General features: G+C 40.5%; 1 protein-coding gene and 1 pseudogene across 8 annotated transcripts; both read right to left on the reverse strand.

Annotated features, from left to right (window-relative positions):
• Positions 1-31,140: 31,140 nt before the first annotated feature.
• TMCC1 (transmembrane and coiled-coil domain family 1) lies at positions 31,141-222,190 on the reverse strand. Of its 8 annotated transcripts, XM_037051085.1 has the most exons (8): positions 222,084-222,190; positions 205,084-205,336; positions 196,131-196,190; positions 180,286-180,341; positions 176,077-176,348; positions 52,213-53,147; positions 37,511-37,646; positions 31,141-35,108 (listed from the first exon to the last, which is right to left on the reverse strand). In XM_037051085.1, the coding sequence occupies exons 5-8, from the start codon at positions 176,305-176,307 to the stop codon at positions 34,794-34,796; spliced, it is 1,617 nt and encodes a 538-aa protein (XP_036906980.1). In that variant the 5' UTR covers positions 176,308-176,348; positions 180,286-180,341; positions 196,131-196,190; positions 205,084-205,336; positions 222,084-222,190; the 3' UTR covers positions 31,141-34,793. The 8 variants fall into 8 exon arrangements, with proteins under 8 accessions (XP_036906980.1, XP_036906976.1, XP_036906979.1 ...); XM_037051081.1 differs by lacking the exon at positions 196,131-196,190; XM_037051084.1 differs by lacking the exon at positions 196,131-196,190 and having other exon boundaries at positions 205,084-205,339.
• A 30,085-nt stretch (positions 222,191-252,275) lies between these two features.
• LOC118990931 (40S ribosomal protein S27-like) lies at positions 252,276-252,532 on the reverse strand (annotated as a pseudogene).
• Between the last annotated feature and the right edge of the window lie 7,914 nt (positions 252,533-260,446).

A 260,446-nucleotide genomic window follows, 5' to 3' on the forward strand; every position in this document is an offset into this window, starting at 1 on the left:
CCCTCCAGAACCCTCCCGCGAGGCGTCCGCAACCCGCGGCTCCCTTTCCCGGCGCCGCCTCCTCCGTGGCTTATTCTTCTCTCCTTCCTTCCTCCTGGCCGCTCGGCCCCGTCTCGCCCGGGCTGGTTTTCTGTTTTCTTTCCTCTCTCCACCCACCTCTGTCTCTCGGTGTCTCCCTGTCAATGTCTCTGTCTAACCCCCTCCTTCCCTTGTGTGTCGTCTCTCACTCCCTTCCCTGTTTTTCTGTCCTTGGCTCGGTCTCCCTCTCTCCGTGTCTCCCTCCACTCCCTTCCCCTGGAACTCTGTTTCTCTCTCATCCCTCGGACCCCGTTCTCTCCCTCCGCCTTCCTCGTCCACAGCCCTCCCTCTCCGCATGCCACAGTCTCCCTTTTGCAGGGCACACTGACCAGGCCTTAGGCTCCCCCCAAAGCCTGGGCACTTCCAGAGCCAGGTGGGCTGGGGTCACCACCCCCTCAGGCCCCACGATCTGCCCCATCAAAACCCAGCCCTATAAAAGGGGTTTTGTAAGTGTTGGGACACAGGGACAGCTCAAGGGTCAGACATGTAAATAGAGAAAATGGAGAGAGGAACTATTTCAGGCACACGTGCCAGGCTGTGGGGCAGTCTGGGCTGGGCTGGCCACACCCAGTCAGGCCCTGGTCTGCGGGTGACTGCCCCCAGAGGCCTCCTGTGGGCTGCTGGGGTTCTCCTGTCCACCACAGTTCACCAGGAGGCACTTCCCTTCTGTGGGAGACTCTGGAAGGTCCTAAAATTCTCTCAGATTTAGATCAGTCCCCTGAATCAGCACTGGGCCACCTGGAAGGTGCAGGTAGGTTCTGGGGTGGGAGGCAGGCATCCGTGATTCTAAGGTCGCAGGGCCCATGTGAAGAGCCTCTATGGCACCTGGCCAGGGTGGGTGCTCAGGCAGGGCTCATCCGGTGCCAGCCTCTCTGCCAAGAGCTTTACACCAATTAATTCATTTCCTCCTTTTCACAGCCGTCCTCTGAGGCTGGTGCTACTACCGTCCCACCTTATAGATGCAGCACCTGAGGCTCCAAAGGTGGAGAGTCACAGCTCATGAGGAGCGGAACTGCAATGCTGGAAAGCCCAAAGCTGTTGGCTTTGAAAGCACCTCAGTCTGTCCCCATCCCCAGGCCAGGGGACTCCTATCCGACCCCTATCTGCCACACAGTACCCTGTAGCCCTTACCCTGGGGGCTGGCCTGTTCCCATCTAGCCAGGAAGGAAGGACAGGGGGTTTCCCTGTCAGACAGGGTAGGCAGGAAAAGCCAGCCCTACAGCACCCCTCCACTTCCCTAGCCCAACACCCTGCCTTCCTGTCTTCCTGCCATCAACGTTTGCCCATTGCGCCTGCCTTTTCCAACCCCCTTCCCCCCTCGACAACCTGTCCCAGGTCCCACCACTGCTTGGATAGCCAGAAGTGATCAGGTGCAGGGAGTCAGAGGCTCTGCTTTTGGCACCCTGTCCCCCTGGGCTCAAGGTCACTCGGGACAGCCCACTGGGACCCACGTGCCCCTTCCAGGGCTCATGTTGCACCACCTGTAGAAGCAGACTTGGGGAGTCCAGCAGCCTGCCCCATGCACCCCACCCCACCAGTCCATCTCTCTGTCTCCCTTCAGTCTTATCTTTCTCTAGCCTTCCCCACTCCATCTATGTTTCTGTGTTCTTGCGCCTCTTGGCTTTTTTCTCCCTCTTTGTCTCTCTCCCAGTCTCTTCCCAGCCGCCCTTGTTTCCACTCTGTCTCTTTGGGAGTATCTCTCTATCTCTGTATCTCTTTCTGTTTGTCTGTCTCTCTCTGTGTCTCCCTCCCTATCCCCCACTCCTCTCTCCCTCATTCACCCCTCCTAGCTTCCTTCCTGTCTCCAGCTCATCTTGCTGCATCCTGCAGCTCCCCCCACTGAGCCCTGAGGATAATGCTCTGTGTCCTTGAAGCTCAGCCTGGCACACATTGGAAGATGGTTTTGGGCACTTTGAACACGAAACTACCAACCTGAGCGCTAGGACTGGAGCCACCCGGGGCTGGGGGGATGCAGAGCCAATCTAGACCGAAAAGGGGTTGGCAAGGGTCTCAGTGTCCTGGCATACGCTGGAAGTGCTGTGTGGCCTAGGGCCAGGCATTTACCCTCTCTGAGCCTCAGTTTTCTCATCTGTAAAATAAGGGTACTCATGGTAGCATACTGGCCCATGCGAGACTGAGATATGAGCAATATAATGCACCGGAAGACACAGTGTTAGTAACGCATGTCGCAGTCACTGAGGAAATGCCAGTTTCTCTCCCCTTGCCCTGAGCAGCAGCGCGGTGGGGCCCACTGCCTGTCTTCAGTCCCATGGCAGCAACTGGGGTCCAGCCCTGCTCAGGGCAATCCATCTTCCGGGCCAGCTGACAAAACTGGGATTAGTGCACCCCTTTCAGAGACAGAGAAACTGAGGAGCATTAGCAGGATGAGGACTGAAACTCAGATCTGTCTGCAGGTCCTGTGCTTTCTCCTCTCTACCAATTAGCTGGGCGCTTCTTCAGGGTAAGGTGGGTCATGGGGACAGCCACCCTATACCCCTGGGCAGGCAGAAGAGGAGCCGATCACTCTTGGCGGGAGGAAGGAAGAAAAGGAGGAAGGAGAGAAGCCACACTAACCCTGGCCAAGGTGCAGTGGGGTTTCTCCCCAGAAGGGATTTAAGAGAGAACGAAGGAGAGACCGAGGGTACCAGGGGAGGCAGCATGAACTAACTAAACTAACTGACTCAGATTCAGCAACCCTGGATTAACTACTAGCTAACCTTGAATCACATGGAGATCCAGGCCCTTTTCAGGTTTTGTCCGAGCCTTCCTATGGGGTCAGAGAGAAGCCCTCTGTCTGGAGCTGACATGTCTTCCTTGTGGGTCTAGCACTCGCCGTTGCCCGCTGCGAACAGCAGTGGGTCTCAAAGTCACGGCCGTCACCATCGGCATCGTAGAATGTACTCGTAGCTCCTGTTTTTTTACAATATTTGCAGTTATTTTCTGGTTCTAGCAAGTGGTCCTGGTTTTCCATGTACAATAATGATGTGAAGTTTGCTTTATAAATGCATTCATTGAAGGATTTTAAATAGGAATTCATTTAAAGGAATATGAAGTCGGTCCCAGTCCAAGCCAAATGGAGCACCTGAAAGCTGGGCAACGCCGACCCAACACGGTGCCTTTGCAGACCAGGACACGGGGGCTCCAACGGGGCAGAGTCCATGGTCGGACCAGCCCAGACAACACAGGCCTGGGCCTTCCCCTGCCTGGGTGGGGGTCGCTCCATCCTGCCTTGTCCATCGTCAGCTAGCTGGCTGCGCAAAGCAGAGCTGTGAGGAGGAAATGTTTTTCTTATACAATTGGAAAAAATAACAGTGGGGCCAGGGCCGTGTCGGGAGGAGGGAGCTCTGTCCTTGGGCCTGGCCTCAGAGAAGGCTTCCCCTGCAGGAAGTGCTGACTGCTCTCAGCACCGTTATCTGGGTGACAGGAAGGTTCTGGAAACAGAATCCTCTGGGACAGCTCAGCATCCACAGCCTGGGCCTCTCTGTATGGCCAGGAGCCATCACTGAGGCTTCTTTGGGGCTTTACCCGTATTGTTTGCTCCTGGGAGCAGCCTGTGAGGTGGGTTTTATTGGCCCCATTTCACAGATGGGAACATTGAGGATCAGGATGNCTGCTCTCAGCACCGTTATCTGGGTGACAGGAAGGTTCTGGAAACAGAATCCTCTGGGACAGCTCAGCATCCACAGCCTGGGCCTCTCTGTACGGCCAGGAGCCATCACTGAGGCTTCTTTGGGGCTTTACCCGTATTGTTTGCTCCTGGGAGCAGCCTGTGAGGTGGGTTTTATTGGCCCCATTTCACAGATGGGAACATTGAGGATCAGGATGGTGCCACCACTCGCTTGCAGGGACACAGCCCACTGGCCTCCAAACCCTGCTTTTGACCACTGCCTCCCTTACCCCTTGCCTTGGAGTTGAGGCCTGAGTTCTAGACCCAGCTCTGCCCCTAGTTATTTGTGTGGCCTTGGTGACCCCAACCCCCTTTGAGCCTCAGTTTCCTGACCTGGAAAAGGGGGAGTGCACCCCACCATACAAGGCTGCGGTGAGGATGGAAAGACGGGCATGGATCACAGCGCACAGCGTCATGAAGGACAGTGCCCACCGCCCCCAGCCCTTCTCCCTTCACCTCCTCAAACCGAACATCTGTACCCCACTCGGGAGAGTCCCCCAGACTCAGATAATGATGTCAGCCTCACGGCAGCTGCCTCTGGGGCAGGTCATCTATGCCACCCCATTAAGGGCTCAGACACACAAGGTCACATGTGTAATTAACCCTCCACTGGTTCTCTCCTCTCTTCTCCTAAAGGTGGACACCAAGATTCTGAGAGGCCTAGTGCCTGAGGTCCCACGGCAAACAAGTGGCCCAGAGTGAGCCCTGCTCCCCGGCTGGCTCACCGTGCCTCTCCACACCAGATCTGTCATTGCCACCGCACCCCACTGAGTGGCCCGGGAGGAGCTGGGGTGACCCTCAAATGGCAGCACTTGCAGGAGACACGGCACTGGTCACACCGACGTGTTTCCCCACTGCAGATGCCGCAGGGAACTAGGAGGTTTTGCCGTCCTCTGGAATTCTGGAGTGTTTTGCCCCCTGCCTCTGCTGGATGCCCCCCAAGGGTGAGGAGAGGGTAATAGCCTTTTAGGTCTCGTTTCAGGGCTCAGGAGGAGGAGCCTGCCCTTGCCTGAGGGGTCCCCTTGTCATTTCTCATCGTTGTCTCCCCCAGGGGTGGAGGAAATGGTTCTCATTCCTGCATGCGTGAGCTGCCCTCTCACTGTGGGCACATCCTTGCCCTCTGTGGGGGGACCCGGAGCCCCCGTGCACCCATCCCAGGCGCCTGGCCGCTGAGCCCCCGCGTGGCCCCTTTGTGCTCTGTGAGTGGGATAATAGGAGGCATTCTCAGACATCCAGTCATGGGTCTGGGCCCGGGAGAGGACCCTGGCAGTTCCACACTGAGGCCTCTGTCCAGCAGCCTCCGCCCCGGGGGTCCCCACCCACATTCCCAGGCTGCCGCCATCTCCAGGGGACAGCACCCAGGGCCGGCTGGGGAGCAGGCAGCCAGTGAGCAGGCAGTAGGTGATCCGTGAACACATCCCTGATGAAGGGAGCCACGGGGAGGCAGGAAGCCGAGAGCTGAGGACAGGGAATCACGTGGGCTGAGCACCCCCAGAGCTCCAGACACTCCGCAGCCAATCCTTGCAAAAGCCTGACCCTCTTTAGGCCCCAAGAAACTTCTGAGAACTTTCCCCACGTGTGATGCTCCCTGGGAGACGGCAGTGGGGAGGAAGCCATTCCTGGAAGCCTCAGAGCTGTTGATGGACAGGCAGCTATGGGCTGAAATCCAGGTGCGCCTGTTTCTGCACCAGGCCTTTCAGCTGCTGCTAAACCTCACCACTCGGTTGGAGGGGCCGCTGATCTGAAAACACAGCTGGGTCTGCAAAGGAGAAGCACCGCCCTCCAAGACAGTGAGGGCGCGCTCCGGGAGGTGTGTAAGCAGGAGCCCCGAAGGACGGACACGGCCTGCGACCAAATCAGTTCTGAGACTGCCCCCATTCTGGCTGAGCACACGCATGAATGGGGTCAATTGTCACCGCCCCAGGACTGGGCACCTGAGACACTGTCCTGTTCCGTCACACGCAGGGGGTGTGGGAGAGGCTGGCATGGATGAGCAGGGCCCCGGTCTTCCAGGCCCTGGGGCCCACACAGTCTATAGAGACGACCCAGTGAGGAGAAGATGTCTCCTCTCTTGTTTTCTTGGTAAACTTGTATCCATCCCTTAAGACCCAGACCAAATGTCTCCTCCTCTGGAAAGTCTTTCCCAATGAACTTCTAGGCATCCCTCGAAGCCCAATCTAAAGGGCCCTTCTTCTAAGAAGTCTTCTTTGAGTCCTGAAGCAACATTAGAAGCTTCTCCTACTAAACTGCTTACCACACAGTATGAGGGTGTGTTTACGGGTGGGACCCATACTCACCACCAACAAATGCTGGGGTGGATGGATGTGCCACCACCTCAGGACATCTGCCAAGCACACAGGACGGTCGTGTTGGCTGCCAGAGACCTCCTTCCTGGGCAATGCCAGACGACCCTGCCAAAGCTGCCTTCTCAACCCCCGTTTTGTCCAGGAAGCCACACTGACTGCACACCTTCACAGGACCAGGCCACACGAGGCCATCCTACCATTTCCACTTGGGAGACCTACTGGCCCTCAAGGTGACCCCTCATACCTGATTCTCGGTGCAATTCTGAGAGTCCTGCCCGTTCCAGGAAAAACCTCAGGCGGAATAAGACACTGGAACACAGTTCCTTCTTTCCTTCCTTCCTTCCTCAACCATTGACTAAGCACCTACTATGTGTCAGGAACTGGGGGTATTATGGGGACCCTGTCCTCAGCCCAGCCTCATGGAGGTGGCTGTCTTTAATCAAATGACTCAAATAATTCCCTAATGGTCAAGGGCCACTGGTTCTATGAAGGGGTGACACCAGGTGGTTCAAGGAGAGTTTTTCCTAGGGAATTCGCGTCCATCTTGGTGTCACTGAGGACTCCCCCTGGCCCTTGAGCTGAGGTCTTTGGGCTGAGATCTGCAGGCAGCCAAGGGGTTACAGGGTGGGGCCGGGGAGGACCCTCTGAACCAGGCTGTGAGCGTAGGACACTGTCAGTGGCTTTCAAAGTGGGGAGTGCGGTTGGAGTGGACAGAGGGAGGCCAGGGAGGGGGCTTCTGCAGGGTCCCGGCAGGTGATGATGGGAGCCTGGATGGGTGAGGGTGGAGAAGGAAGAAGACGGGCCAGAAGGCTATTCAGGAGGTGGGCTCACCAGGACGGGGGCGTTGGGTGAGGGCTGGGCCAGGAGAGGGAGGCTCCAGGGGGGCAGTTCCCAGGTCCTGAGCTTCACCAGATTAGAGGGCTCTTTCTGAGTCAGAGCGCCCTGGGGGACAAGCAGGCTCGAGGGGGGGTGGGATCCAGGGCTCGCTTTGTAGGTGGTAAGTTTGAGGGGCCCCCAGTCACAGGGTGAAGACCCCTGTTTGCACACTCCTAGGGGGTGGAGTGTGCCACCCCAGGCCAGTGCCTCTAAGGGAGCAGGGCCTTCTCACAGGCAGCTGCCAGGGAAGACGGGCCCTACTATGTAGCTCAGGTCCCAGCTCCCAGCAGCCAGGAAAAAGGCATCAGGGGCCCCGTGGAGCTGCCCTGGTAATAAGCTTCCCCCAAAGCAGCAGCCTGCAGGAGCCCCCGTCTGGTGGTGGTTCCCAGTGAGTGTGTTTGTGGGGCAGGTGGGGTGGGGAGGATGAGCACAGATGGGAGGTGTGCATGTAAGTAGGGGAGTGAGTGTTTGCATGCAGTGCATGCCAGGGCCATGTGTGCACAGAAGGGGATCCAGGTACACGTAGGGGATGAGGGCACAAGCAAAAGTCCGCAGGCACAGCGGGCTGAGGAGAGAGGTTGGACACTCAGGCTGCCGAGGGCCACCAGTCTGTGGCTCATGCTGAGACTCAGGCTATGAGAGGCCAAGACTTCTGTCAAGGCCATTGGTCCTGGGCCTGCCGCCCAAAGGGCTGGTAGTGGGTTTCCTTATGAAATTCCGTAATTTTTGTGATCAACCTTCAATAACACAATCTCTGCTTTGAAGGGTTCAGCCTGGCCTTGGGTGGCCAGTTTCTGATTCTGGATGGCCCAGCCCCTAACCTTGGGTAGTCCAGCCTGTAAGTAATTACTCAGCCTAGCCAAAGTCCCCTGTTGAGGAACTTGGAACTGATTCTTTAGGGACTTTTGGGTGACGCCATCCCTCATCTTACTCAAGAGCAGCCTTTACTGACCACATGATGAGCCATACGCTTCTGCATGTACTTCTCCAGACTTCCCCACACCTCGTCAGAATGAGCCCCAAGGCCCAGCAGTCCCCAGTCCCTGGCATGTAAATTAAGTCCCACCACTGCCCTGAACCTCCCTCCCTGCCCTCCCCCCACCCCAGCTATGCCACCAGGACTCAGCTCTGGCCTCTCTCCTTCAGGCAACCCTCCCAGGCTAGGCTAGGCTCCCTCCTCTGGACTCCCATGGTGCCCCACGGTGCCACCAGCAGAGCACCCACACCAGGTGACTGTGTGTCTGTTGCCCTGACTCTCTCACAAGCCAGAAGGCATCTCAGGAGCTGGCTCTTACTGGGGGCATACCTGTGTCCTCCACACCACCAGGCAGCGGGTTGGACTCACAGCAGGCTCACAAGGGTGAATGAATGAATGAACAGGAGAGGAGAGAAATGTTCACCATCATTTTCTTGGCTGGCACCCACTCCGTTCAGCTCCAGGGCACCCTTGGCCCTTTCCCCTACTACCCATCCCTTACAGGTGTCCCCACCTGCCCTGGTCAACATCTCCTGCCCTGGTTTGGGGAGATTTTGTGTGTCTAAAATACAGATTTTCTTGTGAAGAAATGGCTTGGCTGGGGTCAAATTTATAAGGCCACCATTCCAGCCTCCCCTTAGTTCTCCCAGCTAGGGCCAGGGTGCAGAATGGGCACCCGGGGGTGGGAGGCTGTGGGTCCGGAGGGATCCCGGTTCACATCCTGTGTCACCACCTCCCAACTGTGGACTATTGGGCGGAGCACTTGTCTCTCCCAGCCTGTTTCCCAGCTGTATCTCTCTGACTCCTGGCAGCCTCGTTATTCCTTGCAGAAGATCAAGCTCCATAAGATCTGACGTAGCAAAATGTTTTTGGAATAAAAGCAGCTATGCTTATTGAGGCTGCCAAGAAGCAGGTATTGTTCTGAGAGCTTTACATGGATTTTTTTATTCATCCCTCACAGTAATGAACTAAGACGGAGGTGCTTTTATTATACCCATTTCACAGATGTGGGGAGTGAGGCTGGTGAAGTTAAGCGACTTGTCCAAAGTCAGAGTAAATGAGTGTGGCGCCTCCTGGACTCAGCCCCAGGCCCTCACTGCACTGTGCTCAAGATAGAACCTGGGAGGCACCCGACACCTTGTCCCTTTTCCCCCGCCTATCTAGAAGCCACCCGCTAAGCACCCCACCAGCTGGAGACTAGGGCATGGGCCCAAGCCCCGCCCCTCCCGCCTGGACACCTCCTCCTGCTGCCTCTCCTGGTGCCCACCCACCTCTCCTGAATCATTTCTCCATGAAGCCTCCTGGGGGAGATTTTCAAATTGCAAATCAATCCTGCTGTTTTTCTCCAATGGGAGACCCTGCAAAAGACGGGACAAAGCCCGGTCCCTCTCTCCTCTCCACAGTCTCCCTGCGGCCCGTGGCCACACTCTAGGCACGCATGCCCTCCTGCTGGTCCCTCCACCCGCTGGCTGTCCCTCTTGCTTCCCCGCTCAGCTCTGTGGTCAGACACGCTCACACTCTCCCTGCACAGTCCTCTGGGCACGCTGGTTGTATGAGTATTTGGTTAATGCTCACAGACGCTTGTGGGCAGGTCCTCCTCTCTCCTGTTCACTGCTGCCACCCCCGGGCCAGACACCCAGTGGGTGCTCCCACGCCCCTAAATGAGCAACCAGTGGATTCGCAGGCTGGTTTGGTGTCCAACACAACACGGACCTGGGTAGTCAGTGGTGAAGGCGCAGGCCCGAAGGGGTGGGGGGTGATTCTGATAGAGACTTGGAGCAGCTGTCTAGGGAGGGAGCCCCCCAGGGACTGCCCAGCATCCAGGAGAAACTATTTCAGCTCCCGGAAACAGGAAGTGAGTCATGGCCCGAGATGGCCTGCCGGACGCTTGGCACCTTGGGTGCGATTGATGAGCGCCTGGACGGAAGGGCCCAGCCTCAGCCCAGGGAAGCAGGAAGGAGGCCTGGAGGAAGAGGATAGGAGGGGAGACCCTCTCTCCAGCAAAATAGGCAGCCCTGTGGGGCCCCAGCGGAAAGCTGGGATGAGGTCAGTGTGGATTCGGCCACCCAGCCCATTATGTGGCCACACCTGGCCAGCAGGGCAGGCGCGGCCAGCTGCACACTCAAACCCTGCGACCCAGCTGACACCCACCCTGGGCCGCTCCAGGCCAGGCCTGCACTGATCTATCTCATCTGCTCCCCACACAAGCAGAGTCTCAAGGTTCCATTTTACAGAGGCCAAAAAGTAACGGGGGCTTGCCAAGGCCAGGCTGGCCACGGCTAGCACAGGATTTTAACACAGCTCTGTAGGACTGTGGAGATCTGTCAGTGGGTACGGGAGATTCAGGGGACTCCACGGTGGCTGGGGGCAGCCACCAAGAAAGTGTGAGGCAGGTGTCGGAGGCCCTTGCTGGAACAAGCTGGGGGTGTGATCCTGATTGTTTCTCCCTGAAAACAGGCTGAATCTGGTGCCTCTACCCCAGCCTCAATGTCCCTGAGCCCACTCAGGGGGCATGGCTGGCCAGGCCAGGGTCAGAACTAGTGGCCTGAAGCTTGGACGATGCCCCCAAGCTGGAGCTCCCTGGGCAGCAAGCCAGGGGACCCCCTTCTTTTTTGCATCCCAGCCTGGGACTCCAGGAACCCCGTGAACGGTATGGATGGGGCACTGCCCTGGGACCTCCGAACACAGGGCTGTGCTGGCCTCCTGTGGGCAGGCCTGCCAGAGTGGGGAGGGCTCAGCTCCTTTCACTTCTTCTGCTGGACCTGAGTCAGCCCGTCCCTGCCCCCTTCATTCTCACATCCGCCTTTGTGCCTGTGGGCAGAGTCAGGCACCCTCTGACTAAAAAGGAGCCGAACACTTCCTTGGCCTGAGCTCCAGCCCCAGGTCATGGTCTTGCATAGGCGGCACAGCTGCAGATGGGACACCCTGGGCCTGGGCGCAGCCACTGAGTCGTGCACCCCGGTTCACAAGGTCAAGGAGAGGCAGAATTAGGCAGCATGCACCCCCCATGCTTTGCCTTGCAGGGTTATGACTTTTCATTGGAGTGGGGGTTGAAGTTTTTCTTTTTTGTGTGTCTGAATTTTCTAACTTTCCTCAAACAATGTGTATTATTTGTGTTAAAGATAAACATGGGACGAAAGCCAGCGGTTGGGGGAAGTGGGTGCTGGTGGATTTTTGCAGGGAATCAGAGGCCAAGGGGAATCAGCTTACAGCTGCCCCTGCCAGGGGAAGCAGTGGGGCCCAGGGGATGGCATGGGGACACTCAGATGGCCATCCACGCAGGACCTATCGCCTCCCCACAGCTCCGTTCTGCAGATGGGAGATGGAAGTGCAGAGCCTCTGGCTACCTGTCTGGGGTAATCCACTCAAAGAGTTGTCCCCCCTAGACCCTCCCCTCCATTGCATCTTTTGTGGCTGGACTCACCTGAGTGAATGTCAGGCTGCCCTTTGAAAGCACCGGGGGAAACCCAGCTCTACGATTTCTGAACAAGTCACTGCTCTGCTCTGTGCCTGTTTCTCCCACTGGTTGTGGAGCTCTAGTGAGGCAGGCACACCACAAGCACTGTGTAAACACGCGCTGCTGAGGGACACTGGGCTTCCTGCCGTGCACCACCGTAGGGGGTTGGTGGGAGACACCACGTTAGTGGTGCCCTCCACAGACAAGCCCTATTTATTACCCAGCCAGAAGGGTGCAATTGTTTTCCAGAAGGTGCTTCCCTCTACCTCCTCTTCCCCATTCTAGTCCCTCTCTCCTCACTGGCCCTTAAGGCCACCAAATGAAGCTTGGGCATGGGGGAGCCTAAGACGGAGCCCTGACCCTGTGGACCCCCGTGTACCCACCAAACGCTGGGCCTGCGTGATTGGTGAGGGGCCGAGAGGTTAAGTGAGGAGCCTCAAGAAAAGGCTCTTAAATGCCGCAGCCACAGTGTGATTTACAGCAGGTTTGAGTACCCCCCTGCCTATAATTCACTTCCATTTGCAGGACCCTTGGCCCTCTCGCGGAGGATGCTGGGAGAAGGCAGGAGTGGGGTTGTCCCACTAATTTTAGCATTAGTAGCTGAGTGGCCAGAGTTGATTTATGGGTCCAGGGCTCTGGTTTCCCCTTCATGCGCTGGACCCTTCCAGCCAAGAGACCCTACCACCTCGGTACCAATCCCAGCTCCTGCCCTCGCTAAGCTGGTTAAAACACCTGCAGGGTACCCCCTAGACCAGCAATCCCCCACGTTTTTTTGGCACTAGGAACTGGTTTCTTGGAAGATGGGAGGGGCAGGGGACAGGAGACAGAGCTCAGGTGAGGGAGACAAGAGGCGGAGCCCGGGCGAGCTTTTCTCGCTGCCAGGTTCCTAACAGGCCATGACCAGGGGTGGGGGGTGGGGGTGGGGCGGTGGTGGCAGGAGGGGTAGGGGACGGGGGCGGCAGTTGGAGACCCTTGCCCTAGACTTTGCACTGGGGCCATTCCGATTAATTCCGCTAGGGGGTGCTGTTATCCCCATTTTATACAGAAGGAAACAGAAGCTCAGGGAGAACTTACTGCCCAAACTCTTTGTGCGCTGTCCCGTCTACACTCACTCTGTGCCTATACCTCCCCCACCCGACTCCGACCCCGGTCTTTCCTAATGCTTGCCCTGCCTACACCACCTACCCAGTCCTCCCCTTCCCCCTACCCCCTGACCCTGACCTCCCCTGCCCACGCCCATCCTCTCCTGGCCGCTCCTTGGAACGCCAACACCGGAAGGCAGAAGGGGAGGTGGGACTCCAGCCCCGCAGCTCTCAGATGAGGAGAAACTGCTAGGAAGGAAAAAAACCTAATCCCACTGTTTCCGCTCCCAGATCCTGCCCGAAAAACAAAAACAAAGTCAAATTCTAGCCATGGAGGCTTTATCTGGCCAAAGTTTCAAGTAGGGGACTTGAGTTGTGGACACCCAGCCCGGACACCCAGTGTGTGGGAACAGGGAGACCAGCGCCCCCTCGGCCCTGATCGGGCAATTGTCTCCACGCATCTCCACACGGCTCCCCAGGGCCAAGCGCTGTGGGTGCTCGTGCTCTTTCCCTACCCGTCGGACTCAGTCCCGGAGCAGGTGAGGGGGCAGGGCAGCGTCCCCGCACAATAATGATGGGCTCGCTTTCTATCGCCCTACAGTCCTCCGAGGTGGGTTTAATTAGGCCCATTTTATGGATGGGGAAGCTGAAACCCGAGCACTGTTTTGGAGGCTCCAGAAGAAGGAGCCGGCCGGGTGCCTCCTCCTCCCCACTCCCCTCTCTGGTTGACCTGAACCGCCCCTTGTTGCGTTTTCCCAGAGCTGAGGCCAGAAGCACAGGTCTGGAGTGTTTGTTCAGGCCAGGCCAGGGCTCCGGTCAGGCGAGGCGGAAACGGCCACAAGATGTTTGTCCAAGTGGGGGGTCAGACTCCACCACCAGGAGGAAGGAGGAGCAGAAGGCCTGAGTCAGCATGGCCTGTTGCCCGGATTCTCACCCCCAGGCCTGGCCTTCCTCACCCACGAGGGCAAGCTGCACACAACAAGCAGGTAATGGGCGAGGAATCGGCTAAAAGGAAGGAGGAGATGGCACCTCCCTCAGCTCCAACCCTAATCCCCCCCATTTTCTCCCCCCACCCCATTCATTCTTTCTTTCTTGGGGAAACCTGCTGGCTCCCCCTCTCAAACCTAAGGGTCTGACCCCTGCCCCCCACCTACCACCCAGATGTCTACCACCCAGGTCCAGCTACCAGCTTCCAGCCTAGACTATGACAGTAGCTTCCTCACTGGTATCCCCCCTCACCCCCTGCAAACTTCTGCCTTTGGCACCAGAGGGGCCCCATTAACATGCACACCGTATCTTATCTCTTCTGGCTCAGCACTCACCCAGGCCTCACACCCCTGGGAGCAAAATGCCATCTGTGATCAGCTGAATTAGGTCGCCCTGCAAATTCAGGTGTTGAAGTCCCAACCAGTAGAACCTCAGAATGTGACTGCATGTGGAGGAGGCAGGGTCGCTCAGGAGGTGATTAAGTTAAAATGAGGTGGTCTGGATGGGCCCTAGTCCTAGGTGCCTGGTGTCCTTCTAAGCAGAGGTAAGGACACAGACATGTACGGACATGAGAAAGACCCTGTGAGGACATAGCAAGAAGGCGGCCAGCTCCAGGCCTGGGAGCAAGACCCCGGGAGACACCAAACCTGCTGACACCTGGATTGTAGACCTTTGGCTCCAGAACTGCAAGGAAAGACATTCCTGTGGCTAAGCCATGGTACTTTGTTGTGGCAGCTGAAGCAGACAGAGACACCGTCTGATCCCGTGACCTCACTAATCTTTTGCCCTCCCCTTTGCTCTCTGCACCACTGGCCTCCTGTCGCTGTGTACTAAGCATGCTCCCGCCTTTAAGCCTTTGCTTTTGCTGTGCCCTCTGCCTATAATGCCCTTCTCCCAGGGCTGCTTGCTGCCTTGTCATAGTTCAAGTCCCTGCTGCAACATCCCCCTTCAAACAGGCCCTCCCCAATAGAGCAGATAGGACGCAGGGTGAAGCCCAGCCCCATCACTCTTGGGGACTCAGTGCCAGCTCCTACCCTTGGAGGCTGAGAAGGACCCAAGCATGGGAAGGTTCATGTCCCCTCAGGCATGATGGGGACAGGCATTTGTGCACCGAGGGTCTGTGCACGGGCTGACTCTGGCCCCAGAACCCCTGCCTGCACCTGAGCACTGTCTGGAAGGCCGGGAAAGGCTGGGGAGCTGTCGGGGCTTCCTGGGGGCAGGCAAGTGCCCTGGGCGGGTTTCACCTCCTTAGTCAACATCCCCTTGAGACAGCCCCACACCCGCTGCAGGGGCTGAAGTTTAAAAGGCTCACAACACTAAGTTTTGGCAACAGTGTGGGGTCACGGGAGCCCTCCACACCGCATGTCTGTGTGTGTGCGGAATGGTGCAGCCACTCCGGAAAGTCAAACGTGGGCTCATGCAACCCAGCAAGCCCACTGCTGGGTATGGGGTGAAAGGAGAACGCAGGGACACATGAAAAACTGTACCCAGAAGTTCAGTGTGTCTCGATTAACAGCTGCCCTAAACTGGAAACAACCCAATGCCCCTCAGCTGGTGAAGGGACAAATAAATGCAGGTAACACGGCCATACAGTGGAATGGAAAAGGATGAACCGTTGCTACACAAAACAACAGGGATGGGTCTCAAAGTCAGATTTAAAAGTCGTCATCCTGTACGGTTCCAGTCAGATGACCTCCTGGAGCCGGCAAAGCTGTAGAGAAAAAAATCATCAGTGGTCGTTAAGGGCTGGGACTGGGGGGCAGGAATTGGCTGGGAGGGAGAATTCTGGGCAGCTGGGAAATACTCTGCCTTGTTCTGAGAATTAGTTACAGAGTATAAAGGTGTAAAAACTCATCAAACTTCACAATGAGACCTGTCCATTTCCCTCTTTGAAAATTACACCTCGATTAAAAAAATAAAATGTTTTTAGCCTTGGTAGGTGCGGCTCAGTTGGTTGGGCGTTGTAAAGTCGTGGGTTAGATTCTAGGTCAGGGCATCTGCCGGGATTGTGGGTTTGGTGCTCCGTCCGGGCTGTAGGAGAGGCAACCGATTGATGTTTATCACTCACGTAGCTGTTTCTCTCCCTCTCTTTCTCCCTCCCTTCCCCTTTGTCTAAAAAAAGGGGAAAAAAAGTTTTTAAAAGCAACCAATCCCCAGTCAGGCCACCTGTGCCAGGCAGCGCTGGGGACAGGGAACGGACCCCGGGCCTCCGGGACAGCCGCCCTGTGCGGGGCCCCGGGGCGCGCCCCGGGGGGGAGGGGCAGGGCACCCGGCCTGGCTCCGGCCCCCTCCCCTCCAGAGGCGGCATGGCCGGGAAAGGCCGGAAGCCGGCGGGGCAGGGTGGGCTGGGGGCCATTGTTCGCACGTCCGCTCCAGCTCCGTCCCCGCCATTGTCCCACGGGTGGGACCCTCAGCCCAGCCGCGGCTCCCGGAGCCAGGGAGGGGAGGGGGCCGAGTGAGAGGTGCGGGTGGGGCCCCAGGTTGCGGGAGGCGGGGGGTGGAATCTCCCGCGCTCGCCGCCGCTTTGAGCTCGGAAAGGCGTGGCCGGCGCCCTGGACGCGACCGCCTCCCCGCGGTTGTCCCGAGCCCGGGCGTCCGCGTCCTGATTGCCCGGGAGCCCCTCGGCGCCCCTCGCCCCGCAGGGTCGCGCTCCTTCTCCGACGACGCGGGACTCGGGCGGACTCTGTCCCGAGAGAACGGCCGCCGTCAGCACCCCCACTACAAGCCCATTCCCTCCCGGGGGGCCTCGAGCTCCGGGGAACCCTGATGCGCCGGGAGGGGATTCTCGCTGGCGGACGGTCTCCCGAGAGCAAAGCCGGGGACTAAAGGAACCGGGGACAGACATTCCGGCCCTTCTCAAGGCCCCCGCCCTGCACGTAGGAAACCGGGCGGACAGTCCTGTCCCGGGGCAGAGGGTGCAAGGCAAGAAGTCGGCGCCCCACTCGTGAAGGTGCCGGGGGAGACTAGCAGGCAGGGTTCCCGGAGTCCGGCGGGCGACCGGGCCCTGGGAGGCGGAGGTCGGAGCGCAGGAACCGCGTGGACATGACCCGAGGGCAGGGCCGTGCGCCCCCGCGGGTGCAGGCGCGCGGGGACCGGGTTCGAGGGGAGGCGCGGTGAGAGCCCGGGCTCCAGGGCCGGGGCCGGGTTCGAGAGCCTCGGCCCAGCTGCGCTTCGAGAACGAAGGGCGCCCGGCCCTGGCCTCTCTGGGCCGAAGTTTCCCTCGTGGCAGAAAGCTTCTGGATTGGAAGCCCTGAAATTCTGATTTCTTCTCAAAACCAGATTAATGTGCCTTTACTTTGGTTGCACAAGAAATGCGCCTGCAACGGCCCACAAAGTCAGACATCCCTAAACGTGAAAGGAAATTAACCCCGCTGGCGGGGACGCTAGGGCTGGAGGCGGGGCGTTTCCAGATCTCGGACACTGAGGGTGCGCTCCCCGCAACAGCCACCAGGCGGCGGCAGAGACCAGGCTTGCCGAATCAGTTAGCAATAACTTCAGTTGCAGAAAAGTTGTGAGAAGAGGACAGAGAACTCTTGGACACTTTTCTTAACCGAATCCATCAAGTTTTAGCATTCTGACCCCCGACTCTGGGCATGTTCAAGTCCCCCTCAAAGCAACGAAGAGAAAGTTTCAGATGTGATGTGCCTCGAATGCTAAAGCAGTGTGTGCTGCACAACCACAGCTGAGTTTTCAAGGTCAGGTCATTTAATAATGAGGCCATTACTTAATCTGCAAAAACCTTATGCAAATATTGCCAGTTGTCCCAAGGAGGTCTTTTATAGTGTCTTCTCCCCCCACTATCCCACTCCAGGATCAAATTTAGTTGTCTTTTTATTTTAATTGAAATTAATGTGCTAAGCTTTTCTGGGCTGAAGTATTTTGCAAAATGTGGACATAAAGTGTTCCAACAATTTTTTAAAAAAAGATTTTTATTTACCTTTAGAGGGGAAGGGGAGAATGAGAGAAACATCAATGTATGGTTGCCTTTTGTGTGTTCCCTGCTGGGGGTTGACCTGCAGGGAACCGGCCTGCAACCCAGGCATGTGTGCCCTGACTGAGAATCGAACCTCGATCCTCTGGTTCACAGGCCTGTGCTCAATCCACTGAGCTACACCAGCCAGGGTCCGAGTTCCAATAAATTTAACCAAATTTTTTAAAAGAAGTTCCACCTTCACCCTTCTTGGGCAGGTCCCTGGTTCTCACCACTGAGAAATGTCAGGTTCTAGGCAGGGTGCATGGGAGGGCCTGGAGGGGACGGAGGGTGAACTTGCATTCTGAGATGGATGGACTTTCTTTCCTTCTGGGCCTGACCCATTTCCCCAGGCCTTTGGCCAAGGGGTCCATCACAGCTACCCACCACAGCCTTTGAACGGACTGAGTACTTGACAAAAGCAGCTTCTCGCTTTGGGAAAGAAAGGCAAACACCCCAGCCTGCCAGGGGCTGACAAAAGGCCAGTTGGAAGTCTTGCTCTAGGTCTGGAGAGGGAGACAGGCTCTCTGGGCTGCAAAGACTGGGAAATAAATGCTCCTGCCAGTCATTTTTTACTTATAGCAAAACCGCAGGAGGGCCCGATCCTCTTGTCAACTAGAGATTAATCATAATTTCTCTACATTTTACTATGTAAAATGGAAACACACAAAAGTAGAACTAGTATAATGAACGCTCATTTACCTGTCACCCAGATGCAACAAAAAATAATTATGATAGATTACTATCGATTTTTGAGTATAAAAAACTCCCTCTAGAGCATAAAACTCTAAAGGGAGTTAAACATACTTGAGTGACATGGCTCCACACTCCCTCTGATCTTTTCCGTTGCTTATTTATGTGATGAGCCTTCTGAGTGTGGTGCCTGTGAGAGGGAGGGCTAGGAAGGATGCACACGTTCGTCACAGAAATAAGAAATACTTATCCATTGGCACACAGAATGGCAGAAATCCAATCAACTCATCAAATGCATTCTAGTATTTTGTTGAGTATCAACATTTGTAATACATTTATGTTGTTTTTTAAAAGATTTTATTTACTTTTAGAAGAGAAGGTAAGGAGAAAGAGAAAGAGAGAGACATCAGTCCATTGCCTCTCGCACACCCCTAACCAGGACCTGGCTGGCAACCCAGACGTGTGCCCTGACCTCTGACGGGAATCACACCGGTGACCTTTCAGTTCACAGGTCGACACTCAACCCACTGAGCCACAGCAGTCAGGGCTATTTATGTTGTTTGATCAATTGTAAATTAATATCTGGAATTAAAACTTTTCAGAATAACATGTATAAACATTTTCTGACTTATGGTCACAGAAAATTTTAAATTTTTAAAATTTCCATTTACTCCCTAGTTTTTGCTGCAGAGAAGTAGGGTGGTGTGATCAACAGTCAGGCATAGGGATATATTACATTAGGCTAAACCGTCATGGGGACGGTAGAATTGAACACAAGTTCAGAGAGGAGATGAGGTAAAACCTCGGTGATATAGAAGAGCCTGTTCCTGCACTTTTCACATGGGTGGTAGTGTGTATCCAGTCACTATTTGTAGACCCACTGGGCATATTATAGTGATGAAACGGTTAAACCTTACAATGTCAATATTTAAACTATTCTGGACAGGCCCTGGTGGTGTGGCTCAGTTGACTGAAGCCTTGTCCCAAAGGCCAAAAGGTCACGGGTTCGATTACCTGTCAGGGCACATGCCTGGGTTGCAGGTTCAGACCCTGTGTGGGAGGCAGCTGGTCGATATTTCTCTCCCTCTCTCCTTCCCTTCCCTTCTCTCGTTAAAAAAATCAGTGAGCATGTCCTTGGGTGAAGATAAAAAAATAAAAATAAGAATAATAAGATATCCTGCACAGTATATCCTCTGCAACTATTTAAAATTTTATATTGTAGGTGTCAATTTTAACATGCGTGAGAGGGTACACAGTGTTCCTAAATTCTTTTGGGGTGCCCATCAGTAAACTGGTTTGCACTTCTCCAACAGGTGGCACCAGAGAGCTGGGTCTGAGGTGTGAGGAACCCTTGGGTGGCTGGCCTCCTTCTAGACTCAAGTTCTCCTGGGTACCTGTCCCATAAAGCAGATTTCTACCTCAGTCACTGAGTGTTTCACACTTGACATCTCCCTCTCTAAAGCTGGAAGCATCCTGGGGTGCCCTCGTAGAACAGATGCCCCTCAGTCCCTGCCATTACCTGCCCCTCGGGCCTATGGGGTCCCTGAGGAGGGGAGCCCCACCCTCCCCAGCTCCCCTGGCAGTCCTGCAGGGCTGTGCAGGTGCGTACCGTGCAGTTGCTCCAAAGGCTCAGCACAGCTGTGAAGCTGCTTCGATGCTCTGTTTGGGGAACATGATGAGGGGAGAAAGGTTGGTCAAGGAGGAATTCTGAGAGGAGAGGTTCTCTGAAGGGAGACTAGATAATTCTGAAGTGGGAACAGCATGTGCAAAGGTAGGAAGGTGACAGCAAGCATAGGAATGGCAAAATTTGGTCACAGCTGTAGCAAGTGATATACGCATGGGGGCAGGGCTTCCAAACAATAGCAACTCCCGTTCATGTTAACTGAGCATTTATTTTGTGTCAGATACTGTTCTAGGTTATTTACATGGATTTACTCATGAAACCCTCATAAGAACCTCATGAGACCCGGCCATATAGCTCCGTGGGCTAGACCACTGACCACCAAGGTTGCGGGTTCAGTCCCTGGTGAGGGCCCACACGAGAATCAACCAATGAATGCATAAAAAAGTGGAACAACAAATACATGTTTCTCTCTTTCTCCCTTCTTCTTTTTCTCTAAAAATCAATAAATAAAACTTTTTAAAAAAAGAACCTCCTGAAACCAGTTCCATTATTATTCTCATTGTTCAGCTGAGTTAAGAGGGGTGAGAGGTGCAGTGATTTGCCTGTGTCACTGGGCGCCGCACTCGGGCAGAAGGCAGGATGCCTGCTCTGACCCCTTTGAAGGACTTCGCAGACACATCGTCCTTCTCTGCCCTGACCACCAGGGCTTTGCAGGACAAACCAGGCTCCCAACAAGCTCTGCTCTTCACATGTTGAGTTCCAGGGGTGGCAGAGGTACTGTCACCCAGCTGTGGTGGTTGGACCGAGCCCTTGCAGAAGGCACTGGGTGGCCTACTGCAAGTCTGAAGCAATTTCATTGCCCCTCTTGTATCTTTTTAAAAAGATTTTACTTACTTATTTTTAGAGAGGGGAAGGGAAGGAGAAAGAGAGGGAGAGAAACATCAATGTGTGGTTGCGTATAAGCGCCCCCTGCTGGGAACTGTCCCACAACCCAGGCATGTGCCCTGACTGGGAATCGAACTGGCGACCCTTTTTGGTTCGGAGGCCCGTGCTCAATGCACTGAGCCACACCAGCCAGGATGCCCCTCAGGTATCTGTTGTAGCCCCAGGCCCTCTGCCTCCTCTGCTCTCACTGTCCACTCAGCAGAGGGCAGACTGGCAGGGACTGAGGCTGTTTCCAGACTTTCCTCTGCTCACTTACTCGTGCCGTCTAGAAACAAAGCCCCCCACTTGCCCATCAAGTCCACCACCCCCTGGCTTACCTCAGGCAAGACCCCAATCTCTCTGGCTTCATCAGAAAAATCCCCTTCATATTAGATTGGGCCATATGAAATTGCCAGTTTTAGAGATAAAAAAAAGGTGAATGTTGGAAATTTCACACAGTTCCCCCTACCAGCAGGAGGGCACTGGGAGGGTTAAACAAGACACTGCGGGCAGCAACTCGGCACAGCTCCCAGAAGGCAAGAGCACTTGCCACACAGCCCGCCGTGTGTCCATGCAGGCGTCCAGGAAGAGTGCCGTGCTCGCATGAAGGGCGGAGAAGAAGTGTGTGTCTTGCCCTGGCTGGTTTGGCTCAGTGGATTGAACGTGGACTGCAAACCAAAGGGTCGCTGGTTCCATTCCCAGTCAGGGCACATGCCTGGGTTGTGGACCAGGTCCCCAGTGGGGGGAGTGTGAGAGGCAACCACATGTTGATAATTCTTTCTCTCTCTGTCTCCTTCCATTCCCCTATCTCTAAAAATAAATACATAAAATATTGAGGTATTTTAAAAAACAAAAAAGAAGTGTGTGCCTTAAGCAGCTGTAGGAGATACATAAGGAGAGATTAGAGAAATACAGCGTGTGTTAGACTGGACCAGAAAGGGGAATTAGTTAGAGGTACATGGGCCCATGTTACATGATCAAACAAGGTGAGGACAGCGGGTTGCTGGCCGCAGGAGCAGCTGCGGCTGGGGCTCTGGGTGCTCTGGCGAGTGCTGTCTCACTTCTGCTTGCCAGCCGAGGGTATCTCTCTGCCAACAGCTCTCACACACTTCATACTTTCCTGCTCCTATGATCCAAGAACTAGGACTGGCCCCCTCTCTGGTCCTGAGCCTGACAGTCCCAGGCTGTGAGAACACAGGCACTCCCATGCAGACAGCATGCTGAAGTGAGGGGAGGTAGAAGGGAAGGCACCGGCAGAAAACCCATCGCGTCTGCCATCACACGTGTCTCTGGGCTGCAAATGATAAAACCCAGTTCAAACTGGCTCCTGACGCCGGGAGCACCAAGCATGCCTGCTGTGTCCAGAAGTGCGCCTGGTTTCATCGGGAGCTCTCTTGTCTTGGCTTGGCCTCCCTCTCTCTCGACTTCATGCTTAGGCAAGCTGTGCTTCTGGGAGCCCCAAGTGCAGAGGGTCCTTGCAGATAGCACACCTCGCAGGGAAAGTCCTTTTTCAACACTGCCAGCAAGAGCCTCAGACTGACTGGCTGGCTTGACCTGGATCAGTTGTCCATCTCTTGAGCTGGGAGTCCTGTGGGCATTAGTTCCACTAATGAACTATGGGATGTGAGAATGAGGGAGGGTGTTTCCTGAGAGAGGGCTCAGTTATCAGATGGAGGGAAATAGTACAGTGAAACCGCACACCATCCAGTAGAAGCCATGCAGTGAGGTGGGTGCTGTAACAGTGAGAGAGAGCGAACGCGCGCCAGCAGCAAAGGCAGGGTCTCGTGAATGCGGATGAGGAAACCAGGGCAGGCTTCACAGAAAGTTGCATACAGAATTACCCCTTGTCTCGGAATTATCAGGTAACCCAGCAATTCCACTCCTAGGTATATACCCCCGAAGGACTGGAAATAGGTGTTCAAACAAGTCCAAGTACACCCAGGGCACAGCAGCATTGTTTGTGAGAGTCGGAGGTGGAGGCAGCCCACAGGGCCGTCACCTGGCGAGTGGGTAAGCAGAATGCAGTGCGTGCACCCAATGGAATACTCAGTCAGGAAAAGGAATGATGCCATCACATGTGCCACCGCACGGATGAACTTTGATAGCATTACACCAGGATCACATATTAAATGTTCCCACTTACGTGGATGGGTAGATCCATAGAAACGAAACCCAGAATGGTGGCTGGGTTGAAGGCGGGGAATGAGGGGCAACTGCTTAACAGGAATCAGGCTTCCTTTTGGGTGAGAAAACCCTTTCAAACGGGACAGAGGTGGCAGCGGCACAGTCTTCTCAATGTGCCAAATGCCACTGAATTATTCACTTTAAAATGGCCCTTTTTATACTACATGAATTTCCCCTTAATAAGAAAAGAACATTTGACCCAAACCAAAATAAACAAATAAAAGAATCAAAAATGACAAATAACATATGCTCTCTAGTATTTGCTTCAAAAGGACCCAGTCTGAAGGGAGGAGGGAGTGGAGGCAGGTAAGACTGACCACCAGTTAGTGACTGGGGTTTATTATACCATTCATTTTTTGCTTACGTTTGAAAACTCCTTAATAAAGAGTTAGGTCCTGGCCCGGTAACTCAGTTGCTTTGAGCATCGTCCCAATACACCAAGGTTGTAGGTTTGATTCCTGGTCAGGGCATATACCAGAATCAGCCAATGAATGCATAAATAAGTGGAAAAACACATCAATGTTTCCCTTATTCTTTTGCTAAAACAACAACGAAAAAATCGATTAAAAACAAAGACTCAGGCTGACCAATTCCACAACTAGCGGAAAGCCAAACTTCCTCTTCCTTCCTACCCTCTTTCTCTTTCTAGTCTTTTTCTCTTTCTTTCTCTTTGCTTCTGTTATTCTTTTTCATAAAGTCTCGGTTTTGAGTAGAATAGTCTCGAAGCTGCTTCACCAGCAGTCACCAAGACCAAGCGCATTCCTTACTCATTGTGGGGGCCTAATTCAGAACGTAACCTGACTTTGGACATAACTCTGACAAGCTGGCTTATGTGAAATCCTGCCCCACAGTAGATGAACAGCAGTTTTTAGGAGAAAAATGAAAGGCTTTGTAGGTAAGGCAGGAATGCTGGTATTAATGAAACGTGCAGCCGCAGCCGGGGGTTGGGAGGACACAGATAGAAATGCTTGTGGAGGCCCTGGCTGGTGTAGCTCAGGGGATTGAGCGAGGGCCTGTGAACCGGAGGATTGCGGTTCGATTCCCAGTCAGGGCACATGCCTGGGTTGTAGTCCAGTTCCCTGCAGGCCAACTCCCAGCAGGGGATGCACTAAGGGAACCATACATTGATGTTTCTCTCCCTCCCTCCTTCCCCTCTAAAGATAAATAAATAAATAAAATCTTAAAAAAATAAAAATAAAATAAAAGCAGAATTGCCTATGTGGTTACTTTAAAAAGAAAAAAGAAAAAAAGAAGTGCTTGTGGAAAGAGATTAGGATAAAACACAGAGTCGCCAAGGAAATGCAAATCAAAGCCACAATAAAATATCCCTTGGCACCCACAGGGTGGGTGTGATTAAGAAGTCAGATAATGACAAGTACCCGAAGATGTGGAGACTGCGGGTGGGACTGTCACAGGGCTCAGCTTCTTTGGAAACAGTCTGATAGTTTCTCAAAAGGTTAAACACAGTTACCGCATGACACAGCAATTTCACTTGGAGGTATAGGCCCAAGAAAAATGGCACATACTCATTCAAAAACTTGTTACATGAATGTTAACAGCAGCACTGCTCCTAACAACCAGAGAAAAAACAACCCAAATATCCGCCACCTGATGAATGGACACAAATGTGGCCCATCCAGACAATATCAGCAATCAAAAAGGAACTCAGCACTGAAACATGCCACCGCGTCGAGGTTTGAAAACATGCTGCGTGAAAGCAGCCAGACACAAAAGACTGCACGCTGCATGATTCCATTTACATGGGATGTCCAGAATAGGCAAATCTTTAGATAGAAAGTTGGTTAGTTTCTTCGGGCTTAGAGGGGTAGGAAAATACGAGTGTGCCAGCAACGGGCTGCAGCGTTCCTCGGAGGTGATGAAAATGTTCTGCAATTAGTGATGCTGGGGTATAACTCTCATTACACCACGGAAGAGAACATTTTAAATGGGCGAATTGTACCGTGTGTGAATTACACCTCAGGACAGCTGCAATTTTTTTTAAAAAAGAAATACAAGCACAGCGGTGTGGGTCGTGTCAGTGCCGGGGCAAAGAGCATCACACCCCAATCCCCTGGTTGAGCTTCTCCGGGCTGACAACCTCGTCATGATTAAATGGGTTTTAGCAGGAAGTGTGTCATGTATGTTTTGAAAGACACCTACTGAGAATGAGTAAGAGGGAAACGATGCTCACATCAGTCACAGTGTTTAATGCGGTGTGACTCACGGTCTCTATTAAAAGGAGGCCGTGAAGAATTGCCCGGACAGGCAGAGAGATGCCTCGGGGACTTCGTCAGCTGCTCCGAGTGGTAACACTTGTGAAGTCAAGTTTTTGCCTTCATGAATTACACATACGTTTAGTTGTCTAAGAAAAAGATTCATTGCTAAATTCAACATTTACATATATTTTGGGAATCACATAAAAGGGTCTTAAAATGAAGAAAAATCAAAACTATGTGATAGAACATTAAAATGGACAAAAACTTTGTGATTCGATGTTTAACATTTTTACTTTTGGGGCTTGAAAAATCAACTATTAAAAATAATACCTATTTTCTTTTGCCCTGGCTGGCGTGGCTCAGTGGATTGAGTGCCAGCCTGCAAACCAAAGGGTCGCAGGTTGGATTCCCAGTCAAGGCACATGCCTGGGTTGTGGGCCAGGCTCCCAGTAGTGGGTGCATGAGAGGCAACCACACATTGATGTTTCTTTCCCTCTCTTTCTTCCTCCCCTCCCCCTCTCTAGAAATAAATAAAATCTTTAAATAATAAAATAAAAACCTATTATTTAAAGGACATGAGAAAATTTTAAACTGTTTGCAACTACTTCTTTCAGATGACTCATGAGCCTTTAGTCATTACAGTAAATGAAGAATTAAATGGGATAAAATGGATAATATACAAGGTCTGTCCATAAGTCCAGCCATTGTTAATATAATAATGGTTTGCGCAACATCATTGTAACCTGGCAGCCAAGGGGAATGGACTGGAATGTGCATGTGTGAACAATGACAACTTCACTGTACTAGTCAGTGGGGGCAGTAGATGCCATTGAGTGAGCATGTGTTACTGTGTGCCTGTCACAGTCAAAGTAACTCAGCTGGTAGAGCAATGAATCTGCATCCAATTTTGCATTAAGCTTGAACGTTCCTCCATGGAAATGATTCGGATGATTCAGAAGGCAGCAGCTATGGGCAGCTGGTGACTGGCAGCTTCATCGTGACAACGTACCTGCTTATGCATCATGTCTCGTGCAGGATTTTTTGTCAAAACATTAAATTACCCAGGTGACTCAGCACCCCAGATTTGGCACCCTAAGACCTCTGGCTTTTCCCAAAACTAAAATCACCTTTGAAAGGGAAGAGATTTCAGACTACTGATGAGATTTAGAAAAATACAACAGAGCAGCTGATGGCAATTGGGAGAACCGTGTGAGGTCCCAAGGTGCCTACTTTGAAGGGGACTGAGTCATCATTGTCCTGTTCACATTTCTTGTATCTTCTTCAATAAATGTCTGTATTTTTCATATTACATGGCTAGACACCTTCTGGACAGACCTCTTACATTTTTTAAAAAATATTTTATTTCTTTTTTTTATTTTTAGAGAGAGGGGAAAGGAAGGAGAGAGGGAAAGAAATATCATTGTGTGGCTGCCTCTCACATGGCCCCCACTGGGGACCAGGCCTGCAACCCAGGCGTGTGCCCTGACTGGGAATTGAACTTGTGACCCTTTGGTTTGCAGCCCGCACTCAATCCAATGAGCTACACCAGCCAGGGCTTACCTCTCACATTTTTTGAACATTGGTTTATGCCGTACCACAGATGCATTGATGTGCTAAGAATTGTGGCTAGTTGAACACAACTCACAGATTTTGTGACGAACACCGAGGGAATTTTCCCAAAGACCATCACTTTCATGCTCCCATTAATGTGCCATCATTGCCATAGTACCTCGTTTTATTTTAAGTTCATAGAATATTTTTTAATTGTTTTAAAATTTTATTTATTTTTTATGAAGAGGGGAAGGAAGAGAGGGAAACATTAATGTGTGGTTGCCTCTCATGTGGCCCCAACCCGGACCTGGCCTGCAACCCAGGCATGAGCCCTGACTAGGAATTGGACCTGTGACCCTTTGCTTTGCAGTCCACCCTCAATCCGCTGAGCTGCACCAGCTGGGGCTCATGGAGTATTTCACACAGTAAGGGAACGGAACACCATGAGCCCACTATTATGCAGACATTTTGTCACATTGGCTTCCAACACCCTCCCCTGGGCGGGCCCTCCACCCTTCCTTCCCTCCACAAATCCCATTTTGGTTGTAACTACACCTCAACACATGTTCCCATTTGTCCTGTCCTGACGTCCAGTCCTCTCAGTGGTCAGAGCTTATGCTTCTAAGGAGAGTGTGAGCTGGGCACCAAGTATGAAGAGTCCTCATTTTTGTGCTGGACAAGAACTAAGGTGCCTGACTTTACAGTAAGGACACTGAGGCCTAAAAAAAGTGGTTTGCCTTCTCACATACAGAGTCTGAAATGCACAAATCTGATCCAGCAACGTGGAATAGCAGAAATAGCATGGGCCTTAATGCGAACTCAGCTGAATTCAAAAGCTGACCTTGCCACTTGCTAGTGAAGTGACTTGTCCACAAGATGAAATCCAAGCACGTATCTGAGCTTTTGTTTTCAGCTGCAATGTGGAATCTATGCTGCCTCCTCTTCAGAGCAGCTGTAAGAATTCAAAGTGAAACAAGCTGCACTGTGTGTGGTATAGAAAGAATAAGGGACTCAATAAAACATTTTAAAATTCTACTTTTCAACAAGCACATATTGGATACCAGACCCCATTTCAGACACTGAGGACATAGCCACGAATCTAATAAGGTTCTTGATGTGGTTAAGAAATCACCAGTAAAATTTATCATTAGCCAATTGTATGTGTGTCCACCCATAACTTTTCATTCTCGGCGACTGGGATGCTTTCTTTTGTTGTTTCTATGGTCAGAGCATTCTTGACACATACTGATTTTTTCAGTGCCCCCAAACCTACTCAAGAGCCAGAGGTGGCCAGGGACAGCTCAAATTCTGGCTACTGAGCGGTTCCTCAGGTTAGAGCAGGAGACATGATATATTCTGAAGAGATCCAGGTGAGTGAGAAAACTCTGTCCTCAAGGGCTTTTCAGTCTATTGATAATTCAAGACTATTTGTGAAGCGCTTACTCTAGGCCAGGTGCTGGGCAAGACACTGCATACTTATTTCATTTAATCTTCTTGACCTGCTATTTAAAGTATGGGGGTTATCATTTATTTTCATCATCATTTACTGTACATTTAATAGGAGTCTTAATAACCATTGAAGTGTTCTAAATGAATACTCCTGCTCTGGCTGGCGTAGCTCAGTGGATTGAGCGTGGGCTGTGAACCAGAGGGTTGCTGGTTTGATTCCCAGTCAGGGCACATGCCTGGGTTGTGGACCAGGTCCGTAGAGGGAGCCACATGAGAGGTAACTACACATTGATGTTTCTTGCCTTCCCCTCTCTAAAAATAAATATATAAAGCCTTAAAAGAAGAATATTCCTTTAGATATTTAAACATTAAAGCAGAAACCTGAATAAATTTTGTCAAATCTGTTTGCTCCAGCATTTAAGAATTTTGATGCCAGCCCTGGCTGGGTAGCTCAGTTGGTTAGTGTTGTCCAGGCATGCCAAGATCTCAGGTTCGATCTCTGGTTAGGGCTCATACAAGGATCATTCACTGAATGCATTTAATACTAAGTGGAATAACAAATCGACACTTCTCTCTTTTCATCTCTATTGGTTTATTTAAAATCAGTAAATAAAAATTTAAAAAGTTATTTAGAAATATTTTTAAAAGTTTTTTTAAAAGGTTTTATTTATTTATTTTTAGAGAGAAGGGGAGGAAGAGAGGGAAAGAAATGTCAATGTGTGATTGCCTCACACACCCCCTGCTGGGGACCTGGCCCGCAACCCAGGTATGTGCCCTGGCTGGGAATCGAACTGGTGACCCTCTGGTTTGCAGCCTGCACTCAGTCCACTGAACCACACCTGCCAGGGCTTCACATGCATATTTTTTCCAATATTGTTCCTTCGACATGGACTGCCCTCCCCACTCATTAAAAACACATCACTTCTCAGCCCGGACCACTCCCTCCTCCACCCACCCCGTCCCGACTGCCCTGTCAGGACCGCGTCCTCCTCTTCACTCCCACACATGGCTTCTGACTCTTATTACAGCATTTGCCTCTTTTGGCCACACTCCTTTTCCCTTAGCACATCTCCACAACATCCTCTTGTACACAGAATGGGTCTCAAATGCTGTCAGATGAATGGAGGGCTGAGCTGGACAGGCTGTGCCATCTGCTGCAAGCACGCCTTTTCACATGTGCCCTCTGGCAGCAGGTCATCTGTCAGACCACTGGGCCCAGAAACCCATGGCTGGGAGAAAGCCAATGGGTGGTCCAATCTGAGCCCAGAGCCCCTTCCCAAACAATCCTAAAGCAAAATATGGTCTACTATCTGGCATTGGGAACATTACCACCCTGTTCCCACCTCTTCTCAATGGACTTTCACAACTGGCTTGCACAGGAGGCTGAACGTTTTCTTTTGAGTGCTTATTGGTGATTCACTTCTTTTTCTGTGAACTATTTCTTCATAATCTTTGTCTATTTTCTACCAAGCTGACACCCATCTTTTGTTATACATCCTGCACAGACCTCCTTTCTATCACACTCACTTGCCACTTCCCACCAGTGGCACACTGAGTAAGTCATTTCACTCAAGCATCAGGAGCCTTACGTCTGTAATGAGGATGACGCTGCCGGTGTGAGCCTGGGGGAGGATTACATTAAAACTGCATGTCAAGGACCAAATACTGGGTGGGCCAGAAAGTCCATGACTTTTCTCCTGTAAAATGAAAGACATGTATTTCATTTTCACAGATAACTTTATTGATTTGGATATTTTGAGTATGTCAGCTATCTCCCACTGACTTCCCATGGGTAGAGGCCAGGGGTGCTGCTAAACATCTTCCAATGAGTAACACAGGCCCCCGGAAAAGCATTATTTGGCTAAAATGGCAATAGTGCCAAGAAAATTTGTAAACCGCTTTTGACATAATCCATCAGTCACAATACCTTCTCCATACATTGCACAAATCTATTTTTGCATTTCAGTTACATCTTTACTTTTCTTGAAATAACAAAGCAAAATATGCCAAAATATTGCTTATTTCCTCCCAGCTTCAATATTCTCTACACTGCAGCTTCTCAGATTTATGGTACAGTCTTCCACTCTCCAGTCTTCAATGAATTAAAATAAAGCAGGCTTTGAAACTACGTGCCACCTATAATCAGGGCTGCTCCGTGTGCCTGCTGTGCGCTGAACAGCACCGGGACGTACCCTCCCCAGTGTAGCTTACTTACCAAGCCCCTGGGATTGAGCAATGTACAACCCGCACATCAGTTTCAAGGAGCAATTTTAAAAACTTCTAAACTCTCACAGCAATTTTAAAAGCTTTCGCAAGGAGCCTCTCTTATTTTCATAACGCCTATTAGGTAGGATCAAGATGGGGGTAACTTTTCTAATTTATAGATATGGTAGGTAGGAGGCACAGAGCCAGTAAGCCAGAAGTGTGGCCCTAAATACCCTGAAATGCAGACTGGGGCTATGAAAGACTAAGATGTCAGATCCCTGCTTGGTACCCTCTCAAAGGTGAGATCAAGCTTCTGGATTCCCCGAGGCCTCCCAGAGATTGCCAAGGAAAGACTGGAGTAGAAATTACTACTTCTATAACAAAACCATAGATGGGATAGTAACCTCTACTAGGTTAACCTCTTACATATATATAACTTCAAATATCAAATGTTTTACAAAGTACAGTTATATGCCCATCATAACATCTGTTTATTAACAAAGCCTTGTGAGGATGGATGAGGGTTACTGTACCCATTCTGGGGTTTTCAGATGTTGAATTTGGGGGTTCTGCCTCTAGAAATCTGCTTCTAAAGGATGAAAAGGCAGTCTTAATTAGCAGTCTAAAAATTGTGGCAAAGCACCACAGCTGAAATGATGTGTATAAATCCAGGGAGACGGTGACAACACCAAGCTACCAGTTATGGTTTCAAAATACTGGCTAAACACACACACACACACACACACACACACACACACACACACTCACACACTCACACACTCACACATGCACAACATATACACACAGTTTCTAATGCACAAACTGGTGGGGAATTTTCAGACTGACAAACCTGTTACTGGAAACTGAGCATGAAAAAATGAAGAGCACAACAAACCCAAGTCCAACCAGCGCATGAACAGCTGAGGTCTTTATTTCAATTCATATGTACAGTAAAAGTGCTGCCAAGAGTGCAGCAGCCAGACAGACACAAACGTAATTCTCTCTCAACAATTAGCAGCTTAAGATCTATCAACTACAGTGTTAACGTTCACACGTTCACAAGTGTCATTTCTGTACTTTTCAATTCGTGCAAGTGAGTTTTTACTCTTACACACCTTGATAAAACACACTTACAGTCTAGTAGTCAATCCTACTGAGGGTATCACCTAGCATACATAACAGACAGAAATGTTAACTCTTAGAGCCACATTCAAAATCCCCGGTCTCATCTGGGGGTGAGAACCATAATTTTGCCTTTGTGAATTTGTGGATTCTAATATTTGGTTTGGTTTTGGATGCATATTTTCCAAAGCTGGAAGGCAGCTCCTTCCTGGAACTCACTCAAAATTCAGCATTACATCTGACTGTACCTCAAAGGAATATGAAATTACAAACAAAACCAAATGCAGTGAAAACCACATAAAAATATGCTTATTAACAGGACATGGCTAGCAAGGAAGGCTTGATCCCAGTACTATTCTTGGTATCAGATTTTTACCTCAATTGGGTGGAGGGGGTGTAGGAGAGAGAGAAGGGCGCCACAGTCGGTGAAGGGTAAAATTCAACCTCTTACTGTAGGAGCCAGTGGAATAGAAAGCCTTCCTTGCTAGGATGCACTGAGTATACACCAAGGAATTGAAACTGGAGCAGACATATCCTTCAATGATCATAAAAAAGGTATAATATTGGTTATTCTACAACCTGAAGAGTCACCCAGGCTACCACAGCCAGCCTCGCACCGCCACTGACAAGTAATCCAGGAATGCTTCATTTCAAAAGGAATGCATGTAGTCTTTAACAGAGAAGAAGCATTAAAATGAGGGGAATTTCCCACCCACAGAAAAATTGTTAAATCATTAGAGCAAAGTTATAGAAGAGCTTTGAACAGATGAGAGAATCCAAGAACAGCCATGATGCAAAGAAGCTCAAAGGTAATAGGTATGGGTGGCAGAAAATGGGGAAAGGCATCGAAACAGATTCATGGTTACAAAAAGCATTAAAAACAAACAACTGTTTGGCCTGGTGAACAATCAAGAAACAAGAGCGCTAGAAGGCCACCGCTGTGCCTGACCCAGCCCGGAGGGCCGTCCTAAAACAGTATGGCAAAGGAGGGTGGAAAGTTAGCAAGGGCAGGTTTGGCTGGGAGCTCAGGGGGCTTTCCAGAGGCGAAAACCTTGCTTTGACTGAAACCATTCCAAGGCATCTGGACAAATTCATCTATCACAGTGACTTCACATGCCCTCAAAACTTGGTTGTCTTGACACAGTTTAGGGGACTCAAAGGTTCCATCTTAGAAAAACCGGAGAATGTGGCTAGAGAATCTTTTCAATAACTTTGTAGGGTTCTCCACTCCAAGCAGCAAGTTACGGCAGAAAGGGTAAACTGCTAGTTCAGCAAGGTCATGTGTCCTTTGGCACTCCTGTCTAAAGTCACTGCAATATTTTTAGGCAAAGTTAACATTTTAAATACATATGTTTGGGAACAATTGTTCTTGGCCTGAACATGAAACAGTTCCAATTATTTAAAAAAAAAAAACAAACAACCCTGGTCCCTGCTCTGGGCACTAATTTTGAGAGGTCAACAGAGCTAACAGGTGTGCGACGGTCACCTGGGAATGGAATGAAGACTGGGGTACCTGAGTTAAAATACTGAAATGATTATGGGAACAACACACTGACTCTGAGAAGCCTGCCAAAGCTCCAGAGGCTGGAGCTGTCACGCAAACCATGCTTTCAGACAGACAAGGCAATGCTAATCTTGTTTCAAAGGAATTTCCTGGGATGGGGGAAAGAGGCAAAGCATGTTCTGCTATTATTATTTTGAGGGCACATGTTGTGCCCCTTGCTCATCACTTGGTTGCACAGGGCTGAGGCCACAACATTTTGTGATTCAACACTACAGATATGAAAAGATTAGGCAAACTTTCTAAATAAGCTCTGAAAGCCCAAGTTCTACCAGGATGGTGGAACTGGTTATAGGATAAGGAAGAAGTCTCAGTCCATTTTTTAGAACTGTCTATAAAAGTCCACTGAGCACAGTTATGCTAATAAGCCAGTCTATATAAATAGGACGCTGACAGAATTTGACACCCCAAACTTAGTTCCTTCTAACCTGGTATCTCCTCTGCTCTTTAGGGAGAATCACCTTTAGTGGATTCTCTCAGGCAGACAAAATAAAGCTTTGAAATTAAGGATGCAGAGGCCAAAATGTAGACAGAGGATTCAAAATCACTTTGGTTTCAGTAATTAGAGGGTGTTAAAAAATAAATTAAGGAAACAAAAGGAATTATTTATGACTCTCTTAAACAGTCTCAATTTTTCCTCAAGACATCCCCAAGCCCAAAGTCAGACTGATCATTTACTTGGGGCAAAAAAATGTCTGCCCTCCTCAGCTTCTCCCTGCACACCCCTTCCCTCTCCAACCAAGCCAAGGCCATGAAGTGGCGGGGTGAGGGGCAGCACGCAACACGAAGCAGCAGCAGCAGCCAGAAGAGGGAGTTGAAGCTGCATCACAAAACAAGGGTACAAAGGGCAGCATTTCTAGCGAGTCTTCCCTTCCTCGAACTGTTTCAAGACAGGAGGGAGCAGCACACTTAAATATCCACACGCTTCTTCATTTAAAAACATCACTTCTTTATTTCAAAGAAAAAATAAAAGACCCTCCCAACCCTTTCAAAAAAAACCCAATAATAATAATAACAATAATAAAAAATCCTATTAGAAACCATAAGGAAGCACTGAGAGTTTGAGTAGTACATTCTTCAAGTATGCTGTTCGGACTTTTTGTTTTTTTAAATTGGTGACTATACACACATTAAAAAAAAACAACTTAAAAGTGCAGCCATGGGATTTTGCTTAAAATTAAGTATTTGGAGGGCTACTTCAAAATACTGCAGTAGGACTGTGCGGCGATCCTGTGGGGCATGATGTTCTCACTTTTGTCTCCTTGCAAAGGTTAAGGGACCAGGTTCAAAAGCGATCATACTTCCAGCGTTAGTGTGAGCGGCCAACTTGGGTGAAAAAGCCAGGGAGATTCATATGTTCTTCCACGGACAAGGAAAATCCACCCTGAATCCAAAAATTCAGACATGGAATGTGGTGCGATTTCACAGTAAAGCTAGTCTGGGAGGAGAAGAGGTGGTGGGTCCAGACACGGCAGGGTGTTAGGGTTCACCAGTCTCCCTAATTGGGTCTTCACATCTTTCTAGTGGGTTTTAGTGCAGTCCTTCAAGCCACAATTTCGATGCCCTTCAGTGTGCTCCAGATTGTTGGTTCATGTTAAAGGACTGTTTTAAGATTTGCATCCCAAGGAAAATCATGCTACATAAAAATGATCCAAGATTTTTGCCCAAAAAACTTCTTGGATAAAATCTAAAAAATACTATTGCAATTGCGTCTCTTGAAGAAAAAAAACATTATTCTAAATGTAAACAGATTCACTCAACTCTTCTGTTGTTGTAGAAAACTTCAGAGTAGGTAAGTTGCTGTCTAATTCTCTGCTGCATGCACTCGCCAGAGGGGAGGGGAGCACCGCCTTCTTCTGCCAGCATCATCTCGGGGATGAGAAGAACCGTTCCACATAGCTGAAGAGGGCGTCCCAGTGCTTCCAGAGAAAGGCAATGAAAACCACAAGGAATAAAGTGCTGAACGTCCTGTTGCGAGTCTTCATTAGAGGAACCACGCAGTTGGCTACTGTGGAGACAAAGACCAAAAGAACTGCCATGACAGCCAGAAGAATGTTGATGAGTTTGCCCAGCAGGTTCCGGGCAGTGGCATTCTCCAGCCCTTCCAGCTGTACCACCTGCTGCTGCTGCTGCTGCAGCTCCATCTTGGAGATGCGGGTCTGGCACGCCTCCAGGGCCTCCTGTGGGCCAGAACAGGGAATGGTTAAGCCTTTTGCACACAAGTAATCTTAGTCACTGATTTGCCCCCTGGGCAAGCCAGATGCACCTTGAGCTATGCCAGTAATTTTAAATATGCTAGAGAGTGACCACAACATCATGGTGGAATGATAAGATTTCTTTGTTTCTCCCCTTAAGTTGGATAACTGTAAATCAACAAAGGATCCCATGCTCAACAAGCACACATGCCTAAAACATCAATGTATCAAAATATCTGAAGAGGCAGGCAAAGAAGACTGAGCCCTGGTCGGGTGGCTCATTTGGTTGGAGCATCATCCCGTACACGAAAAGGCTGCAGGTCCCCAGTCAGGGCACATAACTATGTTACAGGAGGGAACCCACCAATGTTTCTCTCATCTCCCATCTCTCCCTCTCTCTGCGCCCCCCTCCCTCCCTCCCTCAATTCAATGAACATATCCTCAGGTAAGAATTAAAAAAATTTCTTTCCAGTCAAGACTATGGAGTAGGCAGACATGGCTTGCCTCTTCCCACAACCACATCAAAACTGCAACTAAAATATAGAACAACCATCACTCAGAACTGTCAGAAATCGAGTTGAGTGAAAGTCTGGCAACAACGAAATTAAAGAAACCACATCCACTGAGACTAAGCTGGCAAGCTGGTGCCGTATCTGTGACCCCATCAACCTGGCTAACACTGTTTGACCACCTTGGAGATCCCCAGATACTCCACCCCACCCAACATAAGGGCCCACCCTGGCTGCTTTTCCATATGAATGGCTGGTCTTGGCTCATGCTGCACAACTCCCTAATCCTATCAAATAAGCAACAGCTGGTGGAAAGGGCTCTCTGCTCTGTCTTTTAAGTACATTCTCCCTTTTAAGGTTGATCTCTGTAAATAGGACACTATGCTGAAATGCTAGACCAAACTTTAGAATTGATCTGCTCCCCTTAAGGCCATGACCTTCACTGATAAGTTCTTATGAAATTTACAGTGACATTCAGAGAAAAGAATCCATTCCCTTAGCTGTGGTCAGATAGCTTCTGAAGTTCAGCAGTGGTGAAACCCTGTTTTTTTCTGGTCTTGTTTCAATAGGTCCTATTTTCCTAGGATTTGAAGTGAAGGCCAGAAACTTCAGACTGAAGTTAGCTGGAGAATGGACAACAGATACTTCCCAGTCCACGATGACTTGAGAAAAAGCAATAAACAGAATTCCAGGGGCCTACAGAATATAGCAGCTGGACAAATAATGTAAACACTGTCTTGATTCTTTTATGCCACTGCAATACAAGTTTCCTGGACCTTCTCTAAGACTAATTTTAAGATGCTTTCATATGAAACCACCAACTGTTCCATTAGAAATACTTCCCAATTGGGATGAGCACAAGTTAAATATTCTATTTTCTTACAGAATACACTAGAGGGCTACTATTTACCTTAAACATTACTGCTCATGGGATTCTTGCAAACTCCCTGACAACATGCCTGAAAAATACTTGGACTTGGCAGCTAGGACAAAAGCCCCCTCTGCTGTGGAAGGAGAGAGGAAAGAGGGCCCTGAGACCCGTGAGAGCAGCTCCTGAAGCAGCGACTGACAGACAGAACGTACGTGGTCTTCCACAGACCGAGACCACTGTGATTCAAGGAACATTTCCCAAGAACTGAAGCAAGCATATCACTTCCAAATGGTATACATTTTTGAGAAATGAACCTCATTTGAAGAATAATAGGTCTATTACAGTTTGTCTTAAGCTTCTTTTGATACTCTACCCTCCTCTTTCCCCCCAAACTTTTTTACTATGGTATAATACATGTAACCTAAACCTTCCCATTTTAAAGTGTATAATTCCATGACATTAAGTAAATTCACCATGTTGTGTAACCCTCACTACTATCAAAATCCCAGAACATTGTCATCACCCTTGAAAGAAACCCCTAACTCCGTGGCTGTCACTTCCTGTCCCCGCTTCCACAGCCCCAGACAACCACCAATCTACTTTCTACCTCCAGAACTTGGGCTCTTCTGGACAGTTCATATAAATGGAAATGGAGTTATATATTCTGTGGCCTTTTGTGACTGGTTTCTTTCACTGAACATAATGTTTCCAGCATCACTCATATTGTAAAAACGTATCAGTACTTGATTTCTTTCTTTTTTAAATTGTGGTAAATACACACATAACAAAATCTATCATGTTAACTATTTTTAAGTGTACAGTTCAGTGGTATTAAATTCATTCCTATCGTTGTACAACCCACATTCATCTTAGAGCTATTTTCATCCTGTAAACTGAAACTCTGTACCAATGAAATAACAATCCCTCCAAGTCCCCTAATCCCTAACCCTTGGCAACAACCATTCTACTTTCTTTTAATCTTTTACACCTGGATCCTTCATGCTAACCTGGATGTCCCGGGCCCGTTCATAGGACTGATATGCAATTTTCTCTTCCATGCTGGCCAATTCCTGCTTCAGGTTCAAGATTTCATTTTGATGGAGCTCTGTTAGGTCATTTAGTTGTTCTTCTAGTCGTTCACATCTAAGAAGGAGGGGAGAAGTTACAAGTTTAGGCATTCTGTATTTTTCCTGGTATTATTCACATTCAATCCCCCAAACTCATTTTGCAAAGGAAGAAAATAAAAGCACAGAGAAACTGAGTGGCCTGGGGTAACAGGGCATGCTAGTGGGTACAGCGTGTCCCTGGAATGGACAGCTTATCACAAGGCCGTATCACAGCAGCAACATAACTCTTCCACATTCTTCTCCATACACAGTATCTGCAGTGATGCCAGCAGCCCTGGTTAGCTTTGAGCATACCTATAATAAATAAGGCAGTTCTTATTCTATTCTGAGCAGCACCTGGGAGAGGCAAAAACTAGAGATTTAAGCAGGTCTCATCAAAAGATAAACCACACAAATAGAAACTGACCAAGCAGTCACTGCTAGCTTATTCTGACACCGGACTGGTCACTGACCTGGATGTTCATGATTCAGAGCCCATAGTTCCCATGGCCCAGCACAGTATCTGGGACATCTCAGTGAACAATATTTACTGAAAGCCTGATGTGTGTCAGGCATGTTCAAAGCACTGGGAATACCATGGTAATAAGCAAGACAGAAATCCTGTCCTCAGGAGTTTACATTTTAAAGAGGGAGGTAGAAGAGAGAGAAGGAGAGGCAGAAAAACCAAATGCCTGCAGATATGGAAAAGTAAACCAAATAAGACCACTAGAGGCATAGAATAGAGTGCCTGGCAGCTGGTTAAGCTAGAATGATCAGGAAAGCCTCTTCCCTGTTCAATAGCCTTCAACGATGAGAAGTGAAACTTGAATGATGATATAAACAAGTGCTAGGAGAACAGGATGGGTGGACATCTTAAAGCAGAAGGAAGAGCAAGTATAAAGTCCTTAAGATGGGAACAAACTTGGCAGGTTTGAGGGACAGAATGTAGGCCTCATACCTGAATAAAAATGAGGGAAAATGAACTTCTTTAGAAGTAGGGATCATTTTATTAGGATATGTTTTTACTCCTTACAGAGAGAGAGAGAGAGAGAGAGAGAGATTGGTTGAGAGAGAAACATTAATCAGCTGCCTCCCATATGTGCCCCAACTGAGGCTTGAACTTACAACTTAGGGATGTGCCCTGACTGAAATCGAACTGGCAACCTTTTGGTGTATGGGATGACACTCTAATCAATTGGGCCACCCAGTCGGGGTAGAAGGAGGGATCATTTTTTAAAAATTTTTTCATTTATTTACTTATCTTTAGAGGGGAAGGAGAGAGGGAGAGAAACATCAATGTATGGTTGCCTTTCGTGCGTCCCCTGCTGGGAGTTGACCTGCAGGGAATCCACCTGCAACCTAGGCATGTGCCCTGACTGGGAATTGAACCGCAATCCTCTGGTTCGCAGGCCCGTGCTCAATCCACTGAGCTACACCAGCCAGGGCAGAAGGAGGGATCATTTTAATTCACTTTGTATCTCTAGCATTCAGAGGACTACATATAGGAGGAAAAAAGGGAAATTTGGTATTAAAACGTAGGCAGGGGAGTGGGGATTCTGGAATAGACAGTACCTGGGTCTGTCTATTCAGTAAAGCAGATTGCTGAAGTGGGAGAGGGTGACATGATGAACAGTGTTTCAGGAAAACAGGCAGCGGTGAGGAGGACAGACTGAAGTAGGTTGTGTGTAAAGTCCCAGGAATCAAACAAAGAGCTATATAGTTAGTAGGAAAGTTGAAGAGTACACATTTAAAAACACTAGAAAGGAGCTCTGGGCTAGTGTGACTCAGTGGACTGAGTGCCGGCCTATGAACCTAGAGGTCTCCGGTTCCATTCCCAGTCAGGGCACCTGCCTGGGTTGCAGGCCAGGTCCCCAGTAGAGGGTGTGCGAGAGGAAATTGATAGATGTATCTCTCACATTTTGATGTTTCTCTTCCTCTCTTCCCTTCTCTCTAAAAATAAAGTCTTAAAAAAAAGGACTAGAAAGGAAAGAATAAACACATCTCTAGCTTACAGTGACTAGAATGGAAAGCTGTTTCTCAGACAGAGGGCTCATCCCAACAGGAGAATATATTACCACTGAGCACTACTCAGGCAAGCATATACCTAACACTAGCAGGTTAGCCTCAGGGGACATTGTATTAAAATAAAAATAAAAATGCCAGAACTCAAACATCCGTAAGTACTCTCTTCTTTCCCTTGTTTTTAAACACATCTAGAGCACACAAACTTTTAAGAATGGAGCCCTGCCTGGGTGGCTCAGTTGGCTGGAGCACCATCCCACACACCGAAAAGCTGTAAGTGTGGTGGTTCCCGGTCAGGGCACACACCTAGGCTGCAGTTCTGACCCTCAGGTCGGGAGCACCCCCCTGACCCCCTTCTTTTTCTAACACAAATAAACATATGCTCAGGTGAGGATTAAAACAAAAAAAGAAATACACAAGTTCTTTGTTTAAGGAAATTTTTCTGATGCAGTGACACCAATATTCTTGCTCTAATAATTATATGATAAAAATTATATGAAAACTAACTATATCCTAAACTTCATTCTTTCTCTAAGAAACAAGGGCTTTTTAAAAAAGGCATAGTCTGAGTCCTTTTACTACATTTCTGAATCCTACTTAGTTCTCCTTTATCCTTGATAGGACCTGTACGACTTTCTTTCATGATGAAACTGTTACTGTACAGAGTGAGCGAAAGCATCCCCACCTTTGGTCAGCAACCAGGACTAATATTTTCTGTGACTCTGCCTTTTCACAGCCTCTGCTGCTCAGGGCGTGTGCTCGAAAACAGGTGCCTGAAAACAGGTGTCACCTTTGGAACTGACTTTCCACCAAATTTTAAGTTCACCAAATGCCGTGAGATTAATGTATTATCTTTTAATGTAATTAAGCCCACTGTTTTATGGTGATTTTGAATTTTATTAATTTATTGATTTAAGAGAGAAGGGTGGGAGGGAGGAGAGGGAGAAAGACAGGGGGGAGAAAGAGAAATGATGTGCTATTTCATTTACTTATGCATTTATTGGCTGATTCTTGTTATGTGCCCTGACTGAGGGATTGACCCTGCAACCTTGGTGTATTGGGACCACACTGACGCTCTAACCAACTGAGTTAATCTGGCTAGGGTTATGGTGGTTTTAGTGTTGGATGATTTTCATCATTCTCTCTCTTCACTACAGAGTATTTAAGAGAAAGGCTGGGCTTGGCAGCGAGTAACTCTTCCAAGCTAAGAACTGATGTTGGTGGCAGGGAGGGGATGGTGGTGGTGCCTGTGTGCTGATGAAAGCAGACTCATGCGACATCTTTGGCATGTGTTCCACAGGCTACTGCCCCAACCTCTTGGCCCACAAATTGTATAGTTTTTAAGGAATGTTGGGGAATCTTATTTGATATTAAATATGTCTCACATATAACATTAGAACAAATTAAAAATAGACACAGCAGTAGCAGAGCTACCATTTATTCAGTGCTTTCTATGCAAATTAATTTCCACAACCCCAAGAAGGCAGTAGGTATTATCTTCACTTTACAGATGAGGAAACTGAAGCTCAGTGAGGTAAAGGAACTTGCCCAAGGCACAGAGAAATTAAGTAAGGAAGCTAGGATTTGAATCCAGGTTTGTTTGACTTTATAACCTAAGGATTTTATTTTACTTTACTGTATTTTATTCATTTTTAGAGAGAGGAGAAGGGAGGGAGAAAGAGAGGGAGAGAAATACTGATGTATGAGAGAAACATCCATTGCCTCTTGCACGCCCCCAACTGGAGACCTAGCCGCAACCCAAGCATGTGTCCTGATCAGGAATGGAACTGACGACCTTTCCTTTTGTGGGACAATGCCCAACCCACTGAGCCCCATCATTCAGGGCAAAACCCAAGTTTTTATACCTTTACACTGTGATGTTACTTTCAAACTACTCAAGAAGCCCAGATAAGCTAAGTGCATCCCTTTATAAGAAATCTCAGGTCTACAGCTGATCCAAATCACGTAACTACAAAGGAAGATGGAAAATAATGCACTGACATGATGGTTTGGAGCTTGATGGCAAGATGGAGTCCATGGAAGGGAGTAACAGAAAGATTATGAACCCAGAAGAAAAAAAGACAGTTACAGCCCTGGCTGATGTGGCTCAGTGGATTGAGCGCCGGACTGTGAACCAAAGGGTTCACATTCCTGGTTCAATTCCCAGTTGGGGCATGTGCCTGGGTTGTGGACCGAGTCCCTGGTGGGGGATGCTTGAGAGGCAACTGCACATTGGTATTTCTCTCCCCTTCTTTCTCTCTCTCTCTCCCTTCCCCTCTCTGGAAATAAATAAAATCTTAAAAAAAAAAGAAGATAATAACAAGTGTTGGCGAGGATATGTAGAAATTCGAGCCCTGGCATATCCCTGGTGGAAATGTAACATGGTACAAATGCTTTGGAAAACAGTCTGGCAGTTCCTCAAAAAGCTAAACTTCTGACCTAGAAATGTCACTCCAAGTATACAAAAAAATGAAAACTTCTTTTCACACAAAATCTTGCGCACAAATGTTCATAGCAGCACTGTTCATAATAGCCCCAAAGTGGAACAACCCCATGTCTATCAACTGATGAATGGGTAAATAAAATGTGGTATGTTCATAAAATGAATTATTTGGAAATAAAAAAAGTAATGACACATGCTACAATACGGATGAGCCTTGAAAATACAATGCTAAGTAAAAGATGTCAGTCAGAAAGGGCTACAAATTGTATGAATCTGCGTATATGAAATGTTCAGCATAGGCACAGCTATTCTGTCAACATCTTTTTGACAGAGACAAAAAGATTAATGGCTGCCGGGGGCTGAACAGGAATGGGAAGATTAAAGGTTGATGAAAATGCCCTAAGCCCTGGCTGGTATGGCTGAGTGGGCTGACTGAGCACAACCAAAAGGTCACTGGTTGATTTCCGTCAGGGCACATGCCTGGATTGGGGACATGAAAGAGGCAACTGATTGATATTTCTCTTACACCTCGATGTTTGTCCCCTGCCCCTTTCTTCCTCCCTCCCCCTTTCTCTAGAAAATAAGTAAAATCTTAAAAAAAGAAAAGAAAGTGTTCTGAAATTGATTAAGATGATGGTTGCATATATTTGTGAATATACTAAAAATCACGGATTTGTATACTTCAAATGGGTGAACTGTATATGAATTTTACCTCAATAAAGCTATTAAGAAAGATTAAGGATGCTGGTAATGTACCTTTTTTTTAGGGATTTTATTCATTTATCTTTAGGGGGGAAGGGAAGGAAAGAGGGAGAGAAATATCAGTGTATGGTTGCCTCTCATGTGCCCCACGCTGGGAACTGGCCTGCAACCCAGACATGTGCCCTGACTGGGAATCAAACCGCAATCCCTTAGTTCGCAGGTCCGTGCTCAATCCACTGAGCTACACCAGCCAGGGCTGATAATGTACTTTTAAATGTATTAAAAAATAAGACAGATGTAGGATGGGGTAGATGGAAAGGTATGTGATAAAACAATATAGTAAAATGTAGAATCTAAGATGTAAGTGAATGGGCATTCACTGCACAATTTTTTTGAGTTTGCAGTGTGTTTGAAAGTAAAAAAGTAATAAACATCGGGGGAAAACGATTATAGTTGTTATAGCCAGGAACACTTGGGTTTAAGTCCTGGTTCCTGCTCATGAACTGCAGAACACAATTAAGAATTATCTAGAGAACTATGACTTTCTGAAAGTTACAGCTGTCACTGTGTAACTGAAATCCTCTTATACTTACACAAACAGTTGTGTTTGGGTTACCACAGTAAACACCTCCAATCAGCAGGAAACATCGGGGAGGAAACTGAGAAAGCCATAAACCTCGAGGCTTTTCCAAAATGTGATGAACAAAGAGGTTGGCAAGATGCCCTTAGTGTCTTGGAGTGTAGGTTTTCTGGGCTGCCTCAGTGCCTTGAAAGAACGTTACTGGCCTGTCATTATTAGAACACTTTCCCTATTTAGTTCACCTGGGTCATGGGGGTTTGACCCTCACCTCTCTTCACAAACTCACAGACCTGATCACACTTGCAAATTCCAGTCAACCATTTTTTCAGTGCCTATCAGACTTGGAGTGGTTTACGTGACCCACATGTGAGATTATGGCCCGAAAACAGGCTAACACGAAGAGCCCACTAAAAGTGATGTGGTATTATTTTGGGTGCAGAAGCATATATGGGGAGGAATTCAGGGTTCAATCTAAGCTACTTAATCACCATAAGCATCAAAACATCTAAACACTAGCACCCAAAATAACAAGAACAGTGGTAAGTACCCCCTCCCCACGCCTTTTCACATGTAACATCTGCCCCCAAGGAACAGATTCATGAGGACATTTCTACATTAATTCTCACCTTCTATTTCTCCAGGAAGTACCTTCAATTTATAATTAATAAATGGGAGGCCCTGGCTGTGGCTCAATGGATTGAATGGCAGAAACAAAGGGTTGCCAGTCGGAGGGCATGTGAGGCAACCATTTTTTAAATAAATAAAATCTTAAAAAAAAAAAAGAAAAGAAATGGGAGGCCAAGAAAGATGTAGTAAACTTTCTCTGTTAGTGAGGTGTAGTTAGGATCTGAACCACTAGGTTCATGCCTTTTATTTTTACTTTTTTTTTTACTGTTGCTTTAAAAAAAGTTTATTTATTTTATAGTGAGAGGGGAGGGAAGGGAGAAAGAGAGGGAGAGAAAACATTGATGTGTGAGAGATACATTGATCGGTTGTCTCCTGCACACCACCAACTGGGACCGGCCCACAGCCCAGGCATGTGTCCTAACAGGGAATTGAAACAGTGACCTTTCAGTTCACAGATTGGCACTCAATCCACTGAGCCACACCAGCCAAAGCTTTTTGTTGCTTTTTAAAAAACCTTTTTCCTACCGCGGCTGGAGTAGCTCAGGGGATTGAGCATGGGCCTGCGAACCACATGATCGCAGTTCGATTCCCAGTTAGGACACATGCCTGGGTTGCAGGCCAGTTCCCAACAGGGGACTCACGAGAGGCAACCATACATTGATATTTCTCTCCTTTTCTCCTTCACCTCCCCTCTAAAGATAAATAAATAAAATATTTAAAAAAAACACAAAAAAACCTTTTTCTTGCACTATTAGTCAAATACAAAATCTGAAGAATAAAAAAAGGAAGACAATGCTCATATTCCAGTTCCCACAGAATTCCCATTACTCCCATATTATTAATATTATAATCTCTTTTGCTTACTTTACTTGCTAGTGTTTACTTCCTGTCTGAATTCTAAAATGGAGAAGCCAGATACATAGGGAATTCATATAAAGAACATCTCTATCTTTTCATTAAATATTAACAACAAACCAAAGACTAGGAAGAAAAAAAGGGAAGGTCAATTGTATACAGCCTTTCATATGTGTTTTTTTTTTAAACCAAGAACTTCCTTGTAAGGGATTTTAATTTTAATTCCTTCGTCTGACCCTAAAGCCCTCTGGACATGAGAAGGAGGATTCCTGGAGTATGATTTTGACTGGCACATGTTTTTCATGGGACTCCGTCTGGAACACAAAGCAGCATGAGATTAGTAATCTCAGAGAATTTTTACTCGAAGGGCCTTCTTAAATCATTACAACTCAAAGGAAGCATAACCTAAATATGATTTGAGTGTAACTATTAGCAAACAGAAAGCCTTAACACTGTAGAATCTTGCTTAAGAAAGTAGGTTAGGTCATATTTGGACAGGTGAAATTCCTCCCCCCACCCCAGAGGCAAAACCTGCTCTACCTACAAAGTACTAAAACACATCTAGATTTTCTTGTAGGGGAACAATTTATAAGGAATACTGATCTTGAAAAAGTGTTTCTTCCACTGGATTAATGAACACAGCAGTCATGTTCCTAGATCAAAGATAAGCCAGGGCTCTTTTGGGCCAAGCTCCTAAGGAATGAGAAAATGGGTGAGTGTACTGGTTGGGAATGCTTCACCTAATGCAACCTTTGGGTGTGGCTCGAAAGCTTGGAGTCATCTCTGAGAACCAGTGGTGCTTCCCTAGTTGGATAATAGGTCATCATTAGGACAGGATGGGTGAAGAATCTTGTAGAGCAGGAATTAAGAGAAACAGAGAGAACTAGGTTCCAGGGCTGACACAGATAGGCAGCTACGGCAGCAAATTATTATTTCCCAAGTACTTGCCAGGGATCTAAGATAGCTTCTGCTAGTGTCTGACCAGAATGAAAACACACAGCTAGGGTAGCAGGTATGACGTGCAGTGGGGGCTTGAATACATTCTTGGCTAAACTGTGGAAAGTGAATTTTGCCTTGTACCTCTTCTTACCTCATTTGTGCCAAAGCCTGAAAAGAGGCTCAGAAACACTGAACTAGCCTTCAGTTGAAAAACAAAAAGCACAGAACCAGTCACCAGTTGACAATTAGTCCCCCAAACTTTCAGGGTAGTGCATCAATTTAAAGAGACAGCTGAATGCCTACAGTATATAGGGAATAGATAACAGCTAGAGGGACTTTCTGGGCAGTTTGGAGACTTGGTAATGACAGCTTTCTAACATCCTGGCACACCCCAGACCATAAGAGTTGCTTCCACACATATTATTTCATTTAATAATGTCGACAATCCTGTATGATAGGCATCATCTTGTTTTCACAGAAGAACTGAGGCTTAGATGAGTAACATAAGGTCACACAGCTAATTAGTGTCAGAACTGGCAAGTAAATCCAGGCTCCTCTAACCTCAATTCATTAATAAATTTTTTTTCTCCCTTTCTCCCCTACTCCAAGCTTCCCCTTTCCTCTTTTCCCTCATTACCTCTTTAGTGGCTAAACTGGGAGAAGCTCATCTGTAAATCTCTTTTATGAAAGGAACTTACCTTTCCTAACAGCATCTCCTAATTAAACTTTTTTCTCTTATAAACAATGAGCTAATTTGGGCCACTATTTTCGGTTTCTCTTTCAAACTTCTTGGCCAAACCTAGTCTACACATCCTCTGGAGATTCTCCAATCAATTTACTAGATGACAAACAGGGCTACAACCTGGAATAAAGGGGCTAACATAGCTACATCTGTCCTATGCCCAGTGCTAATTAAATAAAGTAAAACTATATTTAAACAACAGTTTGTTTGGCTAGAGCCCCACTGGCCTATGTGGAACAAGGCTGACTGAGTGAGTGAGCCTAGTTACTGACCGGTCTGCACGTGGTGACTGCTCCTGGCGACTGCCTCCCTCTGTATTTTTACTCTGATGACTCAGTGCAATTTAAAATATCTCTGGGCTTAATACAATCTCAAAAGCCAGTTTTCAAAGGGCAGTAATCCCCTTAAAATAGAAGTATTCAAAATGGCATTACTGTTCGTCAACACTAGAAGGGTTTTTAGCCTGCCCTACATGATAATGCTTTATGTAGGTAGTAGCTGAATATGATCCTGGGTCAGATCCTCTAAGGGAAAAACTATAAAAGGAACCTGTAAAACTGTTCATAAATTGTTTTTCTCGTTCTCTTCTGTTTTCAAAGCATTTTGCCTCAGCTGAATTTTTTCCTGCAGTTATTCATTAATACTCATTCATATTATACTCACTAGGGAAACAGGACTAGTCCTCCAGTTTTTAAACAGCAAATTAAATGTTAGAACCATTTTACTGTGTAATCTGGCAAAAGTCACTTTACCTTTCTAGGCCTCAGTGTACTCATTTGTAGAACAAGATTAAACTAGATACCTGACGGCTCCTTCTATCTCTGCAGTACTAAGCGGACCCCATTGCCACCAACCTATCTGCAATAATATTTTAACAGATGAAGAGACTACCAAGACAAGAAGAACCTGAAGTCAGTCCAGATCCCATCACTAAAAAAATGTTTAAATCCTGCTTCCTACCTTCCCAAAATACATAATCTCACTCATATTTGAGTGTCTAATGCAAAGCTCAAAATCTAAACTCCTAGTTATTAGTTCAAAGTTGGAGTGGAGTTTAGATTGAAGCTCTGCTACAATGGCTTCCAGGGCTAAGTGCATGTGGGTGGCTGAAGTACTATCCAGTCTGGCATAATTATGTGAGTGGAGAGAGAGAGTGGGGGTGGGGGGAGAGGGAGGGAGGGAGGGAGACACACACACACACACACACACACACACACACACACACAGACACAGACTGACTGTCCTCTGTAGGCTCCTTAATGCTTCTCATTATTCCAGAGCAAGCAGACAGTCTTGACCAAAAATCCTAACCTGGAACTACTTACTCACTGAGTGAGTGACATTGCTGAGAAGCGGCTCTGGAAAGAGGAGAGTAAGAACGGGAATGGAGGTTTCTTTAAGTAGAGATCCCCTGTGACCTAACTACACTATTGTTCTAGCTTGAGGAAACTTTCCAGAGCTTGTGCACATATAAAATTTTCTAAAATGTTAATAGTGACTTTTTAGTGAAACACATACTTTGACCTGTAAAAGGTCCAAAACCCACTGTCAGTGCAGTTAAGGACTCTTCTTCTTTTTAAAGATTTTATTTATTTTTCTTTAGAGGGGAAGGGAAGGAGAGAGGGAGAAAAATACTAATGTATGTGAGTACATTAGTATTGTGAGCCTCTTGTGAGTCCCCTGCTGGGAACTGGCCTGCAACCCAGGCATGTGCCCTGACTGGGAATCGAACTTCAATCCTTTGACTCGCAGGCCTGCGCTCAAACCACTGAGCCAGCCAGGGCAAGGCTTCCTCTTATAGCTAGACTATTAACTAGTCTTTCAGTCACAGGGAATTTTAGGAGTAAGCTTGGAAATAAAGCAAACCTGGCCTGATACGAGAAGAACACTGGCTTTGGAGTCAGATAAAACTGGGTTTGGTTCCTGGCTTCACCACTTACCAAGCAAACAAACTTCAACAAATTTTAAAACTCCACTGGATTTAAATTTCCTTATCTGTAAAATGGGGATAATACAGTCCAACTGCAGGGCTATTGTGAGGATTAGCAAATACAGGGTCTGTAGCAAATAGCGCCCCTTTTTTAAAATTACAAAATCATAAGCAAGTAATTCTGTAACATAACAATATCACACTCAAGCCCACCATATGACACTTTAGGTGAAGTGTTCAAATTAAAACTATAAATTATTATACCCATATTATTATCCTATCACCTACACTCAAGCAGGCCTTACTTCTTCCAGACCCTGCATATGGAGAGCAGCAAGCACTGGGCATATCACAGGAGTTTAGTAAATGCCGACATGGTAGTGTCCTCCTCCCCATCCCTTAAATAACAAGCAGCAACACTGTGTATGGCCTCCCTCCTGTCAACTGAGCTAATCGGTAAAATAAAGCAAAGCATAGAAAATAACCAGAAATGCATCTAGAGTATCCATGTATGCATTAACTGGTTCTTGATCAGAGAGGAGCCCCTACGTCCATTCATAGCCTACTTCCTTCCTAGACAAAAGGACAAGCTATAGGAGAGTAGAAATAGAAATTACTGGTTGGCCAAAAAGTCCATTATATTTTTTCTGTAAAATAAAAGACACATTTTTCATTTTCACCAATAACTTTATTGATTTGGATATTTTGAGTATGTTGGCTATCTCCCATTATTGGCTTCTAGTAGGTAGAAACCAGGGATCCTGCTAAACATTTCCCAATACATAAGACAGCCCCACTGCAAAGAATTATCTGGCCAGAATGTCAATAGTACAAGAAACTTTGCAAATTACTTTTGACACATTCAATCAGTCATAGCACCTTTTCACAGCACTGCATAAATCTTTTATTGTGTTTCAGTTGTTTTTACCTTTCTTGAAATAACAAAGCATAATACACCAAAAATGTATATTTCCTTCCATCTTCAATATTAAAATGGCTGCACAAAATTCAACAATTTTGATAATTTTTTAAAAAAATGAACACTCTGGTTTCTCTTCAGATCATATAAGTATTTCAACTTTTAAAAAATGTACCCTGATATGACAGCTATCACAATACAATCTAACAAAACTGTTTTGAATGAAGTCAAAGACAACAAGCACTGTTAGAGCCATCGTATGGAAAAAACCAAATGAACTGTTTGGCTAACCCAATAGTAAAGAGACTTCTGTAGGCAGCTCAGTAATAGTGTGGAGGAGATATGGAAAGGGGAAAAAACAAGCCACAAAAAGTAGACAAAAGAACTTTATAAAAAGTGTGTAGGACTGTTTACTATAGAGGCAAGTAACTTTACACTATAACGTAAAAAGTTCTGGTGCTTAAAAGAGTAAGATTCAATCTGCGGGAAAAATTTCACTTACGTGAAACAGTTCAAAGACCCACAAAATTAGACAGATTTACTGTATAAAGGAACATGTAATGAAGGAGAAATCGCTGACTGTTCTGGACTTGTAATACTGATGCAACACAGCAGTTCAGAAAGCCTGTGACGTTTCCACTGCCTTTCTCGGAGGGAAAGGCTTTCTTCCTTCAAAATTCTGTTTTAAGTAAAGACTATTCTAAAGTTGAAGTGATATGACAAAAATCAAATTACACATTATATTATGTCTTTCCTGCCTCCCAGGTTTCAGCTATTTTTTTTTAAAAGATTTTATTTATTTATTTTTAGAGGGAAGGGAAGTGAGGGAGAGAAACACCAATGTGTGGTTACCTCTTGTGTGCCCCCCACCAGGGACCTGGCCTGTGCCCTGACTGAGAACTGAACTGGTGACCCTTTGGTTTGTAGGCCAGCACTCATCCACTGAGCCACACCAGCCAGGGCTGAATTATTTGAAATTGATACAAAGGTTGGCCTTAGGAGACCTGTTTTTCCTCTCTAATTTTTTCACATTGGCCTACATCTGACTTGAAGACATATCAACTCTATATGAATTTTAAACTCTAGAAGAATGTAAAAACCAGAATTTGTCCATTTAAAATAAAAGGGTTGAAGCAGGCAATTGGTTTTTCAAGCAACTGACTACGGAACATCCAGGTCTCCATGATTCAGAGGGGTGTATTATAATAGCAGCAGTAGCAGCTGCTACTTAACATCAACAGAATACTTACTGGGCTGGGCACCAAGCTAAGTGCTTTACATAAATTAGTTCATTTAAATGTCACAGTTACCTTATGAAGGACTATTATTTTCCTGGAAACCAGGACTTAGGAATATAAGAAACTTGCCCAGTTTTCAAGATTAGTAACTGGCAGAACTATAATTTGAACTTAAGAGTTAGGTATCATATGGTACAAAAGGCCAGGTGTTTTTTTATCTTTTGGAGTCCATTTAAATATTTGTTAGCTTGCTCACTGCTTTAGATATTGTCTTCTACATATATTAAAGTATGTACAAAACACTGAATTAAGAAAAGTAATGTATTTGCTTTTAGAACTTCACTTCTCTCACCCACACTTACTTCTCTTTTCTTTTCCCATAAGTTCTTATTAGAACTGAAGGACTGAAGAGTGAAGATCAGAGGTGGGGCTGAATTACTGATTAGTATCTTCACATGTGAAAGAGTTCGTAAGTCCTTTCAGAGATAACCGATACAGGTGAATAATTTGTTTCAGGCCCCTGAGATTATCTCATAAAAGTAAACTTAAAAAAATCAATTAAAAATAAGAGAGGTGAAAGGGACCTTAAGAAATTGTTCAACCTTTGATGTAGTAGAATTACTGAGGATTCCCTCTGGTTAGTAACTGGGACAAAAGCAGAACTCACATCTTTTAAGACCTAACCCAACCTGTGGCTCCCATAAGATCAGCCCTTAATCTGTGTATCAGTGAGGTGGTCTGTCTCTGGTTGACAAAGTTTGGATCTACGTCCTCCATAGGGGATATTTTTTCTATCTGCATGTGATAGAAACAAGGGGAAAAGACATACATTTGGAGCTCAACTAAAAGTGGTCTAATATGAATATGGAATATTCATTCACATGGAGTTTACTATTAAGTATTATATGCAGTATAATATGAAACAAAAAAGATATTAGCTTCTACCTTTAGCATGGATTATAACTCAATGCATTTAGCCCTTTGGGAATTTTCTAACTATTGTAGGGCCATTTCACATGTTTTAGTCCACTCCCATTCAAATGCTTGCCAATCCATACTAGAGGTAACAGACATGCTTATCTGGATTTACTTCTAGTCTACTCTTTCTACATCAACTGCCTAGGTAAATGTGCTTAAGGCCAAATATCTGCAGGGTTCATTACATTTTGGCCGGGTTTTATCTGTGATTTATACAGACTTCAGAGGGTTATAACAGATCTTTTGAATTCAATGTAGTACAGCTATAGATTGAACTGACTTGTGATTCTGTGATAGTGAATGAATGAATGAATGAATGAATAGCCTCAGAAAATTTGGGATTCACTTGAAAGTCTTAAACTGAAATGGAAGACTGGAGAGGTACAATAACTGCCACCCTTCTGCTACAAAGCTTCATTGGTGTGTGATCTTGGGAGTCATTTAATTTTGCTGTGCCTGTCTTTTGCACTCAATGATAGGATCATGTTCAGTCATCAGATGACACATCTAAAGTGCTCTGGACATTCCAGGGAAAGGCACTCCACAAAGATCTTTAAAAGTCACCACTCACATCCAAAAGAAAGGGAACCCCAACCATAATTTAGGATTTTAATTCCATATAACTTACCTATATCGCTCTTCCTGTAAGGCCTGCATTATTAATGAATAGTCCCTCTGATAATGTTCCTTGAGGGTTTCAAAGGATTCCTCTAGTCTGGCCTGGGTTTCCCGGATCTCCTGGATCTCGTGTAGTAGTGCATCAAATCCTGAGCTCTGCATGTCCAGGGTATTTGTTTTGGAGCTAGATGCTCCTACAGCAACGCCTCCAGTGGTGCTGTTGGCTCCTACTGAGCCTGAAGTGGCACTGGAACAATCTTCCTCACTACCATATTTTGGGCTTGACTGGAAGTTTGAAATCACTCCTAAAGCCTTGCCCCCATCATCCACTTGCCCTTCTTCTAAAGAGTCCTTCAGGTTAGGAATGTTGTCTGCGCTGCCAAATTTATTCCGAATTAGTGAGGCAATCTCTCTGGGCTTTGAGACCACGGCTCCTGCTGCTGAATGGGTTGCCTGGGAGAAGCTGGAAAGTCCACCTTTGACACTGTCTACCACACCTTCACTGAAGCCAGTCACCTTTGCTCCCACGTCCTTCAAACCCTGGTGCATGTCCCTGAAGACATCCTTTGGCTGCCGGGGAATCCCATTCTGTTCCACTTCCCGGAGCTTCCGGTGGTAGTGCTCAAGCTTCTTTTGTAACTGGAGGATGGTTTGGGCAGATTTCTGGTTCTTTTTCTCAAAGACCTGCTTGATGCGGGCGGCCTGCTGCTTATCTGCGCTGTTGGCAAGCTTCAAGTACTCAGCAACGTTGTCATCCCGGGCTGTTTGTGCAATCTTAATCTGTTCTGTGAGCTTCAAGATCTTCTGCTGCAGGTGAGCGATAGCAGCCTTTGTTCGCTGAGGGTCTGGTGTTCCATCCACAGAGTCTGTGTGGATGCTGCCATCAGTGCTGGAGGCCACTGCACTGGAAGTCTGGGCGAGGCTGCTTACTTCCAACCGCTCAATCTGGCAGAAAAGCAAGAGGTGGATGCATGTTAAAAGGAGCCCAAGAGGAATACTACTTCTCTAGAACCAATGGGCCAGCCAAGTATACTTTGCTTTAAGCAAAACAGATGTATGAAACAAGATTTGCACAAGATGTAAACTGGGGTATTTTTCTTTTGGTAGAGAATTTAGTATATAAAAATCATTTTAGTATTCAGACATCACTGTAATTCCAACCTGTGTTCTCAGACCATAGTCATCTGACAATGTTGGTGAGAAGAGGTATTTTACTGGCTAGATATGAAAATCCATTTTTTTATCACAGTAGTTTTTTTGTCCCAATCATGTCAAGGGTGACAGAATTTGTCTCTATTATAAAAGGGACACATGAATAGCTGGAGACCAGTGTAGGTAGCAAAGAGAAGGTACTGATGAAAACGGCAAAGATGACTGTGGTATACTCTTGAGAGTTAAAATCTCAAAACACAAATCCCCAACACTGTGATAAACTTGGGCAACATATATGAACATTAGGGACAGTAAAGGTAAGTAAGTAAACAAGTCAATGACTAAATTCAGGCCTTCTGGAGGCCAAATATTGTCAGTTCCATCCAGGAAACATTTACTGTTAGGAAAGGGACTCTAACACACACAAGGACTACTCTTTCACATGGGCGAGCACCATTCCAAACAGTTGAAGACATGCTGCTCAGATCTGAAAACTTAAACTATCATACTTCAAAAGCTGTTAGCCAAAGCAGGGGGCAGGTTAGTTCTAACTCAGGAGAAATCCTTCAACAAGTTGCAACTGGGTGTGGCCTGTGGCGCTGAATTGAGAGTAGGGCCTATGTTAAAAGGCTTCAGACACTGTTTTCTAGTGAGCAGTAACAGAAATAATAAAATAACCACCCCAGGGTCATAAAAATGCCCAGTAAGAATGTCCAAATACAAATTTACCATCCTGGAGATTTAAGAGCACACCCTTTTCCTTGCTTCCCCATCCCTAATCTATCAGGAGCAGCACTTTACTAAAAAGAACTACATATAGGTTACCTACATATAGGTTACCCTCGTATTAAAAAAAGTTGACATTTTTGTGATGACAGTAATATACTAATTCTGAAATACTCATGAAATACTAATAATTAACTTGCCAGTCTAGACAGGCATTTTCTTTTTTTCATCTTGGTTGTACCTCCTCAGTTTGCCATCTGAACAGAATTATGCCGATCTCTAACTCTAAAACACAGTTCATCACCAGATTCAATACATTACTTTTTATGGAAATAAAAACAATATTATTTTCTTTTTAGATGAACACTTAAGAAATATATGCCTTTAAATAAAGTCAAAATGTAATTTAAAACTGAAATGAATAATACAATGACATCATATTCCACTAATAAAAGAGAATATCCAGAAGAGTTAGGGGCTAGCACAATAACTGTTTTGCACCACTTCCTCCATCTGCCCCATTCATTTAGGTACATGCTAAGAAGCAATGAAAGGACCAGAGAGCTGCCAGAAGGGAGGAGGAGTCAACTCCCAGATAATCAGGTTGCCTAGAGTTTAAGCAGCAGCTCCTGGAAGCCTCCTCTCTTTAGTGCCTTAAGTTCACACTCTCTTAGGTTGTACAGGGTTCCCACTATGTGATTTTCTTTCTAAATGGGCTTCCATACCCCATAACTACAGTATGTAATATGATCTTGACTGTGTAGTTAATGCTTGGTAGTTCAAAATCTACCATAATATAAAACTGGAAGGCAAATATGACTTACTATCAGATCCAACACCATCAGCTTATGTATGGTCTCATTTTCTTAGGTTGTTATTCATTTGAATATTAACTTACGTACAATCTTTTATCTGAAGAAATAATAGATATGGAAAATCAAATTTAACTATTACTCTTGGAGGATAAAAATTGACTATCCTGGTGAAAAGATGGCTTTTAGTCTAGAATCAAGATTTTAATACATCTCTAGAATTGATTTTCAGTCAAGGTGGTGGCATAAACACGACTCGCCCCCTTGTACAACCTCATCAAAATTACAACTAAACCATAGAACAATGAACTGTCATTCAGAACTGTCAGAAATTGAACTGAATGGAAATTCTACAACTATGGAATTCAAGGAGAAACCACATCAAGACTGGCAGGAGGTGTGGAGACATGGAACAGGCTGGTCCCTCACATACGTGTGCCAGATAAAAATCAGGAGGGATATCTCAGGACTGAAGAATTCTAGCCTCACAGTAGCCCCTCTAGCCCAAGATTCCAGTGCCAGGAAGATAAGTTTCCATAACTTCTGGCTGTAAAAAACAGTGGGGATTGAGGCTGTGGAAGATAGGAACTGCTAGAACCCCAAGCAGTTTCTCTTAAATGAGCCATGCACAGAATTACTCAGGCTCAATCCATCTGAGATGCAGTGCTGGGCAACAGATTGAAAGGCATGAAACATATGGGGAGGAACTGAATTGTCCAGCATCAGGATGGGAATGGGGAGCAGCTTTTTCCCAGATAAAAGTGCTGGCACAGGCCACTGTTCCTTTGCTCAGCCCTTCCCCCACAAAGCCAGCAGGTAGGCGCCAGATCTGACACTCCATCAAACTGGCTCACACTGTTTGCTCCATCTGGCAATTCCCTGAGGCCTTATCCCACCCAATTTCAGGCCCACCCATGCTGTTTCCAGTGGCTTTTCCATATGAATGGCTTGTCTTGGCCAATGCTTCAGATTTTCCTAAATTCTCTCAAACAGGATCTGGCTTTGGTGAGCCCTGCACCTCTCATTAAGTTGCCCCAGGCCAGGTACTAGCAGTAGTTGATGGTCACAGCAAGGCCTCTCCTGGGTACCTCCAAGCCTAGCACAAGTAGCAGCCATCTGCAGATTGCTTTGTAGCTAATGCTGCGTGACCTCAGACAACACAAGTGGTGGCTGACCTTGGATGTGCCAACAGCAATCAAGACTCAACTACAAGAAGAGTGTATACACAGCATACACAGTGGATGCACCTTGAGTACCCAGCTTGGGTAATAAGGGAGTCTGTGCCACTGGACCCTACAGGACACCTACTACATTAGGTTACTCTTTCAAGCCTGGCAGACATAGTATCTCTATCTGATACATAAATACAAACACAGAAAGGTTGCAAAAATGAGGAGATAAAGAAATATGGCCCAAATGAAAGAAGAGAACAAAACCCCAGATAAAAAACTAAACAAAATGGAGATAAGCAATCTATCGGATGCAGAGTTCAAAATACTGGTTATAAGAATGCTCATGGGATCTAGTGAGGACCTCAGCTGTGTAAAAAAATATCCAGTCAGAAACAAAAGATACACTAATTAAAGAACAATTTGGAGAAACAACAGCAGAGTGGATGAAGATAAGAATCAAATCAATGATATGGAACATAAGGAGGCAAAAAACAACCAATCAGAACAACAACAAAAGATCCGCCCCCCCCCCCCCGAAAACGAGGATAATGTAAGCAGCCTTTGGGATAACTTTAAATATATGAACATTGGCATTATATGGGTGCCAGAGGAGAAAAGAAAGAGCAAGAAACTGGAAATCTATTTGAAAAAACAATGAAAGGAAATTTCCCCAACTTGGTGAAGGAAATAGGCATATACCGTATTTTCGGACTATAAGATGTACACTTCCCCTGAAATTTGGGAGGAATAATAGTTGTTAGTACTGCCTGTTGAGTTTTGTTTACATTTACATTGGTGAAATACTATGTTATTTATGTTATTAAATATTTTATTACATTTTTTGCTACAATTTTTTTTCTATTTTCCTCTAAAACCTGGGTGCATCTTATGGTCCAAAAAAATGTAGGTAAGTCCAGGAAGCAGAGTCCCAAACAAGATGGATGCAAAGGGGTCCACTCCAAGACACATCATAATTAAAATGCCAAAGGTTAAAGATAAAGAGAATCTTAAAAGCAGCAAGAGAAAAGCAGTTCCCTACAAGAGGGCCCCCAGAAGACTGTCAGCTGATTTCTTAAAACAAAACAAAACCACCCCCCCCCAAAATAAAATAAAAAATTTCCAAAAAGCTTTGCAGGTTAGAAGGGATTTGCAAGAAATATTCAAAGTGATGAAAAACAAGGACCTACAACCAAGACTATTCTATCCAGCAAAGCAATCATTTAGTATTAAGGGACAGATAAAGAGCTTCCCAGACAAGAAAATGCTAAAGGAGTTCATCATCACCAAACGAGTATTATACGAAACGTAAAAAGGGCTTTCTTTAAGAAGATCAAAAACATGAACAATAAAATGGCAAATACATATCTATCAATAATTGGATCTAAAAAAACAAACAAGCAGAACAGAAACAGAATCACAGATATCGAAAACATTTTGATGGTTGCCACATGGGAGGGAGTGTCAGGGGATGGGTGAAAAAGGTGATGAGATCAAGAAGTACAAACTGGTAGTCACAGATTTTTCATGGGGATGCAAAGTACAGCATAGGAAATCAGAGTAGCCAAAGAATATATATGCTGGACCCATGGACAAGGACAATGGTGTGGGAATTGCTTGAGTGAGTTGGGGATGCTGAGTGGAGGGGGACAAAGGGAGAAAGTTTGGGACAACTGTAATAGCATAAACAATAAAATAGAAATGAAATAAAAAGGAAAAAAACCAACAAACTTTCAATATAATTATCTACAAATGACCAGTTTAGATATGAGTTTGTTTCTCTAGAAAATAACTAAATAAATAAACCAGTCTGTCTTAATCTGACTTCTCCCCCACCTGGGCTATATCCTTCCAGTGCACGGTCACCTTGCAGGAACACGTGACAGAACCCATTGTCCTCAGTGTCCAAAGAAAAGTGATCTACAGCTTCAGAAGGAGGACAGTTTAACACCTGAAACCATGAGTCACTGGATTACTCAGTAACTACTCCCACTTTTGGCAGGCACAATCCTCAAAAAGAAAGGAGAGAAGAACAGGAGAAATCACAAGATGAACGGAGCAGAGGGGAGGGGAGGGGAGGAGAGGAGAGAGGGAGAGCAGTGGAGGAGGAAAGAGGAAGATACAATGAACTATAGAGTTACAGGCCAGCTATGAACAAATCACTTAGACGGACTAATACTTAGCAACAGAAGGGCATGACTTAGCCCCGAGTTATGAGTATACCAACTGAAAGGTGGTTCTTTTTACCAACAGCCTTTGCTAGCATATTAGGTTATCCATATTGTGGAGGCTAAAAAAACAATATTCCTCCCACCTTCTAAGTTTTTCTAGCTGGGCTTAATAATCAAACTGACAGATTAAAAGGAGAAAAAGTCCAAGATTTATTATTATCTATATCGGGGTGTCATAATGAGACTTAAAACACATTGGGTAGTAGAGACTTACATGCCAGAAGGACAAAGGACAAAAGGGGACAGAGGTCTGGGATTTTGAAGGGGAAACAGTCAAGTCACAGGTAGCTGAGAAAGAGTAAAATACACAGGACAAATAAATTCTTGCGAGGCAACCCAGAAACAACAGGACAAAGGGAAATCTAGCTAACAAGCTCCTGCTTGGATCCTTTCTACCTACCAAACTTAACTCAGACAGGCTAAGGTGAAAATCTTTAAGGTTAATCCTTCCCAAAGAAGGGTTTTCTTTGGCAGGAAAGGGGGAGAAGGGTCAAAGGTTCTTTCTGAGCCTTTTGTTTCTTAATAACCAGCTTAAAATCAATATCCCCAAAGGCACATTTGGAATGGTAAAACTTTGGTCCTGTTCTATATATAACACAAAATTAGGTTCTTAACTTAAAGAACAATTTACCAAACAAGTAAATTGCAAATGTGAAAAGCAAAATTTAAAGCTTTTAGAAGGCAGTATTGGAAAACAGGGAAGGATTTTCTTAAACATACACAAAAAGGCACGGATCAAAAAAATAAGAATACCGAATCTTGCTATATTTAGTGCAATAGTGAAGGATGGATTCTGGCATAAACTGGTTGGGTTCCAATCTAGCTTTACTACTTGCTAGCCACGTGACCTTGGGCAAGTTACTTAACATCTGTATCCAGCCAACTGCACTATGAGGATAATATTAATGCCCACTTCAGAGGACTGCTGTGAGGACAAAATGAGTCAATAAATGTAACAGTGCTCACAACAGTATCTGGCACAGAGTAAGCTGTTATTATTGTCTATTATTTTTTGTACCAAATTAAGTTGTTCTTTTAAAAATTCAAATATTAAAAGATTCCAAAATATACTTCCTTCCAAGATACTTCACATTTCAGGCATAAACAGGGGATACATATGTAGAGTCTGAACCAAAGGGATAATTAATGCAATTCAACACTACAGTGAAATAGTAATAGTCACCTTTCTGAACAATTGGTCTTGTGGCTAGGCAGCTGGCTAGGTAATCTACCAGTTCTCACAACCCAAAAAAGCAGACATTTTTGTCACTAATTTACAAATGAACCGACTGCTGAGGTACCTCCTTCTACCACCTTACCACAAGGCCCTTCGACAGCAGCAGCAGCAGCAGCAGCAGCATCACCCAGTCGATACCGCTGCTCTGAGGGCCTACAAGTCTGCTCCTATCCATCAGTGCAGCAGCAAGCCAAGACACTTATGGCCGAGGTTAGAATGAATTCATATAGAAAAAACCCAGGATGATAAATCTGTCACTTAAATATATTTTGACTACTTATAGGCTAGGCAATGTGCTACAAAGCTAGGGATATGGTCAAAGCCATGATTCATGTCTAGCTAACTGTTGCTATAACAATCAGACTATATTGCTTTGTTTGTACTTTGTCTCTTACTATTCTTAATAAGAAGTGAATTCTCATTAAGAATTCATTTGCCAGGCTTAAATTATCTATTAACTGACCTGAATTAATTGATAAGAAAACAGCCCAGGAGAACATTTAAACAGAGAAAGAGATACTTCGAAACACGAATTAATCAGGGGCAGAATAGAGCCATCTGGAGCAGAGTATTAGATAAGCGGTGTAATGGCTTACAATTTTCATTTGCAAACACTAAAAATCTATCGACTTTCTCTAAGTGAATGAAAGTGTCAGATCATGGCAGCACCTGACTTTGAGAACAATCATGTATAAAGGTAATATGGTGGAAAAGGCACAGACAAGCAAAAGGACCTAGGTTCACAGCTGCCTTTGTATTACCTTACGGGCTGTGTGTTGTTGGGACACCTACTTGTTCTCATTGAGCCTAAATTTCCTCATCTATACAATGGAGTTAACTGTCTCACTAAATTCTCTGAAAAAAATGTTAAACGTGTGTTAAATCAGATTATGCCTGACAAAAATGGTAAAATTCAAGAAGTTGTTTTAAAAAATTTCTTTACCTAGTTCTTTACTCAAAATCCTAATATGTAACTAGAAAAGATTCAGAAATCCATGACTTGACATTATTATCTTCAAAAGAGGAGAGCCCCTACTTAGTGTGACGAAGTCATCTTATGTATGCTTTACAGAGTACTGGCTCTTTCAGGAAATTTCGTATTCTGCACACTAAATAATCCACATCATTTCTGAGAAAATAAAGGAGACATTTTAAAGTAAGAGAAGGGGCTTTGCAATTAATCTGAAAACAAACAGGAGCTTGACTATTTCAGTTTTTCTGAAAGTGGATCTTTTCCAGGGCCAATTTCACAGAATGGGCTACGCAGTGGCCTTGTATAAACTGATGCTGCAGACCCAGTCCCATTCATTGTTCTGCTAAAATTTTATCTCAGAGATATTCTGACCACATTTTTGAACCACCTGGAGTTTGTGTTTCAATTCAAGTGCACTCAGTGGGGGGAATCTTCTTCTAATCAATAATAAACCTCAAGATGCTCTTAGTTGGTCTTGTGAGCAGCCCCCCCCCGACTCCCCCCCCCCCCGCCACTGCCCAGCCCTAGGGCAGATTGTGTTGAGGAAGGAAAACAGAGGAGAGTTCTGCCTTAGGAGTTAGACAGCTCTGGGTTTGAATTTTGTGATATCATCTTCTTGAAGCCTGCCTTTGCCAACTCCCCAACACTTCATCCCTAACAAAGAAAAGAAACCCCCCAATCTACTATCGTTTTTTGCAGAAAATATATCTTCATCATGTTGGTATTTTTTACCTACCTCCACTGTCTCACTGTGGAAATGACATGCCCTTCCCTTCTCACTCTGTTGATCAAGTCTTTTACGTGCAATTCTGACCGACTTTTAGTTTGCTGTGCTGTGGAACAGAGAGATCTCAAGTAGGGGACGCAGAATAAAAATGGACTAAGTTCCACGGCCAGCAAACTCCTTCTCTTAGCATTCCATTTTTTTACGCTAGAGCTAAAATTAAGATTCAGCTTACAGTCTAAAAAACAGGCCTTTTCAGTTGTCACAAATTTTTTTTCCCACTTGATAAATAATTCTTGTAGATTGTAGTGTTTCCAAGGAATCATTTTTTTCCCCACAGAACTTCAGTACATGGAACAATACTAGGTTCTATGGAGATGTGTCTCAACAACCACAGAGTGGAACAGGGGAGCCAAATAAACAGGGTTCCTGGAAACCAGATTAACTCTGCTTTCATCTATTTTATTTGAGGATGCTAAAAAAACTTTGCTTAGAAAAATAAAACAAAGTTTTATTGTAATTAAAAGAATCTTGAAAAATCATTGATATACAAATAACACTCATGATAATAATCCTGGTCACTCCAGAATTTGGAACTATAATCTAGTTTCTCTCAAACCACTTAAGGCCCTGCTCTCTTTTCTACCATCAGCACTTTCTAGGTCCATCTTCATAAAGAACAAAGTTTTAAAATCATTTCATGGGTGATACTGCATATGTAATAAGGAGCAGAGGACACGCTTGCTGAATTATGAATTCTGGTGGGATCTGCTCTCCAGCTTTGTAGTTAAAGATCCTATATATGCTACAGCCAAACAAAACAAAACAAAAAACCAAAAAACACCCTGCCGAACTCCATCATGGATCATGTGGGAATAATGAAAACTTTCTATTTAAATCCATATATGCTAAGGGTCACAACTGTAAATTGGTTCTTCTGATGTGGCATACAGTTTCGTAGCTCTAGGTTTTTGCCCATTACAGATTGTAGTGTTTCCAAGGAATCATTTCCTTGGAAACTGCCCATACAGTTTTCTCAGACAGTTCAGAGCATGTTCTCCTTCCCTTTTCTGGTTAACTACTATTCATCCTTCAAGACCTAGTGTTCAGATATAACCTCTTCTAGGAAGTCTACCCTGACAACCTCCCTTGCCAGCTCTTCCTTTAAGTTAATGGCTCTTCCTTTATATTCACATATATCTACATAAACATCTCTATCACTGTCCTTATCACATTAGGTTGAAATGATTATTTGTTGTCTTGTCTCCATTGACAGTTCCTGAGGGCAGGGATCACACACATCACATTCATTTTTGGACCACAAGAGGCTAACACAAGGCCTTGTACAAAGAAGACAACCAGTGAATGTGTGTTCAATATAAATGCTCACCAGCATCTCCTTAACATGATCCTTCTAGATCCCATATGCCATGCAGCAAATGAGCAATGTTACCATAAGGGGAACAAATGCCAGAAGTTTTGTAAGAAAAATAGCTTCTGATCGATGATACCCATCCCTCCAAGGCTGCTGAGTAAAAACTACTGACAGAGTTGAGTATCAGTTTAGATTATCAGCATCTTATCTGGCCCACCCTGCTCCAACCCAACTGCCAAATACATATCCATTATGGGATCTAGAGTCGCTGCTCAGAATTGCTTGGTGGCTGGAGGACTGATTTCCTGGTTTATGTGAAAAACATCATTGACGATTATCACTGCCAGATGTACTTCAGGCCTGATGTTACACTTAATGGATTCACGTGAGCCCAGCCAAATGATTTTTTGTTCTTTTAACAAAAAGTTTGCACAATGCTTCCTATGGACATGGCTTACATTAAGCACTAATTGAAGCTGGATTACATTAAGCTTAAGCATTTCACTGATGAGGATTTAAAAAGATAATAAAATCCAGATGCAGATAAGCCAATTTATAAAACTTCCACCAATGAGCTCCCCTTTACAAGTTAATTCGCTACCAACACTTTTTATGATGTCTCATTAAAACGAAAGATTTTTTTCAAAAAATTTGATCTGAGAGAAAAAAGTCATCAATTTGTTATTCTACTCATCTATGCATCATTCATTGGTTGATTCATATATGTGTCTTGACAGGGGATTGAACTTGAAACCTTGGCGTATTGGGACACTGCACTAACCAACTGAGCTACCTGGCCAGGGCAAGATAAAAGATTTCTAAGACTCAGTTAATACTACTCATTTCAACCAATTTTGATAATGTGAAATTCTAAAGCAACGAAAGAATTTGGAAGGCTCCATGGGGTTGCAATAATCCGGCTCTCCCAAAATGGCTTGTTAGGTAGCTTACGACGAGTAGAGGCTCTAAGGAGGGGCTGTCTGAACTATACAGCCTCAATCTCATTTTAGGGTGCAATCAATCCTTTCTTTTAAAATGGCCTTAAATATCACTTTTTTTTTGCTAATAACTTCCAAATGTATATCTCCAACCAGTACTGCCCTTAAATCTAAACTCATATATCCCATTACCAATTCAGTATCTGGATGTCTAACAGCCACTTCAAATTTACTATGTACAAAACAGAGTTCCTGATTTCCCCCAAACCTGCTGCTTGTGCAGTCTTTCCCATCTCAGCTAATGGCTATTTCACTGATGCTCATGCTCAGATCCAAAGCCCTGGAGTCCCCGCCCCCACCCCACCCCCCGCCGCCAAAAGGTCAAAAAGCCTTTGACTCCTCTTTCTTCCACATATCCTATCCAGTTAACAACAATAATAATTCACAGCTAATACATATAAGTATAGTACTATGTGTCAAACAATGTTCTAAATCCTTTGTATGTTTACTAAATTGTTTCATTTTTACAACAATACTACAAAGATGGGTATCATCTCTGTTTTGTAGCTAAGAAAACCGAGGCATAAGGAATTTAAGTTTTCTAAGGTAAGTATAGAAGTAGCAAAGACAACATTTTAACCCAGACAGTCTGGCTACAGAGTCTGCACTACTACCTCCTACCTACACTTTATTGCCTCAACAAATGTTTTGGGCTCCACTTGCTAAAGAGAAGCAGAATCTGATCACTTCCCACTGAATCTCCAATGCTGCTACCCTGGTCTAAGCCATCACCAGCTCTTGCCTAGGCTATTATTAATGCAGTAACATTTTGTAATCAATTACCTGCAGAGCAGCCAAAGTAGTCCTTTTAAAATTAAATCAGGTCATGCCTTGGCTGGTGTGGCTCAGCTGGCTGGAGCACTGTCCTGTAACCTAAAGGCTAAGGGTTCGATTCCTGGTCAGGCTGCACACCGAGATTGCGGATTAGATACTCAGTCTGGGCACATATGGGAGGCAACCAATCATTGCTTCTTTCTCACATCACTCTCTCTCTGCCATCCCACGGCCCCACTCCTCTTCTCTCTCTCTCTCTAAAAGCAATGAAAAAATGCCTTTGGGTAGAGGATTAAAAAAAATTCACAACAGTCTTTTACACCTAAAACTTTACAGTGGCTCCCTATCTAAGTCAGAGTTTTATAAAAGCAAAAATCCTTACTACAACTTAAATGACTACGATCTGGCACCTGCATTACATCCATTACCTCTTTGACTGTATCTCCTACTACTAATCCCTTTACCCAACTGCTAGCAGCTACAATAAAATGTGCCAGGCATGCACCCACTTCAAAGATTTTTACTTAGTGCTCTGTGTCTGGAATGCTCTTTCCCAAACACCACTGGCTTAGGTTATCATTTCCTTTAAGTCTTTGCTTCAATGTCACCTTAGCAGCAAGGACTTCTTTGACACTCTATTTAAAACTGTAACTTTCACTTCCATTATGAATTCCCCATTCTTCTTCCTGCCTTTATTTTTCTACATATAACTTTTAACCTTCTGACATATTCTTATGTTTCTCACCAAAAACTAGATTGTAATAAGGTCCATGAAAATACTGATGTGTGTTTTGTCTAACACCTAAAATTGTGTTCAAATATTTGTTCAATGAATAAAAGTATCTCCTATTCACTTATCTATTCAGAGGATATTTTGGGTTCTGGCTATTTGTAACTCTTTTTCATTACAATCTAAAGTGTTTGTTTAGTGTATTACCAAGAGATTTTAACAAGGTTATTTATAACTTTGTGTTATACAGGATCTTATTAAATCAAGAGATTGATTTCTAATGATCCTTAAAATATGTTACCTTCATACATTAAAAATATTTGGTTCAAAAATCAGATAGTTCCTAATTTTAAAAAGCTTAGAGTTGGTTTATACTTTGTACACATCATGCTAATACAATCTGTACCCCATCTTGTTTTATTTAACATGTGAGTTAAGTGCTCAACATTAATACCTTCCAAAAAGAACTATTTGATTATTTCTAAGGTTGTCTTATTAGGCTTACTCCTCAGGTAGACATCTTTTGAGGCTACAAAAGCTCAAGGATCAATCTAGTTTCTATGTAAATTTGATGATTATTATAATGATAATGGTTATGATGGCCATAACAACTGTAGTAGTAAATGAGTGTTTACTATGTAGCTGGTACTACTGTAAGTAGTTTCCTTACATTTTCTTAGTTAACCCTCAAACAATTTTAGGAAATATATACTCCCCATTTATATTATATCATATTATAATATAGTGAATATAATATATTAATATATGTTTATATACAATACAGAAACACAGTATATTATATAAATTTGTAACACATATCTAAATTAATAAATTAAAATATATAAACAATATATTTAATGTATTATATTAAATATAACGTAATAAATATTATAATCCCCATTTTACAGCTGACAAAACTGGTTCAGGAGAAGTTAAGGAACTTGCCCAAGGTCAAACAACCAGTACACAGTAGGGCCAGGATTAAACCCATAGGATTTGGCTTCAACAGTGCTTGCTCTTAAATACTTCACTACAAGCACCACTTAGAAGAACAGGAAAAGGAGACATTGATGATTTATAACAAGTTAGACTCTGGGAAGCTACTACAAGAAATTAAGCACTGGGTGATTTATGTCTTTAAGATTATTTTTAAATTTTTATTTACTTATCTCTAGAGGGGAAGGGAAGGAGAGAGGGAGAGAAATATCAATGTATGGTTGCTTTTCGTGAGTCCCCTGCTGGGAACTGGCCTGCAACCCAGGTATGTGCCCTGACTGGGAATCGAATCGTGATTGTGTGGTTCGCAGGCCTGCGCTCAATCCACTGGGCTACACCAGTCAGGGCTGGGTGATTTATGTCTTAAAAAAAAAATTCTCCAGCTTCAGTGAGAGCCTGAGTGAATGCAGATAGATTGTTCAGAACAAGTAATATATGTATCATGAAGTAAGGTACTATGGGAGCTATGAGAGTGGCAGTAGTGTGGAACTGTCCAAAAGTAGCTTATATAATGAAAAGTATAGGCAAAAGTAATTTAACATTTCCAGGATCTTTGAAAACTTATGACTCTTCAGTATTAAGAGAAAGAGGTATACATAGCAAGTATACACACCAACTTTATAGGTGTATCTGCCTTTTTTGTTTTTTATTTTATTTTTTAAAATTTATTTAATTATTTTTCAAGTACAGTTTTCTGTCTATTACTCCCATCCCAAACCCCCCCCCCCACCTGCCCGTGCCTTTTTTACTGTTAAAAAAAAGCAGCAATGTTCTCAAAATTACAGATTCTAAAAAATTACAGATTCTAGTATCTGGGAATATCACTTGCCTAAGACTTTATATTTTTAAAATGAACTTGATCTATTGAGAAGGGTTTATCAAAAGTATAATAATGATCTGCCCCACTGTTTAAATAAATTTCTCTTAAAAATTGCTCTGGCTGGTGTGGCTCAGTGGACTGAGTGCTGGCCTGCAAACCAAAGGGTCACTGGGTTCAATTCCCAGTCAGGGCACATGCCTGCGTTGCAAGCCAGGTCCCTGGTGAGGGGCACATGAGAGGTAACCACACACTGATGTTTCTCTCCCTCTCTTTCTCCCTTCCTTTCCCTCTCTCTAAAAATAAAGAAATAGAATCTTTAAAGAATAATAATTTTTCTTTAGTTGTGCATAGTCAATTAATGTTAAAATTATAGTCATTCTTTTGCAAATTATAATGTATAAATTTGCTTAGATTTTTGTAATTCAAGATCCATAATGTTAAGTACAATATATAAGCCAATTTTCTCAAAGAGAATGTAAAGGATATAATCTAGTTTACACTTCCAAGTTACAACAGGACAGCTTGTGACTAAAAAAAGGACTAAATTAAACACATCTATGAATTAGCATAAACATGTGACTCCTTTGGATTTCAGATGATACTCCAACTGTTTCTTGTTCTTTTTTTTTTTAATTTTCAGTTTGTTGATTAAAACTGGAGAAAGTGAAAAAAGGAAGGGCTTAGGATAGAAGGAGGAATAGGAGAGTGCCCAGGTGGGGCTGCTTTGGCTCACTGGAAAGTCAAGAGAAAAGGGGCCTCAGAGACAGGTTAGGCGGGTAAGCACAAGAGGAGCTGCTCTAACCCATCTCTCCCCTGGTTGCAAGTCTTCTGGGGACCCTTGGAGTTTAGGAGATGCCTGCCTGGGAGGGAAGAAAGGCATGAACCTGCTCCTGAGAGGCAGAGTGCTGTTTCTTGGGTTTTTAAATGGAGGTATCTGTAATTCCTGAAAGGGGTAAGAAATCACTGAAATTCAGGCCCCAAAGACTGGGAATCAATGTCTACCAATATTAGCTGAGATAAAGAAATTCAACTATTCAAAGACTTCTGGAGTGGTTCAGTGGATTGAGCACAGGCCTGTGAACCAAAGGGTTGCCAGTTCAATTCCCAGTTAGGGCACATGACTGGGTTGCAGGCCAGGTCCCCAGTAGGGGGTGCAAGAGAGGCAACCACACACTGATGTTTCTTCCCCTCTCGCCTTCCCTTCCCCTCTCTCTAAAAATAAATACATAAATAAATAAACAAACGAACAAAGTCTTTAAAATAAAAAGACTTCTGGAAAGGCATTCAAAAAGGCAAATTGAATGCTTAGGCCTCTGTGAAGAAATTACTTAACTGGGAAAGAACCAACCTTCATAACTTGTTTCTGCATTTCTATACCCTATTAGGCAATAGGGGGAGGCTCCACTAGCGGTAGTACTATTCTATTTGGGAACACTAGGAAATACAAGAGGTATTCCTCCTGCAATGCACAGTCTTAGCCAGCCTTAACAATTATCTAGTCTTAAATGCCAATAGTGACCTTACTGAAAACTACTGCATGGGTTCTGGAATTGTTCCAGAAAACTGGAAAAGAGGAGACACGGAGAGTAAGAACCACTATGGATGCTGGTTCTTCCTGTCTTGACCAATTTTTTCATATGTGATGGGCAATAGAAAGATTTCAGTTTTCCTGATAAATGAGAAATAAAGGTAGAAAAGTAATCTAGTTCAGGGATTTTGCAAATGAAAGGAAGAGCACGTCTACTATGTATCTAGGTGGCTACAGGGTAAATATGTAGGGCAGTCTAGAGAAAATTGGGAGCAGAAGGAGGAGGGAATATCTCAGTAATATATGATATTAAGGAAGCAGGTTGTAGAAAAGATTGAGGCCTCTATAATTCATTGTGCAATTATCTTCTCTTTTGCATATATCAAGTACTGAATTAAGGTAGAATCCCTGTTTTTAAAATACTTTAGTAAGAAATGGAAATGATCAACTGAAATATGATCCAATATGGTCCAATTAAGTAAACAACATGTTAGATAGGAATGCAAAGTACTTCTTGAATGCAGAAAGAAGCCATGTATTCAGAAGAAGGGAAAAGGAACAGAGAAGGCTTCTTGAAGGCAGTGAAAAAAAATGAAGTGAACTTTGAAGGAAGAAGTTCTTTAAATAAAAAGAGAAGATTGACAGCCTACTATGAGGAAAGGCCGGGAAGAGGAAATGCAGTAGCACCTTCAAGGTAACGGAATGATTTATGAGGGTGTAGAAATATGGCACAGGAGAGGGCTTTGGTGGGAGATGAGCTCTGAAGGTAGGCCTGAACTGCTGTTTTGGATTTTATTCCGAGGATACCACCGAAGGCTTCCAGTGGTGAGAGTAGTATAATCTGCTTTGGAATCTAGATTCATAGACCCAAAAGGCTACTATTTGACTACATCAAAACCTACATGTGCAAAAGAAACACCGTGATCCTCCATTAACCCTGGTCCTCTTATGGTGTTCTATATCTCAGGAAGAGGGTCACTATCCATCAGGTTAAATATGCCAAAGCCAAACAAACCAAACCAAAGTCCAGGAACCACTCTTTTTTCTTTCTTTCCTTTTTAAAAAGATTTTATTTATTTATTTTTAGAGAGAGGGGGAGGGAGGGAGAAAGAGAGGGAGAGAAACACCAATGCAAGAGAGAAACATCAATCAGCTGCCTCTCCCATGTGCCCTGACCTGCCCTGACTTGCCCTGACTTGCCCTGACCAGCGACTGAATCTGCAACCCAGGCATGTGCCCTGACCAGGACTCAAAACAGAGACTCATCACTTTATGGGATGACACCCAATCAACTTAGCCACACTAGTCAAGGCACAGGAATCATTCTTGACATATGCCATCCATCTCTATAAAATCCAACGCCAAGTTCTCTCTATTTTACTTTGAAAATTCCCATTGAATTATAATACATCTATCTCTATCAATCTCTACTGCCACCACCTTATGACAAACTGTTCTGTATTCTGGATCAATCACTCTGATCTATCTGCATTCACTAAGACTTTCAGTTACACTGGAAAATTTTTTTAAACAAAGCAATCCAATGCTTAAATTCTTTTAGTAGCTTCCTACAACTCTTAAAATATATTAAGAATAATAATTTGAACAGGGCCTACATGATTAGGCTCTGGATCTCTCTCTAGCTTCATCTTAAGAGCACGCTTCCCCTATTCTGGTTACACTGGCTTTTTTCAGCCCATCCTGCTCATCCTATTTCTTCTTACCACAGGGTCTCTGCATGTGCAAAAGTGCCTACTTGTCCTGTCTTCCACTCTCAGGCAGGCATTTGGCATATATTGATAAACAAAAGAAAGCCTCTGCTTTCATGAGGCTTAAGGCTGAGTGAGAGAAAAGTGGGAGAGACAGAAAAACCAGTAATCAAATCACATAAATTGTTGACAAAGTGCTACGAAGAAGGACAAAGTAATATGAGAAAAGGAATAAAGGGAGAGAAACCTACGTTAGATTGAGAGGTCATGGAAGAATTCTTTAAACGGGTATTTGAACTGAGTTCTCAGACAAGGAAGTTATTAGTGAATCAGGTGATAAATGAAGAAAAGTATTATAACTTAATGTTACATGAGTCAAGAGAATAAAGAATTTGGAATTTTATCATAAGCAAGATGAAAATACACAGGTAACATGGCAATTCAAGAAAAGATCAAAGAACAATATTTGTTCGTTCACTGTTTCTGAGAATTGGCTTGGTGAAAGGTTGAGACTGTGTTACTGAAAAAGCTTAAGAAAGAAGCAGAAGGATGCTGAAAGAGGAAAAGGTCAGTAATCAGGGGGAGGACCACCTCCCAGTAACCTAATGGGAGTACAGGGACAGCTGTATTTACAAGGCTTACATAACCAATGAGTCAGCAAAAAGTCAGGGCACCAGGCTCTCCTGTGTGCCCATTTTCAACACCTAAGACACTTGGCACTCTCTACTGAGAAGAGGGGCCCAAGAACAAGAGCTGAGATAGGCTACTAAAACTTATCGTGCCTTCCAGCAATACTTGCCTAGGTTCACATGAGGAAAGGTAAACCTTCATGCTTTAGAAAAACATAAGAAACAGGATCAAACTTAAAGGAGGTTAGAGCAACATGATTCTGGTAAAATCTCACAGATCTAATGTAAAGCATTTTTTAAACTTGTAATAAAATGCCTATTCAAGATTCCAAAATCAAGACTCCAAAGGTGCTAAAAGCAAAAGCTAGATTTTAAAGAGAAAATGTCTTTATCTTTTTTAGGGGCCTATAAATATGTCAGGGCTACTTTTTACAATTATCTTGACTCTAATAAAAGCTACTATGTATTATAGAAACAGAAAAAGGCTTCATAATGATAGAACTGGGACATGTAAACAAAAAATATACGAAATAAAACGTAAGAGATTAAATCACAGTAGAGGAAAAGAGATACAGCATTAACGACCATTTGATACTGAACTGCAATGATAACGATTCCAAACAGCCACTGATGCATGGCTATGAAAATATATTCCTCACCCTGCCTTCCTCTACCTTCACACTTGTGTTCTCAGCCTATTACTGTTCAAGTGGCAACAACTGGGTAAGAGCACAGAGCCTTTATTTTTTCTTCTTCACTTCAGGCCATAGAAAAGAGCCAGGGGGAAAAAAAGAATGCAATTAGGACTGTTAAAAGAAGGGAAAGCATATGTTAGGAAGCATTCTTTGCTCCGTAAATTCTTAGGTTCTGCCTGCTCATGGATATTTGAGAAAACTTGATAATTATCTCTGAAGGTCACAGCTGAATGACGAGAAATGTTTTCCTTTCTGGCTCTGTTGGCCACCCCTTTCAATCAAATATGAATCTGCAAAATATTTTAGTTACTGCCAAGACACAATCAACATAGCTGATATAGAAAAGTAAAACAAACAAGCACAAAAACAAGAAAAAACAAAACGAAAAACACAATCAACACGTTTGTCTTACCAAAACCCCCAGTCAGGCAGTATGCTGATTTTGCTTGCCACAAAGCTCTTCCTTCATTTGTGCACTGTCAGAGCAAGCTTGGATCGTGAAAACAAATCACAACCTCTTTTGGCTATAAGCTCTTTCCACTTGTCCCAGCTTCCACACGGGAGAGGAGCTGTGGCATAGTCTGTCACTGCTGCACATACTGGTTTCCGAGAATAACGCTGTAAATGAGGGCAGCTACCACTGGGAATGCATTCCCCCACAAAAGAGCCAGCCGGAATGAAGCTTCTAGCAGATCCCTGGCCTCTCACCTTCACAGCCTCAGAGAAAGGCTTTTCACAGAATAAGCAGGTACAGCCGCACCACATCAACATCCTGCATAGCCAATCCTCCGCAGTGCCCACATCAGCTCACACACAGTTCTGGTTGTGTCTCCTGCACCAACTCTTAGAGCTTTCTACATCTGGGAGCCAGGGAGGACTCTGTGCTGAATAAACAGAAAGCTTCTGCCAAACAAGCATCCGTGTGTGTAGCGCGGGTGGGGGGTGGGGAGGTGTGGGGGGGCCGAGGGCGGTGTATAGTTTGTTATAGCTGCTAATGCAAATGAAGTTTGACTCTGAGCTTGGAGATCACAGACAGTATCTGCCTCTCTTCTGAAGCTGTGAGCATCTTTTATAAAAGACAAAAGCACCAAAGTGGTTCAGTTTAAAGCTACAGGACATTAATTCAACATTCATATCTGTCTTCTCATTTAAAATACAGTAAGATTTAGAAAGCAGCTTAAAAGTAAAAATGTTCTAAATAGAGTTAACACTGGTGGCTCGGTTCAATAAATACAAAGAAAAAACAATGTATCCATATTTTGATAAAGGACCAAAAGATGGTCAGAATGGATCTCTTCCATGCTTTTCTAATGTTTCTTCTGTCCTTCTTCATGTTAGGTTCCCAAAACAATTTAAATGAACACCAAGCAAGAAAAAGAAAAAAGAACATGACACCCTAATCTTACTATAAAGAGGAAAACAAATGCTTCTGAATGGAAAGGCTTTGGAGTTCTGTGGAGTTAAAGCAACAAATTGAAATACCACAATTGTAAGCCCAGACTTAGTTCCTGTACCATTATATGTTATTAATTGAATATTATGATACTACATGAAAAGACAGACCATCTTAAAGATACAACTCATCCCCTGAAAATGTCACTCTGGGATTTAGACAAGCTATCGGATCTGAGTTTTATTTTTTTATTTGTAAAAACAGTTTTGGGAATGCACACAGGAAGAATTTAAATGACTATAAAATATAGTACAGCATGTACAATGTATAATATCTAGTAACATTTTTCTCTGGTTAACATGCAGGACGGAACTATACATGAAGAGTTTGATACAATATAGTACAGTCCTTTCTGTGAGCCTAAAGCTGTGATCATTTCTGTTCTGGTTAAACATGGGACTGGGAGCTCAGGCCATCACTGTATGGAAAGGTCAAAGGTCTTTCCACACAGCACTCACCAGCTTCATATAGCATTCTTTCATTTAAATCAGATGAGACTCTCTGAATGGAATCCAAAGCACTCTGGATGAATTTGAAGAAAATTCTGAGTTGAAATCATGGTTCCAGGAATTCTTCTTTTGCCTCTCCAGGAACAGAACTCTGATCTTGACTCTCCAGACCAAATTAATAATTTTTTTCCTGACTTAATACAAATTCTGTCTTTGCTTTCAACAGAGTAAATATTTGTTTCTATAAAAACAATGACAAAAAAAAACACCCTACACCACGGGCATCAATACTAGCTGATGTTTGCTTATTTTTCTTTAATAGCATTTTAATATAACTTCTTTTAAAAGACAATCATGTTCATCGTAGAAAACTTTGAAAACATGAATGGGCATTAAAGAAAGCAAAAATTATTTGTAATCTTACTGCTTACAGAAAGCCAAACCAGAAACTATTATGAGGCCTTTCCCCCCCTTTAATCCTCACCCAAGGACATTTCCTTGCCTTTAGGAAGAAAAAAAGGTGAGGGGGATGGGGGGCAGCAGGGGAGAAACATGGATCAGCTGCTCTCTAGTAAGCACCTTGACCAGGGATCAAACCTGCAACAGGCCATGTGTCCTGCCCAGGAATCAAACCCGCGACTCTTTGCTCTATAGGATATTTCTCCAACCAACTGAGACACACAGGCCGAGGCACAAGGCTCTTTTATTCTCTTTCCTTACGACTGAGATCATTGAAGCCTGCGTTGAGATAAAGTGCCTAACACCAAAACTGCCTTGACTGGAGGAGCTACCATGCAGAAGATAGCAGCCCTGAGAGCTGCCAGGGTCTCAAGCAGACCTTGTGTATGAGAAGTGTTCATTGTCTATTTGCGTGAGTCATGATTTTACCTTTTAAAAAATTATCCCAAAATAGTTTTTGAGGTTCCACTGAGATACCAATGGATTTATGAGTTGCCAGAGAAGTGCCCCTCATTGGCTGCATAAGCCTGGGCATATCTCTTCTTGGCTCCCAAGGTAAATCTCACGTGAAAATAGAACTTCAATTTTGCTCATTTTCTGGTTCTCTTGAAAAATTTTCTCTTGCTGATTTTGTTTTTGCATCTGGTTTATGCACAGCTGATAACTTACTCCTCACTGATGGCAGCACTGATTGAGGGAATTTGATTTTTATGGTTGACCTTTTGATGGTCTCTGTTGAAGAGCAATAAAAATTTATTTTCTGTTGGGTGAGAAACCAAAAGAGAACCACATTAAGGAAAAATAGTTGATTTTACATATGGAGCCAATGCCTATAAAGAAGCCCTACCGCCCTGGCTGGTGTAGCTCAGTGGATTGAGCGCGGGCCTGCGAACCAGAGTATCGCGGTTCGATTCCCAGTCAGGGCACATGCCTGGGTTGCAGGGCAGTTCCCAGCAGGGGACACACCAGAGACAACCATACATTTATATTTCTCTCCCTCTCCCCTTCCCTTCCCCTCTAAAGATAAATAAATAAAATATTAAAAAAAAAAAAAAAGAAGCCCTACCTAGGAAAACTGACCTGATTTACCAGGTCCCTGGCGTACAGGGTAAGGAAGGTCATTACCTCCTGGTAAGCCCTAGCAAATGTTGGGAACTTTAAGATGAGATTAACTCACCCAAATTTGGATGAGTTAATTTGCACTGCAGGTAAGTGAGACTTTCTTAGGCATGGTTTCCTAACCTTGGAATAGTAAATAAGAGGTGTTTAAAAGTCCAATCTAAAATTCTTTATGAAAACTTCCCCAAAGAAGTTAATCTTGTAACTTTAGTAATAGCTCAAAACTGTATGGCTCTGGATTTGCAAGGAAAATTTAAGAATGTCTGTATGATCAACAAACACTCTTACTGCACTTACATAAATAATCAGGTCAAATCTAATGAGACTAATCACTTTGTGATCAAGAGTAATCTTTGGAAATTACGATCACTAGAAGGAGAGGAGAGTGTCAGCAAAAACTGTGAAAAACTAAAATGGTAAAAGATTGTAAGTGTCTTTTAAAGGGAATACCCAGTGTTGCCTATTGGATTCTCTAGGGTTGTAAGACTGTGTAAAGGTCTGTCCCTTTGTCTTTGGCTAGGTTATTTTGAAGCTCTGTAGAGATGGATATTACCCTGTGGATATTGTTGGTGATGCAATGCAAATAGATTTTGTCTGGTGGAAAATATAGATTTCCTTAAGTCCAATTCTCATTTGGACTAATTTTAACATCTTATTGGTTCCTAATAACTGGTTAATTAGCGAATTAAAAAAATCTTTGGCACACATGTTCATATTGCATGAGAGCCATACTTTTACCTTTAAAAATAGTATTTGTATATTTACCTTTTGTTTCTCTAAGCATCTAACTAAAAAACAATTGTGTAGTTGGAGTTAGCCAGCTACAGCCTTCTGACTATTTTTTAAAAGCTTACAAAAGAGTTAAGAACTATTTTTACATTCTTAAAGAACTGTAAAGAGCAAACAAACCAAAGTCTATGTAAGAGAGAGTACACGTGGCCCTCGATGCCTAAAATATGATCTGGCCCTTTACAAAAAAAGTTTGTCAATAGTTGCTTTAAAGTTACAGCATCTCATCTGGCACTGATATCTTAATATGAATAATCAATCTAACAATATAGAAGAGACTGAGAATCAAGTCAGCATGTTAGCAGCAAAGTCAAGTTAGGATGAGACTGAGAAAACAGGCTCCTAATTATGGAGCGATCCAGAGATGTATCAGGGATATTTTATTTGATGACACGAAAGGATTCCATTAAAAAAATCTAAAAAAATTTAAGTGTTACTTTATAAAGAAACTGTTTAATACTGTTTTTTTTTGAGTATTTTTCCAACTTCTCAGCCTTGATTAAAGTTTACTGAATAAGCCCTTGGATAGAAACAAAACTGAACACAAGTTTCATTAGAATCTCATTTATGGACTTCCGCCAAGATGGAGGCATAGGTGGAAACACTGTGCCTTCTCCCACAACCAAGTTTGAGTACAACAAAGGTTTGGAGAAACAAAGACACAACCAAAGGACAGAAAATTGAATTATACGGAAGTCCGACTACATCTAACCATTCAACGGGGACGGTAAGAGGGGCGGAGCCAGCAGCGAGCAGGGTCGGGCAGGACAGGTCCCCTGACCCAGGCGCGCAGGCAGCCTGGAACCAGTTGGGGTGCGGGGCAGACTGACCGTGGTCGCACATTCGAGCACAGTGAGACGGACCACGCAGGCCCCAGGGGGCGAGGGCTGACGGCGGTGGCACACTCAAGTGCAGTGGAACGAAACGTGTGGGCCTGGTGATGGTGGTGGCTGCAGCACTGGTGAGGGCCGAGGCAGAAGGCGGCAGACAGGACGCCATAGTCCCTCTTTGACACTGCCCCCACATACAGCGTCACAACCCAGAGACTTAGTTGCCCTGCGCTAGTGAACACCTTAGGGCTCCGAACCTGCTATGGAATAGGCACGAACAGCCCAAAAGATGGTGCAAGAAGAACTCAAAGTCCCAGAGCCAATAACTCTAAGTGACCAAGAAATTGCCAGCCTCTCAGAGGCACAATTCAAGACACTATTTATCAGGATGCTCACAGAACTGGTAGATTATAGTCACAAATTAGAGGAACATATGAAGGCTAAACTAATTGAAATGAAGGGAGATGTCCAGGAAACCAATAGCAATGGAAAGGAAACTGGGACTCAAATCAATGGAATGGACCAGAAGGAAGAACAAAACATCCAACCAGAAAGGAATGAAGAAATGAGAATTCGAACAAATGAGGAGAGGCTTAGGAACCTCCAAGACATCTTTAAACATTCCAACATCCGGATTATAGGGGTACCAGAAGGGGGAAAGAAACAGCCATGAGTGGAAAACTTTTTTGAACAAATAATAAAGGAGAACTTCCCCAGTCTGGCAAAGGAAATAGACTTCCAGGAAATCCAGGAAGCTCAGAGAGTCCCAAACAAGTTGGACCCAAGAAGGAACACACCAAGGCACATCATAATTACATTAGCCAAGACCAAAATGAAGGAGAGAATCCTAGAAGCATCAAGGGATAAGGGGACAGTCACCTACAAAGGAGTACCCATCAGACTGTCAGCGGATTTCTCAAAAGAGACCTTACAGGCAAGAAGGGGCTGGAAAGAAGTATTCCAAGTCATGAAATCCAAAGACCTACAGCCAAGATTGCTTTATCCAGCAAAACTTTCATTTAGAATGGAAGGACAGATAAAGTGCTTCTCAGATAAGGGCAAGTTCAAGGAGTTCATCACCACAAAGCCCTTATTATATGATATGTTAAAGGGACTTGTATAAGAAAAAGAAGATAAAAATATGAACAGTGAAAGGACAGCAAACTCACAGTTATTAACCACACCTAAAACGAAAGCAAACTAAGAGGACAGCTAGATCAGGAGTGGAATCATAGAAATGAAGAACACATGGAGGGTTAGCAACAGGGGAGTGGGAGGAGGAGAAGGGGGGAGAAGGTACAGAAAATAGCATAGACAGTAGGTAGAAAATAGATAGGGGGAGGGCAAGAATAGTGGGGGAAATATAGAATCTAAAGAACCTGAGACACATGGTTATAAACTAAGGGGGGGAGAATGGTGGGGGAGGGAGGGTGCAGGTGGAGGGGATTGAAGGGGGGGAATAGAACAACTGTAATGGTATAATCAATAAAATATATTAAAAAAAGAAAAAGAAAAAAATCTCATTTATGAAATAAATTTACATATTGCTGAATAAATACAACATACTCTGGACAATAACAAAACAAACGCCCTACAAAATTCAGAATTATGTCTGACATAAAATAGTTTTTCCCTTAGTAATGCAAACCTACAACAGTATCTTTATTGTGTTCAATACTGTTGAGTATTGAAAATACTCATGAAATGAATACTTCATGATGAAAATTTCTTTCTTTAAAAATAATTTTAAAAAATATTTTATTTATTTATCTTTAAAGGGGAAGGGAAGGAGAGAAGGAGAGGAGAGAAATAACAATGTATGGTTGCCTCTTGTGGGTCCCCTGCTGGGAACTGGCCTGCAATCCAGGCATGTGCCTTGTCTGGGAATCGAACCGCTGAAAATTTCTTAAGGAAAGAGATTTTTTTCCTTGCAAAATTCCTGGGAAAGAGGACTTTTAAAAACCTGTTTATTAAACATATATAAAAGCAGAGAAGATAATGAATCCTGTGCAGTCTTCATTTAGCTTAACTCATGGCCCACAGTCCCCTCCCCTGCAATTATTTGGAAGCAAATCCCAGACAAAAGACGTTCTTTATAAAAACCAAGGCTAATTCCAGAGGCCCTCCCATATTATTAAAGTCTATCTCAGCTGTCAGACTTCATGAATGCTACTTTATTTTTCGGATAAAACGCCTAATGTTCTCCTTCTCTTTCACCCTTTACTATATCATATTCATAAAGGATCCACTGTGGAAAAATGTCCAAAGACCATGGACCTTGCTCTGTTTCTACAGACTGGCCATCTTGATTTTGATGCTTAATGACTAACTAGATACATTTTTCCCCACAGTGGAAAAAGATGGACAAAGTAAAGTTGAGTCAAGGAAAAAAAATAAGTCTAATAAATCAATTACTATCTGTAGTCCTAGATGGCAGAGAACAGATTTGCAAGAAAGGCCCTAAATTTAAAATGTGTGGCATCAGTTGGCTGTGCATTCCTCAAGGAGTTTCTTCTCCTGCCCTCCTCTACATGGCAACCAGTTCAGCTAAAAAGTCCCTAACTGCATTTACCTCCCACTGGGATTCAGTAAGACATAAGTTTTGTTTGATTTCAGCAGCTCTCTTTATGCATAAGCAAATCCCCATAACCAGCCAAAGGGAACAAAAAATGACAAAGCAAAGCTGAGCTGGGAGTGTTTTTAAATCTTTTGAGATTAATATGGTCATGTGAACCTCTAAATAAGGCAAGTACTTTCTTTTATTGCTTAGAACCAATTAATTCAGAAAGAGCAGCAGATGCTTTTACTTGGTGCCAAAGCCGATATAAGAATTATGAGGTTTTAGGAAGGGAGAATATAGGCACTGACCTTCTTTAGAAACTTATTAGCTGATTACCTGTCCTGTATCTGAGACACTTAACTGAGTAAGTACATTTAGCAACGGAGGTTGCTTACTCAGGCTCTGTCTACCTCTAACAAATCATGTACCACAATGTCACCTATAGCTCAAAGGGGCTGCAGGGAGCTCTTTCATGACTGCAAAGTGCCATAAAGCCATGACAGGAATACTACGCCCTTACTGGAGCAAGGGCCAGGTAAACTGCAAGTACCGCCTGCAAAGTAACTGCGGAATCATATAAAATTGAGTCCATAAAATGAAGTAGTATAATAAAATAGTCTTTTACAATGCCGTGAGATGGAGTTTTGAATAGTGGTCTCCAATTTCAGGTCCACAAAAGGGTGAAGTTGTTTTCAAGATTTCCAAAGGCCCAATGGAAACTGTACATTCCCCCATAATAATGGTGCCATAGTACAGGCAGATCAAAATGACAAATATTTAATTTGCCTGGAATCATAACTATTGCAGGTAGTATCACTGTACTAGCGCTGTTCAGACATGCTGACTGGATCTTGGTCCCTAATTATTTTCTTTAAGGGAAAATAACATTTGCTGTTTGTAAAAAAACATTTTCAAAATAGCAGGTATACACCAAAAAAGTCTTTGGTGGACCAGGTTGTTATAAGTTTTATTTTCTAAGTGAGATCACAACTTCAGTGTTAAAAAAACAAAACATTCAAATTTGAAAAGTATAAAGTAAGCCATTAGATATTCCCAAGCACATTCCATGTCTAGAAACCTACCACCTGGAGTTCATACACAGTTAGTGCTGCAGTGACGTAGAAAGTGCTACTCCCCACAGTGACTATGTCAGAGCCACACAGGCCATATCTACTTTATACCTCCCAAACCCCAGGTGAGCAACAGCCCATATGGAGGCTCTCAGGAAAAAAAAGTAAACACAATTTTCCACAGCCTAGAAAATACGAAAATTGATAAAATAAAGAAAAATGGCACCCACTGGGCTAGTTCAAGTTCATGAGAGATGAACAAGAATTTATCTCAATTTATTCTTTTCAAAATATTACCAGCCATAGATGGCTTTGGTGGTGGGAGACAGATACAAAGCTGTTTTAATTGAAAATAACTTGGCTTCATTTTTATTTACTATTTAATTTCCTACTAAACTGCATAGAGCTCTAGTGGTTCCAAATATTCTCTAAGAACAGCCATGTGAACAATATAGAGATACAATGAAGAAAGAACAGAAAGCAAGTGGAGACTAATGCTATAGGTACTAACTGGCTAATCATGGAAACATACCTCCTTCTAAACTTAAGCTTGTTATCGAAAAACCACCAAATGGCCAGTTTCTCATTCCTTTACCATTTCTCTTGAGATATCATAATATTATACATAGTATTCTATTGTTTCACACCATTAAGCTTAAACAAGACATATCATACTAGTGAAATTGGGTTGGAAGGGTATTAGTCTTAGAGGAAATGGAATTGAGTCCTTGCTTTGCCACTCATCAACTGTGGGACTTATGTGATTTATGAAACTTAAAATGAACCAAGGTTTAGTACCTATGAAACAGAACTGGAGCTTGTAGGGTTGAGGATGGAAATGAAAAACCACAGGGCGGAGGATGGGTTGATTAATTTCTTGGACATTTGATTTTTACAAATCAAGAGTTTTCACAAAACATGATTTCACAAAACACAAATACCTGAAAGCCTTCAACCTTGATTTTACTTGCCAGAATCCAGTAACAGATGCCATCACATTCAGTGGCCTGATTTCCTTAAGCTCAAGATACAAGGGGGATCCCTCACAAATGGAATTTATTTATAAAAAATTATGTATTTATTCTTACATGTTTAAAGTTCAATCACCTTCAAAGTACTCTCCATTTGGTGCAATACACCTATTGAGACACTCTTTCCACTGTTCCAAATAGTTTTGAACTTGTTGATTTTGATGCCTTTTAGTGCTTTGCCATTTTTTGTTTTGTTTTTACCTCTTCCTCATCAGCAAAACCTTTCTCTCTGAGGATTTTTTTCATTAGGGAAACAAAAATCGCTCAGGGCCAAATCGGGTGAATAGGGAGGGTGGGGCACAGGAGTCATGCTGTTTTTTGGTCAAAAACTGCTGAACACTCAGCATGGTGTGGGCAGGTACACTCCTACATCACCCACTGTGAACTGGGCAAACATGCTGTAAGAGTCTTCAAGAAAGAAAAGTCACCGGAGCCCAACGCAGCCTCTCACAACATCTGGTACACTGATACAGATGGGCCCCTGAACACTCACCTAGTGGAGGAACCCTCTACTATGAGGGGCCCACCCTCCAGAAGGTAATTCCATTTTTTGGGTCCCCCTCATGTGTTTTAAATACTTAAAAACACCTAACATGTTCCAAACGACATGTTCCAAAGCTGAAGAGAGAAGAAACCTTGTTCTGAGATTTCAGTATTTCATTAAACACACTTGCCATAGTATTCAAATGGGTAAATTAACAAGAAATCACTAAACTCTTAACAGTGAAATATAAACAATCTGTGGTTCTAGTGAAACCACTCATAAAATAAGGTTCCCTAAAGCTTATGTAAGACCAATTCATTATAATTATTTTTTTTCAAAGAGGTGGGGATCATTTAGAGGGCCCTATGTTCATTTCTGGTTCTCCAGGAACACGCCGACAGTATAGACTCAGTAAATGTCTGTTGAATGAATCCGGAAGAAATAAATACATAAAATCATATCACCTCAAATACATGCTTATATTCTTTAAGTCTAGCTAGTTGTGGCTGGTTTGTCAATTGGAATCTTCTATTTTTTGTGTGTGTTTTACAGAGCTACCTATGATTGCTAGACAGTGTTTGTTTATGAACTGATATGTGAATCCTCCAAAGATTGAGTGAGTTTCTGAGGTTCTACAATCTCAGAATTATTACCCCTCTCTCACAGAATCCAAACTAAGAGTTGCAAGAGTTCTTTTTGCACACCAACAACGAAGTATCAGAAACAGAAACCAGGAAAAAGAGATCCCATTTGAAATAGCAACAAGAAAAATAAAGTATCTAACCCAGGAGGTAAAAGACCTATACTCAGAAAACTACACAACACTGAAGAAAGAAATTAAGGAAGACACAAATAAATGGAAGCATACCATGTTCACAGATTGGAAGAATTAACATCATCAAAATGTCCACACTACCCAAAGCAATTTATAGATCCAATGCAATCCCTATTAAAATACCAATGACATAATTCACAGAGAACAAACATTTCAAAAATTAATATGGAACCATAAATGACCATGAGTAGCTGCAGCAATTTAGAGAAAGAAGAACAAAGTAGGAGGGATCACAATATCCGAGTACATTACAAGGCCACGGTAATCTTAAGTGTTTGGTATTGGCATAAGAACAGACACATAGACCAATGAAATAGAATAGAAAGCCCAGAGATAAGCCCATGTCTTTATGGTCAATTAATATTTGACGAAGGGGGAAGACACATAAAATGGAGTAAAAATAGCCTCTTCAACAACAAATGCTTATTTTTGTGCAGGGTGGTGGGAGATCTGGACAGCTACACACACAAAAAAATGAAACTCAACTGTCAATTTACTTACACCCTACACACACACACCCACAAAACCTCAAAACGGATAAAAGATTTAAATGTAAGTTGTGACACCATAAAAGCCCTGGCAGAGAACACAGAGAGGAAAATCTCAGATATTCCATGCAGCAATATTTTCACTGCTATGTCCCCTAGAGCAAGGGACATAAAATTAAAAATAAACAAATGGGACTTCATCAAAATAAAAAGTTTCTGCTTGGCTAAAGAAAACATCAACAAAATTAAAAGGGAGCCAAGTGTATGGGAAAATATATTTGCCAATGATACCTCAGACTAGGGTTTGATCTCCCCAATATACAAAGAACTCACATGACTCCACTCCAGGAAGACAATCCAATTAAAAAGTGGGCAGAGTGGACCGGAACAGACACTTCCCTGAAGTGGACATACAGAGGGCCCAGAGACATATGAAAGAATGCTCAACATCACAAGCCATCAGAGAAATGCAAACTAAAACCACAATGAGATATCACTTCACACCAGTTGGAATGGCCATCATAACTAAATCGACAAACAAGAAGTGCTGACGATGCTGTAGAGAAAAGGGAACCCTAGTGCACTGTTGGTGGGAATGCACACTGGTGCAGGCACTGTGGAAAACAGTATGGAATTTCCTGAAAAAAAAAAAACAAAAAACTAAAGATGGATCTGCCTTTTGACCCAGCAATTCCACTGCTGGGATTATACCCTACAAATCCTAAAACACCAATTCAAAAGAACCTATGCACCCAAATATTCATAGCAGCACAATTTACAATAGCCAAGTGCTGGAAGCAATCCAAGTGCCCATCAGTAAATGAATGGATCGGAAAACTGATACATTTACACAATGGAATTCCATGCAGCAGAAACAAAGAAGGAGCCCCTACCCTTTGCCACAGCATAGATGGATCTGGATGGAGAGCATTATGCTAAGTGAAATAAGCCAGGTGGTGAAAGATAAATACCATAAGATCTCACCTACAGATGGAACCTAATCAACAAAACAAACAAACAAAATATAACCAGACATTGAAATAAAGAACAAACTGACAGTAACCAGAGTGGAGGTGGGCGGGAATAATGGGGTGGGGGAAGGGTCATTAAGGAACATGTATAAAGGACACATGGACAGAGCCAAAGGGAGGTAGGATCGAGGATGAGAGCTGGGGATGGCTGGGGTTGGGGGGGCAGTGGTGGAGGGAAAAGGGAGACAACTGTACTTGAACAACAATAAAAAACATTAAAGAAAGTGTAATGCAAGAGGGGAAAATAAGAGTTATTTCTAGTGATAACTTTAAAAAAAGATAGTCTACCTCACAATTATGCAAAATTTATTAGAAATATCTCAAGGGAGATACCTCCCTCCCACTAAAGCGCCACCGAACCCCTCCCATTTCATTCAGCCCCCTTCCCTGCTGCACCAGCCTGGTAAGAAACGGGTACAGAAAAGGTGATGCTGATGCTACTGATCTGGGGACCACACTGGAGACCCCTCTGCTCTTTAATAGCTATTGAAAGGCTGCATCCAAGAAGAGGAGAAGGCCGAGCATCAGAGAAGTTAAATGACTTGCCTAGAGCCTGTACAGTCTGGGTCCCTTTTGCAGCTCCTCTAGGTGTCATTTACCCAAATCTGAATGAGAAGAAGACAGGATGGGGGGCTCTCTGAACCTCTCAGAGATGGTCCTGTTCTCCTTCCCCCAACACTCAGCCTGCAACTCCCCTGCTTAGGCCCCTGTAGGGTTGATGGTGGTCCCTGTGGCAAATATCCACCTAGATTCAAATTCAGGTGCAACCCCCTCGCTAGCTGTGTGCATTCAAACCAATCTCTTCCTTTTCCTAGGCCTGTATCCTCATCTGTGTCGTGAGGAGTGGTTCGAATGTGTGGCTCCCAAAGTGCAGCACCCTTGAAGTGATCAGAGGAGATTCAGGCCCTGGCTCTGTAGAAACTATACGTAATCCATCTGTGTGGAACAGATTGACTACGCGTAACTGTGATTGCTGGGGGATGAATAAAATACCAGTGAATTTTAATGAAAAAAAAAGAGAAATATCTCAGGGGGAAAGAAAGTAATTCACAATTAAAAAGGAGACAAATTTCTCATTTAGGACTACGAAGCAATAAATATGAAAGACCTCTGTTTACAAGCCATTATTTAGAAAATCACCATGGAACTATCTCTCCTTTGTTCCTGACTTCAGCAGCCATTCAAGAGATAAACATTTTCCATCTTCCTACAAATATTTTCTGACAAAGTTATTTTTATGTTTTTATGATTTGATAAAAATTAATTTGTAAAACATTTGAAAGTTAAAATTGAGATGACAGAATTTGTAAACCACTAAGATAGGTAGTTGGAAAGGAAAGGCTTTAATTAAAATTTCTAGTAACTTAGTGCTTTGTCTTGCACATTAAGGGGAAAAGTTTGATAAATTTGTCCAGGGTCAATTGGTACCAGTTCTTTCAGCGTTTCTTTGTAAACAAAATTAAGGTGGGGACATTGTTAGGCATTTCATTTATTCTTTTCATTTACTAGGAACTGTTTTCTCTTGGGGTGTTTTATGTTGTAATTACATTAACAATGTTTCTAGCATAATACCTTAATAATGTTTCCTTTCTTGAATTTTAATTTCAAAAATGAGTAAGACATCCTAATTTTAAAAATATATCACAATGTACCAAGAGCTCTGTATGATACAGGTTAAGATCCCACCAGGCAGACTCGGGTGCAATACCTAAATCATGCTGCTAAGAGTTAGAGATTTGTTAGAAAACCTACCAAAGTTAACAGCATTTAATTTAGCTCCTGTATTTGCTTTCTCTTTCACTGAAAACGATGTTAAAAAAGAGTTGCCCTTCAGGGAAAACAAAAGAAAAACTGAACAAATTGACTTGCATCAAACTAAAAAGTTTTGCACAGCAAAGGAGATCATCAATAAAACAAAAAGATAACCTACTGAATGTGAGAAGATATTTGCCAATGATATATTTGATAAGGAGTTCATATTCAAAACATATAAAGAACTCGTACAATTTAACACCAAAAAATCAATCCAATTAAAAAAATGGACAGAGGACCAGAAGAGACACTTCTCAAAGAGGACATAGATGGCCAACAGACATGAAAAGATACTCAAATTCACTAATCAGCAGAGAAATGCAAATTAAAACCACACCTATTACAATGGCTATCATCAAAAAATCAACAAATAACAAGCGTTGGGAAGGACATGGAAAAGGGAACCCTCATACACTGTTGGTGGGACTGCAAATTGGTGCAGCCACTGTGGAAAACAGTATGGAGGGTGCTCAGAAAATTGAAAACAGAACTACATTATGACTCAGCAATTCCACTTCTGAGTATTTATCTGAAGAAATTCAAAACACTAATTCAAAAAGATTATGTGCATCCCTCTGTTCATTGCAGCATTATTTACAATAGCTAAGAGATGGAAGCAACTTAAGAATCCATAAAAGATGATTGGATAAAGAAAATATGGTACATATATACAATGGACTATTACTCAGCAATATAAAAGATTAAAATCTTTACCATTTGTGACAACGTGAATGGACCTAGAGGTCATTATACTAAGTAATATAAGTCAGAGAGAGAAAGACAAATACCAAATGATTTCACTTTTATGTGAAATCTAAAAAACAAAATAAATGAACAAACAAAACAGAAATAGGCTCATAAATACTGAGAACAAGCTGATGGTTGCCAGAGGGGAGGGGGGACTGGGGAACTGGGTGAAAAAGGTGAAGGGATTAAGAAATACACATTGGCAATTACAAAACAGTCATGGGGATGTAAAGTACAGCATAGGGTACATAGTTAATAACATTGCAGTAACTATGTATGGTGCAAGTAGCTACCAGACTTACTGGAGGCACCACTTTTTAAGTTATATAAACTACCCTCTACACTATATACTTGAAACTGATGTCATATTAAATGTCAACTGTAATTAAAAAATTAAAAAGGAAAAGAATAGCTGTCCTTTCCATAAATCACATTAATATGGTACAGCTTAATCACATAATGTGCTGACTTCAGCTTGTCATTTGAGAACACCACTGGATTCCAATTCTATGGCTCAAAATTTTAAATATTCTTTTCAGCTGCTTGACGTTTTCAACTCTTATTAAGCTTACAATGTCTATTATTTTAATAAAAGTTCTTTTTAATTTTGATTGCCAAATTATTTATGGCAGGTATAAAAAAGGAAAGCACTAAATATACATATAAAATAAACTAGATTACAGCATAAAACAAGTAATCAGATAAGGGCATCAAAGTCTCTCTCTTCTAAAACTGGATAATTGCAAACATTAAAAAAAAAGGACTGCAGGATTATTCAAGGAATAAAACAATTACAGGTGTCTCTGGTGTGCAAACTATTGGGTCATTTGCCATTCAAGATTATCAAAAAATGATACCTCATTATTCACAGATGCTCATTATTTCCCCATTTTAACCTTTACATTATGTACAATACATTTTTGTCTTTAAAAAGGAATTATTGAAGAGGTTGAACAGGACAGGAAGTATCTTGCAGCAAACTGCCAGAGACCTTGTTCCAGGCTGCATTTATCTGAGTTAGTACTCTTTTCTTTATTTTTTTAAAAAAAATTATTTATTTATTTTTAGAGACAGGGGAAAGAAAGATGAGTGGGAGAGAAACATCCATCAGTTGCCTCTTGCACATGCCCTTACTAGGGATCAAACCTATAGCCCAGGCATATGCTCTTACCTGGAATCAAACCAGTAAGTGTTTGCTTTGTGGGACAACGCCCAACCAAGTCACACCAGTCAGGGCTGAGTTAGTACTCTTTTCACTCATTCACTCACTTACTCAGTTATGAATAACCAGTTATAATTTCCCCCCAAAGACATAATGAAAAACCCTGTTAAAGGCACTGCTGAAATCTAGGTACCAATCAGTCTGGGATAACTTCAATTTAGAAAATCTATTTAACACTTCAGTAATTAGAGTTTCTTTTATAAAGTACAAAGGGGAACTCCTCCCAAATGGAATTTATTTATTAAAAATTGTGTATTTATTTTTACATGCTCAAACTCAGTCACCTTCAAAGTGTTCTCCATTTGGTGCAATACACACATTGAGGCATTTTTTCCCACTGCTCAAAAGTTTTTGAACTTGTTGATTTTGATGCCTTTTAGTGCTTCAGCCATTTTTTTGTTTCACCTCTTCCACACCGACAAAACGTTTCCCTTTGAGGATATTTTTCACCAGGGAAACAAAAAAAGTTGCTCGGGGTGAGACTGGGTCAACAGTGGGATGGCATGGGGTCACACTGTTTTTTGGTGAAAAACTGCTGACACTCAGCATGGTGTGTGCAGGTGTGCTCATAAATCACCCATTGTGAAGTGAAAAATGCACTGAAAAAGTCTTCAAAACAAACAAACAAACCAACCCAACAACAAAAACCCCACAACTCACTGAAGTCAAATGCAGCCTCTCACAACAATGCCAGCCAGTACACTGATACAGATGGGTGCCTACGAACACTGACCTGGTGGGAGAAGCCTGTACTACATGGGCCCATCCTCCGAAAGGTAATTCTAGTTTTTTGGGGGGCTCCCTTTCGTACTTATTTTTGTACTTCTAACACCACTGGTCTTTAATAGTAACAATTTAGTGCTAAAGAGACTGAAAATGTGTCTATTTCCCCCCAAATTAATAGTACCTAGAAAATACCTTTCTACACCTAATTTTAACATTAATAAAAAACTAAATTCAAGCATCACAGTTTTACCTAAGACAATGTTTGGGAAACTTTAGATCATCAATTAAATGTTAAAAATACACACACATATATACCATACAGTAATATAATTTTTTACTGATTTAAAATTTTAATTTATTAATTGGTAGGCCACAGTTGTTAATCTCATGTACATTAAGATATGCTATGCCTGTCCTGGCTGGTGTGTCTCAGTGGACTGAGTGAAGGCCTGTAGACTGAAAGGTGGTTGGTTCAATTCGTGGTCAGGGCACATGCCTGGGTTGCTGGCCAGATCCCCAGTTGGGGGCATGCAAGAGGCTACTGATCTATATTTCTCTCCTTTGCTTTCTTCTTCCTTTCCTCTCTCTCTAAAATAAAATCAAATCTTTAAAAAGAATCTGGTCAGTGAGAGCCAACATTTTTGCTTACTCTAACCCAGCTTTTATACCCCAAATGAATTAACTGAGTGCAGTTCTTTAGATATTGTTCATCATTTGAGGTATGAACAGATGCCCCCTGAATGTCCTGACTTGAATTTCCTTCCTATTTCTCCTTACCCAGCTCCAAAACTCAAGGGTAATCTGGCATATAATTAACTCAATGGGGCCCTGGCTGGTGTGGCTCAGTGGACTGAGCACCAGCCTATGAACCAAAGGATTGCTGGTTTGATTCCCAGCCAGGGCACATGCCTGAGTTATGGGCCAGGTCCCTAGTTGTGGGTGTGCAAGGGGCAAATGGTCAATGTATCTCTTGCACACTGATGTTTCTCTCCCTCTCTCCGTTCCCCCCTCTCTAAAAATAAATAAATAAAACCTTAACTCTTTTTACCCTTGTATTGATTTTAGAAAGAGGAGAACCAACTGAGGACTAAACCTGAAACCCAGGCATGTGCCCTGACCAAGAATCAAACCAATGACCTTCTGGTCTGTGGGGTGACTCCAACCAACTGAGTCACAATGGCCAGGGCTAGAGCTATTTCTTTTGAATGGAATTAAATTAAAAAGAAATCTTACAATTATAAAATAATGTGGCAGACCTTTGCATTGTTCCCATGAGATTTGATACTCTGAGCCCTATACAATGATAAAATTTAGGTCAAGTAGCAGTCTGAAGGTTTGGATGTGAGGGGAGTTTTAGAGAACTGGTCCACATCTGGGGATACTATAACCTTCTGCATTTAAAATATAGATATGTCCCTGGCCAGGTAGCTCAGTTAGTTAAGAGTGTTGTCCCAATATGCCAAGGCTGTGGGTTTGATCCCTGGCCAGGGCACATATAAGAATCAACCAATGAATGCATGCATAAGTGAAACAACAAATTGACATTTCTCTCTCTCTCTTTCCCCCTCTCTCTAAAACCAATAAATAAAGATGTCCAATATTTCTAAAATGGGTTCTATAGTGTTCCACTTTTCTAAAACTCTCGTTTCCTAGAATCAGATACATTTTCTCTTCTTGAGTGTTTCCTCAAAATGGTCATTCTGTAGTTTAAACGAACTCTTCCCAAAGCATGCTGCAATTTCATATAAAGAGGTCACAGGTGAACCTCAATCTAGAGCAGTTTGGTATACTTGATAGTCTTTTAAGAACTCCAGACGCTGGAGGTAGTACATCACTTCTGCACATTTTAAACTTGTTTCAATGAGAGTATTTTAGTTCATCAGAGTTGATAACAATTTGAGCAAGAGAGACATAGGGAGGGAAGCAAGGAAACAGTCTAGTTTACAATCATTTACTCAGGAACTAAGGATTTTTTTAAAGCAAATTTTATCTTCTCATGAATTAATGCAATCAATGAAGAAAAATAAAACCAACTAAGCATGTTTAAGTAATGTCTTAACATTCCCCCCCTCCCCCCTCTGGACTGTCAATAATGGAGACAAGGAGTTAACTTCTGTTTTACTATCAATCTCTACCCCAATACCCTTTTAGTGCTCTCCTAAGAATTCTTTCTTTCTGACTGCCCCACTCAACCTGGGCTAGCATTGTTAATAAAATGTAGAAAAGTAAACTGACCTTTTATAACCTCAGAATAAGCAGAGATGTGCCATGATTTAAAAATCCAAGACACAGAACAAACAACATAAAAATAAAGGGTACAGATCAGAGGCACAAATTTGTTAACAAAGTTGGCATTTTAATTATCGACCATAACGGATAAGAGAGTAATTTAATACCAGACTTCAGAGTAAAAAAATCTGTTTGGATCTTAAATCCAATGGCTAATAGCAAACAATATTAATGTACATTAATTTTAGAATCAGCTAAAACTATAAAGAATCTGCTTTGCTTTATTTAGCATTTATCTCTTAGAAATATCTATGCATCATTTATAAAATCAACTCTAAAAAGCACGGTAAAACCAGCTTGATGCTGTTTTCTATTCAAGAATATGGATGAAATATGAGGATGGTGGTTATGTTGCATAAAGTTGGATTATCCCCTACCCAATTGTATCTCTGGGACCTGTTTTGCTGATCTGGAGACATACAGCGCTGAGATATGTGCATACTGCTTTACAACTCAGAAAACTGCCGAATCTTTGGGAAAAATACACCGAAAACCAGTAGCTCAGTGGTAAGAACCTCTTTGTAATGAGAGAAATATTTCAAATGGCTCTAATCCAAAGTCGTATTTGTTCTCCATGCCTGGCACCCTCAAATTTAACCCAAACTTTTCCAAGCTGCAAAAGGCAAACCAAACTCTTTTGTTTTGAAGAAAACACTTATTTTCTGATAACTATTTAGCCTGAGTGAGGGTAACATTGACTCTGCACTGAAGCAGCTCATCATACAGGAGCGTCGGGACACTCCAGTATGATCTAGGCATGCCTACACAACCAAAGATCTACTCTGTACATTCCGTCCAAATAGCATGGGTAAAACAAACTATTAGGAAACACACAGCATGCTTCTCCATTATTGCAACTTCACGAGTCAGTCTAAAAATAGCGCATGCCCTTTGCTGAAATCTATTGCTGAAAAATGCTAAGTTTCAGCAGCTCAAAGCATTGCCTGTGTCTGTCTAGTCACAGAGCCCCTACTTAAAGCTGCAGAATTATAGAGTTAAGTAAGAGATTAAAAAAAAGACAGATACACACACATATACAACATACGGTTTCCGAAGAGAGTGAGGGTTCCATGCTTGTGAGGAAGGAGGAGGAGGAATATGCCGAATAATCCTCGGGTTTCTCCCAGATTTGAACATGCTGTACTGTGGCATGAGGTCAGCAGAGACTGACTCCAGCCCTGTGAGGCTGACTTCCACCCTGACAAAGCAGTATCACTGTAATATGAAGCAGGAGGATCCAGGGCATGTTGGCCGCTGTACAGAATGGCTGTTCTAGAAAGTAATGGCAATTCCAAAACAAGAGATCTCTGCTGTCACATGAGGTGATCTTCAGCCTCGTTAAGCAATAAGCACCAAAAATAGTTTGAATCCCAAACACAGGCAGCTCAAAGCGTTAAGAATTAGGAAATAACTTTTCTCCCTGAATGTATTTTGTGTCTGGAGGAAATAAATAGGAAATTAAAAAATCGAAGAACTACTGGTTAATTTGATTTGTATCATATATAATATACTGATTCTAATCTGAGATGAGACACAGTCATGCCAGACATGCCAGAACTGAAGACACAGTAAATAATCTCATTTCTCACATGTATCCAAAAGGCAAAGGTTGCTACAAACCTAATGCACAGTATGGTTTCTTTTTAGAACACCAAGAAAGTAGGTAAGTGTACTAGTAGAAATTCTTCCTTGAAATTAGGGAAACCCTAAAAAGGTCTTAAATTGGGAAAGGAACCAGAACATAAAATTTCTGTCAAGAGAAAAACATAGGGCAATGAAGACTATCCATGACTTCTGTGGTTCCCCTTATATTATGAAAGTTACCATATACTCTAGACCAAAAGTGAGCCAATCTTTTTAACAAATAAAATCTAGTCAGGAAACAGCAGTAACACAGGATATGGATATGAAACAAAAACTCCATGACAGCACAACATAAAGGTAAACTTGTAAGTTCAAATTTTAAATGAATTGAAAATTTATCTTGTCATACAACTGCTTTAAAAAAAAGTCTGTCAAAGCTTTCTGTTACTTACATGAAAAAGTCCAAACAACTATGCCACACAAAGGGAGTAATGATCAGGTCCCTGCCCCACCGTTCCCATTCTGTCTCCCCGTCTTCCAGTCACTGAATGACCCATTAGTGACATTTTACGCGCACAGAAATGGAATAATAGAGAGGTTAGTAATGTGGCCAGAGTTCTATGGCTACATGGCAGGTCTGAGGTGTAAGGCCATGCTATACAGCTCAGGCTCCACGTGTAGTAAGAGTTCTGTCTTTAAGAAATCAGTGGAGACAGAACACGAGTTCCTATAATGTGTTCAGAAAAAGTGAGGAAAGTGTATTACTATGCATTGGAAGCCTCAAAGTTAAAGGAAGAACTTGAGCTGAGCTGTTTATTCAAATATTTAAGGCACTGTTCTGGGCTCTAGCAAAACATCAAAAAGACAATCAATAAACAAATACAATAAATAATAATACATTCATTGGTGATAAAGTAAAATAAAGCAGAAAAAAGGGATAGAGGATGATAGCATCTCTCTGATAAAATAACATCTGAACAGAGATCTGAATAAAACCAGAAGGGTATTCCAAGGAGAGATATCAAGTTCAAGCCCTGAGATAGGAATGGGTTTGGTGTGCACAAGGCATGCCAAGGAGGCTGAAAGAACAAGGGAGGGAATGACAGAAAATAAGGACAGAGGTTTTTCTCCTTTCCTAAGTCTGCTGGATTACTTGAACTTTTTTTTTAAGGATTTCATTTTAATTTATCTAGTGTTTTTTACTAAATTTTTGTGAACAATTTTTAATTTATCTAGTGTTTTTTACTGTATTTCTGTGAAAATTTTTTAGGTGGTTGCTCTAGGATCACAACATAAACATTTAACTTTCAAAGACGCAGAAATTTTATTTTACCACTTCGAATGGAAAATACAAACCTTATCACCATTGTTAAGTTCTTTAACTCTCCCTCCTTATGTATCACATCTACATATACCGAAAATCCTATCAACAATGTTATAATTTTTTGTTTTCAGCTATCAGTTGGGGAATTCAAGAGAAATAAAAATATTCACTCAGATAGTAACAATTTCTTCATTCCTGATGGCTCTCTCTTCATTCCTGATTCTTCAATTTTCCTTCTGTCCTAAGAATTTGCTTTAGTAGTTCACAGGATGGTCTACAAGTTAGTTTAGTTTTCCTTCACTTCAGAATCTCTTTATTTTACCCTTATCCCTAAAGGATATTTTTGCTGGATATAAAACCTAAGCTGCTGTCCTGTCCCTTCCTCCTACCACTTTAAAAACGTAATCCCACTTCCTTCTGTTCGCCAAGATTTCTGATGAGAAACGGGCAATTGTTTGAATGATTGTTTCTTTGTAAACACTGGAGCATTTCTTCCTGTTTTCAAATATTTTCTTTGTCTTTAGTTTTGGTGTTATGATCTTTTAGTTATAATGTGTTTGGGTGTAGGTTTCTTTGTCTTTATCCTTTTTAGGGCTTTTGGAATCTATAGGCTTACCTCATTTGCCAAATTTGAGGAGTTTCCAAGCATTATTTTTCAAGTCAATTTTCTGTTCCATCCCTTTGCTCTCATTCTGTAACTCTGATGACGTAAATGTTAGACCTGTGTAATTGCCCCACAAGTTGCTAAGTTTCTCTTCAACAGTTTTTTCAATCTTTGTTTTCACCCAGACTGGATAATCATTACTTATCTATCTTCATGTTCATTGACTCTTCTCTCTCCTTTTCTGCTACTGATTGATCCCATCCAGTGAATTCTTTTTCAGTTACTGTATTTTTCAGGTCTACAATTCCCAATTGGTTCTTTATATCCTTTATTTCTTTGTTGAAACTTTCTTTCTTTTATTTTAAGAGTGTTTACCCTTACTTGCTGGAACATTTTTATAACTGCTTTAGAGTCTTTGCCATATACTTATGTCTATTTTCTTGGCACTAGCATCTTTGACTTTATCCATATGCATTAATTTTCCTGTTTTTTGTGGGGGTTTGTTTTTTCAAATGTCAAGTAATATGTTAATGTTTTATCTTAAATTCTATGGAGAGTTTTTATTTTAGCAGGCAGTGAAGCCAGTTGTTTGGGGGCCATAATTTCTAACTGGCCTTCTGTGAACTGTGGTTTCTGAAATTCAGTTAAGTTTCCAAAACTTTCGCAGGGCTATTTGGATCTGTTCCACATGTGCACCACCGTGTTGCCAGATGGGTACCTGGGCAGTAGGGTGACCTACACTTCATTTTTCAAAGAGTAGGTACGCTGTTTGGGGCTGGTCTTATGCATGCACATCACATGAGTAAGCTAAGGAGTTTGTATCAAAATTTAAAGAGTTTATTTCCCATGCTCTTCCCCCTCACAATCTCCCCAGTTATTTCCTAGTTCTGTAGGGTTTCCCTTTCCTGTCAAGCCAGAAAGCTGGGGCTTTATTTACTTGATTGCTATACAGTTTCCATGATAATGCCTTTGTCCAGAGTCAGACAGCTGAAGGAGAAAGGAAAAAAACCCAGTTGGGGTTCATTCTACATTTTTGGGGGATTGAAGCTCCACTAATCAGACAGAAAGGTTCCCTGCCCTCAGAGCTTTAGGCTCCTGACAAACCCCAATTTGCTGCCACCACAGAATTGCTTCAGATTTACGGTGGGAGAGAACAGAGGTAATAGAAAGAAAAAAGAAAAAAAAGGTTTCTGTACTTTGCTCTGAACACTAGAATGCCCCTTTCTTCGTCTTTGTACCAGACCTGCAGTTCTCTATCTACATTTCTGGGGTTTAAACTGGGCTGAATTTAGGCCTGGGGATATCAGAGAGGGAAAAATGAAAAATTCAACTTCAGTTCCACAGTTCTTCAAAATCTGCTTTTCTTTCCTAATCTATCTGTTACAATCTAACTTTCTGAATCTTCAAATAGCTGCTCTATGCCAGGTTTTATAGCTGTAGTTAATGTGAGAGACCAGGTAAAATGTGCTCGCTTCACCTTATCCAGAATCAAATAAGCCAGTAAATGTTGAGGTGGTTTATTATACAGCAATAGATAACTTGAATACAACTCAAGAAACAATCATTTAAATGCAATATGTATAGAATAACACATTCTTTACATTTTTTTTCCTAGAAAAGTCACCAGATAGTATAAGGTAGGGGCTACAAATTCAGTAGTGGACTATTCTCTGCTTTCTTATATTGGCTCCTAAGAAACAGATTCAAGTTTAATTATTGGAGTAATCAAAAGGATAGCAATAAAACTATAAAGTTTATTAATTAGAAGTGGGTTTATTCTGCTGTCAGATGTAATTTGTCAATAAAGATCCTGACATCTCATTCCTTCATGTCCTGACTGATCATTGGTCAAGAGTTAAGAGAATCAGGGGCGGATAGACAGGGGAATGGAGTAACAAATATGGAAGTCAAAAAAGTGCCCTATGGGAAGTATTTTTCCTTAGTTATTCTTATCTAAAATTCCTAAAAGAAGGGTTTTTTTTTACACTACTGAAAACGAAGTATTTCAACAGTAAGCAGCATTTCATTCAGAATAGCCTACTGTTTGCATAATCAAACAATGATTTTTCATAAGCTTTGCCGAACATAAGCCAGTCACTATGAAAAAAACTAGCTGTGTAGGTACCATTTCACACCCACACACAGGCAAAAATTTCAAGTGGCTGTTAAAGATGCAGAGCAATGGAAACTTCTAGACATTGTTGATGGGAGTTTAAATTTGTACACTCATTCTGGAAGCAATTTGGCAATGCCTTGTTAAACTGAGGATAAATATACTGTCAAACCCAGTAATTTTACATTCCCAGGTATATATTCATATACACAACAACAAAAAACTGTTTAAGAAGGAGAACCAGGGGTTATGAAAATTTAAGTAAATTTCAAAAGTAGGTATGCGAGAGAATGACTGAATGTGAGCATGTGTGGAAAAGCTGATGAGTAGGCTAGGTTCTGTTATATCCTAAGTAAGGATCTCATGAGCAAGGAGAGCTGCAGCTATGAGCCTTCTGCTTTCCTCAACATTATCTGCTATAACATAGTACACAGCAGGTTATTTGGCACATGTTGTAGTCTGGCAGTGATTCTATTCAACGATGGGAATATGGGCTAACATGTGGAGGTGCTCTTGAAACCTCTGGGAAGAATAAGACTAGACTCAGCAATCTAGTCTTGCTCCTGTCTGCAGAACTCACGTGGTGCACTATGACAGGAGCAGAAACCAGTTCAACTCATTCTACACTTTGTTCTGTTAGTTCTACTGTGACTTGGTGGGGAAGGAAGTTGGGAATCTGTCTTTTTAACCTTATAAATGATCCAGAACTCTGCAGGTCACCTGGATGGAGGCTGTGAATCTCTTACAAGGAAGCATGAACAGATAATATGCTCCAGGATCACCATATTCACTTTGTATCTACTAGCATGAATGACAAACTGTCAATTCTACTGCTGACTCCTCTGCATCTGCTGACTGGCAGGACATGTGTATCTACTAGGTAGTCTGACAGAATGCTATGCTATAGAGAAGAAAAGACCACAGTAGTAATTTTAGCACACCTCTGTCTAATACTTTAGTTACTTACCTCTTAATGCTAGCAGTGTAATGTTGGGCAAAAACAAGTCTACATGATGGAATTACTGTGATGAAACTTCTCCTTTAAAAAATGAAGACTGCACTAAGTACTGATAACCACTCTTTTAAGTATGTGCACCCTTTCTCTCTTTTAACTTTCAAATATACAGTAAAACCCACAGCAAAGATGCTATAATGAACACCCATGTATCTAAGCACCTACATTCAACAACTGTTAGCCTTCTACCATATTTCCTTCACCTTTACAAACACACACACACACACACACACACACACACACACAGATAAGCCACTTAAAGTAAATTACATGATACTCCACACAAAATATTCAGCATGTATCTCTAAAATTTGAGTCTCTTAAATAATTATCATATCATCATCAAGCCTACTAAGTTTTACCTTAATTTCCTAATATCATCTAATAACCAGTGATAATAAAAGGTTAAAATATGCAAACTCTCGAATGAGAGAGAATAAGTTTAATAAATACTTTTTGAAAAAAAAAAAACCATACAGGACATATGAACTACTCACAACAGTTCCAGTGTTGTAAGGATCTAAGCCCATAAGCTGGAAACCATAGCTCTATGCTTGATATGTCTTAAACCAAGAAAAAAAATCTACACTCTAGAACTATAGTTCTTTCTCAAAAGAATTTTTAATTTCCATGTTTGGCTCCTCAGTTCTAATGACATATACATTACAAAAGGTACTTTCCTGCTCAAGTGCTACATTCATTAGGAAAACTGAGGCCTGGAATGAACCTCTGTATATTATTTCTCAATTCTGTTATAATATCAGTTACTAATGAATAATGTACCTTATTACAAAAAATAACTTGTAAATTTATGTATGTTTCATAAACTCAATGAAAATTATAATTAAGAAAAGAAATATATATTGGGGGACAGAGTGACAGATAATTGACTCAGAAACATACTGCAACTGAGTTGAATTTTCTGGAACTAAAGCAAAAATGGAAATACTCTGTACTTTTCATTAGTTGTTTAAAAAGTGCTTAAGAATTCATCGGCACACTTAATTGGAAAAGAAATTTGCATGTGGACTTTTATATAGGAAAAACTGACTAACAACTGAAATCTCTAATGACTTCTACAAAAGATGCAGAAACATTCTTCATTGATGATTCTTACATCCATCTATAATGAAACTCAAGGGCTTATTACAAAACCATAGTTCAGTGAGTGAGATTCTACTTGAGCAACATGAACACAGTTCAGGCCTGCAGCTGTCTGATAACCTGATCTGATACTGAAAGAGGGCTGGGAGAGTATAAGGGACAGAGGGGTAGCATTCCCCTTAGCATACTGATGCCAAATATCAAGGATTTAACCTGGGTTTTTGACAGAAGTTGGTCAGCACACACTACAAGGTTGAGGTCGCTGGCAAGTGGTCTGACAATCAGCTTGTAACTTCCATGGAGTAACAGCCTATAAATTTTTTTCCCCAATTCCAGCTTTCCTTCACACTATACAGGTTCAATGTCCTATGTTCACAAGGGGTGAATATCTGGCATCACCTTGTTATAGAAAGTGGTAAAAGAAGAAAGATGCCAGAAACTTAGGCAGTCTAATTTTAGATTCTCTAGTCTTGCACACTATATAGGAGAGAGGTAAACAAGATTTAAGAATCATGTTTGGTCCTCTTTTCCTACTCCCCATCATTTATTAAATACTCGTGCACACATGTGCATGCATAATTAGCACAAGGCATTACCTTTCTCTCAAATAATGTTTCTCAACTCGACTGTCCTGCCTTCTGAATGCCAGACCTGTCATTTCTGAGAAGCAGAAACAACTCAGGCCTTTGTGATCTCTGAGACTCTTACCTCATCTTCAAGTGTTTCAGACTGCCTCACATAAAGCATGGGCTCAATATACAGGGTGTGGCAAAAGCAGGTTTGCAATTGTTCATAAGGAAAACACAATAACTAATAATCCAAGAATAAACTCCAGGCCCTGGCTGGCGTAGCTCAGTGGATTGAGCGTGGGCCTGCGAACCACACAATCATGGTTCGATTCCCAATCGGGGCGCATGCCTGGGTTGTAGGCCAGTTCCTGGTGGGGGACGCACACGAGGCAACCATACATTGGTATTTCTCTCTCTCCTTCCCTTCCCCTCTAAAGATAAATGAATAGAATCTTTAAAAAAAAACCTCCATGTTTCACACAGCCACAACTGTAACCCTATTTTTTGCCACACCTTCTATATTAGTTACCTTTCCCATACATATATCCATCCCACATCTATTCTCACAGACAAAAATCACCATGGATTTCTATGCAAAACTTGAGAGTTTGCAAATCAGAATTAGTGTTCAAAGTTCTTTCCTTCCCCTGTGCCAGAGGATGATATCTCCAACAGCTAAACTCTATCAAAGAGAAGTAAGTCCATTGTTTGATAATTCAGTAGTAGAAGCAGCAGAATAACAACTAAAGCTTGAACTTTGTACCTGTAATCAAGAAGTTAATGGCACAGGATAAATGAAGGAATAAAAATTGTTCTGCCTCTTTCTTGTACTTTTTCTCATCTATTAATTTTATATTCCCAAATAATGTTTCTCAACTTGACCATGAAAAAGAGAAGAGTGCAAGGGACCGCGAGATCAGAGCTATGAAGTACTTGAGAAATGTTTAGTTACATGACATTTAGAAATCAGCCACAGGCACCTTACTGTTGAGATGAAAAGGGTCTTCAAGAGTATGAATATGAGAATTAATTCTAAGAAGTGACTGCCTTTTGGTCTACCCATCTCTACAACTGTAGTATTATTTTTGGCCTTTTGTACTTACCTTCGCTTTCCACCTTGACTTCATTATCTTACTAGTGTTCTGTTTTCCCACGTTTCCTGAACAAAAACTTCCAAGACTCCAGCAGACACAAGGAGAAACTATCATACAACTGTGCTTCCAAACATCTAGCTGTTTCTGGGACTTACAAGTTAATCAAATGGATATACCTTTGACCTTATTAACACATGAGACTGTTCCACATCACCTCTGAGATTAGCAATCTCAGGACTCATCAACCCTTTGGAAATTACATCTTAATCTCACATATGTCTAATCATTTAAATTTCAGTGGTGCTACCCAACTCCCCCTGTCACACACTAGGATCTTTCAAATCAGTCAGGGTGGTACAAAGAAATTATGCAGAAGTGGAGTAGAATAACTGCCCTACTTATTACTGACTGTGCTACTTTTAGAACCACTGACACCAGTTTCATCATTATAAAAATAAAGATACAACACACCTTGCAGAATTCTTTCGAGCAGAGGCACATATACTATCAGCTGTTACTACTACTACTCCTCTGAATTTCCACATTTCGAGCATAATTATCCCTTCTATGTATATGATTCTTTCAACAGTTTTCAAAGTAATTAATTTGACACCATCTTCATTTTACAAGAAAGGAGACTGAGGCCTGCACAAGGTCCCAAATACAGTAGGGCCTCAGTAAATGTCAAATGCTATTCTGATGGGTAAGTAACTTACACAAGGCTAAATACCTAGGATCAGAACCAAGGAATTCTGCCTCTTTCCAACATTTTGCCATTCAGTTCACTGCCTATACTGTGCTTCTGTATTTATTTGGAGAAAATAAAATTATAATTTGTATTTTTTACACTCTATCTTAACTGCTTTATCTTACAAAGTCACAGCAGCTCTGCATATTAAACTTCTCTCAAAGTTTCTCTCTATATTCATCCTATTAACTGAAGCTTCCATGACTTAATTCAACAGAAGGGATTGAAACCATCAGGCCATTTCTGGACAGGCATCTACCACTACAACTTCACTCTAATTCCATGTTGTCATTAATTCCTCAGGGCAGATGTTTAATTTATTACCTGTGGTTTCCAATTGTCAGCCACAGTCAAAGAACTCTCTCATATAAACAACCTGACCTCACACTTTCTGCATAATAATCTAGAATGCTTTCATCCTGCCATTTATATTTCTCCTTTGAAAACAATGGTTAAGAATCATTTCCTTTTGCTAAGACAACTCAATGGAGAAAACAACAGTCTTTTCAATAAATGGTACTGAAACAAGTGGCTATTAACATGCAAAAGAATGGGGCTGACCCTTCCTCACATCATATACAAAAATTAACTCAAAATGAATCAAAGATCTAAATCTAAAAGCTAAAGCTATACAACTCTTAGAAGAAAATATGGATATAAACCTTTGTGACCTTGGATTCAGTCAATGGTTACTTAAATATACACCCAGAGCAAAAGCAACAACAAAAAAAATAGGTAAAATAGGCAATCAAACTTCAAAGAACAGTATTAAGAAAGTGAAGACAACCCACAGAACGGGGAAAAATAGCATATCATTTTTCTTGTAAGGGACTTACAAGAAAATATGTACAGAACTGTTACAACTCAATATTAAAAAGAAAACCCAATTTTAAAAATGGGCAAAGGACCTGAAGAGACATTTCTCAGAAGAATATACATAAATGGCCAATAAGCGCATGAAAAGAAACTCAATTATCATTAGTCACTAGGGAAAATGCAAATCAAAAGCACAATGAGATACTCCTTCATATGCATTAGGATGGCCTGATACAAAAGACAAAAAATAACAGGAGTTGGTAAGAATATGGAGAAATGAAACCTTCTTAGACTGCTGGTGGGAATGTAAAATGATGCAGTCCCTTTGGTAAACAGTCTGGCAGTTCCTCAAATGAATGATTACATACAGAGTTACGGTATGATCTAGCAATTCCACTCCTAGGTACGTGCCCAAGAGGAATGAAGACATATGTCCACCCAAGAACTTGTACACAGATATTCACAAAAGCATTATTCATAATACCGAAAAGTGGAACCAACCAATGAATATGGATAAACAAAAGGTGATCTATCCATATGATGGTATATAATTTGGCAATAAGAAGGAAATACCAATATACAACACCAATGATTCCTGAAAACAGCGTGTTGAAGGAAAGAAGTTAGTCACAAAGTACCAAGTGTTGTATGATTCCAGTTACATAAAATGTCCAGAACATACAAAACTTACCTAAATGGAAACTAGATTAGCTGTTGCCTATGGCTGGGGAAAAGGGGGGGATTGGGCGGTTTCTATTGGGGGTGATGAAATGTTCTGAAATCATTTGTGGTAATGGTTGCAGAACTCTGTGAATACAGTAAAACCCATAGAATCGTACAATTTTAATGGGTTAATTGTATGATATGTGAATTATATTGTAAGAAGCTGTTAAAACTTGTTAAAAAGCTGTTAAAATTTAAAAATCACTCCTCCATGTAATATTTCTAACAGAACCTGTTCTCTCCTCAGTCATCCCAACTCCTAAGATCAATACAGGTTGACTACATAGATGCACTTGATATGAAACACAATGGTAAATTCTATTGAAAGAGTCCTCGTTGAGGAGAGAAGAAAACAGAATGAATCCCACCCAGTTTTGGCACTAATTACCTATAAAGACAAGTCTCACCAAGCTCCAGTTTCCTTAACTTTAAAGCCTCTTAAGATAAAATTCTGGGCTCACTCAACTCCCTTAGAAAGATTTTCTTGAAATTTATACAAATTTGAACTTGTTGGGGGGGGGGAATAAGAGATAAGGAAGGAATTAAGCATTCCCATAAAAGTCTTTTGTAGCAAAGTGTCATCTGTACTCCGCGGTATCTGCTTTGGTGAATCTGTGGAATAAGCAGCTACTCCTCTATATATTTACATGAAATATTCAGAGCATAATTAAATTTAAAAAATTAATTATAACACGCAAACACACATTACACAAATGGCACCGTGGAGAATGTGTGATTGATAATGGAACTGAAAACACTTATAAAGCTGTTACACTGCACTACACCATGGATTCTTCTGGCTAAGAAAACATCTCTTCACCCTAAACAATGTGTTATTATTTTCACTACAGATACTATTGGTAACCAGCAAAACAATTGTGATTTTTTATGTTCCAGGTTCTTCATATACATAATTTCATTCAACCCTCAAAATATCTTACATACAATATAGTTATTTATTGGCTTCACCTAAAGATGAGGAAAATTAAGGCTTAGAGATGGTAAACATCTTGCTTACCTTTGATGTTCTTATAGCTTGGCCTACCTAAAATGATAAACCAAATATCAAGGGAGATGCTTCATTGTATTCAACTTATCCTAAAGGAAACTTAATAGCTTCATTTTGTTCTTTAGAATCACACTGTAACAGCAGTTCAACAGAACTGGATGGCTTCTAAACTACAGATAACACCCACACAGTACTGCCTCTGGGTCTTGGCACCTACAGCTTTTACCCTAGAGTGTCCTTATACCTCTGTATATATATCCAAGATTACCATGATCTTAAAGGCCCATATGTCACAGCCCATCTGAAATTTTCTCTGAGCTTTGTGTAAATTCTCTTCCTCTTCTCAACTCTCATAGCATTCATTTCATGAATGAATAATAAAATACTTACGCTAAGCCAGATACTCTGATGGGCACTGAGTTAGTTTTGAGATTCACTCACTCTTCTGCTATATATTACAGACCAAGGAAATTAATTATATGTATATTGCAGTCACTGTATAAAAACTTACAAATAGGTGAATCTGTCTGTAAGTGCACTGTGTTGCTAAAGAAAAAATCTTGACTAACAGTTTCAAAAATAAAGATATCTGAAGGTGAGAGACAGTCTTGAGTTCATTTCTAAACTCTTAAAAAAAAAACTTCACACTCACAACCTGGTTGCTATTTATTAACTTATTTTCCAATGCTAGTTTTTAAAAATACCTTCACTCTTCCACAAAACCCAAATCAAAGCTTCCCCCCCCCATTCTGATAGGCTTCAATGGTCACATTTCAGTTGTTTTAAAAAACAATCAGTTATAACAGCATCTAATGAAACTTCTCACAGTCAAAAGCCTCTTCAATTCTTGTGACACCAAAGTGTACTTTAGAAGAGTTTCTTTGAAATGATCTAAGTTTCTAGATTAATCTGACTACTACTGTATTCCATGTCCCAAGTGAAGATGCAAAATGCATGCCTACATTACTGATAAGACATTTAAATTTTACTATTTTACCACTGGTACTAAGTAGTTGTCTACAGGTCAGAGAGCTCTTGTAGCAACTTCAGAGGATGATGTAGGAGGGTGGCAAAGGGGCCGGTTTGTTGTATTAGTATCGAAACCTAGTGTTTTTAAGTTGAGATACAACCTATTTAATCTTCACCACTAAGTAACCTTAGTATGTTACTACACAGAGAGTTTTATATATATTCAATATAATCCTCATAACAGCCAGAGGAAGAAGTTATTACTACTACTATCTTTAACTCAAAGGTGAAGCTCAGAGGATATAAAACTTACTCAGGGTCACAGAACTGATGCATAATAAAGAAGGGATTTGAAACTAGGTTTTTCAGCCTATAAAGGCTTCCTGTGTTTTTAACTACTTTTATAATAACTTTTGCTAATCACTTAGAGTGTATCAAGAACTTTCAACAGACTTTCCTATTATCGCACAGTAATAAAGGGAATACAATTTTTCAGTAAGCATGCACTTCATTTTAACTTTCTAAATCAAATGAATGTCGATGTCACTGCTGCAGGCACTGCATCTAGTAGTTAGTCTTTTACTGAGGAGTACAAAAGCAGAAACACAAAGAGAAAACATTTTCCCAACAGTTTTAAACATGAGTTCACATTTTCAGAAACTTCTAATCTTGTAGCCTGTAGGACAGTGTTCCTAAGAGTTTTGGCCTGTGTGTGTGTGTGTGTGTGTGTGTGTGTATCGTTCTGTCTAAAATAAATACAACAGTTCAACTTTTGCATCATATACCTCTTTCAAAATTTGATGCAAACTATGCCTTCTTTCTCCAGGAAAAAATGTGTAAATGCACAGATTTACTTATAATCTTAAGAAATTTATGGACCCAAGATTAAAGTCCCCATAGGTAACTTTTTGCTTTGGATAACAGAATACTCAAGACCCAAACTGTCACTCAGCTTTTTCAGGTAGACATATCCAAGGAATTACCTAGCCCATTACAGGTCAGATTATTTTCTCTTGTATAGAAGAAAATTTCTTGTCTCAAAATATTTAAAAATATTTATACCCTTTGTACCAGAAAGTCTACTTCTTTAGAAGCTTTCCCAGGAAAATAATTCTAAATGTTTAAAATTTTTACATGAGAAATTAAAAAACATTGTAAATGTACATTTACACAAAGGAGTACTACGCAGCATTAAGAAATAAGGAACCCTGCCCTTCGTGACAGAATGGGTGCAGCTGGAGAGTATTATGCTAAGAGAAATAAGCCAGGTGGTGAGAGACAAATACCCTATGATTTCACCTATAAGTGGAACCTAATCAATAAGACAAACAAGTGAGCAAAACAGAACCAGAGACATGGAAGTAAAAAACAAACTGACAGTAACTGGAGGGGATGGGGGAGTGGGATGACGGGGGGGGGGGGGGGTGGGGGGGTGGGGAAGAAGGGTAAGGGTTGTCAAAGAACATGCATAAAAGACTCATGGACAAAGCCAAAGGGGGTAAGGACTGAATGTAGGAGGTGAGGGTGGGTAGGGCAAGGGGAAAATAACGGGGGCACAATGGGGACAACTGTAACTGAACAACAATTTTTTAAAAAGAATACAGAAAAAAATTAAAAAACGAAACAAAAAATAGTATCTTTTCTATCCTCAATATTCAAGTTGAACTCTCTGTAAGACTTATTTTAAGCTGCCTATCTTCTCTTCTTTACCCTTGGGAGACTGTGATACCCCTGGTTCCTGAAACCAAATTACCTTCGCATGTAAGGGAGAGGTTAGCACAAGATACTTATTTAACTTATACATAGTTTAAAAGTTTGCACACAGAAGTTATTATTAACACTACAAAAGGACTATCTACAATCCTGACAGAACAACACAGCAATCCTCTATTACCCAGCTGTCAGCAGCAAACTGTGCCACTTCTATTTTGAAAGGACAAATGATCATATCGGCAAGGATGCTTTCCATCATTCTCTAAGCTGTGTGACCCTATCTCTCAACTTCAAACATAGATTTGGGTTGTTAAACCCATCACTCATAATATTAATATTCCCATATTCACTAGCACAGAATTGTGGGTGATTCATTACATATATTCCTCCACAGGTTTAAAGAAACAAACAAACAAAAATCATTCATCACCAGAATCAACCCAACTATGTTCCTCTTTGGGAAGTCATTCTTTAAAGCTTCCATTCTGGATTGATGTACTTCAATTCTTAAAAAAAAAATACAGCAACAGTTTACTTAGAAAGTCACAGAGGTAGAAGAAAGAGGTAGAAGAAAGTAGAAAGTCACAGTACGGCCAGGGAGGAAGTGAGTCAGCTGGGCTGTGTGGGCTCAGGAAACAAGTTACGAAGGCAAAAGAAGGGTCCTTGGAACTCAGGAGAAAGAAAGCAAAGAGACCCACCTAAAGGAAGGGCACAGGCGGAGAGAGAGGGAAAAGGAACCTGATATATCCCAATTCTTCAGCCATTTGGAAATCGTCAGTGACTGCTTAAAAGATATATTAATAAGGCTAATTTAATTCATTGAACAGTAAGCTCCAAATACCTAAATGGGGAAAAAAATCTAAAAAAACAAACCATCTAAAATGCACTACAAAATAAGTAGCCAAATACCATCTCTTCAAAGAGGCAACAGCCTTACATTTTTGGTTAATTACTTAAAAATCTTCCAAATGACTTAGATTTTATCTAAAGTAGTAACTACACCGAGCCAATCTTCCAAATTGTGAAATGTAGAAAAAGAGTAAACTTTAGGAAGGGACTTAAAAAGAAATCACCATCTCTAAGGTAGATATTTTCATAATCCACATCAAAATGAGACATCCTGGAAGTCAATTTTTACTTTTAAAATGCAAAACTTCCTCAGCAAATTAACTCTTAACAACATATAAAACCGATAATTAATGTACAGCAACCAAGTGGGATTCCTTCCAGGAATGCTAAGCTAGTTCAACATATGAAAATCATACAATGCAATTCACCACATCAACAGGACAAATAAGAAAAACAATAGTATCAATAGACACAGGACAAGTATCAGTATCAGTATCAACAGACACAGGAAAAGCCTTAAGATTCTTCATCTATCCATGACAAACCTCTCAGCAAACTAAGAATGGAAGGGAACTTTCTCAGCTAAAGAAGGGTGTCTATGAAAAATCAGTAGGTAACATCATACTTAATGGTGACAGAATGAGTAACTTCCCTCCCATAAGATCTGAAACAGGGTAAGGAAGTTTTTTCTCACATCTCTTAGTCAACATTGTATTAAAAGTCTCAGCCAGTGGAATAAGGCAAGAAGAAGAAATAAAAGACAGTACCTATGGTTCTGCTAAATATTTAAATCCAATATTTCATTTCTGTTTCTAAAGTCACCATTCTGAATCTAACAGCTGTAACAGCTTCCTAACTGGTCTCCTTGCTTCCAGTATCCCTCTTCCTGCAATGTATCCTACACACTAAACACTCAAAATGAACTTTAGTCTAGAGGAGGGGTGCCAAACTCATTTTCACCTGGCGCCACATCAGCCTCATGGTTGCCTTCAAAGGGCTGAAATAATTTTAGGACTGTATAAATGTAACTACTCCTTAGCTGTTAAGGAGTTGAAACTACATTCGGCCCTTTGAAGGCAACGGCAAGGCTGATGTGGCCCCTGGTGAAAATGAGTGTGACGTCCCTGTTCCAGAGCATACTGCTCAAAAAGCTCTATGAGCATCATATGATCTGCTGTCTAGGCCTAGGAGGTTCTGGTTCCCTATCTGTACAGTGGAAGTGCTTTTCTCCCACAGAATACTGAACATGACACTATTCTGTAAAGGTCAATTATGATGATTATTTAGAATCTCTCAAGCTTACAATCAATTTTAGTATGTGTTGCCGAAGTGAGCACTCAAGCTTACAATCAAATTTAAATCTTTTCTCCAAGTGTTTAAATTTTGTTATTTAGCTATACCTCACTTGTCTCTGTCACTTCTCACCAACCACCTATACAACTGCCTCTTCTCCACCTAAACCCTACCTATCTTTTAAGAACCATTGTAAATGACTCCTCACTGAAGCTTCCCTAGACTACTATTCCAGATTAGGGTGCTCTCTGCGAACTATCTCTAATTCTTCCTTCTTACTGACCTCTAGCAAACATCTTCAAAGATAATTCCCCCCTTTCTTAAAAACCTAAAATAACTTCCCAGTACCTTCGGCATAAAAGCATGGCTAAAAATCAGATTCACTGAAAAGACAATGGTTTGTTTTGCTTAATGAGCCTCTCTGAAATGTAATTAAAGAGCTTTTTTAGAGTTTACTCTATTGGTTGTTTTTAATTTAGCAGGGCTTAATCTATTAGTTTTCCAAACGATTTCATGTTGTATACTCACAAATTAACAAGTTTATGTCAGTCTTTTTTTCAGTTTTTGAAAAGTGATAAAAACTCATAACATAAAGTTTACCATCTTAATCATTCCTAAACATACAGTCTAATAGTGTTAAGCATATTCACACTGTTGTCAATAGATTTCCAGAACTTGTTCATTTTGCAAAACTAAAACTCTATACCCATTAAACAACTCATTTTCCCCTACCCCCAACTCCTGGCAACTACCATTCTATTTTCTGTCTTCATAAATCTGACTGCTCTGGGGACCTCATATTAAGTGGAATATTTTTACTGTATTATGACTGGCTTTTTCACTTAGCATAATGTTCTTAAGGTTGTTGTGTCATGTATCAGAATGTCCTTCCTTTTAAAGGCTGGATAATATTCCCTTGTATGTATGGACCATGTTTTGTTCATTCACCTGTCAACAGATACTTGGCTATTGTGAATACTATATTAAATCTAATTTGTTGGGCTAGTGTTCTCTTTAGAAGACTGCAGGAAGATCAAACCACCCCTACCAAGGGTATATATAAAGACTGAAAGCTGAAGGTGAGTTGCTGACTTCTTGAAAGAAAGGAGCAAAGAGAAGGAGAACAATACAATAAATGCCCCCCCTTTTCCTTCTGTTTCCTTACTTCTATGGAAATGGCAAAACAAAGTCAGAAAAATTCTACCTGATACAACCACCAATCCCTATATGTAATCTAGAATTGCTTAGGAAGTCTGAGAGTAGTCTGGTAGAAAGATAAGGAGAAAGCAATACCCTGACGTGCTCAGATGCCATGCTAGACTGCTAAATCCATTCATTCACACATTCATATACGCAGCCATTCATTCAAATATTTGAAGTTTTTGGCATCTATAAGGCTCTGTGATTATATGCTTGAAGAATATAAAGATGACTGTGTTGCTGAAAGGTTGCATGGAAACTAATGCCTAATGTAAGAAAATGTAGGCAGGCTTTAAAGAATTTATTGCAATGCCTGGCACATAATAAGCTATCAACAAATGTTAGCTACTGTTACCAAAAATCAAGTGGTAATCTAGATGACATAATGTTCACTCAACAATTCATATGATAAATGCTTTTCACTTTAATTTTTATTATTTTCATTTATTTATCCTCACCTGAGGACATGCTTATTGATTTTAGAGAAAAGGGAGGAGAGAGAGAGAAACACTGATTTGAGAAATATCAGTAGGTTGCCTCACATGCACTCTGACCAAGAACCAAACCTACAATCTAGGCATGTGACTTAAGGTCCTAGGAATCGAACCTGAGACCTTTTGGTTTATAGGATGATGCGCCAACTGAGCCACATTGGCCAGGGCTCATAAATACTTTTTAAAAACAGTTTTATTGAGATATAATTCACACATCACATAGTTCACCTGTATAAAAGTATACAATCCAATAGTTTTTGGTATAGTCACAGAAATGTGCAATCACCACCACAATCAACATCTTCATCTCCAAAAGGAACCCTGCGCCCCTGAGCCATCAACCTCCTATATCCCCATTCCCTCCTGGTCCTAAGAAAACACTCATCTACAGACTCACCTATATCAGATACTTCATACAAATGAAATCATGTAATATGTGGTCTTTTGTGGTTGGCTTTTTTCACTTATTTTTAAGGTTCTTTCTTGTTGCATATATAAGTACTTCATTTGAATGCTTTTTAAAAGTGAAGCCTTCTTTTGAAAAGCCAATTATCACTTTCTAATTTTATAAATAAGTAAATAATTCAAGTGGCCAGGTATAGTAGATGCCAGGACACAGCTCTCCCTCTAAGCCAGTTTACAAATATTTTATTCCAAAATAAAAATTTTACAGTCCCCAAATCCAAACAACTTCTGAAAATCATTTTTTAAATGTTTACTACACATGCCCTGGCTGGATAGCTCAGTTGGTTTGTTGGTTACAGCACTGTCCCTAATCCCAAGGTTGCGGGTGTGATTCCTGGCCAGGGCACATACAGGAATCAACCAATGAATACATGGATGGGTAAGACAACTTGATGTTTCTTTCTCTCTTCCTTTTTCTACCTCTCTCTCTCTAAAAATCAATTTAAATGCCCACATTTTATTTATTTAAACCCCCACCAGAGGATACATGTAGTTATTTTAGAGAGAAAGGAAAGAAGGGGAGGAGGGGAGGGGAGGGGGAGACAGACGGACATCGATCTATTGCCTCCACTACATGCCCGACCAGGGATTGAACCCAGTATCTAGGTATGTGCCCTGACTGGGGATCGAACCTGCAACTTTTTTTGGGCAGGGGATGACACTCCAACCAACTGAGCCACCCGGTCCCATATTTAGATAAGGACTTTAATGTATCCATGAGTTTATTATAAAACAAAAACTAGTTTAGTGAGAAGTTCCTGGTGAGAGAAAAAATGATTTAAGCAACTTGATTTAGGTGTTTGGTTTCTATTTATCATAAATCTCACTGATTAGATGTTTCTTTCACCCTCTTACTGTCATCTGCCCTGAGAAAATTAAACCATCCATTCTTTTTTCTAGTTCATAAATGAGATTTGAGAACTAAATTGCAATGAAAAACATGGATCTGATTGAAGACTTTAAACTTAGTCCCAAATGAAATTAATCTATCCTACAGGGGAAAATTATAACATTGTTGTTTATTTAGTTCTAGTGTTACATTTTGAAGAGCCAGGCAAGCAGGGTTTCTTCATCTGTAAAATAAGGGGTTGTATTATGTAATCTTTAAGGTCTCTTCCATCTCCAAGAGACTATGATTTTCTCTTTAATTCTTTTGAAAACTGGCATAAAGAGTTTTACTATGATTAGCCTGGGGTTAAAAAAGAAGCTTGTCAGCATGGCTAGGATTAGACTCCAGATTTATCCCTGTATTCGCTGAGGATATAGAGATAAGTGAGATTCAGCTCTGACCTCACAAAGAGTTCAGGTCTAGTAGGGGAGGAAAGATAAGTGAACACTAATGGATGTGACAGAGTTTGAGAGACGGAGCAAGTAGAAGCTAAGGGGATAAAAGATGGGAATTCTGTTCTTTCTTCTTTCAAGTCCTTCACAACTGTGTCAAATCTGATTATTTCATAAAGCAATCTGGGTTAGGCCTCATACACTTATGTTCTTACACTGGCATCTAAAATAATGTGAAATTTTACATTTTTATTCTTGACCAGAGGTAAAAATGAACCAAGAATAAAAGCACGTTTCTTTTCTTATGGCATATAAGCTATACTGATTTAAAAAGCATTAAAAATAAAATTATTATTTTATTTTTTAAAAGATTTTATTTATTTATTTTTAGAAAGAGGGGAAGGGAAGGAGAAAGAGAGTTAGAGAAACATCAGTGTGTGGCTGTCTCTCATGTGGCCCCCACTGGGGACCTGGCCTGCAACCCTGGCATGTGCCCTGACTGGGAATCGAACCAGCAACCCTTTGGTTTGCAGCCCGTGCTCAATCCACTGAGCTACACCAGCCAGGGCCAAAATTATTTTTTAAAATGTTAATCAGACACAATGAAGAATATTTTGTCTACCTTTTCCTTCAGCAATTAAAAGTCTTTCTAAGGTTATAATTACTAAAGGATTATTTTAGCAAACACACCCTTTACTTTCTCACTTTATTACGTTTGTCAAAATTCAAATGGGCCCATTCTACATTACATTTTAGTGCAAATGGAACTTTTATTCCCCTTATATTTTTAAAGAGGAACATTTTTTCATTTACGAGTACACAATTTCTTCTGCACACGATTTTGGGGGGCTCCAAGGAATTCTATAATTACCTCAGGTCCAATTAAATGAAAGACCAGAAGATTTCCGGCCAAGATGGAGGTATAGGCAGGTACACTTTGCTTCCTTACACAACCAAAAGAAGGAGAACAACTTTAAAAACAAAAAACAACCAAAACTGCCAGAAAATTGAACTGCACGGAAGTCCAACAACCAAGGAGTTAAAGAAGAAATATTCATCCAGACTGGGTGGAGGGGCAGAGAGGGACAGCTGTGGTGGCAAGGCAGTGGGCTGTGGGACCAGGCAGTCCCACATATGAGATAAACCAGGAGGAACAACTGGGGAGCCAGACAGACCATACAACCCAGGGTTCCAGTGCAAGACATAAAGCCTCAAAACCCCTGGCAGTAAAAACTGTGGGGGATAGGGAAGGAGAGAAAAACTCCCAGTCTTACAGGAGAGTTTGCTGGAAAGACCCATGGGATCCTAAAACATACATCCACCCACCCACCTGGAAATCAGCACCAGAAAGGTGCAATTTGCTTGTGGATAGCAGGGGAAGTGACTGAAAGTGGGGGACGAGCTGAGCAAGTGGCATTATTCTCGCTTGGACCCCTCCTTCACATACAGTACCACAATACAATGAAGTGGGTTGCCCTGCCCTGGCAAATACCTAGGTCTCTACCCCTTACAACACAACAGGTATGCCGAGGCAAAGAAATATGGCCCAAATGAAAAAACAGACTGAAGCTCCAGAAAAAGAACTAAGCAACAAGGATATAGACAACCTTCAGATGCAGAGTTTAAAACACTGGTAATCAGAATGCTCACAGAAATAATTGAGTATGGACACAAAATAAAGGAAGAAGTAAAGGCTATCAAGTGAAATGAAGAAAAATAAACAGGGAACTAACAGTGAAGGGAAGAAAACTGGGACTCCAACCAATGATTTGGAACAAAAGGAAGACATAAACATTCAACCAGAACAGAATGAAGAAACAAAATTCAAAAAAATGAAGAAAGGCTTAGGAACCTCCGGGACAATTACAACTTTAAATGTTCCAACATCTGAACCATAGGGGTGCCAGAAAGAGAAGAGTAAGAGCAAGAAATTGAAAACTTAATTGAAAAAAACAGTGAAGGAAAACTTCTCCAATCTGGCAAAGAAAATAGACATGCAAGTCCAGGAAGCTCAGAGAGTCCCAAAGAAGTTGGACCCAAGGAGGAACACACCAAGACACATCATAATTAAATTACCGAAGACTAAAGTACTAAAGAAGTATTCAAAGTATGAAAAACAGGTACCTACAACCAAGATTACTCTACGCAGCAAAGCTATCATTTAGAATGGAAAGGCAGATAAAGTGCTTCCAAGATAAGGACAAGATAAAGGAGTGCATCATCACCAAGTCCTTATTATATGAAATGTTAAAGGGATTTATCTAACAAAGAGATCAAAACTATGAACAATAAAATGACAAACTCACAACTATCAACAAGTGAACCTAAAAAACACACTAAGCAAACAACTGGAACACTAAAAGAATCACAGAAATGGAGATCGCTTGGAGGACTATCGGCAGGGAGAGGGAAGAATGGGAGAAAAGTATAGGGGATAGGAAGCACAACTGGTAGGTACAAAATAGGGGGATGTTAAGAATGGTATAGGAAATGAAGAAGCCAAGGAACTTAAATGTATGACCCATGGACATGAACTAAGGGGGGAAAAGCAGGGCAGAGGCGAATAAAGAGGAGGGAAAATGGGACAACTGTAATAGCATAATCAATAATACATACTTAAAAAATAAAAACTAAAAGAAAGACCAAAATATACATTTATTTAGGCGTTAAGAACATAGGTTTGATACAATACAGCTGACCCTTAAACAACACGGGGTGGAGGCAGTTAGTGGTACAGATACTGCCCCCCGCCCCACCCCGGCAGTTAAGAATCTATGTAGAATTTTTTGACTCACCCAAAACTTTACTAATAGCCTACTGATGGCTTGAATTTTTACCAATAACAAAAACAGTCTATTAACTTATATTTTGCATGGTGTATATATTGTATACTGTATTCTTACTATAAAGTAAATTAGAGAGGATATGTTATTAAGAAATTATATGCAAGAGAATACATTTATAGTGTTTATTGAAAAAAGTCCACATGTAAGTGAACCCACTCAGTTCAAACCTGTGATGTTCAAGGGTCAATTGTACTTTAAACACAATCAAAACACTCCTAAGCTACAGATTTTAATTTTAAAACCTCATCAATTTAAAGAATCTAGGCCCTGGCTGGTGTAGCTCAGTGGATTGAGCATGGGCCTGCGAACCAGATGATCGCGGTTCGATTCCCAGTCAGGGCACATTGCCTGGGTTGCAGGCAGGTTCCCTGCAGGCCAACTCCCAGCAGGGGACGCATGAAAGGCAACCATACATTGATGTTTCTCTCCCTCTCCTTCCTCTCTAAAGATAAATAAATAAATAAAATCTTAAAAAAAAAAAAAAAGAATCTAGACAGAGTGAAAATGTACCCAAATCCATAGGAAATATACTCCGAATTTGGGCTTAGGGTTTCTACACAGTAAAACTGAATGTGTAAATGCATATTCGTACACTTGAAGTAAAAGGCAGTATAGTTAGTTTAAAACTAAAATTGAATTTCTGGTCCCCTAAGCAATCACAATTACTACTGTAATAAAAACGAAAAGATGTGGACAACAGAAACAGCACTGCCACTGCCACTGGAAGATTAGTTGAATCATTTAAGAAAATGTGTGTGCTCCCGTTTTCTATCAATGTGATACTACCAGAGTATGTATTTTTCAAAATCTCTGGATCTCTGATGGCCATCTTTCTAATACTTCTTTAATTTTAATGGTCCCGAACTAGAATACTTTCAGAAATTAACCTGACCTTAGTGAGAATTGTGGGAATAATAAAGAAGAGGTATTATAGGAAGAAGGTATCTGTTCTTGGCTTAAAGAATGGATAAGATTTGGATAAGGTGATTGGTGGTGAGCTGTGCACATAAAGGAAGAATAAAGTGATCCAGGCTGTAAGAAAAACCTAAGTGAAAAACAGAGTGGACAAATACGGAGCCTGTACAGGAAACAATAAACACTTAAATTTAGCTGAACGTTAGGGTGAGTGGACGATGAAGTTAGGCTAATTGGCAATAAGTCATGAAGGAGCTCAACAATTAGCTAAGCAGTATGAGTTTCACTGAGCACAGAAGGGAACAACTTTGTATGGAAAGGGAAAGACTACAAGAGACATAGTTTAGAAAGATTTATGTGGTGTATGGAAAGATAGGTTTGGGAAAGGCAAAGTTGGAGATTTGAGGGGACAAACAGTTACAAAAACTATTGTAACTCTTGTAAGGAGTGACGCTGGCCTAATGGCTAGTGTTAATGGGAACAGGTAAGAAAGTACAGATTTATAAGACATTTTTTTCATTTAAATGTTTTATTTATTTATTTTTTATTTAAAAATTTTAATTTAATTCTTATTCAAGTACAGTTTTCTGTTTTATATTCCCAGCCCTGCCCCCCCGATTTATAAGACATTTTAATTACAAAACTAGAAACACTCAAGTGTGGGAGACAAATAAAATATTTAAGATGCCCCCTAAATTACAACTTATTTACAAGAAAAATGGATATTATTCTTTCTATATAAAGACAACAATCCATAACCCTATAAAGACAAATACAGAAAGAGAAATACAATGGCTATAAACATATGAATGATGCTCAACATCACTCACAATAAATTTTTTTTAACCTATCAGGCTGGCACAAATGTTGGAAGATAGTGAGGAAACAAGCACTCTCAGATACTGTTTGTGAGAATGCAAACTAGTAAAATCCCTTTGAAAGAAAATATCATAGAATCTAGCAAAGTTATTCTCACTTCTAGCAATGTAGTCCAAACACACATTGGTAAATAATATTTTTTTAAAAAGTAAACAAGCTTATTCACTGCAACAGTATTTGTAATAGCACAAGGCTGGAAATAACTTGAATGCCCTAAAAAGGGGAGCTGGTGGAATACACCATGGTCTAATCCCATAACAGAGTATCATGCAGCTTTACAAAGGAATGAGGATTATCTCTGTATAGAGAGATTTCCAGAATATCAATTAAAAAAATGTACTAGAATAGTATATTAACTCTTTTTCTGAGGAATGTGTGTGCATGAGAGACAGAAGGGGAGGGGGAGTTAGGGAGATGGAGTGGGAAAGACAGGGTAGGGGAGAAAATAAGAATATATTTACACATTTTTAAAAAAAAACATCAATGTGTGGTTGCCTCTCACATGCTCCCTACTGGGGACATGGCCTGCAACACAAGCATGTGCCCTGACTGGGAATCGAACCAGCGACCCTTTGGTTCCCAGCCCACACTCAGTCCACTGAGCTACACCAGCCAGGGCTTTTTTTTCCTCACATTTATTTATGTTTTTTTTTTTAAAAAGGAAAGCAATAGCTTCCCCCCCATCCCCCATCCCCAAATTACTAGTGGAGGGGATGGAAGAAAGAAATGGGTGGAAGGGACTAGGAAAGAAACTAGGTTTCTCTGAAAGTACCTTGTTTTGCAGATTTGACTTTAGAACCACATAAATGTTTTATGTAATTATAATATCAAATTAAATCAGAATGGAAAAAACTCTATAAAAAGTAAAATGAAACAAATAAGCCCAACAATATCAAGTTGGCATTATCAACAATACAGAAAAGAGAATTATTTCAGGTGACTTCAAGACATATGTTTACTATACTTTGTATATTAGAACTACAAAGAAATATTAAATTGTCTCAGCTGTCTCAATAGTAAAGAGCTTACACAGTGCTCTAAATTGTTTCTAAATACTATTTCTCATTAAAAGGAACCAGGGCTCCATGAAAGAACATACCTGACTCTAGGTTTGGAGAAGAAAATTTTCTTGGTTTTTGTGATTATGTAAGAACTCCCAGGGTCATGTCAAAAAGTCTATGAGAGTAACACTTCAAGAAATAACATTATTTTGGGTAGTGATCAGTATATTATTTAGCCAGTGGTATCTGTTTATTTATGAACTATACATACTGAATATTCTTTCCGTAAAAATTCCAGTCGCTGAATAAATTATCACATCTAAAAATGCTATGAATGTTCTATTAATATACTACCTTTCTTACCACAGATCACCTTAATATACAAGTGCATATTAATAACGTAGAAAATAAAAGTGTAATGGAAGATAGTGTGAAGCTTATAGTCTAGTGGAAAACAATGACCATTCAAAATATTGTGATAGTGCCCTTGTGGGAGGCAGTTCAGGGAGCTAAGAGAACACAAAAACGGGGCAATAACTTAGAGCTAGTGGGTCAGAAGGTCTCTTTGGAGAAATGACATCTAAACTGAAACCCAAGGACATTCAGGAGTTTTTGTGTGTTTGCATGTTTGTTGGGGATGGGTAGTGAGGAGTGGGCAGCAAGAGCATGACTCACTGAGGAACAAATATTTAGTGTGGGTGGTGAATAGGAATGATGGGAAGGGTGAGAGATAAGGCTAAAGAGGTAAGCAGAGGCCAAGCCTTAAAGAATCTCTACAGATCACTGTTAAGGGGGTTTTAACTTTATCCTGCTGGAGCCGATGAAGAATCTTCAGGAGAGAAAACCCTTAATTAAGTCAGTCTGCAGCATCCAGAATGGATTACGTAGGGGATGCTACAAGAGGCAAGGAGACCAGTTGGAAGACTGCTGCAGAAATCTAGGTGTGACACTGGGCCCGAAGACGTGTGTTCAAATGTTTGCTATTTGAGAGATATTTAGGAAACAGAATTAATGACTTTCATTTGTTGGGGAGATACGAAGAACAACACAAGAAACTGAAGAATATGTCTAGGCTTCTGTCTTAAGCAACTGGGTAAACATTAAATAACAAACAGTGAGGAAGCCCTGGCCACTGTGGTTCAGTTGATTGGAGCATTGTCCTCTAGCTGAAGGGTTGTGGGTTTGATTCCCAGTCCAGGTATGTACGGGAGGCAACCAGTTTGATGTTTCTCCCTCATTTCCTCTAAAAGCAATGAAAAAAATGTCCTTTGGTGGGGAAAGGACAGAAGAAAACACTGGAGAAGAACTAGGTTTAGGGAAAGAGAAGGGAAGATGAGTTCAGTTTTGACCATGTTAAATATTGGGCAACTATGATGCACTGCAGAAGTGAGTGACTGGATCTTTTTCTCATTTCTCATATTAGTCCGTCACCAAATCCTGTCAAGTCCACCTTCAAAATATAGCACAAATCTGTCCCTCTCTTCACTGTTAACCACCCTATTGCAAAACATCATTATGTCCCTCCACAAAATCCATGTATCTACTTCTATTGCCTAGTTCCATACTGTAACCAGAATGAGCTTTTAAAAAATATAAATCAGATCATATTAATTCAGTAGGGCTTCCTACTCAGTTTTAGAATTAAATGAAATTCCTTAGCACAGTTGAAAACTTTCTCCAAGACATGCACCCTTATTCATCTTTATCAATCATCTTACCTGCACTGGTCAAGTTCTGTACTTTTAGAACTTTTGGACTAGGGAACTAGTCTTACTTCCCTTTATTCCCCATCCCCTCCCCCACTTAAAACATAAGTCTTGTTCTTTGCCTTAAGATCTCATCTCAAGCATCACCTCAGAGTCCTTTTCTAACCACTTTTATCATATTACCTTGATTTACTGTCTTCACAGCACGTACCAGAACCTGTAATCTTGTTTATTCCCTAGAATATAAACTCCATGAAAACTGAAACCTTGTTTATCCTTTTCACTGCCATACTTTGTGTAGAATGTACAGAGTTGATCTTCAATAAATGTTTACTGAATAAATTAACAGGTAAGTAAATGAATATAAAATGAATAGAACTGACTCAGCTCAGAAGAAAAATCTCAGCTGGAGATATTGATTTGGGCGTCTTCCACATGTGAATGGCAAATGATGCTAAGGAAACAGATATTACCCATGGGAAGTATTAAGAGACTAAAAGAGGGCTTACACCAGTGTTGACAGGATTATCAACATCTAAAGGATGAACAGAGGATGAGGGGCACCCAAAAAGAAAGGGGCAGAGAAAAATGAAGAAAAGCAGAAAATCCCAAAGTGCTGGATGCTGTAGAAGAACATGTTTTATTAGAAAGGCAGCTCAGCATTAAGAAGGAGTATGTCGTCAAAAATGTCAGATATATGTCCAACAAACATCTATTAAGTACCTACCAGTGCCAGGGAACTATGTTAGGAGATGGGACATAAAATTAAACAAGAAAACACATCAAACACTAAAGAATGTTCAAAGACTAATACAATCTTCTCTAAATGTGCTATGAGCGAGTCTCAATCCGAATCTTAACTAGCTGAGAGGATTAAATGAGATCTTGTTCGTCAAGTGCTGAGCACAATATCTTTAACACAACAGACACCCAATAAATCATAACTACTACTATAAAATGGTCTTTCCCTGATGAAAAATGCACAAAAAATAACAGCATGTTATAAAGCAATTTATAGTAATCTTCCCAGGAGAATTGATTTTTAAAATGCATATGTATTCTGAGAATACTAAAACAAGCAAAAGGGGAATTCTTTAAGGGGAAACTACTGAAAAGTACCATATCAAGGTTTTTCCCCAAGATTCCAGTTTGGCTTCAGCACAGGCACAGAAGCATTTAAATGTCTTAAAATAGGTCAACAGACTCACTTCAGTGCACAGCTATTCATTTAGTTCCCCACCTCCCCAAAAATGACTCAGAGAGAGACCTCATACCTGCTTCCCCCTCAAAACAAGCTTGCTGGCGTATCTTATTCCAGAACCAGGCTTCCTGACTTTTCTAAAACTAGTACAGTATCAAAGGCCAGTTACATCTCATTTTTTGTGCTTTTATTCTGTCAGATTATATTCTTTGGTTATCTCCATGAGAGTCAAAGAGGTTTACCTGTTTTTAAATAAACAACAAAAGTAGAGGGAGCTGGAAGAACATACATTCCTCAGAAACACTTAACAAGAGAAAAATACCACAATATTTATCACTTAAATTCCAACTGGGAACATGAGGCTGAAATACCATGAACTAACAGGAACCTTTGTTTTGCATGCCTTGCAATCCAAACCCCAACCAAATGCCTCCTTCCTACCAGTACACCACACTACTTTCCATTGATCTCCCTCTATTTAGTTGCTGCTTAAATCCTAACCATCAAGGCTCCAGTTTTATCTTCTGGCCAAAGGAATATTTTCCTTGTTTCTAGCTAATTCTTTTGTTAGACATGTGGGCAGCAGGGCTAAAGGCCCTGCTTAGCAAGCAAAAAGTAAACAAGACACATTCTTGTTAACTATTCTAAAAACAAACTATAGCATTTAAGTTTCTCAATATTCTTAGGTAAACAGCTAAGTTTACTTAGCTGTACTTAGTTTTACTTAGCTGCATACTTATTCATATACTCTATTTAGTAGAATATATGAATAGACTGAGGTCTGGAATACAAACTAACCAATTCAAAATTTAAACACAAAACAACATTTTCATTTAATATTAAGACCAAAAGAACATGAATTTGAAAAGAAACGTATCCTAGTCATGATTTTATCACTATGCAACTGTGCTTGTGCCATTGTTTACTTTGATGAAACAAGGTCAAAGATCATTTTTCATTTTCCTTTTTCAATATAGGTTGAATTTTATAATATCTGATCTTCATGTAGAACAGCATAATTTTCAGAAGTACACTACTTTCTCAAGGTCATTTGATCCTTTTAAAAACAATTATTAAAACAGCTTAAATCCATCCTAACAGAGTTTTTATAATTTATGGGTGTTTTTTTCTTGAAAATTTTGCATTAAACAACTGGATCTTGATTTGGCAATTCATCTGGAATTCAATGACTTACAGCAGAAGCACAACATTCTCTCCCATAATATAGAGACTATGTAACCGCAAATCAACTCAGAGTGGGGTCATGTGCTCTGAGAGATGAGTTCATTGATAGCGGAAATTAAACACCCAGATGTAATTTCCAGCTTTAAACTCCATTGTCTAATCTTATTGCTAAGGCATCATTGCAAAATTAAAAGATCTCTTATATTTTAACATTTAATTTTCCACATACAGCTAAAGCAAGGAAGTCTCCTGAGATCATTTTTTCTAATAACAACCATAATATAAAACAATCTCCTGGGTCCTTAACAATTTTAAATCTTTTCTCTTTCTCCACGTTGCATTCTCATCACCTGTATTTACCATTTCCCAAAAAATTACCTTTCCAATATCACATTATATTTTAAAGATGTGAAAAAAGTATCATTTCTGGTAACTTTTTTGGGTGTGGAGGAACCGGGACTTCTCCCTCTCCCATCCCAGCTTTATTGAGAGTAACTGACACATTTGGGGCACATTTAATTTACAAAACAAATCGTTCTTTAATATCATGATAAATGCCCTCAAAGAGTGGTGGGTAGGTAATTAAAAAATATAAAGAGAACCTACTTAAAGTCTTCCTGCTAAAAACATGCCTCTCTGAATTTCTTTTATATCTTAGCAGATCAAGCAGCCTAAAGAATAACAAGAAATATTATAAAGTCATAAATTCGCAAGTAAAATGCTAATCACACAACAATCTATATCTTAAACCAAAACAGAAAAATGTGCAATAAGGCGTAAGTTTTCCTGCATACACACAATCAAAAGGTTTGGTCATTAAATAGTTTCAGTAGATCTAAGGGCTATTTTCGGCTCCACCGATGATATATCCTGCACTCTTGAGTCAATTAACTTCATCTTTCTAGGCAGCAGTAAGAGGAAGATAATAACATTTTGTCACTTTCATCCCTGCCTGTGATGCCAGAACAATTTATTCGATGATATTTCTGAACCAAGAAAACTTTAGTTTGATTTTACTGCCTCTTCCAAGTATATCTCATTTCATCCCCTCTTTTCACTGCCAGGCTTCTCAAAGGAAGCTGCCCACACTTACTATTTCCATTTCTCCACTGCATATATCACTTTCTTATCACTCTGTTATCTAGCTTCCACCCTCCTCTACTAAATTTATATTTCTCAGTAAGATTTTATTGCTTTGTCAACACAATGGGAAAGCAATAAATTGAAGGGGTCAGACCTCAATCTGACATTAACAGTTTGTGTATATTTAAGCATTTAATTTTACATGACTGAGCAACACTTTCCTTATTTGTAAAATGCATGGATTAGAAAACAATCCTGTTTAAATCGATAGCTGTAAATTCAACCAGTCTTCACCTTTAATTTCTCTTTGGCAGTTGACACCAATCGCCACCTTCGTTCCTTTATTACTTGCTCAAAACTCTTCCTTCTAGTCATGACTTCAAGGACTAATATCACCACCATTCTCTATTTCCAAACCTCAAATTCCCTATTTCCAAATACAAAATCTCTCTGTTTAGCCATTCTGTCTTCACCAAAGACATACTCAACTTGAAGTTACATCCAAACCAACAAACCACCTTTCAGCTTGTTCCAAATATTCCACTTTCTTAACAATTCTATTCCTTATTACCCACAGTCTTGACTTAAAATACAAACCTTTCATCTGATTTTTATTAAATTCTGTTGATCCCTCCTTCTAAATAATGGTTATTCGTCCCTTCATCATTAATGGCTGGCTTACTCTAAGTCTACATTTGTTCTCTCAATCCTAGCCTGCTTAGTCTCCAAACCATCCAATATTATCTTGCACTGTTCAATATGGTAGCCACTAATTACAGGTGGCTATTTAAACAAAAATTAAATAAAATTTAAAAATCAGTTTCTCAGTCATACTAGCTACAGTTCAAGTGCTCAACAGCCACACATAGCCAGTGACTATTACACTAGAATTGTATTAGCTCAGATGCAGATATAGTCTCATCCTTGCATAAAGTCCCACTGGGAAGTGGGCTGGGCTGCAGACACCTAACCAAATTGGCCTGAAATCTTTATCCTGTCACTGAAACACTCCAGACTTCACTTCAGCAAACATCTTTGTACATTTTTTTTTGCCAGCACATACTCATACTCTGTTGGCCTAGCTGTTTTCATGATCATGCAGGGCACTTATGCTCTCAATATCACATTCATCCATTTGATAAATAAACAGACTATGTATGCGACCTGTCCAAGTTCTAGGGATACTGCTGAAAAGAAAACAGACAATTTCGGACTGATTCTTTGTTTCCTCTCCTCTCACTAGCTCTCTGCCCATTCCTCTGTCTACAGAGGCCCATCTCCTTCAAGCTCTCCTAGCTTATCTTTAAGTTCTCAGAGCACAACAGCATATAGCCTATATTATTTCACTTCAATTAATTAGAACTTAGTTTTGTCTTTTTTTGTGCTTGACTTCCCACCTAAGTTTTAAGTTTCTTAAGGAATTTGGTATTTGCTACCAAAACAGGAGATAGTTCTATGTTAATGTCTTATTAAATTTAACTAAAATCACAGTTACAAGAAATATTAAAATCTTATACAAACTGGAAAAATAACTTTTTTATCTATTTCATAGAATCAAATGGAATATGAGATGTGAATTACTTTGATTTTTCTTTTTTTTTTAAAGATTTTATTTATTTATTTATCTTTAGAGGGGAAGGAGAGGGAGAAACATCAATGTATGGTTGCCTTTCGTGCGTCCCCTGCTGGGAGTTGGCCTGCAGGGAACCAGCCTGCAACCCAGGCATGTGCCTTGACTGGGATTCGAACCGTGATTCTCTGGTTCGCAGGCCCGCGCTCGATCCACTGAGCTACGCCAGCCAGGTACTTTGATTTTTCTTGTTGGTAGAAAATCTCCAGGGATTTATTATTTATTTTAAAATGAGCTAAAAATAAAGACTAGGCAAAAGATTAGAGTTTTGTTGCTGCTATATACAAGGGGAATTATGAAAGCACTTCAAAACAGTTCAACGCTAAGATTCCTATTTGATAATGAAATACAATGCTCCATGGAATATTATATTCTTAAGTCAGGATGGCTCTCTTCCCCTTCTATTTTTTCCAAATAAATGATTCATTCATGTGTTCAGTAAATAGGAACTAAAGCACCTACTGCATTCTAGGTTCTGGGGATACATTAATAAAAAAACAGACAAAAACTGTCCAAGAATTTATACTCCTGGTCTGAGTATGAAGAGTGAACAGACAAAATAAATTAGTAAACTACGATACATTATAGTATATTAGAAGGTAATAAATCCTGGAGATAAAAAATAAAGCAAGGGGATACTGTAATTTTATATTTTAGAGTGCTCAGGGCAAGTCTCATAACTGAGAAGATGCCCTTTAAGCAAAGACTTCAAAGCAATGAGCAAATGAGTGATACAGGTAGTTATCTGGAGGAAGGGAGTTCCAGGCAGAGGGCAAAGGTTCTGAGGGAAGAAGGAATATGCTTGGTATGTTCTAGGAATAGCAAGGGGGCCAGTGCAGCTAGAGTAGAATGAGCAACAGGGACAAGAGAATGAGGTCAGAACAGTTCATGGACAGACAGATTGTGTAAGGCCCAAAAGACCATTTGAAAGTGAGTGAAAAAGGAAAACACTGGATTGTTGTGACCATAAGAATGACACCATCTGGCTCGTTTCTTGTGACAAGGATAATTCTACCGGGGTTAAGAGTAGATGCTGAGAGACTAGTTAGGAGGTTAATGCAAAAATACAGTTGAAAGAGGATGGTAGTGAGGCCAGAAATAGGCAAATTTTAGATATATTTAAAAGTGGGCCAACAGAACCTACAGATACACTGGGAGTGAGAGAGGCCTCAAAGATGACTCAAAGATTTGGGGCCTGAAGGATGGAGGTGCCATTAACTGAGAAGGTGAAAACCAAGACAACAGAGGAGGGAAGAAGATACCAGAAACTCAGTGTTTCACTGAGGATAGACCAATCAACATGCCAAATGCTGCTGAAAATCAAATTGAGAATTAAGAGCTGATCATTAGATTTAGCAATATGGAAGACAGTGGAGACCTTGGCAAAGCATATACAGAGGAGTGACAAAGGTGAAATTAACAACACTACCAAAGTGATGGTCTGTGTTTTCAAGTCTTCAAAGCTGTAGAATTAGGATAGTACTCAGATACATAACAGTCTTGTCTCACTGCTTAGTCCTTCTTCACTCCTATGAGAAACACTTTTACTGGAGTAGAAGGAATTGGAAAAGAGGGAGAGGGGCATCTCTTGGGCATGTGCCATTATCTTTTCTATGACTTCTCAGGTGGTTGTTGAGTACCATTTGTTTATTATATGAGCTATGGTAGGTTCTTCCCTTTTTTGTTCTATTTCAGGATAGACACAGCTAATAGTTGGAAGCTTTGGTAGAACAAGCTTACATTTATCATCTAAAGCACTATCCTTGACAACTTTAATGATAAAAGATGAAAAGTTGTTTAAACAGTCAGCTGACTTTGAAATCAGAATGGGGAATTCCACTTAGACTGTCCCTTAAGATAAGCTATTTTATAGCAGCCTTTTTTGCCCTTTCTCTTAATTTAAAAAATAGGCAAGGTGGCTCTTAAAACCACTATATATATTTTAAACTTCACCAAGTCAGACACAAATATGTTTTTGCTGTTAACATGATAGCTGGGTTAGGTTTGTCAAATCCAGTAACAACTCAAATATTGAGTAACTATTCTCTTCAGATGAATGAAGTATGAGTTCTTTTCTCAGTTTAGCAAGATTCTGAAAGATGTTAGATCCCTGGGAGTCCCTCTATTACCTAAATATCTAAATGTATTTTCTCACTGAATAACAGAAAGGAAATTTCATTAAAATGTTTCCAAGAAGTGATGTTTATGCAGGAGTCTAAATGATAAAATCAATAGAGAAAGAATTTCCTAAATCTCAAAGTCTAGAAAAATTCAGTCAGAATACAGAAAACATTCTAAGTCACTACAGATCTAGAATTTATTTTGTGGTAATTTTCCCACAAGATATAGTACTCGTTAAATGTGGTAGGTTATTACTCCTTGGCACAGAGCTTTACATAATTGTGCTGTGGGCTGGAACTCTCCTCTCCAACATGCATCCAAACAGAAGAACAGGACTGAAAGCCACTTAGTGGCTTTGACTGTTTAAAAGTCCTTGATAGTTGTGAAATGTGGTCTGGAATATTAACTTGTATTTAAGAGTTTTAAATATCATTCCAAACATATTTGCATCTATTATTTACTTGTTCCTTTGAGATAATAAGTGTAAATATCATTGTCATTTTAAGATTCAGGAACTGAAAATACAGAGAAGGATTTGTCTAAAATTATACAGAATAAAAAACTCTGGGTTTCTATTCTAGGCTCTTGCTCTTTTCATCACATCAGCAAGATTAATTTAGAAATGTGGATACCTACAACTCAAGAACAAGAGTGAGGTTGCCAGTTTATTATCATTTCTGATTGTTAGACTTATCTGCTATCTGGGAAAGAATATTAGCAGGGATTTAAATAAATATTTATTTGGTGTCTACTGAATAACAAGTTTTATCTGACATAAGATTACTCTGTAACAGGAGAGAAGCTGGGTTAGTTAAAAGTAGCCAGAAGTGAGGATGGTAGCAGTAGGTAGTATGGGAACAGATGGAAGAAAGTACACAAGGATATTAGCCACTTTTTAAAAAAAAACTGATTTTAGCCCTGGCTGGTGTGGCTCAGTGGATTGAGTGCTGTCCTGCAAACCAAAGGGCCGCTGGTTCAATTCCCAGTTAGGGCACATGCCTGGGTTGCAGGCCAGGTCCCCAGTAGGGGGCACTCAAGAGGCAAGCACACATTGATGTTTCCTCCCTCCTTTTCCTCTCTATAAAAATAAACAAATAAAATCTTTAAAAAACTGATTTTAGAGAGAGGAAGGGGGAGGAGACAGAGAAAAACACTGATTTGTTGATCCACTTATTCATCCATGAAACAAGTATTTACTTAACACTTACCAGGTACCAGACACTATTCTATGTTCCTGGATATAGAAGTTAACAAAATAGATAAATGTCCTTTTCATAAGGTTTAGCTGGGGAGAAACAGGGCATAAAATATATATAGTATATGAGATAATGATAAATACACTGGAGGACAAAAAAGAAAAACTAAGAGAGGAGCTAATGGATGCTGGGGGAAAGTGTGTGTTTAGGAAGTGGTTTTGTTATTTTAATGTAAAAAATCAGCCAAAGCCTTGCTGAAAAATGACTTCTAAGCTGAGACCTCAAGGTATGAGAGCAACCCATGCAGGTACTTGGATGAAAAAAGCAGAGGAAGAACAAGCACTACAGACCTAAGGCAGAACTGTAGTACACTTTAAAATCAGCAAGGAAGAAGTCCAGTTTGAATGCTATGATACAGGAAAAGAATAGTAAGAAATATGTTCCCATTTCTCTACATGTTAGAATATACGAGGTCTGTCCAGAAGGTATCCAGCCATGCAATATGAAAAATAGAAACATTTACTGAAGAAGATGCAAGATACAAGAAACACTGATCATAGGATAATGATACCCCAGTCCCTTTCAAAGTAGGCACCTTGGGACCTCATGTAGTTCTCCCAGTTGCCATCAGCTGCCCTGTTATATTTTCCTGAATCTTGTCAACTGTATGAAATCTCTTCCCTTTCAAACGTGATTTTAGTTTTGGGAAAAGCCAGAAGTCACAGGATGCCAAATGTGGGCTGTAGCAGGGCTGAGCCACCTGGGTGATTAGATGTTTCACTAAAAAACTTGCACAAGATGTGATGCATGAACGGGTGCTTTGTCAAGATGAAGTTGTCAATCACCAGCTGCCCACAGCTGTGGCCTTCAGAATCACTCAAATAGTTTCCATGGAGGAATGTTCAAGCTTAATATAAAATTGGATACAGATTCGTTGCTCTACTTGCTCAGTCATTGTAAATGCGACAGCCACATAGTACACATGTTCAATCAATGGGCATCTACTGCCTCGCTAACTAGTCCAGTGAAGTCGTCATTATTCTTGCATGCACATTCCAGTCCTGTCTCCTTGGCTGCCAGGTTACATGATGTCAGCAAACCATTCTATGGGCTTTTTCTGGATAGACCTCGTACATACACTTTATACTTTATGCTCTAAAAGGTCTCGAAGTCCCAATGATTGGGTGTTATTTGAAAATAGTGATCAATAACATCACTTCTTAAGACCTAAAACTTAATCATTCACCACTGAACAGATACTGAATAGATTGGGTCAGACTTCCAATTGTATCAGAAGAGAATTTATTAATTGAGACTAAACTTTGTGACTAGTTTTCTAAGTCTCAACATATACACACACTGCACCAAAACACGGTTGGGAGAAAGTACCAAGCCCAGAAAAATCACATTCCAATCGTTAATCTTTAAGTAAATTTCTGGTGATGGTTTTCGCCGAGGAAGACTGAGCTTAAAATTCATTTCTACATTGTGAAGTTTCAATAAAAAGTGAGTCTCACTCCCACCTCCAAACCAAGTCTCCCACATCTCCCTCCCAGGGGCAGGCGCTGTTGCCTAAGTGTGTTCCACAGTATAGTTTTAAAAACAATCACCTCTTTTCAAGAATACTTACAGAATGACCTAGTAGTGAAAATATCATCACCTTAAATTCTGAAATTAATATAGTGCCTTATACTTTTCAAAGCATTTTCAAGTATATAAACTCATTGATATTCAAAAACTAATAGCCCATGGTAATAGTATTCCAACTTCAAAGAATCATCTGTTTCAGTCATCTCTCTCCAGAAAACAATACTCAAACAACACCAAATAATAGTTGTGTACTTAAAAAACAGAAAAACAACACAAGTCTAAGTAAATTTATCTTCTCTCAGAAGAAGATATATTCCATTCTCAGATCTATAGTCAGTAACTTTTGATATTTTTAAAATTCCCACTAGTATCAATATCACAAAAATATTTCAGTTGTAATACACATATTTCTAAATTAGTTCCTCTATGTTAACCTATTATTGCCAATGTATGTGAATAGGAATGCCATTCTCTATTCCCTCCCATTCCTACCACATCTACAATACAATAACTGATCTTACTAAGGGTCTCATCTCATGTGACAAAGGGAAGGCATCAGTCTTCCCTTTTTGGTTACGAAGTAGACCTGAACGATCCTTAATGCTGATGACACTACTACCTAATTTAAGCCTCCTAAAAGTGGGGTAATGATTAACAGGAAGATGTAATGTTTAACTGCTAACAAAATATAAACATAAAAAATATGTCCAAGTATGAAGCTAGTTGATGTTTGAAGTAACTTCGAGAAAATCAATTAAATAAAAACAGCAATAAAAAAAGAGACGGTGTATGTATTTTTATTATTTAAACTACCCATTTGGTACTGACTCCCTTGCCTATCTATGTATTTGAATTAATTACATAAAATACTACTTTTCTGGAACAAGAATTAAATAAAAATTATATTAAAAAAATTAAAAAATTTTAAAAAAGGGTTGGGAATATTAGAAACCTGTACTTGAACAAGAATTAAATAAAAATTATATTAAAAAAATAAAAAATAAAAAAAATACTACTTTTCTGTAGCTATACAGTACTTATTGTTAAAAAGATTCAAAATACTTTTTAAAAACTGTGGTATAATATACATACATTTACCATTTTAGCCACCAAAATACTTTAACAAAACCCTAATTATTAATAATTTACTTAAAATGGAAATAAAGAGATACCTATTCTTTTTCCTAGTAAGAAAACAGGGTGGGGTAAAAGTAGACTTACAGTTGTAAGTACACAAAAGTTTATTATTTATTGTTATATTACTTTACATATGAACTGGAAACCTACGTTTGCCCCATCCTGTAGATTCACAGAAAGCTTAAGCCAGTCATGTATTTTATCACAGGTCAAGTAACCAAAAGAAACCAGAAAGAAATTCAAAGGAAACTACTTTAAGAAAAACAGCAATTTTTATTAAGAATTCAAATTATGATGAACATTTCTCTAAATTGTAAGTTTCTTAAGCTGCTACCAAATGACATGACACTATCAAATATGAGGGGACACCCCCGAACCAGAATTTATGAAAAATTGTGTATTTATTCTTACATGTTTAAACTTCAGTTACCTTCAAATTGCCTATCTCTTGATATAGGGAAGAGAAGGAGAAAAAAACGGGAGAACCATCAGTGTGCGGCTGCCTCTCGCACACCCTGTACTGGGGACCTGGCCCACAACCCAGGCAAGTGCCCTGACTGGGAATTGAGCCCTTTGGTTTGCAGGCTGGCACTCAGTCCACTGAGCCACACCAGCCAGGGCTACTCAAAACAGTTTTGAACTCATAGATTTTGATGCCTGTTAGTGCTTCTGCTGTTTTTGTTTCACCTCTCCTATATTAGCAAAACATTTCCCTTTGAGGACTATTTTCATTCTGGAAACAGAAAGGATTGCTTGGCGTGAGGTCAGGAAGGTAGGGCACAGGGGTCATGTTGTTTTTTGGTCAAAAACTGTTGAACACTCAGCATGGTGTGGGCAGGTGCACTCATAAATCACCCATCACAAAATGTGCCAACACACTGAAAAGAGTCTTTAAAAAAAAGTCACTGAAGCCCAACGCAGCCTCTCATAACATCAGCTGGTACACTGATACAGATGGGTCCCTGAACACTTCTAGTGGGGGGAAGCCTGTCCTATGAGGGGCCCACCCTCCAGAAGAAACATACGAAGCAATTTCAGAGACCATGACAGTAGGATGATTAATACACCAAAGTTTATGGAGGCAACTGGTGTGGGGAAACTATGGGTTTGGAGTCACACCTAAGTCTGAACCTGACTCTCTACCTCCTGCTGATCTTGGGCAAAAAACTCTTCTGAACCTGTTTCTTTAATGACAAAATGAAGATGGTATCATCTAACTTGAAGGATCATTAGGAGAATTAAATAAAATGTCTACATTGTCAGGTTTCAGACTATTTTGGCTGGCTTATGCAGACAACTTAGGGCAGAAAGAAAAGGCTTTCCTTAGTGAGTATCTTTGACTTCACATGTGAGAAAACTGTACAGGAAGAAAATAATTTAAAATGACAAGGTAAAGAGTCAGTTCTGGGAGTCAGGTAGCTGGGATCTAACAAAAGAGAATAATCAAGCATCTCTCTTTAAAAATGAAAAATTTTATTTATCCCTTAATTTACTTCCTCCTTTTTATTTGTTTCAGATGTGAAAATCCATTATCCTAGAACAACAATTTTCAACATTTTTCATCTCATGGCACACATAAACTAAATACTAAAACTCTGTGGCACACCAGAAAACATATTTTTTGCTTATCTGACAAAAAATATGTATCACTTTGATTCATTTACACTGGACAGCTATTGTTGTGTTGGCTGTTGTCATTTTTCTATTTGACAATCTGCCCATGACAAAATAGTCAGGTACCACATGTTTTACAAATTCTTGCAGCACACCAGTTGAAAATCACTGGCCTAGAAGAATCATTTGACTATTCTAGGGAAAATATCCAGTGTAGCTAAACATGACTGTCAAATTTAACATAAAGAGTATCTAAATTAGATACTAGGTTTAAAAACACTAAAAACATTTATAAATATTTTCTTTCAGAAATTTCCAACAGAACTTAAAGATGACCACATAAGTACTTCTTTTTGTCCAAATAGGCCATTGCTTTTGAAATATGAGATCATCTTAAACCCACTCTATACTTGTGGGAAGATTATTTATCAGCAAAAATACTTGTTACTAAAGTTGGAATCAGATGAAATTGCCAGTGTTCAACTGTACAAAAAACAAACAAACAATCTCCTATGAGTATTCAATGTGTGTCAGAAATACCACATACTGGGATACTATAGGTCCTCTGTTTTCAGGTAACATATGGATTTAGCTGAAAAGACAGAAGAGAGGCATGGTGCACTCACTGCAATTAAAAAACTTCCTGACATGACTTCAGTTTCCCTCATATTTCAGTGACATACAGACCGAAACAACTGAGAATATTATTTTTTTCAATTCATTACTAAACATACTTGTATACTATGTTAAGAACATTTGACAGAAAACAAATTTCCTTAGATCTGGTCCTCCAGTATAGGACCCCCCCAAAAAATGTTAAAATGGAGGAGAGGGATGTTATAAAAAATAGCAAAAGAGGTTACCTGTCTCTGAGTGTTTTTATATAATGTATCTTTTATTTCTTCATGTTACAGAGAAGATGTGCGCCTAACTGCTCCAAAAGTTATCTTTTCTATAAATCACAGTAATACACAGAGTATAGAGTGAAGGAGTAAGGTTCAAAAAGTAATTGGGAGAGAAATTCTGGTAGTAAGATACCTAGAATGCAGTGATTTTCTCATTAGAAAATCATCGCCTGGCTCCAGACTACTTCACACACACTTGTGCAGAGATGTCACTGCCCTGACAATCTACACATCTTCTGCATTTTAAATGTACTACATATATGAAAATACATGAATTAGAGGATGTTGAAGGAGAAACAAAAATCACTTTTTATTGTTTAGGAGAAATTTGGGGTCTTCCTATCTCCTTCCCTCCCCACCTGATAAGGGGAGAAAAAAGGGAAAAAAAATTTTAGTACGCCTAAGGAATTCCTCTTAGGCTTGGAGATCCAAGAAAAGAGATGAGATCTGACATGAGGATGGAGGCCAGAGCTTTGTTCTCTTTTGGTTGAATTCACACATTCTATACTGAGGGTCACCTGTGAGTAACTAAAGGTTTTCCTTAAGATAATAACACATTTCAGGATTTAACAATTCTGACTAACAACCAAGGAAGTGAAGAATGCCTACTGATTTACTATTTGTTTAAGCTTCTGTCTGCAGGGAGTGAACTGTGGCACAATTTAGCCACCAACTGCTACATTTTAAAAATAGAGCTTTTAAAAAATAAAATTGTTTTCAAAATAAAACTCAATTCTCAGTACACCTCTTCCCAAACTAGTTTCTGCACTTGCTAAAAAGAAAGCTCAGTGACTGAATCAAGAAAAGGCTGGGCACTGCCAGGGCTGATTCATAAAAGTCAGCAGCCCCTCTGACTTTTGAATAAACCCTTGGTTTATTTAAAAAATTTATGTTTAATTTTCTTAGATTAAAAAAAAAAAACACTTCCCCCCTCCAAAGCTGCACAGAGAAAACCTATTTTTCAAGCAGAACTCTGTAAAAATTGATTTGTGAGCCTATGGTTATTGCTTTTCACACACTCCTTCATTAAGTATGCAAGTTTCTTAACCACTCGTTTTAACATTTTCATGTGGGTCTTGCACATTGAACTATTTTATAGTACTTCTCCCTGGTTTAACACTAAATTTTGTATGAAAACACTGATTTCACAGACCAATAAGGTTTTCTCATCTTGGTCAACAAGCTGCTAGATTAACTGCTAATTAAATATGCACTTTTTACCCACTATTCAGCCTTTCACACACATCCTCTAGAAATCGTACCTGAGAAGCAAACCACAACTTCCTCCATATTCAAAGATGACAGCTTTAGTGTTAGGAGTACACAATTGGGGTTGCCAGTGCAGCCAGCCTTAAACCTTTGTGTCTGTCAGAGGAAAGAACAAAAGGCAGCGCTTCCTTCCCCAGCCCCTCCTTAACGCTGGAGGAAGGCAGGCTTGACAGAATAGTTATAGAGAAGAAGGAAGCCATGCCGAAGCTAGTGAGAGTTTCCCCTTAAACAAACACACAAAGCTTCCCAAGCTACCCACCTTGGATAGCTGCCTCCTGAGGCTAAAGCGCTGGACCATGGTCACCCTGAGCAATCTTCAGACAAAGCAATCCACGAAGGGACGAGTTTTTTAAAAAACAGCTTCTTGGAAAAGTCGGTGGAAAAACATTTTGAAGACTGTCATAGTAGTCCAAAGAATTTCCTCGGGAGTCTTAGCAGACTTGTAACCACTTCATTGTTCTATGGGGAGATACTGCAAAGCCTCTGTCAGAGAGGGCGGGCCGGCCGAGGCAGGGAGGGGTGGAATCCTGGAGCGGCTTCGCCCATTGCCAAGCTCTACTAGCACTTCCTGTGAGTCAGCCGTAAGGGGTCCACACAGAAGGACCACCCCTTCCCTTCCCACCGAATCATTATCTCAGGATGCCGCTGTGGTGCCACCTGCGACTCCTGGGACGACCGACCTGATGTTCTGGTCTATGTGGGAGGAGGAGTGGTGCAAGGGCTCCGAAGCTTCTGCCTCTAGTAGAAAACTGGCAACTGCAACAATTCGTCCCACCCTCAAGTCCTCTCAGTGGAGGAGAATCCCATGCTCAGAGCAATACCCCTTCTCCCACCTCCAACTCAGGTAATCCACTGGGTGAGGCAGTGTAAACAGAAAGACTTGGCAACAGCCCACCCCCCTTGCCCCACGACTGCACCAGCTTGGCTCGGAGAAGGAAACTCCTCCCAAAACTCCTCCCAGCTGGGCTCGGCAGCTGTCCGGCTTTGTCTATGGTAATTGGCCAAGCCTTTCCTCTTATTCACAGGGAGGGGTCCTGCCCAAGGAAGGAACGTCAGGTGCAGACAGGCATACTACAAGGGTGACTTCAACTTCATTAGGAAGTTCAACATATTAAAGATGCCCTCTCTCATTAGAACAATGTAGTTTTTTAAAAAATCTTCACAAAAGGAACAGATCAGAGTAAATTAATGCAGGCAAAGAAGTATGAAAAATGACAATCGTGATGGCAGTTCTAAAGATAAAACGTATTTTGCTGCCATTTGCCAGTCTTTTCCCCATTTGATTCTACTTCCAGACAACCAATGAAAGGATAAAGCTTCATTTTAACGCAACTTTGCACTCTCCATGCATTTCACATCTGTTATCCCACTGACTTCTCAAACAGCCCTGTAAAATATGTATTAATATCCCGATGTTCAGATATGTAAAGCAAGGATCTTCTCTCTAAAACCTCAATGTTATTATGAGTAAACTACACAGTGATACTTTTTCCTTCCGGGCAAGAAAAGTGAAAAAAGCATCTGGAAAAAAAATAGACCTTCATGCAATGGTTATTTTCAACTATGCTCATATCACATACTACTGGTTTCCAATTATCACCACGATGTACTTTTAAAAAAATCACCTAAAATATGACACACATGTATTTCACACTGCTTTAGGAAGATACAAAAGATATACCAAATCCAAACAAATAGAATGCCAAGGCTCCAAAATAATTACTTTAACCAAAATGTGTACATAAAAGTTTTATTCCAAAAACCTTAAATGGAAAAAGAGTAAACATAACTAAACATTTTAATGAAATTCCAAAGCTAAAAAAACGTTTAGATAAAAAAATATAACTGAAAGTGAAGACTCCTTAACTTCTAGGTTCAGAATATTAGATGTAACCTAATATTTAAACTGATTAAAATTTATTCTAAGTGAAAAGTAGACTGGCAGAGAATCTGAGTTCTATCAGTTTTTTGGTTTGTTTGTTTATTAAATGGTAAAGAGTACCAGTACACTTCCATTTTTCTCCCACAAAGAATGAAACCAAGTACTCAGAAAACTTCTGAGAATGCAGGAAGAATTAATGGGATGAGGTTGTGGAAATAATGAAATTCCTTACAAAAAGACATACTGTCTTTAAATATAAACATGAAACATTTCTGATATAAGCAACTAGAATCCTGTATCATTGCTTCAAGGTTCTTTCTAATTGTACCTATCTCCCAAAAGGAAAGAGGAAGATAAAAGGAATTAGGAAAAAAATGTCAAAAGTCTATAGACCCAATATGCATTAGATATTAATCATAAACTAGGTAGGGTATAAATCCTCAATTCCATATAGACATAAAAAGATTCATGGATTAAAAGGATGATGCCTTCATTGTAGAAGAAACATACATATTTTTTGCGTATTAAAACAAAGATAAAACTAATTGTTTACAAAATACAAAACCTGTTAAAAAAATCCTATGATAAAAAACTGAAAAGATCCTTTCTTCCCTAGTTTGAGGAGTGTGGTAGCTTTTTTTAGGAAAACAGCAGATCAAGGTCAGAAGTTCCTAAACAACAGCAGGAAAGATAGAAATGCATAACCCAGAGAAAAATCAACAACTCTGAAATCATTCTTTTGTTACTTCAGGACCCAAGTAAACAACGCCATTTTCAGTAGTGTGTGACTGAAAATCCACATCATACTCTTATACTCCATGTGGAGGCAAACAAAAACTGTCCATGGGATTCTTTAGTACTTTTTTGGAATGTTCTAAAATAGTGCATGACACAAATATGAATTTGTTAAAAGCTATGGACTCAGTCACTGAAGTGACACATGAAACTCACGATCAGACTTACAGTCTTGCTGATGTAATTCCAAATGATCCATGGATTCCCCTACAGCTCATCCACAGATACCATTATTAAGAACCTTGATCTGGTCATGATTAAAGAAGACCAAAACACCAATCACTAAGCTGTTTTCAGCTTTCTACCATAGGCAACAGTTCTTAGTAAAACTGGGAAACAAATGAACAAACAAAACAAAAGCTTTTAACATGTTAGCCATAATCCCAGTACATTTTCTTTATTTGTATATAATATAATAATCTACTCCCAAAGCTGCAAATGATATTTATGAAGTGGTCTTTTAACTGTGTTTTATTTTTTCTTCATCATGTAGAAAAAAGAGAAAATATAATTTTATTCTCTTTGTTTTAGCCATTATATATAACCCCACACAAGAGAGAACATTAATACTTTACCTTTACTGTATGGTTTCCTGCACATGTATAAACATATATATGTTTGTCTATTTCACAGAACTAGGGCTATACTGTTTTCTGTTTTATCACTAAAAGAATAGAATACAAGTACCTAGGATGAATACTTATGAAATTTAAATAATCATCTCAATTTTGCTGGAACAATCCCTTTGTTCTAGCTTCATTCTTAAATGTCTCTATAAATACATTTTAAAGATAAACCAAAGTTAAAATTTTGTGTTACTGTATATCATGTAATATGAACTACATTTTTACAGAGAAGGTAAAGTACCCCAAATGCCCCGAAAAGATTTCACTGCATTCCTTTTTCCATTATATCATGCGCCCTCCTATTTTTTAATAACTTAAAATATGCTTAAAAAGAGAACACTACTTAAAATACTCATGTAGTAAGTATTTCTGTATGAATGGGAAAGTCTGGTTTTGGCTCATGCTTCACCAAATTCCTAAATCCTCTCAAGCAACAGTCAGCCTCCTTGAACCCCAACCCCTGGATCTCTTGATAAATGGCCTGAGGCCTAGCACTACCGCAGGTTAGAAGAGATTGGCAAGAAATATTCATCTTCATGAAACGTGGGGACCTACAGCCAAGACTGCTCTAGCCAGCAAAGCTTTCATTTAGAATGGAAGGGCAGAAAAGGTACTTCCCAGATAAGATAGAGGAGTTAAAGGAGTCCATCATCACCAAACCATTATTATATGGAATGTTAAACGGACTTAAGAAAAACAAGATGATCAAATCTGAACAATAAAGTGGCAAAAATACATATCTATCGACATTTGAATCTAAAAAACAAACTAAGCAAACAAGAACAGAGACAGAATCATGGATACAGAGAGGGTTTTGATGGTTGCCAGATGAGAATGGGGTGTGGGGGAAGGGTGAAGAGATGAGGGGATTAAGAAGTACTAATAGATATCATATTTTGCCATGTATAATGGATGCTCTTTTGCCTGAATTTTTGAGAAATAAGTATGTGCCATTTATACATTGGTAGTACTAATTCTGTATCTATATAAATGTTTTTAATTCTTTTATTTATGCTTATGTGTTAGAAGTGTAACTCTAGAAAGCAATAACTATATCCATGTGCAATATAATACCCTGGAATATGATAATCGGTTTTATTTCTAAACATAAATAAATAGGTAAATAAGAAAATTAAAATGAAAGATTCTTTCCCTAAAAGTCTGGACCAAAAACATGAGTGCACATTATACATGGTAGCACATTATACACGGCAAAATACAGGGGTTGCAGAATAGCCATGGAGCAGGAATAGCCAAAGAACTTACATACATGACCCATGGATGTGAACAATGTTGGGGGAAGTGCCTGAGGGAGTAGGGGTGCTGGATGGAGGAGTATAAACGGAGAAAACTGGGATAACTGTAATAGCATAATCAATACAATATAATTTAAAAAATTCAATGATTCACTTAGAACATTTTGTCAGCACATATGAGACTCTATCTAACTGCTGCACAGTATCCCACAGTATAGAGGGAAGAGATTTAGCCATTTTCTTGTTAACCATTTAGATTATTTCTAATTTCTGCTAGTATAAAGAATACTAACTGCCCTGGCTGGTGTAGCTCAGTGGATTGAGCACGGGCCTGCGAACCAGACAATCGCGGTTTGATTCCCAGTCAGGGCACATGCTTGGGTTGCAGGCCAGTTCCCGGCAGGGGCCAGTTCCCTGCAGGGGATGCACGAGAAGCAACCATACATTGATGTTTCCTTCCTCTCTCCTTCCTTTCCCCTCTAAAGATAAATAAATAAAATATTTTTTTAAAAAAGAATACTAACTATACATGTTCTACTTTAGGATGTGTGATATTTCTCTCCCCAGGATAAATAGTGTGATATGAGCCTACAACTCACTCAAGGTCTAGCACAAACTGGAATTACTTTAGAAGGCAGCACTGTCCACTTCAGTTCCCTGTCATTTCTGTTTCTACCTAACTCACAGCAATAGTTCTTGTACTTCTGTATTTGCTTCTTAGATCCTGTACTGTGTTTTTTCTATGTGTGCGTTTTAGTTTTTTAAGCATTAAGGTTGTCTTTCATCAAATTAAAAATGAGCACCTTGAAGGATTACATCTTATTTTCCGTATACCATTTGCATAGAACCTTACACACCGTAGACATTTAATAAATAATTGTGGAAGGTCCTGAAGACCTTAAAAGTAAACTCTTGACTGATAGGATATGTAACCTATTACCTATTTCCTTATTTCTTAATTCTAACATAAAAGGTTACATAAACTGTAACATTGGGCTATATAGCAGCTTTAGTTTTCTTTTTCTCTGTAGACGGAGAAAAAGACAAAAGTCCCACAAAAGACAAAACCAAATATCTTACTCAAGTCTAAAATATTACATCTATGATTTCCTTCTACCTATACATTTTATGAAGAGAAACATTATCTGGCAACATTTGTACTTCAAAAAGTGATACTAGAGAGAGTGATACCAGCAAAATGGCAGAGTAGGCGGATACAGGCCCTTCTTTCCCACAGAAACACTGAGTTAACAACAATACACAGACTAAATACCACTATGAAAACTCTAGAGAACAGTTAAGAAGCTACACCCACTGGGATACTATATATCCAAGGTCATATACCAGTGAGAGGAATAGGAGAATTTATGGCATTTTGTTGCACCCATTCATACTGAATCAGGGTGGGGAGGCCAATGTGGAAGGAAAAGTAGCCACAAAGAAAGTATTTACAGAATATACAGTAAAGGAAGTAAAAAGTATATCAAAGCATAGAACTACCTAAAAATCAGCAAAACACAATAGAAAGCAGTGAGAAAGAAAAGGAGGAACAAAAAAGCTGCAAGGTATTCAGAAGTAATTAACAAAATGGATCTGTATAAAAACCTCAACCCAGATATATATTGCCAAAACTTAGAAGCAACCAAAATATCCTTTGGTAAGTGAATGGCTAAATAAAATGTGGTATATCTGATCAATAAAATATTATTCCACATTAAAAAGAAAATGAGCTATCAAGCCATGAAGACACATGGAAGAAACTTAAATGCATATTATTGATACTAAGTAAAAGAATCCAATCCTAAAAGGCTGAATATAGTACAATTCCAACTATGTCATTCTAGAAAAGGCAAAACTATGAAAAGAGTAAAAAGATCAGTGGTTGCCAGGGTTTTGGGGTTGGAGATAGGATAGGCAGACAAATCATCAAAGATTTTTAGAGCAGAGAAAATACTGATACTCTAATAATGGATATGTGTACACTTGTCTGGATACACTTGTCTAAACCCAGAGAATGAACAGTACTAATGTAAAAAATGGGCTTTGGGTGATTATGATGTATCAATGTAGATTCATCAATTGTAACAAACGCACAACTCCGGTGGGGATGCTAACTAACAATGGGGGAGGCTATGCACATGTTGGGGCGGGTGGAATATGGGAAATCTATATCTTCCTCTCAAATTTGCTATAAACCTAAAATTGCTCTAAGAAAGAAATTCATTTTAAAAAATAGCAGTTAACTGGATTTAACTTCTCAACCAGATGACTTCAATGGATTAAAAACAGTAAACAATCCAAAAATGAACTTAAGAAAACAAATGTTTAAAATAGCATAAAAAACAACACAATATTTAGGAATAAACCTAACCAAGAAAAATACTTATACACTGAAAACTACAAACATTGCTGCAATAAATCAAGGAACACATGAGGAAAAGGAAAAATATCCTGGCCCTAGCTCAGTTGGCAGTGGTCCCCAAACGTTTTGGCACCAGGGACCAGTTTCATGGAGACAATTTTTCCATGGGCCAGGGGTGGGCAGAGGCAGGCAGTGTGCAGGGTTGAGGGGAGACAGGAGGCAGAGCTCAGGTGGTAATGCAAGCGAAGCTTTGCTTGCTTACCTGCTGCTCACCTCCTACTACATGGCCTGGTTCTTAACAGGCCGTGGGCTGGGAGCTGAGGACACCTGGATTACAGTGTTATCCTCATATGCCAAGTTTGTGGATTTGATTCTGCCCTGGTCAGGGCATATATAAGAAGCAGCCAACAAATGCATAAATAAGTGGAACAAAATTGATGATATCCTCTCCCTGTCCCTCTCTCTACTATCCTCTCTCCCCCCTCCCCCTCTCTCTAAAAATCAAAAAATAAAAAATTTTAAAAACAGCCCTGGCTGGTGTAGCTCAGTGGGCTGAGTGTGGGCTGTGAACCAAAGGGTCGCAGGTTCAATTCCCAGTCAGGGCACATGCCTAGGTTGCAGGCCAGGTCCCCAGTGGGGGCCATACACTGAGAGGCAACCACACACTGATGTTTCTCTCTCTTTCTCCCTCCCTTCCCCTCTCTAAAAATAAGTAAACAAAAATCTTTTAAAATTTTTTAAAGAAAAATTATCCCAGGTTTGTGGGTTGGAAGACTCAATATTGTTAAGATACCCATACTACTCAAAGCAATCTACAGAGTCAACAAACTCCCTATCGATATCCCAAAAGCATTTTTTTGCACTAATAAAAAATTCACTCTAAAATTCATGTGGAATCTCAAAGAACTACAAATAACAAAAACAAGTTTGAAAAAGAGCGAAGCTGGAGGATTAAAACTTCCTGATTTCAAAATATATCACATAACTACAATAATCAAAACAGTGTAGTAAATCACACAATCAACAGAGGAAAAAGGCAACCTACAGAATGAAAAAACATATTTGCAAATTATATATCTGACAAATGGTTAATGTCCAAAATATTGTATATAAAGAACTATAATTCAATAACAAAATAGTCAACCTGATTTTTAAAATGGGCAAAAAACTAAAACAAACATTTCTCCAAAGATGATATGCGAATGGCCAACAAGCATATGAAAAGGTGCTCAACATCGTTAATCATCAGATAAACGCATAAAAACCACAATGATGTCAGCCAAGATGGTGGAATCAGTAAATTTGGTACTTGCATGCTCCTAAAACCACATCAAAATTACAACTCAACCACAGAACAACCATCAATTCAGAACCACCTGAAATACAGCTGAGCAGAAGTCCTATAACAAAGAATATATAGAAGCAATATTGATACTGGTAAAAGGGGCAGACACTCGAAAGGGGCTGGTCAAACCCACATATGGTGGTTAAAAATTGGGAGGGATATCTCAGATGTTGGGAGGTCTGTCTACCTTGAGAAGCCAGGGGTCCTAGTCCCACTCCATGCCCTCCACCCCAGGGTTCCAGGGCTAGGAAGAGAAGTCCCCATAACTTCTGGCTGTGAAAACCAGTGGGATATTGCAGCTGAGTAAGACAGACAGCTTCTAGAGTCCCAGGTGTTTCTCTTAAAGGGTCTGCATGAATTTACTTGGACTCATGTGCTCTGAGCTCCAGCGCTGGGGCAGCATTCTGAATGGCACAGGACATACAGGGATAAAGTGAAGTGTCAAGTTAGGGCTGGAGGAGCAGCTTTCTCCCACACATAAGTACTGGCAGAAGCCACTGTTCTTTTGCTAAGCCCTCCTCCCACAGAAGCAGCAGGTGGACGTCATATCTGAGTCTTCATTAACCTGTTCACCCCAGCCTGGTGATTCCCTGGGATCCTGCCCAACCCATCCTGGGGGCCCATCCAATCTGCTTCCAGTGTCTTTTACACAGATCCTATCTTGGCTCATGCTATGGACTTTCCTAAAATCTCTCAAAGGTTCACAATCCCCAAACATGCAGCATCTGGCCTCTGCACATCTGGTACATCTTGCTAACTGGCCCCAGGCCTCACACTAGTGGCAGCCAAACCTGGTTCACAGCTTGGCCTCTCCTGGGCACCTTCAAGCCCACCACAAGTAACAGCCACCTACAGATCACTTTGTAGCTCACGCTGGGTAGCCATGGGCAGGGCACAGGCTGTGGCTGACCTTGACCTACACCTCCAGGGAGGCCCTAGAGCCAGTGCACTTGATGGACAGCTTCACCATGCCAAAGCACCAACCAACCACGTCCACGAGCAGCACACTCAAAGGATAAGCTACTTAGGCACTACAGACTAAATCGAGTCTCCCTTTGTGGGCTCAGATCCAGCACAGCAGAACCTCTGCTAAGGTTGTGGCCAGAGCAGCCTGGGATTAAATCCCTTCAGCTGATGTGCCAATGGCAATCAAGACTCAACTACAACAGGAAAGTGCACCCAGCCAACACTGTGGTGGGGGAAGCACACGAAGCTCAGCTGACCAAGGAGGCTGCACCACTGGGCCCTATAGGACACCTACCATGTTAGGCCACTCTACCAGGACAAGGAGACACAGCAGCTCTTCCTAATACATATAAGCAAACACAGTGAGAAAGCCAAAATGAAGAGAAAATGAAACATGTCTCAAATGAAAGAACAGAACAAAACTACAGAATATGAACTAAACAAAGAGCAATCTACCAGATGCAGAGTTCAAAACATTGGTTCTAAAGATGCTCATTGAGCCCTGGCTGGTGTAGCTCAGTGGATTGAGCACAGGCTGTGAACCAAAGGGTCACCAGTTCGACTCCCAGTCAGGGCACATGCCTGGCTTGTGGGCCAGGTCCCCAGTGGGGGCCACATGAGAGGCAACCACACATTGATGTTTCTCTCTCTCTTTCTCCGTCTCTTCCCCTCTGACTAAAAATAAATAAAATCTTTAAAAAAAAGATGCTCATTGAGCCCTGGCTGGTTTAGCTCAGTGGACTGAGTGCAAGCCTGCAAACCGAACAACTGCAGTTCGATTCCCAGTCAGGGCACATGCCTGGGTTGCAGGCCAGTTCCCAGCAGGGGACGCACGAGAGGCAACCACACATTGATATTTCTCTACCTCTCTCCTTCCCTTCCCCTCTAAAAATAAATAAATAAAATCTTTAAAAAAAAAGAGTGGCTATAAAAATTTCAACAAAGAGACAGGAAACATGAGAATGGAAAGAAGAAAAAATGGAGATAGAAGAGACCACCAGTCAGTAATGAAGAATATAATAACTAAAATGAAGACTATATCACAAAGAATAACAGGAGAGTAGATGAAGAAGAGGATCAAATCAGCAATTTGGAAGATAAGGAAGCAGAAAATGCCCAATCAGTACAGCAAAAAGAAAAAAGAATCCCCCCAAAATGTGGATAGTTCAAGTAGATTCTGGGACAACTACAAGCGGACCAACATCCACATAACAGGGGTACCAAAAGGAAAAGAAAGTGAGGAATTGAAAACCTATTTGAAAAAATAATGATGGAAACATCCCTAATCTGGTGAAGGAAACAGACATACAAGTTTAGGAATGCAGAATTTTAAAAAGATGAACCCAAAGAGGGCCACACCAAGATATACCATAATTAAAATGCCAAAGATTAAAGACAAAGAGAGAATCTTAAAAGCAGCAAGAGAAAAGCAGTTACATACAAGGGAGCTCCCATAAGACTGTCAGCTTTATCAACTGTGACTTATCAACAAAAACTTTGCAGGCCAGAGGGACTGGCACAAAATATTCAAAGTAATGAAAAGCAAGGACCTACAACCAAGATTGCCCTACCCTGTAAAGCTATCATTTAAAATTAAAGGACAGAAAAAGAACTTTCCAGACAAGAAGCTAAATGACTTCACCACCATCAACTAGCATTAAAAGAAATGTTAATGGGTCTTCTTCAAGAAGAAAAAATATATATAAATAAATAAAATGACATAAATAGCTATCAATCAAATGCTTCATAAAAAAAGACATAGGCTTCAGGGACTTCCGCCAAGATGGAGGCATAGGTGGAAACACTGTGCCTTCTCCCACAACCAAGTTTGAACACAACAAAGGTTTGGAGAACTAGGACACACCCAAAGACCAGAAAACGGAATTATACGGAAGTCCGACAACTACGAACCGAACCGTTCAACAGGGATGGTAAGAGAGGCGGAGCCAGCAGCGGAGCTGGGTCAGGCAGGACAGAACCAGTCGGGGTGTGGGGCAGACTGACCTTGGTCGCACATTCGCGCACAGTGAGACGGACCACACAGGCCCCAGGGGGCGAACCCAGTGGTGGAGGGCTGACGGCGGTGGCACACTCACGTGCAGTGGAACAAAACGCGTGGGCCTGGTGACGGTGGTGGCTGCGGCGCTGGGGCCGCGGCAGCAGGCGGCAGACGGGAAGCCGTTGTCCCTCTTTGACCCTGCCCCCACATACAACGTCACAACCCAGCGACTTAGTTGCCCTGTTCTAGTGAACACTTTAGGGCTCTGATCCTGCTACGGAATAGGCACGAACAGCCCAAAAGATGGCTCAAGAAGAATTCAAACTCCCAGAGCCTATAACTTTCAGTGACTGAGAAACTGCCAGCCTCTCAGAAGCACAATTCAAGACACTATTTATCAGGATGCTCACAGAACTGGTAGATTATAGTCACAAATTAGAGGAACATATGAAGACTAAACTAATTGAAATGAAGGGAGATGTCCAGGAAACCAATAGTGATGGAAAGGAAACTGGGACTCAAATCAATGGAATGGACCAGAAGGAAGAACGAAACATCCGACCAGAAAGGAATGAAGAAATGAGAATTCAAAACAATGAGGACAGGCTTAGGAACCTCCAGGACATCTTTAAACGTTCCAACATCTGGATTATAGGGGTACCAGAAGGGGGAAAGAAACAGCCACGAGTGGAAAACTTATTTGAACAAATAATAAAGGAGAACTTCCCCAGTCTGGCAAAGGAAATAGACTTCCAGGAAATCCAGGAAGCTCAGAGAGTCCCAAAGAAGTTGGACCCAAGAAGGAACACACCAAGGCACATCATAATTACATTAGCCAAGAGTAAAATGAAGGAGAGAATCCTAGAAGCATCAAGGGATAAGGGGACAGTCACCTACAAAGGAATACCCATCAGACCGTCAGCGGATTTCTCAAAAGAGACCTTACAGGCAACAAGGGGCTGGAAAGAAGTATTCCAAGTCATGAAATCCAAAGACCTACAGCCAAGATTGCTTTATCCAGCAAAGCTTTCATTTAGAATGGAAGGACAGATAAAGTGCTTCTCAGATAAGGTCAAGTTCAAGGAGTTCATCATCACCAAGCCCTTATTATATGAAATGCTAAAGGGACTTATATAAGAAAAAGAAGATGAAAAATATGAACAGTGAAAGGACAGCAAACACACAGTTATTAACAACCACATCTAAAACAAAAGCAAACCGAGAAGACAGCTAGATCAGGAATGGAACCATAGAAATGAAGAACACATGGAGGGTTAGAAACAGGGGGGTGGGAGGAGGAGAAGGGGGGAGAAGGCACAGAAAATAGCATAGATGGTAGGCAGAAAATAGATAGGGGGGAGGGCAAGAATAGTAGGGTAAATATAGAATCTAAAGAACTTGAGACACGTGGTTATAAACTAAGGGGGGGAGAATGGTGGGAGAGAGAGTGTGCAGGTGGAGGGGAATGAAGGGGGGGAATAGAACAACTGTAATGGTATAATCAATAAAATATATTAAAAAATAAATAAAATTAAATAAAAAAAAAAAGACATAGGATGGCTGAATGGATAAGAAGACACACATTTCAGTCCAAAAGACACACAGGGACTGAAAGTAAAGGGATGGGGAAAGATATTTCATGCAAATAGAAACAACAACAAGAATAAGCTGGGGTAGCAATACTTATACCAGACAAAATCGACCTTGAAACAAACACTACAACAAAGAAAGACCCAGCAATTCAACTTCTGGGTATTTATCTACAGAAATTCAAAACACTAACTGTAGTCCTGGCTGGTGCGGCTCAGTGGATTTAGTGTCGGCCTGTGAAGCAAAGGGTCTCTGATTTGATGCCCAGTCAGGGCAGATGCCTGGGTTGTGGGTCCTCAGTAGGGCGCGCATGAGAGGCAACCACACATTGATATTTCTCTCTCTTTCTCCCTCCCTTACCCTCTCTCTAAAAAAATAAATAAAATCTTTTTTAAAAACCACTAAATTTGAAAGACATGCATCCGTGTGTTCTTTGCAGCATTATTTATAATAGCCAAGATATGGAAGCAACTTAAGTGTCTGTCAATAGGTGATGGATAAAGAAGAAGTGGTATGTATATACAAAGGAATATGATTCTGCAATAAAAAAAATAAATGAAATCTTGCAATCTGCAACAACATGGATGGACCCAGAGGGTACTGTGTTGGGTGAAATAAATCGAACAGAGAAAACAAATGTCATATGATTTCACTTATAAGTGGAATCTTAAACAAAATAAATGAACAAGTAGAACAGAAACAGACTCAGAGATACATGGAACATTTTGACAGTTGTTAGAGGGAAGAAGGATCAGGACAATGAGTGAAAAAGATGAAGAGATTAAGAAGTACAAATTGGTAGCTACAGAACAGGCATGGGAATGTAAAGTACAGCATAGGGAACGCAGTTAATAATACTGTAATAGGTATGTATGGTACGAGATGGGTGGGTATTAGATTTATTGGGGTGACCACTTTGTAAGTTGTATAAAGTCTAATCACTGGGTGGTACAACTGAAACTAATATAAGGTTGTATGTCAACTATAATTTAAAAAATAAAAAGTATTTTTAAAAATCTGATGTCAACATGAAAAAAAAACAATGAAATATCACCTCAACCCATTAGAATTGCTACTATTTAAAAAATACAGACAGTAAGTGTGAGAAGGATGTAGGGAAATTAAAATCCTTGCATAGTGTTGACTGAATTGTAAACAGTGCAACTGCTGTGGAAAAATAGTATGGCAGTTCTTCAAAAACTTAAACATAGAAGTACCATATGATCCAGCAATCCCACTTCTGCGTATAGGTCAAAAAGAATTAAAAGCAGGGTCTCAAAGAGATGTCTGCACACCCATGTTCATAGCAGCACTATTCACAATAGCCAAGAGGTAGAAGCAAACCAGGTGTCCAACAACAGATGAATGGATAAACAAAATGTGCTATATACATACAAAGGAATATCATTTAGTCTTAAAAAGGAAGGAGTCCATTGCTACAAAATGGGTAAACCTTGAGGACATTATGCTAAGTGAAATAAGCCAGTCATAAAAAGACAAATGTATGATTCCACTTATATGAGGTACCTAGGTAGGGTAATCAAATCCATGGAAACAAAAGTAGAATGGTGGGTTACCAGTGGCTGGGGAGAAAAGGAAAGGGAGAGATTTTTAATGGTTATAGAGTTTCGGATTTGCAAGATGAAAAAGTCTGGAGAGCTGTGTGCACAACATTATGAATATACTTAACTTTAATAAATTTGTACACCTAAATATATAATTAAATGGTGAATTTTATGTTATGTGTATTCACTATGATTTTTCAAAAAGCTAAACTAATCACATGTCTATTTCCAAGTATGCCCCTTGATTCAGCACCATTTCCTTAAACACTCATACCTTTCCTTGTATTTACACATGGAGATCCACCAACAGCTGTCTTTTCCCAGAAAAATGAAATAGTCTCTAAGTAATAGAGTATTGTCTCCAGGTAGTTTTGACAATGACACATCACTGCAGAGCTTTAAAGACCTAGTACCCCCCCCCCCAAAAAAGAGGCTTATTGCTAAGAATTCTATAAATGAATAAAGAGCTACTCCTTTCTGATTTGTGCTTTATAATACCTTACTCATAAGCACACAATATTTAAAAAATCCTTTAAAATATAATCAAATTCTTTGCCCTGATCTAAATTCTGTTTCTCATACTTGGCATTTGTAAAAGGACAATATTACACTAAAAGTAACTGAAACACTAAATGAAATAACTGTAAGTCCGAGTTTTGTTCTCTCAAGCAGTATCCTGTGCCATTGTTTACAATGCACAAGAGTATGGTGAACATGAGCACTGCCACAGTCAGAAGGCACAAGGACAACTCTCCCTCAGACTATAAAAACCTCTCTACAGAGGCAGTGAAAAATGACATCAAATGATAACACTAAACAAAAGACCCAAAGTCTACACATATGCATGGTGAGCAAAGCAAGTAACAAGAGAAGGTTGTTTAGGACTGTCATGTCTTCCTACTGAGAGAACCACTTTAGCATTATAAAATGCCATACTTTATCTTTATTATCTAGCCTTAACACCCAACATATATGATATTAACATAGCTTTATCATGTTTCTTTGGTTTAGTGTTTGCATGGTATTATCTTTTCCTATTTTTTTAACTTCTACAATATCTTACATGTTGGGAGATGTGTTTCTTTTGCTCCAGTTTTCTTTATTCCTTTTTATTTTTCTTTTCTTGTTTCTTTTCTATGAATCAAGTATTTTTAATACTCTATTTTATCTCTTGTATTATCTATTGTACATTTTCTGTTATTCCTTAGGTTACTGTACAAATTATAATATACACTGTTAACTTACTAGTGTATACTTTAACAACATTCTGAACAAACCAAGACCTTAATAACAATTTAACTCTATTGACTCTCCCTTCACCCTTTATGCTACTATACATTTTATTTCCACAATGTGTTAAACCTCAGGGATAACCATATTATCATTTTAAAATCAACTACTAACTAACCTAGGGAGATATGCATGAAAAATGTATAGAGTAAACAAAGTTTAGTAATATTATTTCAACTAACTTGATATTTTCTGAATCCACCACAGATACACACACCAGCCGAACAGGTGCTCAGAGTATGTGTTAGTGTACAAATTCACAGGCATCCTACATCTAATTAGCAGTCCATGGAACTTATAGCCTTCAGCTTAACAGTATGCATACTTAACAGTATGCAGGGTTCCATCACAGGAACCCTGATGTAGCTCTAAGACCTAGTGGTTATACCAAATAAAAACTTCAACTCTCCCCTCACACTCTTTTTAAAATTCTCATCCAAGGATATGTTTTGTATTGCAGAGAGAGAGAGAGAGAAACACTGATATGAGAAAGAAACATCGATTGGCTGCCTCCTGCGCATACCCCGACTGGGGATCAACTGGCAACCTAGGTATGTGTGTGCCCTGACCAAGAATAGAACCTGCAATGTTTCCAAGAATACTATAGAATGCACTCTTTCATTGGACAGAGGGCTCTGTTAACTACATTGCTGAAGTCCTTTAAATCATGTTAAATCATATAAAATTACCATTTTTGTAGTCAAAAACTGTTCAAATACTGTCAATTTCATATGGTTCAATATTATATTTAAGTGTAAAACTAATAAAAAATCAGGGTTTAGTTAAACTTAATCTAGGTTTCCTTTACCCAAATCAAAATTTGGAAGACTGCCCTGGCTGGTAGCTCAGTGGATTGAGCGCAAGCCTGCAAACCAAAGGGTAGCGGTTCGATTCCCAGTCAGGGCACATGCCTGGGTTGCAGGCCAGTTCCCAGCAGGGGACCCAGGAGAGGCAACCATACATTGATATTTCTCTCCCTCTCTCTTTCTCTTCTCCTCTAAAGATAAATAAATTAAATCTTTTTAAAAATTTGGAAGACTAAGCTTTAATATCAAAATCAAATTTTAAAAAGATTATTCTGTCCATGACAATCTAGGACAATGAAAAGAGAATGAAGTTCATGTTTACCTATTCAGCAGAGAATTTGAGACAGAAGATAACTCAAAAGTAATTTTGCTAGAGAAATGCTATTCTTTCAGTGGCTATAAGAAGAAACAAATGGATTCTAGTCCTTTGTCTTTTCTCTTTCACAACAGTGGCTCCCTGTATTTCAACAGGCTCTGTATGTGCTGGGGGAAAAAGAGAAATACAAATACATTTTTCTGTTATTCCTACTTCAGAGACAAAAAAGACTTTAGGGACATTAAAGTCTATTTCAAAAGTCCATGAATTTTCTATTGTAACAAAAGCTTCCTTCGAGGAGAATGGATTAAACATGAAGGGTTGAACTCATTATCTTGGCTTTCTACTAAAACTGTATAATGAAAAGTATATATCCACAAAGGCATAGAGAACTTTGGAAAGTGAAAAATAAATGGTCCAGTAATAAATGATTTAAGCTTTCAGTTTTTCTTCAGTTGGATAAGTACTTGGCAGGGAAGCGGATGGTGTGGGGAAACTGATAAGAAGTCAGCCAATTTATGCCAAAACTATACAAAGGTCAGGACTTGGAAGTATCGGGGACTACTCTAAAAAAGAGACATAAAGCCCGAGAACAGAAGGAGTGGCTACGATTCTTAGTAAGCAGGTAGATCAGCACCATTTTCCTAACACACAGCTAGGAGATCAGTCCAGAAGTTTGCTTTCTGGTGAGATTGAAACAAGGGACCAGAAGGATTCTAGACTGAGAGACTCTAGACATAATTAAGGGGTGGGGTAAGGTCCCTGTCTGAGGACAGAGAATTAAACTAATAAATGAGAATCTGTCCTCTTCCTCTTAGTCTTCCAGAACACAGACAACCAGCTTTATTACCACCACCACCATCCATCAACCAAGGCAAGAGCTTGAATAACTCCTCTGGAAAAATTGACTGGAGAAGAAAAGACCTACAGATACTGACAACTGGAAGGGGCCTGCAGTCTAAAGGGTCTCTGCCCAACTACCCCACAGTAAAAACCATCAAGCTATAAACCCTCACCAAGGAGAGCTTCCTGCAGCATTTCAAAGCTTCCCTCAAATGTGAAAAGAAAGCCATGGACAGATAAACAGATACTCAAGAAAAGCCTCTATAACAAAAGACAGACTAAAACAAACAGGGGGGGTGGGGGTGGAGGGGAGAAACTCCAAAGAGACAAAGACAATATCAAAAGCAAAAAAATACATGTATCTTCAGAAACAAAAGAAAACAAAATGCATTAAATAAGAAAAGGTTGTAATAAAATTCACAGAAGGGGAAAAACACGTAAAAATGAAAAATATGATGGAAATATTTACTAGAATGAGGAAAATAAGTTTTAAGAAAACTTCCCAGAAATGAGAATAAAAGACAGAGACAGGAAAAAAAAAGAAAGAAAACTAAACTAAAGGTTATGTTAGGAGATTCAATCTCTGACTAACAACAAGAGAACAGAAATATAAGGGAGGGAGGGGAATTGTGGGCCAACTGTAATGGGAGAAAATTAAATAAATAATATAAATGAATTACAATTATACAGAATAAAATGGATTAATCTCAGAAACATTTTTGCATAAGAATAAAGTCATAGAAGACTACATAATCTACATATAAAACCATTTTCTAAAGCTCCCAAACAAGTAAAACCAACTATTTTTTAAAAGTGAACAAAATGCAAAATTCTGTATACTCAAAGAATCACATACAGGGGTGGGCAAAAATAGGTTTACAGTCCTTCATATGGAAAATACAATTAATAAATAACAGAAGAATAAATTAGGTTTCGTGTATTCACAACTGTAAGCTACTTCCCCCACCTCTGCATAGTAATGTTCCCGTTCTTAAGTTTGTTATTGTGCCACAGCATACATAAGCAAAATTTACTTTTATATAAATATTACATAAGAAAAAATTGAAAACAAAACCAGCCTTCTTCTAGTCAGATAAATGCTTGGCAGGTTAGTGGGAGGTGTGGTGAAAACAAATTTTTGGTTTTTGATGGAGTAAAATTAATGTAATAATAGTTTTCTAAAACTAATGTTTCCAGATCCAGTCTTCAAGTTTTCCAGATTGGAAGGACCCACAAGTACTTAGCCCAACAAATGCCAACAAGACTCATACCAAGGCACAAAATTATAAAACCTCAGGACAATACAGCTAACGGGAAGACTTTAAAATTCTAGAGAGAAAAACAGGTGCTACCCAGAAGATCAGCAATCAGTATGGCACCAAATTTTTCAGTAGCAATATTAGCAGCTAGAAATTAAAGACACGATGCTCTACAAAATTCTATGGAAAGACATTTCCAAACTAAAATTTCACGTATTAAAATAATGAAATATTAGAGTAGAATTAAAATATTTAAAGATGGGCATTATCTCCCATGCTTCCTGTTTCATAAGCTCCTGGAGAATGTGCTTCATGAAAAGAAAGGAATGAACCAATAAAGAAGATGTCATGAAACCAAGGAAACAGAGATCTGGTATTTATTAACAGATGAAGGACTCCCAGGACAAGTGGTGTACAAGAGTCACACAGAGCAATCAATTCAGGCCAAAGGAGAAGTGAGGGCTCCATGAGATGTATCACTAAGAAAAAGATGAAACTGAGAAGACTACATGATGTTTCTGAAAGTCTTTATATAATCTTCCAAAAAAAAATTTACAGTTCTTTCAGAATTTGGAGATGACCCAATTATAGCTATATAGAACAATAAAAATTAAGCAATTAAGTCCAAAAGAAATGAATAAAATGGAAAATGTAATCATGATATACTCTATATAGTACAAGCTGTAAAGATTCTGCATTGGCATAACATAAACAGTATACTGAAGGTTAACTAAAATTTTAGTGAGATGTGGGCAGTAGAGATAATTAGAGATTTAAATAATCACCTCAGCCCTGGTTGGTGTGTCACTGGACTGAGTGCTGGACTGCAAAACAAAGGGTTGCTGGTTCGATTCCCAGCCAGGGTACTACATGCCTGGGTTGTGGGCCAGCTCCCCGCTAGCGGGTACAAGAGAGGCAACCACACATTGATGTTTCTCTCTTTCTCCCTCCCTTCCCCCCTCTCTAAAAATAAATAAAATCTTGCCCTGGCTGGCATAGCTCAGTGGATTGAGCACGGGCCTGTGAAGCAAAGGGTCACTGGTTCGGTTCCCAGTCAGGGCACATGCCTGGGTTGCGGGCCGGGTCCCCAGTGGGGGACACATGAGAGGCAACCACACATTGATGTTTCTCTCCTACTCTTTCTCCTTCCCTTCCCCTCTCTCATAAAAATAAAAATAAAAATAAATAAAATCTTTTAAAAAATAATTACCTTTATTGTAAGAACTCAATAGACAGCTAAAACAGAAAAATACAGCATACACAAATTATTTAGAAAATACTTAGATTTCAGAATAAAGTTAAAAGTTTAAATACGGTTGCTTGAGGGAAGGGGGATGTAGGATAAAGACTTCAGGTTATTAGAAGCTTATAATAGCTTTTTAAAATGTTTTATACTATGTAACAAACATAAAAATTAAAATAAATTTTCCTTGGGTTAGATATGAAGAAAATAAATGTCAGAGCTCTGAGAACCTGAAAGATGGTTAAAGTAGTATGAGCTTCTGAAAACCACAAAAACTTTAAAACAGAAGATTCACAAGCAAGTACAATGTTTCACACTTCTAATTGTGTTGAAAAGAAAGAGATGACTTCTGAATTCTGCTTCAACAATTCTCTAAGGAACTAAGCACACAGACACATTTGAAATATTATTAATTTCTTAACTTCTTTGTTCTTGTAGCTTACTGTTGCCCTAAAGTCACAATTCAGTCTTCCTTTGTCAGAATGCTTTTCAGAGGTCCTGCTGATTTCAAAAATGGTAGTAGGGCAACACAGAATTGTGAAGCCACAGACAGTCAATGTAAGATGCAAACAGGAAGAAAAAAATCATAAGGATAAAAATCTTTAAGAATAATAAAGACAGTATATATGGAAAATATATATTTAAAATATTCAAATTACACTAAAAAGAGTGGCTTTTGATATTTTCCACACTAACCATGTGATACTGTGATTTATAATATGTGTGTATTTTGGTCTTCTGTCCCAGCTCCTTTATCACAGTTCCTAACATTCCTAAGACTCATGAAATTTCCTAAGGGGTAAGAACAGAAGCATATTTTGTTATAATATTTGAAATATCTTCAGAGTATAAAGGTGACATGGTTGTTGTCTTATTCATAACAAACCCCTTTTCAACCATGCCTGAATTTACAATAATGATGTAACTTTTGGAGAGCCCCTAGGTAGCCTAAGAATGGAGACTGGTTGCTCCCCTGGATGCCAAGGGAACCAACCAGGTGATTAAAGGATTAGAGTTCATTTCTACCTCACCCCTGGGGAAAGGACAGAGGAACTAGAGATTGCATTCAAATCACTACAGGCCAATGATTCACTCATTAGTAAACATAGCAAAACACCAGAGCTACATACCCTCACAAGGATGGAGACACAGTAAAAGTCAAGCTAGTCTTGATTACTGTACCAACACACAAAGGATAATGATATAGAACTATGAGCAACAAACAAGGGATACATACCACAAACTAGTATGCAGACCCAAGGCAGGTAATTTATACTATGGCCTAAATTCTTCTGAGCTACAATCGAAATCATAAAATCTTTATTCCCATTCTCACAATGCTAAACATCTGACAATACATAACTGCCTGAATTCCATCATTATGCAGAGAAATTTAAGCAAGATCACCCAATGCACTAAGGTCTCCTGGGCAAACATGCCTAGCAAAGATATGTTAATCTCACAAGTATTTCTGCTTTAGCCTGTGTTTGGTATAACTCAAATCACAAATTATATAAGGACAATGTGTGATACCCAAGGAATATGGAAAATGGAAGGAAACTTATCAAAGAAATGTTTCAAGTCATAAATAATCGCATTTACAAATAACAAAATTGGGTAACTGTTTTCCTCACTTATTCACACCCTTGTAGCAGACAATAGTTCCAGGGAGTAGAAAATCTGGACACTGTCATTCTTTTGCATAGAAGAAATGTACAGTTGGGGCCTGAACAATCTATAATCATCAAAAACAAATTTAATATTGGAAAGCCCCTGGTGAGTTTTTTAAGCCAAAAAACAGTATTTAAGATATTCCACTCTCACACTATGATAAGGTAATTATTTAAATGTGCATTTGGACAAAAGTAGTGACCTCAAGACTCATAAATGGGGCAGGTATTTGAAACATGCCAGTCCTACACCTACGTGTGGTGGTTAAAAATTGGGAAGGATAATCTTGACTGCAGAGGTCCCCAGTGAGAAGCAAGGGGTCCCAGCCCTACACTAGGCCCCCAGCCCAGGGTTCCAGCACCAGGAGAAACGTCCCCATAATTTTTGGCTGTGAAAACCAGTGGAGACTGTGGCTGAGTGAGACAGAGGATTAGCAGAACCCTAGGCATTCCTCATAAGGGGACCACGCATGAACTTACCCTCTAAGGAACTTACTTACTCTGAGTTCCAAAGCTGGGACAGCAATTCCAAAGTTTGCCAGGGACATAAAGGGTGGAACTGAGTTGTCTGGTTTTGGGGCAAGGGCTGGTGGGGCAGCTTTCTCCCAGACAGATGTGCTGGAAGGAGCCATTCATTATTCCTTTGCTCAGTCATCCCTCCACAGGTGTAGGTGCAGACAGGTGCCATATCTGAGTCTCCATTAACCTGGTTAACACTGGTCACCCTACCCAGGTGATTCCCTGAGACCTTACCCGGTCCAACCCAAGGACCCACCCAAGTGGCTTCCAGTAGCTTTTCCATCATAAAATGGGCTAAAGTACTGAAAGTCTTCAAAAAAAATTCACTGAAGCCAAATGCAGCCCCTTTGCAATACGATGACAGTTGGCACACTGACACAGATGGGTTCCTAGAACACTCACCTAACATGGGAAGCCTGTACCACAAGGGTTGTGCCTCCAGAAGATAATTCCGTTTTTTTTTTTTTTTGGTCCCACTCATATGTTGGATTTATCTAACAGAGGCAACCACAAGCAGAATGGCCTTCTTCAAGAGATTCTGAATAAAATGGGGTTACAGAGCTAAATAAAATGATTATAGAAGTCTCTCCCAACCAAAGATGTGTTAATCTTGATGAAAGGCCCAGAAAAAAGGTGTAACTTTCTTAGGACAATGCTCCAGCAGGAAAAAAAATAATAACAACAACAACAAAAACCCAGAATACTAATTGCAGATGACCTGCCAGTCAAATTACCTGAAAACAAGGATAAATCAGCAATTTACCTCTCTTTTCCTACTTTAAAACACTATCTGGAGAGTAGGAAGACTGTGGTGACTTCTGGACTTCTAGCAATTTCATTGCGGCCTTTTGAAAACAGATATGGAAAGCAAGGGGGAAAAACATTTACTTCTTTCTTCTATCTAAACTTCTATTTCATTCATTTCTACTATAAGAGTGAGTTCTGGGGTTTCAATCTTGCATTAATTGTTAAGGAAAACTGTTTAATTTTTTCTTAGGTGTTTTAGGAAAACTAGTCTATTAGATGTATCTACCAACCAGTTGACCAGGTTACCAACTTTTTGCTGTCTGGGTCTTTCTAAGATCTTCTACACTCTCTGCCTATATTACACTTTCCCCACTAAATACATGGTACAACTTACAATATTGAGGCATCTGTCTGTGCTGTACTAGAATAAGTAAAGAATTTAGATTCAGCCACATACTAGCTCTCTGTTCCTAGGTAAATTTAAAATTTTCCCTAAACCCTAATTTCCTCATTTGTAAAAATGGAGCTCAGACCTACCTCAAAAAGCTGACATGCAACTTAAATTACATTACATACACATAATACCATAATATCATTACATGGTACTGAATATATAATGTATGCAAGACATACATGTGTATATATGTATATACATGCATGTATGTTTGTATGCACTACATATCAATATCATATAATGATATAACAAATTCACTTCCACAAAACATTCTTACAAGATTACTACCAACTACATGGAAAAGATTCTCTATTATCAAATTAGTCAGTAAAATTCAACATTCTAAAGGCATCTTGGTATTTTATGGCACTAAGAAAGATGAGATAGGGATGGTTCTCACTTTTATTACCCTTTCTTAACTATAATTATGCTGTAGTCAGTGTGAAACTTTAATCTGAGCTCTCTTTTCCACCCCACCCTCAACTTCACGATGTAGATATAACTCCATGGGGATTGTTTATTTAACTGGCTTCCTCATTAAACAGAAGAGGCCTTATCTTAGATACTGTAAATAATTATTCTTTTTTTCTTATTATTTTGTTTAGATATCAAGAATCCAGAATGTCAGAGCTTATATTTCAATGATGAACGGTATTAAAATAACGCTAGGGAATCACATTTTAATGTTATTAAAATACTATAATAACATTATAGTATTTTATTTCCACTTCTACTCATTGGAAAAAGATGACAAGTTACTTAAAGGAAATAACATAAGAACTGGCCTCCACCCCCAAAAGAGAAAATAAACTAGAAGTAGTGACAAAATCAGCCTTTGTCACTGTTATTCGAACAAGCTGAGTTACCAATATTTGCAAAAAAGAAAAACTTTCTTTTCCCCTTTTCTTGTCCCCTATCTGACAAAAACAGCGTTTTTCAATTCTCTGAAGTGGTCAACAGGGTAAAGAGGCAAGAATGCTGAACATGTCAGAGGTAACCCAGGCATCCGTGGTACCACTCAAAATCAGCTATATAACCCCAGGCAGGTTTTAACATCTTTGAACCTGTAAAATGAGGAGTTTGATAAGAATTATCTGAGTTTTTGCCAATCATTTGGCAACACCCAGTGTTCTACTGGCTGAAAATCATTTGTGTTGCAAGGGACTCATTTTGTAACCCAAGGTTTCTTAATTCTTAGCTTCCTCATTATTACAATTTTGCAATGTGTCAGGGTTCCTTATCCAGCAAGATGCTACTATAAAATAAAATGTATCTGTCAGTTCTTAATAATATCAGACTTAATCTTTGGGTAGAAATATGAATATTTTTACAATCTATAAACCAACAAAAATCCTTGTTAATTCTCTCTGCAAAGAGATTTGTCATAAGATTGATTTTAAACATCTAGCATTATTTTATGTGTAAACGGATTCTATTAAAGAAAAAGATATTTCCAAAAACTGACCTATATATAAAATGAAAAATAAATTAATAGACATACATATACAGATTCTGAAGTATAAAACTTTGAAAGTAAAATCTGGTCTGCTCCCACTGACAGATAAGATCACATGTCATGATGATATAACACCAAAATAAGTCAATTTTTAATAGATACTTACAAACTCCAAATTGTGCTAACTTGCCAAAGTCATCTTTCTTGAGATAAAATGATGTACTATGATCTCTGAAGAAAAACCAATCTGTTCTAGTGATTACCTTGTGTAATATATAACCCTGGTATGTCCTCCTGTCTGTCTGTGTATCTTTCTATTTACCTGTGAGTCTCTGGAAGCTAACAGTCACAAAGCAAGAAGACCCTGTAATAATGTTCTGGTTAAACAAAAGAACAATAGACTTTGGATGCCAAAATTCTCTCCCCTCTCTCCTAAGAGTCAAGGCTACTGATAAAGTACACAGAACAAAAGCACACAAAGGGGAATTTAGGTCACATACTACATTCCTTTAGAGGTCTAATTATTCTACAGTCTGTATCTGTTTTAAAATATAAAGGAAAAGGAAGTTAAATTTAAGAAGTGAACTTGACTCTGTATTATGTTCAGCTTTCCTCATAAAAACCACTGCCTGGAACAGAAAGAATGTGTAACTCAGATGTTTAAAAAAACAAAAACAAAAACAAAACAAAACAACCAAAAACTTTAAGAAGAAGCATCCCTATGATTATCAACTTTACATGACAGATTCACCAATGTCAAGAACATCCTACTTATACCTTCAATTTTACTCTTGAGACAAGGATAATCATAATATCTTTAGGGCCATAACATAAGTATACTTATAGGTTGGGGCAAAAGTAGGTAGAGCTGTTTGTATGGAAAAAGCATACAAAATTAATAAATAATAATACAAGAATAAACTGTGTTCCTCATACTCACAACTGTAAATATACTTTTGCCCCACCCTATATATTAAAGGAAGCACATTCTGGACCTCTGAGCTGGGGCCAATAAAACCTGAAAGTTACACGCCTTGGTAACTGAGTTTTGCTCTATAAAGTACCTTTAATAGAGAACAACTACAAAGCCAAAATACACCTTCATCTCCGATTTATTCCCACTTTCTTAGTCTCGTATTATTCCTTTAACAGGGTATAAAATATTCCCTTGATGTCATCACTTACCTAACTTATTTTAAATATACAGAAAATAGAGATATCTTCTGGTTTTCATTGAAAAATACGACTTTTCAACTGTTCTGTGGAACAATGAACATTTTCTTATTAGCTCTCCCATGAAAATCTTTGGATTTTAACTTTCGTTTACCTTTATTTTTTATTCTAACAGTGTAGTGAAATCCTACCTATGCTTCTGTTGTTTATTCCACATGCACAGTTTATCAATTCAGTTCAATATTTATGAAGAGCATCTACTACTACAGCAATTTTCACCTGTTGTGCCATAAGAATTTTTAAAATATGCAATACCTATTTAGTCAAAGACACTGACTTCTTTTTCCTCAGGCTGCCGAAATTAATTAAATAAACAAATAAATAACAACAACAAACACTGCAATAGCTATCCATTGTGAATGGATCAAAACTATACCTATTTTTGGTCAGATTGTCAAAAATATGGTAATTTTTTGGCGTGCTGCAGCATTTTAGTCATTCGTTTATGTGTGCCATAATAAGACAAGGTTGAAAATTGTGGTACTACTATATCACAGTCACTGTACTCAATCCAGTCCATATTCTCCTGTACTAGTTACTTCTCAAATTATAATCCCCTATTTACCAATGTCCTGTTAGTAGGGCAGTCACAGCCTCCCCTTCTGCCTACTGATCCTGGCCTACGGCACCACCTGGTGGTCTGAGACAGGAACTATCCTTCCCACCACTTCATTTCTTCCCCCTTGGGAGAATAGTACTCATGGGTTTTCTGGTTTTGTTCACAGTTCAACTAATTCAATCTTAGAACTTTCTCTTTCATTTTTACAAAGCAGGATACCATCTTGCTGTGATTTACCATGGAGGGCAGAGTCCCTCATTTATAAACTCTAGGTAATCCATAAACTCTAAGACTACAAATTATTTGTTACTGATTAAGAATAGAAAGGATGGCCGGTATGGCTCAGCTGGATGGGCACCATTCCATGAGGTGAAAGGTCACTGGTTCAAATCCCAGTCAGGGCACACGTCTGGGTTGTGAATTAGGTCCCTGGTCAGGGTGCATGCCAGAGGCAACCAATTGATGTTTCCCTCTCATATCAATGTTTCTCTCCCTCCCTCTAAAAATAAATAAATAAAATCTTAGAAGAAGAAGGGGAGGAGGGGAAGAAGAAGAAGAAGAAAGAATGGGTTTCTGAGAGGTACTTCAAAGATGAACTCCAGACAGCAGTAGGCAAGAAGCTCTGTGTGCCTTTTCCAGTTTTGGTCTTACGTGGGAAGTCCTTCCAAGCAGGCCTGGCCCAATTCCACTTTGAAGAGATACAGGCCAGTGGAAACAGTAGTCTGAAGTTCCTCCTGCACCTTCTGCTTCTGAAGTGCCAGCCTGGAGATAGAGCAAGTAGCTGATGCTGTGCTGCACAGGACCCCCAGTGTAGGAGAAAGTTGACAGGTGGTACCTTTCCCGTCTCCTGCCCACAGCTAATCCAATTCAGCTGTGTGGAAAATCCACCTGTAGACCTGGAAACCATGATTCTGTCAAGTGTGGTTCAGCCTATTCAGTGTGAAATCATCGTAACATTTGGGCTCTTAGCCACCAAAAAGTGAGAATTACCAGGAAGAATAATCCTACCTCCTTTCTACCTACCTGCTTCTTTTCTCTAATTTCCAACCCTTTCATCTTTTCTCTCAATTTCCAGATTTAACCAAGCATTACAAAAAAAAATTCCCTCTGTCCAAACTACAAGTAATCCACAAAACTTCCCTAACTGCAGCCTAATAAAGGTATTCTCCTTTTTCTAAATTTACAAACAAACAAACAAAAAATGACGTAGTGGGCTCTGAGGTGATAGTAACCTTAACAGAGTACCAGGATCACTAACGTCAAACTTTCCTTTAAGCTTCCAAAGTTGCATATACCTTCTCAATTCCCTCTAATTATACTTATTTTTTTCCTTTAGAATTCATAGCAAAAAAAATCATTGATTGATACTATTTTATAAAATAAGACTACTAAATAGCACTGATTGGTAGTATATTAATGTGTAGTTAGCACTATAATTGTGAAATAATGTAAAATATTTTGGAGGAATGGAATTTTGGGCCTGGCCTGGGAATCTACAAACCATTTCTAACAGTGAAATTCAAAATGTCTTTTCCAATAGAAATGAACAACTGAATGTTGTTTTACAAGTTGATGGATGCTTCTACTACATGACAGTACTTTCTTAGCTCAGCTCTCTCATACCTTAACTGTTTTTTTCCTATTGTATTCCACTTTGAACATAACTCTTCAAAAAAAATCAAATGTATTTTCAATATGCAAACCCTTTTTAAACATCTGTAATGAGGGCTCCCTACATCCAATCACATCATAAAAAATTACTTAGTTTCACATTCCTAGTGCTCAATCAAAGACTACGAACTAATTAAAATTTTAACAAACAGCTATATATAATCATATACTATCCCAATCTCATCTTTCATTACTTCTCTAATTTCTTACTAGTCCTCATACTGGTCAGGCTGGATGGTTCTATGTGAGATATGAATAAAGGTTAAGTAGCACATGGTCCTAGCTCCCCAGGGGCTCACATCTGGGGTTTTCTTTAGTTTTTGTTTCTTTTTAATGCAAAAATCAGCTTTTTTGAAACTTGAAATTTGCATGTATTGTCTTATGATAATGAAGATCTACACTGCCTGTGCCTCCTCATCCTTCCAAGGAGCATATTCTCTATAAAGCCCCTGCTAATAATAACCTGACCTACTTGGCTCTCCCTTTTTTGAACTGCCCTTCATTTCACTAACATCTGATTACATTTTGTTCTCTAGCAAAGCTTTTAACTGCTGAGAATGGATTAGAAGTGTGCTTATAGACATCGATTATCTCAGCCCTCCAGGTAGCTGAGCAGAGAGAGCCTAGGGTGATGGGATCAACTACCTGATTGTGAACATAATCACCACTTTACCCTGCTACGCTGTACAGATATTTTAATTTTCTATGTGTGCCATGAAAAAGACTGGGAAGTACAGCAAGTTTAATTGGTGGCATTTTCAAATTAAAAGTAACATTAAATATTATTTAGTACAATGATCTCATCTTGAAGGAAATTAAATCTAGAGAATTTAATTTGTTTAAGGTCACCCTGATATTTAATAACAGATATAAGACATCCTTAGAATCTAAAACTGCAGGCTTCTGGCCTCTGGGCATCATTATACCATGCTGCTTCTTTAACTGCCGCTTAGGTAAATCCTGCCACCCCGACAAGACTGTAAGGTCTTTGGGAATAAGGCTGTAACATAATTTATATGCAGCTCTTATTTAAAATTGAGGTGGGCAAAGTATGGACTTATAACTCAGATACTGTCCACCACAGCTAAACCCAGGCATGCCCTTCCATTTGTACATTGTTCTCATGCTCTTGATGAAGAACTGAGTAGCTGCAAGAGATCATATGGTCAAAAATATTTACTATTGCTATTTACAGAAAAGGTTTGCAAATTCCTGACCTAGAACAATATTAGATCAATCAAACATTCGGTAAACATTTTAACAAATGTGTCAATAAACACTGGAGAAAACATTTCTGGTCCCATGTGTTTCATAAAAGATATAACAGAAGAACATATAAACTGAGATACTGCCGTGAAAGCTCTCGGTACACTTTACCAGGTTTGTACTTTCATCCATACCAATTTTTCATATCCCATGTCACAGACTCAAAGAACATAGTTGGCAGGAACAATAAAGATCACGTAGGTAGTTACATGATTTACCTAAAATCATTCAGCTAGTAAAGGCAAATCCAGAACAGAAACCTTTTTAAAAAGCAAAACTGTTTTCTATTATAATCAAACAAATTTTAATGAAACAATTATTTTGCACTCTGAGGGTGTTATAAAATTTGACTTTATAATGTTACAAGTAATCTGAGTGTTTAAAAGTTTGATTCACCATAAAACCACAATTATAATAATGTACAACCTTGAGGAAACCAAACCTACTCTCTAAATTCACAAATCTCCTTTTTCCTCTAATTCTATCATACATGTCTTCCCTTGACTGAAAATCACTTTATTTTTAAACATTAACACTATCATAATACTATGGCACATTTACATACTACATTGACATTTTCAAAGCTTTTAGGTAAATAATCTAAATTTTACCATGAAATATGCTCTTGACTTCTGGACAACTGTGAATCTTATTGCTTCAAAACATGGCCTACTTCTAACCCATTTTCGTAAAAACATGTATTCAATAGCAACCTCAAGTTTATATCTTAAGATTCTTTCATTGAGCCTCTGTTGCAATAATTTGGTCATTTTTCTAAGATGTTTATGCTGCTGCATAAAACCTATATCAAGACTCACCCTGGCTGGTGTGGCTCAGTGGACTGAGTGCTGGCCTGCGAACCAACGGGTTGCCAGTTCTATTCCCAGTCAGGTCACATGCCTGGGTTGCAGGCCAGGTCCCTGGTTGGGGGCACACGAGAGACAATCACATTCTGATGTTTCTCTCCCTCCCTCTCTCCCTTCCTCTCTCTCTAATAATAAATAAATAAATAAAATCTTTTTAAAAATCTACATCAAGGCTCATTATTCTTTTCTTCACAGAGAACCCCTTTCTTGGGGCAATACTGCTGCACTGCTAATAAATTCCACTTGCCTCCTGGGGAAATCCTATCAGGACCTTTAAAATCTCTCGAACTAACCACTGTCAATATCTTGTTTTGATCCCTCCTACTAAGCTATTTAAGGCTGCTAAGACCCTGGTTTCAGTCATCATCACTTCTTGCCTGGATTCTGCAAGATTCTTAACTGGTCACCCAGCAGCCAGGATGATCCTTTTAAAAAGTAAGTAACAATATGTCACTTCTATGCTGAAAACCTCAGTGACTCAGTGACCCCCCCCCCCCATCTCATTCAGAGTACAGCCAAGGTCCTTACAACGCCTGTGGAGCCATACCTGATCTGGATATGTGTGACCTCTCTTTCCATCTCTTACTACAGTACAGTAGTCCCCCCTTACCTGTGGTTTTGCTTTTCACAGTTCCAGTTACCCTCAGTCAACAGAGGTTCAAAAATATTAAATGGAAAATTCCAGAAATAAACAATGCTTAGCCCTGGCTAGGTGGCTCAGTTGGTTGCAACATCATCCAATACAACAAAAAGGTGGTGGGTTCAATCCCTGGTCAAAGCACATGAGCAGGTTGCAGGTTTGATCCCCAGTTGAGGTGCGTCAGAGAGGCAGCCGATGGGGGTTTCTCTCTCGCAATGATGTCTCTCTGCCCTCGTCTACCACATTCCCCTTCCTCTGTCTCTCCAAAATCAATAAAAACATATCCTTGGGTGAGGATTAAAACAAAAGTCTTCAAAAAAAAAACAATGCTTAAATTTTCAATTGTGCACCATTCTGAGTATAGCATGATGAAATCATTAGGTCAATAACAGCCTAATGTCACATCACAATGCTTACGTCACTCACCTCACTTCACCTCATCACACAGGCATTTTTAAATCCTATCACATCGTCACAAGGAGAGGAGTGAGTACAGTGCAATAAGATACTTTGGCAGAGAGCCCACATTCACAGAACTTTTATTATAGTATATTGTTATAACTGGTCTATTTCATTGTTAGTCATTGTTACAGTAATAATCTCTTACTGTGCCCAATTTATAAATTAAGCTTTATCATAGGTATGTATGTGTAGGAAAAAACATAGTATATGAGTATATATGGTCTGCTACTACCCATGGTTTCAAGGCATCCATGGGGGTAAGGGGGTCTCAGAACATACCTCGCTCTATTTTTTTTATTTTTCCATAGTAATTATCACCTTCCAATATAACATATAACTTATTTATTTATTGTTGTTACTTCTGCCCATGAGGGCAGAAATTTTTGCCTGTTTCATTTTCTGATGTATCCTAACTAGCTAGAACATTGCCTAGCACTTAAAAGGTATTTAATAAATACTGATGAATGATTGAAGGAATGCTACCCCATTTCAAAAATTTATCCATGTACATTCTCAAACTCACTAATTAGACATCCTTTCTTACTCCCCATGTCTACCACTCTCATTAATCCACTGAAAAAAATAAACCAAAGGCAAAAGTATTAGGCGTGGGGACTTCAAATATGACTAAGAGACAACCCCTGCCCTCAAGTAATTCTCTCCATTTCCACCATCACTTCCCTTGATCCAAACTGGGACTTATCTCCCCTGTACTGATATGACAGCCTTCTCACTCATCTACCTGCACTCAATCAGAACTGACTCTAGTCCATTCTCTATGCTATAAGCATAGTGATACTTCATAATCACAAACTTGTTACTTCTTCCCTTGCTTAAAATGCTTTGATCGTATTCACTCCTCACAGATGGAAAAAAAAAAATCCTTAACACTGCCTGAAAACCTTTGATATGCTTCCTATCTATCTCTCCAGACTTAACCAGTGTATACCTACCGTTCTACCCCTCAACTTGGAAAACTATCTCCTATCTCAGGGCCTTTCAACCTGCAGTTCTCTATCATCTTATTACCTAAGCCTATCATTCAGATCTCTGTCACTTCCTCAGGGAAGTCTACCCTGACTTCCTTAACTAGATCAAATGTCCCTATAAAAGTAACACTTGCCACAGTTGGAAAATTTAGATTTGTTCAAAAGATTGTTTTGTTAACACATGCTCCCATCTGATTATAAACTCCACAAGAGTAGGGACCAAATACAGTTTTGTCCATCAGGTATCTGCAATGACTAGCATTATCAAATACTCTCTCTCCCTCTCTCTCTCCCTCTCTCTCTCTCTCTCTCTCTCTCTCTCTCTCTCTCTCTCTCTCTCTCTCTATATATATATATATATATATATATCAAATACTCAATATATATTCATTAAATAAGTGGATGAAAGCATAAACCAAAATACGGAAATGTGAAAAGAGGAAGAATAAAAAATGTGGAAAAGAAGTGCTAGTTGCTGTAAGGCAAAAAGTGGCGTGAGGTAAATAAGCCCACACAGGCTGAGACATGGAAGGCCTTGCATGTCGTTTAAAGGAACTTTCTTTACTCCTCAGTTGATGATGGAACCAACGAACGGTTTTTAAGCCGTGGAAAAGTACAATTGTTCTGCATTTGAGACAGCTCTCAGCATGAAGGATTTAAAATGGCAATGAGATGAATAAAGGCCCAAACTAGAATACCAATTTTAAAAAGGAGAAAAAGGCAATTTTTCACTTACATGGGGATCATGTAAGTGAAAAGTGAAGGTGTCAGAAAAAATCTCAGGCTGCCGGTCTGGATGACTGGTAGTTCCAGAGTCATAGCTAGTGATCCTCAAACTCATGGGCTGACAGCACCGGAATTATCTGAGGCCTTGATTAAAAGTCCATATTTCTAACCCTGGCCAGATGGCTTAGTTGGTAGGAGCCAACCTATACCAAAAGGTTGCAGGTTCAATCCCCAGTCAGGACACATAACTACATTGTGGGTTCAACCCCACAGTTGGGGCATATAACTGGGGCAACAGATTGATGTTTCCTCTCTCCCTTCTTCTTTGTTTTAAATCCTCAAGTTAGGATTTTTAAAAAATTATTTCCTATATATTTTAAAAAATACGTATTTCTAGCCCTTGCCAGGTAGCTCAATTGGTTGGAGTGCTTTTCCTATTCACCGAGGTTGTGGGTTCAATCCCCGGTCAGGACACATACAGGAATCAACCAATGAATGCACAAACAAGTGGAACAACAAAATGATGCTTCTCTTTCTCTCTACCCAGCCCCTCAAATCAATTTAAAAAACTAAAATTAAAAATTACATTTCTAGACTCCATACCAGACCTTCTAAATCAGAAATTCTGGGGTGGGGCACACAGAGCTTGTTTTCAACTGTTGTGCTAAATGATTTCTGCTGTATTCACTCAAATTTAAAAACAACTGAGATAGAAAATGTACTAGAATACATAACAAGAAATGATAATGAGTTTAAATTTGGAAATGGTGAGTATGAACTGCCTATGCAGACAACCAAAAGATAGTTACCCAACTCTGAGGACCATAGGATTGATTGGTCAGGTTGGAGATCAGAATTTGGTGGAAGCGAAAGTAGGACATATTTAAGATCACAAAGGAGTAAAAAGAGTGGTATGGGCTATGGTTAAAACTCCAAAAAGCACACTTAAGATGTCAACAGAGAAGATGATTTGCTCATTATTCAATAAATACCCTAAAATGTTTTTTGGGTTTTTCTTTGCATGATGTATTTGTGTGTAAAATGTTGTCCTGGTAGGTGTTGGGAGGGATATAAAGCTAATACATGGCACCAGTCTTGCAAGCTCTGTGGACTGTTCAAGGCCTCTCAATACAACTGCCAAAATGTCAAAGGCCTTATCATATAAGTCCATAAATACACTTCAAAAAAGCATAAGTTTACTAAGAAAACACTAATTAGTTTCATTCCCAAAGTCTTCAACTTAGGAGTACACACCCTTACTCCCTGTTACCCACATCAACATCCTGAAGCACCTCCTTCAAAACTTTCAAAGATTCCTCTGAACAAAATTAATTACTCCTTTCCTAAATACACACGTTCTTATGTTTCTTGTGGCACTTATCACATTCCGTCCTGTATATTATTGCGGACAGTGCTGCAGAAAGAGAAGCAGCCTAGAGAAATCAAAACCTTCGTCCCTTATTTGTAAGTTGTGTGACCCTGACATCACTCATGTTTCCTAGTTTGTGAAACAATGACAGTAAGAACCTTCTTTACCATCTTAGAGAATTATCAAGATCAAGTAAAATAATTCATGTTAAACTGCTTCATCAAAATTCTCATGTTACTTTCTCTATGTTCATCTTTCCTACGAGTTTTAAAAATCTTAAGAACTAGGTTCAAGTGTTACGCACCTTTATGCCCGCCACAGTACTTTTCAGAATATCTTGTATATAACAGGCACTTGTAAGTTTAATCAAACATGTTGAACAGATGATATGAGATGAAAAAGGGAGGCAAACTTATATCCTACCTCATTCCAAAAAGGATCCAAGGCAGCTGACATGCATGCATGCTTCTTCGACCACTCTAACTACCCCAGTAAATGTTCCTGGCTCATATCATTCCCCTTTCTGAAATAACCACTTCTTCTACCCCTCACATCCCACATGTCAGTATTCTATTTCTCCTACAAGACTCAAATCAAAACACCCATCTCTCCTAACTTTTTATTCACTTCAACCCAAAATAATCTTTCTCTTCTCAACTTGCTTGTACCACTTATCATATACATAGTTTTATACTGTTTGCCATATAACTAACTAGACTATAAATTCACCGAGTCTAGGATTAGAAAGTTTTCAGATAGCCTGGAGAACTTTAAATGTAAACAGCAGGTATAACAGAAACAATGTTACATGGTGGTCATTTTTAAAAATCTGACAAAAGGATCTAAAATAAGAACATATTATGTACGAAACACTAACCCTCAATTTTAGTAAATTAAATGTCAATAGGTAACTGTTCTATCATTTTATACGTACAAATGAAATTGTTAACATTTTAAAGTCCTGAATGAAAAACATATACTATTTCCTATACATTCTTTGTATGTCCCAAGTACTTAGACCAGTGTCCAATTTATAAAAATGGAGACACACTTTGTAATAGTAGGTAAGAGTACTTTCTGAATCAGATAGTAACTAGCATACAGTAATTACTAAAACCTAGATAATCAAAACATAAATGGCCTAGACTTATTAGTTCAGTTCTGAAACAATCTAGTTGGGAAACAAGTTAGCTGGGAAACCATGGGCATACTTAACTTCTCTCTACCCTTGCTATTTCACCAATAAAAAAGAGAAAACACAAAAAATAGAACTATTTTAGAATTAATAAGAAGATTATACAATGCATTTACACACAACACTGCTGGCCATATAAGCAGCACACAATGAATGGTAGCTATCATTTTCATCACTACCAACTAAGTACTCTTAAGTATCTCTTGATTAATATTTCCTGTACTGTTTTATGCAAAGGGAATTAAATTAGAAATTTAAATATTTTCATTCTCCATCTCTAACTCAGTATATAAAAATGGTTAATACATTATGGTATTATAACAAAATATATTGTAATATTATGCAATCAGTAAAATTCCATAAAGAATATTTATGAATATATAAAATCGCTCATGATAGCATTTTAATTAAAAAATACAAAATTGTGCATTTTATAATATCCCGATTTATTTAAAATGTTCATCTTAATAAAACTAAAGAAGAACAAATTTAAATTTTCTTCTACATATTTTCATATATAAGTAATATATTGAATGAAAAACACACCAAAATATTGGCAGTAATTATTTTTAAATTTTTCTTCTTTTACTTTTCTGTATTTTCAAAGTTTCTTTGAAACTACTTTCTGCACTGAGCATATTTCTTTCAAATTCAAAACATTTAACTTTTTAACTTTCATATCAAAAATCATTTGTAGGGGAAAAAAACAACAATCTTCCTCTGTGAGTTTAAAGATGATCCTTTAGCCCTGGCTAGTGTGGCTCAGTGGATTGAGTGCCACCCTGAGAACCAAAGGGTTGCCAGTTCAATTCCCACTCAGGGCACATGCCTGGGTTGCAGACCAAGTCCTCAGAATGGGGTACACACGAGGCAACCACACACTGATGTTTCCCCCTCTTTCTTCCTCCCTTCCCCTCTCTCTAAAAATAAATAAATAAAATCTTTTAAAAATAATAAATATGATCCTTTAAATGATGTAATTTGGCCTCACATATACATGGCATCTATTTATTAAGTACATATATGAATGTTTACTGTATGAGATGAAAACATTTCAATACAAGTACTGCAGCAGACTGAATGTATCGTAAGCTTTTTCTGTGGAGGGAAAAACCTGGCATTAGTAAACCTGAAAAGGAAGGAAATACAGAAACTTTGTGTTTAACTAGGTCCCTTTCTATCATTAGGTCAAAGCCATACTTTGCACATATTAGGCACAAATAAATACTTGCCAAATCTGTAATTTTTAAAAAAGGGATCTAGTTTAAGGGCCAAGAAGTTACCCTAAAAACTAGACTGGTTATGTGGCAGATGGGTAAGGTGGAAGCAGGTGGCTTTCAAACAATGAATACATTGAAAAAAATCAACTGAAACATTTGTCTTAGGATTTTGTGTGTACAAGGGCATAAGCACAGACAAGTGTGTAAAATGCTATTAACTTATATGGTATAGAAATAGCAGTATTCTCAAATGTTTATTACCAGCATTAAAATATTTTCACCCTCAGTCCTCTAAGTTAAAGAAAAAAGATATTAAAATAGAGTCAATATTTAGAATTCAAAACAATCTCACACACTAAGATACAGCAGACTAGATGCTCTCCAGACTAATCTTCACTTAACCGACTTCACATTATTCTTACACTCTCCATTTTCTCTGAAAGACAGGCAGACTTCATGCCCATAGGACAATTAATGTTCATGGCTAGTACTTCCATATACATCTTGCTCCCACATCAGTTTTTTAGTAATATTCATTATAATTAAAGTTTAAATAAATAAAATACTACATAAACAAATCAGATCAAGTACAAAAAGGGCTACTGTATCTATGAAAACTAAGCTAAGTGTTTCAAAAAGACTCAATAAAAGCAAGTTACTTTTAGCCCTGGCTGGTGTAGCTCAGTGGATTGAGCACGGGCCTGCGAACCACACGATCACGGTTCGATTCCCAGTCAGGGCACATGCCTGGGTTGCAGGCCTGTTTCCGGCAGGGGACTCACAAGAGGCAACCATACATTGATATTTCTCTCCTTCTCTCCTTCCCTTCCCCTCTAAAGATAAATTTAAAAAAAAAAGGCAAGTTACTTTTAAAAACAATGAACTTAAGGTGAGTAAGGCATTTCAAGAGATTATTAAGATCTAAGATCCTGCCCCACTTTGCTTCACAAGTGTCATTAGGCTATCACCCTACTTTATAAAAATTAAAACTAGAAACTGTAGTCCATGCAATGAGTGCAAGAAAGGCACAGAAATTCAATTAGTAGAAGTATATTAAAAATGAAAAAACTTACTTTTAAATCAGATAAAATATTCAAAGTATGTATGTTTGACTTTTGATAGTTTTTTTATAATAAAAACTTCAACTGACTTTTTGGTTAACTGAAACTATTTGGTACCAAATTATGTTGGCTAAGAAGGTAAGTATAGTACTTAGGTTCTAGCAATGAACCTAACCTAATAAAGAGAACATCATCTAAATGTTTCCAAGAAGCAAACCAAAACATAATGCCTTCTATACCTAGACATGTCAAATTTTATAAATCAGAACTGATGCTATACTGCATTCTGATTTTACACATGAATAATGTGAGCTTTATTTCCCAGACTGATGATTATAAATAAAAATCAATAAAACTCTAAGAAGTAGGTTCTTCATATTTAATGTAATTAAACAAACAGCAAACTTTGGATAAATGATTATTCTAATTCAGAAGATCTCTGCTAGATAATTTAAATGTTTAAGAAAAATTCACATCAATTCTTAGAAATAATCTCTTTTAAATCACTAGCCAATCTTTATAAACTACATTTAAAAATGCTGCCGATAATCTTTCCATGTGATTAGAGAAACACAAATATAAAACCCCAAAGCAACATCACTACACACGCATTAGAATGGCTAAGTTTAAAGATAATGACACTACCAAATACTGATAAGGATGAAAAAACTGAAATTTTCATTTCTACTGTTGGTAGAAATACAACACGGTGCAGACGCTTTACAAGTTAAACATGCACTGGCAGGGCTCCTAAAATCCTTGGAATCTGCAGAGTGTAAATGTAAGAGTAACTTCTATATGCTAGTGGGATGGTTTCACTTGGGTACTAGTAGCCAGAATGACCAAGGCATGATTAGAGGGATGGTCATCTCTACCTCCCAACTTCTGGGAAGGTAGATTTGGAGATCTGAGCTAATCACCAATGGGCAATGATTTAACCTACCAGGCTTATGTAATAAGACTGCCACATAAAACCCCTAAATGGCAGGGATCAGAGAGCTTACAGCTTAGTGAACACATATACCCAGAGGTCACAGAACTTCTGTACCACCCACCTCCTCCCTTCCCCTACTCCTTGCCCTCTTCCATTTGATTCCTGAGTTGCATCTTTTATAATAAACCTGTAAAAGAACATCAAGTTCTATGTTCTTATACATAAAGTTCTTAAAACATAAATCTGTAAAAGAACACAAAAGACAAAATGTCTTCCTGGGTTCTGTGAGCCATTCTAACAAATTACCAACCTGAGGAGGAGGTCATGAAAACATCTGATATATAGCTGTTGGTCAGAGGTACAGGTGGCAACATGGGACTTGTGACTGATGCCTGAAGTGGAAGCAGTCGTGTGGGACTGAGTCCTTAACCTGTGGGGTCTGTGTTGACGCCAGGTAGTTACTGTCAGAACTGAATTATGGGACACCAAGCTGGTGTCACAACTGGCTGCTGCTGTAAAAAAACCCCTACACATTTGGTGTCAAAGTGTTGTGGGTAAAAACAGTACAGATACATTTACCATGTAACTCAAAGAAATGAAAATGTCTGTAAGACCTATATACAAAATTTTTTTTAAGATTTTATTTATTTATCTTTAGAGAGGAAAGGAAGGAGAGAAGGAGAGAAACATCAATGTATGGTTTGCCTCTCGTAAGTCCCCTGCTGGGAACTGGCCCACAACCCAGGCATGTGTCCTAACTGGGAATCGAACCGCGATCGTGTGGTTCGCAGGCCCGTGCTCAATCCACTGAGCTACAGCAGCCAGGGCCTATATACAAAATTTCATAGCAGTTGAATCCATAACAGCCAGAAAACAAAAATAATCAAAACAACCATCAACTGGTGAATGGATAAACAAATAGATAAGCAATGGAATACTACTCAGCAATAAAAAAGGAACAATGCAACAATATGAGTGAACAACAGAAATGACTATATTGTGCTATCCCATTTATCTTAAGTTCTAGAAAAGGCAAAACAATATTGATGGGAAAGCCAGTAAGTGGCTGCCAAAGGCCAAGGGTTGGAAAAGAGGACTGACCACAACAAAGGGGCGTAAGAAATAATTCTGGGTATGAAAATGTTCTGTATCATGGTTGTTTCACATGACTATACATTTTTCAAAACTAATCAAATCACACATTTAAAATTGTGGACAAAAAGTAAAACAACTTTTACTGTAAAGTTGACAAACAGCATTAAAGAAACAAATTTAGGAAAAAGTGTTCACCCTTGGCTCTCTCTCTATAAAATTTTCTAAAACAAACAATATGTAAGTGCATAAAATATACTTCATTTATATATTTTAACATAAAAGTTTATAGTCCCAGAATTACTTAATGTTCTCTGGTAAGGATTAAGACAAATTATATAGTTGCATTGTTAGTTTTTATTGCCAACTAGATTGTGTAAGCCATGATCAAATATCCTTTTTATTTCAAAGATTCCCATTACACACATAAACACATACTACTTTTCCTCATTTATACTTTAAAATTTTAATTATGTGAATCATTAATCTGATGATTCTTTTATTCTAGTGAATCTGTTACTGACAGGTTTAATTTCTTAAAGTCATTCACTGTCCATTGCCTGTTTATTTTTAATGTCACAATTAGGTAGGAGAAGTTTAAAAGTACTAGATTCAATACCCAGGTTCAATACTAGATTCAATACTAGATTTAATTTCCGGGCTAAAATTCCTGTAAAATAACTTACCTGTGACAGAGCTGACATAGAATGAAAGTGACTATCATACAAACCTCAAGGAATACATAAAATAAAGCCAAAAGATAGCAAGGTGGTAACTTACAGGGGAGACTTGGCCCTCAAATGTGTTCTGTGACTTGCATAATATAATATATTAAAAATCAAAGAGATTACTCACCTAAGTTTTCAGTTTCTCCTGAAAAATTAGAAGCCCTGGCAGGAGTGGATCCACAAACCTAAATTACAACAATCAGCTAAAGCTAAGAAGACACTGTCCCTTCAGACGAGGGATGACTCTTCTGTTTCTACAAGCCCTGTTACACTTGAGTTTACTCATTTTCACTTCCTGCCTGGCTACATGTACCTGAGTTTTCAAACTCTAACAGAACTATTTCTTCTTTGTGCTTTAACTAACTATAACTGAGAGGTGAGAGTTATATGGAAGGAGTTCTCCCTAAATTTGTTATTCCTAGTTCTGTCAAGGCAAAACCCCAGAAAACTGTTCATTAAAAGTAAATTAAAAGAATGGATACATACTCTGTTGCAGAAAGAAAAATGTATATTGAATGGTACAGTGTGTATAAAAATTATAAGCAATTTATATTTCCACATTAAGCAGACACATTCTAGAAACTCGAGTCACCACCTTCATTAAGGTAAGAAAGTCAATTCATGTGTAAAACAAAAACAACAATAAACAAAACGCTTTGTTCCTCTATGATAAAACTGAGAGTTTAAGACATAAAGAGCACATAAAGAATGCTGAAGGATTTTATCAAAGGGGCAAAATAAAAGATAGCAATGTATTAGGAAGCAAATAGAAATATAATTATATTAGCCACCATAATTATTCATCCCCTTTATTTAACAAAAATGGAAACCTCTTTTACCACAACTTTGAGATATCTCTTGCTCAGATATCTCTTTTTAGTTACCAAAGAAAAAACTGAAGAATCCTAGAGACAAAGGACAGTAAGTTAACAGGAAAAGAAACTCTAACAGACTTACCCGCTCTGGAGCTGCCTCATCCCCTGGCAGACATGCAGCAGCAGCAGCAGCAGCACAAGCTATTTCCATCACAGCAGAGCTGGTAGGAGCATCAGTAGTAGATGAAGACCTGGGTCGGCCAGACTGCATAACAGGTGCCATCTCCTGGCCAGATTTCCTGTTGATTTGGGGACTTCCCTTTGGGGCCTCTGGCTTGCCCCGCCTACTATGCAAGCTTGTCCCTCTCTTCATCTTGGGTGGCACTCGGATCTGCTGCAGGACACGATTCAGAGCTGTGGGGTGGGTGGGGACACCATCAATCTCAGCACATGCGTTCTGGCTTTCCAGATCCATTTCAGGTTCTGGATCTGCCTGAATTTGTTGCACATCGTGTGGAGACACGGATGACCTCCTGCGCTGGTGCTGGAAGAGATGCTTCAAGCCTTGGCCAATCACATTAATGTTCTCCAAAGCATTGTGGGTCATTTTAGACAACTTTTGTTCTGATTCTGTCTGCTTTCTGGCCTCTGCATCTTGGGATTTGCCTTCAGGATCAGGGTCCTCATAAAATTGTTCACTGCCCGAAGGCTCCATCAGTAGACTTAATAAGCTTATTTGCAAACTCAAAAAAATTTTAAATACACCAAGACTGTCAAATTAGGTAGACATTTGCTTCAATAGTAACTACACATGCCGCTGTGAGACGGAGGCTTCATGCCTATCTAATGTTAAAAAAAAAAAACAAAAAAAAAACACCTCAGATTATAAATCCATGCAGAAACTCCAGTGTAAAAACAAAGAAAAACATGCCACTAGCCAAACAAATAGTCACTATCATTAGGCAATCTTTAATCAGAGGATTAAAGAACTATTTTCTAGATAGTGGGTAATGATTATTTTCTAGAACAGGAGGAAAAAACTCCAAAACAAATACATAGGAAATGAAAACAGCAATGTTCAAAAAAAAATCCCTACAAGTTTCAACGTATGAAGAACTGAATATCAGAATAGTCATTTTGCAACGGAAACCCCCCAAAATAGTTGACAAATAGCCACTCCTTGGAAAATCAAGAGAGACCAGAAAATTCAATATGTATAGTCTTCCTGAGGCAATTTAATTCCTCTCATTCATAACCACAGTTAATTATCCATATGCTGGAACTCAGTAAATTCAAACAGTAGTAGTAAGTAGATATCCCAACCTAAATGTTTGTGGATTTTATGGAAAAAGGAAGTTCTTGTTACTATTCATATTCATCAAGATTACTGGTAACTATGGGTGACAGGTTTGCTCTTTTAGTAAGAAAACAAAAGTAAAATCTTGTAAGTTGAATTATCTGTTGAAGCACAAATGACTTTCTGGTACCACATGAGTGAATGATCCAGTCTGTCTTCAGAGACTTTGCTCGGTACAGCTATAAAGGAAAAATATTTCTAAGCACTTCCCTTTCTCTGAATAGTATCATTCCTGACAGAAGCTTCCCATATATCCACAAAAATTCAAAAGTAAAGAAGTAACACAGTAAACATGGCTTAATAAAAGAGTAGAGAAAAAGAAAGGCCAAAAGCACCACACACCAATATCAAATGCAGAAAATTAAAAGAAAGCTGAAACCTAGAATTGTAAGGTCAGCACAATCGTCATGGTTAAGGAAATCACATGGAAAAAAAGAAGAGGGGAGATGGCAGGCATGATGTTTTTCATAATAGAAAGTGTTTATTTTTATATGGAGTTTCGGCAAATATAAAAAATTGCATTAATGCACAGAACCTGCTGGAGAGGACAAAATATGGTGTAGGAAAAACTTATTTATGTCTATATTTTCCCTCAATTTTTTTTTTGTCCAAAGGGCTTTAAAACTCCCTACACTACCAAGTACTTCAAACAATCTAAGTCACTATCAATAAAACACTACGATGGTCACAATGTGGGGAAATGAGGTCTCCTTGCCACCAAGTAATAACCTAGAAGGCATAAATTACCTGATTTAAGAGTTCACTATGGACTCAAGACTACTAGAGTTTAGAGGGACAGGAATGTAAACTCACTAGAGCTTTCTTCCTGGTTAACTCCTCTCAGAAGACCTTCTGACCACGTAAATGGGCACTGTCATTGCGGCTCTGCTGCCCACACCCTTACATGCCTATTTCCCCATCTCCTGACCTCTTCATGACTCAGAAGCATAAATGATGTGATGAAGTAAAAGATAGTATCTCTCACTAGTATCTTCCTCTTTCTAAATACCACAAAATTCTTTGCTCCAAAATTAGGCAAATGAGTAGCAGCCATGAGAACGGGAAATTTCACTGTTTTTCACTCAAATTCTTTATGGCCACACAAAAATCCCGCCACACCCTTCTTTTCCTGACTGTACTGTATACTGCTTATTTTTCCTTTTTTCTTTGGGAAAGCCAAGAAAGAAACTCTTAATCCGTATTAGATTAAAGACTGCCTTTACTGGATTTTTCTGGGGCTCCTTGTGGACAAAAATGTTGCCATAGTATATGCATTTAATTATCTTCATCTTCCCTCATGAGTTTATAGGACAGATGGATACTTACTGAATTATTTCCACTATGTAAAACATTAAGATCCTGAGGGAAAATTTACCAAAATAATCCAGTAACACTGTACATCAACTAATCTTCTTACACTGAGCTATTTAGACCCTAAGAAGGGAAGATGTAAAAGCAGCAGACTGATAATAAGTAATTTACTTTTCCCCTTATTTGTATTTCATTACCTTAATAATATAAATGATTTTTTGTTTTTGAAAGTAAAATATACAAATTTCTTCCATGAGAGTAAAAGATATCATGAATAAAGAAACAATGCCAAGGTTAGCTGGAAAATCTACTTGTCTCATAAATAAAGGTATAAGGAATTTATTACTCAGCAAACTTGCTTCTTCGGGCAGTGTTATAAATTAATCTAGTGGCCACATGCTTCTCATTTTTTAAATGAAAAATATGGTATATTTATATGTCAATAGTTTCATTTGAGATTTCACCAGCATGTGGACATTATTTTCATATAATTCAAAGTTTTGACTGATTATAAGGATATGCCAACATTCCAGAAAAACCTAGAAATAGGATGTGAATCTCCAAGCCAAAGCTTGCACAGGCTATCCACACAAATGCAAAGTTTATGCAGTAGAACAGTAATGAATTCCGAAATTTCTAAAAGCAAGACATAACCATACTAAGCAGCAGAGGCTTACCTAACATGCACCCTAGGCTGCAAGCACCCTAGGGTGAACCTGAAACATCAAGTGGTAAGATGAGAATTTTGAAAACCTACCACACTGATAATAAAATACAATCTGGTACTTATACTCATAACTATCATCTGCATTATCACTGTGACATCAACACAAACAAGAAATATGGTCAAAATTTTGATACTTGCTAAAATTTTCTGTAGGTCAGCAGAAAATCTTTAAGGCCACCTTTCAATACAAGCCAAAATTTATGGAAGGTCAAATGCTATGCCCAAAATACCCAAAAGAGTAATGTTGTAATAATTAACTGTAAAACTGCTGACAGTCAAAATGCAAGCACTAAAGCAATTCAACACTGGCAAAGTTTTTTAGGAACCCCCTATTTTCTATAAAATTCAAAAAAAAATAATAACTCTTGCTCAGTTTATAAAATTCCCCAAACAACTTATATTGAGACCCCTGGTTTTAACACAAGTTCAACTGCAAAGTGTGCTTTTGTAAGAAGGAAATGTTAGCTTCTCTTTTATTCACTCAACTTTGCTGAAAGTAGAGTTCTTATGAGTAAACCAGAGGAAGTGGGGAAAGAAAAAGGAACAGAAGGAGGACATGGCGGAAAGAGGGTAGGGGGAAGGAGTGAAAAGGGGGAAAGAGGAGAAAAAGCCACCAACAGACCAGGCATTTGAGATTAACTTTGTTTCTCAGAATTTTAAACAATTTTTCTACAACAGTACTGCCAAAGATACAATATGCCATTAGTTCATATTCAAGAAACTAGTTATTCTAAGTTAATATCAGAAAAGTTAAAAATTATGTTTTCAAATCTGTGAAATGTTTATGAGGGTGTTCTAAAAACCATTCTAAAATATATAGAAAATCTTTTTCTTTTTTCTTTAAGTTTTTCTTTCCAATTTTTTTGTTTGTTTTTTTGATAGATATGGTAACCAAAGCTTTCTTGTTTGGCTATGAACTAAGTTATTTCATTGACTATAAAGTGTTGGATACTTGCCTTTATCACTCTTCCTCAAGCACTTCTAACAAATACAGGAATCCTTTTAGGAAAAGCTGAAAAGCAAACATTAAGAATTAAAAAGTGAGAAACTTAAGAGAGGAGAACTTATCTATTATATACACACAGAAAAAAAACAGAATATACATAAAATGTTAATATTTATCTCTCACTGGTAAAAAATAAAATAACTTTTCCAATATTTTTTAATACTTTCTAACTTTTCAAAAATGTGATAAAAAATTTTAATCAAAAAAGATATTTTGTAATAAAAAGAATATTAACTGGTCAATACTTAAAAGAAAATGGCACATGTCACAAGTAGCAATGAATATTTTTACACTACGATATGGAATTAGAAGTGGATATTACATTAATTCTAATTTTAAAAGTAATATGAAATGTAAAACAAGTTCATGAAAAACAATAATTTATGAGCCAATATTTTTTCAAGTGGCTTCCAATCCTGCACCTGTACTTCTGCATTCAAAAGCAACTCTAAACACTATTATCTATCAGGAACAATGGAGAATCAAGATGCACCAAAACTGGTATCTTCCTGGAAAACTAGCTTCTGACAGCCATTACTAGAAAAGCAATTTAATTAATCAAGTGTTTGGGGGCCATCTGCTCTGTGCTCAGCATTCTATAGACCAAATAAGGCATGTTATCCTGCCTTCAAAGAACTCACAATCTAGTGTTGAAAGTAAGATTTATATACTTCAAACTTAAAGAAAACAGCACAAAACAACACAAATGCCAAAGTGAGGAAATAAACTGCAATTATCACCAGAAGTTAGTTGGTAAAATCAGTTAGGATTAGATTTGTTTGGGAAAACTTTATGGAAGAGCAAGAGACTTTACCTGAGCTTTGAAGGATAGGTGAATAAGTGAGAAGATATAAAGCAAGAATTCCATCTTAGAGAGCAATAAACAGTAGATGCAATGAATGTATGCAATGCAAGTATGCTTGGAGGCCAGCAAAGAGGCCAGATGACTGTACTGGTGGATTAATATTTGAGTCATCTGGAGAACTGGGTGGCTTGTGGGCAGGTATGAGAGGATTTTCTATCATATAACCTTTTGTATACTTTGACCTTATGACTGTATCATGTACTGAAAAAAATAAGCTTCCATATTTCAAGAAAGAAAGAAAATACATGTTTTGATTTCTAGGACAAACATTTAAAAATAGTGTAAGTGTACATAAGTGCTATGCTAATAAAAGTAAAAATAGAATTAAAACACCCAAATAAACCCAAAAAGAAGGCACAATCACAAATAAGTAGAATATATAAAAAGCAAAATGTAAGATGTCAAATATTCCAGTAATTATATTAAATGTAACTGGACCAAAAGATGAAAGTTATTACACTAAATAAAAAATAAGGTGGGCACTGTAAATATGAGAGGGAACACTTTGTAAAGTATATGACTATCGAATCACATGCTGTACACCTGAAACCAATACAAAATAATATTAAATCTAAACTGCGATAGGAAAACATACTTTTAAAATTTTTAAAATAAAAAACCAAAATTCAACTATTATGGAGCTTACAAGAATCAAACCTAAAAATAAAAAACATAGAAAAAGTCATACAAACATAAACTAAAATAAAGTTGCTCTAGCTATATTAATAGTACACAAAGTAGACTTTAATGCAAAAAGCATTAATAGAGGTATAATTCACAGGATAAAAATATATATACTTCATTAGAAAGATATAAAAATTTAGAATCTGTATTCATATAATATTGCCTTCAAATATATAAAACAAAACTTAGCAGAATTACAAGTAAAAAATATCCATTAGCAAAATGAGGAAACTATTATCAGTAGTTGATAGAACAAATGACTCAAAAAGGGGGAGGGGAATAAAAATAAAGATCTGAATAGTATGATTAACAAACTGGACCTAAACAGACATATGACAAGCACACAGTAATTGCAGAATAAATATTCTATCAAGCACAAAAAAACTGTTTACAAAAATTGATCATATGCTGAGTCCTAGGTAAGACTCACAAGTTATTCTCTGTCCACAACATGTATTCCTAAGGTTTAAAGACAGTGGAGGGAATCACTCTCCCATTCCCCTATTTTCTCCTAACCCAACCTCTAGGCAATACAGCCAAGATGGAGCAACACATTGGCTCCATCTAACACCCTGAAGGAAGAAAAGACTCTCTCAGACTAAAGGAAATACAGTCACAAGAGCATGGATAAATACCACTGCAGTTAGGAAGATTAAACCAGATTCTGACAAATTGCTGAAGACTAAATACAGGCTAACATGAGAATGTGAAGCCCCTGGGGGATACAATCATGAGCGAGTTCCCACCCTATTACAGGTTTTTCCTCCAGGAACCTCAGAAGGCTTTCGCGCACATGCGTGCACGCGGGTTTGGGGGGTGAATCTGGGAGAAATCAAAGAAAGCTCCTTGTTCCAGTCCTCACCCACCCCTGTGGAGTTGGAGAGTGGACCAGCAGCCAACACCAATCAACCCAGACCTACTTCCCCTCTCTCCCTATGGAATAAAAGGCTTAATTTTCAAGGAAAAATTCATCAAGGCTTGTACCTTGAGAACACAGGTAAGAAGCCTACTACACTAGAGGAAAGGAAAGGAGACTGATATACCCAATCTTCACTATCTCTCTAAAGTAAAAATAACCTAATGCAGAAAGAGGGACTGGCCTTTAAAAATCTTGACTAACAAAGGGCTTTAAAAAACCTATCCTAGACACTGCAGTTGGGGCAACAGAAAGAAGGGTAGAAGTTCCACCCCTGGCAGTGAAGTGGAAAGTCTTGTGAAGGCTACACTTCAAGACCCAGATTCTAATACCTGCCTATTTCTGAAGCTTAATAGATCATCAGAGAAGTCACCTCATTCCTCATTACCATGCTAACAAGCTTTGAGCAAAACTAACAGTAGAATACAGCTGCAAGAGACAAGATTCACTCTGAGAAATAGCACAAAGGAAAACCCAAAGCAATATTTTATATCCAGTAAAAATATCCTTCATGAGTGAAAAAGACTTTCCCAAACCAGAGAGAGAGAGAGAGAGAGAGAAGACAGAGAAGAGGGAAGGGAAGGGGAGGAGGAGGAGGAGGAAGAGAAGAGAGAACTCAATGCCAACAAATCCACCCTATAAAATACTAAAGGGAGTTTTTCTGGCATAAGGAATATGATACAGGTCAGAAGTTTGGATCTAAACAAAGAAATTAAGAATAAATAAAAGTAAAATAGAATCTTTTTAAAAATATTTTTAACTGCTTGGAAAGACTATTTCAAGCAGTAATAATACATTGGGCATTTATAGCATATGTAGTGAAATGTATAATGACAGTGACAGTGAAAGAATTAGGAACAGACTATAATAATACATTCATTGCATTTACTTACAACAAATACTCTCATCAAACTTAGAAAGAATCCTTTAGGGTATAGTATTATAAGGTATAATATAGGGTGTATCTATGAAAAATATACAAAAAATCTAGAAAAATATCCCTGGCTGGTGTGGCTCAGTGGATTGAGTGCCAACCTGCAAACCAAAGGGTCACAGGTTCAATTCCCAGTCAGGACACACAGCTGGGTTGCAGGCCAGGTCCTCAGTAGTAGGCGTACCAGAGGCAACTGCACACTTATTATTTCCCTCCCTCCCTTCCTTCCTTCCCCTCTAAAAATAAATAAATAAAATCTTTTTAAAAATCCAGTAAAATAATGCAGGTAAAAACAACATGACCATGAATTTAGGACCAAATGAAGATACAGGAGTAGGTCTCTTGAAATACACCCTGTATAACAGATACAGAATGTGGATTACTCATCATTTAGCACCTACACAGAGTTTATATTAGATACACCTGTACATACAGGGAAATAATTGAAATGTTTGAGACCTATGAATCCTATGCATATAATGCAAATGTATGTATAATTTCAGATAGCATCCCACATTAGATTTTTTAATTTAACTTCATTTTCAGGAACCTACAAACTAAATTCAGGCTTGATACTGGTAGTTTTACATTGTCTCCTCTGCCTCCCTCATCTTCTGTCACCACTCCTGAAGCATATCTACAAGAAAGGTCCAGGATCATGCTACTTTGTTTCTAATAAAACTCATGGTCTTTTAAAAACCTGCAAGTTCTGATCTGCATCCCAAAAATCCAATCTAAGGAGGCAGCTAGTAGAGCACTGAATCCTTATTAGCTTTCTGACTTTGCTCATGAATGAAAAGGGCTCTTGCTCTTCAAAATAGTTCCTTCTTTGATGTGACTTATGATCTAAAAATTAGACTCCTTTGTTACTGTGAAGATATATCTTGCTTTCCCCTGGGAACAAAAATCAAGATATAGAGGAGGATGTGTATGAGGCTAGTTACTCAGCATATCTAGAGGATAGTCTATTTTAAAGCAAAGCTACAGAGGGGAAGAAAGTGGCAGCAGGTGGAAGGGAGTAAGCGAGGGATAAATGATGATGGAGACTAGTCTCTGAATGGTGAGCACATAATGCAATGTGCAAATGATGTATTGTACAACTGTACACTCCAAACTTACAGTTTTAATGACCAATGTAGCACCAATAAATTCAACAAAAATAAATAAATAAGTAAACAAAGCAAAGCTGGAAGGCTCCTGGTCAAGACAGCAGAGTACGGAAGTGCGGTATTGGCACCATCCCATGACCACATCCAAGTTATAACTAAACTACAGAACAACCATCATTGAGAACCACATGAAATCTGGCTAAGCAGAAGTCCTATAACTAAGGATATACAGAAGAAGCCATAACAAGAATGATAAGAGGGGTAGAAATGCAAAACAAGATGATCCTATACACAATTTGTGGTGGTTAAAAATGGGAGGGATATCTTGGCTTCAGAGGATGACCCTGAGGAATGAGGGGGCCCAGCCCTATACTAGGACTGAAGACTTCCAGCATCCCCAGTCCCGAGTCCCGTGCAAGGCAGATGAGTCTCTGTAACGCCTGGAAGTGAAAACCAGTGGGAACTGAGGCTGAGATAGAGAGCTGCTGGAGTCCCAGGAGGTTTAAGAGGTGTTTCTCTTAAAGGGCCCATGGAGAAATTCGATGGACTTACTCACTCTGAGCCCCAGCTCCAGTAACTTGGGGCAGCAACTTGGGGCAGCAACTTGAAAGGTGCCAGAGACTACAGGAGACACTGAATTTGGCTTTAGAGCAAAGGCAGGAGGTGCATCTTTCTCCCAAAAAGAAATGGTGGCAGAAAATGTTCCTTTGCTGAGCCCTGCCCCTGCAGGCTGAGATAGGTGCCATATTTGAGAATCCATCAATCTACAACCTTTTGCCCCACTGTTGTGATCCCCTGAGATCCCACCTAATCCAACTTTCAGGACCACTGAAAAGTGGCTGAAAAGCCCAGCTTCCAGTGGCTTTTCCATACAAGTGGCCTGTCTTTTCTTCTTCAGACTATCCTACTATGTCTCAAAGATTCGCAAACCCCAAATGAGAAGCATCTAGTGTAGGTAGGCCAAAGACCTCTTGCTTAATGGCCCCAGGCCCAGCATTGGTGGCAGTTGGGCTCTCTTTGCACTTTGGCCTCTCCCAGGCACCTTCAAGCCCAGAACAAGTAGCAGCCATCTGCAGATCACCACTATGTAGTTCAAGCCAGGTCACAGGCAGCAACTGACATTGGCTTCCACATTCTGTGAGGCCCCAGAGGCAGCAACCCTGTTGCAGCCAGACCATACCAAGGCACCACAAACCCAGAGCAAGTAGCAGCCATCTCAACTGCTTTATAGCTCACGAAGGGTGGCCCTGAGCAGAACATAGGTGGGGGCTGACCTTGTTTTGTACCACCCAGGAAACGCCAGAGCCTGCACACCTAGTGGACAGTTGCAAACCACATGGGCACACCACCACCCTGTTCCTACACAGCTGATCCTCCAAGGAGGGCAGAAGTGTAGTCAGTGGTCATAGCCAGTCCTTGTAGCTGACTGGCCTGGATAAATCCCTCCCATTGACCTGACAACAGCAATCAAGGATCAACTGCAAGAGGAGGGTGTACTCAGCCCACCAGAAGAGCATACCTCAAGTACCCAGCTTGGGTGATAGGGGAGGCTGCGCCACTATAGTACAGCTACTATACTAGGCCATGTAACCAAGACAGGGAGTCACAGCAACTCTACTTAATACATAGAAACAAACACAGGGAGGCTGCCAAAATGAAGAGACAAAGATACATGGCCCAAATGAAAGAACAGATCAAAACTCCAAAAACAGACTAAACAAAACGGAGATAAGCAATCTATCAGATGCAGAGTTCAAAACATTGGTTATAAGGATGCTCAAGGAACTTAGTGAGGACCCCAATAGCATAAAAAAAGATACAGTCAGAAATGAAGGATACACTAATTGAAATTAACAATTTACAGGGAAACAACAGTAGAGTGGATGAAGCCAAGAATCAAATCAATGATTTGCAACATAAGGAAGAAAAAAACAACCAGTCAGAACAAGAAGAAAAACGAATTTTAAAAAATGAGGATAGAATTATTTTATTATCACAAAGTGAAGAGGCCTTTTAAACAATGACATATATATACTTTAAATTACGTATAAACATGTGCATATAATTTAAATTATACACACACACATATGGTGTGTCCATGTGTGTGCACATATCAAGGCAAAAATCACCATAAGCAAAGTCAAAAGACAAATTAGTAAGAACTGATCTACACTTCGTTTTACAAAGAGCTAACCTCCTTAATGGAGAAAAAGCCACAAGTCAGTAAGAAAAAATCACACCAGTCAACAAAAACATACAAGGAAGATCAGTTTTACCAAAAGTGAAACATTAAATAGCTCTTAGTACATGAAAAGATGCATATCCTAGTTGGATCAACAGAAATCAGAAAAAAATCCTATTTTAACTCCTAAGCTTTCCTGAGACCAGAAGAGTTTATTTTATGCCTAAAACATTGATGTAGACAGTATCTTCTTGGGGGGAGAAAAAAGAAACTGAGAAATAGATATAGATATCTAATTTCACATTTTGTATTCCTATTACACAAAATCCCTTCTATGAAATAATCTGCATCCAAAATACTGGCATTTGCTGCTGAGATGAAGCAAAGGTTTAATCACTGGAGAGCATTCACAAAAAATTAAACCATGGAACCGAAGATCTGTTCAACAGTGGGGTTTGTCAGAGTGTTTTTCCCCTCCCCAAGCAATCTTTATAACAATTTTCCAAATTATACTCATAATACATTCATTCCCAGGAATCACTTCTCAGAAGCACATAAATAAACCATCACATAGCCAGAGTTGACCAAATGTGTTCTGACAGATCAAGGCCAACCAATTGCAAAGCTTCTCAATATGCACCCCCACAGGCCTATATAGCACCAGCCTCTGGCTCCAGCATAAGTTCCTTCCCTTCCTGAAGGCTTAGTTCTGGCTTTTGAGGAAATAAAAATAAAGCTGTCAAATGAGTGGATCAAATTTCCAGCAGGGAAAATTTTAAACGATTGTCATATAAATCCCTTCGAACAAACATCTGCTGAATAGAAATGAAGGCAACTTAGTCATAAAAGACAATACAACAAAAACTCAATATATTTTAATTTTTAAGATAAAAAATAAGAAAATATTCAGATGTGTTATTTTCAGCAAATTACAAACCAACCAGCACAGAGGACAATACAGCTCAAAGCCAAACAATAGCATGGAGAATGCCATTTTTAAATGTGTCTATGCTGATTCTATTAAATAACATGCTTCTGAGCAATAAAGTCATTTTTATTTTAACATTTAAAAAATTCTAGAATAAGAATAGAAGACATATAGGTAAGGAAGGAATTATTAGGTAGGGGGAGTACACTATTAACTGAAAATATCAATTCATAAGGCAGTCTTAATTATTTGCCAACAAAAAATAAGCAGAACAGTATTTTTGGAAGCATTAAAATTATTTACAAAATTATTCATTCAGGAAGTGTTACCCAACTATCATCAATAACTCAAAAAACAGCAAGTACTAGCAAGGATGTGGAGAAACGGGAACCCTTTTGCACCACTGGTGGGAATTCAGACTGGTGCAGCCAGTGTGGAAAGCAATATGGAGATACCTCAGAAAATTAAAAATGGATCTGCCGTTTGACCCAGCAATCCCAGTTCTGGGAATATATCTGAAGGGACCAAGAACAATTCAAAAGAACATAAGCATCCCTGTTTGTTGCAGCATTACTAAAAATCACCAAGATATGGAAGCAGCCCAAGTGTCCATCAATAGATGAGTGGATAACACTACTGTGGGCATTCACAACAATGGAATTCCCTGTGGCCATAAAAAAGAAGAAAAATTTTACCCTATGCAACAGTATAGATGGATATGGAACACATTATGGTAAATGAAATAAGCCATTTAGAGAAAGACAAATACCACGATTTCATTTATATGTGGAATCTAATGAACAAACTGAACTAACAAGCACAACAGAGACAGACTCATAGCTTGTCAGCAGATGACAGCTAGTGTTTGTGTGTGTGTAGGGGAGGCTTTGGTAGGCAGGGATTGAGGAAAAAGGGCTCATGGGCATGGACAACAGTGTGGTGATTGTTAGGGGGCAGGGGAGTATAAGAAACTAAATGGTAATAGAAAAAAAAAGATTAAATTTTTATAAATAAATAAAGAAACGAAAATATAGCTGTCAGTACCAAACATGCAAAGACTATGTATAGGGGCCAAGACTGGAATGCTGATAATGGGTGCTAGCTAAAAAATAAAATCAAAGTGACTAAACATTAATTTCTTGATTCTAGAGCTTATCAATTGATTAAAGGCACATCTATAGTTGCATCATAGCTTTTTGAGGAGAAATACTGCACTATTAACACAATTTCAAAACATAAAAAATTTTAAAAACCATTACTCTTAGAATTGAGAAAACAGGGATTTTATGAAATACCACCAGTGTGCCTAACCAACAACTATCATTTGTTTCAGATTTTTCTTACTCAGTCTTGGACCAAAACATTACTCCTAGACCATTACTTATCCCCAAATCTACCTTGACTTCTACAGATAGCCAAAGATAAAATTTAGAGAAATCTATTGCTGAAAACTAACAGAAGTAATCATTTGCAAAGATGCAGTTAGAATGGAAATGTGTGAAGTACAACCATAACAAGCCCGAGCTCTCTCTAAATGAAAAGGCTTCAAGATATTGCAGGGCCCAACACTTCATAAGTAATTTGCTAACCTTCAACTTCCTGGTGGGTTGTAATGGTATCTACCTTCAGAGTCATTGTAAAGATTAACTACAAAATACTCAGAACAAGGCCTAGTATGCAATAAGCACAATATGAAACACATATTTTGGGAAATGCCAGGCACCTATATACGCAGTGGCTGCAGCATCTTGGTTCCCACTCAGAATGCTGCAGCAGGTGTTTCTCATTACCCTGGTACAACCTTAAGTTCTATGTGAGAAGTTCTTGCACTCACAGTTTTTGACTCAATCTGGTAAAAAAAAAAAAAAGAAATCACCAATGGAGCCTAATTATAAACAAATTTACAGGAAGCAGTACACTGAAGACACAGCTAATACTAATATGAAACTACTGTTTACAGACTTAAGAGACCATATTCCAGGATTACAACATGATACTTCCAACTGCCCTGACCTATGCACAAGTCTCTCCCCCTCCAGTGCATTCTACCTATGAACTGGCAGGCAGGGGGATGGGAATAATAATGTACCTCTCCAAATCCATCCTTTTACATGTTAAACTGACCTTAAGTAAAACTAAGCTCAAAACATCAACAGATAGATTAGGTTAGTCTCACAAATGCAGAAACATACAATACAAGATTAATTTAGCTCCATGCTTTCCATTCATGTTATTTTTCATACCTGTAATGTTAACCTTTTTTTCCAACATTTATCCAAATAGAGGTCAAAGACCAAGTCCACCTCTAACCATTTCAGCACTCATTACCTACTATCTCCCTTCTTTGAATTTCCATAATACAAATTAAGTGAACTTCAAAAGTTAGCTGTTTTCCTCTGTGTTGGAAAGCAAGCTTCCTGAAGAGAGGTGTCACATCAAAGTTTGTAAGAATCATGAGCACACAGTCTCAAAGGGCCACACTGGTAAAAGAGCATTGGCAAATACTCTAAGAACAGGCCTGCCTTCCAGCTCTGTTGCTTACAAGTGCACAGACATTTAAAGAAAGTTATTTGACCTCGCTGAGCCTCAGGATTTCATTCATGGAATGAAGGACATGGTACTGAAATAATAGTTACTTTCCTGAATTGGCCATATGATTAAGAATTATGTTGGGAAGAAGGTGAAGGAGGGAGTGGAAGCCACACTAACCTCAATCCAGGACCAATCTGGAAATACAACTAGAAGGTAGAGAAATTACCCACAACAAACAACTGACCAAGAGTGAGAGAGAAGCCTCAAAACCTTGTACACACAGACGAATCACCTTCAACACAACCTGTCCACACCTGCACAACAGAATATAAGACGTGGTGGACAGAGTGATCCTCAGTTAACCAGCTGGAGGGAAGAACCCACCAAAGAAAGACCCAACAACAATCAAAACCCAAAGACATACAGAGAGTCAACATAAACCACAGCTCAAGATCAGTGAGCTCAGGAGATCAAGGAGACTGCACCACTGAATTTCACAGGTATTCTACCATAGAAGTTCACACCATTAACACAAGGAGTCAGAACAGATCGATTTAAGAAGCTGAGGATAACAAGAAGAATCTCACAAACAATGGGAAGACAAAGAAACAATCCTCAAATGAAAGGAAAGAATGCTAAATGAAATGAAATAGAGGTAAGTCAACTATCAGATATTGAGTTCAAAGCAATGGTTATCAGGAAGCTCAATGAGGTCACAGAGAATTACCAGAAACTCACTACAAACTATGTCAATATGAAAAAGAAAATAGAAACTATCAACAAGGGCCAAGAGGAAATGAAGACTACAATTTCTGAACTGAAGAACACAGTAGAAGGAATCTAAAGCAGGCTCAATGAAGCAGAGGACTGGATCAGTGAGCTGGAGGACAAGGTAGAAAAAAACACCTAGAAAGAGCAAGAAAAGGAAAAGAGGCTCAGAAATAATGCAAAAAGATTAAGGGAAATGCAAGACAACATGACACATAATAATATCCATATAATATGGACACCAGAAGGAGAAGAAAAAGAGGAAGGGGTAGAAAACCTGTTTGAAAAAGTAATGATGGAAAATTTCCCTAATTTGATGAGAGAGAAAGTCACACAAATCCAGGAAACACAGAGAGTCCCAACCAAGAGGAACCCAAAGAGGTCTACTTCAAGACACATCATAATTGAAATGGCAAAATTCCAAGACAGAGAGAGAATCTTAAAGGCAGCAAGGGAGAAACAGGAAGTAACATACAAGAAAGCCCTGATAAGGTTAACAGCAGACTTCTCAATGGAAATGCTCCAAGCCAGAAGAGAATGGCAAGAAATATACCAAGTAATGAGAACCAGAGGCCTGCAACCAAGGCTACTTTACCCAGAAAGGCTCTCAATCAAAATAGAAGGCCAAATAAGGGGTTTCCCAGACAAAAGAAGTCTAAAAGAATATACCTCCACCAAACCAACTCTGCAAGAGATGCTAAAGAGAGTGCTTTAAAGAAAGGAAAGAAAAGAGACAGAGAGGAACACAGGTACGAAAAAACAGCAATGAATAAGTACCTATCAATAAGAACCTTAAATGTAGATGGATTAAATGCTCCAATCAAAAGATATAGAATAGCTGAATGGATAAGAAAGCATGACCCACACATATGCTGCCTACAAGAGACCCACCTCAGGACAAAAGGCCTACACAGACTGAAAGTGAAGGGCTGGAAACAAAATTTCCAAGCAAATCGACAGGGAAAAAAAGTTGGGTTAGTCATACTCATACCAGACAAAACAGACTTCAAAAAAAGGGCCATAAAGAGAGACCCAGAAGATCACTTCATAATACTCAAGGGAAGAATCCCCCAAGACAACATAAATATTGTAAATATATATGCACCCAAGATGGGAGCACCCAAATACATAGAGAAAATCTCGAAGGATGTCAAGAAAGATATTGACAGCAACACAATTATAGTAGGGGATTTTAACACCCCACTCTCAGAAATACACAGATCTTCCAAACAAAATATCAACAAAGATATTGTGGCATTGAACAATGCCCTAGATGAAATGGACTTAACTGATATTATAGAGCCTTTCACCACAAAGAAGCTAAATACACATTCTTTTCAAATGCACATGGAACATTTTCAAAGACAGACCACATGATAGGACACAAAACAAGCCTCAACAAATTCAAGAAAACTGAAATTATAGCAAGCATTTTCTACAACCACAAAGGACTGAAACTAGAAACCAACCCCAAGGAAAAAACTCCAAAACACTCAAAATTATGGCGATTGAATAGTGTGCTATTAAACAATGCATGGTTCAAAAATGAGATTAGGAAAGAAATCAGGAAGTTTCTGGAAACAAACAAAAATGAACTCACAATCACCCAAAACGTATGGGCCACAGTGAAGGCAGTTCTGAGAGGGAAGTTCATAGCAATACAGGCCTACCTAAAAAAGATAGAAACATTTCAAATAAACAACCTAACCCCACACCTACAAGAACTCAAGGAACAACAAGAAAGACAACCCAGAGCAAGTAGAAGGAAGGAAATAACCAAGATCAGAGCAGAATTAAATGACAGAGAGACTAAAAGCACAATTTGCACAATTTTATCAATAAATCAAGGAGCTGGTTCTTTGAAAAGATAAACAAAATTGACAAGCCTTTAAATAGACTGATCAAGAAAAAGAGAGGACCCAAATAAATACAATCAGAAATGAAAGAGGAGAAATTACAACTGATACCACAGAAATACAAAAAATTGTAAGAAATTACTAAGAACTGTATGCCAAGAAAGTTGAAAACCTAGGTGAAATGGATAAATTTCTAGAAAAATACAATCTTTAAAACTGAATGAAGAAGCAGAAAGCCTGAACAGACTAATAACAGCAGACGAAATTGAAGTAGTAATCAAAAAGACTCCGAAACACAAAAGCCCTGGAACAAACAATTTCACAGGACAATTCTACAAAGCATTTAAGGAAGAGCTAACCCCTATCCTTCAGAGTATTCCAAAAAATCCAAAATGATGGAAGACTCCCAAATTCTTCTTATGAAGCCAGCATCATTCTAATCCCCAAACCAGATAAAGACACAACAAAGAAAAAAAACTTCAGGCCAATACTGCTGATGAACATAGACATTAAAATCCTCAACAAAATATTGGCAAACCACATCCAGCAATACATTAAAAAGATCATACACCATGACCACATGGGATTCATCCTAGGGATGCAAGGACGGTATAATGTTCGCAAATCAATAAACATAATACATCACATAAACAAAAGCAAAGACAAAAATCACATGATCAGATCAAGAGATGCGGAAAAAGCATTTGATCAAAAAGCGGAAAAAGGTACAGCACCCATTTATGATAAAAATACTCAACAAAGTGGGAATTGAGGGAGCATTCCTCAACATAATAAAAGCCATATATGAGAGACCCACAGCCAACAACATACTCAATGGGCAATAACGAAAAGCTTTCCAACTAAGATCAGGAACAAAACAAGGTTGTCCACTTTGACTACTTTTATTCAACATAGTATTGGAAGTTTCAGCCACAGCATCAGACAAGAAAAGAAAATAAAAGGCATCCAAATGGGAAAGGAGAAAACAAAACTGTCACTGTTTGCAGATGACATGATAGTGTATATAGAAAATCCTACAGACTCTGCCAAAAAACTGCTCGACCTAACAAATGAATTTAGTAAAACAGCGGGATACAAAGTCAATATTCAGAAATCAAAGGCATTTTTGTATACCAACAATGAAACATCGGAAGCAGAAATCAGCAAAAAAAAAATCCCATTTGATATAGCAATAAGAAAAATAAAATACCTAGGAATAAACCTAACCAAGGAGGTAAAAGACCTGTATACACTCAGAAAACTATACAACACTGAAGAAAGAAATCAAGGAAGACACAATTAAATGGAAACATATACCGTGTTCATGGATCAGAAGAATTAACATCATCAAAATGTCCATACTACCCAAAGCAATTTATAGATTCAATGCAATCCCTATTTAAAGTACCAATGGCATATTTCACAGATAAAGAACAAACACTTCAAAAATTTATATGGAACCATAAATGACCCTGAATAGCTACTGCAATTTTGAGAAAGAAGAACAAAGTAGGAGGGATCACTATACCTGATACAGAACTGTATTACAAGGCCACTGTAATCAAAACAGCTTGGTACTGGCATAAAAACAGACAGACCAACAGATCAGAACAGAAAGCCCAGGAATAAACCCAGGTCTCTACAGTCAATTAATTTTTGACAAAGGGGGCAACAGCATAAAATGAAGTAAAAATAGCCTCTTCAACAAATGGTGTTGGGAGATCTGGGCAGCTATGTGCAAAAAAATGAAACTCGAGCACCAACTTACACCATACACAAAAATAAATTCAAGGTGGATAAAAGATTTAAATATAAGTCGTGACACCATTAAAGTCCTAGAGGAGAACACAGGCAGGAAAATCTCAGATATTTCACGCAGCAGTATTTTCACTGATATGTCCCCTAGAGCAAGGGACATAAAGGAAAGAATAAATGGGATCTCAAAATAAAAGGCTTCTGCATGGCTAAAGAAAACAATATTAAAATAAAAACAAAACCAACCATATGGAAAACATACTTGCCAATGATACCACAGACAGGGTGTAATCTCCAAAATATATAAAGAACTCACACAGCTCTACCCTAAGAAGACAAGCAACCCAATTAAAAAGTGAGCAAAGGACTTGAACAGACACCTCCAAGGAGGATATACAGAGGGTCCAGAGACACATGAAAAGATGCTCAGTATTGCTAGCTGTCAAGAGAGATGCAAATTAAAACCACAATGAGATACCACTTTTACACTGGTCAGAATGGCCATCATAAACAAAGCAATAAACAAGTGTCAGAGAGGTTGTGGAGAAGAGGGGACCCTAATCCATTGTTGGTGGGATTGCAGACCAGTATAACCACTGTGGAAAACAGTATGGAATTTTCTCAGAAAACTAAAAATGGACCTGCCTTTTGACCCAGCAATTCCACTGCTGGGATTATATCCTAAGAACCCTAAAACACCAATCCAAAAGAACCTATGCACCCCAATGTTCATAGCAGCACATTTTACAATAGCCAAGAGCTGGAAGCAACCTAGGTGCCCGTCAGTAAATGAATGGATCAAAAAACTATAGTACATTTACACAATGGAATTCTACGCAGCAGAAAGAAAGAAGGAGCTCCTATCTTTTGCAACAGCATGGATGGAACTGGAAAGCATCATGCTATGTGAAATAAGCCAGGCGGTGAAACACAGATAACCATATGACCTCACCTTTAACAGGAACCTAATCAACAAAACAAACAAATAAGCAAACCAAAGACACTGAAATTAAGTACAGGCTGACAGTGACCAGAGGGGAGAGGGGAGGGAATTTCAGGGGAAAGGGGGAAGGGTTTGCAGGAACAAGTATAAAGGACACATGGATAATAATGGGGATAGGAGGGGGTGTGGAAATGGGAAGAAGGTGGGGGGGGCACTGGGGGACTGGGGGGAAAAGGCAGAAAACTACTTGGTAGACAATTAAAATAAAAAAATCAGAAAAAATTAAGTAACAAGCACACAGCTGGCATTCAACGAATACTTACTAACTCAATCGTAGGTCTGAATATACATCCTTGATTTTTGGCTTTCTAATCCTCCTTTGCCTCCAAATTGCCATATACCAAAAAAAATATACATTATTTTGGTTTTTATTTTACTAGCAAATATTAGGCCATCTAGAAAAATCTGGAGGTTGGTAAACATTGACATCAATCTTAAATTTAAGTTGATTTTACTTTTAAATGGCCAAGTGTATCATCTCATTTCAGGACCACAAGAAACAAAAGGCTAATTACTAAAACCCTGGGAAAGAAACAGTTATTTTTGTAAAGTAAAAGAGAAAAAGGCAATTGTTACTTCAGAATACTTGAAAGAGCAATGCAAATCTGTCTAGCTACAAAAAGATATTAAGCAAACTCTAAATAAAATCAGATTAGAAATTTGACAATCATAACACTATACTTCTTCAGTATACTTACATTCATTGTCAAAACATGACATATTTAAAATATGGGGAAAATACATGAACATTTTGAAAAAGTTTGGTCAACCAGCCAATTTTTTCTAAACCTACTCAAGAAAACAATTTTTTTAAAAACTACAGCTTAACTACTTTTCTGAACCTGACCTATACCGCACATTGTACCATTTAGAGATATATAGGACTGGAAAATGATCAGTCATTCTATGAAGCTCCCACTCTTCATCTTTGGGTAGCCATCACCTTTGGGTAGGTGCTAAGAAATGTGCTTATTGATCTGTATCTAGTGGCAAACTAGTGCGAACAGAAAAATCTAAGGTAACTACCAGAGTAAAGAACAGATGGCCAAAAAATAACTGAAGCAGAGAGTGGGTTATTTCATAATACTCGCCCTTTCAGCCTATCCAATGACTATGTATTTCTATTCAAGAAATTAACTTCAAGGCCATACTGAAACTAAATTTTAAAAAAGGAGGGGGAGGGGGCTGAGAATGAATTAAGTCACTAAATCAAAGCTAGAAGGGATTCTAATCATTTTAAAGATGACAAATGAGATTCTAATTAGGTCACACAGGTAGCTGATAGCAGAGGCTAGAACTGAAGCTTCTAATCCTAAAAAAGCAACAGATATTTACCGAGTGCTAGATGCTATGTCAGACAAGTGCCCACTCTTCTGTCCCACGACATTTCCCATAGATGCTCAAAAACATTTAAAACTTACATTTTCTTTAAGCCATTTCTACATTAGGACACGACAGTATTCACATGTCTAACAAGCATGTTAAAATAAGCTGAGAAAAAAAACGTTAAAGCAGGAAAGAATTTGGAATTCCCAACGATTCACCCTTCCAGTCCTGGCTAAAAAAAATTGCACACTATGGCCCTGACTAGTATGGCTCAATGGGTTGGGCATCATCCCACTAACGGAAAGGTTGCTGGTTGGAGTCCTGGTCAGGACACATGCCTGGATTATTGGCCAGGTACCTGGATTTTGGGGGTGTACTGATCGATGTTTCTCTGGCACATCCATGTTTCTCTCCCTCTCATTTTCCCTCCCTCCTCTCTAAAAATAAATAGATAAAATCTTTTAAAAATGCACATGATGTTATTTACTATTAAAAAGAATAAGACCAGCCCTGGCTGGTGTGGCTCAGTGGACTGAGCTCGGGCATGAGAACCGCACGATTGCAGTTCGATTCCCAGTCAGGGCACATGCCTGGGTTGCAGGCCAGTTCCCAGCAGGGGACTCATGAGAGGCAACCATACACACATTGATATTTCTGTCCTTCTCTCCTTCCCTTCCCCTCTAAAGATAAGTAAATAAAATTTTTTAAAAAAGACCAAAGACATCTCTACCCAAATTTCATGACCCAATAGTTTGAGAAAATAAGCCTTATCCTATTGGGAAAATGATCTGTTTTTGTCACATCACACTAAAAAATTAGCTCTGTCACAGGATTAAAGTACAGCCATCTGAGGACAAAAGTCTAGGCAGAAAAAGAAACAATACTGAAATTTGATACAGACCCCTCAGGAATATGGCATTTAGCTATTTCAATGGCACCTTTTATCTACGGATTTCAAAAAAAATGTTATTTACATTCCCAAGAATCAAAACCATGGCCCAATAAAGAAACATATCAATGACCTAAAGGAAATTCAACACTGATGTTCTGAACTCAGCCCTCTGCTCTAAAAACAAGATCTAGTTTTATGTAATAGTAGTGTGGTATAAAAAGAAATATATATTTGGTCTTTGTCCCTAGTTCCTGGTATGGAACTCCCAAAACCCTTAGAATTTCCTGAGGGATAAGTTTCTTGTTATTTGGAAGAAATCCCTTTCAAACATACCTGGGTTTATGCTAATAAGATGACTCTTGGTGGGCTCCAAGACAGCTCCAGAATGGGAGCTGGTTGCCAAAGGAAACAAGCACAGGAGGAGTAAGAAGGTTGGAACTTTCATGCTCTGCCTCCAATGTGGGAAAGCCCAAGAGGCTGGAGACTGAGTTAATCACAAACTCCAGAGATTTAACCTATCATTCCTACTTCACAGAACCTCCACAAACCGCCCCCCCCCCCACAAAGGAGTTCAGAAAGCTTCTGGATGATGAGTACCTAAACTTCCCACACCTTGCCCTATGCATCTCCTATATTTGGCTGATTCTGAGTTGTATCCCTCATAATAAACCTGTAAACTTGGTAAAGCGGTTTTTCCCAGTTTTGTGAGTCATCCTAGGGAATTATCAAACTTGAGGAGGGGGTCATGAGAATCCCAAATTTGTAGTGAAACCAAAATTTGTTATGAATTACAGGTGGCTCAGAGCTTGCAATGGGCATCTACAATGGGGGTAGTCTTGTGGAACTGAGCCCTTAAACTTGCAGGATCCGACACTAACTACAGGTAGAGTTGATACAGGGTGTAGCCAAGGGGGGGAGGGGCCCAGAAAAGATTTGGAATGGTGTCCAGAACTCAAAGTGTACAGGAATATTGGAGGAAATATTAAGATGTCCTCACCTCCCCCCCAAGGTGTCAGTTGGGGGAAGGGAAGAATGGAGCAGGGCCATTGAGAGCTGTTTTGCATAGCAACAATTTTGCAGCTAACCTCTGGAATGGTCATTTAACATATCTATAACCTTTAACTGGTTTCATAGATATGTTAAAGAGCTGTGGCCAAGTTTTAGGCCAGGGAGAAGTGAGTGGCGGCTAACCAGGCTGGAACCGGGGCTGCTTCTCTGACAGAGTGCCTGCGAGAGAGGTATGTGCCTTTAGCAGAGTGAGGACCCCCTCTAGGCCAGGTGAGGGGGAGAGCCACGCTATTTAGGAAGATGTAGACCCCTGTAGCCATTAGGAGGGAGAGCCGAGCGGTTTCAGCAGAGTGCAGACCCCCTCTTGGCCAGGTGAAAGGGAAAACCACGCAGCTTTGCCAGAATGGAGATCCCTGCGGCCAGGTGAAGAAGAAAGACGCGCTTTTGGTGGAGTGCGACTTTGGTAGAAGAGGCCCACGCGGCTTTGGGGTGCTCCCTTTGGCTGAGTGGCCTGGAAAGCAGGAGAGACTTTGACTAGGACTTGGTACAAAGAACTCTTGCCAGTGAAAGGTGCCACATGACTTTGGATTAATTGGAGATCCTGCCTGGACAGGCAGGCAACACAGCTCACAGTGCCGGCGACCTGAAAAACGGACGTGTGCCCTTTTCCTGATTTACGGTACCTGGAGTTGGGACAGTGGGAGAAGGGAGCGCTGTGTGTGTGTGTAGGTGTATACCCTTAAAGACTTTAATATTTTAAGGAAGGCATTAGGCCTGAATAGCATTAAATAAATATTTTGTTTCCTTTTCACAAATCTCTGGCATTGAGAAATGTCTTTCCAATTGGTGGCGGACAGAAGAGCCCTATAGATATTAGTGTACCGTCCTTGGGAGGGGCCTCTGTTTTCTGAAGCAGTTTTTGGCATCCCTCGGTGGGCCAAGTATTGCTCCACCCCCCTCGGACCCTTGTTCGGTAACAGAGTCAGAACTGAATTGAATTATTTGGACACTCACTTGATGTTACAGAAAAAGACAACTGGTTCAATTGGTATGGTGTGAGAAAAAATACACTCCATACCAGTAATTAATTCCTATTCTATATGTACCAGTAATACACACCATACCAGTAATTAATTCCTATTCTATACTCGTAAAGCTTGGAGATACAAATGAATTTGCTGATATAAACTCCCAATTTAACTTGCCCCACATGAAGACCCCCCAAAACTAAAGCAATGTTGCAAAGTGATACTGATACAGGGTGCAGCCAAGGGGGAGACCAGAAAAGATCTGGAATGGTGTCCAGAACTCAAAGTATACAGGAATATTGGAGGAAATATTATGATGTCCTCGCCCCCTCCCCCCCCCAGGTATCAGTTGGGGGAAGGGATGAATGGAGCAGGGCCATTGAGAGCTGTTTTGCATAGCAACAGTTTTGCAGCTAACCTCAGGAATGGTCCTTTAACATATATATAGCATTTAACTGGTTTCATAGATATGTTAAATAGCTGTGGCCAAGTTTTGGGGCCAGGGAGAAGTGAGTGGCAGCTACCCAGGAGGGAACTGGGGCTGCTTCTCTGAGAGAGTGCCTGCAGGAGAGCCATGTGGCTTCAGCAGAGTGAGGACCCTCTCTTGGCCAGGTGAGGGGGAGAGACATGCTATTTAGGAAGATGTAGACCCCGGTAGCCATTAGGAGAGAGAGCCATGCGGTTTCAGCAGAGTGCAGACCCCCTCTTGGCCAGGTGAAAGGGAAGACCACGCAGCTTTGCCAGAATGGAGATCCCTGCAGTCAGGTGAAGAAGAAAGACGCGCTTTCGGTGGAGTGCGGCTTTGGTAGAAGAAGCCCACGCGGCTTTGGGGTGCTCCCTTTGGCTGAGTGGCCTGGAAAGCAGGAGAGACTTTGACTGGAACTTGGTACAAAGAACTCCTGCCAGTGAAAGGTGCTGCATGACTTTGGATTAGTTGGAGATCCTGCCTAGACAAACGACACAGCTCACAGTGCCAGCAACCTGAAAAACGGACGTGTGCTCTTTTCCTGATTTACGGTACCCGAAGTTGGGACAGTGGGAGAAGGGAGCGCTGTGTGTGTGTGTGTGTGTGTGTGTGTGTGTAGGTGTATACCCTTAAAGACTTTAATATTTTAAGGAAGGCATTAGGCCTGAATAGCATTAAATAAACATTTTGTTTCCTTTTCACAAATCTCTGGCATTGAGAGATGTCTTTCCAATTGGCGGCGGACAGAAGAGCCCTATAGATATTAGTGTACCGTCCTTGGGAGGGGCCCCTGTTTTCTGAAGCAGTTTTTGGTATCCCTCGGTGGGCCAAGTATTGCCCCCCTCGGACCCTTTGTTCAGTAACAATACTAATAATAATTAGCATTCACTTACGCCATCTATGTGCCAGGTACTAACAACCTTAAGATAAATTATTTCCAGGGTATATAACTCTAAAATGTAGATATTGCCCCTAACAAAAGATGTGAAAATTGAATTTCCCACTGCACACAAAAAGTGGCAAAGCTAAAGACTAAACCTAGTTTTAACACATATATTCCTACATTATAGCCAGCTTTATTTTATTATTTGTATAAAATTATAAACTCCATAACAATCCTTCAGGATAACATGTCCCAAATTATGCCCTTGAAAGACTTGTCTTAAGTGATGCTCTGTTGCAGCACCCTGGCCAGTGTGGCTCAGTTGTTTTAAGCACCATTCTATAAAATGGAATGTCGCGGGTTTGATTCCCAGTCAGGGAACATGTCTAAGTTGTAGGTTCAGTCCCCGTCAGGGGCATATACATACAAGAGACAACCAATAGATGTTCCTCTCTCAAATCGATGTTTCTCTCCCTCCCTCTCCTCTCTTTTCCTTCTCTCTAAAATCAATAAGCATGTCCTCAAGTGAGGATTAGGGGAAAAAAACAAAAAAGAGATGCCTTGTTGAAAAAAATAACATAAGACCTCTAAATTCTAATCCACTCCAGGGTTAACTAAAGTTATCCAACCTCTTCTGTTTCAACTCACTCTCTTAGTGGTATCATCCAGAATCCTGGCTTTAAATACAATGTGTTTGAGGCCCTGGCTGGTGTAGCTCAGTGGATTGAGCACGGGCCTGCAAACCAAAGGATCATGGTTCCATTCCCAGTCAGGGCACATGCCTGGGTTGCAGGCCAGTTCCCAGCAAGGGACACATGAGAGGCAACCATACACTGATACTTCTCTCCCTCTCTCCTTCCCTTCCCCTCTAAAGATAAATAAATAAAATCTTTAAAAACTTAAAAATACAATCTGTTTGACACTGCCACCAAGAGGTAAACCCCTAGCAGATCCTTTCTTCTGAATTCCAGACTCATAAACCCAACTATCTATCCAACACCTCTATTAAGTCTAACAGGCATCTATAACATAGTATGTTCAAAACTAAGCTACTGTTCTTTCTTTCCGCCCTGGTTCCTCTTTCAGGTTTCCCCATCTCAATAAATGGCAGTGGCATCCTTCCAGGAACTCGAGCAAGAACCCTGGAGTCGTCCTTAACTCCTTCCTTTCTTTCCCAACACACACTCAATCTATCAGCAAAGCTAGCTGTCTTTACTTGAAAAATATATCCAGAATTGGACCATGTGTCACCATATTCTCTGCTACCCCTAGTGAAAACTGTCATCTTCTCTCACAGCTGGATTACAGCAAAAGCCTCCTAACTGCTTTTCTTGCTTTTGCCCTTGCCCAGTCCACCACCAGTCTACCCAACATGGCAGCCACAGTAATGATAATGTCAAAATGGAAATCACATCATATCATATCTCTGCCCAAAACCCTCCAAAGACTTCCCATTTCACTCAGCTTAAGTCCTGAAAAGGAACAACGGGATAAGCAGCAACTGGGAGCTTATCAGAAATGGGCCCCACCTCAGATCTACAAAATGACAGATCGGAATTTTAACAAGAACACCCTAGTTTATAGGCAAATTAACGTTTGAAAAGTATTTGCATAAAGCAACACAATATAAGCACCCATCCTCCTCAACCCTTGCCATTCCTCAGGCAAGCTTCATTGTCTCAGGACATTTGCACTTGCCATCTGTAATGGCTGGAATGCTTTTCTCTTATATCCTCTCACCTCTTTCAAGATTTTATTGAAAGGTTATCTCATCTATGAGGCTGTCTGTGAATACTCAGTCCCTCCCCTCAATATACCCTATTCCTCTTTCCTACTTTTATTTGTCTCATTAGATCTTGTCATCATAGGTTAAAAAACTGCATGTTTACTTATTTATCTTGTCTCGTCTATCTCCCCATATAATATATAAAATAAGCTCTATGAAGACAGAGATTTCTGTCAGTTTTCTTACCCAGTGCCCAGACTCGATTATTTTTAAATGCATAAAACAACAAATAAGGTTCCTCTTCAAAATACCATCCAATAGATTGAGTAAAATGGTTCCTTACCACACAAACTGATGTTTTCTCAGCATCACATTCAACAAATCTACTTTTTAAAATACACTGTGCCCTACCTAGGCACTGTAAACACTACTATTCACCCATGATTAAGGATAGAAATTTAAAAATCTTATTCATGACGGGACTGCATCATCAAAAAGTTTGCAGAAATAAAAACTGAGTCTTTGAGTTAAAAGAGAGATGCTTACAGCTCTCCACAATGCAAAAACAATCCTTTATATCAGAGACTTTCAACCTTTTCCATCTCATAGCACGCAAAAACTACTCACTAAAATTTTGCGGCACACCAAAAAAATATGTATTTTTTGCCAACCTGACAAAAAAAGGTATAATTTTGATTGATTTACAAAAAAAAAATAATAGTAATTACCTACTCTTTTAGTTCCAAAGTTACTTTTTTAAAAAAATCAGGTGCCTGGATTTGTATATAATGATCTCTGACACCAAATATTAACCAATCAGACACAACCTAATTATACAACATGACCAATAAGATGTACATCTACTATATAACCTATATATTTATGGTTCAGACAGGGCATTCATACTGGATGACTACTGTTGTGCTGGCTGTTGCCATTATTTTATTTGACAATCTAAGGGAACAAAGGTCAGTGTCCCTGACAAAATAGTCAGGTATTGCACGTTTTAAAAATTCTTGCAGCACACCAGCTGAATATTGCTGCTTTACAGCAACAAAATAGTCTTCTATATAAAATTTTCTCATCTGATCCTCAATAATCCCTAGAAGTCTTTGTAAAGCAAATAACAAAAAGCCCATTTTAGAGGTGAGAAAACATACTTTAACTCTCAAAGCATGACAGAAATAATGTCAAAACTGGGACTGAAGTCCTTTATTTCTACAATATTTCTCCTCTTGCAAATGGTATTGAAAGAGACTATAAAATCATAAAAGCCATATATTATGATGAAGACACTAAGCTTACCCAAACTGTTTATAATGTCTATACAGAATGAGAACAAACAGTTCAACAGAGTCACAATCTCACCTTGAGGAATGAAACTTCAATTTTCTTCCTGTTACTTATTAAGTCTAACCCAAGGTCCAATGACATTTAGGAAGAATTTTAAAAATTAGTTGTTATAGCCCTGGCCAGTGTGGCTCAGTTGGCTGGGCATCATCCTGCAAACCAAAAGGTCCCAGGTTCAATTCCCAATCAGGGCACATGCCTGTGTTGCAGGTCCAATCCACTGTTGGGGAACATGGGAGAGGCAACCAATAGATGTCTCTCTCTCACCTCGTTGTTTCTCTCCCTCCCTTTCTCCCTCCTTTCCTCCCTCTCTAGAATCAATAAAAAATATTTTTAATTAGTTGTTATAATGTACATCAAGAAAGTTCTTACTAAGCTATGACAATTGCTAGAAAAAAGAGAGAATAATAGAAAAGATGGGGCAAGTGAACTGAGAACTAAGCTCTATTGAGGAAAGAGTCAAGGTTATAATATTATATTATTACTTCTCTCCATGCCTAAGTGATGCAATTTTGCAATAAAAGAAAAAAAGCATACCTCCTCAAAATCCCAGCACAACAGCTTTCCTTTTCTTTGCATAGATGAGGATGAAAAGTTGTAATCCAAAATGTTTCCCAAGAAGTTATTTTTTAAAAAGACATAGAAATAGAAGATCCATATGAAAAGAGGTCCAATGTGGGAGGATAGAGACTGTGTCTTCTAAATCTTGTTATCGAGAGCAGCTGTTCACCAAGTGTCAGCATCTGAAGAAAGTACTAACTGTGGTTATGTCTTCTCGAGACAGCAATACCTGCTGGGACAAAGGAGCAAGAGAAGGAGAAGAAATACTACTGAATATAAACGACTGGCTCGCAAACAATTACCAGTCATTAGTCTTGAAATTTTTCAAGTTGGTATTGGTGAACATTAAAAGATCACATGGAAGTAAATACAAGTGGGCCAACCAACTGACAGTGGGGTTATCAATGGCAATAGCAGTCAAAGGTACACTTCAGCAGGTGATCCAGACCTGATTCATGATAAAGAAGCAGCACAGTAAAATATAAAAATCTATTTCATTTTTTGCAAGATGATACAATCATACACAGATAAATATTAGGTAGTCTGCCAAATAGACCAAACAGCCTTATAAAATAAATACTGTATAACTACTAATGAAGATGTCTATGTCAGCAGACTATATAGAATAATCATACAAAAATATATATGGAGGTCTGGAAGAAAAACAAAGTTAATGTGGAAATGAAGAGACATCAAAGCTAATGTGACATTTTGGGTGGTTTTGTGTACTCTTGTTAGCTATCTTACAGATTTAGGAATGTTATACTTGGGCAAACAATTAAGGCAACACTTCTCAATACCTGCCAAATCACTGCATTTCCACCAAACTGGAAATAATAGAATACAGGGTGGGGCAAAAGTAGGTTTACAGTTGTTCATATGGAAAGTACAATAATTAATAAGTAATAACACATACAAGAATAAACTGTTTGCCCTGGTGTGGCTCAGTGGATTGAGCACAAGCCTGTGAACCAAAATGTCACAGGTTTGATTCCCAGTCAGGGCACATGCCTAGGTTGCAGGCCAGGTCCCAGCTGGGGGCATGCAAGAGGCAACCAATCGATGTATCTCTCACACATCAATGTTTCTCTCCCTCATTCTCTCCCTCCACTCCCATCCCTCTAAAATAAGTAAATAAAATCTTTAATAATAAAAGATGATATTTGTACAAAAAAGAATAAACTGTTTTGCACAACACAACTGTAAAACTACTTTTGCCCAATACTGTATATAGTGGACTGAAATGGAATACAATGATGGGGTTAACAGCAGATAAAACAATGCAGAAGAAAAGATTAGTGAGATGTAAAGACATAAGATTAAAACTATACAAAATGAAACCTGGAATACAAGAAGTCGGAGAAAAAGAGCAGAGCATCACTGAGCTATGGGGTAAACTCAAGGAGCTAATAATACGTATGTAATTGGAATCTTGAGAGAAGGAAGAAAGGATTTGAAAAAATAATACCCCCAAATTTTCCAACTTGCTGAAAACTATAAACCCAAAGATCCAAGAAACTCAACAAACACAAAGCACAGAAACCTGAAGAAAATTCCAACTCTACCTAGGAGTCATAAAATTCAAACCACTTAAAACCAGACATAAGGGAAAAAATATTAAAAGCAGCCAGAAGAATACAGAATGGAGAAAGTATTTGCAAATCATGTATTTTATAAGTAATTATTATCCAGAATATGGAAAGAGTTCTACAATTCAACCACAAAAAATGAACAACCCAATTAAAAATGGGCAGAGGACTTCCAGGCAAGGTGGCAGCACAGATAAATGTAGTACCTGCTTCCTACCACTACCACATCACAATCACAACTAAACTACATATAACCACCACCATTCAGAACTCCTTCAAATCTGGCTGAATGGAAGTCCTACAACTAGGGAATTTAAAAAAGCCACATCAACAATGGTAGGAGGGGCAGAAGTATGTAACAAGCTGGTCCCACACCTAGGTGTGGAGGATAAAAACCAGGAGGGATATCTTGGGGGTGGAGGTCCCCCCTAAAAAGCAAGCAGTCCCATCCCCACACCAGGACTGCTATCCTAGGATTCCAGTGCCAGGAAGAGAGGTCTCCATAACTTCTGGCTGTAAAAACCAGCAAGGACTGAGGCTGAGGGAAATAAGAGGTTTCTGGAGACCAAAGCAGCTCCTCTTAAAGGGCCTGGGCACAGACTCACTAAGACTCACTCCCTCTGAACTCCAGTGCTGGACAGCAGCTAGAAAGGCACCAGGGAAATACGAGGAGGAACTGAATTGTCTCAAATCAGGGCAAGAGCTGGAGGAACAGAGATCTCCCAGAGGGAAGTGCTGGCAGAGGACATTGTTCTTTTTCTAAGACCCTACCCCCAAATCCCAGAGGGCAGGCACCATATCTCAGTCTCCATCACCCTGGCTAATACCCTTAATTAACCTGACCTGGTGATTCCAAGAGGCTCTGACAACTTTCAGGCCCACCCATGTCCTTTCCAGCTTTGGCTCATGCTTCAGATTTTCCTAACATCTCTCAAACAGGCAGCAACTGGCCTCAGTGTACTTCATAACCTCTCCTAAGTGGCTCCAGGCCCTGCCACTAGCAGCAGCTGACCTTGGTTCACAGATCAGCCTCACCTGAGTACCTCCAAGCCCAGCATAACTAGTAGCCATCTGCAGGTCGCTTGGTAGTTCATCCCAGGTGGCTCTGAGTAGAAAACGAGCAGTGTCTGACCTTGTCCTGCCTGCTCCTCCTGGGAGGCCTAAGAGCCAGTGGAAAGCTTCAGATCATGTCAAAGCTTCACCACCCAACCATCTCCACATGCAACACAATCAATGGGTAGACTCAGAACCACAGTGAAGGAAGTCCTGCTTAGTGGGGTGGGCCCCTGCCCAGCTGATCCTCTACAGTGGTCAGAGGTCATAGCCAGTCTTTACAGTTGATTATCCTGGGGATAAATCCCTCCCATTGATGTGACAGTAGCAATCAAGGCTCAACTACAAGAGGATATACCCAGCCTACAAGAGGAAAGGGATGTACCTCCAGTACTGAACATGGGTAATCAAGGAGGCTATGCCACTGATCAGGATACCCACTACTGGGTTGGCCAAAAAGGCTGTCACATCTTTTCTGTAAAATAAAAGACCCATTTTTCATTTCCAACAATAACTTTATTGATTTGGACATTATGAATATGGCTACCTCCTGCTGTTGGCTTCTAGTGGGTAGAGGCCAGGGGTGCTGCTAAACATTGCCCACAGCAAAGAATTATTTGGCCAAAATGGCAACAGTACCAAGAAACTTCACAAAGCACTTTTGACACATTCTATCAGTCATAGCATCTTCTCCATACACTGCACAAACCTTTTTTTGTGTTTCTGTTACATTTTTACCTTTCTTGAAATAATAAAGCATAATATGCCCAAAATGCTGCATAATTTCTTTCATCTTCAATATTAAAATGGATGCACAAAAATTCACCAATTTTGATAAGTTTTTTTAAACACACACTGATATGACAGCTGTCACAATAAAATCTAACAAAATTGTTTCAGATGAAGTTAAAGACAACTAAGCAATACTAGGGCCATCATATGGAAAAAACCTAATGGACTCTTTGGCCAACCCAACACATTAGGCCATTCCACCGAGCCTGGGAGATTTCAAAATTCTACCTAACATATAGAAAAAAAACATGAAGAGGCTACAAAAATAAAGAGACAAAGAAATGTCCCAAATGAAAAAAACAGAAAAAAAAACCTCCAGAAAAAGAACTAAACCAAATGGAGACAAGCAATCTACTAGATGCAGAGTTCAAAACACTGGTATAATCTAAGTATGCTCAATGATCTTAATGAGAAGCTCAACAGCATACAAAAGAACTAGTCAGAAATGAAGGATACACTAACTGAAAGGAAGAATCATTTACAGGGAATCAGTAGTAGAGTAGAAGAAGCCAAAAATCAAATCAGCAATTTGGAAGATAAGGAAGCAACAAACACCCAGTAAGAACAGCAAAAAGGAAAAAAGAGGCCTGGCTGACGTGGCTCAGTGGATTAAGAGCCAGCATGCAAACCAAAGGGTCACTGGTTCAATTCCCAGCCAGGGCACATGCCTGAGTTGCAGGCCAGGTCCCCGATAAGGAAGGCTTGAGAGACAACCACACACTGTTGTTTCTCTCCCTCTCTCCCTCCCTTCCCCTCTCTAAAAATAAATAAATAAAATCTTTAAAAAAGAATACAAAAAACGTCAAGCATACCAGCATTCATATTATGTGGGTGCTAGAAGGAAAAGAGAGAAAGCAACAGATTGAAAATCCTATTTTAAAAAAACAATAACAGAAAACTTCCATAACCTGGTGAAGGAAATAGACATACAAGGCCAGAAAGCACAGAGAGTCCCAAACAAGATGATTCCAAACTGGCCCACATCAAGACACATTATAATTAAAATGCAAAAGGTTAATGACAGAGATAGTAAAAGCAAGAGAAAAGCAGTTAGTTACCTATAAAGAAGCTCTTGTAAGATTATCAGCTGATTCCTCAGAGGAACTTTGCAGGCCAAAAGGGACTGGCAAGAAATACTCAAAGTGAAGAAAAGCAAGAACCTACAACCAAAATTACTCTATCCAGCAAAGCTATCATTTAGGACCCAAGGACAGATAAAGAGCTTCTTGGGGAAGAAAAAGCTAAGTGTTTATCCCCACAAAACCAGTATTATACAAATGTTAAAGGGTCTTCTCTAAGAAGAAAAAGAAGATAAAAAATGTAAACAATAAAATGTCAATAAATACATATCTATCACTAATTGAATATAAAAAGCCAAATAAATTAACAATTATAACAAAAACAGACTCATAGATACAGAGAACAGTTTCACAGTTGCCAGATGAAAAGGGGCTAGGAGGATGGGTAAAAAAGGTAAAGGGATTGGGAAGCACAAACTGGTTGTTACAGAATGTCATGGGAATGTAAAGTACAGCATAGAGAATATAGTCAATTATATTCTAGTAACCATGTAGGGTGTCAGATGGGTACAAGATTTATTGGGCTGATAACTTAGTTGTGTAATGTCTAAACACTGAGATATACATCTGAAACTGATATAATTATATATGTCAACTATAATTAAAAAATAAAAATGATATAAAAATAAAAAGGGGCAAAGGACTTAAATAGACATTTGTCCAATGAAGATATATGAATGACCAATTAGCATATGAAAGATGCTAAAGATCACTATTTATTAAGGAAAATGCAAATCAAAACCAGAGTGAGATACTAACCTCATACTCATTAGAATAATCACTATTAAAAAATAAATAAATAAGAATGTTAGCAAAAATGTGAAGAAATTGGAACCTTTATGCACTATTGGTGGAAATGCAAAACAGTACAGCTGCTGTGGAAAACAGTACAGTGGTTTCTCAAAATTGAAACATACAATTACCACACAATCTAGCCATTCTACTTCTGGGTATAGAGCCAAAAGAACTGAAAGCAGGCCCTGCCTAGTGTGGCTCAGTTGGTTGGAGCATCATCCCATAACCAAAAGGTTGTGGGTTTGATCCCTGGTCCAGGTACATACTATATCCCATCCGGACATGTACAGAAGGCTACCATTCGCTGCTTCTCTGTTGCATCCATGTCTCTCTCTCTCCCCATTCCTCTCTAAGAAACAAAGAAAAGAAATTATTCTCAGGTAAGGAAATAAATAAATGGTATCCATTTCTTAAAAGAAATTGAAAGCAGGATCTCAAAAAGATATTTGTACACCTATGTGTATAGCAGCAATAGCTAAAATGTGGACACAACCCAAATGTCCACTTGCAAAGGAATGGGTAAGACAAGAAGACAGCCAACTTCTCATTGGAAACAAAGACAGAAGACAGAGAACTGAAAGGAAAAGACTGTCAACTTAGACTTTAGACTTCTATAACCAGTAAAAATAACTTCTATAAATCAAGACAAATTAAAGACTTTTTCAGATGCTGAAAAGATTCATCACCAGCAAATCTATACAAGAAATGTTAAAAGAAATCTCTTTTTAAGATTTTATTTATTTTTAGAGAGAGGGAAAAGGAGAGAGAAAGAAAAGGAGAGAAACACCAATGTGTGGTTGCCCCTCATGTGCCCCTTACGGGGGACCTGGCCCGCAACCCAGGCATGTGCCCTGACTAGGAATCAAATCGGTGACCCTTTGCTTCACAATCTGGTGACACTCAATCCACTGAGCCACACCAGCCAGGGCAATAAGTTCTTTATTCAGAAGGAAAATATACCAGGTAGAAATCTGGGAGTATATGAAAAAATTAAGAATACTGAAAATGGTGTGAATAGACTACACATATACCACTTGACAGAGGCTTTTATTATAATGAGATGGCAAATTCATCCACATTATTAAAATAACGGAGGAAAAAAGCACTAACGAGAATTTCCATAATACGTCTTTCCAAATGTCTGTTAAAAAAAAAACTACCTTACTAGAACACATTTCCCATCACAACATTCCTGTAAGTTGGAGTTAATATTATCTTTTTACAAAAAGAGGCCCAAGATACAAACTAGTTGTCCAGTAATAGTGAGTCTTTTAGAAAAGTAAAATTAAAACCTTGGTTTCAGTCCCATGTTTATTACACAAACCCTTAAGTACTTGGGATAAAGTATGATAGTGGTTAATGTACAATTTATCTATTATCCATTGCTTCCAGGGAACCCTAAAGCCACTTAGAAGCAAGCAATAAAGACAGCAAAGATTGTTCGTTGCTTCGAAGAAGTCTGAAAAACATTAAGTTTAATCAAATTTGGTCAGGTTTCTCTAAACTGGCAAAATAAGAAAACTTTTGCCAAGTCTTCCTGAGAAAAATGAATTAATTAAAGCAAAGGGGTCAAAGCAAAAACTGCAAAACAAAGCTTCAGGACTGGGTACCAACAAGAAAAAGAAAACACTAATATTTAATGCCACTTCATTAGAGTCCAAACCTCGGAGGGAATGTGGTTAGTAAGAACAAAATCTCTGCAATATCACTGACGGCAAATAGATTACAGAATGGGAATCCTGCCTAATATCCCTCTGAATACATAAAGTTGAACATAATTCAGACACTCAGAGATTCCTTAAGACCACAAGCAGATCTGAGCCAACTTCACAGTGAAAGACTACTCACTACTCTCAGAAAGGTAACTGAACAACACACAACATAATTCAGGATATTCCTCTAACAGAATTCTAGGGGAAGGCTAGCTACTGTTACCCCATCTGGACCAAAAATTCTTTACTCTGTAATTATAATGGGAAAATTGTGTGATTTCAATATTCACTGATGCCACGACAAAGTAGCATTCTTTCAGGACTTTACCCCAAATGAGCCATTGGGTAACTTTCTTTTCAACATAAAATAAAATTTATCAAAAAATACATTAGTTATTAAGAGAATTTAAAACATGTGTTCAACAAAAACTGAACACATATGAATGTTCACAGCAGCATAATTCACAACAGCCAAAAAGTGAAAGGGCCTCTAATGCCCATCAACTGATAAATGAATAAACAGAATGTGGTATATCTATTCAATGGCTATTCAGCCATAAGAAAGAAATTAAGTACTGAAACATACTATAGCATGGATGAACCTAAAGAATATTAGGTAAAAGAAGCTAGAAACAAAAGGCCATATAATATGTGACCCCATTTAAATGAAATGTCCAAAATAGGCAAATCCATAGGAATAAAACTCAGGCCAATGATTGCCAAGGTTTAAGAAGAACTGCATAATGCATACAGAGTTTCGTTTCAGAGTGAAGAAAATGTTCTGCAATTAAATAGTGGTGGTGGTTGCACAAAATTGTGAAGGAACTAAAAACCTCTGAATTGTACATTTTAAATGGTTAAAATTATGATTTTTGTTATGTGAATTTTACCTCAATACAAAAATGCTTCCAAGTGTTAGCGGGTGCCTGTATTTCCCACTACTTAACAAAATGCTGTGTTCCTAAAAGTCATTAAAAAAACACTTTTAAAGCTCTGGCTGGTGTGACTCAGTGGAATGAATGCCAGCCTGTGAACCAAAAGGTCACAGGTTCAATTCCCAGTCAGGGCACATGCCTGGGTTGAGGGCCAGGTTCCTGGTTGGGGATGTGCAAGAGGGCAACCAGTGGATGTTTCTCTCTTGCACATCCATGTTTCTTTCCCTCTTTCCCCCTTCCTTTCCCCCTCTCTAAAAATAAATAAAATCTAAAAAATAAGTGTTTTTAAAAAATACTTTTTAAAATTTAATATTCTGGAAAAGGCAAAACTGTAGAGATAGTAAACAGATCAGTGGTTGTTAGGGGCTAGTGTTGGGGGGTAGTTAAATAGGTGAGGTGCAAAATTTTTAGAGAAGTGAAACTATTCTATATGATACTATAATATATTAAAGGTTTGACAAAACTCATAAATTTAAAGCACAAAGAATAAATAATGTATGCAAATTTAAATAATAATTTAAGAAGTAAAGGGATCTCAGCATGGAATGCAGAATGTAACAAAACAATCTAAATGTATTACAAATATGAAACCACCTCACAGAGGAGGTAGAAGAATATGGTGCTTGGATTGAGCGCGGGGCTGCAAACCAGAGGATCGCGGTTCGATTCCCAGCCAGGGCACATGCCTGGGTTGCAGGCCGGTTCCCTGCAGGCCAACTCCCAGCAGGGGATGCACAAAAGGCAACCATACATTGATGTTTCTCTCCCTCTCTCCTTCCCATCTAAAGATAAATAAATAAATAAAACCTTTAAAAAAAAAAAGAATATGGTGCTGACCTAGGTAATGTTGGAAATGAGTGGCATCTATAAGACTAAAGAGAAAACAAAGGATCTATGAGCACTATACTCTAGATGATGTATGTAACTGTTTCCCACAGGGGCACAGATTAACCATTCCAAAAACACTGTATATATATACTGGACTTGAAGAAATAGGTAAATGAATGGCCAAATTTCTTATTCGTAAAGTGAAAGAGGTTAGAAGGATCAGTGTGTTAAGGAATGAGAATTGGAGCTACCAGAATGAATTCATGTTTAGCTTATTTTACAGACAAATGGTTATATACAGAACTATTTATAGATATTATGTATATACACAGGTTAACATATACACATGTATCTCCTTGCTAACTAACTCAGAGAGCCTAGAAGCAACAATACTCTAGTAGCAACTAGCACACTTAGCACCCAGATCTTGGTTTCTAATACCATTTTCCAGTAAGAGTAACTAGGGCTCCTTGGAAACATGACCAATCACAAAAGATGAGCCAGAAGCATTTTATGTTGTCAGAAACAAAAGTACTCATGCACACACATAATCATTGGAGTATGTCAAAGGGAAAGGATATAGCAGCCAGCTGAAAAAGCTCCCAATGACCAAAGCTGGAACAATTTGAGCAAAGAAATTTATGTAGATACTCCACTCTTAGGGAGGTGGAACATCACTCATTAAGTGTAGGCTTTGCATAGTGACTTTACTCTAAGAGTACAGAGAGGTAAGAACAAAAGGGTAACTTTACAGTGAAGAAAACAAATACTACCTCAAGCCAGGTTAATCAATGTTAACATTAACACTGATAAGTCCTATCAATAATAAATACTCAATATGTGATAAGAATGACACTTTACCTCTGTGGTCTTCCTTTCAAAATCACATTACCTCAATCTAACCCTTACAAAAACATCAGAAAAATCCCAGTTGAAGGACTTTGTACAAAAATGCCTGATCAGTTATTTTCAAAATTGCCAATGTTATTAAAAACAAGGAAAATCTGAGAAATTGTCACAACCAACAAGAGCTAAGGAGACATAATTATTAAATGTAATGTGGTATCCTAAATGAGATCCTGGAACCAAAAAAGGTCATTAGGAAAAAACTGTGGAATCTGAAGCAAGTACAGACTTAGTAATAATGTATCAATATCGGTATATTATGACAAATGTACCACACACTAATGTAAGAAGTTAGAAACAAAGGCAACTGAGTGTGAGACAGGAATTTTCTGTACTACTTTCACAGTAATTCAGCAAATCTAACAGGTCAAAAATTAAAATTTTATTTTAAATTTTTATTTTTTAATTATAAAGTATTTATGATCTATTACATACCTAAAATTTCACTCAGTGCATTTGGACATAAAAGATACCTAAAACATGGTCTTGGCCCTCAATAAGTTTGTTGTCTCATTGTGAGGTAAGACAAATACTCATGAAAAAGTATAAAATACAAAATAAGGAAATATTAAATTGAAGCACAGTTAAAAGTATATTGGAAATACAGTCAAACCTTGGTTCTCAAACGTCTCCCATCGCAAACAATTTGGGTCCTGACCGCGCTGTTCACAGAAAAAAATGTCTGTTAACAAACAAAACATCAGTTCTTGACCTGACAACCCTTTCGTGCTCATAGAGTATTTCTAACAGAAAAAAAAGATTCAGTTTTCAAACAAATCGCTTGTTGAACAGCCTTCCAGAATAAATTAAGTTCAAGAACCAAGGTTCCACTGTATAGAGAATGTACAGAATTATGAAGGAAGGCTTCATCAAGAAGATGAAACCTGAGTGTGTACCTTGAACATACTTCAGGGTACCAAGTAAAAGGAATAATAAATTGGTACAGTTACAATAGCCAGAAGGGTGAAGGAAAAAAAAAAAAAAAACTAGAAGCAGCAAAAATATCTAGCCCTAAGAAAAGTGAAGACTCCAATGGGAGACATAATAGCAATATTCAAATACTTGAAGGATCACGAAGCAGAACTAAGAGTTACATCATATATACCCATTCAACTTACTAGCTGACCTTTGCTAAAATGTGACCACTCAGGGACACAGCTGTCAGAGAGTGACAGCTGTTCAGAAGAGTCACAACAGGAAATGTCAATGTAGAAAGGCAGGAAGCAGGTGGCCTAGTTCTTCTCTACAACTTTCCAAAGGGCAGTGTGCAGCATGTGAGTCCAACAAAGAACAAATTTAGACTCAAATCCTGCATTTATTAACCACTTACCATGTGCCAGGTGCTTCCTTATATATGATCTTATTTAATATTCACAACACATCTATAAACATTTATTAATGTAATAGAGGCTTAATGTAAAAATACAACAAAATAAACCCTGTAATGAAACAGGAACACATTAAAATTCTCCACCCTCTACCACTCTGATAGGGATTTGACAGATGTTTTAAAAAGCAAAATTGTTAGAAGGCCTACATATCTACATAATACTTTATTTCCTCTTGCTCCTTCCTTCAGTCAAGCTCAAAGTCTCTCACTCTGTGGAGTCCATAAGAATGATATACAATTATACATCATGCGCACTGTACTTTTTAAGCAATGTAAGGGATTTTCAAGTATAGCTTTCATTTTACGTGATTTTTGTCTCATGCAATGACTTTGGAACCAACCCTGGGAATGCGGTGCAACCCCACTGCAGACTTACTCCATGTACGTAGTAGCACCATGGGAAGGAGGTAGAGAGGTTGATTCCTAACAACATGAAGAACACTCTAACAATCAGAGCTACCTAAAAAGAGCATAAGTTACCTCAAAGTAATAATGTTTCTGTCATTAAAGGTGTTCAAATAGAGGCTGAAAAATCACTGGGAACATTTTAGAAGAGCAACTGGGTAAGTTGAGATCTCTTCCAAATCTAGAGAGCAACTGTGTAAGTTGAGATCTCTTCCAAAGCTAGATTCTATTATGGGTAGACAGGAAGAAGACAATCTAGTTAAGAACAAAATAAAAAGAAAAGACACAAAGGAAAGAATAACATGGTATGTGGGGAACATAGGAGAAGCTCACTTTTACCTGCAGATCTTTGCACTTTCTGCTTCATCTGCCAGGAAAGCTTTTGCATCTTTTAGGCCACAATTCAAATATCTTCACTTTAGTGCAGCCTATTACTCTGACCAGTCACTCACTTGTCACATCAGCTTGTTTTATTTTCTTCATACTTCATATCAGGAGTCAGCAAACTTTTTTCTACGGAAGGATCAGACTACAGTCTGCAGGCCAAATCCAGCTTGCCCCACATTTTTGTATGGCCTTATAAAGTAAGAATGGTTTTTACATTTTTAAATGGTTGAAAAAATAAAAAGAATATTTTGTGATGTGGGCAAATTATATGAGAACTCAAATTTCAGTGTCCAAAGTTTAAGTAGAACATTGACAAACTTGTTTATACTGCCTGTGGCTGTTTCTGCACTAAAACAACAGACCTGAATAGCTGAAACAGAATACATAGCCCACATTTACTTTCTGGCCCTTTACAGAAAAAGTTTGCTAATTGCTGACTTTTTTTAAAAAGATTTAATTTATTTATCTTTAGAGGGGAAGGGAAGGAGAGAGGGAGAGAAACATCAATGTATGGTTGCCTCTCGTGCATCCCTTGCTGGGAACTAGCCTGCAACCCAGGCATGTGCCCTGACTAGGAATCGAACCCCGATCCTTTGGTTCGAAGGCCCGTGCTCAATCCACTGAGCTACGCCAGCCAGGGATAACTGCTGACTTTTTAGCATTACCTAATATTATCTTGTCCACTTGCTTATTTGTTATCCTCATTCTCACACACACAGAATAAAGTTCATTGAGGGCAAGGACCTTTGTCTGCTTTGTTCCCCCACTGTAGCCCAGTCCTTAGACGAAATCTTGGAACAAAATAAGGGCTCAACAAATATTTGATGAATAAATTAATGAGTGATCTAGGACTTCCGCCAAGATGGAGGCATAGGTGGAAACACTGTGCCTTCTCCTACAACCAAGTTTGAATACAACAAAGGTTTGGAGAACAAAGACACAGCCAAAAAACAGAAAACTGAATTATACGGAAGTCCGACTACAACCAACGGTTCAACGGGGACGGTAAAACGGGTGGAGCCAGCAGCAGAGCAGGGTCGGGCAGGAAAGATCCCCAGACCTAGGCACGCAAGTAGCCCAGACCCAGTCAGGGTGTGGGGCAGACTGACCTTGGTCGCACATTCGCGCACAGTGAGACGGACCACACAGGCCCCAGGGGGCGAACCCAGTGGTGGAGGGCTGACGGCGGTGGCACACTCGCGTGCAGTGGAACGAAACGCGTGGGCCTGGTATTGGTGGTGGCTGCGGCGCCGGGGCCGCGGCGGCAGGCGGCAGACGGGAAGCCATTGTCCCTCTTTGACCCCGCCCCCACATACAACGTCACAACCCAGCGACTTAGTTGCCCTGTTCTGGCGAACACTTTAGGGCTCTGATCCTGCTACGGAACAGGCACAAACAGCCCAAAAGATGGTGCAAGAAGAACTCAAAGTCCCAGAGCCAATAACTCTAAGGGACCAACAGATTGCCAGCCTCTCAGAAGCACAATTCAAGACACTATTTATCAGGATGCTCACAGAACTGGTAGATTATAGTCACAAATTAGAGGAACATATGAAGGCTAAACTAATTGAAATGAAGGGAGATGCACAGGAAACCAATAGTGATGGAAAGGAAACTGGGACTCAAATCAATGGAATGGACCAGAAGGACGAACAAAACATCCGACCAGAAAGGAATGAAGAAATGAGAATTCAAAACAATGAGGACAGGCTTAGGAACCTCCAGGACATCTTCAAACGTTCCAACATCCCGATTATAGGGGTACCAGAAGGGGGAAAGAAACAGCCACGAGTGGAAAACTTACTTGAACAAATAATAAAGGAGAACTTCCCCAGTCTGGCAAAGGAAATAGACTTCCAGGAAATCCAGGAGCTCAGAGAGTGCCAAAGAAGTTGGACCCAAGAAGGAACACACCAAGGCACATCATAATTACATTAGCTAGGATTAAAATGAAGGAGAGAATCCTAGGAGCAGCAAGAGATAAGGGGACAGTCACCTACAAAGGAGTACCCATCAGACTGTCAGCTGATTTCTCAAAAGAGACCTTACAGACAAGAAGGGGCTGGAAAGAAGCATTCCAAGTCATGAAATCCAAAGACCTACAGCCAAGATTGCTTTATCCAGCAAAACTTTCATTTAGAATGGAAGGACACACAAAGTGCTTCTCAGATAAGGTCAAGTTCAAGGAGTTCATCACCACCAAGCCCTTATTATATGAAATGCTAAAGGGACTTGTATAAGAAAAAGATGAAAAATATGAACAGTGAAAGGACAGCAAACTCACAGTTATTAACAACCACACCTAAAACAAAATCAAACCAAAAGGACAGCTAGATCAGGAGTGGAACCATAGAAATGAAGAACGCATGTAGGGTTAGCAACAGGGGAGTGGGAGGAGGAGAAGGGGGGAGAAGGTACAGAAAATAGCATAGACGGTAGGTAGAAAATAGATAGGGGGAGGGCAAGAATAGTGGGGGAAATATAGAATCTAAAGAACTTGAGATATGTGGTTATAAACTAAGGGGAGGAGAATGGTGGGGGAGGGAATGTGCAGGTGGAGGGGAATGAAGGGGGGGAATAGAACAACTGTAATAGTACAATCAATAAAATATATTTTAAAAAAATTAATGAGTGATCTATAAAAATCACATCAAGGAGTTTAAACTTTAGTCCTCAGCCATGACAGGTTTTGTACACAAGACGGGCATAAAAAAATCTTGCAGGCCCTGACCAGTAGCTCAGTTGGTTGGGTGTCATCCCACAAAGCAAAAAGTCACCAGTTCAATTCCTGATCAGGGCACATGCCTAGGTTGTGGGTTTGGACCCAGTCAGGGCACATAAGGGAGGCAACCATCATGAGATGTTTTTCGCCCTCCCTTCCCCTCTACGAATAAAAAAATTATTTAAAAAGAAGAAAAATTATTGCAGGAAAGAGGAATATAGTTCTTGCAAGCTATATTCTAGTAGAAAACAACTAGAGTAACAGTGGTTACCAACTAGTCCATATCATTGGGTTTCTTCATCAAATTGTACAGTTAGGGAGTGTGTGCACTCATAAAAGATTGTCTCAACTACTCAATGTGTTGAAACAGTCTGTCAGCTGACTATGTTATTTACCTTAAGATGCCAATACTCTGAGAAACCTCATCTCCTATACATTGTACACAGTACCCATACCATGCAGAATCTTAATGAATGTTTGTAATCTTAACAGATCTAGATCACATGCTAATGTTTCTAATATTTAAAATTTGCCTATGCTGCTAATCAGCAATATACTCTGTAAACAGCTGAAAACTCTTTGGAAATTAAAAGGTTACCACCCACAATTAAGAAGCAGGTTTTTAATCTTTCTATACTAGCCAGAGAGTGGGCGTGTGATTTCAAAAAAAAATGCAAGCCAACTTTGTTGGCAGAGGACAAGGTACTTTTGAGTTGCAAATCACATCTATAAGCATCATTTGTTATATACTAGTAAAACTACCACCTACTCAAAACTGGAGTCTCACCTTTTAAAAATTTTCAATTACAACTGACATTCAATAGTATTTTATGTTAGTTTTTTAGGTATACAGTGTAGTGGTTGGACAACTACATAATTTATGAAGTGATTTCACAATAATTCAATTACCCACCTGGCACCATACACAGCCATTACAGTATTACTGACTATATTTCCTATGCTGAACTTTAAATCCCCATGACTATTTTGTAACTACTAATTTATACATCTTAATCCCTTCACCTTTATCACCCTTTGGATGTTCACTCTCCTAATACAGTGGGGAAAAACTGTATCTACCTCCTGGAGGAATCCTGACTGTAACACATTAACATTTTCATAAGGTTGTCTCCTCCATGCTTTGCAACAATTTCTATGCACGGGTACTTCCAAAATAAGGATTTAATTAAAATCACTTCCAAAATTTAAGATACTGATCAGAAAACATAAACAAATCAAAGTTTTGTTTTATTTTAAAACAGCTACCTGCTTTTTAAGGCCTGGATGCCTTTTAAAAAATAATTAGCTAATTTAGGAAATCAGCCCTTTCATAGAGATGCTTATGGTACAGGTACCTCTGATGAGTATGTCAGACTTATAGCATCCATTTTGGATTAGTGTCTATGTGTTCATCTTCCTTTCCTCTGTGAGACGTCAGGTTGAAAAAGCAGCCTACAAAATCACTGGGTAAAGAATCTACCAAGACTAATGCATAAGGTGTCACCAAAAAAGGAGGGTAGAAATTAACCAACAGCTCAAGTGGGCTGCATTCAGAAACTCTGCTGCAGATTCAAGGAGGGGTGGGGGGAGAGGTCCTCACCATCAATGTTGTTAAGGAATGAATCAAACCAACCACTGGACAAAACTACACACACCTTTGCTTAGTCTGAAAAGGGGTATTTGCAAGCTGTAAAAGGATCTCTGGCCCTTTAGGGAAGGTGCGCCCATTTTCCCCTTCCTAAAAAGGTTAATAAAAGGCACTCAGAATCCAGCCAGCCTAGCCTCCCACCTTGCACCACCTATTCTCCCGATCCCAGTACAGCAGGTTCCTCCCCCCCTTAAACAAGTTCAAAACCAAAACAAAAGGTGCAAAACTGGTTTCAGGTGGCACTGACTGTGCCCTAGTGGCCAACTTCTGGGGACAAGGCCGAGCGAGGGCTCATAGGACCTCAGACCCCAAATCAAAGCTAGCCCCCAAACAGTCCCTCGGGCCTCGGCCCAACTCCTCACACGACCCTCCCTCTCCGCAGACCTGGAGATGGGGTGTTGGGAAAAGGGGCGAGGCGAGGGGGTTGGGGAGAGAAACCCCAGGGTCATAATGACAGCGGAACCAGCCGGGAAAGAAAAAGGCCGGGAGGGATGCTGGGGCGGGCGTGGGGGCGGGTCAAGTCCTAGGCCCAGGGATTAAGCCCCGAACTAGGACAACCGAGGGTCCAAGCCGTTCCAGGCCGCGAGTAGCAGACCGGGTTCCCGTCGGCAGGGCCGCCAGGCCACGCTCCCTACACAACTCTCCTCACCCGGGGCGGAGGGACGTGGAGGGGCCGTGAGTGAGTGCGAGGGACCGCGGCCGCAACCAGAGTTCAGAGCGGGGGCACTCACTCACCGGCCGGGAGTGGAGGAGCAGCCGGCGTCTCCGCCAGCGCCGTCGCTCGAGTTCAGGCGCCGGCTCTTGCCGCTGCAGCCGCCGCGCCGTGTCCATCCCACCCAGCCACCCTCCCTCCCGGCCCTCCCCCCACGCCACTTCAGCCGCCGCAGCCGCCTCAGCAGCCGCCACCGTCGATTCAGCCTCTGCGCGGGAGCGCGAACCGGCTTGAGTAGGCGACAGCGCGTGCGCCCGCCGCCACCGCCCACAACATCCGCCCCCGGCTGGCGGCGCACGCGCGGGGCTGTGGCGGGCGCGCGCACGCAGCAGAGGGGCGGAAACGGGCCCCCCCAAGGCGTGGCTCCGCCCCCAGCCCGCGTGCCCACCCTCGTGGTCTCCGGGTGGCTGAGCTGGGCAGTTGCAGGTGTGGCTGGACCTAGCCAAAGCTCCAGGAACCGAGGTCCTCAAGTTTGGCCCCCTTTTCTGGGGAGTGAGGGCTGAAAGCAATACAGGGTTGTGCGGATTTCTGGCTGCCACTCCGGATCATACACCTGTTCTTCCTACCTTGAATCCAAAGGCCTTCCTTTCTTCTCTGATCTGTCAGGTTTTCCTCTGCTGCTGGAAAATCGGCAGAGGCTATTAATGTTTCGCATCCGGTATTACCACCGACGGGACCACAAGCAGTCATCAGCCTAACCCTTTATTCCGTTTTTCTAATTCGTTTATTTATTCATCACTTATGTAATGAGGTTTCCTCCCTGTACTAGGCCCGGTTCGAGTTAACTGTGAGTACAGTGTGGTGATAAAACAGATCCTGGCCTCATGAAGTTAGATCTGATGGAGAAGGAAAACGTTAAATGAAGAATTACACAAGCCCTAGCTGGTGTAGCTCAGTGGATTGAGTACGGGCCTGCGAATCAGATGATCGCGGTTCCATTCCCAGTCAGGGCACATACCTGGGTTGCAAGCCAGTTCCCGGCAGGGGCCAGTTCCCAGCAGGGGATGCACGAGAAGCAACCATACATTGATATTTCTCTTCCTCTCTCCTTCCCTTCCCCTCTAAAGATAAATAAATAAATATTTTTAAAAAGAATCACACAAAGTTTAAAAATACAGTTAGTAAAATCTTTTCTGAGAAGTACTTGATGACAAGAGAGCCTGTATGGGAGGTGGGAATGGGGCGGTACAGTTTGATTTAGTCAAGGGTGTACAGACTGGAATCTGAGGGCTGCTGACTTGAAAGGAAATAATTAGGTTCATCAAGTTAGGACTTGATGATCTGTTAGATAAAGAGTGAAGGCCAGGGAAGTGGCAAGTTTGACTCTTATATTTGATGTAGATATAAGATATGGTTATAGATCTCAGGAACATTAAAGGAGACCCCTGAGGAACGTAACAAAAAATGGCAAATAAACTTAAAGCTAAAACTGTAAATTTCTAGAAGAAAACAGGAAAAATTGTGATCTTGAGATAGGCAAAGATTTCTTAGGACATTAAAAACCATGAACCATAAAAGAAATTATTCATAAAGTTAACTTCACCAAAATCTAAAACTTTTGTTCTTTGAAAGACACCATTGGGAAGATGAAAAGCCATGGCACATATAGGAAGGAGAAATCTGTGAAACAATATGTCTGACAAAAGACTTGCATCCACAATATATAAAGAACTTTTATAACTGAATAATAAGAAAACAAACAACCCAATAAAACAATGGGCAAAAGGTTTTTGTAAACACTTCACCAAAGAAGATACAAAAATGGCCAATAAGCAACAAAAAGGTGCTCAACATATTTAGTGAACCAAAGATTTGCAAATTAAAACCACAATGATATATCCCTACATTTTCGTTAGCATAGCTAAAATTAAAAAGACTGATGACCCAGCAGTCCCACTCCTACACATTCCCTTAACTGTACTTTAAAGACAATAACAAAGTCATACTTCTACAAACATACAACTAACCTACATACAACCAGAAATGCTTAACTCTTTCCCAAAAAGAGGGTGCAAAGTCCTTGGTTGATCTTCTCTTTCCAATTTTGACATCCTGTAACTTAATACTGTGCTAAGAAGTTAGCTATTATTAATACATCTCCATTGTGTAGTAGCAATTGAATTTCCCCCTTGGTAATTAGGATTAATCACACCAGCCGGTACAGTAACTCCTTTCTTTACCTATTTATTCAAAGGAATAAGCCCTGGCTGGTGTGGTGTGGCAGACTCTGGCGAGCAGAATCCACCTGTTGTGACTGAAGATGAGAATAAATGCACAGGCGACAACAATCCTGTGGAGAGAAAGGAAATAGCACAGCCACTCTCTCAGGAGGAGAGTGCCTCAACCCTTGCCTAGACAAGCTTTTATTGTTTTTCTCGGGTCTTACATCAGAGAAAGATTTATTATCTATTACATAGAATATTATTGTCTACATTTTAGGTACAATCAAGGAAACGAAAATAACATGCAGAAGGGAATGGCGACGAGCTAATTAGCTCTGTCCTTGGGAAAATTCACACAGGCTTTGGAAATTACCTTGGAGATAGACAATACACATTTATTGTTTCAGACTGGGGTGATGTAGTTTTAGCAAGAGCAAGCCATATCAGTCTGTATGCATTTTCTAGGCCTGATTCCCACGGGTTTGAAGGTCTGCCTCCTGCCCACCACCTCTCTTCTGTAGGTTTTCCATACAGAGCTGAGTCACATTTGCCAGACTAAAACAAACCGGTCCCCTACAGTGTGGCTCAGTGGATTGAGAGCGCTGGCCTGTAAACTGAAAGGTTGTTGGTTCAGTTCCCAGTCAGGGCACTTGCCTGGGTTGTGGACTAGGTCCCCAGTTGGGGCCTTGCCAGAGGCAAATGATCAATATATCTCTCATATATTGATGCTTCTCCACCTCTCTTTCTCCCTCCCTTCCCCTGTCTCTAAAAATAAATAAACAAAACCTTTTTTTCTAATAAAAAAGTGCCTTCATTAAACAACACACACACACAAAGAAATGAGATGCCCCCAGGTGACCAGGCGACAGTCTGAACTGCCAATTCAGAAAACAGAAACATTGCCGTGTCTCCTGTTGGAAGCATTCCTTCCTTTGGAATTAAGACCTCTAGGCCAGCAGAGCTTCTGACCATTTCTCCTTCCAGACAAAACAAACAACCAGGTGCACTGCTTGAAGTTCTGCCAACAGGAAGGCTTTTCCTTCACTATTTTTCTTCAAGGATATCCCAGAAAGGGGCAATAGTGGTGCAACAGTCTGTTTTCAACCAGTGTCTGCATATTGTGTAGGACCATCTTAAACCAGGCTGTTAAATAAGACTGGATTTTCTCTTCCCCAGTCATGGGGAATGCCCCAAGAGAGTATAGGTGTTTACTGAGAGAGAGAAGATAATGTAGCAGGAGTAGGGATCATGGGCATTTGGGCCACTGCCTCATATTATACAACTTACTTATGCCTTCAGAACCCATTCAAGCCAAATCCTGTAAATATAGTTTCATTGATAATGGAGTGCTGCTGTATGTTCAAACTTTATAGCTTAGTGGATCAGACAACAGTTCATGATGGATAGCTCAGATCACATGGTAACTTCATGACTTATGGTTATGAGTTCAGTATGTACTAAGACTCAGTAGCAAGGCAAAAGCTGTTTCTACAAAGGAGAGTGGTTATCACAGAGAATAGCAGGGCTTTGCTCCAAAATCTTAAGTGTCTGTACTGTGATTCATGCATAGGGGCCTGCCAAAGACTTGAAATAGAATCTCTACTAGCCACTTGCAGAATGAGGTTCTGGGTTTCATTTTAGAAATAATGGCACTAAAGGTTTCTTTCAAGGCAGAAATAGAAGCCTTCAGGTCATTTGTGCCTAGCATGAGCTGGGAATTTGAAGCTCTGAGCTCACCCTTTTCCTTCTCTATTTTCTTCAGTTAGGGGCAACCAATGAACCCATTATATCCCTCAGTTGGACTAAAATGTTAAAATACATGGTCGCTCAGGACCTTGCTTTCTATAGGCATTCGATTGGGAGTATCCAGTGCTTCATCATGCCACGGACTACCAGTGCTCTCGGCACCGCTGGAAATAGAGTCATCAGTGACTTTAAGCCAGGTTAGAGAACCAATTCAAGAATACCCAGCACCAGTTAAAAAAATTCATTCTTAAGAATCTGTTCCTCTAGAACCACTTCCAGTATCAAAATCTGTATTAGGGTTCAAACAGAGAAACAGAACAAGTAGGAATTACACAATAAAAGATTTATTTCAAGGGATTGATTTACGCAATTACAGGTCAGGAGGAGAGCTGACTGACACTGCTGTCCCAAGGCAGAATTGTCCTTCAGGAGAGCCTCAACTCTGAGGACGTTTTACTGACTGAATCGTGCCCGGCCAGATTATCTAGGATAATCTCTCTTATTAAAGTCAACTGATTATGCCTTGGCTGTGTGGCTCAGTTGCTTGGAGGACTGTTCCATGAACCAAGAGTTTGTTGGTTTGATTCCTGGTCAGGGCACATGCCTAGGTTGTGGATTTGATCCCAAGTTGGGGCACATATGGGAGGCAGCTGGTCAATGTTTCTCTCTCACATTGATGTGTGTCTCTCTCTTTTCTCTTCTCTCTCTCTCTCTCTGTCTCTCCCCTTCCCCTCTCTCTAAAATCAATCAGTCAATAAAATAAAAAAAATTAAAGTCAGCTCATTATGGACTTTAATCATATCTACAAAAATACCTTCATAGGCAACACTTCAGTTAGCTTTGAACAGTGTAGAATAACTTGGAACTATAGTTTAGTCAAGTTGATACCTCAAAAAGACTATCACATCAGCATTTACCCAACAGAAATGAAAATACATGTCCACACTAAGACTTGCACAAGAATATCCATAGCAGCTTTATGCACAGTATCAAAATACTAGTAACAACTCAAATACCCATCAACAGGTGAATGAATGAACAAAATATGTTAAATCCATACGATGGAATACTACTCAGCAAGTAAAAGAAACATAACTACTACCAATACACTCAACAACATGGGTGAATCTCAAAATCATTGCACTGAGCAACAGAAGCTGGAAAAAAAGTCCATATTGTATAATTCTACATAAAATTTTAGGAAATGCAAACTAATATATAGTAACAGCCTGAGGTGAGAGACGAGAGGGAAAGGGGCACAAAGAAACCCTTCAGGGTGATGAGAATGATCTGAATCTTGATTATGGCGGCAATTTCATGGGTGTGTTTACGTGCCAAAACTTATGAAATTGTGTATTTTAAATAGGTATAGTTTATTACTTATACAATATACCTTAGTTAAGTTGCTAAAGAATTTATTTGATGGGATTCACAGCAGATTAAAAATAGCATAACAAAAGTTTAGTCAACTGAGAGACAGCAGAAAGTATTTGTTTTTTCAAAATCATTTTAAAAATATTTTATTAATTATGCTTTACAGTAGCCCCATTTTTTCCTCTTTACTCCGCTCCACCCTGCACTACCCCTCCCACCAGCATTCTCCCACTTTAAATCATGTCCATGGGTCATACATACAAGGTCTTTGGCTTCTACATTTCCTATACTATTCTTAACCTCCCCTGGTCTATTTTGTATCTACCACTTATGCTTCTTATTCCTGGTAACTTTTGCCTTATTCTCCCCTCTCCCCATCCTCGCGCTGATAAACTCCGCTGTGATCTCCATTTCTGTGATTGTGTTCTTGTTCTACTTGTTTCCTTAGTTTTTGTTTTTGTTTTTGCTTTTTTTAGGTTCAGTTGTTGATAGTTGTGAGTTTGTTGTCATTTTACTTTTCATAGTCTTGATCTTCTTTTTCTTAGATAAGGCCCTTTAACATTTCATAGCATAAGGGCTTGGTGATGATGAACTCCTTGAACTTGACCTTATCTGGGAAGCACTGTATCTACCCAGCCCCCCATTCTAAATGATAGATTTTCTGGATAGAGTAATCTTGGATGTAGGTCCTTGCCTTTCATGACTTGGAATTCTTCTTTCTAGCCCCTTCTTGCCTGTAAGGTTTCTTTTGAGAAATCATCTGATAGTTTTATGGGAACTCCTTTGTAGGTAGCTGTCTTCTTTTCTCTTGCTGCTTTTAAGGTTTTCTCCTTCTCTTTAATCTTGGATAATGTAATTATGATGTGCCTTGGTGTGTGATTCCTTGGGTCCAACTTCTTTGGGACTTTCTGAGTTTCCCAGACTTCCTGGAAGTCTATTTCCTTTACCAGATTGAGGAAGTTCTCCTTCATTATTCGTTCAAGTAAGTTTTCAGTTTCTTGCTCTTCCTCTTCTCCTTCTGGCATCCCTACAATTTGGATATTGGAACATTTAAAGATGCCCTGGAGATTCCTAAGCCTCTCTCTCTCTCTTTCTCTCTAATTCTTATTTCTTCATTCTGTTCTGGTTGAATGTTTATTTCTTCCTTCTGCTCCAAACCATTGATTTGGTTTCCTTCCTGTCACTCTTTGTTCCCTGTACATTTTCCTTTATTTCACTTTTCATAACCTTCACTTTTTCCCTCTATTTTGCAAACATATTCAACAATTTCTGTGAGCATCCTGATTAGCAGTGTTTTGAACTCTAAATCTGATAGGTTGGCTGACTCTTCATTGCTTAGTTCTCTTTTTAGAGCTTTGATCTGTTCTTCCTTTAGGGCCGTATTTTTTTTTTTTTTTTGTCTCAGCACAGCTGTTACATTGTAAGAGGTGAAGACTTACACTGGGGGTGAAGGTTTTTACTAGGGTGGGGCAACCCATGTGGTTGCATTGTGGTGCTGTATGCTGGGGTAGGGTATGAGAGGAAACAGTGATGCTTGCTCAGCCTTCTCTGTAGCTTCCAGTCACTTCCCCCACTACCCACAAGCGAATTGGGCCTTTCTGGTGTTGATTCCCAGGTGGGTGGGTTTGTGTACTTTCTTGGACCCTGTGGGTCTCTCCAACAAATGTTCCTGTGAGACTGGGGGTTTCTCCACAACCCCCACAGATATTTACAGTCAGAAGTTTTGAGGCTTTCTTTTCCTGCACTGGAACCCTGGATTGCACAGTCTGTCTCACTCCCCAGTTGTTCCTCCTGGTTTATCCACACACAAATGTGGGTGTCCCGGGTCCACTGGCTGCCACCTTGCCTGCCTAGTCCTCCAGCCACTGCCTTACCACACATCCTCTCCGCCCTGGATACCCATCTCCGCCCCTCCTACCAGTCTGGATGAATGTTTCTTCTTTAACTCCTCGGTTGTTGGACTTCCATACAGTCCAACATTCCAGCTTGATTTTCTGGCAGTTGCGTTTATTTTTTTGTTTTTAAATTTGTTGTTTTTCTTCTTTTGGTTTTGTGAGGAGGCCAAGTGTATCTACCTATGACTTTATCTTGGCCAGAAGTCCTACTTGGATTGGATAAAAAATGATTTATCCAATCATTTTTTATTGTAGTTTGAATACAGTTGCCTCCATTTTCCTATCACCACATTCCCCTTCTTCACCCACCCACACCTCCCACCCTCAATCCTATCCCCTTTTGGCTTTGTTCATGGATCCTTTATACATGTTCCTTGATGACCCTTTCCCTCTTTCTTCCATTATCTCCCTTCCCCTTTCCTCTGGTTACTGTCAGTTTGTTCTTTAATTCAATGTCTCTGGTTATATCTTGCTTGTTTGTTTTTGTTGATTAGGTTCCACCTATAGTCAAGATCATATGGTATTTGTCTTTCACCACCTGGCTTATTTCACTTAGCATAATGCTCTCCATCCAGATCCATCCATGCTGTGACGAAGGGTAGGGGCTCCTTCTTTCTTTCTGCTGCATAGAATTCCATTGTCTAAATATACCAGTTTTCCGATCTACTCATTTACTGATGAGCATTTGGGTTGCTTCCAGCACTTGGCTATTGTACATTGTGCTGCTATGAATATTTGGGTGCATAGGTTCTTTTGAATTGTGTTTTAGGATTCTCAGGGTATAATCCCAGCAGTGGAATTGCCGGGTGAAAAGGCAGTTCCATTTTTAGTTTTTTTCAGGAAATTCCATACTGTTTTCCACAGTGGCTGCACCAGTCTGCATTCCCACCAATAATATACTAGGGTTCCCTTTTTTTACAGCCTTGCCAGCACTTACAGTTTGTTGATTTGTTAATGATGGCCATTCTGACCCGTGTGAAGTGGTATTTCCTTATGGTTTTGATTTGCATCTCTCTGATGGCTTGTGATGCTGAGCATCCTTTTATATGTCTGTGGGCCTTCTGTATGTCCTCCTTAGAGAAGTGTCTGTTCAGGTCCTTTGCTCATTTTTTAATTGTTTTTTTTTTTTTGTCTTCCTGGAGTGGAGTCATGCGAGTTCTGTATATTTTTGGAGATCAAACCCTTGTCTGAGATATCATTAGCAAATATATTTTCCCATACAGTTGGTTCCCTTTTCATTTTGCTGATGTTTTCTTTAGCCATGTAGAAGCTTTTTATTTTAATGAGGTCCCATTTGTTTATTCTTTCCCTTATGTCCCTTGCTCTAGGGAACATAGCAGTGAAAATATTGCTGCATGGAATATCTGAGATTTTCTGCCTATGTTCTCCTCTATGACTTTTATGGTATCATGACTTATATTTAAGTCTTTAATCCATATTGAGCTTATTTTTGTTTTTTTAAAATATATTTTATTGATTATACCATTACAATTGTTCTACTCCCCCCTTCATTTCCCTCCACCCTGCACACTCCCTCTCCCACCCTTCTCCCCCTTTAGTTTATGACCACGTGTCTCAAGTTCTTTAGATTCTATATTTCCCCTACTATTCTTGCCCTCCCCCTATCTATTCTCTACCTAATGTCTATGCTACTTTCTGTACCTTCTCCCCCCTTCTCCTCCTTCTACTCCCCTGTTGCTAACCCTCCATGTGTTCTTCATTTCTATGGTTCCACTCCTGATCTAGCTGTCCTTTTGGTTTGATTTTGTTTTAGGTGTGGTTGTTGATAACTGTGAGTTTGCTGTCCTTTCACTGTTCATATTTTTCATCTTCCTTTTCTTATATAAGTCCCTTTAGCATTTCATATAATAAGGGCTTGGTGATGATGAACTCCTTGAATTTGATGTTATCTGAGAAGCACTTTATCTGTCCTTCCATTCTAAATGAAAACTTTGCTGGATAAAGCAATCTTGGCTGTAGGTCTTTGGATTTCATGACTTGGAATACTTCTTTCCAGCTCCTTCTTGCCTGTAAGTTCTCTTTTGAGAAATCCGCTGACAGTCTGATGGGTACTCCTTTGTAGGTGACTGTCCCCTTATCTCTTGCTGCATCTAGGATTCTCTCCTTCATTTTGATCCTAGCTAATGTAATTATGATGTGCCTTGGTGTGTTCCTTCTTGGGTCCAACTTCTTTGGCACTCTCTGAGCTTCCTGGATTTCCTGGAAGTCTATTTCCTTTGCCAGACTGGGGAAGTTCTCCTTTATTATTTGTTCAAGTAAGTTTTCCACTCGTGGCTGTTTCTTTCCCCCTTCTGGTACCCCTATAATCGGGATGTTGGAACGTTTAAAGATGTCCTGGAGGTTCCTAAGCCTCTCCTCAGTTTTTTGAATTCTTATTTCTTTATTCTTTTCTGGTTGGATGTTTCTTTCTTCCTTCTGGTCCACTCCATTGATTTGAGTACCAGTTTCCTTTCCATCACTATTAGTTTCCTGTGCACTTCCCTTCATTTCAATTAGTTTAGCCTGCATGTGTTCCTCTAATTTGTGACTATAATCAATCAGTTCTGTGTGCATCCTGATCACCAGTGTTTTGAACTGTGCATCCTAGAGGTACACTATTTCTCGATCGCTTAGAGTTATTGGCTCTGGGGCTTTGAGTTCTTCTTGAGCCATATTTTGGACTGTTCATGCCTGTTACTTATGAGGAGCGGAGCCCTAGGTGTTCACCAGGGTGGGACAACTCAGTCGCTGGGTTGTTACGCTATATGTGGGGGTGGGGTCAAAGGAAATCAATGGCGATCCCCTCTGCCTCCTCCCGCCACCAGGGGCGTTTGGTCTGTCTCACTGCTCACACCTCTGCTCGTTTATCTGGGTGCGAATGTGTGACTGCACTCAGCCTGCCCCACACCCTCACTGGGTCTGCGATGCTATCCCAGCTGCCTGCGAGCCTGGGTAGCTTGGGTCAGGGGATCCTTCCTGCCCGACCCTGCTCTGCTCCTGGCTCCGCCCCTCTTACCGGTCCGGTTGAATGGCATTGTTGGACTTCCGTATAGTTCAGTTTTCTGTTCTTTGGCTGCATCTTTGTTCTCCAAACCTTTGTTATATTCAAACTTGGTTGTGGGAGAAGGCACAGTGTTTCCACCTACACCTCCATCTTGGCGAAAGTCCCATATTGAGCTTATTTTTGTATATGGTATAAGTTGATGGTGGAGTTTCTTTTTTTTTTTTTTTGCACAGAGCTGTCCAGATCTCTGAACACCATTTGTTGAAGAGGCTATTTTTAATCAATTTTATGCTTCTGCCCCCTATGTCAAATATTAATTGACCATAGAGACATGAGTTTATTTCTGTTCTGTTCTATCCACTCTATTCTGTTCCATTGATCTATGTGTCTGTTCTTATGCCAGTACCAGACTGTTCTGATTACCATAACCTTGTAAGTTTGGTTACAGGTATTGTGATCCCTCCTACTTTGTTCTTCTTTCTCAAAATTGTTGCAGCTATTTGGGGTCATTTATGGTTCCATTAAAATTTTTGAAATGTTTGTTCTACATCTGTGAAATATGTCATTGGTATTTTTTTTAATTTTGTCATTAGTATTTCAATAGGGATTGTGTTCAGTCTATATATCGCTTTGAGTAGCATGGACATTTTGATGATATTAACTCTTCCAATCCATGAGCATGATATATGCTTCCATTTATTTGTGTCTTCCTTAATTTCTTTCTTCAGTGTTGTGTAGTTTTCTGGGTACAGGTCGTTTACCTCCTTGGTTAGGTTTATTCCTAGGCACTTTATTTTTTTTGTTACTATATCAAATGGGATTTTTTCTTGACTTCTGTTTCTGATATTTTGTTGTTGGTGTACAAAAATGCCTTCAATTTTTGAATATTGACTTTGTATCCTATTGCTTTGCCAAATTCACTTATCAGGCCGAGTAGTATTTTGGCGGAGTCTATAGGGTTTTCTACATACACTATCATGTCATCTGCAAACAATGACAGTTTTATTTCCTCCTCTCCACTTTGCATTCCTTTTATTTCTTTTTCTTGTCTGATCACTGTGGCTAAAAGTGGTGAAAGCAGATGTCCTTGTCCTGTTCCCGATCTTAGTAGGAAAGCTTTTAGTTTTTGCTCATTGAGTATGATGTTGGCTGTAGGTTTTTCATATAAGGCCTTTATTATGTTGAGGTATGCTCCCTATACTCCCACTTTGCTGAGTGTTTTTATCTTAAGTGGGTGCTGTACCTTATCAAATGCTTTTTTGCATCTGTTGACATGATCATGTGTTTTTTGTTTTGTTTATGTGATATATTATGTTTATTGATCTGTGAGTATTATACCATCCTTGCATCCATAGGGTGAATCCCACTTGATCATGGTGTATGATCTTTTTAATGTATTGCTGGATGCAGTTTGCCAATATTTTGTTGAGGATTTTAGCATCTATGTTCATCAGCAATATTGGCTTGTAGTTTTCTTTCTTTGTTATGTCTTTGTCTGGTTGGGGATTAAGATGATGCTGGCATCATCAAAAGAGTTTGGGAGTCTTCTCTCTTCTTGGATTTTTTGTAATAGTCTGAGAAGGATAGGGGTTAGCTCTTCCTTAAAAGTATGGTAAAATTCTGCTGTAAAACGCTCTGGTCCAGAGCTTTTGTGTGATGGGAGTTTTTTGATTATTGCCTCAATTTCACCAGTTGTTATTGGCCTGTTCAGGCTTTCTGCTTCTTCTCAGTTCAGTTTTGTAAGGTTATATTTTTCTAGAAATTTGTCCACTTCACCCAGGTTTTCAAATTTATTGGCATATAGTTGTTCATAGTAATTTCTTACAATCCTTTGTATTTCTATGGTATCAGTTGTAATTTCTCCTCTTTCATTACTGATTTTATTTACTTGGGTCCTCTCTCTTTTTTTCCTGATGAATCTGGTTAAAGACTTGTCAATTTTGTTTATCTTTTCAAAGAAACAGTTCCTGGATTTATTGACCCTTTGAATTGTTGTTTTAATGTCTATGTCATTTAATTATGCTCTGATCTTGATTATTTCCTTCCTTCTACTTGCTCTGGGCTTTGTTTGCTATTGTTCCTCCAGTTCTTGTAGTTGTAGGTTAGGTTGTTTATTTGAAATGTTTCTGTCTTTTTTTAGGTAGGCCTGCATTACTATGAACTTCCCTCTCAGGACTGCCTTCACAAGTTTTGGGCTGCTGTGTATTTATTTTCATTTGTTTCCAGAAACTTTCTGATTTCTTCCTTGATCTCATTATTCAGCCATTCATTATTCAATAGTATGCTATTCAGTCTCCATTAATTTGAATATTTTTAAATTTTTACCTCAAGGTTGGTTTCTAGTTTCAAGCCCTTGTGGTCCAAGAAAATGCTTGACATGATTTTAATTTTCTTGAATTTGTTGAGGCTTGTTTTGTGTCCTATCATGTGATCTACCTCTGAAAATGCCCCATGCGCATATGAAAAGAATGTGTGTTTTGCTTCTTTAATATGAAAGGGCATATATATATCAGTTAAGTTCATTTGATCTAATGCATCATTGAGTTCCATAGTATCCTTGTTGATATTTTGTTTGGAAGAGCTATCCATTGTTGACAGTGGGGTATTAAAATCCCCTACTATAGAGCCCTGGCTGGTGTAGCTCAGTGGATTGAGCACCAGCCTGAGAACCAAAGGGTCGCGGTTCGATTCCCAGTCAGAGCACATGCCTGGACTGTGGGCCAGGTCCCCAGTAGGTAGGGGTACTTGAGATGCAACCACACATTGATGTTTCTCTCCCTCTCTTTCTCCTTCCCTTCCCCTCTCTCTAAAAATAAATAAATAAAGTCCCCTACTATAATTGTGTTGCTGTCTACATCTTTCTTTATTGAAGTCCTCCAAGAATTTCCTTACACATTTGGGTACTCCTCTATTGGGTGCATATATGTTTACAATATTTATATCTTCTTGATGGATTCTTCCCTTTATTGTTACGAAATGTCCTTCTGTGTTTCTTTTTTATGGGCTTTGTTTTGAAGTCTATTTTGTTGGATAAAAATATTGCTATCCCAGTTTTTTTCCCTGTCCATTTGCTTGGAATATTTTTTCCCCAACCCTTCACTTTCAGTCTGTGTAGGTCTTTTATTCTGAGGTGGGTCTCTTGTAGGCAGCATATGTGAGGATTGTGTTTTCTTATAGAAAGTATTTGGAGTAAAGCACAGAAAGAGAAAAGGTGTGAAAACAGAAAAGAACATCAGAGATATATGGGACATAGTGAAAAGCCGTGCCGCAGAACAGACACGAAAAATATTGAAAACGTTTTATAAATGATTCTATTCTTGGAGAGGCAATATATACAATTCAGATAACAGTTAATTTTTAGTGTGAAAACAGGAATATTATTCACTTGGGTGTATACATCATAACAGAACATGTATGCAGAAATCAAATGTCAATACCAGAAAACTATTTACCCAGTACTCTGGGGATGAAATACAAAACCCATTTATTAAAATGTTAGAAGGTGCTATAAAAGAAATATTCGGGATGAAGTAAGAAGTACTAAACATTACTCATTATTTTAGGTTCAAAATGTAATGTATGTATATAGCACAGATAATAATTATGGTTAGACTTATAAATTTCTAAACTCAAATATGTGAACATTTTGAGGGATTTTTGTCACAATGGAGAAAGATTATTTAAAACTTTTGATTTAAAAGTTACAAACACTGAACCTGACAAAAATAATTTGAGAAGTTAGAATTATGACAATAGTGTAAGTATATGTTGAAAATTTAATACTGCAATATAAGATCTTTGAAAAAATTATACACAATTCTATATTTCTTTTTTTAAGCATTCTTTAAATTTGATGGTGAACAATGCCATCAAAATCTACTTTGACATTATCAAATTTTAAAAATATCTTCCCAGAACTATATGATTGCCTTTCAGCTTCAGTTAGACATTTGGACACACTGAAAACCCTGAATAGAAATTTGAAACTGCTAAATAGGTGATGGGAAAATTGAATTGACAGCTGTAAAAACTCCATTACAAATAGTATGCATTAATCTTTTTATGAAGAGATCAATAAAGAAAATGGGTTCTAAAATACCAGCCAAATTTCCACTTTCAAACATATCCATGCCTGAATTTATTAGCTTAGTACTGACTTGGCACGATGCTTTAAATCACAGATGGCAAACACAAGGCCTGTGGGCCGAATCCGGCCCTCCACCTTGTTTCCACCCAGCAGCAGTGCCAAGCTCCTTGCCCCTAGTTAAGGAGTAGTTACATTTATACAGTCCTAAAATTACATGAGGCGCTCTGAAGGCAACTGCAAGGCTGGTTGAAATGAGTGAAACCCAGTGAAAATGAGTTTGACACCCCTGCTTTAAATAAAATTAATGGCTTAAGCAAAATGATACAGAAAATTCAATATACAAAAAAAGTTGATGTACATAACGCTTTAGAAAAATTCAAAGGAATTAGATTATTTGAAGCAAAACTAAATGGTTCTTTAAAAAATAAATTATTGATTTTAAAATAAGTTGCAGAATATGCATAAAATATTACTCAGCCATAAAAGAGAATGAAATCTTGCCATTTGCAACAACATTGATGGCCCTATAGGTATTTGCTAATGAAATAAGTCAGGCAGAGAAAGACAAACACTGCATGATTTCACTTACATGTGAATTCTGAAAAACAAAATAAATGAACAAAACAAAACAGATATTAACCAATGTAACCCCAATAAATTCAATTTAAAATTTTAAATATAAATTAAAAGTAAATTAATTAATAAAATAAGAAAGTTAGAAAACATTTTCTTTGTTTTAATGCAAATCTAAAAGATACACAATAGAGACAAGCCCCTCTGTAGGGAGTTGGACAGCTAGTACCTGCACTCTTATTATTAGCTGTGTTAGAAGAGAGAAAACAGAAACAGACTGGTAGATACAAAGAATGAACTGGTGGTTGCCAGAGGGGACAGGTCAAATAGGTGAAGGGGATTAAGAGGTACAAACTTCTAGTTATAAAATAAATAAGTCACAGAGATGGAATGTACAGCCTAAGGAATGTAGTCAATAATAGAATAACTTTGTATGGTGACAGATAAAACTAGATTTATCATGGTAATCATTTTTTACTGTAAAAATATTTAATCACTATGTTGTACACCTGAAACTAATATAATATTAAATGGCAATTGTAATTCATTTAAAAATTAATTTATCACATAAATTACATTAGTTGAAGAGTCTCTTGACATTGGTTTCAATTTCCCCAACATAGAAAATATTAGGAAAAAAGAGAGTTCAGTTGCAAGCCCCACAACACATCTAGGATCCAAAACCAAATTTTAAAATCAATTTATTTTTGCCCTGACCGGTGTGGCTCAGTGGGTTGGGTGTTGTCCTGAAAAACAAAAGGTCGCCGGTTTGATTCCTGGTCAGGGCACAGGCGCGGGTTGTGGGCCAGGACCCCATTTGTGGGGGAGGACAACAAGTCAATGCTTTTCTCACACATCAATGTTTCTCTCCTTCTCTTTCTCCCTCCCTTCCCCTTTCTCTAATAAATAAATAAATAAATAAAATATCTTTTTTTATCCTACATTGGGAATTGCAATGTCATTTTAAAAATTAAAGTTTACAGCCCTGGCTGGTGTAGCTCAGTGGATTGAGCACGGGCCTGCGAACCAGACAATCGCAGTTCAATTCCCAGTCAGGGCACATGCCTGGGTTGCAGGCCAGTTCCCGGCAGGGGCCAGTTCCCAGCAAGGGATGCACGAAAAGCAACCATACATTGATGTTTCTCTTCCTCTCTCCTTCCCTTCCCCTCTAAAGATAAATAAATAAATATTTTTTAAAAATTAAAGTTTACAATACTGAAAGAAAATAGTGATCTTTTGGTCTTCTCATCTATTGATAGACCCGTACTATCGAAATGCGGTCCCTGGACCAGCAGCAGCACCATTACCTGGAAGTTCGTTAAAAATGTAGGATCGCAGCCTTGCTCCAGATCGCCTTAGTCAGTCTTTACTATGGAACATAACCTGCAGGAGATATGTATGCATATTATAGTTTGAAAAGCACTGGACCAGGTAACACATGTAATTTGAAGAATTAAAATGCACATGAACTGCAACAACTGTTAAAATTTATTGTTGAAATTGATGAATGAATGTTAGTGATATTGTTGATGGGAAATGAATGCAGAGGAAATAAAAACCTTAAGATATTTGGTAAAACCCAGCATAACTTCTGTTAAAGTCTTGCAATATGTTCGTAGCAATAACTTATCACATTTCCAAATAATCTCTGTCTCGGTATGTGTTTAACTTTGCTGATATAAATAACCAGTAGAAAACGTAGCTTCACCAAATTAAAATTTAGTAAAAACTGATAAAGGCCCAGGGTGAGCAAAAATGACTGTCATGGAGTGACAATCACATATTGGAGTAAGTCAGCATTGAAATTGTCATCCGGGATTTTATTTCTGTGAAAAGATGACAAGTAACTGCTGTACTATAACATGTTATCATATGCTAGTTTCCAATTACTGCAGTAGTTTCTCTCCCTCACCTCAGAGCCTTTGCTTCGGCTATTTCTGGTGCCTGGTACACCTTCCTTTACAACTCTGCCGACCTTTCTGTCTCAGCTGAAATGCCATTTCCTCAAAGAGGCCTTCCTTGACCGCACAGTCAAGGTCAGCTTCTTCTATCAAACACTCAAAGCATCCTGAGGTTTCCGCTTCTTAGCCCAACATACATGTAACTTCCCCTTTAAACATCTGCTTTACTCTCTGGCCTGTGAGTGCCATCAAAGAGTTTGTCTCCGTCATTCTGAACCCACTCACAGTTTTAGGTTGCTTGATGCTGACATACTCCAGAGATACTGTGAGTTTGGTTCCAGACCACCACAGGAAAGCAAGCTGTAGTCTTTTGCTGGTGGAGGGTCTGTGATGCAACATCTGTGAAGCACAATAAAGTGAAGCACAATAAAATGAGGTATGCTTGTTTACTGGATTAAGAAATTAATAAATTATGATTCTGTTTATATTAAATGAAGTATGACCCTGCCTTATATTTGTACAACCTTTTAATTTTTCAACACATTTTTACTTCTGTTATCCCATTTGTGCTTCTGAAGACCAGGTCTGCCTAATTAGCCTCTCTCAGTCCTTAAAATGCATAAGAAATCTACCTCTTAGATAAAAGCATGGTCTACAGGAGACTTGCCTGCCTTCCAGTGCTAACTCTGCCAGTTCATCCTCAATATTATGTGTCTTGGGCAAGCTACCTCACCCCTCCATGCCCCAGGTCCCTTATTTGTGTTTACCTCATAGATACACTGTGAGAGTAAATGAATGCCGTTGACCCTTGAACAATGGGGCATTTGGGGTGCCAACCCCTGTGCATTAAAAAATCCACGTATAGCTTTTGACTTTCCAAAAATTTAACCATAGTCATCCCTTGGTACCCTCAGGGAATTGGTCCCTCGGGACTCTGCACATACCAAAATCCATTGGTGCAGAAGTGCCTTATAAAAAATGGTGTAGTACAAAGTATACAGTTAGTGCTCTACATCTGTGGATTTGACTGTGGATCAAAAACAATGCTTTCAATCTACAGTTAGAAATCCATGGAAGCAAAACCTGGGAATATAGAGAGCCTATTTTATATGTATTGAAAAAACCCCACATATAAATGGACCCATGCAGTTCAACCCCATATAGTTCAAGGGTCAAATACACACACACACACACACACACACACACATGCATATATATACTTATGTAAGCACTCTAAACAGCGCCTGGCACTTAACAAATGCTAGCTATATAGGAGTACTGTGAAGATCAAGAGTGTTAGGGCCATATTAAAGATTAGACACCCTCAATATTATGAAGCCAGACACGAAAGACCACATACTGTGTGATTACATAATAGGAAGTTCAAGGACAAGCAAAACTAAGCTATGATGATTGAGATAGTTCAGAATAGAGGGGGTGGGGGCCATGATATTCACTGGAAAAGAGTATGCAGCAATTTTCCTGGGTACTGGAAATGTTCTGTACCTTGATCTGGGTGGTGGTTACACATTGAGTAAACTATATTGCTAAGATTTGTGTGTTTAATGCATGTAATTTATACCTCACTTAAAATTTTAGGCAGGAGTAAGGACCTGTGACCCATCTCCTATCTTGGCATAGAAGACTTCCCCAACTCTTTGTCTGCCTCCCATCAAGAACTTCAGAGGGGAGCCTTGATGAGTTTTAATTAAATGACCAGAGGAGTAAATAAATACAGTTGACCCTTGAGCAATGTGGAGTTTAGGGTGCCAATCCCCGTGCATTGGAAAATCCATGTTCCTTTCTGTTGACAGCTAATAAACCATATTCCTTTCACTGACTTGCCTTCACCCTGAAATGGGTAGGACAAGGCCACATTCCAGGAGGCCCAGCGGGTAAGGCAGGAGTGTGAGTACGAAGGCCCTGATCATAGTGTCAGGATCATGGCCCTCCCTGGGAATCAGATGCTGCCCATGGGATAGGGCCTCAGTGCCAACTCCCATGGTCCCCACCCCATCTAATCAGAGTCAAAAGTGTAGTCAGTTCTGGGGGAACAGAACTCCTCCATGCTGGAACCTTATGGTCAGCATTGTTAGCGGTCAGAATCTCAGGTATATTGGTCTATTTTGGTTTCATGTGCTAGAAAGTCAAAGCAAACAGGCCTCTGTGAAATCAGAGCAATTTATTGGAAAGATACTGATATTTACAAAATTTAACCATGAAAATGGCAGGGCCTCAGAGATACCTGGACCCCATGGCACTTTCTCGGCTTCTCTGAGCTTTATTGCATCAGGCCAGTTTTCTCCTCGTGATGGAGAATGTGGCTGCCATCAGTTGCTGAGCCCCACACGTGATAGCCTCACACCAGAATGTCTACATCCTGCTTCCTTTAAATCCAGTCCAGAAAATCTTAGGGGAAGGTTCTGGTTGGCTTATTTTGAGTCCAGTGCCCACCCCTATACCAATCAAATGTGGCCAGAGGATGGGACATTGTGACAGGCAGCACCCACTAGAACCCACATGGTGGTTAGAAAGTAGAAAGAAATAAGGCCTCAAAGAAGGTGTTGTTCCCAAAAGAAGGGGTGCTGAGCAGGGTGGACAATGGTGGAACAGAGAAGGGTAAAATTTAATTCATGAGGCCTGGTCTGGCTGTTCTGCCAAGTAAACACAGCCTTCTCAGTCCCCCTTTCCCAGGGATCCAGAGAGGTCAGCAGGGTCCTACTGTTGAGACCCACCCAGCTCAGAAGTGGCCAGAGGATTTCCCTGAGAAACACTGGTCCTTTCTGCAGGCAGGACACTAAGCTCTATCAACGGGACAGATGCAACAGAGGACTGGAAGCTCACCAGGCTGGGATCCCAGAGACTGTTCCTTATGCTGCAGTCGCAGCCAAGTGTAAACCCCCTTCCCTCTCTGTGCCTCAGTCACCTTCTCTGTAAAGTGGACTTGATGGAGTTAACTGACTGGAGAGACAGCAGTCCCTGAATGCCCAAAGAGCCTGGATTTAAATCTCAGCTCTACCCTCAACCAGCTGTGTGTTCTTAGAGATGACGATGATGACTACTTATTTTTTAAAAAATTCAAAATTACAGAATATTTTCAAGATTAAGTCAAAGAACTCCTGTATACCTGAACCCAAATTCAATCATTTCTAACATGTTGGCACAGGTACTTAGTCATTGCTCTCTTTCTCTCTCTTTTTTTCTCAACCATTGAAGAATACTTTGCATACATCTTTACTCTTCACTCTGCCCCTCTACTCTCAGCTGTCTTTCCCAAGAACAGGGATTTTCTCTTACACAAGCATAATACAGTTATCAAATTCAGTAAATTTAACATTGATACAATACTTCCCAATCAACAGTTTATATTCCAATGTTGCCAATTGTCTCCATATCCCTTTAGTTTTTCCCACTTCAGTGCCAAGTGCCAGGAGCACAAATTGCAGTTAGTTGTGTAAACAATATGAATGCAGCCATTTTCAAATTGAGCCAGAACTTCCAGGCCAGAGGAACTGCCTTGCACATCTTATGTCTCAAATCTTGGAATGTTAAAATAGGGTGAAATAACCTTTGTACGTGGACTGAGCAAGCTTGTTTGTCAAAAAAATTTTAAAAACTTTGCTAAGATAACAAGAAAACATTTATTATGACTACTGGACTGAAAATTCAAAACATTATCTAGTATAAATATCACCATGTTGTGTTATCTGCACTAATAGAAGTGCCTTCCTTCCACTGATGTAATTGTTCCCCTGGACTTTGTCTCCTAATCAGATATTATTTGGACTTACACCTGAATTAATGATTCTAGAATAGCTATCCTTACTGATCTCAAATAAGTGCTTATTTGCCTCTCACGTTTAAAGGCTTTTTTATGTTTAGGTTAGTAGTTGTCAGGTCTCTTTAGCCTCCTCTAGTGTAGAACAGTTCCTTAACTTTTTCTTATCTCTTATGACATTGTCATTATTGAAGAATGCAGGCCAACTGTTTAATGGAAAGTCTTTCGATGTGGGTTTGTCAGAGTCCTGGCCAGGTAGCTCATTTGGTTAGAGCATTGTACCAATAGGCCAAGGTTGCAGATTTGAACCATGGTCAGGGCACATACGAGAAGCAACCAATGAATGCATAAATAAATGGATTAAAAAATCTGATGTTCCTCTCTCTTTCTCCCTCTAAATGAAAAATACAATTTAAAAAAAGGTGGGGACTACCTGTCAAGATGATGACATAGGTAAACATGGCTCTCCTCCTTGCACAACCACATCAAAATTAAAACTAAAATATAGAACAACCATCACTCAGAACCACCAGAAATTGAATTGAACAGAAGTCTGACAACTACAGAATTAAAGAAACCACATCCATCCAGGTGGGTAGGTGGGGTGGAGACAAGGAATGGCCTTGTCCCCACATCCATGTGTGATGGATAAAAATTCATGAGGGATATCTTGGGAGTGAGGAGTCCCAGACTCACACTAGGTTCTCCAGCCCAGGGTTCCAGTGCCAGGAAGATAAGTCCCCATAATTCCTGGTTGCAAAAACCAGCGGGGATAGACTCAGTGGAAGAAATGTCTGGAATTCCAAGCAGTTCCCCTTAAAGAACCCACACACAGTCTTACTCAGATTCACTCTATCTGAGCTACAAGCACTGGGGTAGCAGCTTGAAAGGCACCAGTGGCACACAGGGAGGAAATGAAATGTCTGGCAACAAGGCAGGAGCTGAGGGACAATTTCTCTCAGAGAGAAAGACAGGCAGAGGCCACTGCCTCTTTTTTGAACACTCTCCCAACAGAGCCACTGAGCCAGCAGGGGGGTGCCACATCTGAGACTCCATCAACCAGGCTAACACTGTTTACCCCACCGGGGAGATCCCCTGAGATATAAATGGCTAGTCTCGGCTCATGCTTCAACTTTCTAAATCCTACCAAACAAGCACCAGCCTGTCTCAATATCCCACAGCTCTAAGTCCCCATACTTCCAAATAAGTGGCCCCAGTCTCAGAAATAGTAGGAGCCAGCCTAAATTCAAAGCTGGGCTTTGCCTGGGATTCTCCAAGCCAAGCACAAGTAGCAGCCATCTCAGATGATTATATAGCTTATTCAGAGTGGCCCCTGGGAAGAACCCAACTGGGGACTGACCCTGACCTGTACCACCCAGGATACCCCAGAGCCTGTGCACCCGGTAGACCACTACAGACCACATGGGAGCACTGACACCCTGCCCCTGCAGAGCTGATCCTCCACAGAGGGCAGAGGTTGGTGGTCAGTGGTTATAGGAAGTCCTTGTAGTTGACTGGCCTGGGTAAATCCTTCTCAGTGAACTGACAACAGCAATCAAGACTCAACTACAGGAAGAGTATGTACTCAGTTCACACAAAGGGCAACCTCGAGTACCCAGCTTGAGTGGTAGGGGAGGCTATGCCACTGGACCTTACAGGACACCTACTACCTTAGGCCGTGCTTCCAAGACAGGGAATCATAGCAGATCTAACTAATACATTGAAACAGACACAGGGAGGCTGCCAAAATGAGGAGACTAAGAAACATGGCCCAAATGAAAGAACAGATTAAAATTCCAGAAAAAAATAACTAAACAAAATGGAGATAAGTGATCTATCAGATGCAGAGTTCAAAACACTGGTTATAAAGATGCTCAAAGAACTTAGTGAGGACCTCAACAGGATAAAACAGATCCAGTCAGAAATTAAAGATACACTAATTGAAATAAAGAATAATTTATAGAGAAATAATAATAGAGTGGATGAAGCTGAGAATCAAATTAATGATTTGGAACATAAGGAAGCAAAAAACAACCAATCAGAACAAGAAGAAGAATTTCCGGTTAAGATGGAGGCATAGGTAGATACACTTTGCTTCCCTGCACAACCAAAAGAAGAACAACAAATTTAAAAAATAAAAACAAACAGAACTGCCAGAAAATCAAACTGTATGGAAGTCTGACAACCAAGGAATTAAAGAAGAAACATTCATCCAGACCGGTAGGAGGAGTGGAGACAGGCAGCCAGGGCAAAGAGGACACGCAGTAAGGTGTCCAGCTGGGCCAGGCAAGTTGGTAGCTGGCAGACTGGGCAGTCCCACATATGTGTGTGGATAAGCCAGGAGGAACAACTAGGGAGCAAGACAGACAACACAGCCCAGAGTTCCAGCACAGGAAACTAAAGCTTCAGAACTCTCGGCTATAAAAATCTGTGGGAGTTGAAGCAGGAGAAAATCCCAGCCTCACAGAAGAGTTCGTTGGAAAGACCCACAGGGTTCTAGAATGTACTAAGCCCACCCACCTGGGAATCAGCACTTTAAGGGCCCAATTTGCTTGTGGGTAGTGGAGGAAGTGACCGCCGAGAGCTGAAAAAAGCAGCATTGTTCCCTCTTAGGCCTCTCCCCCACATACGGTGCCACATTGCAGCCATGTGGGTTGCCCCGCCCTGGTGAATATCTAAGGCTCCTCCCTTTAGTTCTAATAGGTGCACCAAGACAAAAAAATATGGCCCATATGGAAGAAGAGATCAAAGCTCCAGAAAAAGAACTAAGCTATGAAGAGATAGCCAACCTATCAGATGCAGAGTTCAAAGCACTGATAAACAGGATGCTCACAAAAGTGGTTGAATATGGTCACAAAATGGAGATAAAAGTGAAGGCTATGCAAAGTGAAATAAAGAGAGATGTATAGGAAACCAATAGTGACAGGAAGGAAACCAGGACTCAAATCAACAATGTGGAGCAGATGGAAGAAATAAACATTCAACCAGAACAGAATGAGTAAACAAGAATTCAAAAAAGTGAGGAGGGGCTTAGGAACCTCTGGGACAATTTTAAACATTCCAACATCTGAATCATAGGGGTGCCTGAAGGAGAAGAGGAAGAACAAGAAATTGAAAACTTGTTTGAAAAAATAATGAAGGAGAACTTCTCCAATCTGGCAAAAGAAATAGTCTTCCAGGAAGTCCAGGAAGCTCAAAGAGTCCCAAAGAAGTTGGACCAAAGGAGGAACACACCAAGACACATCATAATTACGTTACCCAAGATTAAAGAGAAGGAAAGAATCTCAAAAGCAACAAGAGAAAAGGAGACAAAGGAGTTCCCATAAGACTATCAGTTGATTTCTCAAAAGAAACCTTGGAGGAAAGAAGAGACTGGATACATCTAAGGTTACTGTATCCAGAAAAGCTATTGTTTAGAACGGGAGGGCAGATAAAGTGCTTCCCAGATAAGGTCAAGTTCCAGGAGTCCGTCATCACCAAGCCTTTATTATATGAAATGTTAAAGGATTTATCTAAGAAAAAGAAGAAGACAAAACTATGAAAAGTAAAATGACAGCAAACTCACAACTATCAACAATTGAACCTAAAAAGAATAAAACCAAAAATAAACTAAGCAAACAACTAGAGTAGGAACAGAATTATGGAAATGGATATCACATGGAGGGTTATAAGTGGGGAGGGAGGGGGGAGAATGGAAAAATATGTACAAGGAAAAAGAATCATAAATGGTAGGTACAAAATACACAGGGAAATGTTAAGAATAGTGTAGAAAATGGAGAAGCCAAAGACCTTATATGTACAACCCATGGACATGAACTAAGGTGGGGGAATGCTCATGGGAGCAGGTTGCAGGGTGAGGGGGTAAAGGGGAGAAAAATGGAACAACTGTAATAGCACAATTAATAAAAGATACTTAAAAAACGAACAAGGAGAAGAAAAAAATCCAAAAAATGGGGTTAGTGTAAGCAGCCTCTGGCAACTTCAAGCATTCCAACATTCTCACTATAGGGGTGCCAGAAGAAGAAGAGAAATAGCAAAAAAATTGGAAATCTATTTGAAAAAATTATGAAAGAACACTTCCCCAATTTTGTGAAGGAAACAGACATGCAAGCCCAGGAAGCACAGAGTCCAAAATAAGATGGATGCAAAGAGGTCCAATTGAAGACACATCATAATCAAAATGCCAACAGTTAGAGACAAAGAGATAATCTTAAAAGCAGCAAGAGAAAAGAAGTTAGTTATCTATGGGGGAGTTCTCATAAAACTGTCAGTCAATTTCTCAAAAGAAATATTGTAGGCTAGAAGAGATTGATAAGAAATATTCAAAGTCATAAAAGCAGGGATGTATACAGCCAAGATGGCTGTACCCAGCAAAGATGTCATTTTGAATCAATGGGCAGATAAAGAGCTTCCCAAACAAGAAAAAACTAAAGTTCATCATCACCAAATCATTAGTATATAAAATGTTAAAGGAACTTGTTTAAGAAAAACAAGATCATAACTATGAATGATAAAATGGCAATAAATACATATCTATCCACAATTGAATCTGAAAAACAAACTAAACAAACAAGAACAGGGACAGAATCATAGATGAAGAGAACTTCTTGACAGTTGCCAGATGGGACAGGGGTGGGGGAGAATGGATGATGGGGTGAGAGGATTAAGAAGTACAAATAGGTAGTTACAGAATAGCCATGGGGATGTGAAGTACAGTACAGGAAATGGAGGAGCCGAAGAACATACACACATGACCCACGGATGTGAACCATGGTGTGGGTATTGCCTGAGGAAGTCAGGGAGTGGTGAGGATCACTGGGTGGAGGGTTGGAAAGGGGGAAAAATTGGGATAACTGTAATAGCATAATGAATAAAATATAATTTTTTAAAAAGGTGCATTTGTTTGATGTTTCCTCATGATTAAATTCAACGAACGCATCCCCATCCAGGATATTATGTGTTGTATCCTTTTGGGGGTGAATATGAGTAGATAAACCGTGGTACATCTAGACAATGGAATATTTTTCAAGGCTAAAAAGAAATGAGCTATCAAGTCATGAAAAGATATAGAGGAACTTTAAATGCCTATTATTACATGAAAGAAGCCAATCTGAAAAGGCTATATAATTGTATGATTTCAACTATTATATATGACTTCCTGAAAAAGGCAAAACTATAGAGATGGAAGAAGATCAGTGGTCGCTGGGAGTCAAGGGCAGGAAGAAATGAACCTGCAGAGCACAGAGGATTTTAGGGCAATGAAAATATACTACACTATAATGGTGAGTCCGTGTTATTATACATTTGTCAAAACCCATAGATTGTACAGCTCCAGGAGTGAACCTTAATGTGAACTACGGACTTTGGGTAATAACAATGTGTCAATGTAGGCTTATCAATTATAACAAACGTCCCACTCTGAGAGAATGTTGATAGTGGGGTTGGCTTGGGGTAGGGGTCGGGGGGAGGGGAAGGTATATGGGAAATTTCTGTAACATTCACTCAGTTGTACTATGAAACCCAAAACTGCTTTATAGAAAATAAAATCTATTTTAAAACTGCATTAGCATAATGACACATAATAAGTATTCATCTTAAGTCATTATTATTATGATTATTATAATTATTTCATATGTCCTATCCAGCTTTGACATGCAATGATCCTATGATATACAAGGTCTGTCCAGAAGGTATCAAGCCCTGTAATATGAAAAATAGAGACATTTATTGAAGTAGGTACAAGATACAAGAAACTTTTTACATAGGACAATGATGCCTCTATCCCCTTCAAAGTAGGTACCTTGAGACCTCACACAGTTCTCCCAATTGCCACCAATTCCCCTATTGTATTTTCCTGAATCTCATCAATGATCTGAAGTCTCTTCCCTTTCAAAGGTGCTTATAGTTTTGGGAAAAGCCAGAAGTCACAGGATGCTAAATCTGGACTGTAAAGGGGCTGAGTCATCTGGGTAATTTGATGTTTTGCCAAAAAATTCTGCACGAGATGTGAGGCACGAGTGGGCCCATTGTCATGATGAAGCTGCCAATCACCAGTGGCCCATAGGAGCAGCCTTCTGAATCATGTGAGTAGTTTCTGCGGAGGAATGTTCAATGTTAACGCAAAATTTGATGCAGAGTCATTGCTCTACTCGCTCAGTCATTTTGAATGTGACAGCCACACAGTAACATATGCTCACTCAATGGCATCTACCACCCTCACTGACTAGCACAGTGAAGTCATCATTGTTCACACATGCCCATTCCAGGCCACACTCTCTTTGGCTGCCAGGTTACATAAATATTGCGCCAACCGTTCTCATTATATTAATGGCTGGACTTTTTTCTGAACAGACCTCATAGTAAATGGTACAGCACAGTGAGAAAAAGAACTATAAAAATATCCTTTGTTTCTATTTTATAAATATCTAGATTTAAATCCTCAAGCACTGAGTGACAAAGAAGGGGACACTGGGAAGCAGGTAGTGAGCATTTATTGAGTACTTAGTACATGTGGGGCAAAAGAAGGTTTACAATTGTGAGTACGTGAAACACAGAGTTTATTATTATATATATATTAATTATTATATTATTTTCCATATAAACAACTGTAAACCTATTTTTGCCCCTCCCTGTATGTGTCAAGCAACTTTACATGTATTTCTCTTATTCCACCTTCACTGCACCGTCTGAGGTACGTGGCTTCCCAGAGGCAGCAGAATCTCTCTGCATTTGGACTGTATATTGGCCTTGCTACTTAACAGCCATGTGACCTTGGGCAAACTATTTAATTTCCCTGTGCCTCAGTTTTCTCATTTTTTAAATAAAGTAAAATAAAAAAGGGGTTTTGTACCAATCTCACAGAAATGTAACGTGGATTAAATGAGTGAATACACAAGACAGGGCCTGGCACAGAGCAACGGTTCCACGTTTGCTGATGCTGTTTCAGAGATGTGGAAACCGAAGGTCAAAGAGCCAAGTCACTTGCCCCGTCATACACCGGGAAGTGGCAGACCTCGGATTTAAATTAGAATATCCTCTGATGATAGACAGTATAAAGGCAGTTACAGAGGGGCTAAGTGCTATTTAGGAGGTAGTTTGGAAAGTGTGGCAGCCCTAAGGAGGCCTTTAAGCAGGTCTGAGGAAGGTCTGGAAGGCTTTAAGAAGGAGATGGCATCTGGGCTGTGGCTGAAAGGATGAGCAGAAGTTTGCTAGGTGAGCGGGTGGAGAAAGTGGAGCAGCGCTGGGATCCTGTGCACAAGCCTGGATGTGAGACATGCCAGGGGGAACAGCAAGCTGTTCGGGCAGACGACCGCATAGTGTAACTTGGGGTGTAAGAGCAGCTGAAGCTTATCACAGACCATGCGGACCAGAAGGAACCTTCATACCCTCGAAATCTCTCTTCCTATTTTATTAACAGAACTCTTTCTCAGACAAAACCTAGAACAGAAAATAGATGAAGCAGATGAGTTTTAGGTGGAGTAGGGCTGCTTCTCAGGGGCACTCAGTCCACCCGGAGCTTCCTGGCCAATCTCCCTCACGTCTTTACAGAACCCCTCAGGCCCCATCCCTCAGTTTTACAGATGAAGGGACTGAGGCCCAGAGGGGAGTGACTGGCCCACTACTTTTCTTAGGTCCTGACTAGAGTCAGGACTTTGGACTCCCAGCCCAGGGCATTTTCTCCTCTGGATTGTAGGAATTTTTTCTTCAGGATAAGAACTTTGAATAGGGTTGGGAAGGAGGAAGAGTGGCAGGCATTTCAGCTCAGAAAACCACAAAGCCTCCGCTTTCTGGACTTAGTGTTCCCATCTGTACAAAGGGGAACACTGGGCATTCCGAAGCCATCAGCTGGGCCTCACCCTATCTTCTATCTGCCCCGAGCCCCATATCTTAGGCTCTATCCTTCCTAATTCCACTCTCAGTCTCGAAGGGGAGGTGGGGTGCCCAGGAGCTGCTAGTGAATACAGCCCACTGACAGAGTGCCGAGCAGAATGCTGGCCAGGGGTTGAAGTGATCTAACCTGGCAGCTCAGGGTATTTTTAGGTCTCTATGCTCCTGCCCCTGGGCTGGAAGCAGATCAGAGAAAAACAAAAATGAAATGACCTCTGCTTGGCCTGATAACTCCAGCAAGGGGAAGAAAAGACTGAGAAAAATCTAAACAGCCTTTGATTTATTTTGCTCCCTCTTCTCTCAGCAGGCAGGAGCAAAGCCAGGACCCCTGACAGGGTTGGCATTCCTGCAAACACTTAATCTGGGAACTAGGAATTTTTTCCCATGCACGCTCTCAAACTAACTCACTGGCCATGCTTCCCAAACCTGTTCTAACTTGGTACCACTGATTTTCTTAACAGACATTTACATTCCAGGCTGTACTCTCAACATTTTCTAATATCAATTCACTTAATTCTCAAACAGCCTCACTTTCACAGATGAGCAAATTGAGGTCACGGAGATTGATTAACCTGCCTGTGGCCGTGGGAAGCAGAGTCAGGACTCCAACCAGGCAGCCTGGCTCCAGAGAACCAACTTGACCTCCATGCTGTGCCACTTCTCTGAAGTCTGATGCCCTTCAGTGCTGCTGTACACCAGGCACCACCCCTCGGAAGTGGCCCCAACAGCACCCCAACCCCCCATGACAGCTAAAGTTGCGCACCTACAGTGGACACCTGCTGTCCCAGAGTGATTATTAATAGAATTGCTTGTCCACCCACCCCATTCACCAGTTGCCTCTGACCTGCTTGCTGCTCTGGGCTGCCCTGCTGGAGGTCCTTGGACCTTCTTACATCTTCTCCCCGAATTCCTTCAAGTAACCTGAGTCCAGACTGAAACTCTTACACAATTTTGCTGGAAGTCTGAGGTAGTAAAAGGAAAAGTGAAACCCAGCCAGCAGCTATCGCTGCACTGGCCATGCCCCTGCCCTGGGGGCCCCTCCTGGCTGCTTCTCTCTTCAGCCTTTGCCTCTCACTTTAGTAGGAAGACCTGACATGGAGCCCCTTGTTGTCTCCCCAGCATCTGGGAATCCTTATTTCCTAGATGGCGCCACAGCCAGAGCAAGTAAACCAAGAAACAGCCTACAGTCTCTTCTTCAAACATGCTTTTTCACTGCTCTCTCAGAACACAGCAATTAGCATGCCATGCCTCTGGGGCCAAGGTTCCTTCCTACCAGAAGAGGGTTTTCGCTTTATCATCAATAACAGAAGGCCCTGTGAAATGCCTTTCCAAACAAAAGAGCAATCTTTGCTCAAAGGGTAACTCTACTGCCATCGAAGAAATGGGCTCCCATTGGAACAGCTCTCCCTCTCCATTTCCTAACAAAAGCACGAATAACAGCTATACATTGAGCAATACACACCTCCAGTATAAAGAATACAGTGAAGAAGTTAAATGGAGTCACTGAAGCCAAGCTGCTAAATTACTGAAATCAAGTAAGTTGAGGAATGAGGAAATAATTCTCTTCTTGTTTAAACTATTCAGGGAACTCTTAGACTCTCTAGTCCTGCATCAATGCCTGGAAATACATCAAACCTCCAGATAACCCTCTGATTATCCCCAAAGGACTAGGGAAGGAATGCTCACATACCCAGACCACCTGACACTCACTACCCAGGCCACTGGGCATCTGGAGGATTACCATCTCAGACCATCCAGAGGCTAAGAATGCAGGACTGATCCTTCTCAAGAATGTACTTTTTTTTTTTTTAACTATAGGAACCCTCAGCTTTCCTTTCTTTTCTTTTCTTTCTTTCTTTTTTAAGCCGAAATGTGTTTATTGGGATGGTTTCCCTCCCATCTTGATCCAGGTGCCTCTCGTGCTGCTTCCTTCAGAAGGAGCATCCTCCTGGGAGCCTTGCTTTTCCTGCCGTGGGCACAGGGGGCAGCCCACACACCAAACTGTCGTTTGTGCCCGGCTAAAGCTGGTGCTGACTTTACAGCATCCTGGGCATTCCACATCCATGAAGAGGCGTGTTGTAGGGAGGTCGTCACTACTGGAAAGCCCTCTTTCTTCTTAAGAACATTTGGGGTATCAGCTAGTGTTTGTAGTTTGCAAACCCCAAGTCCCTTGAGTAAATCTTTCATTTATTTCTAGCCAAAGCCTCCAGACTCTTTTTGAGTTTGTTTGACAAGTACAATCACAGAAATTTATTTTGTCTCCCAATATCTTTTTAAAATGCAGTGGAGGAAGCTCTACCCCTGTCCCTGGGTGAAAACTTGGATCCGATTATCCGCAGGTGTGGTGGTTCATTTCATGTGTCAGTTTGGCTGGGCCATGGGGTACCCAGATATTTGGTCAAACACTATTCTGAGTCTTTCTGTTAGAGTGTTTTGGGGTGAGAGTAACATTTAAATTGGTGGACTTTGATTAAAGCAGAGTGCTGTCATAACGTGATTGAGCCTCATCCAATCAGCTGAAGGCCTAAATAGAACAAAAAGGTCAGCCTCCCCTGAGCAAGAGGAAATTATGCAGCAGATGGCTTTTGGACTCCACCTGCAACATCAGCTCTTCCTGGTTCTGTGGCAGATGGCCTTCAGACAGAAACTGGAACTTCAGTTCACCTGCATCTCCTGCTTGCGGCCCAGCTTACAGATTTTAGGCTTGCCAGCTTCCAAGATTGCATGAGCCAATTGCTTATGAGAAATGCCCCTCTCTCTCATATGTGTGTGCATATATATATATATATATACACACACATATACACACACACACATATTACATATACACACATATATAGTTATATGCCACATAATGTTTTGGTCAATGATTGACTGCATATACAACAGTATTCTCATAAAATTATAATGGATTATAGGGACTTCTGGCCAAGATGAAAGAGTAGGTAGGTACACTTTGCCTCCTCACACAACCAAAAGAAGGACAACAAATTTAAAAACAAAAAGTAACCAGAACTGCCAGAAAAATCAAACTATATGGAAGTCCAACAACCAAAGAGTTAAAGAAGAAACATTCATTCAGACTAGTAGGAGAGATGGAGTCGGGCAGCCTGGACACAGAGGATGAGAGCCAAGGCGTCAGCTGGAGGACTGGAGTAGGCAAGGCAGTGGCTGGCAGACCAGGTGGTCCCACATTTGTGTGCGGATAAACCGGGAGGAACAACTGGGAAGCGAGATAGACCACGCAACCCAGGGTTCTGGTGCAGGGAAATAAAGCCTCAAAACCTCTAGCTTTAAAATCTGAGTGGCTTGCAGCAGCAGGAGAAAATCCCAGCCTCATAGGAGAGTTTGTTGGAGAGACCCACAGGTCCTAGAACATATACAAACCCATCCACCTGAAAATCAGCACTTGAAGGGCCTGATTTGCTTGTGGGTAGCAGGGGAAGTGACTGAAAGCCACTTCCCCTGATCAGACCTATTCCCTACATGCAGCACCACAATGCAGCCATGCGGGTTGCCCCAACCTGGCGAATACCTAAGGCTCATCCCCTTACTACATAACAGGTGTACCAAAACAAAAAAAAAATATGGCCCTAATGAAAGAACAGATCAAAGCTCCAAAAATAGAACTAAGCATGAAGACAGAGCCAACCTATCAGATGCAGAGTTCAAAACACTGGTAATCAGCAAGCTCACAGAATTGGTTGAATGTGGTCACAAATTGGAGGAAAAAGTGAAGGCTATGCAAAGTGAAATGAAGAGAAATGTACAGATAACCAACAGTGACAAGAAGGAAACCAGGACTCAAATCAATAATGTGGAGCAGAAGGAAGAAATAAACATTCAACCAGAACAGAATAAGGAACAAGAATTTAAAAAAATGAGGAGGGGCTTAGGAACCTCCAGGACAACTTTAAACGTTCCAACATCTGAATCATAGAGGTGCCAAAGGAAAAGAGGAAGAACAAGAAATTGAAAACATATTTGAAAATATAATGAGGGAGAATTTCCCCAGTCTTGCAAAAGAAATAGACTTCCAAGAAGTCCGGGAAGCTCAGAGAGTCCCAAAGAAGTTGGACTCAAGGAAGCACACACCAGGGTGCATCATAATTACATTACCCAAGATTAAAGAGAAGGAGAGAATCTTAAAAGCAACAAGAGAAAAGGAGACAATTACCTACAAAGGAGTTCCCATAAGGCTATCAGCTGGTTTCTCAAAAGAACCCTTACAGGCAAGAAGGGGCTGGAAAGAAGTATTCCAAGTCATGAAAGGCAAAGACCTACATCCAAGATTGCTCTATCCAGCGAAGCTATTGTTTAGAATGAGAGAGCAGGTAAAGTGCTTCCCAGATAAGGTCAAGTTCAAGGAATTTATCGTCACCAAGTCCTTATTCTTTGAAATGTTAAAGGGACTCATCTAAGAAAAAGAAGAAGGTCAAAACTATGAAAAGTAAAATGACAGCAAACTCACAACTATCAACAACTGAACCTAAAAAAAGCAAAAATAAAAACAAAAACTAAGCAAACAAAACAAGAACAGAATCATAGAAATGGAGATCACATGGGGGTTTATCAGCAAGGAGGGGGTGAAGGAGGATGAAGGAAAAAGCACAGGGAATAAGAAGCATAAATGGTAGGTACAAAATAAACAGGGGGAGGTTAAGAATAGTATGGGAAATGTAGAAGCCAGAGAACTTATATGTACCACCCATGGACATGAACTAAGGTGAGGGACTGCTAGTGGAAGGAGGTTGTGGAGCTGAGGGGAATAAAGGGGAAAAAATGGGACAACTGTAATAGCATAGTCAATAAAATATGTTTGAAAAGATTATAATGGATTATAAGCAAAAGATTTGTTTGCAGTGCTGAAAGAAAAGTCCGTACCTCACTACAATGTTGAATTTACTGCTGGTTCTGGGTGGTTCTTAAATAAAGCATGCCACCCATCCACTGTGCACTCACCTGTACACTCGCACACATGCACACCCACCTGTACACTAGCATACCTATACACACTCATGAGCGCAAACTCACTCTCCTTCCCTCCATGTCGCCCTCCCTCCTCCTGACCTCTTTGCTCTCTCTAACTGGCACTCCCCCCCCAGCCCCGCTTTTGCACCTACAGTGCATATGCATATATACACTTTATCTTTTATATCGTATTTTACTGTGCCTTTTCTGTGTTAGGTACGTTTACACACACAATACTTACCACTGTGTTATAATTGTCTGCAACACGGGTGGTAAACACAAGGCCCCCAAGCTGAATCTGGCCCTCCACTTTATTTTACCTGGCCCGGCATCTTGTTTCTACCCAGTGGCAGCACCGAGCTCTCGCTTAACTGTTGAGTAGTAGCTACATTTATACAGTCCTACAATTACATTCGGCCCTTTGAAGGCAATGCGAGGCTAATGTGGCCCCCAGTGACAATGAGTTCGACACCCCCAGACAGCATTCAGTATAGTAACTTGCTGTGAAGGAGCAAAAGGCTGTACTATCTGGCCTGGGTGTGCAGCAGGCTATACCATCCAGGTTTGTGTAAGCGCACTCCATGAAATCTTTGCCCATTGTGTAAATCTTTTAGTGATGTATTTCTCGGAGTGTAGCCCTATCATTAAGTGACACATGACTGTATACACATACATACCCTATTGGTTCTGTCTCTCTGGAGAGTGCTGACAAATTCATCAGGTTAATAAAAAAACAAAATAAACAAAAACTCTGTTTTAGGTTCTTAAACACAGCCTCATTTCACAAGTTAAAATATCCAGTCTGGGGAGCAGCCAAAGCTTCTAACTTTAAAAAAAGTTACAGATGGCCCCTCCCCCTCCTAGAGTGAGAGTGGGTACTCCTTTCCCTTCCCCCACCCTAAAGCTGCCCCCCCCGCCCCGCCCTTGGTCTTGCTCAAGTGGCTCTAACCCCTGGTGTAGTTGGGGCAGCGGGTGGGGAGGGGATGTCGAGGGGTGGGAATGCCCTTACTTGACTGATACGCTACAGGACGATGCTGACCTATGTGCAACTGGGATCCCTCTCAGGGATTGCTTTCAGAGATGCCGGACTCCCAGGAACATTCCATTTTACTTTTTTGATGTGAGTAAGATATTTACGCCCCATTGGTGACTCTCCTGGGTTCCAGTTTTGTTTTGTTTGTTTTGTTTTAAGTCTAATACATGGTAGGCAGTCAATAAATATTTACTTCAATATTTATAATAAATACAAATGAATAAATCGCTATCATAAATATTGAATGAAATAGTTGACTAAATATTTATTGAATAATATTTGTGAGATAAAATACTATGGAATAATTACCCTTAAAATCTCCCCTTCTGCAAAATACCTAGAAGGCTTGCATTAAATGTAATAGTGTATATCAGGAAACATAGACAACATTGAAACAAGTAAGAAAAATCTCAAGGAGCCAAAACCAAAGAAGTAAGAAGCAGAGAGAAAAGCAGGCAGGCCAACCTTGGAGGCCCTGAGGGCCTCCAAGAGTCCACATTATCATAACCACAGGAGTAAAAGGCAGTGATGTCTCAGGGTTGAGGGTGAGGTAGGGGAACTGAAGCCAAGCTCATCCCTAAAATACATTCTCAGAAGGCTAATAATACCAATGAAAGGGCATACTAGAAAAAGGACCTGTTTATTAGGAAAGGGAGGCAAGAAAGAGACTCGTTTGTCTCAGTCTCAGATCCTAGTGGAGGGACAGAGTGTCTCCTAAAACATCACAACCACAGAGCTGCCTGCCCCTGGGGCTCAAAGGCACACCACTTGTATGGGTCAGAATGCTCCAGGCCAGGATATAAACATAAACAGATGGGTGGGTGAAACTGGGAGGTGCCTCACAAAAGCAAATGCAAACCTGCTTTGGAGGGATATTCTCAACCCAGGCTTTGTGGTATTCCCACATATAGAGAGCTCATTGATCTTAGAGAGAGGGAAAGGGAGGAGAGAGGGAGAGAAACATTGAGAGGATCGGTTGCCTCTCCTATGTGCCCAGGCTCGACCAGGAACAAACCCGCAATGCCGGCATGTGACCTGACTGAGAACTAAACCTGCAGCCTCTCAGATTTACCAGACAACTGTCCAACCAATTGAGCCACACCAGCCAGGGAATCCTTAGCTCCTGTTTTTATTCTTGTCTCCTCACAACTGCACAAAAACACACTGAATCTGTGTACTGCTATCATGTTGCTTCTCTAGGTATCTTCTGGGGTGCAATCAGGCCAGCTCTCCTGATGGGCCCACATCTAAAATCCTGAAATCTGAAATTGCAAAATTGGTTGTTCATTCCTCTGATAGCTTCGGGAGGGAGGCCTTCTTCCTGTTCAGCCACCTCTCTGAGGTTTCTTTCTCCCATCCTTTGGATTGCTGAAGTGGGAATGAGAGACCAATCCTGCATTCCCTATCCTGCAAGGAGTCTGTATTTAGCTTCCAAATGGTCCTCTTGGGGCTCCTTACCTGGCCGGCCTTGGAGAAAGATACTCTAGTTCTCCTCAAGGATGGGATGGGACTGAAGGTGGGGAAAGTCAAAGTCCTATTCCCTTTGAACCAGTTCTTTTCGCAATATTTTCCTTTCTTCCTTCCTTTTTTTAGAGAGAGAGGAAGGGGGAGGGAGAAAATCATCAATTTTTTGTTCCACTTATTGATACATTCATTGGTCGATTCTTGTATGTGTCCTGACCAGGGATTGAACATGCAACCTTGGTGTATTGGGACATCGCTCTAACCAACTGAGCCACCTGTCCAAGGCTCACAATTGTTTAAAAATCTCTAATAACCAGAGCATTAGGTCTTCAATGCAGGTGAGACAGTTTAGGGTCTTGTAACAAGTTTCCATTATCTTCGAACATTTGTTTCGTGGTCTGGAATGTCTTATTTATTTTATTTTGGTGAATCCTTAGGAAGTTGCAATTTAACATCTTGGCACACACACAATCACATGTGCAAACATGTGGAGAACAGTTTACGCCACTGAATTTTTGTGGGGAGAGCTTCGTGTGTGCCTGGACAGGGAGCAGGCTGGAGAGCTGGCTTGGGGAGTAGATGTCGAGGGCTCTGGACACTCCCTGTCTGGCGCCCTCCCCTTTTTCACTCCACCCTTTTATAATTTCCCAACCCTACTCCCCCTGTCCAGCTGCTCTGCTCCCAGGTCACTGACAGAAAAGGTTAGAGAAGCTGCTTTCATAATAAAGAATTTGAACGGCAATGGTAGGGGAGAGAACAGAAACGAGGGGGAAAGTACAGATGGTGAAAGATGGCCTAACATATTAAAACCCTCTCCTGACCACCAAAGCCTGACAAAATCCTCCTAAAACTCACAAGCAGGTTCCAGCCCTTCCTCTGTGAACTGATGCTGAGCCATGCCATCTCATCCCTTCTGTGGATCTGGGAGCTCTGCAAAGGCAGGGACAGCTGGGTCTCCCCTGGCCACCACCGGATGCCCACAGTAGGTGACTAATACAGCTGAAATGATTTAATAGGGAGCCAGGGCCTCAGTCGAGCTCAATGGTGGGCTGGGATTGCCAGCCTATGTGTTCGGGACTCCTGAACAGCTCTGTGCTCGCCCCGCTGTTGGTCCAGTGTTGGCTGCAAATAACATCTTTATACATTATAAGCCCATCGACACAGACTGTCTTTAGTTCTTTGAATATATTTAAAACAGCTGATTTAAAGTCTTTGTTTAGTAAGTCTAAGGCCTGGTCTTCCTCAAGGACAGTTTCTGTTAGCTGCTTTTTCTCCCCATGTGGGCCATGCTTTTCTGTTTCTCCGTGTGTGGTAATTTTGTTGAAAATTTTACATTTTAAATAATATAGTGTGGCAATTCTAGAAACCAGATTTCTCCCATCTCTAGGACTTGTTCTTGCTGTTTGTTGTTTTGCTGCTGCTGTTTCTTTGTTAGCGACTTCCCTAAACAAATTCTGTAAAGTCTGTATTCTTTACCCTCTAGGGCCACCAAAACCTCTGCTTAGTAAGTCAGTGGTCAGCTAATGGTGAGACAGAGGTTTCTTTAAATTCTTGAACCATAATTCTCCCGGCCTTTGATGAGAGGCTCTGTGTGTGTCTGTGGGGGGAGGGGGGCATGCTTTAAATGTTTCATCAGGCAGTTTACAACCCTGCCTTAGTTTTCACTTCCTGCTTAAGCAGAGCCTGAAGGTCAGCCAGAGGTGAGAGATTAGGACTTTCTCAGGTATTTCCACAGCTCTGCCCATGTGCACTGCCTTCTAGATCTCCTGAAATATGTAGGAGCTTTTCAAAACCCTCTGTGGACATCTCATTCCCCAGCTTTATTTTAAAATTTGTGGTCAGCTTCATTTTGTCCCATCTGTTATCACTGCCTCCGGCAGCTTCTGTGGTAAACTATTGTTGCTGATTGTTTTTGACAAATGGCCCCAGGGAAAAGGCTGTTCATGCTGACTGAGCTGAGTCAGGTCAGATAAAAACAAACTTGGGTAGTGAGTACTTCCAAGGACCTTCCACACAGGTCATATAATGACAACTCTGGGGGTAGGACTTTTTAGGGAGCCCCAAACCCTTCTTGCCCCTCCAGTGGCTGCTAATTGCTCGTTTTCATGGCTATCATAATTTTGTAAAACTCTTGGTTTTCAAGCCTACTGAAGAGCTGAGACAAGTTAATCACAGGTTAGAGAAGAAGCCCTGGTTCTCCCCTGGGATGCCAAGGGCAGGTGTCCTCTCGCAGGAACTGGTATGTCACACACATCAGAAGTTCACCTGCCCAGTGCCCGTGCTTCCATAGGGCACTAAGGGCCCTGGCCTCCTGCTCCCCCCTCACTCACCCTCCAGGGAGTCACGGCCAGGCTTCCAGGTGTTGGCCTCCTGGCTGTGGCCTTGTCTTCCCCTGGGAATTGAAAAAGCCTCAAGTTTACAGCTCATCTTTGCCCCCAGGTTTGCTGTCTTGGTAATGTACATAGAGCATGTGTTGTTGGCACCGTTAAACTTTTCCCATTGGCCTCTTTG

This window comes from Sturnira hondurensis, unplaced genomic scaffold, assembly GCF_014824575.4.
Source record: "Sturnira hondurensis isolate 20B ecotype Veracruz unplaced genomic scaffold, ASM1482457v3 Scaffold0000867, whole genome shotgun sequence".
In the NCBI taxonomy this organism is placed as follows: Eukaryota; Metazoa; Chordata; class Mammalia; order Chiroptera; family Phyllostomidae; genus Sturnira; species Sturnira hondurensis.

Bases quoted from the DNA above. Each gene is read 5' to 3' on its own strand.
- TMCC1 (XM_037051077.1), bottom strand. From the start codon at position 176,649: ATGGAGCCTTCGGGCAGTGAACAATTTTATGAGGACCCTGATCCTGAA. The intron at 37,647-52,212 runs GTAAGTTATATG...CCTCCTTCTTAG, and splicing joins TTACAGGAAGAGCGATATAG to ATGTGAACGACTAGAAGAAC. The intron at 35,109-37,510 runs GTTAGCATGAAG...TCTGGCCCACAG, and splicing joins AACGGGCCCGGGACATCCAG to GAGGCCCTGGAGGCGTGCCA.